We start from the raw sequence: 288358 nt of genomic DNA on the forward strand, positions 1-288358 counted from the left end.
CTTTTCTAACTGGGATTTCATTGCTATAGCGGGCATGATGCCTACGGCAATTTGGGCCCCTCTTCCAACACCAGTCTCTCCAGCCTCCAGCCCACATTACGTTGTAGTATTTTGAACTGTATGCAAAAAAAAAAAAGTGTGAATGCAGATAAGATTGCAGAACATAGATCTATTACTTTAAGGTCACAGAAGTCTTGGTGAAAGTGAGCAGATATTCGTCCTGTCAGTTCCATCTGGAGAGGCAGCACGGGCAGCCTGCTTTAGCTCTGCAACGGCCTCCCCAGCTCTGGGTTGTTCCACCGTCACCCAGAGGATGGTTGGGAGCACGAGTCCCAACGCACGGTTTCTGGGCATATCTGGCATGGCTCAAGGAGAAAGACACAGGAGATCTGAGCATGGAAATGCTGGAGTAGGTGGGGGAGGTTTGAAAGGGGAAAATGTCTGTGGTCCCAGTGGGCAGGTGAAGGAGAGCTGTGCCTTCATCGGCATGGGCTGCTGTCACCAAAGAACTGTAGACTTGGTGGCTTGAACAACAAACAATTTCTCACAGTTCTGGAGGCTGGGAAGTCCAAGATCAAGTGCCAGCAGGAAGTGGTAAGAGCCCACTTCCTTATAGACAGTTACCTTGTCCCTTCTCTTCACATGGCTGAGACAGCTAGTTCTAACGTCTTCTTCTTATAAGGACACCAGTCCCATCATGGGGATTCCACCTGCATGACCTCATCCAAACCTAACTACCTCCCAAAGGCCCCAACTCCCAATACCGACCCTCTGGGGGTTAGGGCTTGAACTTAGGAATTTTGGGGGGACACGAACAGTCCACAGTGGGTATCGTGGGGGAGGAGAGTATAGGAAGACACGTGTCCCCATAATAAATTTTCTATCCCTTTGTAACTCAGGGTGGTATACTTGTAGAGAGTAACCCTGACCCCTTAACATCGCCTGTTGCTGCCGTTAGGATAAAGTCCAAATTCCTGAGCTCTGCATTCAAGGGTCTTGAACATTTGGTCATAATTAATGGGCCTTGTCTTACTTCCTTACTTCTCATTGAGTTGCTTCTATATTTGCATTTGGCCTAAATTACTTACATCTATAGCTTCTCTTTATTAAAGTAAGGAGCCTTAGACCTACTCAACCAACACATCAGGCTTCTCCCCAGAAACAAATGAGTTAAAAGATGCCCGTTCCCTCTGAAATGGGTTTCCACCTACCTCACCCCCATCCTCAATATACAGCTCTGCACCGAACCACCGCGGGCAGAGGGGACACTCAGAGGCAGGATAAGGGAGATGCGTAGCAGAAGAAAGACCAGGGCAGCACAGAGAAAAGTATGAGAGGACAAATGAACCATGTTTCTTGGTGCCACCCACAAGCCCCTTTTCAGCACATCTCGTCACTTTCTATCTCTTTTGTTTAAAAGCCGTTCACAACTTGTGAATGTATATTAAGGTGGAAGTCTGTATGCTCTTTAACCCAGGAATCAGCTTCTAGAAATCTATCCCATTAACATATGCATATAAAAATGTAGAAATGTGACTGTATGCTTTAGGAATCACATGGCTGCAAGGAAAAGAATATCCAACCCTCACAGCCTTAAAAAATGCACTAATAAAAGTTTAGAATTAGGGAGCCCTTCAAGGACGGTCTGATCCCAAAAATGTTATCAACAAAGAAAGTGCGACCCACTTTCTTTACGTCTGCCCTCCGAGTTACTGCCAGCTTTGCCCTAAGAGTAAAGTCTCAAGGGAATGCTCTCCCTGGTGTGCATGTAGGGAGAGAAAGAAACAGAGTGACTCCCAGAAGGTCTAAGAGGCTTCCTTTCCCAGGAGCGCCCAGCGGATACTGCATGGTATCGCCTTATAGGAATTTGGTCTCTTACAGATCCCTAAGCCATTCGTTAAATGCGATTACGCTATTAACTTACAACTGAGTTTCACAGTTTACCATCTGAGTGAGAGGTGGACCCTTCGCTCTGGGATAGACATGACCTACATGGTACACGGTTGGTTAACAAAATAATTGAAGGGTAGTAATGAAGAGGAGGAGGAGTAGGTGTTAAGAAGGCAGCCACGACCTCCTTTGGTATAATCCAGGATGTCTCTCAGTGCATTGTCTACCTAACCCTGAAATTCCAGCAACAACGCACATATCTATTAACAGAGCATTGACTAAACATACCCGGTGTGTCCTGTGGGGGACTCAATGTAACTCTTCTCTCCATGTATCTGAGCCTTTACTCCACACACAATTATCGAGGGCCTGTTGGCTGCCTGACCCTGCTTGAGGCACTAAAGATATATTAGAGAAGAACACAGTCAAAGTTCTGTCTCCACGGCACGTGCGTGCTCACTGGGTAAACCGGAAACAAACAGAGGTTACAGACTGTAAGGCTGATCAACGCCCACGCCCCCGGGGCAAACTGGGGAAAGGAGTGGATGAGGGGAAAGCAGATCTGCTCCTAACGTGCCGCGAGAAGCATCAAGACCTATGGAAACAGTACGATTTAGAATAAAAGCCATTTTGTAGCCAGAAGAGAGAGCTCGGACCAAAATGAATTTACTACAAATAAATACTGAATTTCTGGTTCAGAAAGATCCAGAAAGACATAGTATTTTTGTAGCAAAACTAAGGAAATGTAACGAGGGAACAGTCTGAGATTAGGGACAATGCAGAAAGATTAAAAGATTTGTTTTTGTTGTTGTTTGTTTTTGTTGTTGTCTAATTATAGTAACAGGTCAATTTACTTATCACTTGCTCCAGAAAATTCTGAGGGAATGGCTCTCACCTGTCAACTTCGAGGTTAGGACCTTTTTCAGGCATGAAAGATAAAGCAGTATCAGCACGTGGAAGCTTAGCTGTAATTTTTTTTTTTTCACGTAGGCTGTATACACTGGGTAGAAGGAATTTACGTCTACTCGGCACACTCCATAACCTAGTCTCTCAGTAGAGGAAGCTCTGCTGAACTGGGGACGCCTTCAACTGCAGGCGTGTGACAATTCTGAATCCCCGCCTCCAGGAGGAAGGGTGCTCTGGGCCCTGCTGGGGCCGAACACACAGTCTGAGGGCCGGGAATGCGCTGAGGGACTGCCCCTTGGCAGAGTCCAGGGCGCACTGCTCGCTTCTGCAGAGAGGCAAATATGAACGAATAAGCACAAGCATTTCAAAGGACTTTCTCTGTGCCACATGCTATGTTTGTGCTTTTACATAACATTTAATTCGTTAATCCTCACAAGTATCCTATGAAATAGGTACTAACATTTCTCTCATTTTGTAGTTTAGAATCCTGGGGCTCACGGAGGTCCCGAGGCTGGGATTGCAGCCTAGAAGTCTGACTCCGTGTTCTCTGCTCTTTGCGGTTATGTTAACAAACATGAAAATGCTGCAAAGATTTAAGGACTTCACAACAATCCCTGGCCACTCAGATAAAAAGATGTCCCCAGAAGCCTGGAAAACATGGGGATCCTAAGGTTACAGCTATTTTATTTCACAAGCATTGATATAGCATTTGCTATTCGCCACTGTTCGTCACCATTCTAAGCACTTTAGAAACGGAAAATCTGAACAAATAACCAGCAAAGAGACGGCAGTGAGCAAAAACAAACAAACTCCCAACACAGAACACCCAGAGACAGACGGCTTCGCTGGTGAATCCTACCAAATATTTGAAGAATTAACACCAATCCTTTTCAAACTCTTCCCCCCAAAACTGAGGAGAGACCCCTTCCGATCTCATTCTATGGGGCCAGCACTACTGAGACCCCAAGGCCAGAGAAGGACACCGCAGAAGGCCATCTAGGGGTGTCCAACATTTGGCATCTCTGGACCACGCTGTGAGAAGAAGAGTTGTCTTGGGCTACACTTAAATACATTGCGACATATAATCACACACACACAAATCTCATAATGTTTTCATTTACGATTTTGTGTTGGGCGGCATTCACAGCCGTCCAGGCCCACATGTGGCCTGCAGGCCGCAGGTTGGACAGACACCCCTGCATAGCCCTGATTGACCCCACTGTTTTCCCTCCCCGGGGAGGGGCATTGGAAAGTTTGCATGTAAGGCTAACTTACAAAGACGAGCGTGGTGCATCAGAAAGAGCAAGCGTCAAAGACACCTGAACAGGTAAAAGGTTCGATTTTACTCAGACTCTTGCAATAAGAGGACATTCTGGACTCAAAGAAAATCTCTCAGCAGGATGGTTTTGCCTCAGATTTTTATCGGGAGAAACAGACAAGGTGCAGGCGGGGAGATCCACGGGGGGCTGTTTTGCAATCAGGGCGCTCCTCGGCCAGCCGTCTATGTTCGGCCAGTTTCCAGGGAAACAACTCTAAGCTCAGCTAATCATTCCTGAGGCAAAGAATGAGGAGCTGGAGGGTCTGTTTCCCGTCCAGGGCAAAGGGGGAAGGTCTGCGCTTGACCTTGTCCCTGGGAACCAAGGAGTCATCTGAAGTCTCAGGGGAGCCTCGAGAGTCTCTTCTAACTCACATGGGGAAGGGTATTTCTTCGTGGCAAGCTGTTTGCCAGCATGCAAAACTCCCAGGGGACATTTTTGCCCCCTGCTGTCCTCTGGGGGCCCAGGGCTCCGGCACGGGACAACCTGTCCGAGGACCTCTGCAGACTCGGGTCCAAGTCCTGACGCTGCACCGACTTCCCTGCGGACCACGGCGCCCTCATCTCTAAAACTCGGGGGCGGGGGAGGGGATGATTGATTAAATTTGTTTCCTACCCCAGTGTTTCATGCGTCTGTGAGACGGCTCTCTGAGGGCCTCTGGGGAAGGGGAGGTGGCAAGTGAGGGCGGGGAGAGAGGGTGGCGGTCACAAAGACAGGAGGGGACAACAGAGAAAGGCTATGTCACAGAGAGGGGAGGGAAAGTGTCAGCAGACACCTCACCACCTGGGAGATTTTTAGGGGCAGAGAAGAGGCACCAGGGGCTTGATGAGTGGGCTCCTTCCTCTCTTCCACCCACAGCAGACACGGCTCCCAGCTCCTGGCTTTTGTCCTACAAAGGGTTTGCATACGGACTAGTTTGAAGACTCCTGTAAGATCCCTGCGTCGCCCCCAGCCCTCAATTAAAGTTGCTCCCCAGCTGTTCTTAACGGAGACACTTGGAGCAAAGGCTGGAATTGTTTCCAGTTTGAACCCACGTGTCTGCTCCTGGTGAGATCGCGGCCACCATGAAGCACTGTCTCATCGTCACCCTCCTGGGCGCGGCTGGTGAGAGCCTGGGCCGTTGCTGCTGCCTTGGGAGAGATGGGTTGGGGGGGAAGGGTCAGAAAGGGAAGTAGCTGGCCACAGTGCAAGGGCTAGGAAGCTGAGGGCATTTCCTTCAAGTGACTGATGAAGGAAACAGAAGGAACCACACTCGCTTGGGGGCACAGCCCACCCCATCAGCACTCTCCCCACGCCCTCCGAGGCCCGGGAGCCTGTTAGATGTGTCCCTGGTAAGTGCCTGACTCTTGAGAGTGGTGTGTGCTGACGGCCTCGGTTCCTGCACGGCCACAGGGGAAGGAGGCCTTCCCTCAGCGTGGGCTGCAGGGGCTGGAACATGGGAAGCCTCGTGGCCCCTCCCCAAGCTTGTCCATCCCTTTGGTTACCAGGAAACCCAAGTCAGGGGGCTCCCCCTCCTAAAAGATGTTACCGGGGAGACCTGAGTCAGGAGGTCCCCCTCCTCAGTTCTTCCCTTGCTCACCAGAGAAGAGCTCAGACGAGAGACAAGCACGTATAGTGGGAAGGAGAGCAAGTTTGTTTATGGAACATGTACAAGCCCGAAGCTGCAAGCAGGCACCCGGCTAGTCTGAGTGCCCCCCCGCCCCATGGAGGAAATAAAATCATTAGTGAGTTTGGTTTTAAGTTTATTAGTAAGTTTGTTCTAGACACTTGAGCACCTGGCAACAAGTGGGCCCTCAATTAATCTGAGTGTGCTGACTATTGGGGTTCAGGGGTGATGTACTTCAGTCAGTGCCTAAGTTCCCCTCTTCGTCCCACTTCTAGACCTTGGGCTTAACCCACAGTTTTGAAGGTTTTCTTTCCCAGCTAGTGGAGACGACATCTAAGAATTTTGAGGGCTCCTCTCCTCCTGAGCTATTACAGTGTTGCTTGTGATTCTCAGAGCACCTGGCCATTGTATCGGACCGGGCTCAGGACAGCTGGGTCAGCGGGTGAGACGCGTCTCCCCTTTGTCTCCAGCCTCCCGTGTTAAGTTCTCGTTAGACTGTCGTGACAAGGGGCCCCGCCTTCTTTCTCCTCCGGCCGCTCCTTCCCAGCTGCTGCCTAACACTTGCACCTGCAAAGTCAGGGAGCATTTAACTTGTTCCTTCCCTGCCTGGCAGGGACAGGTGTCGGTGTCCTTAACGTGGGTGGCTTGAGTGGCACACTTGGTTCTCCCTGATTTTTAAGATGAATATTGAATATAATTGGAAGACCTCGAAAATACCTTCGAAAACCTTGGGCTGGGAAAAACTACCCTGGCCGACACTCAACTCTCAACCTCGTTGTCTCTCTTTCCTACCTATGAACGCATCCATTCTTTAGCAGTCGTTCTGGCCAAAGAGTCTAAAAAGGAAAAGTTGAGCTCACCAGGCGAGTTTACTATTCCTTACTTGGCCTACCTGCAGGCCAGCCCGGAACCCTGCGTGGGGTCTCTCATCAGCCCCGAGTGGATCCTGACGGCTGCTCACTGCCCCTTACCGTGAGTATCCCTTTGCTCGGGAGCCAGGAGGGGTGCGGTTAAACAAAAGGGGGTCTGGTGAGGCATTCCAGCACGTGCTAATGGCATCCTAAAGGAATATGAGGCCCCAGCAAGAGAGAGGATCTTCTTCCCAATGGGGAAAATCATACACATTTGTCAGTTTAAGAGAGGTCAGTAGCCCTGGCTGGTGTGGCTCAGTGGATTGAGCGCCGACCTGCAAATCAAAGGGTCACCGGTTTGATTCCCAGTCAGGGCACGTGCCTGGGTTGCAGATCAGGTCCCCAGTAGGGGGCGTGTGAGAGGGAACCACAAGTCGATGTTTCTCTCTCTCTCTCCTTCTCCCTCTCTAAAAATAAATAAATAAAGTGTTTTTAAAATAAAGAGAGGTTAATAGGAAGGTGCCAGAAGACTCTAACTCATGGAGGGTAAACAGTATTCTTTTACTCAGTGTCTTTACTGAGCACTCACTATGTGGCAGGGACTGCTTCGTGCACTGAGAAAATGGCAAGGGGAAAAAGATGGAAATAAATTTCCCCTCATGGAGCCTACATTCCAGTCGAGGAAGTGCCAAAATAAACAAACAGCCAAAAACAAAGCATGAAAAGAGTGGCACGCTAATATAAACAGGAATGAGACAAGAGATCCACTTCCGTTCGGGTGGCCACGTGCGGCCTCTTTGCCGAGAAGGGACCCAGGAAGAGGAGGTGGCAGCCAAGTACCTACAGCCTAGGCATTGGGTCCCCAGGCAGTCAGGGTATCTGGGAGACCCGCTGTCAGCTGAGTGTACCGAGGGAGCGAGGCAATTCCCGGGACAAGGGCAAAGCACCAGGCAGGAGAATGGCAACAGTGCATGGCTCAAAGTAACACTGTCCCTTGCAAATCTCAGCGTCTCCGTTGTGACTGGGTCCCAGTGCGAGGTGCGACTGGCACCTGTTCAGAATTTCAGGGGCACGCAAGGGTCTTTTCACACTCAGAACTCTCAGCCACCTGGCTGCTTAAGACAGTTTACTCAAACACAGACGGAACCCCTGCTCTGCACATTGTGAGAAATACAAAGGAAATAAGGACAGGTCATCCCCTCCAAGAAACTGACATTCTGCGTGAACTGCCCACCACAGGCAAGTGGCTCTCGTATCTGGCGCACGACTGGATTTCTGGTGACGGAAGCGAGTGGGTTTGAGTTTGTCCGGGGAGCATAATGGAAAATGGTGAAGGGGAGTCCTGACAGACTGCCAAGAGCCGGGTGGATCCGCGATCAGTGCAGGCGGCACGTGGTTTCCCTACAATGACGTGGGCCTGGGAGGAGCTGGGAGGGGCCTAAGGATGTGTAGAAACAAAGCACACAATATGCTTTCTCAAGAGGGTCTTGAGACAGTGTAGTATAGGCAAGGGCTCTGGAATAATGCATTGAGGTGCCATCTCTATTGCCTGCTCAATCAGATTATCCAAATCATCATCATCATCATCATCATCATCATCATCATCATCATCATCATCATCATCATTATCACCATCACAATTAGACTGCACAGGTATGTCCTGGGTGGCAGATACCATGTCAGGGTTTATATATACATTGACTCGAATATAACAATGCTATACACTATTGTTATTACTATTTTATAGACCAAGGGAGGTCATTTCAGTTCTCAGGTCTAAGAGAGAAAATTAAGAGGATTGTAGAAAGTTGCCTCTGTTGTATCTTGCAGTTCTGACATTTTATGACCCTGTTTTAGTGTGTGTGTGTGTGTGTGTGTGTGTGTGTTAACCATCTGTCTGCCCTCTTTCTCCCAAAGCGTTAAAATTCGACTGGGAGTTTTCCAGCCCACCATCAAGAACAACAAAGAGCAGATACGGAATTACTCACTGATCGTGCCCCACCCTGAATTCAACACGAACACGCTGGAGAATGACCTGATGATGATAAAACTGTCCGAGGCGGCGGCCCTCAACACCCACGTGGGAACCATTGCCATCGCCCTGGAACCTTTGGTGCTGAACGACTCCTGCTTCATCCCGACCTGGAGGTGGAATGAATACAAAAACCGTAAGTGTTTGGCTTCGAGCTGGGGACAACCTGGAGGGATATACTTGAGGGGAATGGGGGCTCCGAGGTAATGTTCTTGACTTTAGAGCAATTACTTTCAGGACCTAATAAAACTGAAATGAGAGGTCAAAAGATAAAATTCAAAGAGGCTGATAGAGAGCAGCTAATGGACATCAACGAATGGAATAGGCAGTAAGTGTTACATCTCCAGAACCAGGATCTGAGTCCTGGGAACTGAGTTTAAATAAAAGTGGGAGCCCTGGCTGGCATAGCTCAGTGGATTGAGCGCGGGCTGTGAACCAAAGTGTCGCAGGTTCGATTCCCAGTCAGGGTACATGCCTGGGTTGTAGGCCATGACCCCCAGCAACCACACGTTGATGTTTCTCTCTCTCTCTCTTTCTCCCTCCCTTCCCACTCTAAAAATAAATAAATAAAATCTTTAAATAAGGTGGGTTAGTGGCTCACTCTAAGGGTAATATCAAGGTGTACTGTGGGAGGGTGCCTTGCTGCCTCAGGGACGGCTACTGGAAGCCCAGCAAGCCATCACGGAGACAGCAGTGGGGAAACCAAAGTAAAACACGTGCTGTAGGAAGGCAGCCGAGGATGCTCCCCACCCCGACCGACCACAGACAACCCAGTCTGTGCCGATGGTGATTCAAGTGGACCCTGAGCAATACTGGGGTGGTGCAGGGAGCCATGTCTTCCGTCCCGGATCTGTTTCCACAAAGAGAGTGCGCCTCTTAGATCTGCGGCTCCATCCGGTGGTTCCCACTGAGGGGAGGGGACTGGCAGGGCTCACAGGAGTTGAGTGCTACGGCACGCTCATGGTATCTCTCTGGGTGTCCCTCTGGCCAGACAGGCATTGGATAAAATTGCCGCAACCCATGCTGCAGGCACCCTCTGCCCTCTGAGCTCTAATCGGTGTGAGCAGAGATCTGATCTCTGCAGGATCATGTCTTACCAAGGGCATTGTATGAAGAACATTGCTTCCTTACACATTTGTTGGTCCTTGGTGGCCTTTGCTTCATGGGGCTGCTGGTTACCATTATGTTCTTTTTAGGTATTGTCAAGGGATGATGGAGCCACCCCTCAACATCTGACATGAAATGATAAAGCTAAATGTATGGCTTATTGTAGTGAGGAAGAGCATGCTGAGCAGGGTCAGTCTCGCTGAGCAGAGACTACCGGGCTTATGCGGGGTTTTGTGGGAAGTTTGTGGACAGGGACTGGAGGACTTTCAGAGGCTAAAGGGAGTTGACCTCATCTGTAAGAAGTATGGTTACTTGGGTGTGGTTGTTGTTGATTGGTTGGTCTTCTGAGGAATGTTTTTTGGAGTGGTCTGATTGGCTGACTTTAAAAAGTGACCTCAGTTGATTGACTTGCCAAAGCTCTGTCCACTGAGGCAAAATGTCATGGACAGTAATCACATTTAGACCCCAGTGGTGGCTACAGAGCAAGTCACCTGTTCTGCAAAAACAGCTACCAAGTGGGAACTTTTAAAATAATTCTCTTTTGCAAAAACAAATAAAACGTGGGAACTTTTACATTCTTCCCTGTTGGCAACTTCATTTTCAGTTTAGCAGCCACATTGCTGGGAATCTAAGTGAATATGTTTTCTGAACAAGTCAAAGAGTTATGACCTTTGGCCTTGAATTTATAAGTCTTATTCAAAGTAATGACATCACACATCACAAAAGCAAGTTATTACATACCATTTGAAAACAAAATAAAACTGTAGGAATGTTTTATCACACAGACCCTGTGTGACAAGCCCATGGTGAGGGCCTGTCCCCTGCAGGTCAGGACCATGGTGACAAACTAATTCTATAAGCTCTCTGGTGCAAAGCTCCCCATAGTTATTGGGAGTTCGTTATTTCAAGTAACTAGACTACTTTCATCTAACTTGTTTTACGTATTTTGATTCAATTCCCCTAAAAGTTGAAAACTGAACCTAACTCCTTTCTTTTCTGACCCGACACTTTCTGGTCAAATCTACTTTAGGACATTAGATTCATTATACCCCAGGAGAAAAATCTTGCTCCACAGATCATTAAGTTTTGCTTGAGCAATCTCTGGTCAGTTTTTTGTTTCCTCCTTGCTCTTCTCTACCAGAGATTAAAATTGTATAATATCTTGATTAGAATCCTTGCACCCTGACATTAACAGGATACTAACAACTGCTATCATGGAGATACTACCAACTACTTAAAGGAAATATGTACGTATACTTACATGTATACACATCTACACTTATAAATAATCCATTTAAAAATAAACATCACAAAACACTCTTTTTTTTTAATATTTTATTTATTTTTAGGGAGGGAAGGGAGGGAGTGGGAGAGAGAAAGAGAGAGAGACAGAGAGAAAGAGAGAGAGATCAATGTGCGGTTGCTGGGGGTTATGGCCTGCAACCCAGGAATGTACCCTGGCTGGGAATCGAACCTGGGACACTTCAAAACACTCTTAAACACATTAAAAAGTTTTCTCCCTCTATCTCTACATTTAAAGAAGATGAAGTAGGTGCTGAAAAGACAGATTTCTTGGAGATGAGGGCTTTGTGTCTGTCTCTTCTCAAGGTCACTCATGATTTTCTCCTGGGTCCTCAAAGATTTCTGAATAATGCATAGTGGAGAGGACTCGGATCCGACGTCCGATGTGAGGAGGGACTCCTGCTCTGAATCCACTGCTCTGACACAGAGACACTGAACCAGGGACTCTGAGGAGGATGGAATGTTTACTACCGGCAATGAATATTCTCAGAGATTCATGCATATGCAAAACTGAGGCTGATCCCAGGAGGACCTGGATCAGGAGAGTAAGTCAGTCTGGGCTTCATTTCTCTTCTCATTCCCACAGTGAGTGATCCCGACATCCTCACCTGGACAAGCCAATATTCTCTTCCCTCCGGTGAGTGCCAGGGTATACTAAGCCAAAGAACGACAGCCAACATCATGTGTGTGGGACAACCTCTGAGCACCCTATATGGAATTAAGGTATCTTCCCTTCTCCCCAGACAGGAAGACAGCAAAGGGTCCACGGGGAGGGAAGGTGACTATGGAAAATCCAATGACACTTATCCCAAAGGCCTGAAGTCCTTCTCCTTTCCCCACTCACGCTCTGGGTTTGTCATCCATTCCCCTTCCCTCCTTCAGAGTGGAAGGAATTCTCAGTAGAACCGTTTGTCCTTTCTTCACCTGCTTGCTCTCAGGTTGGGGACAAGCTTGACCCAAGACAGGTGAGGCCTGTGTGGATGTGAAGAGAGGGTTGTTACCTCTCAAAAAAAAAATAAGTCCAGTCCCTTCAATGCCCCTGCTACTATAATGTGCCACTTGTTGGGATTTATTCTTGTTCCATGAGGACAGAGTGACATTGACCTCCTGTTCCCTTTCCCCGGCAGGAAGTTTCAGCGGCTCCAGCTGTCTGTGCTGGGAGGTTGCATGGAATCTTGTCCTGGGCAAAAGGCAGTGTCACCCTGGGAAGTGAAGGATTCTTCACAGAAGTTCACCCCTATGCCAGATGGATCCTAAAAATCATTAAGAGCCACTGAGGCTCCCATGTTCCTCCCTCCCCACAGGGCAACCTCTTCATGACTTCTACACTGGATCCCCAACTCCACATTTAGAATCCACATTTTAAAACCCAATAAAAAGTGACAATACATTCATGCTGTGATCCCTGACCTCTTCCTCATATTGAGAACAATGAGAAATTCAGCAACATCCCCACCATGTATGCACTCAGAGGGCACCGTCTATGCTAGGGGTGTGTGGGTGAATAGGACATAGTCTTTGCCATCAGTCAGCCAATTATAATAGCCTCTGATAACTGCCATAATAATGATGAACAAAATGTGTTGTGAGCACATAGAATAAGAACATGTTGCAGGAGGTGTCACCAAAGAGACAGACAAATCAGGAAACAATATTGTAAAACTGAGGGTATACTCAAGTAAAATTCAGAAAAAGCATAAAAACTGAGGCATGTTCTGGAAAATATTTGTAAATAAGTAATACTGGAGACACCATGGTGAGAGAATGTGATAAAAGATTGCTGTTTGTAGGTGATCAAGTGTTAGAAAAGGACCTGACCTGTTCCGTGAAGAAATTTAGATTTTCTTGTCTTATAGACATCAGAGGGGGTGTTATTAATGTTTCCATGCTAGAGAGAATATCGCCAGCTTTCTGAATTGGGAGAGAGAGAGGAAGCTGTGTCTGTACCATAAATCCACAGATGAATTTGACTGTGAGTAGAGAAAAGAAGGAAGTGTCTGAGCTGACTCCCAAGTTTCTGACTTGGGTGACTAGCTAGGTGGTAGTTCTCAAACTCAATATCAACAGAACTAATGTTCCCATCTCTGAAGGATCAGGAGCATGTGAATGAATTAGGAGAGATGGGGTATGTGATTATTGGCATCCTTGGAAGATTGGGAGGCCATCGTTTCTAGCAGACAGCTGGAAGCAAAGATCTGGATCCCAGATGATGTCTAGACATAGTAGTTGGGGAAATCTGTATTTATGGAAAGCAGTTTCAGGCTTTGGTAGAGTTTTGTGCTATCAGGAAGAGCTCTGAGGAATGCTTAGTCCTTCTGTCACAATGGCATATGGTGGAGAGATGAATAGCAGCCCAGACCCAAGATACCTAAAGAGACAGAGTTGAGAGGATTCTGGGTGACCTAAAAGTTGGGGTTCAGACTGATATTCGAGAGGCCATGGACTTTCATGTAGGAGAGGGGCAGTGTAATATGTGTCAGGGAGATGGGGGGAGAGAGAATTGTGCCATTGGAGAAAGAGACTCTGCAAAGAATGAGGAGGTTAGGAGATCCATCCTTTGAGGGAGAAGTGAATCTGTATGTTAATAGAGATTGCAGAGGTAGGTTGGTTCTTGGACGATGATAATATGGTGAACCTGAATGCTTCTTACCCCTACTGAAGTGAAAAACAAAACAAGACAAAAAATAGATCTGGGTTCTGACTAATATCCACAGCTTAATCCTCTCATGTACACAAAAATTATCTCGAATTTGGACACCAGGCCATTTCCTTCAACTTTGCTGCTTTTTCTTGTAATAGCTGGCCCATCCAAACCATAATCCTCTCTGTTTGCCTTATCTAGGAGCCTCACTCCTAGTTTCTCCATGCTTCCTGCCTCTGATCTATTTCCCAATGTGCCCTGCTGTGATCACTTTTTATAACTCTGAAATATGTCTTCAGTGCTTACTGACAATTCTATATTCTCCAAGTCCAAGTCCATGGTCTGTGCAATTCTCCATAATGGCCACATCAAACATCCTCCTCTTTCCCGTGACCTTCAGGGCTCACCATCAGCAGACGATCTCTGGGAGGAGAAGGATGGTGAAACCCTCAGAAGATACCTCAGTGTAACTTCCCACATCCAACCTACAAGCATAGTGTTTGTTTGTTTGTTTGTTTGTTTACTATCTTTAGCTTCTTATCTCTACCCTTCATATGGATCTCATCTTCTATGACTTCCTCATGGACTTGCCTTATACATTATCTCCCCTTTACCTTATTTTTCAACTTCCTCAATCTATTGGATTCTTCCTGTCCACATCTCAGCAAGATAAAGCCTCTCCCATCTAAATTACAGAGGCCAAGGACCTTCTCCCCAGACCTACTCTCTGGTTGCCTCCTCTGTCTTCTTCGCAGGACATTCTTGACAATCCCTGAAAGTTCTGTTCTGTAAAAGTCTTCTCTGTCTCTCTTCACACTCTGGTATGCACTCTGCTCTCTTTTCAGTCCTGGTTCATCTTCCCAGCGATTTCTTCCACCATGCCTTCCTTTGGTTAACTTCTCCTCACCCTTCTAGCCTCAATCATCCAGCACTTCGTCAAGAAGGTCTTCTTCTGATCCTTACCTGGCAACTCCACTATGTGTTTCCCTATCTCTCTTTACTTCCCACAGTGTGACATTCATAGAAACATCCCCCTGTTTCTCCTATTAGTCCTTATGATCTGTGAGAGCTCGATTCTCATCTCCCTTACCATTACATCATCAATATCTAATAAAACGCCAGCACGCAATAATCATATGTGTTAGTTTTCTATTCCTGCCTAAACACATTACTATCAATTGAACAGCATAAAACATTTATTATATCACAGTTTCTGTAAGTCAAGAGTCTAGGCATAGCTTAGTTGGGTTTGGGGGGAAGCATTTGCTTCTAAGCTTATTCAGGTGGTTGGTAGAACCCGTTTCCTTGTGGTTGAATGACACAGGGCCTCTGCTTTTTCTGGCTGTCAGCTGAAAGCTGCCCTGGGGTCCTTAAGATTCTCCTCAGTACACAGAGGCGTTCTTTGCCAGATGGGCTTTCTGCATCAAGCCAGTGGGAAGAATCTCTCTTTGCATGCTAGCAAGTGGAGGCATATACACAAACATAACCGTGGGGAGGACATCCCATGATTTTTGCCATGTTCCACTAGTCAGAAGCAAGTCATAGGTCCCACCCATACTCAAGGGGAGGCAATTGAGGATTACTCGGGGGATAAAACATGGGCGGGCCTGTCCTCCACAATATTCAATAGAATTTGGTTGAATAATGAATTTATTGGCTCCTGATCTACACAGTGAAGACTTCTGCAAGCCTTAAATATGCAAGGCTTATATAAGAAGGCTTTTCATGATTCAAACCTGCTTGTCTCTCCTCCCAGTTTTTAACATTCTTGTAATACTCATAGATCCACAAACTCACCATGTCATTTCACATGTTCATGCTTATACAGAAGCCTTTCCATCTTCTTTAATAGTTTTTTAATAAAGATATTTATTTATTTATCCATTTATTCATTTATTTATTTATTTTAGAGAGAGGGGAAGGGAGGGAGAACGGGAGGGAGAGAAACATCAATATGTGGTTGCCTCTCGTGTGCCCCCTACTGGGGACCTGGCCTGCAACCCAGGCATGTGCCCTGACTGGAAATAGAACCAGCAGCCCTTTGGTTTGCAGGCTGGCACTCAATCCACTGAGCCACAACAGTCAGGGCCCTTTCTTTCTTCTTGAATTATTTTTTCTCTTCCTTTCATGCCGGACAAGCCCCTTCCCCTTCTCTAAGCCCTGGGTAGAGTGTAGTCTCTGGGTTCTCCTTTCCCACACACTTACACAAAAGTGCTTTTAACTCTGTGCCCTCAGGCAGAAACAGTGTCTTCCCACTTAGGCATCCTCAACAGTAAGTCTTGCACAAATCTGATGCATAATAGATATTATGGGCTGGCTGGCTGAATAAATAAAGGCGGGAGTAGTGACACGAAGGAAAGGGCTACTGTATCTCGAGGCAGTGTGTAGTCAGACACAGGGGCTGAGATCAGCACGGGATGCAGGGCTACAGCCACCAGAGATGAATGTCAGTGGCACACAACCAGGGGCCTGCATCACATAGAGGGGTGGGGCCAGCACCCTGCAGGGAGCTCAGAGAGGGACAGGACTTCAGAGTTTGACAAAGCAGGGGCCAGAGGGGAGGAGGCTGTGGACACACTGTAAGCCTCCATGTCTCTCAGATTAGGGACTTTCTAATCTGACAGGGAGCAAAACACTGATCTGTTCTCTACCTTGTCTCGGCCCAAGTCACCTGATCTCTGTTCTTATCCTTCTGACGCTTGACACCACCACCCACTCTGACTGACAAACACCTCTTCTGGAACTGAATCCTGCCACGGCAAGAATTCAGATGACAATGTTTTCTAACCCTAGAACCCCATCCTGCCTCATCTTATTTAGTCCTTTACTCTCCCTCTCTCTTCTCTTCATCCTTTCCAGAGACCCAGAGCTGAACCTCATTCTTTGAAAAGGCCTTCAACATCATTATGAAGTTTATCCTCTTCTGGGTGACCTTGAACCTGCCTTGTGAGTATCTGCACATTTTTCTTCACTGGCCAAAGAGAAATCCTGGGTGGGGGGAGGAGGAAAGGTGGATAAAGACAGGAACAGCATCCCAGACCGCAAGGGTAGGCTTGGTTCTCTATCCCTGGCCACTGCCTCCGTCCCCCCAGGCTGCCTCCTGTGACATTACCTGCCTGCCTCACCCCAGGTTGACTATTGCACACTTTTGGGGGAGGCATGGCCATTGCCCCCCCCCAGTAATGGACCTCCTCTTTAGGAAGACTGAGAGCTATCCCTCGGCCTGTCCAGAGCAAGACTGACTTCGGTATAAGACACCGAGGAGTGGAGGCAGGGGATGAAAGCAGGAGTCCAAAATAATGGACCCAGAAGAGCATTCAAGGGTTTGGGGGGGCTAGTCCAGGAAGGGTTCCAATTATTCAGGCCAAGGCCGTGAAGATAATCAGAAATCCTCTTTCTGGCACACACCACGTTCATGCTGTTTGGACAATTTTGTTGACTTTGTCTTCTAAACAAATTCAGAATCCAATCACATCTCACCCCCTCCACTGCTCACCATGGTCCAAGCCACCATCTCTTGCCTGGATTATCAAATTGTAACAGGCCTCTCTGCTTTATACGCCTATACTCAACACTTCTCCCTAAGGGAACTATCATCCCTCCTTTATCACACACTACACACCCCATTTCTCTCAGAAGGCAAGTCCACGACTTTACAACACTCTACAAAGCCCCACCCGCATCACTCCTTTAGCCTCTCTCCTTCCCTGCTCCTCCCCGCCTCACTCGCCATGCCAGCCACATCGGCCTCTGTGATGCTCCTCAAACAGGTGTTAGGACTCTTCTCCAGCTGCAACCCCTGCCCGGGATCCTGTTCCCCAGACCTCTGATTACTGTATTTTGCTGTGTATAACGCGCACCCACATTTTGTGCACAGCAAACACGGGATTATTATACCCATGCCTTGTACTCATTACACTTAGGTATAATGCACATCCTTATTTTTCCCTCAAAATGTTTGGCAAAAAAGGGCACATTATACGCAGCAAAATACAGTATCTCCTTCCCCCAGCTTCACTTCACTGTTCGCCCCTCACATCCACCAGATCTACCCTGTCTGTCGACGTGATACCGCACAGCGCCTCCCACACGCGTGCGTGCACACACACCCCGGCTATTACCTTCCCCTCTTTCCTTCTTCTTTTTCCAAAGCACTGATCACCGTCTAACATACCGAGCCATTCACTTATGCCTGTGGTTGTTATTGCTGAGTGTCCCCTCTCACTGGAATGCGTGAGAGCAGGGATATCTCTCTGTCGTATTCACTAGGCGGCCCAAGCCCCTCAGACGGAGCCGGCACCCACCAGGTCCTCAGCAGTTTCTTGTTGAATGAACGGATGACTGTCCTTCCGAACGGATGACTCTCTTAGCATTTAGTCTGTTCTTTAAGTGGCACTTACGTCATTCTGCCTTGCATGGTTGTTGGGGGGACAGGATGAGATCGGTCAAAGCTTTCTAAAAATGGTAAAAATAGTTCAGTTCTTCGTGAGCTGATTTAACATATGCCCACTGAGTTGTGGAAGGTATTTGAGAAAGCTTGTGTTTTCCCTGCAAGGATATTTACTGACAACTAAAAGGGAAAACACCTTTCAGCTTTTGAAATAAATACATTTCTACAGTTTTCTTTATAGTTTACAACAAAAGGATCGAGCTTACAAGTTCAGCTCACAGTTAATGGTACTAGTGAGAAAGGCAGACAAACCTTGGATCTATGACGTCATTTTCCTTTGGGTTTTTTTTTTTTTCCAACGGATTCCTGAAAAAATAACCTCAGAATTTCCTGTCTATGTTTCTCTTTCCAGGTGCTTTGACCTATGACCCCGATTACACATATACCATCACTCCCCCCTACCTGGCCTACTTGAAGTCTGATTACTTGCCCTGCGCTGGAGTCCTGATCCACCCCCTGTGGGTGATTGCCTCTGCCAGCTGCAACTTACCGTGAGTCATAAGCCCCCAGTGCCCCTTCGCACTTGGGGTTCTCAGGTTGCACCCAGGCAGAGACCCCCGCCTGCGACCGCTGCCTGTTGAGCCTTCATGGGCTTAGGGAGGCCTTCTGGGGATGTTCAGGGCAGAGAAGTCAGTCTGCGGGGAGGAGCTAATAAAGGCCCAGGCGGACGGGTGAGCCGTCTCCACCCAGCCCCCTCAAGAACACCCATGTTGTTCCAGGAACCTTAAGGTGATACTGGGGGTCACAAACCCCTCCAACCACATGGAACGAAATGTGCAGGTCGTCCGTGAGGAGAAGATGATTAACCACCCGTACTTCTCGATCACTTCTATTGAGAACAATCTGCTGTTAATCAAGTTGGAAAGATACATCGGAGTCAACGACTACGTGAAACTCGTCAGCCTGCCCCGAGAACCCGCCCCCGAAAACGCCATGTGCACTGTCTCCACCTGGGGCTACAACAGATGCGACCTCTGTGAGTGACGGACGGACGACCCCTCTCGCAGTGTCGGACGTGCTTCTACCCCTTGTCCGCTCTCCGCCTCCCTCCGCTCAACCCTCCAGCTCTTTCTCCTAACCTCGTTGTCCATCCTCTCCATCCGTTCCATCTCTCTCCCCCTTTCCCTACACCCCACTGAGGGGGTCTTTCAAGCTCCCCACCCCCACTGCATCTTTTTACCATCTTTGTTTTTGTTTTTAGATTTTATGTATTTATTTTTGGAGAGGGAAGGGAGGGAGAAAGAGAGAGAAACATCAATGTGCGTTTGCTGGGGGCCGTGGCCTGCAACCCAGGCATGTGCCCTGACTGGGAATCGAACCTGCAATGCTTTGGTTCAAAGTCCACGCTCAATCCACTGAGCTATGCCAGCCAGGCATCTTTGCTTTCATACACGACAGAAGTGGTGTTAGTGGAGGGAAGACATGTGTACTTCAGCCCTAATTTGCTGCATGGCTGTGGGCCACTTCACCTTGGAGCCTCAGTTTTCTGGACTCAAAAATGTGGTACAGACTATATCAGATGTTTTCAAACTATTCCAGGCAATCGAGAAACTTAGAGTCTTGAAATAGCATCAAATAAGATTCATGTATTAAACATTAGGTGTATATATATAATATTGTGCTTAATCAGGCAGACTTTCCTTATGCAAGACTGTGATACAGATAAATAATTACAAGTTCAAGAAAAATATTTCCGAAACACTTTAAAATGATAACATTCTGAACATTCTCTCATTTATTCAGGAAATCAAAAAATGGCCCTGATGATTTTTTCAGTAAAAGTCTCCCATGTATAATTGGAAACCACCGAGCTATGCATTCTAAGCTTTCTTCTGTGTCGCAATTTTCAGATTCCATAAAAAAAAATCTTTAGGTTAAGACAGCTTTCTCTTGTCTAGGTTTTGTGCTGTCTGCTCCTATCCCATTCCAAAATTTTCAGGCAAATTCTAATCCACTGCAGCTGTGAACCAATATAGCCGTGAATACTAGGGAAGGGGTGCTGACTTAATTATGAAGAAAACGGAACTATGATATTGTCCCTTAGGGAAAATCACTGAGAGAATTTTATTTCTGAGTAACTTCTGCGAGTATATTTAACATATATCATCCAACAGACACCATAGTATGGGAGGAGAGTCGTTTTGAACAAGGCTGTCAGATTATATTCATGCACCCACCTCTACTTTCTTTTACTAGAAGTGAAGGGGTGGCTGCACACGTATCCTAATAATGCTGCCATCACTCAAACCTTCATTACCAGATCTTCAGCACGTACCTCCAGATCTCGGGGCATGTTGTTTTCAGTATATCAAACAGTACAAATTGTTTTTTCCCCCAGCTTTATTGACGTATGATTAACAAAAATGCATATATTGTGTATAACGCCATGGTCTGATGTAGGTACATATTTTGATATATATATACATTACGTGGGTACTCCTGTGTACGTGTGTGGTAAGGGTTAAAAATACACAATATAATATTACACAGTGCAGTCACCATGCTGTACGTTAAACCTCCATAACTTACTCCCCTTATAACTGAAAGTTTGTGCCTTTTGGCCAGCATGCCTCCATGCCCTCCTGCCCCGGCCCCAGCGACTGCCATGCTCGTCTCTGTTTCCATGAGTGCAGCGTGCTTCCATGCCACACTTAGGTGAGATCACACAGTATTTGGCTTCCTGAGTCTGCCTTCTTTCACTTGTCAGAGTGTCTGTCTTCTAGACAAGCAGAAAGTCTTTGTTCTTCTGAGAGTCGATCTGAGTTTTGAAAATAAGCAAATGGCCCTCTCACGAGCAGTATGTCTGATTCATTGTGTTTACCAAAGAGCAGTGACTTACAAAAAAACTCTAGCTGATTTGGGTCTGGCTCATGAAGTAGCGAAGTAAGCATTTCTTGAAAATGCATTTGCAGACGTACAATACACTGTGCGCCTGAAACTAATACAAAAGAATATTTAATGTCAACTGTAATTGAAATTTTTTTAATTAAAAAAAATAAAAATACATTTCCAGAAGAAATGCTGACCCGCACAATTATTGCTAGACTAGAAAATAAAACAAAGAACTTTAAACATTTTCTTTTCAAGAATAAATATACCACTTACAAATAAAGACATTTATATAAACACACTCCCATTAGAAAAACAAAATCTCAAAATAAAATACTTCTTTCCAATGAAAAGTCCTTGGCAAGAACCTCTAACATACATATTAATATTATTTTGTTCTTGTTTTTCTCATTTTATTACATTAAAAAAGTTTTGTTATGGGTCTATGCAGTCCATAGTATTTGTAAGCCATTGATATGAAGAAACTAACTTGAACTAGGAATCAAGAGACCCTGTTTTAAATTCTAGTTTCGTGGGATTTAAGAAAATCACTTTTTGAGTGATTTTTGAGTGAAAATCACTTTTTGAGTGATTTTTTAGCAGATTCTAGATTTTTTGATCTGACAATGAAAAAACTAAGGTGAGAGGACTCTACATATCTTTAAACTGAAAATACACATGTAGCAACCAGCAGAGAAGTAGGTCCTGGAGATCTAATGCCCAGTATAGCGAATATAGACAATAGTATTGTATTATAATTGAACTTGCTAAGAGACTAGATCTTAATTATTCCCACCACAAAAAGGAAATTGTAATTATGTGATGTGATATTGATGGCTATTGCTACAATGGCCATCATATTGCACTATGTAAATGTATCAAATCAACACGTTCACCTTAAATGTACACAACCTTGCAAGTCAAACATAATTCATTTTTTAAAAGATTTTATTTATTTATATTTTTAAAGAGAAGGGGAGGGGGGGAGAAAGAGAGGGAGAGAAATATCGCTATGAGAGAGAAACATTGATCAGTTGCCTCTCACATGCGCCCCAACTGGGGACCGAATCCACAACCCAGGCGTGTACCCTAACGGAAATCAAACCCTTGACCTTTCGCTTTGTGGGATGACACCCAGACAACTGAACCAGACTGGTCAGGGCCAAGCCAAATAGCTTTCAACAAGTAAAATGAAAAGGAGTCAGTGATGAGTTTAAAATAGGGGACAAATAATAAAACCTAAATAGGTAAAATTCCATCCCAAAGGACACTCTTCACATGTTTAAATTTCCAGGAGTTTCTAAAGGAATTTCTTTCATGCCATTGCAGAGATCTCTCACGTTTACATATAACTTCCAAGAGTTTAATCTGTTTTGTGAGGCGACAGACACGTGTATCGTGAGGAACTGTTAATCCAAGTCCCTGTTGTCCCAGTGGCCACAGTTCTGATTTCTCTCCCTGTTGGGCCTCCTTCCCCTTCTGCTGGGAGGAGAAGAAGTGTGTTGAAACAGAGGGGAGGGAGAGGAGACGGCCCGGCATCCAATCGTGCTCACGGACATTCTACTTCCCTCTCCTCTAGCCAAGGAGCCTGACTCACTGCAGAGTGTGAACATCTCCGTGGTCCCCAAGGCTGAGTGCCAGGACGCCTATCAAAGCCACAACATCACGGAAAGCATGCTGTGCTTGGGCATCGTGCCAGGGAGAAGGCTGCCCTGCAAGGTGAGCTGCTCTCCCTACCATCCTGTTCCCGTTTTGTTCCTTGCACCTTTTGCCAGGCTATAACCTGGTTTCCTTTTTTCCTGGCAGGAAGTCACTGGGGCCCCCGCAGTCTGCAATGGGGTACTTCAAGGAATCCTGACTTTTGCAGATGGATGTGTTTTGAGAGCGGATGTTGGCATCTATACCAGAATCTTTAACTACGTGCCCTGGATTGAAAATACAATTCATAACAACTGAGCTCCCATGGCTGGAACTCTGGGCCGTTCGATGCAGCCCGTACCCATGTCCAGCCTCAGAGTCGAATCTAAATAGACGCCTTGGGTTGCACCCTGCATCCCTGTCTCTTCTGCCCGCAGAGAAGGGGACGGGTACACACCTGTGCGGTGACCATGCGTGACAGCCCTTCTTCCTCCCCTCTCAGTGAAGACAGCAAACTCAATACCTCTTAGGCAGCTGAAGTTTGTGAAGTGGGGACAGTGTGCTCTCTTACACACTGATCATGGATTTATTGAGAAAACGGGCCACTCGGTAGCCATTTTGGGTGTCAAAACCCCTCCTACTTGCACTGATTTGAACGTGTGCAACTTACACACGCCAGTAGGAAAAAGGCAGTGTGACAAGGGCAAGCCAACCAGAAGGACAGATGAGGGGAAAGGGCTTAAGGAGGGAGGTTGTGGGAGGCATTGCATTTTGTTTCTCCTCATCTTTATGACTCTACACCAGGCAGAGATTCTGGTCATTCATTCTGCGGGATTCTGTGCAGGGACTTGAGGCAGGAGAGGTTAATACAAAAGTTCCCTGGGGCTTAGGACAGAAGAAGTTACAGCAGTAAACTCTATCCTCTCTATGGTCCTAAAACCCTAAGGCAATGAGGCCCAGTGTGTAGTGTTGAAAACAACACTTTGTACATGGGTTATTGAGTTCATTTGTGAGAGCTTCACCTCTATGTAAGTTATGACTGAAAGTTTCGCTCTGAGAGAAACAGGTGGTTTTTGCAGGTGAGCACCTCAGCCTCGGGAGGTGTTTCCCAGCTTGAAGTGTTGCTAAGATCTCAATAGGTCATCCTGATGTCTTATGAGCTCAGATGAGTCTAGGTGAGGAAGCATGTGTTAGGGGCACTGAATCCCATGGGCATCAGCTTGCTGTATGACCACTATCATAGGAAGGTGACTTCCTTGGTTGAAAAATACACTCCTTTTTTGTGGAATAGATAAGGCATTCAGCTGATTCTGGATGGTGGGGCTGGGAGTGAGGATGGCAAGAGAAAGAAAACCCAAAACTAGAATACATCATTTTTAGTGAGGACGGGGTCCTACTACCCCCACCTGGCTGGTGGGTTACCTGGGCTACAGTAATAGATCGGGGCTGAGTTTGGTCACCAACACTGCAAACGGGGTCTTTAGCAGAGGTGGTGGCCAGGTGAGACTTGCATGAAGTCCCTACATGCATCCTCTTCGGTTCCATTGTTCTTGGTTTATGAAGCCATAAAAGACACTTGGAAAAATGAGGGAAAAAAAAAAAAAACTTCAGAGCAGACCAGCTGGTCCATCTGATTATCCAAGTCTTCTTAAGTGAGAGCATTTTGGTGAGAATTCTCATTGGACGCAATTATTCTCCTGCACAAGCTGACCCTGACAACCCATACCACATAACTCTTTTCAAAGAGCGTACCCTCATTCCCTCCATCGTGCCCTCTGAGCACTAGCCACTCCCAAGAAATCCATATACAGCGAGACCTCCAGAAAGAGAACAGCTAGATGTGCTGATTGAATTCCTGCCCCCTGAGAAGATTTCTCTTCTCCTCTTTCCTTCAGGGCATCCCTCTGAGGGGCTTTAACATCACAGGAATACACATGCGGTGGGTAGCAATAGAGCAAACAGATCCATTCATAAAGGAGGTGACATCTCATCCTCAGTGAACTAACTGTTCATGGAAAAGTCTTCTTGAGGTGAGGGTTGAAGAAAGATGGCCCAGAGTTGCTTATGCAACTTATTTGGACCTTCAGGGCCTCATTCACTTCTGTTCCGTTTATGCTTCTCGTTATGCTTCTCGTTGACGATGGAGCATTGCTGAGTCCATCCAAGTTGATGGCAGAAAAGCAGCCTCACCTGGAGCAACTCCATGGCCACCTGGTGATGTGGAGTCAGGCGTTTAGTCTCCACCAGACCACAGTAACAAGCCAGAGGCCGTTTCCCAAAGAGGAGAAAGGAGCATGACTCTGCTGCCCTGTGTAGGGATTCCTGTTCTGATCTTCCTATTAGCCTTTGCCATGAGCTTCATTTGGCAGGCTCAAGATACTTCTAGCACTACCAAATCTACAGAGTTTAAACCCAGGAAACAGAGCCAATTGGGTTTCAACACCTGTGCTGGGTGGATAGTCTTTTCTGACTTAGTCTCACACTAAATTAGCAACTTCCTAGATCTCTTCATTAAATGGCTCAGAGCATGATATCCTAATGAGAGAGATTTTGCTTATAAAATGTAGAGACCTTCAGGCAGCATTCCTAATAGTAGAGAGCACAGGGTACAACAGCGTGTTCATGTCAGGGGAAGAACCCAACATCCACCCACAAGTTTCATTGTAGAAGCAGGTGACAATATTTTCACTGCTTGTATCACCTACCCAACACCCTATACCTGTCTTTGCAAGACATCTGGGAGACTGGCTACTTCCTGTTATCTAGTCCAATCAACACAGTATCATCAATATAACAAACCAGTATGGTACCCTTTGAGATTGTCAAGTTCAGGGCCAGAGCAACAGTGATTGCCTGAGCATGGAGGTGAAAATATACTGCTGCCCCTGACAACTGAAAGCTAACTAATCCCGAGCTTCTCAAAGATGATGTACAAAATGTACTTTCTGGGTGAATAGTTGCATACCAAATGTGAATGATTGGATTTGCTCTAGTAAGAGGGCTACATATGGAATAATGACTATAATTGTTACTTCCTGATTACCCGGTAATCAAACACCATCATTCCTTCCAGTAATCAAACACCATCATTCCTTATTAATCTTTTGGCTTGGCCATGCTGAAGTTTTGAATGGGATTGTAATACAAATTATCAGCCAGCAAACTTCAAGTCTGTGTTGGTAGTTCCTATCACTGCAATGTGCCCATGTTTTAGATTTACAAAGGAGAAACTTCACCAATTTCCTCTTGGCCCTTCCTCCAACAAAAGCCCTCACTTCAGAAGTTAGGCAGTGATTGTAATAGTTGCAGAGGTTCCTCCAGTTGTAGAAAAAAACATAACAGCTCCTGCCCCACCCCCTGCTACAGTATACAGAGGAAATAGGGGAAAAAAATCTAAATTTTTTGAATTACTCTTGGAGAGACTTAAGTTAAAAATCCATTTATCCATCAGTTTCCATATAAGCCTCACCCTGACCAGTGGATCACAAATAAGTCTCCCCCACGACCACCACCAACACCAATTAGCACTAATTCTGATCCAGGATCCCTCAAAAAAACTAGCTATCTTCTTGTTCCTAGAGCACAAGTCGCCAAGTAAATAGACTCAGGTCACTTTTATAGGCTAGCAGGAAGACTATGTCAGAACAGCGTCCATTCCCTCGGGTACCCAGGCAGGCTCCCCTTCATTCGAGGGGCATGGAATCAGTCAATACAACTAACTGAGTTTCGCTGACTCACATCAGTCCACTACTATCAAACATGCAGATGTTTTGTTTGTTTGCTCTTTGGTTATGTAAACACAATGGAATCCATCACTCAGTATCCTGGATGGTGGGTTAAGTTTTTTATAACTTTAACTTGCAGCCTTGGGAATCCAGACGTTGCCACGTATCTAAGCCATACTCTTTATCGGCTCTTCAAGTAACTTTGCTAGGAATTTCCCTCTCCACCTGCCTCACTCCTTTATCTCTCTTAATTTGTTCAGAATTTATGTGAGAAGATAGGGATATCATTCATTAGCCTCCTCAAATCCTAATGACATCAGGATAGGACTTGGAGAGTATTGAATAAGGGCATACCCCCTAAAACCACCATTACCAAGGCTGAAAAAGCTAGGATCCCCAAACCTTATCAGTTTATACTTAACAAGCACCCATCAGGGCCCTATGCATATCTGTATAAGCTCAAGAGACTTGCGTGGATCCTGAAAGCCCTGAAAATTATTAACCCATTATCAACTCCCCTCTTCCCAGGCCCACCTGTATGTAGCCCTTACCTTCACAGACCCTGTTCCTCTCCTGCTCAGGGGCCCTGCAATGATGGCCTACAGGCCATAAACACAGGCTGTGTCTCTGCTCTGTGCTCAAGAATCTGAATTATAATAAAGGTGTTTCTCCTCCTTTCTCTGCCTCTCAGAACTGCCAGGGAAATTTTAAGTTCATGCTTTCTGCTCTCTGAGGACTTCTTAAATGAAAGAATAAGGAAGGAAAGAAGAGGGATAAAATTTGGAGGAAGTCAAGGTGAAGAAACGTGCCTTATATGTCTTGAATGTCACTCCCTATCTAGTGAAGTACTGGAAACTGAGTAGATAGTCTACGCACTTATTGGTTAATTCCGAGAATGGCTGAGACAAAGGTGAATCATAGACAGTTGTCTCAGGTGGCTATATTCCCCTGCCAGTTCTAGAATTCCACCATCTTAAAACTAATCCAAACTTCAGGATAACTATGGAGCAGAATCAGATTTACACAATCAGAAAATATATTACTTTCCCTCCAAGCAATTAGATTTGATTGGGGTAATTCTGTCTATTCCCACCTGGCCCTGTTGAATCCCGGGTATTTGAAAGTATTAAATGAGAAACTAAAGTTGAGTACACAAGAATAAACTCAAAATGGATAAAAGATTGAAATGTAAATTGTGACACCATAAAAGCCCTAGAGGCAAACATAGGAAGTAAAATTTCAGATATCCCACATAGCAATATTTTTGCTGATACATCTTCTAGATTAAAGTAAATAAAGGAAAAAAATAAACAAATGGGACTACGTCAAATTAAAAAGCTTCTGCATGGCTAAAGAAACAACCATCAAAAGAAAAAGGGAACTGACTGTATGGGTGAACATATTTTCCAATGACACATCAGATAGCGCTTGATCTCCAAAACATATAAAGAACTCATACAACTCAACACCAGGAAGACAAACAATCCAATTAAAAAATGGGCAAAGGACCTGAATAAACACTTCTCCATGGAGGACATACAGATGATTCATAGACATATGAAAAGATGTTCAATGTCACTAGTCATCAGAGGAATTCAAATTAAAACCTCAATGAGATATCACCTCATACCAATCAGAATGGCCATCATTAATAAATCAATAAGTGCTAGAAAGGATGTGGAGAAAAGGGAACCCTAGTGCAACTGTTGGTGGGAATGCAGACTGGTGCAGCTCCTATAGAAAACAGTATGGGATTTCCTCAAAAAACTAAAAATGGAACTGCCTTCCCCAGCAATTCCACTGCTGGACATATACTTTTAAGAATCCCAAAACACCAATTCAAAAGACCTTATGCACCCCTATGTTCATAATAGTTCATAGCACTATTTACAATAGCCAACTGCTGGAAATAGCTTACATGACCATCAGTAAATGAGTAGATAAAAAAACTATGGTACAGTTACACAATGGAATACTATGCAGCAAAAGAAAGAAGGAACTCCTACCCCTTTGCAACAGCATGGCTGGAACTGGAAAGCATTACGCTAAGTGAAATGAGCCAGGTGCTGAAAGACAAATACCATATGATCTCACCTATAAGAGGAACCTAATGAACAAAAATAAACTAACAAGCAAAACAGAACCAGAGGCATGGAAACATGGAACAGAGTGGCAGTGACCGGAGGGGAAGGGGGAGTATAGAGGGGGATAATGGTGGAAAGGAGGGGAAGGGACTAGTCGAAGAACACATCTGAATGACCCACGGACATGGACAACGGAGTGGGGATGGACTGTGGGAGTGGGGGTGGGCTGGGCAGAGGAGGGCAAAGGGGGAAGAAATGGGACAACTGTAATAGAATAACAATAAAAAATTAACAAAATAAATACAAATAAAGTTGTGAACACTCTGTAATGACATGGGCAAAGCACTTTTATCAACCTCAAGACAGGAGACTGCCAACACATAGATATTTCCTATCTATCTCAGTACGAGGGGTTAGATAGCATAATTCACTCGATGAAAAAGTACCATGTGTGAAATACAAAATTCAAGGTCAACTGTAATTAAAAACATTTTAAAAAAATTTAAAAAGCAAAGCATTCTCAGATAGGATGACACAGCACAACCAAACTATAAACAATGAATTAAAAGCAATACCAGTAACAGCAACAAAAAGCGTTGTTTGAACTCCTAGCATCTGTCGGTCTGGGAGGGCTAATCACCGTGGAACCAAGGGCGGACGACGGTATTAGGTGAGCAGAACTGCATCTGGGAGGTCTCAGGGACCGAGTTAAAGGGGACCCATCAGGGCAATGGTGGATTCCATCACTCCAGCCAGAGGTGCTCGGCAGCAGTAGTTTCAAGAGCTACCAGCAGGGGGCCTCAACTTTTCAAGAAAAGCAGGTTGCCCAGGGCCTCTCTGGCCTGCCACCTCCTCGGCGTTAAACAGCCTCTTGGTGGCCAAGGGCCTCCCAGGGAAGGTGTTCTAAAATAAAGGTACCCTTCCTGGAGGAAGGTGAGAACACAGGCATCCAAATGCCCCCGGGGCTCCGGGCCGGCCTCTGGACGTCCTCCCACTACTATGCCTGTAGAGCTGAGCGGGTGTTCCCCACAACACCTGACGGGGGGCGGGGGGGGCTGAGAGAAGAGCAACATCTGTGGCCCTCTGTCTGCGCAGATAATGGCGAACTGTGGGCAGATGGCGCCCCCAAATGGAAAAAGCGCCCCCCTCTACACAAACGCAGAGGAAAGAGCGCCTACAGCCCCCCTGCACCGCCCACCCCACCATTAGAGACCGCACAGCGCCTTTGCAACGCCTCCTCTTCTCTCACGCCCACCTCGCACCACAGTTACCTGCTCCTTTGGGGTGGAGAAGCTCCGAACTGGAGCCAGAGTGGCTCCGCTCCTGTAGCCTGTAGCCATGCCTCCGGGCTCTGCACAGGTCTCAGGATCTGGGCGTCTCCCACAATGCACCTCCGGGCTGCCGGTTCCAGCTGTTTGCGGGGTCTGGCCTAGCCCTGCCTTCCCCTGACTCCCGGGCGGCAGCAGAGCCGGCCCTGAGCAGTGGCCTTTTGAAAGGTGCTGGCCAAGCCCTGCACTGTGGATTCCGGATCCTGGGCCTTTCCAAGTCGGACCCTCTCGGAGGATCTTACTTGTAAGTACTGATCAGTCTGAGACAGGGGTGTGAGAAGCTGAGGTAGTGGTGAGCACGGGGAACGGGGATGTAATGGGAAAAGCGGGTGTTTATTCCAGGGGTGTGAGTGGGGACCATAGGCCGAGACATCCATTCTCCCCCTTTCTGAGCTCCCAGAATTCCTCCAGGTTTCTTTCCAGTGCCCTCTGGACATTGAGATTGGTATGAAAATACAATATGCTTGTTTCTTGTGTGCAGACTATCTGGACAAGAGCTAATGCTCCTTAAGTGCTTCCCGTGTATCTGTGTCTTATTCTAAAGGCTTTACTTGAACTGGGGTGTTTAATCCTCACAGGGCCCTCTGCGCTGGGTAGAGTTACTGTCTGTACAGACTCAGAAACTAAGTTTCAGAGAGAGGACATCGTCCCCACAGCTCACAGATGGCAGAGCCAAGGTCTGCAGGTGAGTCCTCCAGAGCCTGTGGGCCACCCCTGTGCCGCGCAGGCCGAGTCCATGTGCAGTCAAGAGGCCAGAAGGGAGGACCTGGGGTGGGGACAAGCAGGCTCCGGTGCTGTAGGGGCAGGCAGAGGAGGAGGAGCTTAGGCTCAGGGGTGGGAACCCGGGGAGGTTTTTATTCATTTGTCTAAGGAGAGTTTCTCACTGTGTCTTTGCTGCAGCTGCAGTACAGGGTTCTGCCCTGTGTCACGTTGGCCACGTGCAGCCTCAGCTCCTTGTCATCCACGCGCATGACCCGGTAATCTGCTCCAGGAAGGGATATGACCTCCTTGTCCCCAGAATACCGCAGACTGGCCAGCACCTGGAGTTGCCCCTGGAGATCCTGTTGGTACCAGCTCATCCAGGGGTACTGGGTATCCTTTAGGAAGCATTGCAGCGTTTCAGCCGCTCCGCGGCGCACCAGGGCCCACTCGGGCCTTTGCTCCACAAAACTTGAAGTGGCACCTGAAATACACAGGCAGGTCAGGCTGGAGGGACTGGGGGTGGAGGTCACCCCCAGAAATAACTAGGGCAGCCAAATCGTGAAGATGGGATTTGCCGATAGGAGGTATCTGGGAGCAGACAGGATACTTTCTCAGGACAAGAGGCTGTGTCTAGGAGGACCCCGGGCCAGGCTTGGCCCAGGAAGCAAAACCTTCTGTGCCTCCTGGTGCCCCAGGGACCCTGTCCCGCCTTCCTTCTGTCCACCCACTGAGTGGCTTTCTCTGCCCTGCTCTGACCTGTCCTCACGGCAGCCACAAGCACCCAGCCCCACAGAATGGGAAGTGCTGCCATTCCCTGGCCCCACAGGTCCGCTCCCACAGGGCCGTGGGACAGGGCCAGCCAGCCAGGCAGGAGAGCAGGCCCCAGACCTGTGAGGCGGCAGTTTGTGGCTGATACTCCCTGGGCTTGACTCTCAAAAGGGAGTGGCTTTTCCAGGAAATGCAAGGTCTCCTCTCATCTTCTCACTGAGACTCAAACCTCAAACTAGAGAGCATTTCTTAGTTCCTGGCCCAGCTCCCCCCCCCCCCCCAACACACACAGGCAAACTCCTCAAGGTCACTGAGTGCCTTCATGGACGGGCCCCACACCCTCCCAGCTGTGTCCCAGAGGTTCCTGGAAAGGGATTAAAACATCTCAATGCAACTAAAGGACCCTTGCAGATTACACAAAGACCTCCCCCACCCCCAGTGTGTCACCTATGGGCAGAGGCTGCTGCCAGGCCACACTGGGCCGTGGGCAATGGACGCTCATCTCCAATTTCCCACGTTCCACTCTGAAAGGACAAGCACAAATTCAACATCAGACATTTAATTCTCCTGGTTAAAAATAAGGGAAGGGTCTTCCCTCCCCTCCATTTTCTTAGCGTGTTTACTTTAGAAAACTTGTAAGTTCTTTCTCTATCTCTGAAATGTATGTAAATCTTTTTTTTGTAAAGATTTTTTATTTACTTATTTTTACAGGGGGGAAGGAAGGGAGAAAGAGAAAAAGAGAAACATCAATGTGGTTGCCTCTCTCACGCCCCCTAGTGGGGACTTGGACTGCAACCCAAGCATGCGCCCTGACTAGAAACTGAACCAGTGACCCTTTGGTTCCCAGGTCACGCTCAATCCACTGAGCCACACCAGCCAGGGCTGTATGTACATCTTTTAAAAAGCCAAACAGCTCTCCCTGTCCTGGTGGCTCAGTTGGAGCATTGTCCCATACACCAAAAGGTTTCAGGTTTGATTCTCAGTCAGGGCACATAACTCTGTCGCAGGTTCAATCCCCAGTCAGGAGATGTACAGGAGGCAACTGATCGATGTTCCTCTCTTTCTTTCCCCTACCTCCTTTCTTTCTAAAAACAATGAAAAAAACAAACAAACATATCCTTGGGTGAGGACTTAAAAAGTTTTTTTAAAGACAAAAAACTGTTGCCAGGGTTAAGACCCAGGAATACCATTCTCAAAAACCCACAGCCATCCCTTTGAAATATAAACATCTAGGAAAATGAGCCTAACTTAATTTAGAGCAGACCGCTCACACCAGGTCACAAATGACCCCGACATAAAGACATGCCAAGTTTCTTTTCCCTTCAGATAAAGCCAACTAGCAAACACAGAGGGACACCCCAGTTGCCCACTGACCCTGGGATGAGCTATGGGTTAACAGAGGGTCCTGTCAGGCCCTCTCGTTGGAAGACTAGACCTTGCTTATCCCGAAAACATGCCTGTAATGGGCTGGGTCTCCAGGCCTGTGTGAAAGGCTGAGGTTTCTGTGTCTTGGCAATCTCTTAAAGAAATGCCAGGGGCATGTGTCACCTTCTGGCTTCACACTGATTTAATAATGGAAGGATTTTCTTTTCTGCCTTTGGGACAAGATCTTCTGAGTTAGGAGATTTTGTTTTCCATTGTATTTTCCCAGTGACTCATTGTGCTGTGTGACCTTGGGCCTCAGCGTCTCCATTCGTGAACTGCAGATAATAATGAAAGCAACTTCATACCTGGCTGGTGTGGCTCAGTGGATTGAGCTCGGGCTGTGAACCAAAGGGTCGCCAGTTTAATTCCCAGTCAGGGCACATGCCTGAATTGCAGGTCAGGTCCCCAGTGGGGCCACATGAGAAGCAACCGCACATTGATGTTTCTTTCCCTCTCTTTCTCCCTCCCTTCCCCTGTCTCTAAAAATAAATAAAATATTTCAAAGAATAGGCAAAAGGCTTCTTTAAAAAAAAAAGAAAGTGATCTCATAGGAATAAATTAAAAACACATGAAAAATTCTTACAGTAACGCTCAACACAGAGTAAGCACTTTGTAAACTGGACTTCGATTATTCAATGGCAAGTTTCAAATTCCACTAAAATATGATCGAATTAATAGTAGCATTTATCTCTCTCTAATTGTCTATCACTTAGTAATCAACAGAGATTAGAATCACAAGTGCCTCTAACTTTTTTTAACGTTAAAAGGCCTCGTTTGTCAGAAGGTTCGGAAACCAGTGATCTCCCTCCTCTCCAACCTCCACATTTTACAGGTAACAGTACAGAGATGCGCAGGGGTCAGCAACGGAACTTCACTGTTTCAGGATGTTCAAGTCAGTGTTGCAAGTGGGCGTCTGTCTATTCACCGCAGATAATAAATGAAGACGGGAATTGGAACCAGGCAAGACCGCAGGGCCACGTCCCTGGAGAGTCCCCACGTCGGGGCCCAGCAGTGGCCTGGCGTCCTGAGGGTTTCCACCTCACAGAGTCACTGTTTATTTTATTCTTCTGAAATTTTAATACACACAGCAATAGGGTTCCCATGATTTTCTCAAAGGATCCACTGGGTGGCAACGTAATACAGTTTATAAATTCGTTTGGCTTGCTGACGTTGGAATTGTGTGCTTCTCGAATTAAACCAAAGACAGATTTTTCATTCTGTACAACTTTGTGTACGAAGTGACTTCACTGATATTTTTTGTGTCACCCTACTTCAAAATTGCACGATCATCTACTTGTGCACAGAAGGTCCACTGTGCCACCTTCTGAGTAACGTGCTGATTCACTTTATCGCATTTTGTCCCCTGACCTGTTCCCAACCTCATCACCCGGAGAGGGAGAGGGAGAGGGCTGTAGCTCCAGGTGGCATCGCCCAAATCACGCGTCCTGAATACCAGAAAAATGCATTTCATCCTGCGTTAGGCTGCGGGGAGAGTCACTCTGGGGATCAGACAGTGAAAGGAAAGGGGGCTGGGGAACACAGGACAGGGAGAGCGAGGTGGTGGGCAGCAGCCTGCCAGGGCCTGGAGCAAAGCCCCTGAGTTTCAGTGGCTGTGACTCCAGCTCCTTCCCATGACTCCGCCTCCTCCTGAGGCCAGTGCTGAGGCCCGCAGACAGACTGCAGCCCAAGGAATCCTGAGCACGTCTCAGTGTCTCAGTTTACAGAGCTGGCGGTCCTGTCTCCCTGCCACCCCTCCCTTTGCCTTAATCCCCAAATGTGATTGGGATCAGAGTGTCTCTGATACTCCTGTTATCTCCTCCCTGAATCCCTGCTCCTCAAGGTCACTGCCTCCCCAGACTCTGTGTCTGGTCTTGGCCTGGCTCCCATCCTGGGCCAAAGTAAGCCTCTTTCTTCCAGGTGGCTGCCTAGCTCCCTACCTCCTCCCATGCCCCGAGCTGGGCATTATGGCTGTCCCCCTAGGAAATGTGTTTTCTCCCCCACCACAGCCCAGCTACTACTCAGGGGCTCAGCCGCTGCAAACCACCTCACCTGGGTCCTTAGCGGCTTTGAAGGACTCATGCAGTAGGCGATAAGAGGAACACACAGGTGCTGAATGGAGGCACGGGCAGGTGCTCCAGGTCCTGTCCACCCCCGTTGAGCTGAATTCCCGTGGGGGGTGGGGGGTGGTCCAGTGTCTGTGCGGGGAGAGGCTCTCCGGACACGTGTCCTTGTTAACTTTTCTGAGCCGCTCCGCTGGCCCCTGGAGGATGGACCCCAGGGGTCAGTGAGGCGACTTCCTGCTGCAGAAGAGCTGTGTCCGACCCAGGCAGGAAAGAGCTTTGGGGTCAGGGTGAGACTTTGGTGCCCTTGCTAAGAAGCAGTCAGCGATGACACCAGATGACACCAGTACCCTCCAGGACAAGCCCTGGTGGGAAGGCCCGGCAGGGGCTGGGGCCTGGGGGAAGGGGCGTCCTAAGGGGCGGGTGGAGAGAGCACTGGCCTGGGGGCAGGGTCCTGGGTCCTATGTGAGCTCTGCCTGCACGCAGACACCCCCTCACGTTACCCTTGGCGCTTCTGCTTCCTCATCTGAAAATTAGGTGGATTGGAATGTTTCTAAAATCAAGTGGATCTAATACTCCTTTTTACTCGTGTGTTCTCATATTCTGACATTCCTTCTGCGCTTCTATTATCTGCCGGACACCAAAGTGCTAGCCCATGGGGACACCGGGCCAAGCCTCCAGCGGGAGGCCCTGAAGGTGACTCCTCTGAAGGGCAGTTCGTGGGGGGAAGGATAAAGCACAAAGCCTCTCAAATGCAAGTTCAGGTTTATCCCCATCTCGCCCTCGTCTTCCCCTCATGGCCCCCTCCCCCTTGCTCCTCCCAAGAATGTGCAGAAACGCAAAGCTACCCCAGCTCGCCCACCTGAAAGCTGATTAGGGCTCCTTCAGCTCTGTGTGTCCTTTCCGGGATTAGCAGCAAAGACTCCTCAGGGAGATGGAAATCGCAACCTTCCCTTGACCCCTCCCAGCATTGTCTGTCCTTCCTGCTGGGCTGGGAGGCGGAAAGGCAGGCTCCCACGCCCCCCTCTGGCACCCCTATGCTGCCCCAGTTCTGTATAGAGACAAAACAGAAACTGCCCATAAAAACTGGGGTGGGGGTCACGTGCCAGAGGCCAGAGGGCTCAGTAAGGACATCCAAGGATCCAGGGGAGGGGGGAAGGAAGGGAGGGGAGGGGGAGAAAGTAGGAGGGGGAGGAGAAGAGAAGAGAGGAGAAGAGAGGCCTCCTTGATTCTGTGAGGTCCCTGTTGGCTGGACACCAGCATGAGGTTGGGGTAGACGAGTTTAAAAGATTCACTCCTGAGAATTTGATGCCAGGTCCCCAGTCCAGGGCAATAGCAAGCTGCCCCACATGCTCTCTGGACACCTCACACCTCCAGGGTTATGTAAGTGGCACCACTCTGAACCCAGGGGATGACGATCAGATCAGAAGAGCCCCAGTCTGTCCCTCCCCGATGGCTCGGTGCCCAGCACAGGGAGAAGCACATATAAGTCCACACCTCTTGAGCATCCACCACAGGAGAGATGCCCCCGACCCCAGGAGCCATGGCCCGCACCCTCCCCTTCGGGCTCCTCCTGCTTACGGTCCTCGCAGCCCCCTCCCAGGGCAGCCGTCAGGGCCCAGCCTCTCGCTTGCGTTACTCCAGGTTCCTAGATCCTTCCAATGCCGTTTTCCTGCGCTGGGACTTTGACCTTGAGGCTGAGATAATCACCTTTGAGCTCCAGGTCCGGACAGCTGGCTGGGTGGGCTTGGGCATCACGAATCGCTACACTATGGTGGGCAGCGATCTGGTTGTCGGAGGCGTCTTGCCGGAGGGCAATGTCTATTTCTCGGTAAGTCCCAGGGCGACTTTCTCCCGAGGGTGAGAGTCCCTTGCTGGGTTCAGGATGGCTCCAAGGCCAGGAAGGAGCCACATGTTCCAAACACAGGCAGGCACATGCCCAGAACACCAGCTGGCGGCTGCCTCTCCCAGCAGAAGGGGTCCACTGGAGGGATTCAGTCTACACCTTCCAGACTGCGTATCCCTCGGTGCTCAGGAACAGACCCACTGGACAGAGAGAGCCTTGACCCACATGCCTGCTAGTAGCCCCTAAATGCGGGTCACTGGGGGGAGAGGCGCAGCTGCTGAGATACAGTCTTCACCCTCAGTTTCCTATAAGCTCTGTCAGGTAGCCCACAGCGTGAAATAGTCTAATAACCACAGCCCCCGAGGCCGTAACAGCTTAACATCGTTGTGCACTTTTGATTAACCAGCCATTGCTCCAAATCCTCTGCACGTTAGACCTCACAGCATCAGCTATGAGGTGGGTGAATGTTACTCCATTTTTCAGATGAGGAAGCTCACCCGTCTCCCAACCTCCTCCCTCTCAACTGCGTTTATAAGGAAGCGCCAACATTAGGAGCCATGGGACAGGATGAATAGCACAGAGAGTTCAGAGACTCAGTGAGCTTTCCAGGGTTAGGGACACGGGAATATTAGGACTGACAGGGGATGGGATTTGGAACAGAAGTCAAGCAAGGTCAGGTGGCGAAACTCCCGCCAGATGCTGTCCATTCCTCTACCCAAAGGCTCCGCCCTGGACACCGTGGACTGTCCCAGGAGCAGACTCCCTGATAAGGGAGCCCTGGGTTCTGTTAAGCCGGTACCTTGGGGGAGCTAAGGGCACACGGGCTGCTCCCAAGCCCTAGGCACTTGGGGCTCCTGGTGCTTACTCCTTGACCTCCCCTGGACCCCAGGATGAGCACCTGGTGGATGAACACACTCTGGAGAAGGATGGCAGCCAGGACGCCGAGCTGCTGGGGCTCACAGAAGATGCCGTCTACACCACCATGCGCTTCTCCAGGCCCTTCCGCTCCTGCGACCCTCACGACCAAGACATCACGGTACACTTGGGAGAGAGGAAAACACTGGCTCACGAGCAGCATACTCTTCAGGGCCGGGGGGGGGGGGTGGGGCGTGGTCACCCCCACGCTGGAGTGCCCATGCATCCCAGGTGGCCAGTCACAGTCCCCAGGACTTCTGTCCCTGCCGCCCCAGTCGTCCCCTCTTAGAGTCCACAAGCTCTTGGCAGGGTGGCTTCCCACGAACTCAGCGGCCACCCCACCCACCCCAGCCTTCCCCTCCTGAAGAACCCTGCCGGCCTCACTGAACTTTGGGGTGTCACTTCCCAGATGTGGACACAGGCCTAGAGAGGGAATGAGAGACTTGCTCAATGTTCTGGGCAAGTTGGCTCCGGAGGCAGAAATGGGCCTTGACTGGTTCTGCCCCCCCATGGAAGCCCTTGCCACCCCACTGTGTACACGTGAGCAGGTGGCTCGTGTCAGCCCCTGGGTGTGGGTGGGTGCCGAGTGTGGCTCGTGGGCGCAGCACCTCCATGCCCGTGACCCCCCCAGAGTGACACCATGAGGGTGCTGGCCGCCTACGGCCTGGACGACACGCTGCAGCTGGATCGGGAGCGCATGTTCGTCAAGTCCATCTTCCTGCTACAAATATTTCACCCAGACGACCTGGACGTTCCTGAGAACACCATCATCCACGACTTGGAGATCACCGATGTGAGACCCCGCCCCCACCCCACCCAGCCCGCTCCAGCCCCCTTCCTGGCATCCGGCTCTGGCCAGACCCTGCCCTTATCCCCAGGACTCAGCGCGTTCCTAGAACTGTGGTTCCTCTGACTTCCCTCAGTCCCCGGAGGACAGCCAAATGGGCCTCGAAGGGAGCACCCCTCCCTGGCCTGGCCCTTTCCTTGCTTCTCCGGGGGTGCCCCCTGACCCCCGCCCAGCCCAGCCCAGCCCAGCCTCTGCGTGTCTCTCTCCAGTTCCTCATCCCCGAGGACGACACCACCTACGCCTGCACCTTCCTGCCTCTCCCCATCGTCAGCGAGAAACACCACATCTACAGGGTACCGGCGAGACTGGCAGGGACCCGGTCAAGGCAGCTCAGTGGGCACAGCGGGCGCAGAGGGGATGGTGTCGGTCGGCGGACCGCTGGGAGGAAGCAGGGGGCCCAACCAGGGGCCAGCCAGGTGGGGGGGCCTGGGCGTGTCTGCAGTTCCTGAGCCCGGAGCTTCAGCTCCCGGCACTGTTTCATTCGAGCCCCACGCTGCAGCCAGAGCTGTTGATGAAGGTCGTGAGTTCATTAGGAGTTAGTTTTTGCAAACAACCCAGTGCAAGCCCCACCCTGGCCCCAGAATCAGGCAGTCGTCAGCCCAGGAGGAGGTGTTGGCTGGGGGGGTGGCCAAGGGACGCCTGGCCCGAGGGAACGCAAACTTGGGCACCTAAAGTCACCTTTGGGTGATTCCAATTTTGATCGTTTAAGTAAAAATGGGATCTTGGAATACGTGGCATACGTGCGGGAGCCATATTTTCTCTAGAGAGCGAGTCCAACAAGGCACGCTTGCGCGCCCAGACAGCACGGACCCGCGGAGGGGTTATTCGGGGAAAGGCTGGCGTCCCGGGATTTAGCCTGCCGTGCCCTCAGGGACGGCTGCTGAGAGAGGCGTCAGACAGGGGGACCACGGAGTGTGGGGCTCAGGCCGTGTAGACCTGAGCTTCCCCACTTGGGAAGAAAAAGAGGAGAAATGGAGGGGAAGGAGAAACAGAGACGCAGGGGACAGGTGTAGTTTTATTTGGGGAGCGGGAAGGGGGGGACTAGGACGAGGCACGGAGGATCTTCACTGTGCTCCGCCCTCCTCCGCCCACCCAGTTCGAGCCCCTGCTGGTGGACCACAACGAGACCTTGGTGCACCACATCCTCTTGTACGCCTGCGGCAACGCCAGCATTCTGCCCACGGGCATCAGCGACTGCTACGGGGCTGACCCCGCCTTCTCCCTCTGCTCCCAGGTCATCGTGGGCTGGGCTGTCGGGGGCACAGTGAGTCCTGGCTTGAGGAGCGAGACAGCTAAGCGGCGTGTGCCGTGGGAGCTGGGGTGGCCGGGCTGGTGGAAGGCCGGGAGGCAAGGGAGGTCTGGGAGGGGTCCCTGCGCCAGCTCCCAGCCCTTCTCGCTGCCCCTCTCCCTCCACGCAACAGAGTTACCAGTTTCCGGATGACGTGGGCATCTCCATCGGGATGCCCTCAGACCCCCAGTGGGTCCGCCTGGAGATTCATTACAGCAATTTTCACAACCTTCCTGGTGAGCATCTAGAGCGTTGATGGAGAAGAGCTATGGAGGCCTGACACCTTTGGGAGCTGGGAAGGGGTTGTGGGAGGCAAGCGGACTCCTGTCACTCACATCGTGCCCCAGCTTTTTTGCCCCTGCCCCCGCCCCCCCCCACGTTGGGACCCCCTCTCCTGCCTCCTGTGATCGTGCCTTTGTGCATCAGGTTTGTACGATACCTCGGGCATTCGGATGTACTACTCGGCACAGCTGCGCAAATACGACATGGGCGTCCTGCAGCTGGGCTTCCTCACGTTCCCCATCCACTTCATCCCCCCGGGCGCCGAGTCCTTCCGATCCTACGGGCTGTGTAAGACGGAGAAGTTCGAAGAGGTGAGGCTGGGAGGTGCTCGGGCCCTGAGGGTTCTGGTTCCCCACCACAGATCCAGCCTGATCCACAGCCTACCGGCCTGAGCCCCACCCTCCGACAATGACCACAGCCCGGAGCTCAGGAACATCACTCGCCTGGATCATGCACAGGATGCATGAGTCAGTTCATCCTGTGGGGACAGGGGGGCAGGAACTGCGGCCAGGAGGGCCTGGTTAAAACTGAAGGGGTTCATGTCAGTCCTGAGAGGAAGGTGTCAGATACTAAGGGCGGAAAATCAAGGGGCAGGGCAAGATGAGAATTCTTACCAAACCAGATGCCCCTCCTCCCTGTCACAGATAAACAGGGCCCCGGTGCCTGACTTACAGGTGTTCGGCTACCTGCTCCACACCCACCTGGCTGGGCGGGCTCTGCAGGCCGTGCAGTACAGGTAAGGGAAGGAGACACGTATCTGAAGGTTTCCCTTGTGCACGTGGGAAATAGAGCTTAGCAACAGTTATTTACTCTGCAGCAGAAGGCTGGGAGTAAGGAGGAGCCAGAACCGTCCACAGAGCAGAGACGCCTGGAGGAAGACGGTGGGAGGACGAGCCGTGGTGCTTTAGGGACAATCTGTACCCACAGGGTGACCCCACACAAGGCTTCTTCGTTGATACACACCCTCCCACCTCACCCTCCTCTTCTTATTCCTGTCCCCTCCCTTTCTCTCCTTCTAGAAATGGAGCACAACTCCAAACAATCTGTAAAGACGATTCCTACGACTTCAGCCTGCAGGAGACTCGAGATTTGCCTCATCGGGTGGAGCTCAAGCCGGTGGGCGCCCTGGGGAGGCACAGTGGAGTTGGAGGGGCAGGCAGTCTCGGGGCTCATTGCTGTCAGCCAGGAGAGCTCTAAGACTGCACCAGACCCCCCGGCCTTGCCTGCAGCCTTTGTGTTTCACTCTCGACAGGGAGACGAATTGCTGGTGGAGTGTCAGTACGAGACGCTGGACCGAGACTCCCCGACTTTTGTAAGTAGCTCCCTGCCCGCCACAGTCACCATGACGACAGCTTCAGAACGCAGCCCCATCCCTGACCTTGGCTATCAAGCAACTGATTGTTCCAGCTGAATCCCCCTCCCTTCTCTAGTGGTGTCGCCCATTCCCAGGGGGGGTTTCAGGTTCTCACACCCCAGTTGGTTGCAAGATGGGTGCAAGGATTCCCGGAAAGACAGCACGTTATCACAACTCAATGCGTGGACTCGGGGCCTTGGGGCCTGGGTCTGAATGCCAACACTGGCATGAGTAGCTCTCTTGTAACCGGAAAAGACACCGGCATTCGGCTGCCTGTCACTACCAAATCCAATGAGCAATGACAGCGATTGAATCTTTTATAGGCGCTTTATTCAGATGGCCAGCGATCTGAGAGGATGGCGGGCTCATACCCTAACAAACCATCTTCCCCTTTCTTTCCTGCCCAGATCTTTTATAAGGGGGTGGCAGGAGGACAAACAGGGTGGCGAAAGCCTTGAAACTCCAAGGGGGGGGTAGTCGCCTGGTAAGGATGTCTCCATGCGGCCTCTCCAGCCAGCACCCCAGAAGGTCAGCCGTTTTTTTTTCCTCAGGCGCCAGGTGGGCCTTATCTGTAGTTTATGAAACAAAAAGCTTAACATACACATTACTTGCTAGATGTATGGCTATTTACCTTAAGCTAAAATTTTCCAAGTCTTGAGTCCCCTATCACTCTGATCTTAGACAAGTTACTCAGCCTCTTCGAGTCTCAGGCTCCTAGTTCATAAAAGAATCCGCAATACTGTCTACCGCGGAGGAGTGTTGTGAGAACTGACTGATGCAGGTAAAACATCTAGGCCACTGTCTGGCTTGCAGAGACGCTCAGCTAGAGTTAGCAATTGTGCGTCAGGGATGGTGCCAGGCTTGTGGGAGACAAAAGGCATTGCTTGTCATTGTCATCAAAGAAGAAAAGACAGCCCCCGTTCAGAGGGCATGAATACAAGGTCAGCAGTGAGGATGTATTGGAGGAAGCTGGAGAGAGTGCCCTAGGGGAATTCACGGGGGACAATCGTAAGGTCCTACTGCAGTGATAAGAACCTGTGACACTGTGGGGTGGGTCCCACCTTAGCTGTGCACCGATGCGGCATTCTGGAGGAGTTCCCGAGGGAGTGGCTTTTTTTCAAAAAATTCAATATTGTATCTTATCCTCCCAAACCAAGACAGGGGCAGTGGAAAAACAGAGGGTGGAGGCAGAGGTATGTGGGATTGTTTTTGGAAATAATATGCATCGCTGTCCACCGGCCGGAAATAGAGGAGGAGGAAGGAGGAGGTGTGGTGAGCAGGGGTAGGTAAGAATCAGTGAGCTGGCTGCAGGTCAAGGGGAAAGGACAGCACCGTCATTGGTGGGTGGCCCCTCCCCCGCCCCCCCCCACTCTCCCGTCCTGTTCCCCCTGCAGGCACTTGTATCTCTGTCTCTCCATCTGCCCCCTCTTCTCCTCCAGGGCGGCCCCAGCACCATCAACGAGATGTGTCTCATCTTCCTCTTCTACTACCCCCGGAACAACATCTCCAGCTGCCAGGGTTACCCTGACATCATCTCTGTGGCCCACGAGCTGGGGGAGGAGGTGTCAGAGTGAGTGCCCCTGGATGACGAGCCCCCTCGAGCGTGACCTCTCAAAGTGAGATACCTTGTGGACAGATTCTCTGCCCACCTTTTTCGCGCACAGGACCTGACTCAGTCAGACTGTGTTGACCTTCTGGTGGTGACTCTATTATTCAGGGAGCAAGGGTCCTCCCTGAGGCGCCACAGGAGCTCTGAAACACCTTTGCCAGAAAGAGGCACGTCTGTGCATCTGCGCCCCGTTTCACCTACGACCTGCGGGCATTTACAGGTTCCCTGAAGTCTCCCCACCAACCTCCCTGAACTTCAGGGCCCACAGATGAGAAGCCACTTCTTTAAATCATCAGAAGTGTGTCCCTTCCTCCCTCGTAAAAGTTCTCAGCTCTGAGTTCCCACGATACGTCTCCTTCACCAAACTCCTGACGGTCTCACGCAGTCGTAAGGCCTTCCTTCGCGTGTACGCAGACAGGAAACTGACGCTGACGAACAGGGAGGGATTTCACACACATGTTGTCGAAGCTCCGAGTCTTAAGCCACTGTTCTCCCCCCCCCGGCCCTGCCCCCACCCACACAGTTCCATGGAGGGCGCGATGGCCATGAACAACGTGGAGTGGAGCCCGGAGAACATCCGGGCGGCTGAGAAAGCCTGCAAGGAGGTGCCGCAGACGGTGATAATAAAGACCATTGACGTGAGTGTCCCCAGGAGACCCCGCCACCTCGGGTCAGGGAGGCAGGGGTCCGGGATGGCGTTGGGAGAAGCCAGGAATGGAGAAAGGTGAGGGAGGTGCAGGCTGGTTAGGAACACGGGGCTGGGGTGGCGCGGCTTGGGGAGCAGGCAGTTGGGCTGATGCAGCTCCAGGTTGGGGGTGGGACCGGAGTCTCCCGGTTAGCCTGGGAGGCTGTGCGGATGGAGGGTGACCAAGTGAGGTCTGAGGAAAGGAAACGAGGTTGGGGTCTTCTACCTCAACCTGCTTTTTCCCTTCTCCTGCAGGAGATAGTGGAAAACACGACAGGCTGGATTCCGGAGATCATCCCCACCCCTCGGGGGCCCTGCTTGGAGTCATGGGGGGGCAAAGTGGAGCCCCAGGACGAGACCCCTGCGGGCTTCAGGGCTGCTGCCCCCATGCCCCTCTCAGCCTCGGGCACGGCCACCCTGAGCCACATCCCCCTGGCTGCCCTCTTGTTTGGGCAGGGGGCCTTCTCTTGGCTTCTCGCCACCCTGCAGGCTGCAGTCTGACAGTGTCTCCCCCGTCCAGCCCTGAAGCCTGCTCAGCCCTCTGTCCGCTCAGCCCTCCCCTGGCCATCAAACACAGAAACTCCCCTCTGCTTTGCTTCCCCAAAGCCCCCATCTGTGTCCTTTCCCGTGGCCCAGGGCGCATCGCTGCAGGCCCAGGCACTGTGGTACTCTGTAAAGCGATGCAATTCATCCTTGAAAGCTTCACAAACCCTGGTGGGGCCACAGATGTTCTGACAAAATCGGGATCCAGGGGTAGGTGTGAGGCGGTGGGACACTCCTGGGAAGTCTCCTGCTCTGGCTCACTCAGCAGGAGGCCACGTGGGGAGGAGGGGGCTCAAATGCAGATGGAGAGCACTGGGACCCCTCCTTCTCCCGTGCTGGCTGGCCCCCGAGGGGGCCCCTGCTTCTGCCTTCTTCTGACATTCTGTCCGCCCCTCCCCATGAGGCAGAGACGGCAAGCCACATGGGTGACATGTGGTCGAGAGACAGGCTGTGTTTATAAGGGACAAAGCTTCAGGCATCGCATTAAATAGGACTAAACTTGCTTCCTGGCGCTTTCTCTTTCCTTTAAGGCTTTGGTCCGGGACAAGCAGCTGGGAAGTCTCTTGAATGGCTTGGTAAAAGGCACCCTCAAATGCCACATACAGTGCGGTCCTTGCTGTCCTCCCCATGCCTCTACCACTGGATGATCTTTATTTATCCCGTCAAATGTCACATTCTCAACACTCAAGTCAGCGGGTGTGGAGAGCCTCCTGGGGCCAGGCCAGCAGAACTGGGCTCTGAGAACAGGTCAAGGGCAAGGTGGAGGGGAAGTCCTTAGCTCTGGGGTGCTGGCCATGTCAAGGGGGTCCACACAGACAAAGCCGGCAGGTTGCAACCACCGTTGACAGGCTGGTGGTGGGGTTGGCTGCTCTGAGAGCATCTGGGGGCATTCTGTCTTCTAAGCTTGAGAAGCTCTGTGCCACCCTGTCCTTCGGAGTTTAATGTCACTGCGCCACTCTATGAATTGCCTGGCTCATTGTTCATGTCCGAGGAAGGGGATCACTACTCTGGCTATGCCCAGGTGCTGAGATGGATCTTGACTCCTGGCAGAGCAACACCCATCCTCTGGGAATGGTGAGGCGCATGGGAGGCAGCCAGCCCTTTACCTTCCCTGTCATTCCTTCTGGAGGATTCTGGGGGCTCCCTTCCGCGATCCCACAGCCTTCCGGTGTTCACATTTAGCTCCTCCTCTCTCCGCTGGGCACTCGCAGCGCCTGGGGCCACTCAGCAGAGGGGCTTGCTGTCTTCACATCAAGGCTTCTCAAAGTTCACGGTTATGGGGAAAACTAAGCTCCCCTGAAACCAGAGGGTCTGTGCCCCCTTTTGGGCATCTCTGTGGTCATCATGCAAGGAAAATGGAGGCTTTCCTTTCAGAAAAGTGACTGTTTTTCCCAAGCAAGAGTTTTTGGCCCCTCTGAGCAGAGAACCCCAGTCTGCATGCTGTAGGATTCACTTCAGCTGTCGGGCACCGCAAGTGAGCGACATAATGCATTTCTCAGAGCTGCAAATCCCTGGATTTTGTAGACAATTATTTAAATGGCTATGTTAGTGAAATGGCTACATTTGATAGAAGTCAACAGGCCAGTTTTTTTGAACCAGAGGTCATGAGAGGGGTGTTTGAGAAAGAGGGAGCGTTGATCTGAATGATTCGTAGGAAAGCAGCAGCCACATTGAAAAGATGAAAGGCTAGCAGAGAGATGGCTTAAGATGAAAAAAAAAATCAACTTTTGAACGGACTTCCGAGAAGCCAAACGTTCTCTCCGTATCAGAAACATTAACGCTGCCCAGCCATCTGACGGGCAGACTTCTGAGGCAGTGGGGGGCGTTGCCCAGGGTTAGAACGATCGGGTGGAGAGGAAGCCTTTCAGGCGTCGGAGGTGTCTGGCCGCGTGGGCGCTAACGTCTGTCCCACGAGCGGTGTGCTCTCGTGAGGGCGAGCGCCGGGGGATCCACTTATGCCGCATCCACAACACAGTCTGTCATCCACGTGAGCAATGCTCTAATTAATCATCTTTCTAAATAACTAAATAAAAGGCTCATTTTTTTCTCCAGCTGGAATTAGAAACAGACATATTTATGAAGGTCATGGGGATTGTTGGGATGACACATGATAGCTTGCCAGGGAGAAAAATAGAACCTCCATCCTACTTTGAAATTAGTAGACCTCGTATTATTACTCTTGTCATTATCCTATGATGAAACTTCTAGCCGTGGGCGGTTTCCCAAAGATCTTTAGGCACCTTGTGCTGAAACGAGCCGTTCTGCCTGAGTTGAGGTCAACGTCTCTGAGGTTTCTTCATCACTGAGTGTCACTGAAACACCTGCTGCTCCTGCTCCCGGTACAGAACCAGCCCCATCTCGCCTCAGACCCCTTCGCCATGGGCAGGTGGGCTGAGGAAGAGCTATCACCCTGTCCACACCTAGAGCAGAGGCTGGGCACGTACCGTGAAGCTCAACGTCTCACTCTAGGGCAGGACTAAGCCAAGCCCCCACGAAGCAGTAACACTCACGTTTATTCAGTGACTCACCATCAGATAACAGTGCTCTTGGAAAAACCGATGAAACACAGATAAGTGGAATTGCATCACACAAACCAAAGACAACTGTACCGCCAGGAAATATGTTTGCCCTATAAAACTATGCACACAAACACACGCGCACGCTGCCCATGTGAACGTGATTGGCTATTTCAAACTTTTTCTTCTCTGTTATTTGTTGGTACATTGTGTCCTCAGCTAGAGCTCTCTAGAAGGCAGCATATGAATAGCAGCACATATAAAAAGCTTAAGAAAAATAACAAGATTCCCCTGACTAGATAATTTTGTAAAGTGAGGAAAGATGGGCGTTATTTAACTTAGCAGTAAAACATTCTGCTTCAGCGCCAAGCGAGAGAACAGACAACAGCCTTTCCCCCGAAGCCCAGTTTGAGACACACCAGAAACACTCCTGGAGAAGAATCTTCTTTCACAGAACTTCAGTTTGAAAAACGAGAGACTCGGAGCAGCCTCCTTATAAAGCACCAGCACTGGGGAGACTGTGCTGTGCTGTCAGGAAAGGCAGGGGGAGAAGAAGGGAAAGTCTACGTAGACGTCGGGACACTCAGGGAACAGTGGAAGAGGCGTGATAAACTGTGCATCCTGCTTTTACAGACGGAGAGTGTGAACACTGCAGCTCCGTTGTTTATGTCACCTTATGGGTGGGCACGCTGAGACAGGAAAGGGAAGGAAAGGAGTGTCACCCGGAAGCAGTAGTCCCTGCGCCCACCTGGTTGCAGGTGACACTCTCAGGACTGGCCCCGTAGAGTCCCCCGTGTGCGGTGGGGTCTGGGGGAGGCCCCGGCGCCGGCAGATCCTGGAGTCAGAGCAGCGCGCTGATGTTTGCTGCGACCTCCTCCCTCTCCAGGTTTTCTGCCTGTTTCCAGGGCCGCCTCCTGTGCGTAGACTCCGAGTTTCCAATTCTCAAGTGTCCTCAACCATCTGAAGTTAAGTCCAGGTTTTCTTTTTTCTGTTTGGTTGTTCTGTTTTGTTTTCAGGAGTACTTAGTGTTCAAAATCCCATGCTTTAGTCACCGTTGAATTCTGCACTGGAAGGACTGAATTTCAGTAACTGCAGAGCTATGGTTGTTTGGACAAATTCATTCTCAGTTTTCCAGAGTCCATGTGTTTTAGGTGAAGTCTTTGGCCAGCCAGTCTGCGCTGGTGTGGGGCTGGCTGCAGGACTGGGGTGCCCCAGGACCCAGAGCCCCTTGTCCCCTGTCAGGGCTTGTAGTGCCAACGAGTGCACTGGGGACTCCCTCAGTTAAGAACCACGTGAAGGACTCTATGACCAACTCCCCTGGAACAGTTGAGAATTAGGAGTTCTGTTGTGTCCTGAGTTGGAAGGGCAGGTTAAGAGGCACGTGCACCCTGGCGTAAGGTCTGCCACCTTTGTTCAGAGGACGGTTGCTTCTGCTTGGATTCCAAAAGGCAAATGCAGCTAACCAATGATCTGTGCCCCTCACGTGGAATGACATCAAGCCACCCAGGCAATAACCAGACAGCCGTGGAAGTAGGTCAGAAAGTTGTGCAAATGGATTCAGAGTAGGTGGTAGACATTTGGGTGCAGTAAGAACCTTAAGCCACAGGTGCTGGAGCTCCTACGTGGCTCCTACGTGCCGGGAAAGCTCACAGCATGAGTGACCAGGCCCCGAGAGTGAAACTAGGATGCTGTTGCCCCAGGGAAGCGCTCCCCAAACCCTCTGATCTCAGGACCCCTTTACATCCAGATTTAGTGAGGGCCCTATGCTTCGTGTAGGTGGGTTAGATCTGCTCACATTCACTGCATTAGATATTAAAATTGAGTCATTTGTACAACATTCTGTAAAATATTTTTTAATTCATTAAAAATAACAATATAGCAACTCCATGTTAACATAAATAACGCATTTTTATGAAAAACAAAATGAGTGAAAAGAATGACATGATTTTCTATGCTATAAAACTGTTTAGTGTCTGGTTTAACAGAAGACGGCTCGATTGCCACATCTGTCTCCGTATGCATCTACGGTGACATCACACAGCATAGAGTCTCTGGAAAGTGCCACTGTACCCTAGCGGGAGAATGTGAGTGAAGTAGGCAAACAACAACATAATGTGATGAAAGCGGACTGGAGCTTGTCCACCCGAGGAAGAGTTCTGAAGCTGCCCATGCGCCCCCAAACTACGTTTTGAAAATACTGCTCTGGAGTTCAGCCTTCAATAGCCCTCAACCATGAGTCTATGCAAGGGCGTCTGGGTGATATAAGAAAGTAATAGATCAAAGATGAAAGACCAAGAACATGCTGCAAGTCCTAACCCCCAGAAGGAGGGTAAATAAGAAAAGGAAAGCTTGTGAATACAAGAAAAAACAGAGAAGAATAGGAACTCCGGTTCCAGGGCAGAAACTGCCTCCCTGACGCTGTAGCTTTACGTGTGCACCTCTGCCTGGGTGATTTCTGGTCTCTGAAAGATTAGATCCTTGCAAGTGAACCCAGCCACTAGTGGCAACAGCAGGGATCTAAAATTATCTCCTAAGTAAGATCAGTTGTGATTTCCTGGAAGTATGTTTACTGTCTATAAATACAAGTGCTTATCAAATCTGTAGTAAGAGTATCAGTAGTACCTATGGCAGGAATGGTTGCCAAGTTTGGGAAGTTATGTTTTTAACATCTATCATCATATTTTTACTTCCTCTTATAGTGAAGTAACCTATAATAGTCCTCATTTAATGATTTCATTTCCTGGCATCAAAGTACATAGATCTACAATGGTAGTGTTTTTCATATTCATAACTATGGATAGGATCCCATTAGAGGCAATAATACTTTCAGTATGTATAATAGCAAATTACTACATTGGTAGGCATGGTATTTGGAAAAGCTCTTAGGAACCTAAAGTGCAATGTTTAGCATTCTAATTAAATAATGTACTTTAATATTAATAGCTGATCTATAGCAGTCATTTGAGTGGCAGGCATCACCAGGCTCTCAGGTGTGGCATTATCACCTGTGATGCCATCACTGAGGTATGGTACTACGGAACAAGTCGGGCTATTTCAATGACAACATCTGAAGCAATAGTATTTACAGAGCAATAGTATTTATAGTATTATCCAGGATATCAAAATCGTATGAGAAGTCTGTAGCAAGATGAATAAAATATATGTAGTTTAACTGATGGCACTATCAGAGGTATAATTCTAATTTACAAAATAGTAGTATATATTTTGGTTCCAAAAGAAGTACCCACAAAGTTAGTATTGGGCACATCTTGAGATCTGTCCTCAATGTCTACAGTGCTTGCATTAGCCATAGCTATGAAAGCTAGTGCTAATATTTGTGAAAATGCATGTAGTATAAAATCACATATCGGTTCAGTGACTTCCTATGTCTGTAATAGTTGTTTTTCAAGAGATGTCTGGGGTAGTTATCCTGCCTTGAATAGTATTCAGGGAACTAGAGCAGTGTTTGTGGTATTTGCAACGTAAGTCGATGCAGTGGCAGCACTCACGGCTGTTCTATCGGGAGTGGTAGTATCTGAAGCATATATGGTAGCACGTGTAATGTCTGTGGTAGCATTAGTCACGAGCACAGTTGAAAACCTGCCTGTAGAATTTACGGTCACAAGATGGTCAGTCGCTGGACCTAGGGGAGCAGAGGTCAACGTGTCTGAGGCTATGGTGGTATTTGGAATAGAAACATGTGCAGTGCCACCTGCAGCACTCCTGGAGCTGCCTGCATCGGCAGGACTTACTGTGTGCTCCGTCCTGCTCACAGTTTCGGTGGTGGGAGTAGCTGTGGTACTTGGAATGGACGTGTTTGTAAGGACTGTGACGGAAGTTGTCGTTGAATTTGTTGTTTTAGTGCTGAAAATGTGTGTAGGGATAGTGGCAGTATCTGCTGTGGTGGCATTTTCAGTTGCCGCAGTAGGAGATTCAATACCTGTCGTGTTTATGTGTGAGGAAGTGGCCAAGTCTCCAGTACCAGTAACTGCTGTGTCTGCAGTAGTTGAAAAAGTGTTCATGATAGGAATCGTCGTGGTGTTAACATCAGCAGTAGTTGGGCTGTCTCTACTGGGAGTTCCTGTAATGTCACTAACACCAGTTACTACACTGGTAATATTTGCATTAGGGGTGCTTTCAGTGCCCATGGATGTGGTGCTTGAAGCACGGGTAGTGTTATCTGGAGGATAAGTGGTGGTACTGACACTGGTTGGTGCCATTGGAGACACACTGTCTGTGGTGTTGGTACCAGCAGTGCCTGTAGGAAGTGCCGTGGGCACAATCTGAGTGGTAGCTTGTTCAGAAGTAGCATTTGAAACCAAAGTAACTGTGGTGATGCCTGTAGTTGTTTCTGTGCTTCCTGCAGTGATGGTACCATTTAAAATATTTGTAGTAACTGAATGCATGCTAGTAGTATCAATACCAGTGTTTGTAAGAGAAGGAATAGTTGTAACTAGAACAGTGTTATTAGTGCTAGTAGCATCAGTACTTGTTGGGGAAAGAGCAGTGGCAATAGCAGTAGCACCAATGGTAGTATTAGTAGTACTTGTTGGCAAAAGAGTGGTTGTGATAGGAGATGTAACGGAAGGGCTAACAGTAGTAGTATTTGCAGGAGAAAGTGTAGTAATGTTAGGAACAATAGTGCTCCTTGTCACTTCAATAGAACTTGGAGAGAAAGTAGTTGTTCTAGGAAGGGCAGTACTAGTGCTGGCAGTAGTAATATTTGTAGGGAAAGGAGTAGTGGTGTTAGAAATAGTAGTACTAGTTGTAACTGCAGGAGTACCTATTGGGAAAGAAGTATTTGTGGTAGGTAAGTCAGTACTAGTGCTGGCAGTAGTAATATTTGTAGGGAAAGGAGTGGTGGTGTTAGAAATAGTAGTACTAGTTGTAACTGCAGGAGTACCTATTGGGAAAGAAGTATTTGTGGTAGGTAAGTCAGTACTAGTGCTGGCAGTAGTAATATTTGTAGGGAAAGGAGTCGTGGTGTTAGAAATAGTAGTACTAGTTGTAACTGTGGGAGTACCTACTGGGAAAGAAGTGGCTGTGGTAGTAAAGTCAGTACTAGTGTTAGCGGTAGTAGAATTTGTAGGGAAAGGAGTGGTGGTGTTAGAAATAGCAGTACTAGTTGTAACTGTGAGAGTACCTACTGGGAAAGAAGTGGCTGTGGTAGTAAAGTCAGTACTAGTGTTAGTGGTAGTAGAATTTGTAGGGAAAGGAGTAGTGGTGTTAGAAATAGCAGTACTAGTTGTGACTGTGGGAGTACCTACTGGGAAAGAAGTGGCTGTGGTAGTAAAGTCAGTACTAGTGTTAGCGGTAGTAGAATTTGTAGGGAAAGGAGTGGTGGTGTTAGAAATAGCAGTACTAGTTGTAACTGTGAGAGTACCTACTGGGAAAGAAGTGGCTGTAGTAGTGAAAGTCAGTACTAGTGTTAGCAGTAGTAGAATTTGTAGGGAAAGGAGTGGTGGTGTTAGAAATAGCAGTACTAGTTGTAACTGTGGGAGTACCTATTGGGAAAGAAGTGGTTATACCAGGAAAGTCAGTACTAGTGTTAGCAGTAGTAGAATTTATAGGGAAAGGAGTGGTGGTGTTAGAAATAGCAGTACTAGTTGTAACTGTGGGAGTACCTATTGGGAAAGAAGTAGTTGTGGTAGGTAAGTCAGTACTAGTGCTGGCAGTAGTAATATTTGTAGGGAAAGGAGTAGTGGTGTTAGAAATAGTAGTACTAGTTGTGACTGTAGGGAGTACCTATTGGGAAAGAAGTGGTTTGTAGTAGGAAAGTCAGTACTAGTGCTAGCAGTAGTAGATATTTGTAGGGAAAGGAGTGGTGGTGTTAGAAATAGTAGTACTAGTTGTAACTGTGGGAGTACCTACTGGGAAAGAAGTGGCTGTGGTAGTAAAGTCAGTACTAGTGTTAGCGGTAGTAGAATTTGTAGGGAAAGGAGTGGTGGTGTTAGAAATAGCAGTACTAGTTGTAACTGTGAGAGTACCTACTGGGAAAGAAGTGGCTGTGGTAGTAAAGTCAGTACTAGTGTTAGCAGTAGTAGAATTTGTAGGGAAAGGAGTAGTGGTGTTAGAAATAGCAGTACTAGTTGTGACTGTGGGAGTACCTACTGGGAAAGAAGTGGCTGTGGTAGTAAAGTCAGTACTAGTGTTAGCAGTAGTAGAATTTGTAGGGAAAGGAGTGGTGGTGTTAGAAATAGTAGTACTAGTTGTGACTGTGGGAGTACCTACTGGGAAAGAAGTGGCTGTGGTAGTAAAGTCAGTACTAGTGTTAGCAGTAGTAGAATTTGTAGGGAAAGGAGTGGTGGTGTTAGAAATAGCAGTACTAGTTGTGACTGTGGGAGTACCTACTGGGAAAGAAGTGGTTATACCAGGAAAGTCAGTACTAGTGTTAGCAGTAGTAGAATTTGTAGGGAAAGGAGTGGTGGTGTTAGAAATAGTAGTACTAGTTGTGACTGTGGGAGTACCTATTGGGAAAGAAGTGGTTATACCAGGAAAGTCAGTACTAGTGTTAGCAGTAGTAGAATTTGTAGGGAAAGGAGTGGTGGTGTTAGAAATAGTAGTACTAGTTGTGACTGTGGGAGTACCTACTGGGAAAGAAGTGGTTATACCCGGAAAGTCAGTACTAGTGCTGGCAGCAGTAGTATTTGTAGGGAAGGAAGTTGTAGTATTGAGAACAGCAGTACTACTTGTAAGTTCAGGAGTACTTGTTGGAAAAAACATGGTTGTAATAGGAAAGGGAGTACTAGTGCTGGCCGTAGTAGTATTTACTGGGAAAGGACTAGTAGTGTTAGGAACAGTAGTAGCAGGTGTAACTTCCATAGTACTTGTGGGGAAAGAAGTGGTTGGGATAGGAACGACCGTACTAGTGCTCGCAGCAGTAGTATTTGTAGGGATAGAAGTCGTAGTATTAGGGACAGTAGTATCTGGTGTAAATTCTATCGTACTTGTTGGGAAAGAAGTGGTTGTGCTAAGCAGAGCAGTAGTGGTAGTTACAGTAGACAAACTAGTGACAGTAGTCCCCGAAGTGGCAGTCTCAGTAGTAAATGTAGAATGTGGAGTGGTCGGCAAGATGGTACTTGTCCTCGGTGTAGTAGAAGCTATAGGACCACCGTGAATCCAGGTGACCTCAGTTAACTTTTCCAGGCTGATAATCCTGTCACCCAATTGAATATTTAGTATCTGCCAGAAAACAAGAGATAACGTTAGTATTTTAGAACTTCTTAAATACCACATTTAACAACCACCATCAAAATGATGTATCATTTCTTTTCCCCAGAGAGTAATAAAAGGTTCGCTCCTACACCACACTGAGTCAGACAGCTAAATATGGAGAGATGTGCCGGGAACGTTTCTTAGTGTGCACTTCATTTAGTTAGAACCGCAGGACTCGCAAGTAATCGAGCCTTTGATAAAATCAATGTTCACAAAGATCTCTTGGCTTTGCCGCTAGATTTTAACCTTCCTGAGGGCAGGCTGGCTTCCTGTTCCCACCAACCCCAACCCCTAGCAGACTGCCCGGCACATAGTAGGGTAGTGTGAGCCCTGCTCTTTGGGTTTTATTGCTTTTTCATTATGTGCGTCTGACTTAGGCTCCATTGGCCAGATCCGCCCATTCCAAAGGGACACCCATCACAAGCCCATTGAGGCTCCTTTGTTTTCCAGATCTTCGTCGATTTTAATGATTGACCTTTGGGCCACTTGTGTGTTTTCTCTTCCCAGGTTGGAAATGCACCATTTTACTTATTATTCTTTAAACATTTATTACTTTTAGAGAGATGGGAGGAGAGAGGGAGAAATATCAGTTGGTTACCACCCATACACACCCAACCTGGGATGGAGACTGCAGCCTAGGTATGTGCCCTGACTGGGAACTGAACCCCCAACATTTTGGTGTACAGGGACAACACTCCAACCAAGCCACACTGGTCAGGGCAAAATTCACGCTATTTTAAATTCGCCAATAAAGAGCAATCCCTGGAAGCACCAGACCTCCCCATCCTCCGCTCCCAAAATGCTGAGTCCTAGGCCCATGCCCAGGCTCTCTCTCTCTCTCTCTCTCTCTCTCTCTCTCTCTCTGCTCAGGACCTCCTTGTGTGGCCCCGGGGCTGTGTGGTTTCCAGGACTGGAAAGATAAGCCTGTATCTCTCCCAAGTTTCCTGATGGTTATCACTGAATAACGTCTTGCATTCATATTAAGAACCACAAGAGCTAGTCTGGTCACTGCCTTGGTTATTGACAGGTGGAGACCAGCACAAAACGAACAGGTATGGTATGCTGCAAACCTTCCCAAAAAGGAGGTGTTCAGAGATCTTCTGCTGTCAGTCTTAAGGAGCAATGGTCACGTATAAAGAGTGGTTTTGAACCCAGTAGTTCAAGAAACATGTTTTGAAGTGGAGAACTACAAGAGACTAGAGAGAGAGAATCTGTTTGAACTTCAGAGCGTTATTTCCCAAAATTCAAATACCACCATGGCAACTTTTTCACCTTTTAGAAAACAGTAACTATTCTTACCCATGTTCACTTTTCTAACCCGCCCTCTCTGAGTTACTGAATCTGTATTTATGAAAGGTCTAGTAGTGTTCAAAAGGGGGACACTCTTTCCTCTTCTGTTGCTCTTCGTAATGCTACTTTTAATTTGTCTTCCAGCTAGTTGGCTGTGGTGTCTAAAGCACCCTTGATGAGAGGGTTTAGTAGGGCCTGTCACCTAGGTCACTGTTCTGCTGACCAGATAACTGATCTCACATCGCGGCTGGGACGTATTCATCTTCACAGTCACCACAGTTCACTGCCAGTTCTCACCAACCCAGAAGACCGATGTGTCCCCTGCCCTTTTACCCTAGCTGTGTAAGCACCTAGTGACCTCGGTTTATTTTTAAAGATCACCCTTGTCTTTGTCTGAGCCTCTGCCACAGGCGTAAGTCTTGTCGTGCTAGCCTGGGAGACCAGCCTTAACAAACAGCACAGTTTCTTTGGGACACGCGCGGAATGGATCTCAGGAGACTGTTGGCCATCACTCCCCCGGGGAGAGCCACTGGTATTTTTATATTTTACAATATAATTCAACACTCACAACTTTTCAGGAACATATTGATCTTTCACACCTATAACCTCTCAAAGATAAATGATAATAATAGTGGTGATAACTTTGCAGAATAACAAAATTAATGTAGGATATAACAACATTATTTTGAGACATACCTGTTGGTAAGGGTCACTGATGAAATTCGTCACCATGGACTGCTGGTTGTCATAGATGACACGGACTTGTGTCACGTAAGTAGGGTGGACCCCCCAGATTGTAATATTTCCAACTTTCAGTGGATTCGAGTTACTCAAATACTTATTGTGTACGGTCTGGATTCGCAGTGTGTTCTATAGAGAATGCATAATGGTAAAAAATACACATTACATCAGTTGATCAACTATATTCCACATTAACATGTTAAGAAACCTCAGTTTACTATAGTGCAGGTTTGCTGTTTTACTTTTAATTAAACACTTTCATGAAGACATACTTTCTGAGTACCAGCAACAATAAATTTGCTGATACCAAATAGTAACAGAGTGATCATATAGGATAATGAAGCTCTAAGAATTTCTCTAAATCTTGGGTACCATTTTTAAGCAAAATCTGTACTAATAGTAGGTCCAAATGGAATCATCGGATCTGAAAACTAGTTTAGGCACAGAACAGGGGGAGTTAGCCTGGCCGGTATGATTCCAAGAAGAAGGGGCAGACAGTGTATAAGGCAGACACAGTGAAATGCCTGAGGCACTGTTACGTATAAAAGACTCACTTCCCCCCAGCATTAGATGAAGTACCGGTTTCTTTTTATAGAGTGATGGCATACTGGATAATTATCAAGACAAGAGCTGTTTCTTCCCTCTTTTAACATCCATATACCTGATTTATAATAGCGGGGGGGGGGGTCTTCCCATGAAGACGTGGGATACTACGTTTACACAGCTCACAGATCATAGTTCATCTGTCGCTAACGGAAAGAGGATTTCTAAAATCAGATTTAAAAAGTCTTACCTGAGCTGCTATGAAATTTGCCAAGAAGTAGTTTCCATTTTCATAGGTATCTACAAGCAAGAAACAAAATAAGCAAGTACTCATTCCTTCAACGGTAGCAGATACTCTTACATAGAGTCGAAAAGTGTCTCCATGGGATCGCAATTCCTGGTCAGGATAACCCTGACTTCTCCGGGGAGCACAGACGGGAGGCGCTGAGGGAACCTCCCCCTCCAGGTCAGCGCGGGGAGGTGCGTGAGGCAGGCGGTGTTTGGGGGTAAGGGTCAGGTGGCTGCAAAGACCCGAGAACCTGGGTTGAACGAAGGTCTCCTATCACAGGTGAAGAAGTGTGAAGGCTACTGATCTTTTTTTTCTGTGACAACACAGCAAGCTCGTGGCCATGAGAATTCATTCACACGGCTGTGCTGAGACGGACCCGAAGCGGAGGAGAGCGGTTAGGGATTCAGGCTTTAAGTCAGACTGACATTCGAATCCCCACCCTTGCAGTTAGTAGTTGTGCAAACTCAGGCAAGTTCCTTAACATTTTACCATCCAGAAAACGGAGACTAAAAAAAATGGGACTAGTTCTCAAAAAAATGGGCAATAAGATTCATATACCATGCCCTCGTGCACAGTGAGTGCTCAAAATTTGCGGTTCACTGTCACCACCAAAGTCACCATCGTCTCCATCTTTATTATTCTCTCCCTACTCTTAGCTCACCCTCCCACAGTGCTCTACATCCCAAGCCCCCCCTACCTCTCCAGGACTTGCCCCATCGGTTCATTCCCATCCCTACCTACTCCTCAAGCTCCAGTTACGCTCCAGAGCATTCCATTCTGACAAATCCCTGACTTTTTTCTCTCTGTTTCAAGTTACCATATCTCCCATCTACTGCCATAGGTCTAAAAAAAAAAAAAAGTCGTCTCTGCTTGTTATGTCTGCGTACTCAAGTCATAATTCAATTCTCCATCTCCTATACTTTAGCTCCCGTGTCCTTTTTTTGCTGAGTTGGATCCTCTCAAAGTCACCAGTGATGCGGTATATTAATTAAACCTTAATACTCACGAGGCGTCTATAACTCCTGTTTTCTAAAAGTCAGTGTCACTTCATGTCCTCGTCTTGGCCCTTGTCGTCACCCCACCTCTTACCGATGTTACAACACGTTCTCTCCCTGAACCAGCAAATCCTCATCTTCATTTTCTAAACCACCTCCACTCTTGTGGAAACAAACAATCATAAAGGGCCATTTTTAAATTTAGTCTTGGCTAGAAAATGGAACCTAAGCAAATATTATAGCCTATTTTAGCAGTTTTAAAGAATGTTTAAAGAATGAGCCCTGGCTGGTATGGATGAGTGGATTGAGCGCTGGCCTGCACACCAAGGGGTCGTCAGTTTGATTCCCAGTCAGGGCACATGCCTGGGTTGCAGGCCAGGTCCCCAGTAGGGGGCGAGTGAGAGGCAACCACACATTGATGTTTCTCTCTCTCCTTCCCTTCTCCTCTCTAAAAATAAAGAAAATCGTTTTTAAAAAGAGAATGTTTAAAGAATGAGATTCTGTTAACATAGGTGATTTAAGATCTTTAAACTAGCTATGAAATCTCCTTATGTAAGTAAGGAGAAGCTTAACAGTTACAACCCTGTTAATGAAAACTTCCTATTAATTTTATGCTTACATTGTATCTTGTTATTTAAATTTGAACGTATGAGTCTGTTTGGTGAAGCAGAGAGCTTCTCTATAGAAGTTAAAAAGCTTAAAACTTTCAGGGACTATTGATTTTTAACCTTGAGACTAAAACCTATTCCTTGTAGAAACCTAAAATTTTATAGAAAATTGTTTTTTCTCTTAAATTTTTGAAATACAGGATCCAGCAGAAGTAATGCCTGCTTGAGTGTGGTTGGTAAGGTAAATAATCTGGGTGTAATAATTTATAGTTTTAATTTGAACATGTCACCTAAAATGCCATATGGTATGCTTGAGTGTGATATTGTTATGTTAGAGAATTACATGCTTATGATTTTGTAATAAAAATTTTGTAATAAGAAAGGGGTGTCATTTTTGCTGGACCCTGTCTCTTGTCCACAGGGGGCTGATTTTACACCACTCTAACTGTGGGGTTATTGACCCGCAATGACATCGATCACTAGTCCCAGTCAGGCCACGCTGATAAAAAGACTCTAGATGCCTATCAAACACTGGTTTCAACTAGCAGTGACTTTGCTGGTGAAACAGTTGGCAAAATCTAGAGACGCGTTTGGTTGTTACAACTTGGGGTTGAGGGCATACTTTGGCATCTAGAGGGTAGAGGGTGGGGGATCTGCTAGACATCTTGTAAGTAACAGCCCAGCCATCACCAGCAACAATGGATTATAGTGCTTAAAATGTCCATACTATTGACACTGAGAACTCTGGCTTTGAAAAATCTGTGTCCTTGAAAAAGAAAAAAGAAGAAAGTTGGAGGACTCTTTCTTCCTGGTTTCAAAACTTACTTCAAAGAAACTGTACTCAAGACAGTGTGGTACTGGCACATGTATATATATATACATATATATAATCTTTTATATATAATAATTATATATAATATATACATGTATAATCTTTTTAATGTGAAGGTTTTATCTGTGCCTTCAACTGTGCATATATACCTTCACAATTAAAATCACTTGATCTTTAACAAGGGTACCAAAAGTAAAAATAATTCAATGGTGAAAAAATAATCTTTCCACAAAAAGACAGGGACAACTGGATATCCATGTGCAAAGACCAAAGTTGGACCCCCTACCTCACACCATATACAAAAATCCACACAAAACGTCTCAAAGACCTAAACAAAATAGCTTCAACTATGAAACTCTTAGGGAAAAAGGGGTAAGTCTTTTTGACCTTGGAGTTGGCCACTGTACACAAAAAGTACCAATAACAAAATAAAAAAAATAAATTTGACTTGATCAAATTGAAAAACTTATGTTCTAAATGGATGCTTAATAAAGTGAAAAGACAATACACCAGATGGGAGAAAATATTTGCAAATCATAAATCTAACAAAAGACTTACCGCCTATCTAGAATATAAAGAACACTTTCATTTCAATAATAAAAAGGTAGCCTAATTCAAAAATTGGCACAGGCTACGGTACACATTTCTCCGAAGAAGATATATAAATGGCCAGTAATTACGTGAGAAGGTGCTCGATGCCATCAGTTTTCAGGGAAATGCAGTTCAGTTGGAAGCACAATGTGATATTACTTCACACCCAGTAGAATGACTACTCTCAAAAAGACAGAACATCACGAGTCCTGAAAAGGATGCAGAGAATCTGGACCCCTCATACACTGCCGGTGGGAATGTAAAATGGGGCAGCCTCTTCGTAAAGGAACCTGGGGGTCCCCCAAAACGTTAAACATAGAGACACTGGGAGACTTTGAATACATTATATTAAGTGAAAGAAGCCAGTCAGTCATAAAAGACTGTAGTTATTGCATTTATATGGCTCCACATGATTCCGTTTATATGAAAACTGCAGCATATGTAGACATGCAGTGACAGAAAGTAGGTTAGTTAATGCCTAGGGCTGCATGCATTCTGTGGGGTTGGAGAGAATAGTGGGAGGGGGTGGGGGATAGAGGGGTGATAGCTGAGAGGTACAGGGCTTATTTTAGGGGGTGAAGAAACTGTTCTAAAATCAACTGCATAATACTTAAACAACTTGGTGCATAGACTGAAACCATGAACTGTACACTTTAAATGGCTGAATTACTTGGTGTGTGAATTATATCTCAATAATGCTATTATATAAAAAAAAATTAAAGTCAGGACCAAGAACTAAAAGAAAAGGAAGGTATTTCTTTTTCATAAAAAATATGCTTTTCCAAAAAAATTTCTACTGATTCACCTTTACAATCCAGTGTATGCTTTTTTAAAAAAAAGATTTTATTTATTTATTTTTAGAGAGGGAAGGGAGGGAGAAAGAGAGAGAAACATCAATGTGCAGTTGCTGGGGGCTGTGGCCTGCAACACAGGTATGTGGCCTGACTGGGAATCGAACCTGTGACTCTTTGGTTTGCAGCCCGTGCTTACAGGGTATGCTTTTTACGTGTCATTATGCTCCCGGTCTATGCCCCCAAGGTTTGCTGCTCTGCTCCTCACCAGGGTTTCAGCCAATCATCACACCCACATGTCCAAACCCCGCCTGTCTCTCTCCAGCCAGGAGACCCCACACGCATCTCAGACCCCCAGTGTGCCAAGCTGACCTCGTATTTCATTCTTCCCTAAACTGGCTTTACTGCCCACATTTTATACCCTGATGATGGAGTTATTGGGTTGGCCAAAAACTCTGTCTAGTTTTTTCTGTAAAATAAAAGGCATATTTTTAAATTTTCACCAATAACTTCATTGGTTTGGATTTTTTTAGTGTGTTAGCTATCTCCCACTATTGATTCTAGTGGGCAGAGGCCAGGGGTGCTGCTAAACATCTTCCAGTGCATAAGACAGCCCCACCGCAAACAGTTCTTTGGCCAAAATGTCAGTAGGACCAAGAAACTCTGCAAACCACTTTGACATGTTTGATCAGTCACAGCACCTTCTCCATATACTGCACAAATCTCTTTTTTTTTGCATTTCAGTTGTGATTTTACCTTTTGTGAAATGATAAAGCATAATATGCTGAAAATGTTGCATATTTTCTTCCATCTTCAGTATTAAAATGGCTGTGCAAAAATTCACCAATTTTTGATAAGTTTTTTTTAACACATGCTGATATGACAGCTGTCATAATACAATTTAACCAAATTGTTTTTTGAATGAAGTTAAAGACAACTAAGCACTACCTGAGACATCATATGGAAAAAAACATAAAGGACTTTTTGGCCAACCCAGTACTTCCTGCCTCATCACCCACGTATGTTCTTGGCATGATCTGACCATGCGAATCATCTGGAGTCCCTTTGGCAAGCGTGTCTCTGAAGCGACAGAGTGTTGAACACCTCGTCATGGACACTGACTCTTTTTGCTGTGAATTCCTGCTCACCAAACAAATCCTTGATGAAAATTTCATCTTTAACTGAAGGAGAAATGTGCATTTCCCAGTCGGTGGGAATATTCTAGTCCGTTCATGAGCACTGCTGTTACATGTAAAACATGGCCTGGGGCATATCCCTCTCTCACGAGGCTTGGGTCCTGCCACTCCCGTAAAACCTGGATCTCCTTTGTTCCAAGTTCTCTGACTTGGAACTTTCTGTTGTAAGATTAACCACAGTGATTTAAGTGTGAACTATCTCACCTTAACAGCTTGTAATGGAGGTTTATTTATCCTGCATGATAATGATACTTTTTATCCGTATTCATGGGCCAGGAATCCTCTGTACATATTAAAACATGTTATCTGTCTGTGTAATTAAGCCTCCATGTTTATAAAAAGATTCCATTACCTTGATCGTTGTGATGGCTAAACAACTATCTACATTTGCCAAAACTTATTAAACTATATATTTAAAATGGACACGTTTAACTTATGAAATATAACTCAATAAAGTTGACCTTTTTTAAAAAAACAGTAATTTCGCTTCTAGGAATCTATTCTATGGAAATAATCTGAAATAAAAATAAAGGTTAATACTCGAGGATGTTATTTACAAAAATAAAAAGTGAAAGTATCCTGTATCCTGTACAGAAAATAATTATCGACAGATAAATTATGGCATAATCTCTCAGTGGAATACGCTAATTATAGTGGTGTTAATAGGAAACCTTTAGAAATACTACTAGTGAAAAATAAGCTATAATTTGGGGACATGTGACATATTACAAGATCAGGGTGGTCCACAGTAATAAGTATTGGAAAATGGGGTTGGTTGGTTAACGGTGCATCAGTATTTCCATGGAAACGTCTCAGGATGAGGATGTTTTCATTACAGCGACAAATACCGATGATCTAAAGTAGAACTATCGCATCCCTAGACTGAGGAAAGGAAGCATACATAGTACTATTTCTTTGATGGAGGTATTCTTCTGACAATATACAATTCCCTGTTTCTGAGACACTAGGAAATCTTCTAAGCCCTGATTTGTCTCCCGTGTGTCCCTGCTTAGGAGGAAAAGGGTGGCTGGAGACACACGGCCGGCCCGAACCATACAGCCAGGTCCGCGGGCCAGCGAGCCTGAGTGAACTGTCAGCCTGATATTTGCAGCCACACTTGTTTTTTTATCAGAGTGAGACAGTTATACAGAGAGAGTCCACCCCAGCTGAAGCTACGACATCAGTCTGCTGAACCTACAAAGCTGGGGATCACATACTCCTCTATAATAATTACAGTGTAATATCAAGATAAGCAGGTAAACGGTGCAAAAATTCTCCCGACATCACTACTTTACTAACAGCAGCAGAAATGAGATGGATTTTCAGTTTATGTCGATTACACCCCGAACCACGGGGGTGCGGTTGTTCTGAGTGGCGCGGAGAACACAGGAAGCTCCAACTCACCGATGCTTTCTCCATCGTCCCAGAACACCTGGCCTTCAGCTCCGCCGGCGTCATCCAAAGCAACAATCAATCCCATCAATTTTTGTCGACTATGGAAACAGAAAAGTTATTTTTCTCTAGATAGTAAGTTGTAAGAATAAAAGACAGCATCTACTGAAACTATTATTCAGAACAACAAAAGAAAGGTGATGGAGTTAAAATGCACATAAATCTCCAAAAACATGTAATATGAGATAAAATGCAAGATAATTCAAAGGTAATAGAAATAATATTTAAAGTTTAATGAAACATTTCAAAAACCAAATACACATCCTTTACTTACATATTATAAGTAATATGATGAGAAACTACTTTATAGGAAGAAGACACCCCCAAATAAACAAACAAACAGAAACCTTTCAGTAGCTTTCAGAACAGGGACTGAGCACTGGATAGCCATCACAGATCAAAGAGCTCATCAGTATGTCCCAAATTTTTAATAGTACAGAAACAGGTACGTTCTGCTGTGCCCCGCAAATTTTTTGCCCTGCCCTCTGACACAGAGCTCCACAGAAACTGTCTCCCCCAAGGCCGAGGCCGCCGTGATGAGCTTGTCCTCCTCCAGGTCCCGCGCCGAGGGCGCTCACAGCATCGGAGGAGTGCACGGCGGCGTGGGACCAGGGTTACTTTTGCACAGAGCCCCCGGTGCTGTGGGCGCCCCCCCACCAGAGCATGCCGCGTGAAGCACCGCGCCTCTCTCACCTGGAGTGGGTGTTCATTCCCGCCTCTTGCCAAGGCAAGATGTAGCCTCCTCTGATGTGAAGGTTGATGTGGTCGAGGGGAGCCTGCAGGGTTCTCCACTCGCCTGTCGAGGTGTTGCCAATTCCCTGGAGTGGAGAGGGAAGACAGGTGAGGGTCAGTGGCAGGGGAAACGAATGCGAGCTTCCTCACCAGTCCGTCCTCCCCAAGGCCGTGCGTTGGGAAGTCAGCAAAACATTGCAAATCCAAAAGAGAATCTCCGATTTCCAGCTTTGCTGAAAACTCTGGAAATCCGGTCTTCTCTCTTTATTCTCCAGGAAAGGTGGGGGATGGGGGAGGACTCAGGGTGATGTGGGAGTCAGATTTGACCTAGTTATGCTTTACTGGATACTTTTGTTTAAAGAAACCTTGTACAGCGCTGAACAGTTAAACGCTATTGCCTCATCAAATGGGTGTCTGGAAGTCAGGAGGAAACTCCAGCCACCTCTCCAGCCTGCATGGACCACCCCGGTTCTTCACAAAATATTTCCGCTTGTTCTTACCGTGCTATAGTCATACCAATGGGTTGAGGGAAAATAGGCTTGGATCTCAAACGTGTTCTGAAATAGAAAATCAATGGGTCTGTGTGAATATCTCAACAATCCAGTTTTAATTTTTAAAAAATTCTCTCTGTAGCATTCACATAAAAATGGGAATTTTCCTAATGATTTTTAAGAGTTTAGGAGGTTTTGTTGAGAAAGATCCTGGGAAATTTGTTTCAAATATACAGAAAAATAAAAATTTTAAAAAAGGTCAACTTTATAAGGATGGAAGGTGACAAAGCATTAAAACAAGAAATCAGCCCTGGCCAGTGTGGCTCAGTTGGTTGGAGCATCATCCCATACACCTGAAGGTCATCGGTTCAACTCCCAGTCATGGCAAATACCTAGGTTGCAGGTTCGATCCCTGGTCAGAGTGCATATGAAAGGCAACTGATCAACGTTTCTCTTTCTCTCTCCCTCCCTCCCACTCCCTCCCTTTCCCTCTCTCTAAAATCAATGGGTGAGGATTAAAAAATAATTAAAAAAAAAAAAAACAAGAAATCCACTGAGGTTGTTTTCATTAATGGAGACCTTGAAAAAAAAAGAAGAAAAATTCCCCCAAATATTCCAGAAATAGTGATCTGGTCCAAATGGTCTTTCAACGCCCTTCCTGTTCCTTAGGTCGTGGTTGGAGGGTTTGTGGTCTAGGACGGGAAACTCACAGGCTGCAGCACAGGGCTGACTAAGATGGCAGGGCCCAGCATGAACTGACGGTCTATGTCCCACGTTCTGCTGTCCTCGCTGAACCTTTAAAAGTAAGTATAGAAAGTCTACTCAGACCGTCCAGACTGCGGCAGCGGAGGGTCACTCACAGGCCACGCCCAGACCCGCCGCTGGGGGAAACAGGCCGCACTCACTCGTGCAGTAGGGGGCGCACAACCGTGCTGCCCTCCACGTGGGCTTTGTGCATCAGGGTGTAGAGGTAGGGCAGCAGGGTGTATCTGGTCTGCAGGACGCTTCTGGAGTACATCGCAAAGGTTGAATTCCAGGCCACGGGATCTTGTCTCTAAGGGGGTAAAGTAGCATAGAAAAGAGCGCTTCTTTTTCACTCTGTCCTAGGGACCTCAGAGAAGTACCAGAAGGTGCATGCCCCTTAGGTAGACTCATAACACGCCTCCCTTCATTTCCAGCCTGCCCCTCCCCCCACTCGCGCCATCTTACTAAGCCCCAGTATCTTGCTTCCTCCTTTTTGTCCCGGGCTCCCCCCCTCCCTGTCCCCCGCCCGCCCCCCTCAGGCCCTGCACATGCGCAGAGGGATGGGTCTCTGGGAGGCACTAACATCTCTTGGACAGACCGGAGCAAAACACATATTCACTCTTCTTAAAGGCCAAGGTGGCTTCTTTTATGTCAGCCCCATAGGGCAGGCACCGTCAACAATTCCACCAGGAGGTGAGAAAAAGTGTATTCTTGGAAAATCGTTGATTATGGGTTTTTGAACTCGGTGGATTTTCTTAAGAAATGGGGGGGGGGGTCTGTTGATCTGTATGAGCTTTCTCCATAAATAATCACGGTCCTTTTTAACATCAAAAGCAAAGCCGTGACTTGAGGACAAGAAACACCCGCAGCGCCAGCTGCTGCCTCACCCTCGTCCCCACGGTGTTGTGGTTCCGGGAAAAGGGGTAGAAGGCCCCCAGCTGCATCCAGCGAGCGCACATCTCGTATTCGGCGTCTCCAAAGAACCCACAGATGTCCGCTCCTGTCTGAGGAGAGGCAAAATCGGGGCATGAGGCGGGACTGCCGCGCCTTGCGGACCCCCTGAAATCCACCTGGGTAACTGGCAACGGCTCCAGCAGGACTTACATAAGGTATTCCGAAGAGGCTGAACTCCATCATGCCTGCAATGAGAAGACACAGCTGCGTTGGACCGAGCAGCCCTTTGGGAGGGCGGGTGTGCCCTGTCTCTTCTGTACCCCATTGGAAAGCCCAGCCCAGTCGTGGCGAACAAATAAAGAGATGGGTGTGGACTGAAACTCACGCCCCCGGAGAACTCAGCACCTGCCCACAAGGATGGTGATTAGACAGAAGCAACGCACAGGCCCCGGGATGACCACGCACCGATGATGGATTTCTGCAGCTGGTCCCACGCGGCCGTGTTGTCTCCCAGCCAGTGTCCGCCCCAGCGGCCGGACGAGGGGAAGGTGGAGCGGGTGATGAGGACCCCTCGCTTTCCTGTGGCCTCCTGCACAGCTCTGGTTGGAGGGGCACAGGGAGGTGAGTTGGAGGATGGACCGGACAGCCAGGGAACTTCACTAAGGAGCAAAGCTTCAGCCCTGAGCACGGGGCAGCAGCGGGGCTAAATTTCAGCCAGAGAGCCTCTTCGCTCGAGCACCTGCTATTTAAGAGTGGGGCTGAGAGTCCGGGGGAACTGCAGAGCCAGACAACCAGAGACAGGGCATCACCTAACAGGTGGATTTCCTTTCTTTAAAAAAAAAAATCGAGTTAAGTAGCTGTCCACATGAAAGTGAAGCAGGAGACAGCACAGGAAGAACTCTGAGACTGCAATACTGTCACTGGCCAGCACTTAGCACCCTGGTTGCCAGGAAACGCCTTTTACCAATTAGGTAGCATAAATAGTAAACCGAGGCAGGGAGGAGGAAGGAGACAAGTCTGACATGCTAAGTCAGCAGACCCAAGCCTGTGCTGATAATATTGCCAGATGTTTCAATATCACAAGAAATACTATATTAGCAAGAAAGTAAGTCCTTGAAATTCTATGTATTGTTTCCACTATCTGGGAAAGAAAGACTTGAAACTGTGCTTTCATCCCAAGGCCTGAATGTGGGAGAGGGTCCCCAGGTTCCCAAACAAAGAGCCCATAAAACAACTGTGGTTAATTGCCTACCTCTGGTCACTATCTGTTTTAGGAGGGACTCCCTGATGCTTACAGAAAGAGCCCATAAATAACTTTGGAAAGTGCCCCAATTTTAATTAACTGCCTTCTGTCATGTATTTGTTTTACAACAGGATGACCAAACGGAGTCTGGAGCAAGATAAGGACTCGGGCAGACAGACCCCCATTCATCCCTAAATTTGGGTATTCACATTTCCCCAGGAAAGCTGGCGCCACATTTACCCGTTAATCAATATGTAACTCTTTTCCCTCGTATCCCACCAATTATATAAGTCCTGAGAACAAAGGGCTCTCTCTCTCTCTGTCGGGGGCTCAGGGGGCTCTTGGCTCTCGGGCCACAGGGCCTCTGGCCACCCGGCCTCAGGCTGCTCAGGGCCTTGCCGCCCTGGTCTCCAGCCTCTCTTGCTTTTCTCACACTGCTTTGCCCTGAAACTTTGCCTTTCACCCCCTACTCTACCCGGTCCTGTGCTCTTCCATGGGAACGGACCACTAATAAACTGATTTCATACTACTAGATTTGCTGATATGTAATTGTTTACATGTGTCAGCAAGAAGAACCAGGTCTCTCCCATCAACAAAAGTAGGAGGAGGGGTGGAGTGTAGGGCCGAAGCATTTATGGAGCAATTACTCTGTTCCAGGTATTATACCGGCCACTTTCGTGTACCTGTCTCACTACCTCACAAGGAAGGTTTCCTTCCCCTCCTGTCCTACTCAGAAACAGGCTCAGAGAAGTTCGATCATTTGCCAAAAGTCACTTGAAGAGCAAGGAGGCAGATATGGTACGTAACTAAAAGTACATATGACTATAGCTTTTTGGGGGGGTAATATTCACTCTCCTATGCAGCTCCTCAAAAAGCAGAGGCACGTTTGTGCCCAGAGATAAATATACAGAAAAGATGTTTAAATATTCCTTGATTGAAGGTGGGCCTTCTGTCCGCAGCCTCAGTCAGAAAATAAAAACAATTTGTGTGAGAGAAAAATCAATGGAACCAAAGAGAAAGTCTATTAACAGATGCTAGGATATAATGCAATCCAAATATTTGCTAAATAAAGCATCACCAATCAATAGACACAGATGAATTGTTCAATAAATGATGTCTGGAAAAGAAGCCAGCGAGTGTAGTGGAGACTAACCCACTTAGGTCACTTCCAATATTTCACAGCAAAATAAATTCAAAAATGGATGGAGACTGGGCACACGCGTGCACACGTATGAGTAAAAGCTAACACAGGCCTGCCGTAGGCAGGGATGCAGAGTAAGGATGGATGTGAGTGACACAGAGAACTCTGCCACTGTCTAGTTCAGAACTTTAGAAATTAACTAGCCATACAAAGAAGAAAAAAAAGGTCTATCCAGGAGAAACTACTAAATCTTGGCAAGACAGAGAGTTATGCGGGATTTTAACTTGGCCTATTTCCAGCCTGACCCTCCCCTAGCTCGTTGGCACCAACAGCCAGGAGCCCTGCAGCAAACGGAGAGGTATGACCATTTCTGTGGCCCTGGTAGGAGCCCCATCCCAAGGGCACAATACAGTTTTTATTTCTAACTTCCAGTCCTCGGGAAAATCTTTGTTCCCAGGGTGTTGTGGCCGTTTGACTAGACTCAGAGCTCAACTCAGCAGAGAGAAAAAGTCTGCCCCCCCACCCCCGCCACTTCCCTCCCCCCTCCCCCCACCACAGAGACTGACTAAACAATAACCATTTTCTGGCAACATCACAGGCACTCAGGCTGTGGTTTCAGTGGGGGCAAACAAAAGCTTGGCTGGTAATTTAAAAGTCAGTCCCTGAGAATTAGAACCTGTTAAAAAAAAAAAAAAAACACCTTTCACAGCCAAAAGCTTTTTAAAAGAAAGGGTTTCCTGAGCCCCAGGCTGGCCAGAAAGAGGACCAGGTGCTGGGGCGTCTGCAGTCTAAACCTCCCGCTGCAGGGCTGGTGGGCCAGAGGGCATGTGCACTGTTGCCATGGAAAATTGGAAAACTTCCTACGTATTCCCGAGGATCTAAGACTGCGCAAGCACAAGGCTTTGTGAGTGCCTAAGAAAGAACCAGGGAAGGAGAAGGTTCCAGGGACTGACTTCCAGCTGAATTCAAAGGCCCGAGCAGACAGGCAGTAAAAGGCTGTCTTACAAACTGCCGGAAGCCTGAAGGTGACCCTTCTCACACTCACCCCTTTAGCAATGGGCGAAAGACACAGGGTCAAGGCATTTAAGGGGACTGGGAAGGCTGACCTGAGGCAGGCTTCTTCTTGACTCTAAGACCCAACCCTGACCTCCCTTTGAGAACATTCGCTTTAGAAAATTTTAACTGCAAATTCTGTGTCCCCAGAATCTATCAAATGAGACAGCAACATTGCTAAACAAATAAGCAACCAGTGAGAAAACAAAAGCAGCAACAATAAAAATAATGAACCCTTGGGGGGGGGGTAGATTTTTATGCCAGGGTTGTTGCAATGTATTATTTAACGTTATCATACAAAAGAAACCCCACAGAAGTGTGCTATACACACAGGGGAAAAGGCAGTGATAGAAAATGCTACTGAGAGGCTTAGCAGACAGAGACTTTAAGTTAGTTATTATATGTTCAAAGAGCTAAAGGGAAGCATATTAGATAATTAACAAAGTGTGACAAGGATTTCCCACTACATAGAGGATGGCCGTAAAGAGACAGCACTTATTTGAAAAGGAATAAATAGAAATCCTGGAGCTGAAAACCACAATAACTAAAATTACAGATTTCCTGGGGGGACTGAGCTCAACATCAGGTCTGAGCTAGAAGAAGAAAGCATCAGCAGCACTGAAGATAGGTCCATAGCCGTGATCCAGTCTAAGTAACACAAAGGAGAAAGAATGAAGAAAAGGAAACAGAATTTCAGAGACCATCAAATGTACCAACAACACACACATAACTGGACCTTAGAAGGAGAAAAGAAAAGGGGCGGGAAAAAATGTAAAAAAAAAAAAGTTTCCAGGAACTTACACACTGAAAAGTGTAAAACGTTGCTGCAAGAAATGAAATGAGATCTAAAGAAACGGAAAGACATCCCATGTTCATGGATCAGATGACATTGTTAAGATGGGCCCCCCAATAGCTCCACAGGTTCAATGCAATCCCTACCAACCTCCCTGTTGCTGTCTTGCAGAAATTGACAAACTAATCCTAAAATTTATATAAAATGTAAGGGGCTGTGCTGGCTGGTGTGGCTCAGTGGATTGAGTGCCTGCCTGCAAATCAAAGGGTCGCCGGTTCGATTCCCAGTCAGGGCACATGCCTGGGTTGGGGGCCAGGTCCCCAGTAGGGGGCATGCAAGAGGCAACCACACATTGATGTTTCTCTCCCTCTCTTTATCACTGACTTCCCCTCTCTAAAAATAAGTAAAACCTTTAAAAATATATAAAGGACCCAGAGTACCTAAGACAATCTTGAAAAGGAACACAAAAAGCCACATGTGGTGTGGTTCCATTTATATGAAGGGTCCAGATTAAGCGATCTATACAGATAGAAACTAGATCAGCAGTTTCAGGGGCTCAGGAGGTGGGGACAATAGTGGGGTATGACTGCTGGTGGGTAGTTACTACTACACAACTCTGTGGATATACTAAATGCAGCAGAACTACTTAGCTTATTTTTTTTAATGAAGGATATTTGACATATTACATTGTGTAAATTTAAGGTACACACCATAATTTGATATATTTATATATTGTAGTAAGAATGCCACTGTAGCAATAAGTAGTGCCTACTCACTTTAAACATGTGACTTTAGCAACCTACTTGACTGATACAACTGTGAGGTCGTGTGGTTGCCTGGGAAACCACTCCTGATAGTTTGACCTTCATCCATTAAACTCGCATCCCTCTATGTATGACAAGACAACAGTAACAATGTGGAAAATGATCCTTGCTGCAAGGGACTGAACACACTCACTCGTATGTGGGTCTGGTCTGGGACCACCCGTACAGGCTGTGCACGTCGTAGTGCCGCACTCGGGAGCCGTCAGGCAGGACCTGCTCGCTCTCCATGCACAGGGTCTTGCTGCTCAGACCGCCGTCCCTGGACTCCAAATCTGAGGGGAAATGCCGAGTTATGTTCTGAACAACCTGCACTGCCCATTCACTGGAAACACCCATCACCCTGGCATTGCTCTATTTCAATCAATGACTCTGTTAACAGTAACAGCTCCAATTTCTAGAATTGCTTTTGTCTTAAAGAAAAAGAAAAAACTCAATGTTCTGTGACCTTATAACTAATGAAGGGTAAGGACAGGGGAGGGGATGGAGCTGGTAAAGGCACACTCCCTTGGTGTCATGACTGTGTCTCCCACTAGATGGCAATGTTCTCAAGGGAATAAATCTGGTTTCAATCGAGTTTGTATGGTGTTGCTAAATCGTTCTGGTTTGCCTGATACACAAATATTAAATCAAGGGAGGAAGGAGGAAAACAAAGAAGGAAGGAGGGAGGGAGGGAGGGAGGGAGGAAAGGAAGCGTAGCCATGACCTAGACATTAAAAAACTTGATTTCCAGATTTCATCTCACAAATTACTGGCACGGTGCTTTTAGGAAGGCGAGTGACTTCCTTCCTTCCCCCATGTTTCTGTAAGGCGAGAGAGCTCAGCTTTCTGAGATGCCTTAGACCTTCAAGGCCTAGGAGTCTCTGTTTCTGTTCGTACCATAAGACAACCAGGGCGCCCACACGTGTGTACGGGGGGTTATTTACAGTTGTAGCCATTGGTTCATAGTTACCAATGTCATCGGATGCACCCTACATCGCTCAGTTTCTTCCACGCCACATCGAGTCATTATTTCTACTCTTGATTAGTAATTCACTTGCACTTTATTCAAGGTTATTCTACGTGGGATTTTAGCTCGTGTTCGAGAATGTTTTTCTCACCCCAAAATGAGGCTTCACTTTGACAACAAGGGGAAAGCGTTCAAGGGATTTTGAGCGGGGAGGTCATTTAATGAGGTCATCACTGTACATACATGGCATATAAGGTGGTTTATTAAGAATTTCATCACGGCAGCCCCCAACAGATCCATCCACAAAGTTCGATGGCTCGTTCATATCCTGAAATGAATCAGCAAAACAGGTTCTGTGATGTCAGAGCCCGTGTGGCCTTAGCTTGGGGGCACGCTGACCTCCTGGAGACAAAAGTGTCTTATTTAAGCCCTCACACAGCTGCTTGACTCCCTGACCCGGTTTAATCTCAGGCACGGACCCGAATGGGCCCTAAGAACGCATGGTGGTTTAAGTAGCATGTTCAATTCCCAGCTGAGGTTACTGTTTTCAGCTTCTGAGGGTTGTTTCCTAGTGGCAGAAAGACCGAGATGAAGCTGGATCTAAGGCCTAAGGAAATGTCTTGATTCAACTCCCCCATCGGTGCTTGGCCTGCTTGGGTGGGCCCGTGCCCTTTTGCACGTGTCTCCTTGGTGCCCATCTGTCCTAAAGCGAGTGACCGGGATGTCCCTGCGCTGCCGGTGGGCTTGGACTTCTGTCTCTGCATGAGTCACAGGCAGCCCGGGCCAGACCTCAGGGGCTCTGCAGAGCTGGCCTAGACCCTGCGCAGGGTTTTGGGTCCCGGAGCAGTGGGGAAGGAAACTGGGATGGAAGTGTAGCAACACTTCCCATGCCTAGAAATGCACAAACAGAAGAGCCTTTGCACACCTGTCCCAGGAAGAGACATCCCGGGAAGCCCTGCTCTTCCACCCAACTGACACGTGTAACAAATATCGGAGGCGTCTCCACGAGCACTGTGATGAACATCTATTTTGTCTCGGATCCGGGCCTTCCTTGCCTGGAGCCCTGCCCCCTGTCACAGGGTGGCTCCCAGGCTCACGCATCGCTGCCTTCCGGGTGGGCGTGGCCAATGGGAGGCAGCGGCAAGAGATTGGAGGATGGGAAATTAAAGAAGCCAGGGTATCCGCAGCCTTTTTCTCTGGCAGCCTCGCCAGTGGTGGCACGCCCCTCCACGGTCTGCGACTTCCTCCAGATAATATGTCCCTATGTCCCTGCGACTCCCTCCACTTGTTCTGGTGGCCCCGGCAATTAATTCTGTGCTAGCACCCTCTCTTTCATTCCTAGCTCCCTGCTTCGCTAGTCTCGGAATTGCCTCTCCGGGTTTGGAGTGCTGGCGTTTCAAAGACAAACCACTAAGGATGCACTTACGATCCACAGTCCATCGAACTTCAAGCTCTTCGTCGGCTCCCGGGGGTTGGTGTAGAGCTCTCCTATTTCCCTCTTCCACCACGCGGCTGTGCTGTTCCGCAGGAAGTCAGGAAAGGCCACGTGGGCTCGGAACCGCTGTAAGAGCAACACACGCCCATGCGAGGTCTCAGCCTGTTCAGGGACAGGGGTGCAGGGACGCGAAGGGGCCCAAGCCAGTGCGGTGCACAGCGCTGTCCCCAGCAGGGGGAGCCCTAAGCCGGGCCTGCCCGCTTCCACTGCACACAGTTCACCGCGGCACAGAGACCAGGGACGCTGAATTATTTTCCCAGAAGGTTAGACAGTCTTGAGTCCTTTTTAAACATGGGGTTCCTTTTATGAATGGACGTTTTCATCGTAAGAACTGGAAAATTAACTGTCTGAGTCTAAACTACGAGACTTCAGAGATTCCAGTACTGCTTTCTACATGGGTCAAATGAAGGAGACCAGCTGCCCAGCGGAACCCGCGGGAAGTGAGCCGTGGAGTGGGAGGGGTGCTGGATGCCCGAGCTGAAGGGACAGCCAGTGCTGGGATCAGAGACGTTGCTCCTTCCGACTGGATTCCATGCTGACAATTCACTGCCCTCAGTGTGTTCACAACCCCCCCTCCCCCAGTGAAAATACTCTGGGCTTGGGTTCAGTACTTTTTGAGCAACATTAGATTCAAATAAAACAGCCCATTAAAAGCACGCCTGTGAAGGTATTTCACTTAGGATTTCCTCCTACGCATTTCCAGTTTACTTGCTTGTTGAGTATTCCATTTGGCGATCTTTTTTTCGGCCAAGAAATTACCAGACAACAAACACACTCACCTTAAAGCTACTTAACCAAACGTCAGCATAAAACTAATCTAAATATTTAAATATTTAGAATATCTAAATATTTAGGGCAATGGAGACAAAAAAAAAAGAAATCTGTTTGTAACAATACCTTAACCTGAGTTTCATGGTCAAGGGATGTATCCACCTGCACATTGGGCAGATCCGGCCAGACCTAGAGAAAAACAGGAAAAACTAACACCTTTTCAAGGCATTACATACAGGCGGTGAAATGTTTCACATGTTACACTCTACTGACATGCATCTCCATAAAAATCCCGGGGATCTTGGCCATTAACTAAATTCTAAGGTCTGGGTGAACAAAGTTCCATTAGGTGAAAATAAGCTGGGTCTCTTGACTCATTCCATAAGCTATCAAAATTTCACTTTTGAACTTAATGATCGACCAAATCCATTTTAAATAAGTCCTCTGAACAAATCACCTTTCAAGCGATTACTCAGTTCTCTGATATGCTTGTCACAGACCTATAACAAAATTCCCTTTTTAAATAACAAATGTGACTAAAGAAACAAGATCAATTTCCAATTACAACCCATGAACTAAGCCTCAATACTTTTAAGCAGCATCATGACTCATTGGGAAACCCAAGTATATGTAGCATTAAAAAAAATCCATATTATTGCCCTGGCTGGTGTGGCTCAGTGGATTGAGTGCTACCCTGCGAACCAAAGGGTCGCCGATTCAATTCCTAGTCAGGGTACATGCCTGGGTTGCAGACCAGGTCCCCAGTAGGGGGTGTATGAGCAGCAACCCCACACTGATGTTTCTCTCCCTCTCTTTCTCCCTTCCCTTCTCTCTAAAAATAAATAAACAAAATCTTTTAAAAAATAAAAAATCTACATTATGAATTCATTTCATCTATAATTAGGAGGACATTAACTATATACATGAATTAATTAATTCAGGAAACATTTATTAAGCACTTCTCTGTGCCAGGCACTCTTCTACGGTCTGTATCTACTTGGATCTAAGTAAGAAACAGTCCTTATTTTTTAAGAGTTCAAAGACAGAACATAAGTACTGTGTTGTATGCAGTACTCTCTGCGGGCAACAACAGAGAAAAGGGAGAAACAGGAAACTAGGCATTGAATGCGCCCTAAGAAGGAATGTTTCAGTGGCTCTTGAGTGCACGTACTACTTGGGTACGCTGGGAAAAGGCCACACGCAAAAAGGCACAGCGGGCATGGCACACACCAGAGCAAGAGAAAGTGTACAATGTCACTACAGAGCGGAATGTGAATCTTGGCTAAGGACCACTATCACCTGGAGTCGGGGAGTTCACCTAAAACCCTGTTGCTCTACACCAGGCAATAAGGATGAGGACCAGGGCCCTGAAAAGGAATTAAAGGAGGTGAAAGAAGGAGGATAATACACAAGAGTTAGTGATTTACTTAAATATGAAGGCTGATAAGCATCATAGGTCAAAGGTGAGTACGAGTCTTGAGTGCACAGGTGGCTGGCTGGGAGACAGAGTTCAGGGCCGCTCTCAAAGAGATCCTTTATGTGTGTTAAATGACCCACTGACCTACGTGAGAGGTGGAATACCATAATATTTCCAGGCAACAAAATAAAACTCACTGATATGTTAGAGACAGGACCTGTGACCTTGGTCTTATTAATGTCTACTAAGCTAATCAGCATTGGACAGATTTCTCCTCACTCAATTTATAAGTCACCCAATATACTTTACCAGGATTTATTAAGAGCATCTTTTCATCAGGACATTGTGATGCTGATTAATTATGGGCATCTCCTGCCAGTCCTCACCTTCCCCCAGACAATGTCACTGCTGTTCGGCCACTTGATGAATACATTGCCTTCCTGGCCTCTGGTGAATGGGAGATACTGGGTCTCGTTGCCAGAAATGGCTGGGTCCTGCAATAAAGGGGTTAAACACAGAAAACATGAGAAAGGATTTCCGAGGACAATGCTCTCCAAAACTTTAACAATTCACAGTACAGAAAGAAATGGTGCACTTCAACACAAACAAACAAACAAACAAAAAACTCAGCCCATGGATAATACGCCTTATGTCTACTGGGTGGCTGAGAAGTAAAAGAATACATTGATGTTTCGCTATAAAATTCCCAGGGAAAAAAGGATGCTAGTGTTCGTAAACAAGTCCTGGAGATAAGCCAGGTGAAGAAGACAGTGTCTTCAAACAGAGAAAGGCAACATGCTGTGTTGCAACAGTGTCCCAGTGTCACAGCAATGCTCCTTACAACAATGGAACTTCTTTCTTCTATCCTACATCAGACTTGCGCATCTTCCCCTTAACCCCATCCCCCCCTGCCCAGTTCCTTTCTATAAGTATCCTGTGTCACAATGGTCCCATAAATCATCACTACCCAAAATGAGATCGTTAATGTTTATTTATTGGCTGTATCCCACTAATAAAGTATAATCCCTCTAAGAAAAAGGACATGGTCTTCTTCATTAATTTAGATCACACACACACACATACTCCTTTTAGAACAATGATTTTCAAAGACCCTGTGCTTAATAAATACTTGAATGGATGAATGAATGAATGAATGAATGAACAGAAGTCAGCAACTAATGCTGGAAGCTAGATGTATGGAAGCTAGAAGGGAGGACCATCTGTGGGTAACTACTTCTGTGTTTGACTTCCAATGTAAACTAATAAGTTGGTATCTCCACTAGGTTGTTTGTGAGTTTCATTAAGGAGACATAAGTCCCCTGCACTTCACCACGGCTGGGTGATAATAAAAGTTAGGTTTTTGAAACCCCTCCAGTAAAGATGAGACTAAGATTCAGTTATTCCAAGGCACAGCCTGAAACAGTGAGACTTTTTTTTTTTTGCTATATTTGGTGTTTTAGCCCACAGTTCTGGCTCTATCAAGAGTAAGAAGAACTCAGTCATGAAAAATAAAGATTGTAAGTATTATTTTCTTAAAAGCCCTCTTTGTTCTTTTCTCCTTTATTTGCTCTTTTCAAACTTAAGAAAAGAATTATAGATCCACAGGAAGTTGTCCTATACTCTTCACCTCATCTCCCCCAGTGGAACTATTTTTAAACCACGGACACAGAAACAGAAAATGAGGCCTCATCTTCGCAAGCACCTACCAGAATGAGGATGAACCTCATGCCATTTTGCTTCATTCGCTCCATCAGGGGACCAAGGTTTTGAAAGCTGCTGCTGAGGGTGAAGTCCAGCTTCCGGTCCATGTAATCTATGTCTACATGTTGAACATCCTACAGGAGGGGGCGAGCAGGGTGTTTGGGGTCCCTCAGTAGTATCCCTCAGAGCAGCCAACTGTTCCACCAGGCTCCCGTTCTGCTGCTTGCGGACCCCAGCCCAGGGCCCCCCGAATGCATCTCCTGCCTCCACCAGAGGGGCGTTCAGTTCAGCTGGTTACAATGGCCACCTGATTCCTGCATACAGGTCGCCTGTCCCCATTCCTCCTCCTTCTGCCCCTCTTCCCCGAGTGGAACTCTCTCCCCTTTCCTTCCCTCAATTCATGTCTTTTCCGTTCTTCAAATCTCAAACTTAGTGAGCCTTCCAAAAAAAAGATGCTAGTTAAATGTCCAAAGAAAGGAGGACTCTGCTGAAAAACAGAAAAAGGTTGTATATCTGTTTTCTCTTTCTCCTCCACTACGCCTGACTGAATTTACTCACATTTAAAAACTGCGTTACTTTATAGCACCCTAAAGTAGACTAACAGTATACTCTTCCCACCATCCCCATTTGTCTGCATGGTCTTTGAGAGGAGAACCTTGTCTTCCCTTTTCTCAACCCAGCACGAACCAATCTAGGTTTCTGCAAATGAAATGTACCCAGTTCAGGATTGTTGAATGATGGCTAAAGTGGTTAACACCATATTTTGCTGTGTATAATGCACACTTTTTGCCCAAATTTTTGAGGGAAAAATGAGGATGCACATTATACACGGGCATAATAACCCCGTGTACAATGTGCACGAAAACATGGGTATGCATTAATGCATTATACACAGCAACATATGGTACTGGTTGAAGAAAGAGATATGCCTTTTCTTTATCCCGAAGGTTATAATCATCTGTATGGTCTTATGACTCTAAGTGAAACTTGTCTGAGGGAACAGAGACTTGGGCATAAGCCAAAGCTTAGAAAAGAATGAACCAACATATATTATTAACATTGGTTGCCTTAGTGGGAGAGACCTATGGATTTCTTTCATCTTCTAATTTGCCTATCTTTTCCAATTGATGTTTAATAAGTATCTTATATAGCAGTATATAAAACGGAAAAAAATAAGCTTGGGTGAATGTTTCCAGCTACCCTCGATGAGAACATTGGAACACTTTATGTTCATCTTCTAATCATTGACCGTCCTCCAAATCTCAGGAGGGGAGTTAAAAGCAGAGAAAGAGAATGTGGGGTGTGAATTCGATCATTACAAGAGAGGAAAGAACGTGCTGTCTCTGCAATTCTGCTTGTCGACAGCGACTGACTGCACTTCTCGGGGATTCCCTAGTGGCCAGGTTGTCTCTGCAGGATTTACATACGTGAGTATTTGCGTTTAAGTCAGAGGGAAGGCTTGATTTTAACTACTTTGTTTCATATTGTCACTTTGTACCCATCCTCTCCAAAAATAGTCCCAGTATAGTCTAAAATTGTCATAATCTTGACATGATTCCCACTTAGAAGTTCCCAGAGTCATGGCTTAAGACCACCTATGGCTTCTGTAGGATATTTCTGGCAAGAGGCAGTAAGTAACAATATCCTCCACTAACTTCTGGAGGATTCCTGCCCTTCAGTTTTGAACCCTTGATTTAAAAGGGTGGCATGGAATAACTTTAAAAAGCAATGTTTCCACAGAGGACGAGCTCCACGGCTACATTTTCCTTGCACTGAGGTAATCATCAGTGATTTCTATGAAGATATTTTCAATCTATAGTAAGGCACAGATTCCCATAACTAATTAAACCACAGGCTGGGGGTGGGGGGCTTCATACGTAGGGAATCTGGGCCTCCACCATTGCGTCATACAAACTGGAGATTTCAGTATCACTCTGGTATCCATAGCGACTCAGCTGGAATCCCAAGGCCCAGTATGGAATCATTGCCGGCCGACCAATCAACTAGAATAAAAAAGAAAAATGGATCTAGGTAGGTTTCTTAGGGAAGGAAAGATGGTTGGCTTATGCTTGAAGGAACTTGAGCACGTCTGCTGAGTGTTGTCTGATTTAAGCGACCACATTCAAGGAAAATAAGAAAGTCAAATAAATGTGGCACAACCACGGGGAAGCAGGACGATGGAAAGCCTCCCTATATGTTAGAGCTTCTGCTCTAGGTAACCTGAGACTTCAGTGCTAATTGCTGATTTTTAGCAAATAATTAAGAGACATATAGGATATAAATGTGCTTTTATAGGCCCTTAACACTAAAACCCTACTCTCAGAAAAGACAGTGATAATGTACTAGCGACACCCAAAATTGGCCTTTCCCAGTGCTATGAACGTGACAATACCCAATAAGCATTGGATGGTGTGTTAATGAATAGGATGACTTCTGACCTCCGTGTATTGCTGGGTGACAAGCTCAGGGGTTGGCCCCAAAACCACATAAAAATCCAAAATCCCTCCCGTGGTGCGGTACGTCAGAGCAGGCGTGGGCTGGACTGTCACATCTGTTAAAAAAAAAAAAAACAGGTGAGGAGCATTGTTGGAACTATAAATGACCCAGACAGGAAACCTGCCCTAATATTTGCTATTTTCACTCTCTACCTTTCATGCCCAGCTCCTCTAGAAAGTCTTCTTCCATGCAGTGGGATCTGAGAAGGATTTCCAGGTGCCCCAAATATAATCTCAGTCTCAACATTTTATAACCCTCCACAAAAGGGAATTAAAGTGTCACAGTAAAATAAGGTCATACAGAACTAGGGACCCTGTTTAGTCAGAAGTTTACTTCTAATACTGAGGCTAGAGATCTTAATAAATCATGAAGAAATGAATGAATGAATGAATGAATGAATGAAAGGTCAGGTAATGTGTCCCATTTCCCTCCTTGGCCCCGGATGTCCTTATTTCTATTGATATCCCAGATCCCAATGAAGTGGACACGGGAAGGAGCCTCTGGCTTACCCATGGCGTTGCTGTTGAGCAGGAGCACTCCGTGGGCTTTGCAGTCCTCCTCCAGGCCCATGTAGTAAGGGTGGACGCCATAGGAATTCTTTTTGTACTGGGAGAATCATGGGGAAAGTAGATGAGAAACAAAAAGGGAAAAGCCAAAAAAATTCATTCCATCTTATAACCCAAACAGGCAGCCCCTCTACCCAACACTGAAGATTTAGGACAATGTCAGACCCTTCATGAAGCCTTCCTTGACCCTCCCTTCCACCCCAAGCAACCAGCCAAGTGCCATCCCCTCCACGCCCTCCTTGTTCATTATCACGCGGTTCTATTATCACACTGACTACATGGCCACCGCTACTTCTGCATCTTACTCATGAGCCTATAAGCCCCTGTGTTTTGTAAATAAGACAGTGACTTATGAAATAATATTGTCTTATTCTGTGTGTGCCTGGCACATAGAGCATATTAACTAAAAGTTTATAAAATCAAATTCATAGTACACATAAAATACATGTGTGTATATATCATACATATATGTGTGTGTGTATATATATATATTCTAAAAAACTAAATGACATTTATGAACAGAAGAGCATTATATAATATGTGGCCTATTTCATTGGACAGCACAATTTATCAACATAAGCTGAAGTTGGTGAATAGGGTACCATATATGAAGTAAAATAGATTTACAGAGTGCCCTGGTCAGGTGGCTCAGTTGGTTGGCAGTTTGTCCCATACACTAAAAGGTTGTGGGTTCAATTCCTGGTCACCGTCCATGCCTAGGTTACAGGTTCAGTCCCCAGCTTGGGGTGCATACGGGAGGCAACTGATTGATGTTCTCTCACATCGATGTTTCTCTCTCTCCCTCTCTCTAAAATCAGTAAACATATTCTCAGGTGTGGATTAGTAATAATAATAAATAAATAAATTTACACAGGGAGAAACTGATCAATAATCTTCCTCTTCTGTGCTTACCCCTGGTGGCTCATCTCGAGCAAACATTCCCCACGTGTTCCAGCTAATGTTTCTTCTGAAAGCTGTGTGCTCAGTTTCTCCAAAGCCATAGATGTTCTCAGAGGGGAGGCGAGTAGAAATGGAAAGGAACTTGTCGTTGAAGGTGAAGCCGGGGAGCTGAGAGTCCCAACTGCAACACAAAGGCGCACCTTCGAGCTGAGCTGCTCACAGGCCAGAGCCAACGGGGAACACGATCGGGATGTCTAGCTGATTCCGAAGCTCGCTGAATGACTGCACACCTGGACCCAGGTTCAAATACTGTGAGCGGACCCAGGCCTTATGAATGGCCAGGCTCACTACCAAGGTTCTGTGTTTGCATTTTTATTCTGTGGTTTGCAAGACTGACAACTCGTTTTCTGATTTATGGACCCTTGAGAGTCTCACTCAGCTCTGTATTTCTAGTTCTCATTGTCTGGCATAGCAGCTTGAATCAACGAATAATGTCCAAGCAAATGTTCCAATAGAAAAGTAGGAAACGCAGACTTTTCTGGATTGGCCAAAGCGCTTCTTACCAAAGACGTCAACAGACAGAAAGTCAGACACATGGTCAAAGAGAGCCGGTGGCTGTCACACGTGCCCATACAGGTGACAGTTTCTGCTGGGGTGGAGAGCTTCGGCCCCAGGCGAAACCTAGACCTTGGGTTCATGCCATTCAGCAGCAGGACTGGGATGAGAGGTGACAATTCCTTTGACACTCAATGTTGTGAAAAAGCTGTAAGTCTACATAGTCAATAGAAGCAAAGACTATGGTCGCCATTTCTCTCTCCTCAGTGACCCTTGCCCTTCTCTCCTGACTCTTCTGTTAGTATTTCTTTACAGGGCAAACAAAATGTTCTGTTCTGCTTAACAAGAACAATGAGTAGGATGTGTATTTTTCTTTTTCTGAAATCAAGCATCACTTTGTACTTTTAAACCTATGGCTGATTAATTTTTCTTGTTGAGTTAAGGACTAAGAGAAAATGAAATCCCCATCAAAGTAGGGGGAAATAGATATTCTCTCTGTAGAAAACCAAACACACACATAGTCTCAAAGGTCAACATTTCACTTGCATTAATTAGAACCACTGTAATTAGATCTGGAATCACTCTAATTAGAACCAAATAAACAGTGCTTACATCACAGTGCGGGAGCTTTTTCGTCGAATCTGGATCCCGAAAGGGTTGCTTTGAATCTCGACGTCATACAGACGGTTCTCGGGGGAGCCAACAGGAGAGGAAGGGGTGTTCAGAGGCACTGGGACCTCGTACCTTTTATGAGTGGGGTCATAGATCTGACGAAGAGAGAGGAGGAGACTTGCTGATGGGATCTCACCCCCAAGGGCCCTCACGCCCGCTCAGACAGTTCAGTTCCCATCAGGAGGCCTCAATTGTCCCAAAGCGAACAGACAAATGTGGGGCCTGCCCACCCACTGTCCCCAGCGCAGAGCCTGAACTGCAAATATGTCTCAGCGGCATGTGTTCAGAGCCAGGCGGGGCACACCCTCCAAAGAGTTTGTCATTTAAGGGTACAGAATCTCACAGACAGGATGGTGTGTGTTTATGAGTGCTACCGGTGGACAGGTATGTATGTGCACGGAACTGTGTGAGACTCTGCGTGAGCACGTGTGTGTATGGCAGAAATCAGAGAACTGAGCTGTCATATAAATGCTGAGATATTCTTACTAGTTGAGCTTCCAGATGTGGCTCAGCTTTTCCTTTCTGAAGACTGCTCCTCGTGCCTACCACTCACTTCTACCCACCTCACAGGACTGACGTGCGGGCAGAATGAGACAGGGGCCACGTGTTGTACAAGGTGGGGTAGTGTCGCCATCACGCTGTCACGAGCGATCACCCTTTTTCTCAAACCAGGAGTAGCCCACCTATTATACTTAGGACACATTTTGTTGGAAGCCTTGCTTCTCCAAATTCTGTTTCTCAGACCAAAAGCAGCCATACTATCTGGGAGCCTGTTAGCAATGCAGAAACTAGGGCCCCGCCCCCAGACTTTCTGAATCAGAATTTCCATTTTCACAAAATCCCTATGGTGATTCCTCCCACGTTAAAATGTGAAAAGCAGTGTCGAGAGCAAGCTGTCCGGGGCGGTATCCACTACCCACGTGGGGCCCTTAAGCCCTTGAAATGTGCTAGTCTGAACAGAGACTCACTTGTAAATGCAAAATCCACACCAGATTTTGAAGACTTACTATGTTTATAAGATTCAAAAGTATCTCAATAATTGCATTTGGATTCCATGATGAAATAAAAACATTTTAGCACATTGGTTGAATCAAATGCTATTACAATCAATTTCACCTGAATTTTTTCAAATACGTTCTTAAATACACGGTTATTGGAAAACACACATGACTCCCACTGAATTTCCACTTGAGCAGAGCGGTACCTCTCCACGTGTGGTCCCTTAATGTGTGTGCAGCATCAGCCTCACTTGGGAACTTGTTAGAAATGCAAATTCGTGGGCAGGAAACCCTGGGCAGGAGGCCTAGCGATCCACATTTGAACAGGACCTGCAGGTTATCCTGATGCATGTTAAGCCAAAGTATCAGCTGCAGGAGGAGCAACTGTAACGTGGGAAGTGTGTTAATGCCACTCGTATGAGCTTATCACAAAGCAGGCACATTTTTCTCTGGGCTGAGGAGGGATTCTTGGAGGATCTTTCTGATGTAGAGAACCCATCACCGCAGGAAACTGACAACCCTGGTGGCGCCAAGGCCCCAGCCTGGCCCTACTACCTCCTACCATCCTGACCTTTATTGACCTCTCTGGGCCTCGGCGCTCTCGTCTCTAAAATGAGGGATATGGACAAAAAGATGTTTCAATGACTTCCACCCGTAAGAACACCCTGTTGAGGACCAGAATCTGCAACACGGGGAGTTACCTTGAACTGCAGCATGCTTTCTGTGTGGTAGGTCACGCTGAGCTTAAGGGAGCTGATCTTTGCAGAGAGAGGGTCAGAGGTCGCGGCTGCTGCACGCAGAGGGAGTGCGCCCTGTGGTGACGGTGGCGGTGCTGCTGCTCGTGGGGACTCAGAGGCCGTCAGATGCGTAAGGTCCATGCTGATGCCAGTGGGCAAATACTGAATGTTACTGGCAGCATAATTAGGGATAGTGTCGTAGAAACAGGTGGGCACGCCAGGAACAGTGGTGGGCTGGAACAAGAGGAGGAATCTCCCAGTTGGCCTCGAACACCACACTCTGAAGCTCTAATTACTGAAGAAGTTAGGTAACCCAGACTAAGTCCATGCCGCCACGCCGTTGTTATGGGTTGAACTGCATTCCCCCACAAGATGTTAAGTCCTGACACCTTGTGCCTTATGTGGATGTCTATAGGGTCTTTGCAGATGGCCTGGTTAAATGAGGTCACTAGGGTGGGCCTACTCAGGTATAACTAGTGTCCGTATTAAATAGGGAGATTCGGACACAGAGACAAACATGCACTCGGGGAAAGGACACCATGTAAAGATGAAGGCAGAGATTGCGGTGAAGTTTTTATGAACCAAGGAACACCTCAGATCGCCAGGAAACCTTGAGAACCTAGGAGAGAGGCCTGGAACAGACTGTCCCTCACAGCCCTCGAAAGGAGCCAACCCTGCCAACCCCTTGACTTTGAACTTGAAGCTCTCAAAACACTGATGTGATATATTTCTGTAGTTTTCAGTCACCCAGTTTGTGGAACCTCATTATGGCAGCTCTAGCACATGAATGCATCCATTTAACACACATGTGCACACGCGCACGCACGCACACACACACACACACACACACACACCCCTCCTGTAACACATGAGCAGTGAAGGGTCAGCAGGGAGCCTGACCTGGAGACTGGGGTCCTAAGGCAGGTTCTGCTCCCAGCCTCCCAAAGCGACCCTGCTTTGCTGTGGGATCACTGCCCCCACGGTGACCTTGAGGAAGTCATTTAATTTCTCTGGCTTTCATTCCCTCCATTTTTCAAGTGGAGAGGAAGGCTCATACCTTACCTTACCTTCCTGCTTGGACTCTAATGGATGCAAAAAAATCACTCCAAATACTCAATGCACGGTGTGTTATTATTATTCTTATTACGTTAAAAATAAAAGTGGGGGTTAAAATAAGTCAGCTGGAGGAAGAGAGAGCCAACTCTCTGAGGGAAACACCGACTACCTCTCGCTCAGGGTTCACCGAGAAGGCACCCGTCAGCACAGTGTTGAAGGATGACTCCCGTTCTACCCAATAACGCTTGGAAGTGTTTTCTAGCTGCCCGACTACTCGTGTGGCAGTTCTGACAAACCTCCCACCCGCTGGGGTGATCTGCCCTCACCCTTACCTCCCAAAGGCACCCCCGCTGACTGCACTTCTCCTCAGAGGCGGCGGGCTCCTCGGGGTAGCAGTTGAACTTCTCCAGGTCGCTGACCGGAAGCCTCCACTGAATGGAGAACTCCTGTCCCAGCACCAGTCCCTTAAGATCAGTGATCTTCACCACCTGTGGAAGGAGAAAGGCGGCCACGGTGACACATGAGGAGAGGGAGAGACACCTGGATGACACCCTTCCCTGATGGTGTGGACGTCAGGACGGGGTGGGGGAGCCAGCCGTTCCTGCAATGCTACTTCGCCACGGGAGAGTTGGCATGTTATTGTTTCTCTGCTGGGGCTTTTCACATCGCTGCCGGGGAAAGGCACTCGGCTCATTCCGATGGTTCTCACCTCCTGGAGTCACTCAGGGACAGCCAATGGGAAGGCCTTCGACCTCGTTAACGGGTACAGATTGCGGGCAGGGCCATCATTGCTGGGCAGTGGCCTTCTAGGAGTGGTGCACACACCTTTTCATCATGATGGCAGTTACAACAATAGCTAAGTTTTATCGAGCATGCGTATGGGCCAGACACAGCGATGACTACTTCGCATGCATTCTCTCCATTAATGCTGCAGCAATCCCGTACTTCGAATTGGCTAGCTCCAATTAGGCTATCTCCATATGGCTTTCTCCAATTTGTGAAATAGAAAGCTGAAGTTTGCAGAGGGTTAATGCTTTACCCAAGATCTCACAGCTCAAGGATGGCAGAGCTTAGATTGGAATCCCATTCGGCCTAACAGTAGAAGCCCAGCTCCCACCCTTTGCCACAGGTGTTGTCTAAATGGAAGGGGCTGCCCTAAGAAATGGTGCATTTCCCACACTTGACATACTCAGCTAACAATGGGAATCTTTTGTCCGAGATTATCATGTAAGAGGATCATTCAATAGGGACAAAACTGGACTACCTCTTGTGTTTTATTTAACTGCCCTTTTTTCCAATGATACAATTACTGCTTAAAACACTAAGGAAAACTATCAGCTGTGTCTCAAAGAGAGCCTTTAATTGAAATGAGAGGGCATATGGGTAAATATCCTCTAGAACTGGGCTGATGCATTATATCATGCAGTTTGAGCCTTGGCTGGATAGCTTAGTAGGTTAGAGCATTGTCCCGATACATCAAGGTTGCGGGTTCAATCCTTGGTCAGGGCACAGACAAGAATCAACCAACGAACACAGAGATAATTGGAACAACAAATTGGTGGAACACAAAATCAATGTCTCTTTCTCTCTCCTTACTCTCTCTCTCTCTCAAATCAATAAAAAATAAAGTAAAAATTAATATAGTCTGAATACTGTATCAAACTGTATCACAGGTGGGATCAGCAGTCTAGCTTTAAATTGACCCAGAGAGGAATTGCCCTCTTTCGGGGTCCAACTGACACAGAGTGCAGGGGTTCCTGCTCAGCAGGCACGTGTTTCTCCCTCTGCATCCTGCCTGTGTGCGGTAGATTTCCCAGCATGCTAGTCGTCTCTGTGCCCCCCCGACCTCCGCAGAGCAAGGGAGAGCTGCCCGTCAGAATCTGAGTCCAGGGCCTTCTGCAAGGGCCCCGCAGGACGGGGGGACGGGACAATCGCCCACCTTCGTTGATGTGTTGTAGCTGACATTTGCAATGGGGGTGGAAGCACCCATAAGGAGGGTAAAGTCAGCAGGTTGCTTGTCCATTCCCAAGATTGTGATATCTGTAAACATGAGGTTGTCGGCGTCCTTATAATTATTAGTCGTGATCTTTGCCTGTAGACGGTTCTGAAAAAAAAAAAAAAGTCAGTTTAGAAAACAAGTACCTTGGACTCTAACTGTGCCCAAATGCCACTTCATATCTTTCTTCCTGAGACTGAAGTCACGCCCTTTATCGCTGAGGTTCTACACGGTGCCTCGGGGTCATCCCAGGGAGCTCGTTAACCCAGACTCCTGGTGGTCCTCAGTCTTTTAGTAACAGTTTGTGCTTGCCCTGGCTCACTGGTTATTTATTGATTCTCTTCCTCAGAAAACAGGTTCCTGACATTGTGGGATTTTCAAGCAGATAAGATGGATACTAGCAAAGCAAATAAAAATACTCGAGCACATGAGAAACCCACGGCACACGAAGGTATAGATGCACATACACACAAAATAGTGCCCAAATAATTTCTCTTTTTATTTCAATGATAAAGTGGATAAGAAGTAACTGTATAAATGCGTACGATGTGCCAGGCACTGGGTGAAGCATTTGACATGTATTGCCTCATTCAATTCTCACGGCAAACTGTGAGGTTAGAGCTATAATGATCTCCATTTTTCAGGTGAGTAGACTGAGGCCCAGAGAAATTAGATAACTTATTCAGAGAACCACAGTTCAAACATGACCAAGTTGAGCCACGATGAAGAAGGTATAGCCGAAGACGAAAGAAAAAAAAGGGGGTCACTTTGATGTTTAACAAGACTAGGCGTGCCCTGACTAGCCTGCCTCAGTTGGTTTAGCGTCACGCCACAAAATGGAAGGTCTCCAGTTCAAGTCCCGGTCAGGGTGCATGGCCGGGTTGTGGGCCAGGTCCCCGACTGGAGCGTGTGCGAGAGAAAACTGATGTTCCTCTCTCACAGCGATGATTCTCTCCCTCTTTTGCCCCCTCCCTTCACCTCTCTCCAAAATAAATAAACACATATAAAATCTTCTAAAAATAAAATAAAAAATAAAAAGACTTGGCATCCCACAACTGGTTTCTGCAAAGGTGCAAAAGCAAGGCGGTGGAGAAAGAAGAGGCTTTTAACAGATAGGACAGGGCAGCTGGATGAACATAGGGATGAACTTAAACCTCAACCTAAATTTCACACCTCATATAAAAATTACATGTAGAATTACACATATTGTGTAATTATATAACTCAAAATAGACCATGGACTTAAGTGTGAAAAGGTCAAACTATACATTTTTTAGGTAAAATAGGAAAAAATATTCAAGCTCTTGGGTAGGAGGAGTTCTTATTCTGGACACCAAAAAGTTTGATCCATACACACACAAAAAAAGGATAAATCAGAGCCATTAAATTTAAAAATGTTTGCTCTATGAAAGACTTTGTTACAATGATGAAAAGAGACATTTACAGACTGAAAAAAATATTTACAAACCATAAACCCAACAAAGGACTGGTTTATAAAATATTTTTAAAAACACTCTCAAAACTAAACAGAAAAATAAGGCAAATAATCCAGTTAGAAAATGGGCAAAAGAACGTGATAGACAGTTCGCCTAAGAGAACATACAAATGGCAAGTGGGCACCTGAAAAGATGGCCAACACCCTCAGGCATCAGAGAAGGAGAAACTGGGACCCCAGTGAGCTGTTAGCACACCCTTACGAGAAGGGCTAAAATAACCTTTGAAAATCATGACATCAGATGCTGGTTAGGATGCGTGGAAACTGCATCACTCATACATTGGTGGTGTGAATGGAAAATGGTCCAGCCACTCTGGAAAAGTTTGTCACTGTCTTATAAAACTAAACATGCCCTTACTATAGAACCCAGCATTGGCACTCCTGGACTTTTACACCAGAGAAATGAAAACCTGTTTGCACAAAAACCCATCCACAACGTCCACAGTGGCTTATTCAGAACAGGCCCTGATAGAGACAGCCCAGATGCTCTCTACCGAGTGAACTGGCTCAACCAAACCTGGGTGGCTATGACTTGGAATGCTACTCACCATGGAAAGGACCGTGTATACACAACAACGTGGATGACTATTGAGGGAATTACACTGAATGAAAAAAGCCCATCCCCAAGACTATACGCTGTATGATTCCATTTAGAGAACGTTCTTGAAGGGACAAAATTATAGAAATGACAGACAGAACAGTGGTTGCCAGGGGCTAAGGAAGGGGGAGGGGAGGAGGCAAGGGGGTGTGGCTACGGAAGGGTGGCTGAGGGACCCCTGGGGTGATGGAAATGCCCTCCATCCTGGGAGCGGCAGCGTCAGTGTCCTCGTTCTGAAACTGAACGGCAGCTTTCTAAGATGCTACCGTTGGGGAGACTGGGCGAGGAGTAAAAGAGATCTGTCTGTATTGCTTCTTACAACAACACAGGGCTCTACAGGCATCTCAAAATAAAAAGCAAAATTGAAAGAAAACAATATAAATTTAAAAGAAAAGAAATAAGGGAGAGATCCCCATCAAAGAAATCTCTGCCCTCGCACAATCAGACTTCCGAGAAACCCACACGAGAATGCTCCCGTCCTCTGGTGGACTGACTGCCTTTCTTCCTCTTAGTACCCCCCGGGAAACAGACGACGCAAATGATGTTCTCCCAGCCTCTCAAAATGGCCACTTTATACCTGTGCCCAAGGCCAAGTTTAGGGTCTGGAAAGGAAGGTCGTCATGGAAGGACCTCAATCAGGCACTGCACCACTCCCCACTCCCACCCACAGCCCCCACACCGCACACACTTGCAGCCTCACCCCCTGCCGAATAAGGGCACATCTTGGAAGCCACCACTCCTCATATAAAACTCAGAGTCAAGGAAATTTTTCCAGGAAAAAAAAAACACTTCCTCACCAAACTCACACTGAATTCTTACAGACATATCTCCAACACAGATTAAAAACTCCCATTTGAACCTTCATCCTTTCCGGGGCCATTGGAATCAGGCACTGTCCCTGTTCCCCATGGCTAAGCGTCTGTAGCAAACCCCAGAACTCAAAAGCAGTCACAGAAAAGAAGGTACCCTGCATGTTCCTCAAAAACAGTACTTACGGAGGTGACAGAAAACTCGTAGAGAGTGTAATTCTTTTCAGTTACAGCATCTGAAAGAGAGAGAGGGGGGAGACCCTGTTACAGGGGAAGAAGAGGCGTTTCTCTTCCGTGGGAGTGCCTTTGCCACGGATCCCGCTTAGCCACCGTTACCCGTTTTTGTCAAACCCCCACAAAGGCTTCCTGGCGCCTTCAGCCACAGCAAAGTGCTCCACCCCCAAGCTCCCGTGGCACTATGAGGGACTATTTCGCTGGCATTTAAAACATTTGACTCACATTATAGTTACCTGCATACAGGATATCTACCCTACTGCAGCAGGAGATCCTCAAGTGCAATGTCTACATTTTATTGACCTCTATATCCCCTGCATACAGTGCAATGATAAATAGCCAATAAATATTAATAAATGCTAATTCTGTGCAGGGCTGGATTTTCATATAATCATAGACCATAGGCTTATGTGAGGTGCTCACGTGGAAATCCTACTGTGGAAAAACATACTACACAAATGAGATCCTTCCTCTTAATAGTAACCAAAGAAGTATTTTGCAAAACTACTAGCAAAATGTATTATTAGGTATTAATGACGATACCCAGAGGAGAGACTAATTAAATCCAATAACGTCTGTTGCTTGGATAGAGTCAATCACATGCATGTGGGCCACCTGAAGTCTACTTTAATGCATTGCGCTTGGCCAACCAGGCCTCAGCATAAACTGGCTGTAAGCTGCAGAAGTAAGCAGCGATGGCAACAGCATTGGCCCTGCACTGGGCAGCCTGCAGTGACTGCTCTCACGGAGCACCGCAGCGATGGCGTGTAGGGAAGTCTACCTGCAGATTCCCCGTCATCCCAGTACAGCTGTCCCTTTGCTTCTCGCTTGTGGTCCAAGGCGACAATGAGACCCAGGGAATTCTTCCGACTGTAAAAGAGCAGGTCTCAGTTTCAGAGAAGGAAGATGAGATAAGAAGTGGGGTCAACCAGCCCCCTTCATGCCCCACGGGCAGGTTATCCCAGAGTCTCTCCCAGACACTGTGTGGTCACTGACCTTGCATGGAGACAGGGGGGCAGGGCGTGGGCAGACAGCAGAGGTTAGCAGGGAATGAGCATAAGAAGCAGAGTTGAAGGGGAGGGCTCCCGCTGAAAACTGGATTTGTGATAACACTAACCATCAAGTAAGCACTGTTAGGGGCTTACCATGTATCAGGAACTCTTCTAACTGTCTTTCCATTTGATCCTTATAATTACTCTAAAAGTAAAACTACTATCATCCCTGGTTTATGAGTGATAAGCGGAAATACAGAGAGTAAGTGGCCATTGTAACACATCTGGTATGTTGTAGAATTGGGGCTTAAACCCAAAATTTTGGACTTTTGACCTTGAAGCGATGTTGACTTTGGCTCCTATTTAACTTGCATTCTCTCATGTCTAAGGGAATCTCTTTGAGGGCAATTTTTGACCATAAAGAAATCCTCCTGAGCGATCATTTGACTCCTCTTGTAATCCGATTCAATCCATAAGTGAAAGACTACGGACATGCAAAGGAACAGAGGCTACGTTTACCGCCGCTGAGTGAATTCTAAGAAGTGAAATCTAATGTTGGGTCAACCCTGAAAGGAGGGGAGGAGGATCCCTGACTGGGGATGTCCTCCCTGGGTTCATCCATACTTAGTCCTTATGTTCGCCTCTCCCACGATGCCCTGCGTCTTGGAGCTTGCAAGTAGTCCCACCTTGGAAGAGGGAGGAGCTTACCTGGCCTCGGTGGTTGTGCTTGGCTGCTGGGTGGGAAATATGTAGCCCCCTCGAAGGTGAAGTCCTATCCTCTCAGGGGGCAGCAGCATCTGCACCCATTGCTTCCTCCACTGGGTGGCTACTCCCTAGCCAGCAAAGGAAAACAGAGCCGATCATTGGCTGTTTGAGCTAGAAGGCACCTTGGAGAGCTCATTGCTTAGCTGCCTCATTTTAAATAAGAGAAAAGCAGACACCGCCCACCCCCCTGCCCCCGCCCAAGTGAAGTGACTTATCCAAGGCATACAGGCAGTAAGGAGACAGCAAAGCTGAGACTCCCACCCACCTCATTTCTTTGTATGACCCCACGCTGTGATTCCACCAGGGCTTTCGTTTCATAAGCTATCCCCGCCTACATCCAAATAGCTAGTCCTGACAGCTGCAGAGTGGCCAGGTGGACATAATGAAAATTCCCATCAACCTACCCCAGTTGTTCAAATTATTTCATTGTGCCTTTGGAAAGGCCTTCCACAGGGAAGAGTACCCACAACCAACTACATGAAAAACCTTGTAGTATCATCCTTCCCCAAGCCCCTAACACAGCTGCTGCCTTAACGCGGTCCTCTGCTAGAGCCAGGTCTCTGGGCCAAGCGCGCCACCTCACTTACTGTCTCATAGTCGTACCAGATGGCATCTGGGATGTATGCTTTCACTTGGTCCACACCCTAGGGAAACAACAGTAATGAGCGACATTAGCGTGCCCCTTTACAGCTGACACACACCTCCCCGTGTGGCTCCACGTGCCCCTCTGAACAGCCCTCCCACTCGACCAATAAAAGTGCAGACACCCAGCGAGGCTGAGCCGTCCCAGCAATGAAGTTTGTTTTGCTTCCTGGCTCCTGAACTTCCTAAGAGATGCAGAGGAAGTCCATTCACTGAGTTACTTGTGTAATCTGCCAGGTGGGAGGAGACTGGGCTAGTCAGGCGCCCAGGAGAGCCTTCCAGCAGGACCACTCACTGGCCAGCTGGGCCCGCCATGAGACGGCATGGCGAAGACACCAGCTCCAAGGGCCTTTGGCACGAGAAGCTTGGCGATCTTTCATGGCACAAACTGATCGGCAGACTACTGATCCCGCCCCTCTCTCCCCCACCTCCCCCACCCACAGCTGCCCTGGATCACACCATGAACTCCACAGGAACTCCTTCCCGACCCCAATCTCACACCCTCTCTGGTCAAAGGGAAACACAGGCAGATGGCCATCCCAAGGCATTTGAGGGCCCTGTCCGCATCCGTATGCTTCAAGACACGGGCTTGAATGTGATCTTGCAAAATGGAAATTGTTTTTCTTGCTCAGGCAGTAGGACCAAGAGTTACTATTTTTCTAATTTCCAAACTTCTGGAATCGTTCTCTCCCTTATATTCATATTTATGTTTAAATGCAGCCAGAGGCACTCAGGCTCCAGCTTACTCAGCTACAGAGAGCCATGACGACAAGTGTGAGGTCCCATCCCACCATGCAGATTACAGACGTACTTCATATAAAACCGGCGTGATGAGAAGCCCGGGCCCCCATAAGAACTGCTCGTGCACCGCCCATGTAGCTGGGTCCTGGTAGAACCTGGAACACAGAGAAGGCAGGTGAAGCCCCCAGCACTGGCGGGCAGCTCCTTGTATGGCAACGAGGTTCTCATGAACCTCGTTAGCACCAACGAGGGAAGCAGAGTTATGGTCTGAATGGATGTCTTCGCGGGTCAGGAAACTCACTCATGGACCAGGGGCCTGGCTACAGTCTCGCCCAGGGTGTGAGCGCGGTAGAAGAGGGTGTACAGGTAGGGCAGCAGGGTGTAGCGGACGTTCAGGTAGTGCCTGGAGGATTTCAACAGCAGAGAGTCTTCTCCAAAGGCCGCAGGATCCTGGTCCTGGAAGGAACCATAAGCAATTACTAGACATCTGCATCATATTGTAGAAGTTCCCTTTGATGAGAAGCTTTCTCATATGAAAGGAGTTACGTTGTCGAACTTGAAGATGTCAAAGAGTTTCCAGAACTGAAAGGAGCTGGGTCCTGCCCCTTCGTTTTATAGATGAGAAAACCACATCAGAGGTTAAATTGCGAGTAAGTGGCAGGGTTTACATTGGACGGGGGTCTTCTGACACCGGTCTGTGGCGGCTTCAGGGCGACAGAGGAGCCTGCGGAGGTTGCCAAGGAGATAAAGGGCCTAGCGTGGGCTCTGCCCCTCGGGGCTGCTCCCGTGGGTCTCAGATATCGAGGTTTCTCATCCTACGTCATTTGGCAAATAATGAGAATAAAGTCATCCTACTACTAAGAGAGAATTTGAAACCCATTGCCTTAAGCCACATATTGCCTAACCACCACGATCTGGAATCCATCTCTTCTTTCCATGCTCTTTTATGAATTTGAAATTTTATTTATTGATCTTTTAAATTTTACTGTAATTAAAGTTGATAAAGAATCTATTAGTTTCAGGTGTATAATGTAGTGGTTCAACATTTATGTGCCTCACAAAGTGACCACCAAAGTTAGTCTAGGAGCCGTCTGTCATCACACAGTCATTCTCTTATGGGTTCTATTCCCGATACTGTACACTATATCCCGTAACTTATTTCATTTATTTTATTTGTTATTGTTGATGTTGTTACAGATGTCTCCCCTTCCCCGCCCCACCCCCACCAGGCCCTCACCACGTTGTCATCTGTGTCTGTGGGCTATGCATCTATGATCTTTGGAATTTATGTCTGGTTTTGCGTGTAATGTTTTCACCGGCAAAATTTGTTTTACTTTCTCTGTCCCAAAGACAGAGCCCTCTGTTTGTTCTTCGACACACGAAGTGCAAAGCAATCATGAAGAGAGTTTTTGGCAGATTTCAACTAGGAGGAATGAAACAACCCTTCACAAGGGAAATCTAATTGTCTTAGGACGGAAAACATAAATTTTCCCTCATGTTGTTCACTTTCCTTGTACTTTGAAAGTTGTGCATATGTTTAGACCTGTCATCCTGTACTGCATAATGGGGATTGAATTTTAGAAAAAATGATCTGAATGTATCCCCTTCTTTTGTTTAACTTGCCCATTTCCCTCTCCAAATAGAACTACTCCCTGAGACCACTCAGTGCCCCAGTGTAGGGTTCAGTGAAAACCCTGAGGCCAAACACCGAAGAAAATAACACTCCACATCACCCTACCTCACCCTGGCCCCCAACTGGGAAAACCTAGAGCCGCCCTGTGCCCCAGGGCAACCGCAAGCCACGTGGGGCTACCGAACACTTGAGCTGTTGTTAGTAAGATTGAGGAACTGGACTTTTAATTAGATTTCATTGTACTTATTTTAAATATAAACCTAAAAACTGAATCAATGTGAAAAAATTTTTTTAGTGAAATGCAACTTTATTGTCCTGGTGGGATTACCTTTCCCTCCAGCTGCTGAAAGTACAGCACCCAAACTGAGATGTATTACAAGTGTAAAATGCACGCTGAATTTTGAAGGCTTAGTATACAAGGAAAAGAATATAAAATAGCTCATTATTAATATTTTGTATAAAATAGGCATTGAAATGATGTTCAGGATGGATTGAGTTATATAAAATAAATTAAAAATAATTGCTCCTGTCTCTTTGTGCTTTTTGGACCTGCTTCTAAACTTCCATGTGTGGTTCCCATCGGCACTGTGTGGTCAGCACTAGTTGAGGGGGAAGAAAACCAGCCCTGTACCCGGGCAGCCTGAGTGACCACTCGCTCTTACCGACGAAAGTCCTTCTGGGCCACCTCTTCAGGAAGACACCTGCCCTCCCTTCTCCCAGCCACCTGCTTAGAAATCAGGAGGAGTCCATCTCTCTCTAGACCACCAGTGGCTAGGAACAGCCCGGGGAGAAAATCCTTTGAAGATCCGATACGAATCTCTCCCAGGTCAGAGATACGACATCGGATAAAGTCAAGAACTGCAGCTAAAATGATTATCAGTGAGTTACTCCAGTGAGCCTATTAGGAGCGAAACTACTCAATGAGCAGATTTCTTCATTAAAAGAAAGGGCCTCCCACCTGACTTGCTCCTACCATCACCATAAACATCTCCTTAAGAGGGACCTTGAACCCATTTCTATAGGCTTATCAAAATCATTAAAAAATGTCATTTGGGGTAGGAGAGGAGAAAGGTGGGATATGTCGTGAGAAGTAGTGGGAAGTGGTCTCTCACACCATTCACAGAAAGATAAAATGTTGCAACAAGGGAAAAAAATGTTCAGATCACAGGCCTGCCCCTTTCGAAATCCTTTCTCCTTGCTCCCCTATATCTAGGAGTGGCTTCCCTTGTGCTGACTGAAGTATCAATGAACTCCGACTGACCCGCCGTATATAGGAGGTAACAGAAGTGTGACAGCAGCACTGTAGGAACTCCAGCCACCCTTCTCACCTTTGTTGGTGAGTTCCCAGCAATAACGCATACATACCGTCACCCCCATACCATGCTTTTTAGGTCTATCACTCCAAATGTATCTATTTTGCTGCTGCAATTAGGGCCAACCCAGAGGATATTCTTCAACCTCTCTTTGACGACAAATAGATTAGATAACCCAAGAAGTGTCCGTCACTTGTCGTGGGGACCTTACCTTGAAGCCAGGCCCGTTGTGATTCCTCGAGAGTGGATAAAATGCTCCAAGCTGCATCCACCTTCTGCAGAGCTCCTCCGTGACATTTTTTGTATAACCACAGATATTGGCGCCTACCTGGAGAATGAGCACACACACGAGCACAGTGGTCAAAGAGAAAGGAGAAAGCATTGATTGTACACCTGCGAGACAAGGAAAAAGGGAACCTCTTATTCCCATCATGCCGTGCTTCAAGGGGTCTCAGGCTTTCAGGGCTAATCCCCCAGCCAAAAGGGGAATACAACAAGTGTGCCACTGTGGACCAGCTGAAGAGAGGAAGACGGACTGTTGAACCAAGGGCTCATCCCCAATATTCAGTTCCCAATTTCACTAATGCTCTGATAATAGAATTTTCCTGTGATACTAACACATTTCACTCGTGGAGGTGTCTTCCTAATTTCAGAGATTCCATGGACAACAACCCAGTGGTAAAACGCTACTATCCAATCTTCAGAAAGCAACTCACACCATAGAACAAAAATGGACTTTTGCAATGCATCTCACAGGGAGACATATGCTCCTTGGTTTTCAGACACTTCGAAGCCGGGTACTGGGAAGAATGTCCAAGGACAAAGGGTGAAAGCTCCCAGGTGACACTCACCAGGGGGATGCCAAACAGGTTGAACTCAAGGATACTAGGGATGGACCATTGGAGATCATCCCAGGTGGCTGCATTGTCCCCCAACCAATGAGCAGCAAACTTGCCAGATCCGGCAAAAGTAGAACGGGCTAAGATGAAGTTCCTCTTTCGAGGGGAGATGTTATTCAGGGCCCTGAAAAAGAGCACAGCCAACTGAATGAATGGGAGGCGAGCTGTGAGTGTCTGGGGCTTACCCGTTCCCGAGGCAGCAGAGGTTTTCGATCAAACTGAGAAAAGACGGCAGGGCATCATGAAGGCGAGCAGACTAAAGTCGCCTCTTTAAGAGCTTCTATCTCACTCCTAGATCAGGGTTCAGACCTCAGATGAGGGAGTACAAGCACCCCCAAGGGCTCTCTCTGGGCTCCCGTCCCCCTGATTATGTTTTCTGCATCTTGGATCTGTTGTGCTCTTGCCCTTTTAGTCCACAATACATTGGAACCATGGGTTCTTGACCCTCACCTCCTCCTGCTAGAAAAAAAATTTCCCAGCGTCCCTGGGTTCCGTGCCTTGCTGCCCATTCATAATCCTGTTCAGCTCGGCACCAGCTAAGGTCAGAACCCTGTACCTGCCGCTTGCCCGAGAGGAGATTTTGTGTGCCCTCTAGGATCCTCAGAAGCTTCAGAACTTGTTATTAGCAATTCCCCACGTCAGGAGATCTTAATCTGCACAAACTAATATCCATTCAAACACGTAAGTCTCAGAAGATGGCAGATGGTCCTCTCAATGAAGTTAAAAGCAACTAAACTATAAACTATTTTCACTGTATTACATATAAAAGATTACCCATCCAATAAAACTCTACAGAAAGTGGAGCAAAGGAATTAAAGATGAGGAACTCAGAAAGGATGGGGTGGGGCTGGGATCACAGACAGTGACCTGTAGGAGATTTTCTAGCTTTTATTTGGAATGCTTTTTCAAAGAGCCCTCTCCTTTCCTAAACAGTCCACACTTTCTTTTAATGTTTTGAAACTGAGCGATATTACAACTAGAGGAGAGTGATGGCTGAGCCACAGTCACGTCTAGCTCTTTGCAGGCAGGCTCTTTTGTCTTTCTTTCCAGCACAGGGTCTGAGACAAGGGCACCGGCAGGCCCTGGGCCGTCCCTGGAGGCACTCTCACAGCCACCAACGCTTTCCGTCTTTGCATCCCTGAGGACGCCATGGGGAGTCACACACTCAGGACAATGGATCATGGGAAAAGGGGGGTAGTTCGGAAACAGAAGACTCATTTAAGAAAATGAAGTGCCCCGTCCTGACATTTTAATGAGCAAGCTATCAGGGTACAATGGAGAGGGCTCACTCTCCCACTTCCGTCCTCATGTCTCCTTCATCGGGGCTCGCGATGCTTTGCCTTTATCACCGCTGGCTAGGGGGTTTATGGCACCCTGCAAATCACCCGTCATAAAAGGAACACATTCAAGTGGCATAAAGTGAAACTGAAACAGGAATGAAGCTATCTGAGTTTAGGGTTGATTTAGTCAGGCCATGTTGGTAACACGGATTAGATGACGGTCTGTTTTTCATTTTGGCTTAGAGGAAAACTTTTGCCCAGACATCCCCAAGCCTCTGCTTTGCATCCCTCAGGGTTGGTCTGGTTATGCTCAGGCCTTGATCTCTGAGAGGAACTGGGTTCCTTCTGCTTTTAGGCCACAGGACAGTGAATTTCATTGTCACGGTAGGCCAGTAGCCACTGTCCCCAAGCTTTACTTCCCGCTAAGGTGGAGCCAAATCTTCATCAGATTTATGATTTAAAGTCTCCTGGTGGCCAGACCCCACTGAATGAGACTCTTGTCTGCTGTTTCACCAGCTCTATCTGATGCCCAGGTGCCAAGTGCCATTTACCTCCACTGTTCTCTGGGAACTTTGACCTTTTAACCATTAACCAAAGCTATTAGGACTTATTAACCAGCCCCATTATGATTTTATAGCACTTTTATCACATGGAAGCTCTAGCAATGAAGCACTTTGAATCTTCCCTTCCTGCCACGCACCCTCTCTTACCCCTTCCTTCTCACCCTGGCCATTTCCCCACTCTCTGCCCACCTCCCGGTCTCAGGGAGAAGCATCTGTGAGTCTACATAGGTCAGAGCAGGAAGGGGTGTGGGAAACATCAATCCAACACCCTCACTCCGAAGGTGAGGGAACTGTCTGATTGATCCATCAGGAAAGGTCAAATGAGAGAAAGAAGTCAGAAAAGAGCAGATAAAATCAGATGTGTGTCTCTCTTCATGGAGCAGTTCATGTATTGAAATAAAAACATCTGCATTTACTGGGCAAGGACGCTCTCTCACCTGGACGAGCCAGCAACATAGTTAAGTCCCGAGGACAAAATGGTGCAGGAAAACAAAAGAGGCCCAGTCTCTGCTTCTAAGTCACCCGGTCCCGCTGGGCCTGTCCCGCCCTTCTTCCCTTTCTCAGGCCACGCCTTTATTCAACGACTGTGCCTGTAGGACACACCCGATTCCTCAGGCTAAGGACACACGGGGTGACTGCGCCCTCCAAGAACTTACAGTGCAGCAAGAAAGAAAAGTGAATAAAAATTATAATACAGATGTTTGGACTTTAGGCATAGTGCGAATGTGAACAAAGGTAGCACAAGATAAAGGCAGAGGGAGGAGATAATCTTTCCCTAGGACTGTCAGGTAGGTTTGCAGAATTAACACGTAAGGTGAGGCTTTAAAGATAAGTGCATGTTTGCAAAATGGATGGGGTGGGGAAGGGCATCCCATGCAGACAGAGCACACAGGCAAAGACATGGAAGAATAAAATAGCTTTCAATTCAGGAGCAGTAAGCATAAAATATGAGGAGTAGCAGAGACGGAAGAAAAATACGAAGAAAGGGTTATGTTATGAAGTACCTTACAGGTTTGGCTAGGGTGGCTGCCTTTTATTGTATGGAAGATACCAAGGCAAAGGTAGTTTTTCAGTGGTGAGAGAAGTGAGCAGATTTTCACTGGGGAGAGTGGCGAGCAGGCGTGAGATTCAGAAAGACCACCTGAGCAGTGGGAGGGAGTGGTGCTTCGGAGACTTTCACACACATTCAATACCCCTGGAAACCCTGCTAAAACTCAGATTCTCATTTCCAAGGTCTAAGGTGAGGGCCAAGATGCTGCATTCCTGATATGTTTCCAGGTGATGCTGGTGTGGCTGGTCCTTGGACCGCACTTTGAATAGCAACAGAAGAGGACAGATGAGTGGGAGATAAAGCTAAAGTCAGGGAAGGAAGACTAGTAGTCATGGAGCTCATGTGAGCTCTTTGTGAGTGTTGATGATGGAAAGAAGTGTGGGTGGGGGGAGAGGAGACAGTTATAGAAATGTTTTATACTCAAAAGGATTGAAGACTGATTGTAAAAGAGGGTGTGATGGAAAGAAATAGCTCAAGGATGATACCAAGTTTCTCTCTTGGGGGTCTGGGAGATAGGGATGGTGTAGCCACCAACCAAGATGGGTAGTTTAATTGTTTCAAAACTGATTAGCCAGACTGTGGAGGTTGGGCAGAAACCAGTAACAGGGGAAGGTGAATGGCATGGGAGGGACAAGACGACAACCAAGTTAGAGAAGATCAGAAGGTTGCTGTGGGTATCTGGGTCTGGAAAGCAGAGAGAGACCTAAGCTATAACGTTATGGAATCATAGACTTTAAAATTATCAAAATAAATTCCAGTAAAAACTGAAAAGAAATAAATTACCTTTGCATTGGCAGAGAATGAAAAAAGGAGTCTAGGGGTGGACGCCAAAGGCTTATCGACAGTGAGAGAGTAGATGAAAAAGACCCAGAGGTTGAAGAGGAACAGAGGGCCAGGGGGATGCTGGGAGCAGGGCCGGCGAGCCAAGCGAGAGCGGTGTGCCGGAACCAAGGGAACCGAGTTTCAAAGGAGTGGTCAGTGACGCCGCGTACCCTAGAGAAGTCAAGTAAAAGGGCTGAGAAAAGTTCCAGAAGGACATCACCCTGTCCCTATTCCCCACCACGGAGTTCTAGAAACACCAAAACAAAAGGAAATCAGAAGAGAAAAACCAAGACGTTCTTTCCTAAGTCACTCCATCTGTTTTGTACATTAAGATTAAAATCTTCTTAAGCTTAGCCCCGAATTTCTTCTCTCCTAGGTGTAATGATTATATTTCACCACCTTCCTAGGAAGGAACTTGGTGGGGGTTTTGCAGGGAGCTAGTCCTCCGTTTACAAAGTCATTAGCAAAAAGTTCATGTGAGAAGGTCTGAAAAAGACTAAATCTTTTGCAGGAAGCATCTGTCCCTTTATTCAACTTTCATACTGAGTGGTGGTGCTGATGGTGGTGGTGGTGTTGGTGCTGGTGGTACTGGTGGTAGTAGTGATGATGGTGGTGGTGGTGGTGCTGGTGGTGGTGATGGTTATAGTGATGGTGGTGGTGGTGGTGGTGGTGATGGTAGCGGTGGGGTGGTGGTGATGCGTGCATCTTGGGGCTGAGGGGAAAATCGAGAGGGAGTCTGGAGCAGGCAGCAGGGAAGGAAGCCAGGAGGGTGTGGTATAACATTGCCGTATAAATATAGGCCACTCAGGTAAACTTGAATTTCATGTAAACAATGAATAGTCTTTATGTCCATTGCAAGCTTAACTGGGTGTGCTGTATTTTTATTTGCTAAGTCAGGACACCCTAGTGTGATGACCACAGCATATGTAGTACTAGAACCCAAGCAAGGGCTGGCTTCCAGTTAGGGGTTCTAAATACCTCACACATAGTTGCCTACTAGTATCAAGTCCTCAGCCACAAGCCAATCAAAAACAGTCCTGCGCAGAAACCCAGGGAATATATGAGAAGCCCTCTTTAGCAGCCTGTAAGATCTGAGTTTCTAGACTCTTATAACCCCAGAATATATTTGAAAAATATACTTCAAGACGACAAGAGAAACCCTCCACCTCCCAGCTCCCCACGTCTGGAGCGAGGCAGGAATCGAGTGCTTACGCGTCGGTGGCTCTCGCCATGGAGTAGCCGTACAAGCTGTGGACGTCATAGTGGAGGCCCCACTGAAACTCAGCATCCATGCAGAGGGTCCTTGCGAAGAGCAAGCGGTCCAGCACTCCTGTGGGGAAATACCCGTCAGTGAGCCCCTCCCTGTCAGCAAACTCGCACAAAGTAACCGCCCTGTGTACTTCCTGGCGCCTGTACCTTCCCCACCAGCCTCCCCCTGACAAAACCCTTTCCAGATCTTAAATCCTATCTTAAATGCCCTTCCTACCTGGGGCATACACTGAGCCCCTTGGGGAGACAGATCATTAAAATTCATTTGCATTCTCTTGAGCTCACGGAGAGTGGTGCTGAGTGGAGGCGAGCCAGAACAAGCTCAGAGCAACGGAACGCTGATTTGAGATAAAACATAAATGAAGCGCACACATCTAACTACATCGACTTAGTCAAGGAGAGCTGAGTGCGCAAAGAACAGATATGAGCGCAGTGAACAGGGAGCATGTTCATCCCCATGTTTCAAGCATCCTCACCCCAGTCACACTTTTTAAAAAATCTGAGATATGACACTAGGGTGGTTTCATGAATAAGAACTTAGATGCTGCCTTTGGAAACAGCATTGTTACAGCATCTTCCCTTTCTCATGCCTAAAACGCCCAACATTTTCTGTCCTGAGGCCTGCAGTCTCATTCTTCTCCTTCTCCTTCCAGACCAACACCTGGGGGGGCCACGCCTCCCCTCCTTCAGGAAGCCTTCCTGTTCGTAGAACCTCAGCCTGGGCACAGTTCCAGCGAGAGGTGGAGCCAGGAACGACTGAGGTTGAGTTTTCCCACCAGCCCAACAGAATCAGGGTTTGAAGTGAGGAATCACATTTAGCGATAAGTTATAAAGACAGTTACATTTCTGGTGTGGCAAAATTCGTGGCTTGAGTTTCACAGTCACTTCCATTATAAGGCGGGGCACTTAAACTGTCCCAGGGGCAAAGGTCATATATCTAAATCTTTTTTCAAGCTAAAGCGTATGTTCTCTTCCTGAAAGGTTAAAAGCAGACCAGAGGCAGGGCAGCTCGTCCTGTGCAGGTAGACAGAAGGCTGGGAGGCAGGGTGTGGGTGCTTCCCAGAAGCAGACAGAAGGTGGGTGAGATTGCAGTGTTCTGCAGGGAAACGACAACAAGAACACCCTAGTTTGGGCCAAGTAGAAGATTCAGAGGCTAAAGGAGAAACATGATAAACTAATCCACAGTGAAAAAAAAATCAGGGAACAAAGAATGAGCAGAGAGGAATAAAGAATAACCAGGGGAAAGAAACAGCAGACTTTGCAAGAAGTTCAACGGTTTGAAGTCAAGATTCTCCAAAAAAGTTCTTCACCCCTTCAGTGCCCTAAAGGGGCAAAGGGACAGCTAAACTTTGCTCCGAGGGTACAGGTGGAGAAACCAGAACAAACTGGAACAAACTGACCAGATGCTCACCAAGCCTGTGTCTTCTTCCTGGGAGTATAACATTATATCCACATTTTTGCTTGAAGTTTAGTAGAGACTATCTGATTGGATTCCAATTGGATTCCAAGAGCAAGCGTGAGCAAAAAAATGTGAGCAAATTGAACTCACTGCACTTCCAGGCCTTTCCATAAAGTTCCCACTACCCTTCTCTTTCTCCTTTCTCCAGGAAGCTATAAACAAAAGGCTCCAGGAAAGGAGGAGTGGGCAATAGAAGTTAACTAGATTGCTGAGTCACTGCGTGGATGAGAGTACTTCCCACAATGCAGTATTATATGAGCAAAAAATAAACTTGTAGTGTGTACTCCACTGAGATGCCGGAGCGCATTTGTTTCCACAAAGAATATACTATTGCACACACACACACACACACACACACACACACACTCTTTCAAAATCAGGGCCTGGAAAATGGACTTGGACTAGAAATGAGACTCAAAATAAGAAGGACTAGCAGGAACCGTTGACGAGGCTGTTGGTAATGAGCTAAACAAATACACACACAAATTACGGATTTACTCCAACGGAAGGTGATGTGTACTTCTAGTATTCTGACACTGTCATGAAGTTTAAACTTGAACCACATTTTAAAGGGGTTTAGAGGCAGTGAACAGGGTGGGAGCATGTAGAACTCGAGACAGGAGGCACCACCACAGGAGATACGACCTTCACCACACACCTGCCCTTGGACTATGGCAGTGAAAAGGCAACGAGAGAACAAGCAAGGCAGCAAGGTCCCCAGCAAGGGGTGGTCAGGGGGCTTCAGTGGGGGCAGTCCCTTAAACTGAGAAGGAAAATTGCTCCTGGCCACACAGAGTTCCACCGAGGTGGTTTTAGATGGCTCATGCCTGCATCGTAGCAAACAGGCAAAAACTTACGAGGAGTGAAAGGAGGAAAGTTCAACTGGTTGTCTTCACAACTATGGTCAGAAGCTGGGAGCAAGTTAGAGACTTCATCCAATTCCTTCAAAGACACAAAATACACAGAGTGGAAGAGTCACCGATAAACAGGCAGTTGCTCAGGAATGTTTACTGAACTAGAAGCTGGATAGCTGGGGTCTCTTATTAATAGATTCGGGGATCTTAAGTAATCTTCTTACATTTTTTTGACCTCTGTTTCATCTTTTGTAAAAGGCGAGTAATATGATCAGAAGAGAAACCAGAGTATATCATCCTTTGGATTAGATTATATCTAAGGTATCTTTCCACTCTAAATGATATCAGGCACATTTAACCTTTACACATTGATTGCAATTGGTTAATTAAGAAATACTATCTCACAGGCTAATTCTTACAGGCTATGATTTTATAGTTACTGATATGGCTTCAGCATTATTTTAAAGAAACTAAGATAGGGTAGTATTCTATTTTATAATTTTCCCTTTTATTCTGCTTAATGCAGTGCAAGAAGAAGATACAATTGAGATCAAATCCATTTCTTTAAAGAAGGTTAAAAGTAGCCGATGCATAAACCTGCTAACAGAGAAATTTTTCAAATTTCCGACTCTTCCTCACTTCCTGTTTGCTAAAAATTAAAACGCACCCACTAAATTCTTCTCTAATGATTTAATTTAAATTTTAATGAACCATTGCTACTAATAATAGTAGTTGTAATTTCTAGTAAAATAGTATTTTTTTAAAGCTAAAAGAGTCAATGAAGCAAAAAGCTGCAGCCATAAGAAAGCAAAAGACTTTCTCCAAAAGAACTTAACCAGCTGGTAGCAGACTGAGAATTAAAATCCAGAGTTTTGAGGGATCTAGTTAATTGCATATAAACCCAGCATTAAGTAAAAGGATTTTAATATCACTATGACAAGCAAATGATTTTATTACAGATTATACTCAAAGTTCATCTCAAAATTTGAAAGATCCGTCTCCAAAATAAGTTTAATCCTGGAATAGCGACTTACAATCCACACTCCATCAAACTTCAGAAATGTATGAAATTTTCTGAACTCTTCTATCCACCACGGAGTACAAGCTGGATTCGTATAATCAGGAAAGACTGTCCATCCAGGATATCCCTGAAGGGCAAAGAAGGCCGGGCGGTTTGTTGGACGGGTCACTCATGCATGCATTACTGGCTACTGACTCCTCTGCTGGGAGCCCCATGTAACTCACCATCACAGATCACAACGGGTGGCCCTCCTCCCTAAGCTAAATGTTACGATAGATGCAAGGAACCAAAGCAAGAAAAGAAAAAAGGAAAAACAACTTATTATATAGATGAGAAGCCATCAAATGTCTTTTTTCTATGACTAAAAAAAAAAAAGCAAAATCTCATCATGTCAGGCCAATTGAGAGAACTGTTTAAAATACTAGAAAGTCTAACTAGGTAATATTTTAGAAAAAAAGATTGAATTTGTTTAATATGTTGCTAACTGAAGATCATCTAAAACTCGCTTTGAATAATGCTGTTTATAAATAATATGTTGGTTTGAGGCATATAAACAATGTTTTTTTAAATGTTTAAATGAATCTTGTGCTTCTTAGGTTAAATACTTCATATTCTAACTTCTCATCCTATCTATTTCTATCAAAGATTGGCTTTTAACTTTTGCCACAAATGGCACAAAGATATGATCATAGCCAAATTGCTGAAAATTCTGAATTAACAGGACACAAGCTTTTGTGCATACATTGTTACTTATTTTCCCAACCAATTGGTAGGTTGTCATTTAGGGACAACATAATGTTCAGGCAGTGTAATGAGTATCTCTCTATCTATCTATCTGTCTCCTGGTTCTTTGTTTTAGGCGATGGGGCACCATGTAACAAACGCAGGTAACTTTGAACCTCAGGGAACAGGGGGTGTGACAAAGTAATCACCTACAGCAACACGGCACCTGGAGCAGGCACTGGAGTGTTCATTTTAACCAAATCCTTTATAATTAACCCACACCACCTCTGGCACTACTACCTGCGCCAACATCTTCGATCAAATGATTCCTGTTATCTGTTCGTAATTGGAGGTAGCTATCTATTATAATTAAATTGTTTTAATTATATGCAAATTTCTAATGATATGCCACTCAAATAAGAATATGACTGAAAAGACTCACAGGTCTGGATAATCTACTTTTCAGATAAACAAAACAATTTTTACATGACCGTGGCCTGACTTTGTACTTGCATGTGAAATCAGTCTACCTGGTACTTTAGAAATTCACATCAAACAAAACAGTAAAAGCAAATAATTGGTTTGGAGAAGGAAGGAAACTTCTCTACTGTTTCATGAAAAGCTAAAACCAATGAGAAAGAAAATCAACAGAAGTAAGTATATTGCATACAAAGTCGATGGTAAGAACTAAGTGGGCAGTTAGGCAAGGGGTCACTGATAACCCTGAAAAGACAAGTTTTGCCAAGTTAACTGCCCAGGAGCAACAAGAAGTACAGCCGCGTGAACTGTTAGCTGAAGTACCAGTTTTAGTAAATCTCCCATCAATAAGTCCTCGAGGGCTGACCCCACATGTAACTGGCAGAGAAGGCTGACTACATGATTTGATTTAAAATATTTTCAAAAGCTCAACTGCCCCTGAAAATCAGTTCCTAAGCAGCCTACTTAAATGCCTGACATCACTACCTCAGAACGAAAGCTGGGCTCTGTAAGTCTCCTGTAAACTAAAAGTACATGAGCTAAGATAGGTTTCACACGAGCATCTCTGCATCTTGCTCCATTACCACAGTTGAATTTATTGTCATGGGAAAGAAACAGAAATTGTGAGGTAAGAGGACTTTAAGAACAAATAACACTTTCTTCAAATCACATATTGCCACTCAACTCTCAGTATTATTAGAGAGTCAGGGGCAAGCTTTCTAGAGACTAGATCTTAATCATTCTAGGATGGAAGGGAGGGAGGGAGGGAGGAAGGAAGGAAGGAAGGAAAATCCGTGATGTGAGAGACGGGCCGTGGTGATGAGGGCAATCATACTGCAATAGTGAAATGTATCCAATCAACATGGTGGGCACCTTCAATGTACACAATGTTATATGTCAAATATATTTCAATTAAAAATAAATAAATCCTTAAGAATTTTAATCATTCTACTATTACATCAACTGGTTAAAAATAATAATAACAGAAACCTCTATAGCCATGACAAGTAACTGGCCTTCCTTGCACCTCTTGTCCTACCAAAAGCACAAACTTCCTCAAATGACTGTCATTTACTCTGATTTTTTTTTTTTGAGAAATTACCTGCCCAAGGACAAAGCCGTTGTCTCCCAAGACCCACAGTCTCTTTTTGGTTCCGTTTGTATAGGTAGAGTAGTCAAAATCATTCGAGATGCCAGGATTCTAGAAAACAAACAAGATAATAAAATATTGTTTTTATCATTTTTTTTTGCATTTTAAAGGAAAAACTAGACCACCAAATAGGTGTTTCAACATACCATGATAATGACATATTTCAGTCCAAGTTTATGTAGGTTCTCGGCAAAACCTGGGAGACCAGGGAAAGCCTTTTCATCGACAGTGAAGTCCTTCTTTCCATCCATGTAGTCTATGTCCAAGTACTGGACGTCCTGGAAGACAGTGCTGGCCAGTTAGCACCCCGGCAATAGCACCACACTGATATTGCCACTCGGGTTCTTGGCCATTAAAATGGAAGCCCTATTTCCTCCATGATCCTGGAACTTCCAGGACTTGGCTACTTCCTAGGGGTCAATAAGCCCTCCTTGAAGGACACAGATGCTCTTAGGTTGTCTCTTTGCCTTGACAGATGCCTGTCATAAGGTATTGGGAGGAACGTGATAGTGGGGCTGCTTGTCCCTGTGATTTGAGGGCTTAGATGCTCATAATAAAACAGGTGCTCTTTCAATGTTTGCTTGAGTGAGCCCACAAGTAATGTTATAACCACGTACTAACTTAGACCCTAGACATCGTCAAGCTAGACTATAGCGTAAGAGGAGGAAACAGCCTTCTGTTATAAAACTCCTAGGGTAATAATTAACAAAGACAAAGGACAAAGGGATAGAGCTTTAACGAACCAAACTCTCGTGCACACGTTATTTTTGTGTTCACATACCAAGCTGAGGGGAGCAGATGTTATTCTCAGTGAGAAGTTTGAAATGTGAAGGGGTTAAGTGACATCTCCCAAGGTCACATGCAGGAGTGGGCAGGGGTTCAGTCGGGGCTTTGGTGACAGACCCTTTGATTCCATGTCCTCTTTAGTTCCAGTGAGCCACTACTTCAAAGACTTACGAAGGTCTTTGAAGTAAGTGTTCCTTCTGTAGTCGTGCCTTAGAGACTCTAGCTTACAAGCCTGAGGGAAAATGTGGCCTGTGGCCTGTTGCTAATGCAGCACCATCTGTCCTAATACTGGGCAGTCATGTAGGACCCAGGGGCCCCCCAACAGACATATGGTGCGAAAGATCCAATCTGTGGAAGAAAAGCTCATTTGTTTCGGAATCAGCAAGACCTCAGACAAGCCGTCCCCGTCAGAGGTCTGAGGGGAGACTGACTCCACCCCCACATGTAGCCGCAGGACTTTTGGAGGATCCTGGTTGTGCCACTTGGCTAGCCGCAGTGACCCCAGGGAAGCTATTTCCCACACACTGTCTACATTTCTCCACTTACAAAATGCCAGTCAGTGCGGGTCACCCACGAAGGCAAGAGCATTTTAGAAAACAATGAAGATGTGGCAAGATCTGGCCTGATTCCTCCTGGAATTGGGGGTTTGCAGGTAGCAGACCCGGGAGAAGTAAAACGAAATACATAATCATTCCTCCTTAACAACAAAACAACACAGTGAGCAGGTTTTCTCATGGGGAAAAATTTCACCTCGTTGCTGCTCTGAAAGGGGACTAAACACTCCTGAGACAGGCCAAAGTCATTGCCAGCCGCAACATCTTCCTTGAGATACCAACCAAACGTCTGTCTGCCTCACAGTTCCCAAGGTCAAGCCCCACAGAGATTGCTTTGGTAACTTCATTAACCATATGTTACGCATCTCCAGGGGGAAGCTTTGCAAATATTATACACTTAATAATGATCTTTTTTTATTTACTAGTGGACATTGGACATCATAAATACTTTACAACCACAGAGCTTTCAAAATTAGTCTGCCGGACCCGGAAGGAGCACACAAGGTCGCTATGAGAAACTCACTTGCCGTAAGTCGTCACCATCATAATCAGCAATGATTAACCATGTCACCCGGGAGCTACTGTCTCTTCTAGAACAGCTGCTCACTCTGATGGGGGTCATCCTCTGTGCTACATGCTTTATGTGCACAGAACAAGGCATTCCTCACAGCCCGCCCGCCAGAGGAAGTCTTGGATTTTCACTTTATAAAGAGGGAAACTGAGACACAGAGGTGGTCATTAACTGGCCCAACATTGCATAGAACTAGAAGAGGGAAAGCTGAAATTCAAAATCATATCCATCTGACTCCATAACTGTGCTCTTTCCATGATGACATAGGTTTAGTTTGCAAATTTATGAGAGGAGGTCTATCTATCTATCTATCTATCCATCCTACCATCTACCCATGCATCCCTCTACCCATCTATCTAGTATATTTTAACTAATAAATTGAATTAGGTACAAAAAAATAAAAGATACAAAATGCATAAGAGAAGTTCCAACTTACATATGGGATCCCAGCATTCTGAGTTCGGTTTACAACTTCTTCCAAACCCTGGATGTTACCATAACCCCTGCGACTAAGCTGGAACCCAAGATTCCAGTAGGAAGGCAAGAATGGTCGTCCAACAAGCTAGAAAGGTAAAGGAGCGTCTAAGCATTTGGAATAAACACTGTTTGCAGCACCATGTCTGACACAGACAGCCCTGACTGCACTTCACTTTCTGTTAAGCTCCCAGATCTAAAATATCAGAGCCCAGAGTAATCGCTGACAATAATCTGCAAAATTCCATAGCTCCCATCTTTCTTTACGAAGTACCATGTGCACTCCCAGAGCCAGCTGCAACTTCAGTGAATGATGGGGTTTGCATAACATGCTTGAATAACAGTATCAGCTGAGGGGGCAAGAAGAGACACTTATTCACACAATAAATATTTTCTCATTGTTGGTGATTTGACAGGGGCTAACGGAGGCACTTGGGATACGGTGGCATAAAGCTAACAGTTCTGCTCACACAGAGCTTCAAGGAAAGAAACACATGTCCGACAGGATTTCAGGTAGTCGTGTGTGCCAACGAATAAGGACGGATGGGACTCAGCATGGGATGGTGAAGGAATGCTGCGGTATGTTTGCAACCCGAGTGCGCCGGTCACTCAAGCCCCCCTTCTGAGAAGATCCCAGACAGAGTCCTGTCCTGTACTGTTCCGTCAGTGCCCCTCTCCTCCCACAGGACCGTCCCCTCAGCGCCGTGCTTTCTTTCAGGCCTCTGCATTCCCCTAGTTTCCTTGTTTGTGCCTCATTAATGGCATCTATTATATGGTGTTGCCAGTGATAATTATTTCAGGCTGCCATATTTCTCCTAATGGACTAGAAATTGGCTGGCACCTGGACTATATTTCATATACCTTTATGCATCATCTTGAACAAATCACTACCTTTTTCGGGTACATGAGTTTTTTCGTCTGCAACGTAGAAAGTTTGGCCAAATGATGTCTAAAGTTCATGTCTGTCTTACAGTTTGAGTCCAAAAGAAATAGCACAGTTCCTTTTACATGGTTTCTTTTCACTAAATTGTTATTAATTGAGTGAGTGAATCAACTTTGCTGATGTGTGGCCTCAGATCTTTGGAATGACCAATCATATATGGATGGACTGTGCATTTCTGGACAACAGCACAGCATCTGCCTGGTTTTGCATTTCTCAAGCCTTTTTGCACAGTGACTCCTTCGTATGCAGTAGGCACTCAATAAATGTGCATCAGAATAAACATATGATAAAAGAAAGACTGATAATCCCAACATTTGTAATCCATGATTTACCCCCAAATTTTATTTTTCTTGGGCTGTAACAGCAATCAGTAATGACTATCTAACTGTAAAGCCTCACCTCCAGGTACTCCTGAACCACTTGCTCCGGGGTGTCTCCCAGGAACACATAGAAGTCCAGAATGCCCCCAATGGTGCGGTAGGTGACTGCAGGAGCAGGCTGGAGGGTGACCTCTGAAAGGGTTAAAATAAGAGCTATTAGGATTTCATGGTTGCACATATGTTCTTCCCCAGAATTTAAATACCTGAGCTACCCCAAACAGTCTCGGCTTTACTTTGAAAATCACAGCTGTTCCTTTATATGATTGCTGAAGTTTATCAAAATATTAAATGAACACAACATCTACGAGGAATTAATTGATGTTTTTAAGAAAAAGAACAAATTTCCTGGCTGGTGTAGCTCAGTGGATTGAGCACAAGCTGTGAACCAAAGCATTGCAGGTTCGATTCCCAGTCAGGGCACATGCCTGGGTTGCAGGCCACGGCCGCCAGCAACCGCACATTGATGTTTCTCTCTCTCTCTCTCTCTCCCCCTCCCTTCCCTCTCTAAAAATAAATAAATAAAATCTTTAAAAAAGAATATATTTAAAAAAAAGAAAAAGAACAAATTCAATGAATAATTTGGCCATATTAAAAATACAAATGTCTGGGAGGTGCTAGTGATGTAATCAAACAATGTTTAAAACCTTCCTGGATGATTTTACCTATAATTAAAAAGAAAAATACTATGTTGTTAGAGCACCGTTAGTCCAGAAGCTGGAGGGGGAAGAATCTGGAGTGGGGAAGGGCTGGGCTACGTGGAGGACAGCATGGTTTGCAGGTTGAGATCTACAGGCACCTCTGGAACATGTTTATCAATGAACCCTACAATCTACAAAGTACCACGGGAAGCATTACATGAAAGGAGATCCCTGAAGCAGTTTTTGATAAAAGTAGCTTTCAGCGTGAGCTGGGTTTGCAGGCGGGTTAACCACTTTCTGTTTCTAGTTTCCCTAGGACAACGGTGGGTCCAATACTCTTTCTGGTAAACGCTGATCTCACCATGCAAATCCGTTTTATAGAGGCAGCTCCCCAAACACACTGCTGCCAAGATAAAGAGATGCTCCCTACCCATGGCATTACTGTTCATCAGAAAAACCCCAAAAGAGGAGCCGCTGGTGTCTTCAAGGCACAAGAAGAACGTGTGAGCGCCATACAGGTTCATCAAGCCCTGTCAACAAAAACGGAAAGAAATAATAGCATCGGTCTCAAATGTTTTTATTCACCCCAGAGCCACATCGAAAGCCACACACAACATGTACTGGGTCGACACTGGATGTAGCTAGCATCGTACAAGGAAGGTGTGAAAATGGCAGCATTTTCAGTGTGTGCACGATCCAATGGGATACTCTAGTGACAAGAAACGAAATGCTAACACGTGCGACACCCTGAGTACATTTCATGAGCGCTGTGTGCAGTGGAAGAAACAGACACAAAGGATCCTCCTACATGGCCTTGCTTCCCTTACATACAATGACCAGAGGAGTCAGACGGACAGACACAGAGAGCGGATTAGTGACTGTCGGAGGCCGGAGTCGGCACGGGGCTGAACACAGCAGTTCAGTGTCAGAGGGTAGAGGGATCCCGCTGGGGAGATGAACACCTTCTAAACCTGGGTTATGGCGATGACCGCACAGCTCAGAGAGGCGCTGAAATCATTGCACTGTGCACCTAAGTGAGTTTGCGGTGCATGTTATACCTCAGTCAAGTTATTGTTGAAAAATTGGAGAACATTTGCAACGACATAGAATAAAATGTTAGTAGAAGGCGATGGTATTATGAGAAATGTTGTGTTTCTTCTTTATGCCTAACTGTATTTTCTACTCTATAATAAATATATGGTGCCTAGATAGTAATAAAGTTTAAAATTTTAAAAAATGAAGACAATACATTGAACCTGTCACAGGGCCCTGATGAGGGCCCTGATATAAAAGGAGATAGTGTGCATAATTCTGAGTGATGTGAGAATAGGAGATATGAGATTATAACATACAGAAAGCTTTTTGGAAGCTCCCTGTGGGATGTTGCAAAATCAGTCCTTGGTGTACAGGGCAATCGTACCGATTATGCTAAATTGCAGGAGAGGAGAAAAAGAATCAGCGTGATATGTAAGTAGAGAAGATCAGAAGAACTGCGCAAAATTAGGCCAGATTTAAAATTATAGCCAGGAAAAGTTTCGGTATCAGCACCTGGCTGGATTACAGACTAAATTTAAAATGCAAAGAAGAAAGAAGGAAAGGTAGGAGAGAAGGAAGAGGAAGGAAGGGAGGGAGGGAGGAAGGAGGAGGAAGGCAAACCGCTATGATATAGTCATTACATAATATTTTATTTAAACATGAAATGTTTTTTATATTGTTGTATTAGTATTGTGAGTTTATACACCTCAAGGAGAACAAATACTCTCCAACATGGACATCTAAATTGGGCAAAGTAGCAAACAGACGCCCCTCTGTAGGTCACTTTCCTCTGTAGCTTACCTCACCTATGGGTTACTTTCTGAAAAGGGAGAAGGCCCTCCTCACTGCGAGCAGTTGGGAGGAGGGGCCCTCACCTGGGTGGGGGCGGCGTCACGGGTGAAGATGGGCCAGGTCTGCCAGGCCATGCTGTGGCGGTACTGCTGGTGCACGTGCTCGCCCAGCCCGTACACGTTGGCGCTGGCCAGTCGGAAGGACAGCTGCAGGTACTGCTGGGCGAACAGGAGGGGCCCGATGTCCGTGTTCAACCTGGGCGGTGGAGAAAGGGCAAGAGTTACCTCTGGTTCTCTCTGCTTCCGTCCTCTGCCCTTCGAGAGCGGTGGCTTCGGGTCTTACCACCCACTCTCATGCTTTTGAAGAAGGCCTTTCTAGGGTGCCTCTGACTCCTTCATTCTAGAGGAGCTTAGCACTGGAGATGTGAGACTAGAAACTCAGGGGGGATGAACAGACATGACCTTACATTTTCCGTGCATTCACTTTATGTCTACACTGCGTTGGGTGCTTTACAAGCATGACCTCGGGACACGTAGCCACAGTGACGTCCTGACGCCCTTTCTGTGGACAAGGAAGCCGAGACTGAGGAGGTGATCACGGTGCTGCACCTCGGCACAAGCAGGCGGGTGAGCCGCGAGGACCAGCATCTGAATGCAGCGTTTACTGACATCGATGCTTGTAATTCCTCCAGCGCAATTGGTGATTTAAGCTCAGGCTAGCTTTAGGGGCTTGATGGTAAGTTTCTCAGGAAATCATAATTTGAAATGATGTACAGTGAAGCTGAGTTCCAGTGTGAGTGGTGGTTATCCAAAATAATAAAATTCCCTATTTCATAACCCACATAAACACAAGAATATTTATATAACTCTGCAAAGCAGTGCACAGCATGCTAGGTTTTTGTTGGCCTGTAATCACAACAAATTAACAGCATCAATGATTGGTCCTAAAAGCGTTGACATTTTTCTGCGCTTCAGTCATTTTCCCAAGTACGATCAGCCCATCGCCCGCCCACAGGAAGTGGGAATGAATGACTCTGGGACTGTATATTCAAAGACATGCAAGAGTGCTGAACAGCTCACAAGACTTTGTTGTTGCTCGTCCTCATTATTTTGACGCTGAAGGGTTTGTCAGTGACCTCGATGTGATAGCTCAAGTTGGCGGCATCAGCTGTGTCATTAAACGGCTTAATATTTTCATGAGGGACTTCATAGCGCACGTTATTGGGATCCGTGATCTGTCAGGAAACAAACAAACAAGCAAAGGGACAGCTCCAGATAAGACCATTTCTTTGTAGAGCTACAAAACATTCTCATCCCCACAGGGCCCCCAATGCAAATAGCTTCTCATTCCTGACCCCGTGTTTCCTGATTTGCGAGGAGAAATCCCCCAATCACGTGTCCCTCATCAAATAAAAATTAGCCTGCCCATCAAATCCGGAGATCAGTGCAGAGAGGAACGGAGGAACGCTCTGCCTCCACATGTCTGCGCAGGCGTAAAGGAGAATGCGCTACACCCAGCGAGCGGGCCCTCTTTCTCCAGAGACACAGGCAGCGAGAACTACCAAACCGACCTTAAAACGGAGACGGCGGGACGTCTGATATTCAGCTGTGAAGAGGGCATCGATGATATCATTTCCAAAGAGAGATGGGGACGGTGTCCTTTGCAACCTGGCAGTAAGCCCTGGGGCGAGGGAGCAGAGAGAGCGAGAGAGAAGCATTTAGCCTTTATTTTGCTGCTAACCTACCTGGTCATAAGGAGCTGATGGGGGACACAGTGCCCACCTGTGCTTTGCTGTTTCTTGCTGCCGTCACTGACTTCATAGCCCCAGTTCCTGGGGAAGAAGCACCTGGGGACATTGGGGTCCGCTGTCGGCTTCCAGCAGCACTTATATCGCCACCGGCAGTCTTCCTGTGACAATGCACGGAGTTAGCATTACATGAAATGAAAGAAGAAAAGTATTGTACGTCTATTTATTATATGTCTATGTATTTATAACCATTTCCCCCCCAGGGAGAATTTAAGATGGCTCATAATTCTTCCAGTCACTTATCCATGCCTCTTTTATTTATACATTTATCTAGCCATGCAATATGCTTGAATTACCTACCAGACAAGGAACTAAGAATACAGATAAAGAAGACACAGTTCTCGCGTTGAGCACACGTACCCACTAGTAGTACATTCAACAGTCTGAGGAGATCAGTGCTCCAACAGATTGTGCCCAGGGCTGAGGGAACACACCAGGCCTTGTACCCAGCCTAGCGGGCTGCCGGCGGGGTGGGGAGGGCTTCCAGGTAGGTGAAAGGTAAGTTCATTCCTAATGCATGAGAAAAGGTTAAACAGGGGGACAGTGGAGCAATAGTCCAAGCAGACCCAGGAAAGCCACAAGTTCACTGCGCCAAGAACACTGAGCAAGAGAAATGAGGCTGGAGGCGCTCAGTATTCCCACCGGGGTGAGCTGGGCGCGGGCCAAGCAGTTTGGACTTTCTCATGAGGAAGGGTCACGGAAATGGCTAACCACACAGCTGGAAGAAACGCATTTCTAAAAAGGAAGCAAAGAAAAATAGAGAGACCTAAGATAGAGCTAGGACAGAGGGTTACATTCAAAATGTCACAATGTCAAAAATAAATCACATGTGGCTTCTCCAAATGGTTTGATGATAGATTTTTAAAGTTACCATCCTTTGGTGAGAGGTATTTTCTAAAGGCCCTACCACTTTCAGATGCACTTATCTAAAAATTGTTTTTGTTATAATGAATGAAATAGATGGCAAACTGAATCAAAATGTTGAAATAAACACAGACACCCACCTCTTCACCCAACTAAATTTACATGAAGTTGACAGAAGGGCCAGTAAGAAAAAAATATTTAAGTTCATTATAAAACAGCAAAATATGCAATATGGCAGACCAGAATGTTATGAAACTCCTGAAACACAGACACTAGATCTTATCAACTCCGGGGAAAAATGTACTCATAGCCTGAAGCACCAAGTGCTTCCCAGAGAAGGTCAAGTTAAAGGAGTTCATCATCACCCAGCCATTATTATATGAAATGTTAAAGGGACTTATCTAAGAAAAAGAAGATCGAAAATATGAACAGTAAAGTGACAACAAACTCATGACTACCAACAAAGGAACCTAAAAGAAAAGAAAAACAACAAAAACAAAAACTAAGCAAACAACCAGAACAGGAACAGAATCAGGGAAATGGAGATCACATGGAGGGTTATCAGTGGGGAGGGAGAAGGGAGGAATAGTGGGGGAAAGGTACAGGGAAGAAGAAGCATAATTAGTAGGCATAAAATGGGGAGAGATAAAAAATTGTATAGGAAACAGGACTCAAAGAACTTATGTGTACAACCCATGGACACAAACTACAGGGCAGAGAATGCTGGAGGGCTGGAGGGGCAGGGTTGAGGGAGAGAAAGGAGGAAAAATTAGGAAAACTATAATAGCATAATCAATAAAAAAATACTTAAAAAAAGAAGAGGAAAAGCAGTGCTCTAGGTCAGGTCAGCATGGAGGTTAAAACAGGAAGTGAGCACCTGCTCTGTTACAGGTAGTCATCTAAGGTCACGTGACAGGGAGCTGTCTGCAAGCCTTGCAAATGAGACAGACTCCACCGTCACCTCAATAGACCTTGTTTCCACTACTGATGTGAAATGCCACTTTTGTTCTAAACTAAATTTAAGTGCACACATATGAGAACGTGAAGAGGCACTTTGAGATGTTCTATGACATTCCAGGGGCACAGGTATCGATTCCTGCTGCAATGCCACACTGATCATTACTACAGTGTGAGGACATGTTTGGCTCTTAGTTTGGCAGATCAATGAATCTCAAGGAAAAGATCAAAGAAATATGAATTTTTCTTATCCAATACTATGCTGACAAAAAGAAGACGAACATGGTTAGTAGTAAAAATGGGGAACAACAGCAGATACGTATGACTTTTTAACCCAAATAATAATGATGAGACAACTATTTGTATACATATTTGCCAATGTATGCAAAAATGCACTTTGAATCTGTAAAGAGTAAAATATTAAAGACTGAAAATGAGAAGAGATAGAGAACCTTCAATGGACCAGTAGCCATGGGAAACTATAAAAGGTCATCCAAGATATTTCCCCAAACAATGGTATCTTGTCCAGATAGTTTGGGGAACAGAATATTCTCATATTATATGTCTATGCCTTTTAAGGACAGAGGAAAAGGTGGAAAGTTTCCTGACTCATTTTATTAAACCAGAATAATTCTAACCACCAACTAGACAAGGAAAGTCCAAATAGACAATTAAGCAAGACAGTTTCACTTAAAAACACGATGTATAAAATTTTAATTAAATGTTAGATTTGAAGTCATTAGTGCATTTAAAAAATTAATGCATAATAGCCAAGTAAGGATTATCAAGAGAAAGCTGGAATGGTTCAAAATTAAGAAATCTTTTAATGCAATTTATAACATTGATAAGAGAAAATCATATGATCATCTAAACAGAAGCAAACTATTTTAAAAATACAATAATACAGTAAATTTAAATGTCCTAAATTTAAAAAGTGAATTATAAAATAATACAGGGCCTGGCACAAATAACAACCCTTTTTTACTACAAAATCTTTTAGTACAAAATCATAAGCATGTAATTTGGTAAAATAACAATATCACACTCAAGCACACCAGATGGCATTTTAGGTGAAATGTTCAAATTAAAACTATAAATTATTACACCCATAGTGTTACCCTACCAGGCAGGCATTACTTCTGCCAGACCCTGTACACACAGTAGAATCAAATCTACATAAATGCAAAACATGTGAGTAAATGCAAAAACATAGAAAGCCCAGAGAAAAATACACACCACGCTATCGACTGGTTCTGGGGAGTGAGTTTGGAGGTAGAAAAGAAACTTTATGAATAGGACTTTCCTGTTCTTTCTGTACATAACTACAATACCTGAATCTTTCTTTTTAAGAGAATGTGTCCATACAGACATTGTGATAAAAAAAGCATACGTCACAACACTACCCCTTTGGAAAAGGTAGAGCGCTGACAAGTATGTTAGATGCCAACACCTGACGTCATGGCTCTGAAAAACCGCAACAGGAATACAACTTAAATCAACGTTCTGGGCCTCTTATAAACAAAGCAATCACATTATAACTATAAAGTCTCCTTAAATGTATCCCTTTGCTCTCCATATATGTAAATTACATTCGGAAAACAAAAGGCCAAGGGTTCCGTGGAGAAGGAGTTTGGGGGTACGGGTAGCCTCTGGAGAACCGGACTTCCTACGTCTGAGACACTTCTGCTACCTCCGAAACTGAGGTCTGCCAAGTTCAAAAGGTCAGTTTCATTGTCATAAATTGTTCCGAAGTCTACAGACCTCTGTAGAAGTCGGTCAGACGAGAGATCCAGTACATTCAGGTTAACACTGTCATTTTTGCATGTAGTCTTCCCTAACATCCCTATTTCAGTTTTAAGCCAGTATCAGTACCCCAGAAATCAAAGGTCAAACTTTTGAGAGATATGCAAGGTGGGGCAAAAGTAGGGTTACAGCCCTGGCTGGGGTGGCTCAGTGAATTGAGCCCTGGCCTGTGAACTGAAGGGTCACTGGTTCAATTCCTGCTCAGGGCCCATTCCTGGGCCGTGGGCCAGGTCCCCACTTGGGGGTGTGCAAGAGGCAACTGGTTGATGTTTCGTACACATCAATGTTTCTCTCCCTCTCTACCCAGCCTTTTTCCCTCCCTTTCCCTTTCTCTAAAAAATAAATTAAAAATAAAAAAACAACTAGGTTTACAGTTGTAAGCATGCAAAACACAGGTTATTCTTTGTATTATTATTATTATTTATTTATTAATTATTGTATCATTTTCCATGCAAGACACTATAAAGCTACTTTTGCTTCACCCTACGTATTTCCTTCTTCTTTTTTCATGTTCAATGCCATCACAATAACACAGTCTAGCACCACTTAGAAAACATGATGGTTTGTATTCACAATAGGAACTATGCAGATGAAATAGCTGGGAAAAAGCTTCATAATGTATATGTAATATAGTGCATATTAAGAAAAACATAAAACTTAGTTGAGAAATATATATCTATGAGTTAAACTGGAGAGACTTTTTATGTTTTAAAATGGGAAGATTCAAAATTATGGAAATGTGAATACTGTCTAATTTTAACCTAAAATTTAATGCAGTACTTGTTAATATCCCAATAGGATATTATGGGATATAGAATATAAAATATGAAGTAAAGGAATAAAATCTCAGTGTATACAACCTTTCTTACAAAGCTTTTAATCAAAACTAGCAGGATTCAAATAGCTGATTTTCTTGTAGAAACTACTCAGGGGGAAAAGTCTGTTTTTCAGCCCATGTCCATTGGGGTCTCCTGCCACTAATATGATTCCAGAAGGCTCTTGTTCCAACACGCCACTGAGTCCGCCAAGCGACTCGGCCGCCCAAATGTGCTTGATGGCCTCTAGTCTCAGGGGATACAAGGCCCAGCCCACAAAAACCCGTCCAAGGCTGCCCTCGCCCTTGCACTCCTGACCCATTTAACCGCACTGGGAACTTCCAATGACTCTGGACTTTAGACTCTCCGGGGCCAACAGTCCCGTGAGCTCCCCCTCCCCTTCCCTCCACCCTGCCCTGCCCCCCCCCCCCCCCCCGCCCACTTCCACAGCGCTGCTGTTTATTTCAACACGGCAAGGGCGAATGAACTCCGAACACATCGGAGGCGCACAGCCCACCCCACCACCACCCTCGCCCACTGCACACACTCATTTCTCACAAATAAAACCCAGGCGGCCAGCGGCGGGGAGCCCCCTTCTCTGACCTCTGTCGCCGTCTGACCAGGGGCGCAGTCTATCCTGTCGGATTCGGGGATCGCTGGGCACTGTGGGATGAAGGAAGTATCTGCAGAGGAATTAAAGCGCAAAGTTAAACATCCGCGGCGTAATCACAGTTCTGGGGAGGAATCAGGCCGTGACAGGGCCGGCTGCGGCCGGTTCTCCGGCCTGTGGTCACGACTAGCTGGTATCTACATCTGGATACATTCTCCAGGGGTCAAACACATCTGCTTTCCGTTTGGTTGGGTTTTGTTGAGAGGGAATTCACATGCCATGAAACTCACCTCTTTAAAGTGTACGATTCCATGTTTTTTTTTTTTTAATTTTACAAAATTGTGTAACCAATCACTACGACCCAATGCCAAGCGTTTTCATTAACCCCCAGAGAAATCACACACCCCGTTTAGCGGTCATGCCCTTCCCCTCTCCTCCCAGTCCCTGGAAAACGCTAATCCGTTTTCTGTCTCTATGGATTTGCCTATTCTGAACTTTTCATACTGACGAAATCATAAAGTAGATAATCTTTGGTGTCTAGCTTCTTTCTTTTGGCATAATGTTTTCAAGGTTCATCCATGTTACAGCATAAAATACTACTTCGTTTCTTCTCATGGCTGAACCACGTTCCACTGTATGGCCATCACGGTTTTTAAGCCTGTTCATCAGCTGACGTACATGGGGGTGGTTTCCACTTCTTGGTTATTATACCCAATTCTTCTGTGAACATTCACATCCAAGTTTTTGTGTGGACATATATTTTAAATTCTCTTGGTTCTATACCTGGAAGTGGGGTTGCTAAGGAATATAGTTAACTCTACCTTTATTTAGCTTTTGGAGAGACTCCCAGTCTCATTTCCAAAGGGGATGCACCAGGTTATAGTCCCATGAGCGGGGTATGAGTCTTCCAATTTCTCTCCATCTTCAACAACACTTGCTGTTGGCTGTGCTTTTATGAGGGTAGGAAGGGTATTTCATTTTGACTTGCATTCCTCAAAACACCAGTGATGCTGAATATTTGCTGATCGTCTCTGAAGAAATGTCTGTTTAAATCCTTTGTTCGTTTTAAAAAATGGGTCCTTTATGAACTGTAAGGTTTCCTTATATAGTCTAAATACTAGACCATTGTCAAACATGTCGTTTGAAAGTATTTCTCCTATTCAGTGAGTTGTCCTTATACTTCCTTGATAGTGTCCTTTGAAGCACAACATTTTTCCATTTTGAAGTTCAAGTTGCCTCTTTCAGCTTCAGTTGCTAGGTTTCAGGTGCCACGTCTAAGAAACTGTGGCCTAACACAAAGTCACAAATATTTATACCTATGTTTTCTTAGAGTTTTTTATTTGGGGCTGTTAAATTTCAACCTTTGATCCATTTTGAGTTAATTTTCATGTATGATATCAGGTAGGGATCCAAAATTATTTTTTTTACCCGTGACTATCCAGTTGCTGCACAGTTCTTTGTCTGTTGTTTTTTTCCACTCACTTTCAACAATCTATGAGATGAACTGGGAAGATATTATTGCCCCATGTGAAATAAAGACTTTCACTGAACATGCTGTCCTTCCTTTGGCCTCTCCCACATTTGCAAAACTCCCCTCCCCTTCCATGGAACAACATCAGAAGTGGGGTCAGGTTCAGTGGGCCCCATGAGCATGCCAAACCCAGATTCCATCTGAGGTTTGAAGCAATAGTTACCGTGGGCACAACAGATGCCCTTGAATACCTCTGTTTTTTCTTTAAAGAAGACTTTGAAACATCTCTACTACCTTTATGGCTCTATACTTGTTTGTGTATATATTTAAATAAAAAATTGTTTTAAAGTTGGATTAAAGACTTAAACGTAAGACCCCTGCAACTGCAAAACTCCTAGAAAAAAAAAGTTGAGGAAATGTTTCCTGAGATTTGTCCCGGCAATTGTTTCATGGATATGACACCACAAGCACAGGCAACAAAAGCAGAAACAGACAAATGGGGCCACACCAAACTAAAAAGCTTCTGCACACCAAAAACCAACCGACCGGCCAACCAACTAACCATGGACAGGATGAAAAGGCAGCCTAAGGAATGGGGGAAAACATTTGTAAACCATGTGTCTGAAAAGGGGCAATTTCTAAAAGACATAAGGAACTCCTACAACGCTATCAAAAATAAAACAAACAAAAATGAATAACCTGATTTAAAAAGAATGAGTTAAAGACTTGAATTGACGTTTCTCTAAGAAAGACATACCAGTGGCCCGCAGGTATGGGAAAAGATGCTCCATGTCACTAAGCATCAGGGAAATGTAAACCAAAGCCATAATGAGAGATCAGCTCATTTGTTAGGTTGGCTCTTATAAAACAAACGAACAAAAGAAAACAAGAATCGGTGGGGATGCGGAGAAACTGGAACGATTGCATACTGATGGTGCGAATGATGCAAACTGGTGCAGCCACTGTGGAAATCATTATGGAGGTGCCTCAAAAAATTAAAAATCCAGGTACTACATAATCCAGCAATCCTACTTCTGGGTACTCATCCAAAAGAATTCAAATCAATACCTAGAAGAACTACTAGCATTTCCATATCACAGCAGCACTACTCACAATAGCCAGGTGTGAACACTCCCCAACGTCCACTGGTGGATGAAGGGGTAGAGAGAGTATGGTATATATGTGGACTATTACTACATGAAATGCAACATTGCCTAGCCTTAAAAAAAGAAAAAAATCTGGTCATTCACCACAATTTGAAGCGAAATAAGCCAGGCACAGAGGACAAATACTGTATGATTCCATCTATATGTTGTATCAAAAATAAGCCAAAGTTCCTGAAGCAGAAAATGGTAGTAGCCAGGGGCTGGGAGAAGGGAGAAATGGGTCATTGCTAATTAATACATATAAAATTTCAGCTGTGCAAACTGAATAAATTCTATCGGGCTGATGTACAAAATTGTGCCTATAGATAACAATGGTGTACTAGACACTGGAAAACATATTAAGAGGATAAAATTCATTTACGAGTTCTTACCATGATAAAAAAAATTAAATAAAAGCTCCTTTTCAAGTCATGGAAACATATCTTCACAAAACACACCAGGAGCAGTCCACCGTGCAAAACAATTAAAACTGGAGCTATCGTACATGGATTAGAGTGTGGTTTAGAATGAATGAGGTATGCAGAGCCAACTTTATGTTGAATAAAAGAAACTACTTATTTATCTGTACTGGATAGTGATCTCAGGGGGCACGATACCCAAAAAAAGTTTTACAGGGAAAAAGTAGCAAAGGGCTAAAAATGGCTTGTGTCAGTGGATTTCAAATCATCTTGCAAAGTCATAATTGTCCCTAGAAAGTCTTTAGTTTGCTGTGGAGAGTGGTGAAGAGATGGAGCAGGCGGAGTTCCGCCATCAGTATAACACCTCCTTATCGTGTGCTTCATCTGCCTTTATACAGTGAGCTTTACCGAGCAGAACAAACCTCAGATTTCATCTTGAGAATAGATTTTTGTGCTTCATATTTAAAGTATAGCACGTATTACAGATTTTTTTTCTTATTTCATCTATAACATGTGTTTGGAGGAGGAGGCGTTCTGTTTGATGCTTCTGTGAGAGACGAAAAACAGTTTCAAAGGTCTCTATGAAGAAATCATAGCTATTCTGATCGGAATATGGGCTGGCGGGTAGTTGGAGCTGATAAATGTAGGTCAAGTGTGTATCAGTCCAAACTTTCCTAAACTTTCCTGTAACCTAATCTGCTTTCCCACAGTGTAATGGGATTGGGCACTGCTACCTCAACCGTTATTGAAGTCTCTATTACTTCTTGACGCTAGGTTGAAAAACAGGCATTTCATGAACCTCCTTGTGCCTCTTGTTAAAATTGCTTCGAATGGGACGCGTGACACCCTGCATATCACTAGCACTCGAGGTTTAGTTGCAGAAAAAGAACACATCTTCGGGGGATTGGCTTAAATTAGTCATGGATGTGAACTGAAAACAATGCAATATGGCAGCGTGCCGGAGAGTGAAGGAATTTGAAAGATTTCTTTGGCGTCCAGAAGGGACTTCCTTGACCGGTTCTCCCAACCCAGCAGCCACGGCATCACCCTTACCTGACGGTTTCTCCAGCACCAGAAAGAGCAAGAAGACATCCACGGCCAACACAATCAGGAAGAAGATGATCAGGATGACTTCCAGCACACTGAGCTTCCTCGCCATCTGGAGGGACACAGGAAACAGGATTAAAGCAAACCACAAAGTCCCCTCAATGGAAAAGAATAGATACCCATCCTGATTAGACTGAGAACTCCTGCCCTGGCCCGGTGGCTCTGTGGGTTGGAGCGTCCTCCCAGGCACCAAAAGGCTGCAGTTTCTGTTTCTGGTCAGGACACATACCTAGGTTGTGGGTTTGATTCCCAGTCACGGCGTGTACGGTAGGCAACCCATCAATGTTTCTCTATCTCATGGATCTCTCTCTCTCTCTCTGATTTTTTAAACTTCACTTCTCCTTTATATTTCCATTTCTGTGCCGCCCTGCTTGCCTCAAACCCAGCCCAAGGCCATGACCATTTCTCCAAGTATTTTCATATACATATCAGTTTCACTTGCTAATTGAGGCAGCCTTTAGGTTAATGTGTAATGAGCCAAGAAAAGAAGCACCTTAATTGTAAAATGAGGTGAGAAGCAAGAATCTACAAATAATTTTCTAACGGGGAGGTGAGGTGAGGTTTGGGGTTGGGGATTGAAGTTGGAGTGCATAACTATTCCTTCTCATTAGCCTAAATCTATCTGCTAGGTGTCTCCCCTCTCGTTTAAAATGTTCTAAGGTTTATTCTAATCCCGATAAGATATATATCATCTTATTATTTTCTCAAAATATCCCCGTATCAAAGTTGATCAGGCATGTGTGAAAGTTGACATGAGTTCAGCCATTTGAAAATGAAGCCAGAAAAGCCCTTCCAGAGAACTCACCTTCCCATCTTGCCCTTGAACCTTTGAAATGTCGGGAATAGGCAAAATAACCTTTGGGCTGGGTCATAGCAACATTGTTTCACAAAACATTGTTTGCAAGCTAACAAGAAAGCAGACATCCTGACCTCAAGGACCGATAATATTATTGACTTTCTTAGGATTCGTAACCAGCCATGTATGCTAAGGAGCAACTCAGCTGTTAACAACAGTAGGAAGTCCTTTCCTCTGTTTATGTGATAATCTCCCTTCCTGTCCCATAAACCCCCTCATCCTCACCCGGAAACTGGGACACAGTATGGGCTTCTGCCTGAATCTGTGTTCCCGAGTTGCTGCTTCTCACTTCGGCTCCTTATTTTTAGGTTAACGCAGGCCATCAAGATTCCCATTGTATAAATTAATGCCGGGAAGTCTGTCTAACCACAGTGAGTAGTAGCACCGAGGCACAGCGGCCCTGCTCCTCACACCAGTCCTTGAATACTCTCTCCACAAGGTCACCTCGACTGCAGAGCTGGAAGATCTGGAGGCTGAACCACCAAAGGTGGAATTTCAGAAGGTGAAGGCAGTCTGAGAGCCGCCCCCACCTGCTCACAACGCCTAGTTTAGTCTCTTACGCCTACGGTGCGTGACTCAACGACACAGCAAACCCACTGGCGGTCGGTGAGACTCCTTTGCTCCTCTCCATGGGAGGCCCTCCTTTCCAGCCGCTGCAGGCCAGAAGCAGGCACCTCTGCCACAGCTGCTTCCCCCTCCTGGGGCAGCCGGGTCAGCACCTGAGGCTGAGGCCGGGGACACTCCGGGGACACTCCCAGGCATTGTTCCTGTCGTGGGAACTATCGTCACCCAGAAAGCAGGCAGGAGTGGAGATTCCTCACGGTAGAAATTCTTCCCTACTTAGAAACCCTCCCCGCTCAAAGCCACTTTTCTGCATCGAACAAAACTTTAGAATAATAGAGATCCAGGTTATTATGAAAAACCTTAATCACTACATAGCCATTTCCCTCTCTGCCGGGAGAGACGTGTTTACCTAACTCAACCCCTGCTGCTGTCAGCCCGCTGCCAGAAGGATCCCATCTGATTCCTCCTTCCTCGGTTTCTCCCAGTGAGAGAGACATCACACATTGGACCTTCCCCCTCTGTCCCCCAAACACACACACACCTGTCTCCAGGCAGCCTGTGACCCCACGCACTAGCTCTTCCCTCTCCTCACTGTGTATATAAAGGGCAGGAAACATCAGGACCAGAGGGAAGGTACGGGTTGTCCAGCTCGCTTTGCAGAGAAGGAGCCGGGGACGTTTTACAAGAGCACAGGGACACGGCTTGTGCCAAGCACCACCTGGGTGGGGAAACGCACTCACCTCATAACCGTGTCTTCTTATTTGCTGTGACTGTCCCTCGGTGGTTCTTCGGGAGCACTGAGCAAAGGTGGCCGGGCTGACAGAGCCAGCTGCTGCCAGGATTGATTTATTGCCCTGTAGAGCCGACGGCAATTGGAGGTGAGGAACGCATTTCCCTAGGGACCATAAAAGGCCCTCGCTTTCCCGCTGATACGGAGGAGGCTTCATTTGTTAACGAAAGAGGAAGCTGGAGTTTTAATCTAACAGTTATGCCTCCTCTGCGTTTCTGTTCATATCCCATTTCTTTGCTTGGCACGCAGCATTATTCCTGCTTGCCTCACCACGTAGCCTAAGGAGCTCGAGAGCTAAGGTCTTACGTATGCGTCTTCTTCACGGTTGTGTCTCCCAGGCTTGGCACTTTGCCCAGCATCCATAGATGTTTTAAAATATATAGCAATGTGTTGGATAAGTGAAAGAAGACATAGCTCTTGGCTCAACACACTGTTCCTTTCTCCATGTTTGTCTCCCAAGGTTCTCTTGGTATAACTCAGCCCTTCATCCGTTGAAATAAGCCTCCCCACCAATCATTCTAAAAAAGTGCAGCACCATTAAAATAGAAATGATATAACCTTAAAGTGGGAAGACACCTCTATTGGAAACTTCTCGTGCCCTTTGATCAGCACCGTAAAAACAAAAAAAAGGCTCTAATATTTGAGGAACTTCCCACTTGGAGAATCCTACCTTCCCAGGGAAGAGGCTGGAAATTCTCTTTCCTGGGCTGCCTTTTAGTCAAGGTCAAGGCCAATGGCCTGTGCTTGTCTGATGAGATGTGCCTGTGACCCAGAAGACAGTGGAGAAATGGAGGAGGTGCCGTGTGGAACTTAGGACGGTAAAGAGACTGTTTCAGAAACAGCAGGGCAGACAGGGCACCTACTGGCACCCTACCCTCAGGACTGGGGGCGGGGTGTGCGAGCTGCCGGACATGCGCTAAGGGCAGTGCAGGGGACCCCCCCCCCCGCCTCAGGGTAATTGGGTTGCTGTCCCCAGCCCCCTAGCCCACAGACCTGACACTCTAGCCCTCCTGGAGTTTCAATGAGTCTCTAACAACTGTTAAATTCTTCAGTTCTCCTTAAGCTAGGTAAGAAAAAGAGTAGTTTTTGAAAAAATGGAAATATATTCACATATCATGACATTGAACTCAACCTTTTCAAGTGCATAGTTCAGGGGCTGTTAGTATATTCGCCACGTCCTGCGGCCGTCACCGCCATCAACCTCCACAGCATGTTTATCATCTCCAGAAGAAGACATACCTTCAGTGGCGGTCCCTCCCCATTCTCCTCTCCCCCATCCCTGTGACCACTAATCTCTTTCTGTCTTTATCAACTTGCCTATTCTGAACATTTATGTAAATGGAATCCCATAATGTGTGGCCATTTGTGTCTGGCTTCTTTCACTTGGCATAATGCTTTCCAAGTTCAATGTTGTTGCAGTCTCAGGCATTGGCAGGGATCAGTGCTTTATTCCTTTTCACGGCTGGATGATATTCATTACATCCAACACATTATGTTTATCCACTCATTACTGTGTCCATTTGGGTTGTTTCCACTTTGTGGCGATTATGAGTCACACTGCTATGAACGTGGATGTACAGGGTTTATTCGTGTAGATATATATTATCAGGTTTTGGGCGAGATAGTCCTAGAAGTGGGATTTCTGGGTTATATGGTAACGCTATTTTTAATAAACTTTTCAAAGAACTGGAGAACTGTTTTCCAAAGTAGTGGCAACAGTTTACATTCCCATCAACAATTGATGAGGGCATATAGTATATATAGGGTACCACACAGTCTATATATGTAGGCACGCCACCTTCTGATGGGGTCTAAGATCCGTAAGTGATACAGTACCCATGGTAGCCCACGTTTGCTCGAAATGCTCAGTGTGTGGCGGGTACACACACAGACACACACACAAACTTGGTTTCTACCTTTAAGAACTTTCCACCTTATCTTCCTGCCAGTACAAAAGAGCCTTTGTTAGAGGAAAAATGCACTTGGCAAAAGATTAAGGAAGGAGATTTATTATTACATAAGATCTTTCTATTCTTTCGGTGATACTTCCCCCTTAGCTCCCCACACCCCGTGCGGTTATTTGTGACAGTGTTCCCAGGACGGTGCTCACCAGCAAGCCCAGCAGTAACCTGATTTTTAGAGTGCACACAATAACCGACTTTGCCATGCCTTCTTGCTAATGGGCACCTGGAAGGTGTCTGGTCACATGCTTGTGTGGACCAATGAAAAGGGAGCAGAGGTATGTTGGAGGTAAGAGACAACAAGCATGTGAGCCAATAACTTTCCACTGATTATTGGTCAGGAAGGCATGGTGATGTTAGCTCTCGGCAGTGTAACTCCTACGGTGACCAAAGCAAGCAGGCGGTTGCACTCATCGGGTCAGAAACCTACACGATGCCTGCCCTTTCACTCTCCGCGTGCCATCCTGCAAGGCTGGCAGCTGAAAGGCTCGCGGCTGGACTCTTGGTGACGTTGCTGCAGTGGGCAAAAGAGAATGTTGGTGACACTTGAATAATATCTGCCAAGGCCAATGCAATCTTGTTTCTGTAGGGACCTATGATAATTAATGTTATAATGATGCTTTTAATAAAGGATAAAATCTTCCTCTTTAAGTTAAAAACTTTGGGATTGTTTTGTTTTGACACGCCTACGAAGAGATAAAATGAAATTCCATGACCTAGAGAAGAGAAAGCATGTCAAAAAGACCCCCACCTGTCCCCTAAGAGCTGGCCAGGGGTTGTAAGGGCAGGCCCACGCTGCAGGGGGCGCTCTGGGGTAGGGACAGGTGGGCGTGGCTCCCTGCGCAGTGGCTCTCCAAGTGCACTCTGGGAAGTCCCTGAGACCCATTCAGGGGGTTTGTGAAGTAAAACTATTTTCATCAAGACACCAGGAAGGTATTTGCCTTTCTTACTCTCTTTCTCTCAGGAGTGTACAGTGCAGTTTTCTAGAGGCTACGTAACATGTGCTAGCACAGAGGACTGAATGGGGAAGCAGATACGAGAATTCAGCTTTTTCCATTAGGCCAGATTTCAAAGAGATCCGCAAAAACGTCAAGTAATACAATGATGCTGACTAATTATTTTGGTTTTGGAAAACATAGATATTCTATTATTTTAATGTGTTTAACTTTATTTTTATTGCTGGCACTATTACAGATGTCCCCGTTTTCCCTCCCTTGGCCCCCAGCCCCCTTCCCTCTGACCATCCCCACCCTGTTGTCTGCATCTGTGGGTTATGCATATGTCGTCTTTGGCCGCTCCCTTCATCTTCTTTTAATATTTAACAAGAGAAATATCAACATATGTAACACCAGAAACAAAAGCCCTTGGATTCCTCAATAATTTTTTAGTGTAAAATGGTCCTAGGGCCAAAATGTTTGAGGACTGCTAACGTGGTGTATTAATTTTCAAACTTTTTACATATGTATTCTATATGTTAAGTATATGGGAATACGTGTGTGTGTGTATATATGTATAAAGTATATGGGTGTGTGTGTGTATACATGTGCGTGTGTGTGTATATATATATAATTCTTTACTCAAATGTAAGTCCAGTATATAGAGAAGTGAATGACTGAAGCCGGGGGGCGGGGGGCAGCGGGGCTCGGAACGCCGAGGTCCTCTCCCTCCCCCTCCCAGGGGGCAGCAGGGGGCAGCAGGGGGCAGCATAACACCCTGAGGCTCTGCACAGCACCGTGGTTCAGAAATCACAGCTTTAGTCTGACACCAGCATTTTGCAGAGGAGGAAACATAATCCCAGAGAGACAAAGGACTGAAATCAAATCTCCTAACCCTACAGATTGCTTCCGAGTTCTCCTCACTCAGACAAAACCAGCATAAAATGCCCTGACCGTGCACTTGACACCGGAGGGGACGCGATGCAAGCCTGTCATCAGAGACGGGCAGCTCTTTTCTGAGAGAGAAGCTCAGGGAACCACAGAGCCAACCGCCCCAGGGATCGTCTTTCCCGGAGCTGCTGGAAAAAACCTTTCCAATTCTACACTAACGGTCTTCGTGTCCATCAGAAAAACTGTGAGGACTAATAAATGAAAGTTTGTTGCATTTCTATACACTAATAATAAATTCTCAGAAAGACAGATTAAGAAAACAATCTCATTTACAATTACATTAAAAAATACTTAGGAATAAATTTAACCAAGGGAGCAAAAACCTGTATATTGAGAACTACAGAACATTAACATCAAAAATTGAAGACGACACAAATAAATGGAAACATATTTCATACTCATGGATTGGATGAATAAATATTGTCAAAATGTCCATACTACCCAAAATTCCAGACATTTTTCACCAAAATGTCCCAAAATTTATATGAAACCATAAAAGATCCTAAATAGCCAAAGCAATCTCGAGAAAAAAAAAAACAGAAGCAGAAGCATCACACCTCTTAATTCCGAACTATATTACAAAGCTACAGTTCATAAAAACAGTGTGGCATTGGCATAAAAGCAGACACATAGGCTGATGGAACAAAGCTGAGAGCGTATAATTAAACCCACATATATATGGTCAATTAATTTATGGTAATGGAGACAAGAATATACAAAGGAGAAAGAACAGTCTCTTCAATAAATATTGTTAGGAAAATTGAATAGCCACATATAAAAGAGTAAAACTGGACCACTGTCTTATCCAATAGACAAAAGTTAACTCAAAATGGATTAAAGACTTGAAAGAACCATAATACCTGAAACCATCAAACTCCTAGAAAAAAGCATAGATGGTAGATTCCTTGACATAGATCTTGCCAATGATTTCTTTAATCTGACACCAAGTGCAAAAGCAACAAAAACAAAAATAAATAAACAGGACCACATCAAACTAAAAAGCTTCTGCAGAGCAAAGGAAACCATCAGTAAAATGAAAAGGCAACCTACTAAAATGAGAAAAATACTTGCAAATTGTGTATCTCATAAGGAGCTAACATCCAAAACATACAACTCAATAGCAAAAAATAAACTTGAAAAAATGGGATGAAGATATAATAATTATACATTTTTCCAAACTAGACATACAGATGACCAACACGTACGTGAAACAATGTGCTACATCGTTAATCATCAGGAAAATGCAAATCAGAACAACAATGAGATATCACCTCACACTTACTAGAATGACTATTATCAAAAATTCTAGGAATAACAAGTGTTCGTGAGGGTGCAGAGAAAAGTGAACCCTTGTGCACTGTTGGGTAGGAATGTAAATTAGTGCAGCAGCTATGGAAAACAGTAAGTTAGTTCCTCAAAAAGTTAAAAATAGATCCACCATATGATCCAGCAATTGCACTTCTGGGTATTGATCTGAAAAAAACAAAACACTAGTGAAAAAGACACATGAATCCCTATGTTCATTGCAGCATCATTTACAATAGTATGTATACATGCTAATGTGTATGTGTGTGTGTGTACATATGTGTGTATGTATATATGTGCTATTATATATTATATATAATAAACAACATATAATTATGTTATAGATTATATATATGATTACATATTATATATAATAATGTTATATGTTATCATATAATTATATATTATATATAATGGCATATATACATATATGTGTGTGTATATATATGGGAAAAACCTTCAAGTAATCATTGAATTCTATTTCAGTATGAAGTAAGATATCAGGATCTCTTACCCTGAAGTAAGCTCCTAATTTTACCGTGCAACTCAGGCATAAGCCAAAAACATAATCCTCCGTGAGTTTTTTCCAAAAAGGGAATTGGTGGACAGACTTCGCAAGCAGGTGCGGGAAGAGGATGGAGGCCCGCCAGGGCTCACCGAGGCCGTAAAGTTGGGAGCAGCAGGAGGAGGCTACCCAGCCCTCTGGTCGTGGAGACAGAGGAGGTGGTACTGCTTACACCCAGGAGCAGGAACGGGAACTAGGCGGGCCTGTGCCGGGGCCGTGGCAAGGAGATGCGGAGGAGCTGATGGAAACCAAACTCATGACAGTAAAAACAAACAAAATAAACATCTCCCATATTGCCATACTGAACTTTTGAAATATGTGGGCATGCGTATTTTAAAGGAACAGGATTCCTTTAAAATAGTGTGCATTTTACTTCATGCAGGAAGAACACATCCTAGCAGGAGGTGCAGAGACCCTCAGGGGTCCGTGACCCTGCAGACGTTGCCAGCCCTCCCGTGCCTCACCCAGGAGCTTGGCAATCGGGACTCTCCGGTCGGAAGCTCTCTCCTTGAGCATTCTGCAGCCAGAGCCGACCTCCACCAGGTCCTCAACAGTAACCCAAACTACTCTCAGGTACGAAGGAAACAATGCTTCCCTCCTGTGGCCTTCCTGGCCAGATTAGAGGAGAGCTAATGGTTTACCACGTGTCGGAACAAGGGACTCCCAGGGTCACCTGTCCACATCGCACAGTAGTTGTGTACTTAGCTGGATCTCTCACCCACAAGTCCCTTACTCTGATCATTAGACCATGATGCCCACTTAACTAGAGTGTATTCTTCAGCCTTCTGCAGGCCCTGACCCAGGAATCTACAAGCAGAATGTGGCTTCCTGGTGTTAAAAAAAAAAGGCATAGGGATAGAAACACATTCATTTCTAACATACTCATTTTCAAGTCATACTAACTCAAAGTAATGACCCCTATTGAACATGAATACATAGTTTCTTTACCCCGGAGTTTAAACATCTAGCATTTTAACCAGTAATGTCGCAGGTTCTATTTTGCCAGAGTTGATATTTTCCCACGTATCGCAACCGCTAGGATGGTTAAAACAACTACAACATCCAAGTCCCCTCTTCCACAAACCTAAATCCTGTAAAAAGCCCAAGGCGGAAGGAGAAGGGCGAGCCCTCCTGAGGCTAACGGCTCCGTTGGAGGGTCAGCCTGCAGGAACCCTGATGCCGAGGAGAACAAGACCAAGTCACACGGGTTTGCTGAACAAGACGCTGCCTTGATCTGCAGGGGCACGACCCACAGCCAAAACATCACAAAATTCAAACTCCCTGGTAAATACGTTGGTTTTATTTCGCTCTGGCACAGCACTTGCATGCATAGGTGTAAATTGGGCTTATGGACATTGGGCACAGCGTGGAGAAGTGAGGTTCACACATTTCGAAGCACACCACTGCGAACGTAAGCTCTTTTTTGCATTCAAACTCCTTCCTTCAGATTCGCCTGCTTAAAAGTCACCCTCAGCCCCACTTCCATGTGCTAAGAGCTTCTTTCCCCTAACCCTTCTTGCTTTCAAGTGAGTTGGCTCTTCCTTTCTCCTCCCGCTGGGGCTACTCTTCCTAATATCTCCTCATCATCTTATTTGTCATGATCACTTTTACCATCATCTGTTCACACTCGTCTTCCCTGCTTAATTTTCCTTGTGTTTGTTTGTTTGATTTGCTTTTCCCCTTTATAGCTTGTTCTCAAAACAATGCTCCCCTCTCCCTAGAACCAGCCAGCAGGCATTCTTTCTGCACACTGTCTGGGAGTGTCAGCTCCAGGGCCTGGAACTGGCCTGGCAAGCTTCTCCTTGTGTAGTTAGTAGGACAGCAGGACCTAGTCCCTGGACACACACACACACACACACACACACACACACACACCACTAAGGACGCAGTTCATCTTCAGCAAATGTTACGTGAAGAACAGTAGATACTGCACTGATGACATGGAGACATTAAGGTCGCCCATAGATGTTCCACACCTCCCTACTGCCTGTCCCACGGGGCTAAGACACAGACAAAACATGCAGCGAAATGAGTAAAAGACTGTGCCCAGACTGGGCACGAACCAATCAGCGACACACACTAGTTGTACAAACATGAAGTATAAGGAGTTTCAAAGTCATTCATGGGATCTTGTTCTTAAAATTCACGGAGTGCTTTTCCACGTCAGTGAAATGAACTGATGTAGGCTGATATTTCTGCTGGTCACGTCGATATTTAACACCTGTTGGGAACCAAAGGAAAGTACTGGGTGTCAGATGATTGAAGTTTCTGCAGACAAATCAGACACGAGCCGATGGTCTACGTAACACTGTGATACTTTCACAGGTGCAGCCTAGCTCCCAGAGTGCTCTCGGATTTTCAAGTGAGGGGGACTTTCTTCATTCCTTGTGGTACAAAGACCATTCAGCCCTGGCTGGTGTGGCTCAGGCGGAGTGACCACCGGCCTGCAAACTGAAAGGTTGCTGGTTTGATTCCCAGTCAGGGCACATGCCTGGATTGCAGGCCAGGTCCCTGGTTGGGAGCATGTGAGAGGCAACCAACTGATGCATCTCTTGCACACTGATGTTTCTCACTTTCTCCCTCCCTTCTCCTCTCTCTAAAGGTAAATAAATAAAATCTTAAAAAAGAGTGAGACCATTCCATAATGCAATATACAGCCACTGTAGAGACACAACCCCACTGACGAAGTGGAGAAAATACCCCGATTTCCATTCATTCAGAGCATTGGTTTCCCTCACACTCCCTTTACTTCCTCCTTTGCTTCCTCCTGCTGCCGGTCCCTCACGAGCCCCGATGAGCATCAGTGAGACGCCAGCATTCTGCTCCTTTTCTAGGCAAATCCTTCCTGTAAAGTTTCCGTGCGTGTGCAGTCCACAAGTGGGTCAGCCACAAATATGGGTCAAGTCCTTTACGAGGTCTGGTAAACTTGGGGAAGTCGGATGACAGGAAAACCACAAACAGGAGGAGACAAATAAAAAATGCAAAACAGAAGGAAAACTTTTCTTTCAGGCCTTGTAATCAGGGAGGATTAGGAAAGAAAAAGAGTTCACAGAAAAGCAAGGGGGTAAGCACACAAGAAAGGGTCCCACTGGCCACGAGGAGAGATGTTAGAAGCGCATTAACCCCCAGGCGCAGAGTTTTCGCATATCTAACCCTCACGAAGTCAGAATCACTGTGAGCGCAGCAGCACTCACGACAGTTGTTACTGTCTGGGCGGACACGGCCGCCTTTGCCATAGTACTGGTGTTAAGAATGAATGAACGGCAAACCTCCTAAGGATTATTTTGGGAAGGAATACGAACCCTGGCCAATAGTAAGATCAAGAAAGTATTAGGATGGCCCTGGCTGGGTGGCTCAGTTGGTTGGAGCATTGTCCCATACACCGAAAGGTCGCAGGTTCGATTCCCAGTCAGTGCACATAAATAACTAGGTTGTGGGTTCAGTCCCCAGTTGGGGTACATAAGGAGGTGGTTGATCAGTGCTTCTGTCTCTCCCTTCCTCTCTCTCTAAAATCAGTAAATATATCCTCAGGTGAGGATTTTTTCAAAAGTGCTAGGATGAAAACATGTAAACATGTTAGTGCATTGAGAGGAAAATCTCATAGACAATACTGGAAGATTTTAATGAAATTCTGCGTCACCAGCACCTCAGAGAGTGCACAGGAAATGCCTTCAACCCACCAGTGCCACCTAGCCTTTTAAACAGTAATACATAAAATAATAAGAGACTTAAATAATACAATAATTTAAATATTTAAATAATAAAAGAAAGCCGTGGGACACAGATTGGTTAAGGTATTTCTAATATTTCTCCATGTTCAGGGTCTCCTTCTAAATGACTGAGGTGGCATCATCGATTTCCCGGGTGTCTCCGCCCAACACTTTCCCCGGTGTGACCACTTAACATATTAGAGTGATAAAAACCTGTGTCTCAGGAAGATTAACGAAAACTCCCTATAAGTTCAAAATAGAATTTTCAGTGATGGGAAAGTAGCAGATCATAGTTGAGTCCTACTGTTTTTTTTGTCTCTGTGGCACAGGAAATAATGGGCTAACTTTGGACTCATGGTATCTTACTGTCGATAAAATACGGTAGTTCAAGCTATGAGGGAGGTGAATCTCCGTGGCAGAGAGGCGAGGGAGTGAAACGCGGTTTTACATAGCTTTGCAGACAAGAACACATGCGCGGAAAGTAAGGATCCAGACCGGCAAACCCAAATGAGGAGAAAGCCTGATTTCCCCTCCACTGCCGTGCTACCCGCTGTGGGCACACTAAAAACGCAGGGACCAGGGACAGGCTTTGCAGGAGAGGGCGTCACCAGACAGGAAGCAGACAGGCACTGCACGGTGCACCTCGGGGCCGGACAACGCCACGCAGACCTTTCGCCGGTCACACACCTGTGTTGCAGAGTTGTAGGTGAAGCTGGGTGTTATCTCCATGCCTGTCACCGAGAGGCTGACGTTGGCAACGGCGGCACTGCCCACTCCCCAGATCTCGAAGTAGCCCAGCTTCAGAGGGTTTGTGTCACTGAGGTACTTGTTGAAATACACGAGTCTCCCCAGCGTATTCTGTCAAATGGAAGATAAAAGAAACCAGAAAAAAAAAAAACAGCAACATTGCTTCAAAATTTCCCCCCACTTCTTTTTAGGCACAGGCATAGATCATGAAGAAAGACAACTGTCTTGTGTCCTTGTAGTGGGGACCATGATTCTGGGACTTACGTCCTATTGCCAACAATCATCCACATTTTTATTGGCTCCAAAGCACCTGTGAGGTCTCTGGAATTGCCCCGAGCGCTAAGGAGACAAAGAGCCTCCGGTCTCAGGAACCTTACATTCCACATGTGGGGTCAGAAAATGCAGACCATTCCAAGGCAACTTAAGGACAACATTGCTAGATAACATTGAAAGAGGGTGCCCTTCTCGGCCTTGGTGAACCAGAATCAGTTCCTGATGGAACATAAATGGGTCTGATCAGAGGAGACTTCCTGGGAACGCACTAACTCTACCCGAAACCTAGAGGACGGGAGGGATGCTGACCAGCAAGGTGGGCAGTGAAGGACTTCGAGGTGGTGCTTACTGCCCTCGTGATACCCAGCGCCCTTCTAAGCCAGCAGAACTTCAGTCCCCTTTGGTGGTATCGGTCACACTCACCTGTCTGGCAGAAAAGTGGGCCAGGTAATAGATTCCGTTTTCATAGGTATCTGCAAACAAGCAATAAGGTCAATGTGATCTGGAGTTATGCTCTGAAATTCTCATTGCCTCCCTCTCTTGGTTGAGAAAATAGGGATTGTTTCTGTTTTCTATTTTTATTCTTTCTTTACAGATTTCCATCTTGTGATTTAAGATCTCTTTACGGAGATGAGTCAGGCTCTGCCCCTTACCTCCACTTACACAGCATGTGTGCAATGAGTGGGTGCAGACACAGCTGTCTGGCAGAGGCACCCCACAAAATGGAGTTTCCCAACGCCACCCTTTCATCCACTTCTCCGCCTTGTCGTCTACCACTCCCAACCTCTTCCCAGGTGCCTGAGAACTTCCAGATCCCAAACTTATGTGAACACACATGCCGGTCCAACATGTCACAAACACCAAGACTGGTGCCTTGGTCAGTTTGTCTTAAGAGATATCACACACAATTACTTAAATGCAACCTGCAGTCTTTTCAGCATCCATTTATGCCGCAGGTGCGGGGAGAACAGGGAGCTCAGTGTGTTCAGCACAGGTGGACTTACCAGAGCCTTCTTACAGGTACTCCCACCCTACCCCCTCCCCTGTGGCGTGCTCACTTGTCCCCATGTGCTCTCATCTTTCTAATTGGCTGGCCACTCATTTGACCAGAGGGTATGGGCTACGCTCTAGAATTGTGCTGCCTGAGGTAGCCACTAGCAAAATGTAGCTATTTATATTACAGTTAAGTAAACTTTAAAACTCAGTTCATCAGATGCACTCATCACATTTCAAGTGCTCAGTAGCCACCTACGCCTAGCGGCTACCACACTGGACTACCAACATGCCGAAGAGTCCATCATGGCAGAAAGTTGGGTCAGATGGCGTGGGCCATGAAATGGCTAATGATGCCGGAGCCGTCCTCCCACGACTTCACCAGTTCCTGCAAACTCCTAATGGAGAAGGCCCCCAAGCAAACAGCACAGCTGATAGAAGTGTCATCTCTCTTACTGGGGCAATAAACCATGCAACCAGGGAATGTGCCCTTGAACATAAACCATACGGAAGTATATTTCCATTGGTTACAAAGAAATTTCCGCCATGGCTCCTATTTGGCCATCTTCCACGGTGGATCCGGACAGTGGAGGATGGTGGGAGATTCAGAGCTAAGCTTCATGTATGTGCAGCATAAGGACCAAGTACATTATGTACTACTCGCCTCAAAGTAACGGCTTTCTTTAAAAAATGCAAAGTTGCTTTAATATGAAAGAGGGAAAAACAGGCCTGTAGGCTATCCAGGAACCCGGTCAACGGCACCGACGCGAATCCGAGGCAGCCCTTACTCACCAATGCTCTGCCCATCGTCCCAGAAGAGCCAGCCTTCGGCGGTCCCGTTATCGTCCAGGGCCACCTTGAAGCCCAGGAACTGCTGGCGGCTGCAGTGAAGTGGGGGAGAGGCCTTAGCGCAAATCCAAGCCACGGTCTCAAACCAAGGGTTTTCGGAGCACACAGGGGAAGTCCCTCATGCTGTAAAGACTGAGCGCTAGGTTTTAAGAGACTCACGCTCCACTTCTAGTCCTGTCTCCATGAGCTCTATGACTCCCTGCCGGGAGTGAATCAGCTAACGAGTGAGGGGAGTCTCCCTTAAGGTTCTCCCAGCTCCACCGGAAACCACTGCCCCCTCGGTGGGTTCCTCCCCTTCCCCGCTGCGGGGAAAAGTCCTGATGCTGTGATCTTCCTTCTCTTGGTCGGGACCCACCTTCTGAAAAACGTGTACATGTACAGTTACAAATGTCCTTATCCCTTCAGTTTTTAACTCAGTTTTGGGACTCAAATGTGTAGGGTTCTAAGAATTTCAGTGTGACATCAGAAAGACATAGATTTTAGTCCCTGCTCGACTGCCTACTAACGGCGTGACTCCGAGCTCATCACTGGCTGCTCCCCAGATCTCGGAGAAGCCTGCGCATCTGTCACGTGGCGATGATAACATACTTACACCATAGGGCTTGTTTTCTGGCTTTGCTTAGGGAAAACAGAAACTTCCACAGTCTTTCAGTTCTCGACACAGAGCAAGTAGTCATGTACTCATTGGATATTAGCTATTTTTGATTACAGCTAGAATTTTAAATCTGCATATGAGGAGCCTCGGCCTCAGGCATCGGCTGCTTTTTGGCTCACACAGTTTTTCAGCAACAAATCAGTGGAGAGCCCGTCTTCTCAAACTAGGCTGAATCCTGGTGCCCCCGTTTGATTTCCATCACCACTGATCCAGGGGTGTCCCACCCGTGGCCCCAGGGTGGCTGTGAATTCGGCCCAACCCAAAATCGTAACTTTACTGAAAACATTATGAGATGTATTTGTGATTATGTGTCACAGTGTATTTATTGTGCAGCCCAAGACAACTTGTCGTCTTCCAGTGTGGCCCAGAGATGCCAAAAGGTTGGACACCCCTGGATTATTAGACCCAGCATCTCATCCACTCCGATTTAAGATAGCTGTTTATAATTGTTCAGAGAGTGTAGTCTGAAAAAGGTTAAAAAACAAACAAGCAAGCCAACCAACCAACAAAGACGTTTAGTACCACTGCGTTTGGGCCTGAGCGTTGCTGACAGATTGGTGGGCTGCGCGGGGACCTGAGCTCCCTGGCGTGGGAGGGAGGAGCCAGTCCCGTCACTCACCTCAGGTGGGTGTTCAGCGCAGGCTCTTGCCAGGGCAGGATGTAGCCGCCCCTGACGTGGAGATTAATGTGGTCAAGAGGGGCCGACAAGGGCTTCCACTCTCCCCTTGCTCCGATGTCCACGCCCTGTGGGCCAGAGGGAGGCGACACATGGTGAGGGAGAGAACACCAGATTCAGCGCCTCTACCAGACGTCTGTCCGGTCCACTCTCCCAAACCGGCTGCCTGTTCACCATCCGTCCACACGTACCCGTTATTACATTCCCCACGGTCACCCGGCTCCCGTGTGGAATCTTGTGTTGCTGCCATGACATTGTATCACAGTCCCTTGCCTTTTGTGGCTTCCACAGTGCCCACCACGGGAGGTCACAGCGTGAGGCTCACTCCCCGCTCCCTCCGCCCCTGTTTCCGTGGCCCAGGCCCCAGCTGGAGGAGGCTGACCGGTCCTTTCACCCACTTCTTGTTGGCTCCGGATACACCCCCCACAAGGGCGTGTCTGCACTTCTCTCTCCCTGTCCCCCCTTCGTCTTCACCTCCCCTTCGCTGTCTCCACGCCCCCACGCCCCACACCCACCACCTGAACTCACAGGCTTGGCGCATCTCACAGAAAAGACGAAAGTGAGCTGACTCAGTTTACAAATCTTGATCTTCCACTCACTGTGTCGTCTTTCACGTTTAAATCCTGATCTCGCCTCCCGTGGGACAGGGGGAAGTGCTCTCTGACCTCACCACAACCCTGAGTCCCTAAGAAGCCATCCTTCCGCAGTCACTCAAGCTTCTCAACCTCAGTGCCGTGAACAGCCGGGGCCACACAATTCCTCGCCGTGCTGTTTGGATGTTTATCAGTGTCTCCCCACGCCCCTGCCACACGTGACAACCCAAAACGTCTCTGGGTATTGGCAAATGTCTCCCCACAGTCAAAATTCTCCCATTGGAGGAACTACTTCTTTACAGGTAAGGAGCAAAGCTCCCAGAACACCCCTTTCCTTTTGGCTCCTGGTGCCCGTTTTACACAGACGCAACCTGTGTGGAAGCACAGGGGGAGGCGGTGGAAGGAGCCGTGCGACTGACGGCACATTCGCTGGGGCGGGCCTGTCTCGGGACTCCGCAGTCTCCAGGACTCAGTAAAACTTCCAGCCCGTGGCTCTGGGAATCTTCCGTTTACTCGCAGATGTCACAGGAGAATGGGATGACATGCTCCCAAATGACACTTCACACCACTATCTTACGAACACTGCACCTTTCCTCCACTGACTGCCTTATCTTCGACTGAAACTCAACACAGGTACAGTCGTCAGCGTTATCTCAGGGGTATTTCCATTCTCCTGCACATTCATGGCTGAATATGATATGCTTTTTATCTCACGATTTTGTTTCCAATGCCTAATAAGTCACAAGTTGTACTTTCCCTTAACTAGTTTCTGACCAGGATAGCCTAGCTAATTTCTGATAAAACACCCATAAAGATAGGACTGCAGGATGAAAGACCAAAGGAGCACTCTAAGTAAGAAAAGACGAGCTAATGTGACTCAGCATGACAAGTTTCCATCAACCGCAGTTGCTGATTACGATCGAGAAGCACTGTTTTAGAAAACCCAGCCTAGATCCTGCACTGTAAACAACCCAAAAAACGGCCACAGATAAAACAGGAAAAATTTTGACCCATACACACTGTCTGCCTTCCCTCTTCCAAGTAAAGTCCGCAAACTACAGTGCCCAATATGACAGGAGGGAGAGGGGAGTGGGCAGACACGCTGCATAGTGTGCTCAGTCCCGTAGGCTTGGCTGGGCCAGGGCAGAACGCTCCAGAGACCTATAAACTGACTGTGCAGCTCATCAGAGGACCCGAGAGTCAGAGCGGATGGAGGCCCAGCTTTCGTCCCGTCCAGCCCCTCACGTTACATGGAGCCCTTCGCCCTGTCCCGCATGGAGGTGCCTGCCACGTCATAAAACGAGTGGGGGCCACAGGCCGATCAGTGAGGGACGGCTTGTTGCTTCTGGTAGTCAGAGCAGAAGAGGGACAGTGCGGGGACAGGAGTGCTGGCCACCAAGGCAGCTATGATACGAGGAGTCAGGATCCCCGAGAAATGGGAACCAGTGAGATAGGAGTCTTATTTACATGGCTTCCCCCATTCTTTGCTCACGTTCCAGTGGACAAGCAGCAAGCAACTTGTGCAAATGTGGTGACAAGAAAGCTAAGTAGGGCGTTCTTATTTTTTTTTTCCTCCTTCCCATCTGTGCCTCTTGGTTCTGCCTTCTTGGTAATTTCCTAGATTGAATTTATGATTTCTTTTTAAACAAAATTTTCAATTTCTGCATTATGCCTTTAATTTCCAAGGATTGTTTTGTGAGCATGCCTGTATAAGGCCTGACTTATTATTGTAAGTATAACATCAGTTTATCAGTCTGAGGATATGAATTCTCTAGTGACCTTTTCAATAGCATAGGTACAGAAGAGGACCCGAATATAAGTATATGGTGCAATAAAATTTTACCAAGTGAACACACCTATGAAACCACTACCTAGCTCAAGGAAGGAGTGGTACCAGAATTCCAGAAGGCTCTCTCATTCCCCTTCCTAATAAGCACCATACCAAAGGTAGCTACTATTCTGATTTTTATCACTTATTCCTATTTTTGAAATTATATTTGATAAATGGAATTCTATGTTCTTAAAGATTTTTTTTAATTTATTTATTTCTAGAGAGGGAAGGGAGGGAGAGAGAGAGAGAAACATCAATGTGCGGTTGCTGGGGGTTATGGCCTGCAACCCAGGAATGTACCCTGGCTGGGAATCGAACCTGGGACACTTTGGTTCCCAGCCCGTGCTCAATCCACTGAGCTACGCCAGCCAGGGCTGAATTCTATGTTCTTTACCTTCTTGTATAGGGCGATTTGTGTTCAATATTATGTTTATCACTTTCATTTATGTAGCAATAGTTCATTATTTTCATTGCCCTATGGCATTCAGTTTGAAAAATGGAATGTAATTTATTTGTCCATTTTACTGTTGATGGACATTTGGTTTATTTCTAGTTTTTTGCTAGTTTACGCATAATGCTGCTATGAAACATTCGTGGACATCTCTTTGGGTGAAAATATACACATTCTAGGAACAAATATATAACATTTATCATTTCTTCCCAGATACATGTATATATTAATGTAATACATAGTATATAATACTAAATGACAAATTACATATACTTATATATATATATATATTACACATGATTAATACAAATCCTAGTGCAAGTATGTTTTATTTTCTGAATTGTGTTATGTCTTTGGGGAGAATATCTGAAAATAACAATGAAAAATACTTCTGAAAAGGATGAGGGAACACTGGTCTATCACACATTAAATCATACCAGAAAGATACAATCATTAAAAATGTTTCATATCAACAGAATAATGATGAATAAATTAATATCAAAAATAGAAAAGAGAGAATTCTTTCAGAAAAATTCTAGCATATATAAGAACAGTATATTATAACAAAGGTATATTATAACAAAGGTATATTATAACAAAGGTTAGCAAACAAAAATATTGGAAAAATTGACAATTTGAGAGGGAAAGATGTATATCTTATTCACTAAATGAATTCACTAAATGAATCCTACGGACTTAAAACACTAATTTGATTATATAAAAGTCAAAATCTCTATCTAAAGTCATAATCAATTGAAAAGCAAATGTCAAAGTACAAATATGGCAAAGTGTTATTAACTTAAATATGTAAATATACTTTAAAATCAGTGGGAACAGCTTAAATACCTTCATAAGAAAATAGCAAAGGGATAAAAAGGTCGCAGAAGTATAAATGGCCTGTCAAAGATAATTGCAAATCAAATCGACAATGAACATTAGAAATTACATTGCCTGTAAGAGTCATACAAAGATGAGCATGAAAATTTAAGAAAAGAAAATTTAATAGTCAACACTGTCAAAGAGTTAGGGAGATGAACATTCTCATCAAGTGCAGATGGGAATGCAAATTGCTTCTGGAATTTCGCCAGCTTAAATTAAGAGTTATCGTATTAAGCATCTTCTCAGGCTCGAAATGTCCGTAACCACTGGGCGATGGGAGCACACGCTAGGGGAGGCTCTCCCAAATGCAAGAGATGGAAATCTAGACTAACTCCATGTTGGGCTGAATGACGGGACAGAAACTCAGGCTAACTGCAGGAACAGTGAGGATATGAGTTGTACGTCACCTCCTGCCCCACGGGAGCCCACAGCAACCCGCGTGACCACGGAGAAACCTGGCTTGGGAACAAGATCTGCTGGAACCCTGTGCCGCAGGGGAGGGCCTGTCTCCATCCTTGTTTACCAAGCCCAGGCATTTTCCGTGCTTTTGCCAGCATCTGTGAAATAACCCTCCTCTTCCTCTCTTAAAATGTTAAATGAGGTAAGAGTATTTTTCTTGGTGCTTCTGTCCATTGTCATTAGGATTAGGTACAAAACGTTAAGTCATAGTGGTATTTTCACCTAATCCCACTGCAACCCCTTGGCGGAAGGGGGCCGGAGCACGCGCTGCCTCCTGTCCTCCCGCTGCCTCCTTTCTGTGCTGTTTTCAGCCCCCTGCCCCGTTCTCCTCGGGAAAGCTAGGAGGGGAGGCCTGGCTAAGGGAGAGGACACCCTCCCTGGGCCTCTTCCTCAAGAACCCAGCCCTAACCTGGAGACTACCATGACGCTAAGTGGAATATTATGTCAGACAGGAAAAGGCAAGAACCATGTGATCTCATTCCTCTGTTGAGCATAAAACAGCACATAATAAACAAACAAACCAGACAAACAAACAGTCACAGACACAGATAACAGCATAGCGATCATGAGACAGCAGAGCGGGGGTCAGTAATGGGGAAAGGGGGTCAACCATATACATGGTGACGGGAGAAGATCTGACTTTGGGTGGTGGGTACACAATGCAATGTGCAGCTGTAGAATTGCACACTTGAAGCCCATACAATTTTCCTAACCAGTGCCATCCCAATACATTTAATAATGGAAAACTAGTGCCCTGAAGCTGCTTCGGAAGACCCTATTTTCCCAGATGAGTTTCTGGGGTGCAGACTAGGGTGGAAACGGTCCATCACCGAGAACGCTGTGCTCAGCGGGCACTTCTCAGTGCGCTCGCCTTGCCCGGCACAAGGGTGGGGCCCGGAGCTCCATGCACTGCATACAGGGCCTGCGGCCTCTCTCCCGCTAGGGAATTAGGTTGAACAGCTCCTCCCTGAGCGTCTCCGCTGTAGAAGGAGATTAGAGACACAGAGAGAGGAAGAGGCCTCTATCCTTACGAACTTGCAGTCTAGCAGGGGAGAATCAAACAAAAACTACAGAGTCCAGCACTTCCTAGTGTTACCATTGCACGCCACTACGAAGAGTGCTGGTATAAGGAAAGGTAAACACTAACACATGAAGAACACATGTGGAAGCCAGGCAGTAAGTGAGATGCTTTGTGTGTTATTCACAATTCTGTGAGGGAAGTGGTTTTCCGGACTTGGAGGTGAGTAAACAGAGGCTGCAAGGTTAAAGGTGATCGGTCAAGATCGACATCAGGTGGGCCACAGAGCCACGATGGGAGCGGAGGTCTGCCAGAGCCTAAGGCCTGGGCACACGCCTGCTTTCCTGGGCCGTATAAACAATCAGAGACACTTACCGTGTAGTAGTCATACCAGCGGGCGCTGGGGAAGTATGCAGTGACGTTTCTGGCGTTCTAAAATTAAGCACAAACAAGTCACAGACAGTGGGCTCAGCAATCTAAGGGACAGTGACCCTCTCCACAACCTTTGACCCACAGGCTTCACCGCCGTAGGGGTCAGGACTGTGCGGGAAGCCTTCCTCCGTCCCTGCTTCAGACGGGGGAGACTGGCCTGCCCCAAACCGGTGCCTTCTGTAAAGTCCTTCAGGATCCGGGACTTTGGGGGGAAATCATCATTTGCTTATAGACTTAACCCACATACCCTCTCGAAAAACAAGGAGGCTGGGTCTCGGGCAGAAGAAAATTTGGTAGGTTTTCTCGTGCCAGTCCTTCAGAGATTATAAGTAGTGCAGTAAGTTTTGGAGAAGATGCCACTAACTGTGGTTTTCATCAGAAGGCTAGTCATCAACAGAAAAAGTGAGGGGATGGCTTTTGCCGCCAGAAGACCTCCTGTAGAGGAAGGGCGGGGCTGGCCCTCCACAACGGGACTATACACCTGTCCCAGGCAACCTCGTGCAAAGCTCTGTGTTAACGGTGCCCCAGGACTGCACCGAATCTCTGCAGTACTGTGCCCACCTGACCCACACCCCTTATTTCAGTTAACGCAGAAATGCTTACATCTCCAAATACATCGCAAGGTGTTTCCCTTCTCGACTGCCTATGAATCAGAATGTGTTGGAATGATTTTAAAGATGAGGGAGCTGAGGGCTGGAATGCCTACGTGATGGGCTTCAGCTCAGAGGGAGAGGAAGGGACAGAGGCAGGATAAGGCGCCGCCGGACCCCCGCCAGTCAGGCCTCTTCCCCTGGCCCCACTCGCCAGCCAGGCTTCGTAGCCGGGACCCCTGCTCCACAGAGGCCTCATACTCACCGGCTCCAGGACAGGGCTGACCAGGAAGGCGGGGCCCAGCAGGAACTGCCTGTCTATATCCCAGGTCACCTGGTCTGACACAAACCTGCAAAGCAAAGCAAGGGACCACCATCAGGACTCCAACGGGGCCCCAGGCCAAGGCCTTGAAGAAACTCCCCAAGTTCGGACCCAAGTCAGAAACCCAGCTTCTCTAACTTCAATTACTGTCTCTCCCTTGATCAGATATGCAGTCATCCTCTACACGTCTACATGTCACGTTCTTCGAACTCCAGACATGATTGGATTTAGACATGTTCTCGCCTATGAACACCTCCAGGTTTCTTAACCATGGCGCATCCTAAATGCAGGAAAGGCCTTCATCCCTCAAACCCGCCCCTGGAACGCCTTGTGGCCTGAGCTCCTATAAAAGACGGGTAGGTCCTTACGCGCCCGGTTTAGCTGGACACTCACTCATGGAGAAGAGGCCGCACGACCGTGCTGCCTTCTGAGTGGGCCAGGTGCATCAGGGTGTAGAGGTACGGCAAGAGGGTGTATCTGGTCTGCAGGATGCTTTTGGAGATGTTCACAAATGTATCATCCCAGGACACAGGGTCTTGCCTCTGCAGGAGGAAAAAAGTTGTAGAGCTCACCGTAGGGGAGCTGGGGGACCTGAGGCCGCATTATTGCGAATGAAAATCACAGAGGATTGTAGATGAGACTCAGAGAGTATTCTTTATAGGCTGGAAAGGTCACTGAAGCCCTCCCAAGACAGGTGATAAAATTTTCCAGTAAGATATTCTTCTGGGGATCTGTTAGATACAACACAGCCTAAATGAAAAGAATACTCTAAAGAACACTGAAGAAGATGGTTCATTGAAATATGAGGATCTTTTCAGGAACCTATTGGCCATTTGTGTGTCTTCTTCCGAAAAATGCCCATTCCATTCCAGTGTCCACTTTTTAATCAGCTTGTTTGGGTTTTCCTGTGGTTGAGGTGTATGAGAGCATGACATATATTGGATATTAACCTGTCTTTAGAAATATGGTTTGCAAATATTTTCTCATATTCCATAGGCTGCCTTTTCATTTTCTTTTTTTATTGTTTCTTTGGCTGTGCAACCACTTTTAAGTTTGATGTCGTCCCACTTATTTGTTTTTGTTGTTGTTGCTTGTGCCTTTGGTGTCCTAGCAAAAAAAAAAATCCTTTTTAAGACCCATGCCAGGAAACTTTTCCCCTCTGTTTTCTTCTGAGAGTATTATGGTTTCAGGATTTATGATTAAGTCATTAATCCCTTCTGTGTTAATTTTGTGAATGATAAGATAGGAGACCGGTTTCATTTTTCTACCTGTTTTCCCAACACCATTTATTGAAGAGACTAACTTTTATTATTGAGTATTCTTGGCTCCCTTGTCAAATATCAGTGGACTGATTATGCAAGATTTTATTTCTGGGCTTTCAATCTGTTCCATCGATTGATATTTCTATTTTTATGCCAATATGATATTGTTTTGATGACTATAGCTTTGTGATATAGTTTGATATCAGGAAGCATGATGCCTCAGATTTGTTCTTCTTCAGGATTGCTTTGGCTATTAGCAGTCATTTTCATTCTGCAATACTTTTAGGACTTTTTCCCTATATCTGTGAAAATTCCATTGGAATTTTGCTAGGGATTTTATTGAATATATAGATGATGGGGGGTACTACAGACATTTTAGGAATATTAATTATTCTGATCCATGGACATGGGATCTTTCTATTTGTTTGTGTCTTCTTCAACTTCTTTCATTAATATCTTATAGCTTTCTTTTTTTAAGATTTTATTTATTTATTTTTTAGAGAGTGAAGGGAGGGAGAAAGAGAGAGAGAAACATCAATTTGCAGTTGCTGGGGGCTGTGGCCTGCAACCCAGGCATGTACCTTGACTGGGAATCAAACCTGCGACACTTTGGTTCCCAGCCTGCATTCAATCCACTGAGCTACACCAGCCAGGGCTAATATCTTACAGCTTTCAGTACATAGATCGCTCACCTCCTTGGTCAAATTTATTACTAGGCATTTCATTGTTTTTTGATGCTGTCATGAATGAGAATGTTGTCTTTATTTCTTTCCATGTATTTCATTGTTGGTGCATAGAAATGAAACTTATTTCTGCATATGGATTTTGTGTCTTGCAACTTTACTGAATTGATTGATTAGTTTTAATAGTTGTTTGGTAACATATTTACGTTGTTCTCTATATAAGACCATACAAACTATAAGGAGAGATAATTTACTTCTCCCTTTGTAACTTGAATGCCTTTTATTGCTTTTCTCATCTGATTGCTCTGGCTAGAATTTCCAGTACTGTGTTGAATAGGAGTAGTGAAGGTGGGAACCCTTGTCCGGTCCGTGGTCTTACTGAAAAAGCCTTCAGACTTGCACCATTGAGTATGATGTAAGCTGTGGGCTTGTGTTATAAGGCCTTCCTTGTATTGAAGTACATTCCTTCTATACCCAAGTCGTTGAGAGTTTTTATCACGAAAGGATGTTGTATTTTGTCAAATGTTTTGTCTGCACCTATTGAGACAATGAAATGATTTTTATCTTTCATTCTGTTAATGTAGCATACCACATTCATTGATTTGTGTATGTTGGACCATCCTTCCATTCCAGGGTTAAACCCCACTTGATCTTGTTGTGCGACTCTTTCAATGTCCCGTTGAATTTGGCGTGCTAATATTCTGTTGAGAGTTTCTGGATCTATATTCACCAGGAATATTGGCCTATAGTTTTCTTCTACTGCAGTGTCCTTACCTGGCTTTAGTATCAAGGTAATTCTGGTCCTGTAAAACGTGCTTGGGAGTGTTCAATCCTCTTCAATTTTTTGGCAGAGTTTGAAAAAGTCTAGCATTAATTCTCCTTCAAATGTTTGATAGAATTCTCCAGGGAAGCCATCTGGCTTTCCTTGCTGGGAAAAAAAAATTATTACTAATCTGGTTTCCTTACTCATTATTGGTCTTTTCCAATTTTCTGTTTTTTTTCATGGTTCAGTCTTGATAGATTGCATGTTTCTAGGAATTTATACATTTCTTCTAGGTTGGCCAAATTGTTGACATATAATTAATTATTTATAGTAGTCCCTTATGATCCTTGGTATTTCTTTGGTATCAGTTGTAATGTCTCCTTTTTCATTTACAATTTTGTTTATCTGAGACTTCTCTTTTTTTCCTTAGAAAGTTCAGCTAATGGTTTGTCAACTTAGTTTCTTTTCAAAGAAATAGCTCTTAGTTTTGTTGTTCTTTTCTTTTGCTTTTCTGGTCTCTATTTCACTTATTTCTGTTCTAATTATTGTTATTTCCTTTCTTCTGCTAACTTGGTCCTTCTTTTTATACTTACTTGTATAAAGGTAGGCTGTTTACTTGAAATCTTTTTTGTTTCTTAATGTAGGAGTTTATTACTATGAACGTACTTCTTAGAACAGCATTGCTACATCCTGTAAGTGTTAGTATATGTTTTTCAATTTCCATTTGTTTCAAAATATGTTTTTGACTTATCTCTTGATTTCTCTTTTGACCCACTGGTTGTGTAATTCATACAAATTTGTCAATTTTCCAGTTATCCTTCTGTTACTGATTTCTAGTTTCCAAAGAAGACATGCAAATGGCCAATAGGTACATGAAAAGATGCCAAATACCACTAATAATCAGGAAAACACAGATCAAAACCACAATGAACTAGCACCTCACACCTGTTAAAAATGGCTATTACCAAAAAGACAAAAGAAAACAAATGATGGTGAGAATGTTCAGAAAAGGGAACTCTCGGGCACTAATGCTAGAAATTTAAATTGGTACAGCCAATGTGGAAAAGAGTATGGAGGTTCCTTAAAAAATTAAAGACAGAACAACCATATGATCCAACTATTCCACTACAGGCACATATTCAAAGGCAATGAAACATGTCTCTAGAAGAGACATCTGCACTCCCAAGTTCAGTGCAGCACTATTCAAGGTAGCCAAGACAGGGAAACAACCTAAGTGTCCACGGATGGGTGAGTGGATAAAGAACGTGTGGTATGTGCACAACAGAATACTACTCAGCCACGAGAAGGAAGGAGATCCTGCTATTTGCAGCTGCATGGACGGATCTTTATGGCACTATGCTAAGTGAAATAAGTCAAATGCAGAAAGACAACTACTGCATGATAATACTTATGTAAAGCAGAGTAACCTAAAAGGGAATCTTAAAAAGTAGAATTTGTAGAAACAGAGAGTAGAATGGAGGTAATCAGAGGCAGGATGTTGGGGGAAACGGGGAGATGTCGAAGGATTAAAACTTCCAGTTATAAAATAAATACGGGATGGGGCAAAAGTAGGTTTATGGTCATTCACATGGAAAACAACACAGTAATTAATAAATAATATTACAAGAATAAACCCTGTTTTATGTACTCACAACTGTAAACCTCCTTTTGCCCCACACTGCATGTTCCGGGGATGTAATATACAGCGTGGTAAAAATAGTTAACAATACTCTATTGTATATTTGGAAGTTCCTAAGAGAGTGGATACTAAATTAAATGTCCTTGTTACAAAAAAAAAATGGTAATTATCTGAGGTTGATGAAGGTGTTAACTAATCCAACAGTGGTAAATCGCTTCACCACCATTGAAGTGATTTTTTTTTCATACTCTTAATATATGAGTATCAAAAAAAAGAGGAAAGAAACATGAGCATTTAACAGTTTTGAAGATGTCCCTGGGGAATATGGCCAGCTCCAAACTGGAGACCGTGTGCTGAGTGACGCCCTCGTCCTACCCTCGTCCCGATGGTGTTGTGGTTCCGGGAAAAGGGGTAGAAGGCCCCCAGCTGCATCCAGCGAGCGCACATCTCGTATTCGGCGTCATTAAAGAACCCACAGATGTCTGCTCCTGTCTGAGACAAGACGGAATCGAATAAGCCTGTTGGTGACTCCTGAAAGACGTCACCCTCTTCTTGGGCGTTGGGAGGGACCCAAAGGGCACTTACATAGGATATGCCGAAGAGGCTGAACTCCATCATGCCTGCAACGAGAGCCACAGCTGTGTCAGAAACGCCACGCCAGGCCCACTTCCCCCAACTCTCGGAGCACCGTGCAGCGGGCTCCCACCTCCCCTCCCTGCCAGCACGGGCCCAGGGGGAGCTGCGCACCGATGATGGATTTATACAGCTGGTCCCACGCGGCCGTGTTGTCTCCCAGCCAGTGTCCTGCCCAGCGGCCGGACGAGGGGAAGGTGGAGCGGGTGATGACGATCCCTCGCTGTCCTGTCACCTCCTGCACAGCTCTGGATGGAGGGGCACAGGGAGGTGACTGAGATCAGAACAGGAGAAGAAAGGCCACAGAGCATCTCCTGCTAGGACCTCTGATCCTAGGGCGTGGTGACTCAATGCCTCCTCATGCTGGAGGGAGTGTGGAAAGGTGAGCTACAGCGAGGTCCCCCCGACCGCCCACAGTGACAGAGGGAACAGTAACAGTTACACCTTCAGAGGGTGTACAGTGCTTTACAAAGAACTTCACCTTGTCCTAAACTCACTGCATCACTTACCACAAGAAGAAATCACCAAATCTTACTACTTATACATTTAGCACTTAGTTTTATATATTTGGGAAGGAAGAAGATGAATTCCTTTTTAAGGCTTTCCTTAGGATAATTCTTATTACTCATGGACCGAGCCCATAAAACAGGACAATGCCAATTCAGTAGGACACCATTTGGCTACCCAGCAAGAATGACCAGAAAAAAAAAAATCCCCAAAGAGATAAGTGACTTCCGAAATCAAAGAGCTACCCAGCCCTCCACATCCTCTTTTCTTCTTATAACTCACGCTGTTACAGCGTCAGCTGCACTGTGTGACAGTGGCCTCGGTCACCTCCTCTAGGGCTCTGGGACTCTCGCTGGCAGGTCCAGCCCTTATGTAAATCTGTCCTGGTAACTATGACCTCAGGGCCTGGCTCCCTGCTCGTGAGTGTTTGTCTAATAAGCAAGAATTGCTCCGTGGTTGTAACTAAAGTCTTTTTAACCCCACTGGGAGAGGGAATGAGAGGAGACACAGGGCCACTTCGTCAGTCGCTGGCTGTCCCTGCGGGTTGTGCCAGTCGGTGGAGACAACCACTCACTCGTATGTGGGTCTGGTCTGGGACCACCCGTACAGGCTGTGCACGTCATAGTGCCGCACCCGGGAGCCGTCGGGCAGGATCTGCTCGCCCTCCATGCACAGGGTCTTGCTGCTCAGACCCCGGTCCCTGGACTCCAAATCTGCGGAGAAAGTTGAGCTAGTGGTGGGAAAGCCACCCCTGGCCCCATTTGTCCCTGACCTCACTTCAAGGGGTCGAACTCGACATCTGCATGGGTCCCTCTCCTTCCTGGAGGCACGGGAACATGCATCTCCAACATCGAGTCCTCTGGAGGGCTCTCTGGGAGAAGGCCAAGGGCACGGGCTACGTGACGGGCTCCAGCCTAGGCTTTCAACATGGTAGTTACGTCACGTCATCCTTAACTCTATGGGGAAGACAACACTGTCCTCTCACAGTTTAAAAAACTGAGATTTGGAAACATCGAGTACTCTATCGAAGGTCATACAGCTCACAGGGCGAATAATTCCTAGGCCCGACATATGAACACAAGGATAGCGCCAAAGCCCACTGACTCCGTGGCAAGGAGAGACCGCTACTTTGCACCCACTGGCGGCACAACACCTCCGTGTGGAGGGGTTAACATGAGCCTGAAGAAGTCAGGGAGGTAGCTGTCGAATCCTTTGGAGACACAACCACTGCTAAGTGTTTTCTGAACGAGTTCAAAAAACTCACTCAGTGGGGCCAGTGGTTTGCATGCGCCCAACTGGGTAAAGCGCTTGAAGTGTGTTTGTCATGCCCTTCCCCTGCCCCCCCAGAAAACCCCAAAGCACCACTGCAGATGTGCCCCGAGCAGTGAGGTTAAGCCCCTGGACACTGGGCTCCTGCTGGACACAGGGGTCACTCCTGTGGCCGGGGGTCCTTACATGGCATATAGGGAGGGCGGTTCAGGGTGGCGTCCTTGCAGCCCGGAGGCACTGCCCCATTCACAAAGCTGGCTGGTTCGTTCATATCCTAGAAACACCAAACACAGATGTATCTCACTGTTCAACATAGTTACCGGCTGCCAATCAGCGAGAAGGAATCATGAACAAACCATTCACCACCCAGTCACCCAATCCAGCTGAGAATGGACTAGAAAGATCAATTAAGCCCTACACAATGACTGGTTAGAGGATTTTTGTTTTAAATTCTCCTTCAGCATCGTGAAGGGAGTCTCAGTTCCAGGAAATTTCTAGTAATCACCGTGGGGTTCTACAGCAGAACTGGTGGCCGGGTACAAGGTCTGAGCACTATTGGGCTGGTCGCCTCCGATGGGAGGAGCCGCAGTCTGGTAGGTCCAAAGTCCCTCTGGGATGATTGTAACCCCTCTCCGTGAAAAGTCAGCGATACAGACACCTGGACACACGGAGAGAGACACACCCCTGCTCACATGTACACAGACACAACACTCACAATCCACATGCCATCAAACTTCAGACTCTTGTCGGGATCCCGTGGGTTGGAGTATAGTTCTTGCATCTCCCTCTTCCACCAGGCGGCGGTTGAATTCCGGAAAAAGTCTGGGAAGGCCACATAAGCTCGGTATTGCTGTGAAAATCAACGATAATTTATTTGTCACAAATATATTAGGCAGCAAACAGGCCTTTACTGAGAATTTAATTCATGCATAGCCTTCAGTTACCTATGGTGATAAATAATCTGAACAGAGCCTAAGTAATGTTCTTCCTTATTTCAAACACAACAGTGCAGCGGTGGGGGAAGTAACACAAATCAGGAACCTCCTTCGCATTTGGAAAGCATCCAGAGACCGACTCCCTCTCCACATCAAGGTGAACAGTAGCAGCGAGGACAAGGACCCCCTGACCTCACTATCTCAAGCCCTAGACGCCCAACCCTCAGCTTCCGTCTGCAGTCCCCCGAGCTCGCCTCAGACAGAGCGTCAGCCGGGGAGGCCGGCCGGCAGCCTGAAAGGGGCAGACGCCAGATGCCCCATCAACACGCTGGAGAGGAGCTTCCCGATCATTCTCTCGTGTCTCATTCCCACTAGGGGAGGGGGGTGAGAAGCAAGGCTGCACCTGTGTGTCAAGTAAGCTGGGAGGATGCGAGGAGGTTGCAACTGCCCCTTCCCTTTAATTTCCTCAAATGATAAAAGGCATGTCTTTATTAAAATAAAGCCTGGAAAGTAGACCCAAGGCATAACTCCTTAATATAATGAGAGATGTTTGAGAGCAAGGACCCTGTTGCATTATCCTCTGATTGATCATTGTATTCCCCCACAGTGCTCAGCTTAGGACCTGACACAAAATAAACAGTGAGTAATTGTGAACTCACACCACTCAGCAGGAGCAAATACTCATCAATGTCTATACAAGCTGTGTTGCTTGTTACGGAACTTTATGGTTCTTCGTATGTCTCCGTAAGTGGGTTCTCTGTGTTCACCAGTGCATTTTAAGAGCTAAAGAGCTCAGTAATGCTGGTGGTAAGGGGAGGGAGCAACAGCAAGAGGGCCTGGTTGAGGGAACCTCCTACTCTTATATACAATAGGCAAAAGGAAAGTAGGAACCTGCACGTCTAGATAAAAGGCAAAAAAAGAACACAAAGAAAAAGACAGAAGCAGATCAGCAGATGAGGATTTGTCGCACAGAGAAGCGGGCGGGGAGGGAGCCACTCCGCTGGGCATCTTGTGAGAGGGAGGCAGGCCCCGGCCGCCTTTCTGTTGCAAAACCAAGGTGGACACGTGGAACCAGAAGAAGAGAGCGTTTCACCAGAAGCACAGACCTCCAGCTCGGGCAGTTGGAAAACTCGGGGTGCGGGAGGGCCATGGAGGGTTGGAATAAAGATTAATAGCAGCCACGTCTGAGTCATTTTTTAATAAAACAAACCGATTACAAGACAGACCTTCCCGGCAACCCTGACGGCCCCCCACATCCACCAAGGCCCTTTACCTCCACTTGGCTGTCCCAGTCCAGAGAGCTGTCTATGACGATGTCAGGGAAATCGGGCCAGACCTGTGCAGAGGAGAATGCTCAAAAGCGGTGCAACAGATAATTCCTCTCTCACACAGCACGTGCTGAGGGACGGCACCACAGGTGTCCGCACTGTGATTTTCATGCGGGACCGATCTACACAGAAGCGCATCTCACGACACACACATTGACAGATAGCAACTGAGGAAACGAGAACTGCTGACCCCGGAGCCCCAGCGGAAAAGGTCAAGCGACAGCAGGCACAAACACACCAACAGTGACCCGTCCCCAGGCTGCACCAGCGGCGCTGAGATCAGACCTTGCCCCAAATGATGTCTCCACCGTTGGGAGCCCTGATGAAGACGTCGTCCTCCACGCCCCGCGTGAAGGCGGGGTAGGGCTTTGTCTCGTTCCCAGAAATGGCTGGGTCCTAAAACCAAAGCATAGGTCAGCAAGAAAACCAAACCAGGAGACAGAAAACAAAAAACAGAAAAACTCCTCAAAAGGCAGGCAACCAACCCCTTGCCCCCTGAACTGAGGAGCTTCTGTGAATCCCGGAAAACATCCTTTGCTTTTTGACCCTCAACTCCTCTAGCCGGAACGTGGAAGGAAACACCATTACACATAAAGCCTTCTCCACCAAAGCTCATCCGCTCCCCCAAGCAGACCCCTCGCATCCACACTGACCAGAATGAGGATGACCCGCATCCCGTCGGCCTTCATGCGAGAGATCAGAGCTGGGAATCCAGTGAAGCTGGGGCTGAGGGTGAAGTCCAGCTGCCGCTCCATGTAGTCGATGTCCGAGTACTGCACGTCCTGGGGGCACACGAAGGGACTGAGTGGCTGCTGGTTATAAAGTCCACGTTGCACATGTGAGGGACCCGCCGCTAACCCAACCGGTGGTGAATTTCAGACGCGGCTTTCTGATTCTTTCAAATCCCAGTCCTGTCGCTTGTTAGGCACTAGGTTCAGGGACATCTACCGAACTTTCTAATTTTCCTTTGTAAGACACAAAAATCTAAATTAGCAAAACATCAGATGACAATGCTTATCTGGGCAGGGCTGTTTTGAGGGCAAATGTAAACAGTGGATGAGGAAGTGGCCAATATAAGGAGTGACTGTGGTTACTCCCTGCACGTAGCTGCCCTGGTATCAGTGGTTCAAGTTCAGAGAAAATAACACAATGTAAATTACCCAGTATGAACACCACACGGATGGTGAATCTACCAAAAACAAAACCAAACCTCTAACTGCTTTGGAATAGCCAATCCCGGGGGTTGATAAACACAGATTTCTTATTAAGAATGAAATATTGCATGCCGCACTTTCCTTTTGTAGAAACAATGGCAAATTATAAGAAATAAATAGAATGAAATTAAATAGAGTTGGCAGAGTAGGTTGACAGTTGTTCATATGGAAAATAATGCAATAATTAATAAATAACAGTACAAGAATAAACTGTGTTTTGCGTACTCACAATTGTAAACCTACTTTTGCCCATCTAGTATGGAATAGGTGCGCGGGATCAGGTCTCTGATTATTGGACCCCCCCAGTCCTCAGGTGGAAGGGTTCTCTTCCACACGAGTATTTCTGGAAGCCAGTTCCAAGGCCCCTACCTTCGGCCCGGATTAGCACAAAGCCAGGGGAACACGGTGCTCTGACACCGGAGAAGTGTCGGAACTGAGATTCTAACTACACACATATGGCCTGGTGGAATTGGGGTTGATTTTTTAAAACTGAAACAATACCACTGTTGGGGGGATCCTTTCGTTCTTATGGAACCAAGGATGTTTTAGACAGAATATTTCGAAGAACTGTAGCAGAAATGGAAGCATGAGCAAGCAGAAGGAGCCCTGGAGCTGGCCCTCTGCCCTCCTCCTTTTACAAATCACCCTGACTCTAAGGTGGGGGCCATGCCCCCCACTTGTATTACTGGGCTGGGGTGAGGCTCAGTGTGGCACTGCATGAGAAAGCACTTGGTCACTTTATGGAACCCTGTAGAAATCAGACAAATGACTCCAGATAGAGAGACAGCTGGGCTGGGCAGTGAGGACTCAGAGCGAGTCCCCCACAGACCGAGAACGTACGTAGGGGACCCGGGCAGCCACCATCTCATCGTACAAGCTGGCGATCTCGGAGTCGTTCCGGTACCCGTAGCGGCACAGCTGGAACCCCAAGGCCCAGTATGGAACCATCACCGGCCGTCCAATCAACTGGAAAACAGACAGAAATTATTAGTGCTTACAAAGGAGAACCTGAAGTCATACACAAAGTCATACACAAAGTAATAAGAATACTTTTTCAGTGCTCCAAGTTAGACAACCAACAAATTCAAATCCGGAGAGAAACTGAGAAGACGCAGAGCCACTGGGAGAGCTTGGAGACAGCTTCTTGCTAGACTTGACCTCCGTCCCCAGGAACTTTGGAAAAGCTGAGTTTGCTCTGACACCTGGAGGCAGTCCAGCATACTGGGTAAGAACACAGAATCCAGAGGCAATGTGCTTGGGTTCCAACACCTGCTGGCTGTGTGACCCTGGGCAAATGTTAAGTTACTTCTTACATGTCAGTTTCCTCACTTGTAAAGTGATATATGTATGTAAAGTGCTCTGACATGAAGTATTATATTAGTGATATACAGTAAATTTTATATATATATATATGTTTCTGTTGCCAACACAACTGTTATGACCGCCATCAACACTACCACCACCACTACACCACCATCACCACCAGCACTTCCACCAATACCACCACTATATTATTATCACCATTACCACCACCACCAACCACATCATCATCACAACACCACCAACCATCATCACAACCACTGTCACCACCATTATACCACCAACACCACCATCACCACCACCACCTACACCATTACTACCACTACACTACCATCACCACCAACAACAACAACCATATTATCACACCACCAACCATCATCACAACCACTGTCACCACCATTATACCACCAACACCACCATCACCATCATCACCACTACCTCCACCATTACTACCACTACACTACCATCACCATCACCACCAACAACCACATCATCACATCACCACCAACCATCATCATAACCACCATCACCACTACTATACCAGCAACACCACCATCACTACAACCACCACCTCCACCATTACTACCACTACACTACCATCACCATCACCAACAACCACATCATCATATCACCACCAACCATCATCACCACTATCACCATCACCACCATCATCACTACCACCACTATCACCACCACCACCATACCAGCATCACTTTTACTACCACCAAGAACAACCATATCATCACATCACCACCAACCATCATCACCACCATCACCACCATAACCACCACCACCATCACCACCACCATTGCCACCTCCACAGCCAGCACTGGCACCTTAATTCTGCTTCTCTGCAATGCTTTGAGAGGCTATGAATTTAATGATTATTAGGATGCATATATTGTTCCCTATTTTATAATGTACCGGTATCCCACTAAGACCAATGATCCAGTTATTATCTGAGGACTATACTAATGAATGTGGGGTTTGAAACGCAAAATACACTGTTTAAATGCTTGGTAACCAACTGAATTCCTCTTACCTCAGTGTACTGCTGAGTGACAAGCTCAGGAGTTGGCCCCAAGAACACATAAAAGTCCAGAATCCCTCCCGTGGTGCGGTACGTCAGGGCTGGCAGGGGCTGGAATGTCACATCTGCAAATGTAGAAAACACCAATCAAGCTGCAAACCTTCAATGTGGGGAGCTACCCCTAAAAGGCATAACTTCTCCCTCTTCCTATGCCTCCATATTGCAAGAAAGTATTTTGTACTATACCTACACGGAATTGAAGAAATTAAGTGAACAGCTACAGAATCCCATTTCTGGATTTCTTTCCCTTTGGTGTTCTTTAATAGCTTATTATACGTTTTGTCATTCTTTTAAATTAGTCTAACTTTTATTTTAGAATAGTTTATGACATATAAGTTGCAAAAAGCGTACCAAGTATCCCCTTGTAGGCATTACCCAGTTTCCCGCAATGACAGAATCTTCCATAACCACTGGGCACTGTCCAAACAGGAAACTGACACGCATATACTACTGTTACCTCAGGTACAGACCTTATTCAGATTTCAACATTTTTTACACACATGCTTTCCCCTCCGCCTCCTGATTTTCCAACCACTTTCCAATATCCTATGCAAATGCTCTTCACATCCTTATACCCACACAGAGTCCTCTGACCCATAACTTCATCACTAGTTCAGTTTACATAGAAAGCTCCCACTGGCTGACCTCCAGGATATTTGGACCTTGCTTGGTTTCGCTATCCTTTCTTACAAGATTTTTTTCTTATTCTCATCTGAAGACATTTTTTTTCATTGCTTTCCAAGAGAAAGTGAGAGACAGAGAAAGATCAACTGGTTTCCTCTCACAGATTCCCTGACCGGAGATCAAACCTGCAACCAGGTATGTGCTCTGATTGGGAACTGAACCCACGACCCCTCGGTCTACAGAATGACACTCCAATCAACTGACCCATTCCAGCCAGGGACCTTTTTACATGGTTTTTGCCAAAAAAAAAAGAGTTTAGTTCATTCTTTTTAACATGTTACTGAACTGAAATAAACAGAAAGACGAAATAGAAAGTCTATGTAAAAAACACTGCTCACATAATAATGATTGTGACCTCGGGCTGCAGCTGGGTCAAACACATTCTAAAGTTTCTCAAGAATGATTGGTTCACAGAAATCAGGGGAGAGGCTGGCATCATCCTACCCATGGCGTTGCTGTTGAGCAGGAGCACTCCGTGGGCACTGCCGTCCTTCTCCAGGCCCATGTAGTAGGGGTGGACGCCATAGGAATTCTTCTTGTACTGGATGAGTCGTGACAAGAAGTGGTGAGAGGTTACAAGTCACTGTGGCCGTAAAAGACACTCAAACAAAAACTAATTGGTAAGGTGTGTCTAATCTTCCCTGTGAGATAAATTAAATGCATAAGAAACGAGGAGCCTGAGAACTGGCCCACGGGTCTAGAAGCAGAGCATGACCACCGAGGTGGGCCTGGGAGAACGAGCCTCAAAGTGTACACAGTGTGTGAGTGGAGAGAGGCAGACCCCCAGACCCCCACCTTACCCCTGGGGGCTGGTCTCGGGAGAACATCCCCCACGTGTGCCAGTTCAAGTTTCTCCGATAGGTGGTGTGTTCGTTTTCTCCAAAGCCGTAGATATACTGGGAGGGAAGGCGGGTGGAGATGCGGATGAACATGTCGTTGAAGGTGAAGCCGAGAAGCCGAGAGTTCCAGCTGCAACACAGAAAGAGTAGATTTGGGAAGGAAATGGGCTGTTCTATGAGCTTCAAGCAGCTGACTTTTCAAGGACAAGTCAATTCTTGATTCCCTCGTCCCCCACCCAGAACCCTGCCGATCTCCCAAACCGAACAGAAAGTCCACTTAATTAAATAATCAGAGATGCCTTTGCTAAAAGCCTGGGAGCCAGCTTTGTTCTTTATCTCCCTGCATCACTGCCTCCCCTCAGTTCCCCGCCAGCGTGCCCAGCTCATCACACGCTCTCCCTGATTGCTTCCGCTCCGTAACAACCCCAGCCCATTTGCTATGAAGCGTCCAGGGTGAGATTTTTCCAAGTATCTCACGGCATATCAGGCCCCTTTTACAATTCTTCAGTGGTTTCCATTACAGCATGCTATGCAGTCTTCAAGGCCATACCTGACCTGAAAACCTCCTAAACCCTGGCTTCATCTCCCATCACTCACCTCCCTGCTCATTACACTGCACCAAACCATATTGGCCATTTCACCCCCTCATGTGCCAAGTTTGCTCCCATTTCACAGCCTGGGCACTCTCTAGCTCCTGTGTCTAAAGAGTTCTTCCCCAGCCCTCAGACTTCCACATGGGTGCCGCCACCTCCTCATCTGGGTCCTATTTTCAGTGCCACCTCATGACAGATCTACTCTGACCACAGTATCCAAAGCAGTGACCTTCCGTCACTGTCAATCACCCCGCTCTTTTCCTTCTTAGCGCTTGTCACAACCCACATTTATATTTTAACTTGTCACGATCCTCAGTTATACTTCCACTTGAATTGCTTTTGTTATTGACTTCTTATATTTTTGTCAAGAAAAGCAAGGCCTTGTCATCTATAACCACATAGTAGGGACAAGACACTCCCATAAACATGTGTTGACTGAACCCCTAAGGGCATGTGACTGCCTCTAATTACTCCCAGGGGACCGAAGCTGTCTCAGAAGAACAGAGCCAAAGGAAACAACTTATTCCTGAATCTACAAAAGGACGGCGCGGTGCTTTGAGCCAGGGTATGTCCAAGGACCATGCGCAGAGCAGTTCCCAATCAGACGAGAAGCCATTTACATTTCGGTGCGTGTACTCCTGCGGCGAATTCCAATCCCAAATGGATTCTTCGTAATGACGACGCTATAGAGTCGATTCTCAGGGGTGCTGGATGGAACTGTGGGTACGTTGAGAGGGACCGGAACTTCATAGCGATTGCTGTTGGGGTCATAAATCTAGGGACAGAGGAGGCTGATTTTAGGTGAGCCGAGTACTCTTAGAGCCTCATCCTTGGCAGAAGAACCCTGGTGACCTTGACAAAGAGTCTGAATACTGTATTTCTTTGTCTTCTTTAAACTCATGAGACTTTGGATTTAATTAACGTATCAAGGAACAATGTCAGATTTAACATTTGAGTCTGTCATATTTCATTTTTAAGGCCTCTATTACAATAACACATGCACTTTGACATTGGTGCTATCCTTGAAAATCAGTCTAGAATCAGTGCGGTATTTTATGAATATATTACTTTATGTGTAGGTGTAATGAGTCTATGTGAATACCTGAAAACTCTTCAGAATTCAAAAAAAAAAAACAACCTCTCCTCAAAAACCGTAAACTGCACTTGATTAAAAAATATCAGACAAATACCATATGATCTCACCTTTAACAGGAACCTAAACAACAAAACAAAGAAACAAAGCAAAATATAACCAAAGACGCTGAAATAGAGGACAGGCTGACAGTGACCAGAGGGGAGAGAAGAGGGAATTTCAGGGGAGAATGGGAAGGGTTTAGAGGAACAAATTTAAAGGACACATGGGCAAAAACTAGGCGGGGGGTGGAAATGGGAGGGAGGTCGGGAGGGAGGGGTGGGTGGGCTGGATTGGGAGTAAAAGGGAGAAAACTGTACTTGAACAATGATTTTAAAAAACATTGTTTTAAATTTTAATCAATAAAATAAGGTCAAGGAAAAAAAAATAAAAATATCAGATGTCCTTGCTAAAAATGGGATCTCAATTGAGCCACTGTGTGTCTACTGTATTCCCGCTTACACTATACTGGAAACTAGGGACAGCTGAACTGCCTCGGGCACATCACTGCTGCTATGAAGTTCACACGCTAGTGGGGTGTGAACGAGAGGCATCCACAGTACGTGAGCGACAGCAGCTCATGTAGAGCTATGTAGCAGTGTTGTGACACGGTGGGGAAGAAATCCTATCACTGTTTCAGGGACACTGAGATGGTTTCATGGGGAAAATACAGGCTGAGTCCTAAAAGCTTTGCGGCCAGTAACCGAGCACATAAAGGAGAGCAAGTCATTCCCGGTAGAGATGAATGCAAAGGCATTGAGTATTCAAGCAGGGGCAGAAAGAGGCAAGTATGTTGGAGAGAGCTACTGTGTGTGATCAGGAGACAGAGTGGTGAAGAGGCAAAGCTGGAAACCTAAGCAAAGTCACTGATTTCAAACCCAGCAGGTGCCTGTGGGAAGCCGCCAGCGCTATGGCGAAGAGGGAGACATAAACGAGCTTCATCGTACATTAGAAGATGTACAAGAACTCGTGGTCCAGGCTGATGTGAGGTTGTGAAGAACCCTTCGGTGGCAATGCCCGATGTCTTTCATTTATTCTCTCAATGAACAGCCGAGTGCTAACTCTCTACCGGGCTCTGCGTTGGGTTTCAGAAACCCAAAGATAAAAGGACAAATTCCTGTCTTCCAGAAACACACAATTTAATAGAGAAATACCCATAAAGCAGTCCACCCTTAGGTCCTCACATGTAACAAATCACAGAAAAGAGAGATCACTACCTTGCCGTGGCTGTTTCACAGAGATCCCAAACTCGAGGTCCCAAACTGAACTCACGGTCCTATTTCGCCCAAGCTCGACCCTTCCCAGAGCTCCCATTCCAGTTAATCACCATTGCCCACACAGAGGTGCAGGCTAGAAACATGGCAATCGTCCCCAGGGGCGAAGCCCCTCTCGTCGTCACCTACTTGCCATTGTCACCAGATCCTGTGGCAGTATCTGCTCCATCTCTCGAAGGCGTCCACTGCTCCCCATCTCCTTCCTGCACCTTGACTGAGCTCAAGCCCTCATCTGGACTCCCTAACCGATAGTCTCCTGATCCGTCTCTCCTCTTCGCTCTGATCCAGACTTTCCTCACAGCACACACATCAGTGCGCCAGTTAGACCAGGTCTCCTGACTCCATCACCAGGTACTCACAGCTCTTAGGATGACAGTCTAGTACGTTGTAGCATGGCCGACTTAGGAGAGCAACCTTAGTGTAGAGTTCGGGACCCTTGACGAGCAAAAGGGGACAGCACTGAAGAGTGCCTGGCCAGTACTGGGTGCACAGACGGTACGTACGTACCTTAAACTGCAGCATGTTGTCCCTGTGGTAGGTGACACTCAGCCGGAGGGAGTCCACGGGGGTTGAGGGGAAAGCACTGGCATAACGAGGAGACTTTAAGGAGAGGACAGCTGTGGCCCCGTGTGTGTCATACTGAATGTCATCGACAGAGTAGAGCTCATCGGTGAAATAGCAAAAAGGGACTCCAGGAGAAGTGGATGGCTGGGAAGGAAAGTCAAAGTCAGCTCAGCATGCGGTCCCAGGACGATCGCATATACAGGGGCTGGAAAAGGCTATTTACAGGGAGGCAAAGCCAGACCATCACTCACCTCCCTATAACCTCACTGGTTGAGATACAAGTTTAAATTCTTGGTCTCTGGGCAAAATATTTCTAAATTAACAATAACAACAACAAAATCTCACCCCTGTCCCTAGCTGTCCTTCATACTCAGGGAAAAACTCAGGTTCCTTTGGAAGCCCTTTCTTCCTGTGGATTCTAAGTAATAGCACAGGTTCTGGTTCTATGCTCGTGGAATTGCAGGCTAAGGGTAGAGCCTTTGAATGCAGGATAACAGCATCAGCACGGTTACCTCCCAGGCACAGCCACGGGCAGTACAGCTCCCTAGAGAAGCCCCATTCTCATCGGGGTAACAGTCTATTTTTTCTGCATCCGGGAACTTCAGGTCCCATTCCACAGTGTATGCTTCTCCCAGGACAAGATCCAGTCCCCTGATAAGGGCAACCTGTAGGAACAGGGAGGTACCAAGGAAATGAACCCTCAGGACAGAGGCCTTCGGAGACCTGAAACTTCTTCTAGGAAAGGAATAGAAATCAGACCAGACTCAACAACCCAAGTAACATATCTGGAGACTGGGGCGGGGACCCGCCCACGGCAACAGGGCGAATGTCACAGCTCTACGTGAATCTTGCATATAACATTTTTAAAAAGATTTTATTTCTTTATTTTTAGAGAGGGAAGGGAGGGAGATAGAGAGAGAGGAACATCAATATGCAGTTGCTGGGGGTCATGGCCTGCAACCCAGGCACGTACCCTGACTGGGAATCAAACCTGCAACACTTTGGTTCGCAGCCCATGCTCAATCCACTGAGCTACGCCAGCCAGGGCTGCATATAACATTTTAAAAAAGAATTTGATCAAATAAAATGTTCTGTAGTCTTTCTTTCCTTCCCCGACTCCTCCTCCTCTCCCTTGTGTTGTCAGGAAAGCTGTCTGCTGACCTCCCGGGCCAGCAAGGGGCACACAAGCACGGATGTCACCCCGAATGGAGTTTATCTCCCTGCCCTCCACTCCTCAAACCAGCGTCCCCCTCTGTCCGGACTGATGGCAAGAACAAAGCAATAACACTACGATGGCTTGGGTTCCCGTCTCCATTCAGCTGTGGAAACTTAGGCAAATTATTTCAATTCTTGGGGTCCCAGCGTCATCAGCTGAAAAACTGGTGAGCTGGCAAAATCATTTCCTTCCGCCTCTAACATCCCAGCCTCTTCCTGTGTCCAAGCCCAAAGACCTAAAACTCGAAAACTTCTTTCTATTCCACTCTTTGATTCAACTATTCAATATTTGTATGTATTTTTAGGTTTGTCTCTTCTTTAATTAGCAATTTCCTTAGAAAAATTCACATTTGTCTAGAGCTACAAAATTGCATTCTAAGGATTGTCATCCTTCTTCCAGCATCTTCCCGGTCCAAGCCCATCCTGCACTTCCCTGCACGCTCCACAAAGACTCTCTCACAATGGCCCAGCCTTGATCTGAGGAGCGATATGAGACCCTTTGAAGATTAGATCGGGTCCTCCTCATTTCAATGCTAAGACCTTCCGAAGTCTGACCATAAGGTATGCGTCCAAATGGATCTGCTTCCGAAGGTGGAAGCTATTCTAGCTTTACAATGGTCACAGATTAATGCAGGCTCATCTCTTGCTCAAATAAGGCTATGCTTAGAGTGGCTCTTTCTGATTTCTCAGCCTTGAAGGCTGTATCCAAGCAAATGCCTTTTCTCAGAAAATGGTGCCCACCTGTGGAATACACTGCTAGTTGCCTGCCCTACATGAAAGTTCCATTCTTACCCACCACTTCAGTTTAGAATACTCAAGTCCCCACTTCCGAATGAAATTTTTAATTCATGTAACACAGCTGTGGCCATTAATAGGTAAATGCAAGTCTCCTGGAAATTTCTCAAGTGTTTCTTTCTTGATTTAAGGGCCAGCTTAAATCAAGCTGTTTCTTTCCTGCATCCTCTTCCCCCCACCCCACTATACTAATAACAAGGCCACAGTGACTGGCATTAAGCAGGGGCCACTCCCCAACACAAAAGAAGAAAGAAAAAACCTCAGCCCAGACAACCCTGAGCTGCTGAACCAATGCCAGCAACTGACCTCCCTCTGACCTCTTATTGCACAAGAGAAAAAAAAATCCCAATTTGTTTAAAACACCATTTGGCTGAGTTTCCTGTCATTTGCAGCCAAATGACTCTCTACCTGATGCATGCCTTTCAAATGCAGCTCCAGCCCTTCATTATCCAAGGGCTTCGCCCAACTACTCCCTTAAGCTTTGAAGCTGAAATTAGCATAGTGCGAGCTAACACTTCCTGTGTGTTGATTTGGGTTGCCAGTCCCAATAGTTTCACATGTATAAATCGTGTCTCCCCACCACCCAAATTGAAACAGTTAAAGTGTCCCTTTGGTCTTATACTAACCAATGTATTTAACAAATACTTATTCCGTTTGTTTTCATATCTGCGTCTATCAAATGGCTTGCGCTTTGCTGTACTCATAAACAAAAACATACTAATTTACTTGTAACTTTATAATGGATGCATCCTCAGTGGGTGCTGTCAGGACAAAATGTCAAATGTCACTGACATATCATTATAGCAGAAGACAATCTCCTTATTTCCTCCGAATCCAGAAGGTCCCCCAGAAACCGTGCTGCCCCCGCAGCTGCCTGTCCGTGACCACGCCTGTGGGGAGGCGCACCTGAGCAGCGGGGCCCTGGGGATGCTCACATGTCCCAAGAACGCGTGACCACCTGTTCACAGGCATCAGGTCTTGTCACAACTGATGAAAATTATTTTCTTGTTATCACCTAACCAACTAAGTAGCCATTCATTAGCTAGGCTGGTCAAATTCTTTGACTTAAAATATCTCCTAAAAATGTACGGGTTGGAAGGAGAATCCATACATCTCAATACAGTAAAAAAAAAACAAAAAACAAAAAAAACCCCTCACTTCAATATTTTCCTTAATGGGAATCCCATGCCCCATCTTGACCTTCTCACGTCAGCCAGCAGCTTCCAGATCTACATTTCCTCTCCTCCTGTCCCTCACTCCTAACTGCTCTCTTCCTCTGTCTCAGTCAGAGAGGACGGAAGACTGGAGGAAGGAGGATGAAAAGCCCATTTTACGTTACCTCAGTCCCTCGGCAGCCCCCTCCCTCACCCCAGTTCTGGCCCACTCCTCACTTTCTCCCCTCTCCTAACCCTCTGAGTTCCGCCACCCCCAGGCCTGAGCGTGCGCTGGTCCCTCAGCCCCCACGCAACCCTGGTAAGAAGGGACACCGTGAGCTATGAAGAACTCCTGGTGAACATTCTCAACCAAGCAGATCTTTTACCTGTAGGTTAGAATCGTAAGTGACGTTCGGAGAAACCTGACTTAGGACACCATTGTGCTTCACCCTGATGTTGTTAGGTTCCTGGATCCCAAGGATTTTAATCTCTTTAAATGCTAAATTATTGGGGTCTTTGTAGGTTGACTGCAAAACCTTCACTTCCAAGCGGTTCTGCAAAACAATTGAGCACAAGGGTCTCATTGGAAAACGCAGATTCTCAAGTCACTCAAATATTCCATCCTAGACCACATACCCAACACTGCTTTGAATGCTTCTTGGCTTGTCTCTACTGATGTGTACTTAATCAGTAGAAACTGATTTTTGTTACTCCCCAGGCAGAAAGAGAGACAGACAGACAGATTGAGAAAGAGAGAGAGAGAGGGGGATTTTTAAAAACAGCATTTGAAAAACTGACTGCTTTCTTCATCCATTTCATAGCCTCCCTTGTACTAATGTGGATGATTCAGTCATTGGAAGAATGTGCTCGTCTATACCGTAAATGCCTGTGAGGCTACAAGTATAACAACACACATACACAAACACCTGTGAGCCTCACGGTCAGACAAAAGCCCACACCTAAGACTCACAAACACATTCTACTCACTTGGGTGACGGAAAACTCGCATAAGAGGTAAGCCTTATTGGCCACCGTATCTGAAAGGGAGACAAAGATGAGTCAGACCCCGGTCCGCCCGGCACAGGAGGACAGACTGCACCCTGGCTGTCACTGAGAATGACAGGATTATAGACAGAGCCTCCCGGGCCATGCCGCCACTGCTTCCCCTTTTCCTTTCTCCTTTAATCTTGAGAAGGTTCCTTTCCAAGTGATGCCGAGGCATGGATCTCAGGGGAGTGCATTTCCTAAGCTTGAGCCACAAGAGCGGTCACTATATCGGAGGGAGAAAAATGGGCTACGAAGCAAGAGATGGACCCTTAGCCACACTCTCGCTGCCTCGTTGGACACGCTGTCCATATCACTGACATCGGCTCATCGGTGTGTGGGGGAAGATATCTACACTGACCGGCAGGGACACTCCGAAAATGTCTCTTTCACTGTGGGAGGTGGGGGTGGGTAGGGCAGGGGAGAGTTATGGGGGAAACATGGGGACCACTGAATGATTTGTTCTGAAAGTTTAAAAAAGAAAAAAAAGGAAAACATCTCTTTCGGATGCCCAATGACTGTGAAATGAGAGCCTATGAATACTGCTGGCCAATGGGAAAATTCTAAGAGATAGAAATATATTTTTCTTCCACCAGGGCTCCATCTGCCACTAGCCACCAACAGTGCTACTAAAAACAAAACCCTGTTCCCCGGTGACTAATATGACCACCGTGCTTGGTGAGATTCCCCCGCAGCCCAGTGACCGGCAGGAGTAACTCAGAGACGTGGCTTCAGAAAAGGTGACCTGGTCGGGACAGTGCTCACCTTTCGTTTCCCCATCATCCCAGAACAGTTCGCCCTTGGCTTCTTTGTTGTCATCCAGGGCGATGATGAGACCAAGAGGGTTCTTTCGACTGCGGGAGAAAGGATTCACGTGAGAGACAAGGACTTAAAGCACAAAGAATTGGGCCAAGGGAGCTCAGAGTGATTCTCTCAGATTTCTCATGGGAAGGGTCCTAGCAGCGGATGGCTCTGCTTTTCTTCAGGCACGAGGGCAAAATCGACAGGTGCATCTTTGTCTAGAACCGGTAATGTCACAGGAGGTAAAAGCACCTCCAAACATTGGCAATACACATCTACATAGGAGGCAGGAATGTAAGCACCAGAATCGCCACAGTAGCTGCAGTAACAGCCGCCAGCTCTAATTGAGAACACAGACTATGAGAAGACAGAGAAGTCCTAGACAATAAGGTTCAAACTCACCATTTTAGAGACAATATATAAGGAAGTATAAACTGCCGTTGGGGGATTTTTCCCTGCCAAAGCACCGTTTTGACTCAGAAAGCAATAAAATACAATAAGGTCTATCTCTATAATTGCACCTTTCCTAATTTTATTATTCATTATTAGTTTGTTTTGAGAGATAAAATATTCTAATTTTCTGCTTTCTAATTATAATAGGATACACAAACACTACTCAAAAAGCCAGTGAAATAATAGAGGGACACAGAGAAAGAGGGGGAAACAGCAATATGAGCTGGAATCTTTCCTGGGTCGGCGCCCCTCTGGTCTCTCCCTCACTGTCCTGCCCCTGCTGCAGCGCTCACTGACCCCACAGCTGGTCTCCGTCATAGTTCAGCCTTCTGCCACGCCCTACTGTGAGAGTCAGTTCTGCTACCAGCAAAATCACCTGCTCTCATCTAATGTCTATGCGTGTGTTGAGTGGTTTGTTTGTTTTTTTAATGTGCTAGAGAGTCTAAGAGGTGCAAAGACAAACAGATCACACTCCATGGATGACCTTCAATATTGTAAGAAAGGTTAAACACATTCACCAAACAATCAAAGGAAAAAAAGCAAAGAGTGACACAAAAGTTAAAATAGTTATGGGAGGCCAGAAGGACACTTCCGGCACCGTGGTGGACCAGCTGGCCTGGAGGACCCACCCACTCAAACACTACTTGGTCCCAGATAAAATACCACACGTGATCCCCAGAGGGAGCTAATGTGATCCCAAGTTGACAGCAGCCCTAGCTCGCAACCGAAGAGAGGGCAGGTCATTTCCGGGAGAAAGAGACCCAAGTTGGGATCCTTAAGATCACCACATTTGAAACACAAAAACCGCTAAACACACAAAAGGGTAAGCCCACATGAAAGTTGGCAAAAACAAAGGACTATTGACTTAGATTCCACCAAGGACTTTAAATAATAGAATTGTGTCAGGTACAGAGTATAAAATAACTATGGTTGACATATGTAACAATACTGAGGAAAGAAAAAAAATCAACAGCAAAAAAGCATGAGCTATGACCAGGAGTCAGCAGTAGCAGCACTCCCTCCGATAAGCTGCAGATGAAACCTGAGCTTCATTGGAAGGATTATTAAGAACACACCAGATAAAGAATGTTGCATCTTGAGAATAGCATGCTAAGTCAAATCAGTCTGACAGAAAAAGTTAAGAAGCATGTGATTTCATGCACATCTGAGATAGAGAATGGAAAACAACAAGTGAACAAACAAGAGAAACAAACAAACACAGACACAGACAGCAGAGTGATGGTTACCAGAGGGGAGGGGCAATGGGAGGGGCTGTGGACGGTAAAGAGGGTCCAACGTGCGGTGATGAAAGGAGATCTGACTGGCAGGTAAGCACACAGTACAAGGGACAGATGATGTGCCATAGAATTGTGCACTTGAAACCTGTATAATTTTATTACCCAATGTCACCCCCATAAATTTAATATTTTAAAAAAATACCAGGCAAAGAATGTCAGAAAGGGCAGTGTCTGCTGCAGCCCAAATGCAATAAAAGACAAGGGTATGTTGGGGGAATAGCAAGATTTTTGGTTTGGTGGCCTACCGGTGTGTCCAGAGACACAATTATTAAATACCTTGGAACCGGATCATGACTGGCCTTGAATGTCCCACTAATGAAAGACTTTGCTCTAAGCAGGGGACCAACACGCTGAGATCTTCATTTTGGAAAGATAATTTTGGTATCAGTATGCAAAACAGCATGAAGCTGAACACTTAGAGACAAAGAAACCAGTCAGTATTAGATGTACAAGTATTTTCCATCAGTATCAAAAAAAGTCTAAATTTGAAAAATTAAGGTAATAAGGGAAGTTCCAAAGAAAAGACAGGTTTCTAACCCCCAAGGAACTTTCAGTGTACTAAAAACAAATAAGCTAATACTTATAGAGGCTCAGATATAAATGTGCACCTCATCAATATAGATGGAGTCTATAATTTTAGAATCAAAGAATCATAAAAGAAGTATCAGTGATGAGAGTGATCTGAAGTACATAAGAAGTCATTTTTGGCCCCATTTTTCATCACAAGAAATAAACGGCTCAGGTAAGAAAGCAAAGGGGAATCGAGATGACAGGGAAATGGAAAGTGGACACCGCCCCCTTCCCCCCACTCTCCAGTCCCCGGACATGGAGTGAGTGAGTCTGGCCAGGGCAGGTAAGGTGATCCACACACTCCATTTGCCTGGAATTGAGAGGTTTCCCTAGTCATGAGACGTTCAATGCTCAAATTAAATTGGTCCTGGGAAAACTAAGAGTGTGGACCATCCTAGAATTAGTGTGTTTTGAGGAGAAATTCAGAGGGGTTCAGGAACAGCAGCATTTAAGGTGTTTCCAAATCCATCTGAATGCAGCTCTAAATCAGTCTGCTCAGAAGAGGTGGAGGGGCAGAGGTTAAGGACCAATCACACACACACACCCCTCCAGGGCATCTTCTTCCCACCCTCCACGTGATGCGTGATGCGTCGGCATCTTCTGCGCGCGCAGCAGATGGGGGCAGCTCGGAGCAGCCGGGTTAGCTCCCCGCTCAAGGAAATGCCCAGCCGTGCTGTACCTGGCCACAGTGGTCGTGGCTGGCTGCTGAGTGGGGAAGATGTAGCCTCCTCGAAGGTGAAGTCCAATTTTGTCCCCAGGAAGTTCCATTTCCACTTTCTGGTTCCTCCAGGTCACTTGGCCCCCCTGACGCATGAGGACAAATCAGACACGTTGGCATGACAGGACATTCGCCCCCAGCTCTCGCCCACCCCCTGTGCTGAGTTTACCGATGGCTCTCTCCTTTACCACCCAGCTCAGTGACGGTCTAGTCGCACAATCAAACAAGAGAAGGGAAAAGAACAACAGTTCTTGCTGTTCTTCAGCTGGGTTTGGGGGAACATGTAGGCCACGCCGAGGCTATGGGACATACATGAACTGATGGTTCCAACCCATAACCAAGCTCCAACTGCCCATTGGCCCCTCCAGTGTTTGCCATCGAGGCATTCTACTTGAGTCTTTGTCTTATTGACTCAAATAAAGGGCATGGAAGTCTGCTTGTCAGAGTTCATCATGACTGACGTCAAGTGACTTAGGCTCCCTTCACCGACTCGGCTGACGTGACAGAGAACACTACGGAAACACTGAGGTCGCGGGTGGACGCTTCTCTCTTGTCTACATGGCCACGGCCACGGTCTCAAAGAGTTCTTGAGGAAGAGTCAGTGCTACTTACAGTCTCATAATCGTACCAGACGGCATTAGGCATATAGGCCACCACTTTCTCTGCTCCCTGAAATTAAAACAAAACAGTGATCTTCATTGCCCAGCCGCTGAAAGGAATAAAGTCAACGTCCTAGCAATCTTCAGCATATAGACACTGAGAGTGCACGAACGGCCTTTCTTGGCCCTGTTATCAAATCGTGCCTTTCTTATAATAGGAATAATAGAGGCGATGACACAGCAACCAAAAAAAAAAAATCCTAAATGGAACCACATTCAGAACAATGATAATATCAAAACATGTCATGGTGAAAATTCCAGCGTTGCCTTGATTCTCTCTTTCATACATCACAACAGTCCCCAGTGAGAGGGACTCTCGTTATCTCACCTTCCGGCTGAGGAACTAGCATGATGACTTGTGCCCTGGCACATTGGTACCAAGTGGCTCGGGCCACAATCACACCCTGACCGGCCGGACCATAGGGTGACGCTGGGTCACCGCTCTGTTCCGCCTCTGCATCACAGAGCAAGCAATGGTCTGCTCCGAGAAGCTGACAACGCATAGGACCTTTCCCAAACCCAGAGTCACCACTGCGGGCCTCTGCACTGGTTGGGAACTTGTTCAAGGGAAAAAGACCAAGATTACATTTTTTTCTAGAGAAAGAAAGTATGTTCAGTATCAGATATCCATCTTCCCCAATCCCCCCACCCGCCCCCCCACACACACACTGTCTTCAAGGCTGACTCAGCCACAGAGGTTGGAAATGGGTTTGGAACAAAGAGAAGAGAAATGGTTTAGGAAGAGGGTAGTGGGGACAAGGCAGAGACCACCCATGTGTCTCTCTGGGGCCACTTGCCTGGTCCAGAACCGGAGTGATGAGGAGGCCAGGCCCCCACAGAAACTGGTTGTGCACATCCCAAGTGTCTCTGTCCTGGTAGAACCTGGAGATTGGAGAGACGTCCTCTGAGGTCTGGGCTGGTGCTTCCTGGAAGCTCTGGGGCAAAGCCCCCACGTTATCCTGTGACACCTACTCAACTGCCACCTCCCCACTCTTGCGGAGAGATCTGCTTGCCTCAGCCCACGCGCCCTCCTCGTCTTCCCCAGTATGTACGCTAGACAGGTCCAAGGCCGAACTCTACCTGCCGCATCTCCCTTTTTAGAAACAATAAGTAAAGTAGCTAATACATTTTAAACATTTAGCTATCAGGAAGGAACTGGATCTGATCACGAAAAACAGTAGATCATTAATAATTTTACTCGGTTAGGTTACCTGCCTTTTCATGGAGAATGCCACGAGATGGCAAAACCCCACAATAGTGACTGTGTAACAACAGAGCAGGCGTGTGCCCGAGGGTTTCAAATGTCAGACACGTAAGGACATTAACCGTATTTTGACAAGGAAAGCCTCTGACGTCCATAGCGCCTTCCAAAAGAGACCCAGTTCAAGCCACCAAATCCTTTAGATGAAAATTAAAGAAACTAAGGATAAAAGAACTAAAGTGACTTGTCTCAGATAAAGAGTTAGCTGTTGATAGAACAAAGTAGATACCCCAGGTCCGTGAGGTTTAGTCTGGTTTCCTAGCCGAAAGGGAACAGGCTGTAATATTTAAAATACCCTTGGAGTCGCATGCAGGCAACAGCAGCCTTGCAAATACCAGCTGGGTTTCCAGATATATTTTGCTTCAATTTTCACTCTTCCATTTGATGACATAGTCAATGCCACCCAGTTGCATTAACCAAAGTCCTTTGGGTGAGGTGCACTTACTCATGCAGAAGGGGCCTGGCCACAGTGTCACCCCGGCTGTGAGCCCGATAGAAGAGGGTGTAGAGATAGGGCAGCAGAGTGTAGCGGATGCTGAGGTAGTGCCGGGAGGAATTCAACAGCAGGGAGTCAGCTCCAAAGGAGGCAGGATCCTGGGCCTGGAAGGAAAGAAGCTGCAGTTGAGATGCGGTTGTGAGCAGCAGAAGTGCGCGGAGAACTCTAGGCTCCATTGGTCACAACCGGGAGTTTCCGTCCGGGAAGACCTGGGGCCTGGGCTGCAAACGTGTCCTCTGATCGGTATACTTGGCCACAGGGAGCTCATTCCACCAAGGAAGTGGCCTTCCTGCACCTTGCAACTCAGCCCCCTTCACACACTCTTTAGGGGTGCCCTCTTGGGGGACTGCCCAGTAAATCATTCTGAAGCATTTCGTCACTTGATTCTCATTGCAAAATGCGCAACTCGGATAAAGTGTACAGAGGTTGGATGGAAACTTCCACAGACTGGCCACCTCCTTGACTGCAGCAGTAGAAACAGCAGTGGCTGTGTCACAGGGCATTCATTTGGATGGTGCAGCTGAGGATCTGGTTGTTTGCCAACAGTGGTGCCAGTTAGCCCAAGTGAAGCCCCAGGGAGGAAGGAGGATGGCTCAACACTGCCCCCAGAGGCCAATAGGTCCGGTCCTAACGCAGGCCCAGTTTATTTTGATCCTGCCTCCTGGGAGACTTACCCTGTAGCCTTGGCCATTGTGATTCCTGGAAAATGGGTAGAATGCCCCCAGCTGCATCCACCGCCTGCAGAGCTCCTCAGGGGCGTCCAGTGCAAAGCCACATATGTCAGCGCCCACCTGGAAGGACACGCAGACAGCTCAGGAGCACACCCCCCTTGCTTCTACCAGGGACCTCCCACCTGCTCTTTGCTAACCTCTGACTGAGAAGGCTCACACGGTGTGATCGAATTAGGTTACATCCTGTGCCTGCTCCTGAGTGCCAGGGGACTCCCAGTAACTCACCTAACTCTGCCATGCCTCAGTTTCCTCACTCTGTTTAGGTAGACACTCATTACCTACAGAGGGTTTTACTAAATGAAATCATGTCAGTAAAATGCTTGACACTCAATAGCTTTTTGATGACTGGTTACTAGAAGTACTGCCGATACTATTAGTTTGACCACACCACGGTCAGAATTAATTTCCCAAAGCCTCAATCTGATGCTGTCGCTCACGTATGCAAAACTGCCAGGGTCTCCTCGCAGCTGATCCTATTAGCCCCCCAAAACCTGGCGCCTGACACTTTCAGCGTCACTCCCCACTCCAGTTCCACACACCCACCCGCACAGACCCATCGGTGCCCCCCCTTTTACTGCTTGGGTCACATTTATTTCTCAATATTAAAATGACCTCCCACGAGTCAGAATAAACGACGTACCCACTTTTCAAGGTTAAACTCAAGTGCTGTCTTTTCCATGAAGTTCCTGTTGACTCCCTCCCCTGACCCGCTTTGTCCCTTGTCACCTTATCAGAGCTAATAAGTCCCTGTTACAGGATCTCCCTTAGCAGCTGACACGTGTCCCTGCCGACACGCTTGCCCTCATTTGTCATAATTATGTGTTTCTATATGTGCCTCCTCTCGCTAAATTATTAACTCTTTGGGGAAAGAGAAGAGTTTCTGTTACTATACTTATGGTTTTCTCCACCCTGACCAAGCATACCTAACTCAGGACACATAGTAGGAGCTCAACAAGTATATATGTTGAATTGAACGACAAGATGAGACAGCCACTGTTAGGGTGCTGGTAATGTTATGTGTCCTCCTCTGGGTGCTGTGTACATGGATGTGTTCAGTGTGTGAGATTCGTCCACTGTATACTTAAGCATATGGACACTTTTTTGTGTGTATGTTATACTTTAATAGAAAAAAAATGTTCCAGTGATAACCCCTCAACGTCAAACTTTCTATCTTTGTAAGGCAATAGAGGAAGAATGTCGTGGTATCAGAGCCACACTGATGTAGCTAAAACCCATGCTCTCAAGACATGAAGTCCCTGGGCTCCAGGGCATAGGTAAGGGGAGCCTTGACTTGAAAACTGTCTAGAACAAGGCTTTCTGGGACTGGGGTTCATAAGAGAGCTTGGGATGGGCACTCACCATTGGGATCCCAAAAAGGTTGAACTCGAGCATGCCAGGGATGGACCACTGAAGGTCATTCCAGGTGGCCGCATTGTCTCCCAGCCAATGGGCTGCAAACTTGCCAGATCCCGCAAAGGTGGAACGGGTTAGGATGAAGCTTCTCTTATTAGGGAACACAGTCTTGACAGCTCTAGAGAAGGAGAGAGAGACCTGGGAGTCCACGTGCGACCTTAAGTGTGTCTCAGCCTACCAACGTCCACCAGGGACCTCGGAAGTCAATAACCCCCCCATCCACCCCCTCTAGTTCTCTGTCCGTGGGGTAGGGTTGCTGATGGGGTTGCACCAGTAAGGCTGTACCAGTAAGTGTATTTATGTTTTCTTTTACTTTAAGTTTTGTTTATGTACATCAATAACTCCATAATCTTCAAGACTTATCAGATTGAGAAAGCTAGTACCTAGAGGTATACAATTTTTAAGGAACAAAGGTGAAGTTTAAATTTACATAGCTGTATATATACAGGGTGGGCAAAAGTAGGTTTACAATTGAGAGTACACAAAACACAGTTTACTCTTGTATTACTACTTATTCATTATTGTATTATTTCCAAAGAAACAACTGTAGCGCTACTTTTGCTCCGTCTGTGCCTTGGTCTTTCCTGGGGTGTGATATTTTAGACATACACAAAAATGAACTTATAAATCCCCTCTTGGAACTTACAATGTTTTTTAGTAAAATCCCTTTGGTCACAATTTCATAATAAGAAAAGACACTTAAAAATTATACGCTTATGTGGGAATTTTTAAGTAAATATAAATAACACATTATCTATATTTTTAAGTAAGAAGTCTATTATATGCTTACAAATGTTTGCTTCATAATTTTTTTCAACAACTTTCAAGAAGGCTGAAACAATACCATGACTTTGCTAATGAATGAACGTGGTTCGGGTCTGACCGCCTTCGGTCACAGCTGCAGGAAATACAGTAAATTCCCGATGCCTTCTCCCCACTACAGAGTTCAAGTCCATGCACAAGGCTGGCACAGCTCTGTAGGAGGACGCTGGGCTGACAGCTGAAGCCCCAAAGCACATGAAGGTGGAATTACTTCATCAGTACAGTGTGGTAAAGAAGAAGATACACGGGCCTAGGACTCTTGCAGAAATGAGCTTAAATTCTGCTTTTACTATTTATTGGTTGTTTGACCTTCATCGATTACTTCTCTTTCTTCCTTGCATCCTTCCACTTATTTATTTACTCATTCATTCTTCCATTTCATACATTCCACAAATATTTTTTGGACTCCTTCTTTCCGTGGTGCTAGGTAGTTTCTTCATCATTCAGTAATGATAACCATACCCCTCTTTATGAAATTCTTACAAGTAACACACTGGCGCCTCACGTCCAGCTAGATCAGTAATTTGCCACGCAGTAAGTCCCTAGCAACAGTGGCCTTACTCTGCTGTGGCGATGGCCATGGAGTAGCCGTACAGGTTGTGGACATCGTACTGCTTGCCCCAGTGCTGCGCTGCATCCATGCAGAGGGTCTTGCAGAACAGGTACCCGTCCAGGATTCCTGGGAAAAAAGAGGGATCAGAGAGTCAGCCCTGAAGGTGCACGTCCCCTGCTCCGTGACCATCACAGACCCTGACGGGTCTGCTCCCCAGGCAAACCTTTATTGGGGCCACCCTGTGAATGATTGCACGGCTTCCTCACTGTCAGAGGGCTCTAGATTTGGGGCAGTTTCTCTGATGTACAAAGAAATCATGCTGGCCCACCACATTCTCCCTCCCTGGTGCTCCTGTGACTAGAGGCAGGCATTTGGAAGCAAGGGGATCCAGGTAGATTTGAGATTCAGTCTGAATTCTTCACACTCAGCAAAGTTAACGGGTTCAAAGATATAAATATTGGATGAAAGTAAAAATTAATTTCTCACCCCTTCTCTCCACTGACCCAATATGATAAAGGGTGATTGCCCAATCTCTCTTCCACGCGTGGATTCTTTTCTGCCCCGATTGCACCACGCTGGTTCAGAACCAAATGACCTTTGGCTGTTAACTATTGCAAAGGGTTCTTAAGGGCTTATTGACTTTTGGCCTATTGATCTTTCTAATCCATACTGCATATTAATGTCAGATGAATACTTCCAAACCATTTGTCTATCACATTTCCCTTTTATGAAAAGATAAAAGGATTCTCTCACAAGAAGAATAAAGTGTGAGCTGCTTCACCTCTCATCCAAGTCCTTCAACTCTGGTTCTGACCCAGGTGCTCCAATTCCCTATTTCCCACCAGACTGGCAGTCATCATAACATGCTATAGTTGTAGCAGCTCATTCCTTTCTGGATGAAGATACAGTTGGCCGGGGGGCCTCTAGCTCTAGTTCTGTAGCCTACAGTAACTGCTGTGATTTCAGGGCCACACCCTGAGGGGCAGTGCTATTCCAAACGCAATGAGAGCTCTTTTGCATCATAGTCACTGACTTTGAATCTGACCTCCTAAGCCACAGCTTCTGGCTTCCTTTAGCCTATGGTTCAGGTCCATTCTTCACACTCTTGATATCACCAGACTGGACCCTCATCTAAAGACCAAGCCTGATCACCTGGTCTTTGTCCGGTAAATCCTGACGTGTGTGGGAGACTCCAGAGCCACACAGACTAACCACTAGCCACTGGCTTCTGCAGCACAGCTTCTCTAGAACTTTCTCTAGAAACAGCTCAGACTGTACATAGAAGGAATAGGTCACTCTCTTTGAATTGATTCCTCATTTAGGAAAGCATGGAGTGTTTTGATTTTCTTTCTTAGTTTTCTTTATATATTGCCCATATTCTCCTTTCCATATGTGCCCTTATATACAAACTCCCGTGCCGAGTTGCTCATACATGTCCTTATGAATTTAAAATACCAAATGTGCATTGCCACTTTAGTCAGACTAACCAGCAAGACTTACTGGGAGTGAATGGGGGGTAATTTAGATTGCTCGTCGAACATCCTGAAACTGACCCATCCACGAAGTTGGAGACCTCATTCATATCCTGCATGACCGAGAGCAAAAGTTATTAATAAACGATAACAAGTCAGCTTATGTTGTACTAATGGTGTCTTTTTTAAGGAATCAGAAAAAATGATCCCAGATGTTTTTCAGAGGTTCTTATGTACATGGAGAGAAATAGAAATTCCTCTCTTTATGAAGATTTCATAAAGACAGTTCTTAAAAATCCCTTCAAAACTATAGATGTTTGTAATCACTGACAATGAAGAATTTCCAACACGTTAGTTGAAAAAAGATTTCAACTTATATGATTCAATATATGTCAACTTACATGTTCTCTGTATATCCAAATACAGCTATGAACATACGCACACAAACACGCACAGACGCAAACATGTACGTAAGCAGAGAGAGTGAGCGAGCAAGAGTGTGTCAATGGCTGTGCACACGAGGGCCCAGAAGGTACATAGAAAAGCATGCCTTTGGGTGACATCATTTTAGAAGGCTTTGCTTTCATCTTTTTAGCTCTCTGTAGGGTTTGAATTGTCTATATTTCTCTTATAAACAGAGAAAAAGTTCAACTTTAGAGCTCCCTCAATTTGGCTAAACATCTGCTGCTTTGCATTTGTTTTCATCTGGCAATATGTGAGATATTTGCCCTTCCTGCAGTCACAGCACCTGGGTACTCTGGCTCTGGCCAATGTGCCCAGTATCTCCAAAGGGAAGGGCTTTGAATGGATAATTGAACACTTTGTGCACTTGTGACAATATACGGAGTATATGACCTGTGAGTACTTCTGTTTCAGTTCATTCATTTGTAAAAGGAGTGTTAGAGGGGGCGGGGGTGGGGTGGGTACTGATTACTTCCGGTTCTAATGATCTCATTTTGATTCTAAGCTACCTGTTTTGGTAAGACGATTTGAATAGGAAAAGCGGGAATTTGGACATCAAGCAGTTAAAAATCGTGACCACAAAAGAAATAGACAACTTGAACAGACAATGAAGGCATTGACATTGTTCAAGATTTTGCTTACCTTGGTTCAGTCATCAATTTAAATGGAGACAGCAGCCACAAAATCAAGAGAAGGCTGAGATTCAGAGGGGCAGCAATGGAAGAGTTGGAAAAGACCATCATGAGCAAGAATGAGTGTCATTAGAGACCAAGGCCAAGCTCGTTCACATGCGCGTGGTTGCAATGACTGTGTTTGGTTGAGAAAGTAGGCGGTGGAGAAGGCAGACACCTTGGACCAGCAGAAAGACAAACAAGGGGGCTCTAGAGCACAGGAAGCCCGGAACATCGCTGGAGGCAAAAATGACAGAATTGAAGCTGTCCTATTTCAGACACATCATGAGAATCCAGGGATCTTTAGAAAAGACAAAAATGCTGGGAAAAACAGAAGGCAGCAGGAAAATAGGAAGCCAAGTAGGAGACGGATGGACTCCATGAAAAACCACAGACAGAGTCTCAGGGGCGGAGCAGGGCTGCCAAGGCCGGGACAGGAGGCCATCGGTCATTCACAGGGTCTCCAGGGTTCAGCGCGGACTCGACGGCACGTGACTCACACCAAACAGGGAACACTCTCTTATTGCCACACTTGCTTTCCTCTCCTTCCTCTCCCCCTCTGCTCCACGACCCAGCGATATGGATCCACACAGCCTGAATGTCAGCCCCTAATAATCTAAACATTGACAACTCACAATCCAGATTCCATCAAACTCCACTTGGTTGTGGAAAAGCTCAAATTCCTTTGCCCACCAGACAGCGCACTCGGGGTTGGTGTAGTCAGGAAACACAGTTTTCCCAGGCCAGACCTGAGGGAGAAGAAGGAAAAACACTCAGATTGAATAACGTGAACACAGAGGAAAAGAGAGGACTTTGAAAAACAATCCTGATATGACCATGGCAACAGAGGTGCCCGAGCACAGGTCCCTGTCAGGAACGTGAAGCACTTCGAATACCCAAAATAAGGGTCGGGAGGAGTCCATCACTTGAGGAAAAACTTATTTTAAAAAACCGGTTATGTCCTTGCTAACCCTCAACTCTGGTTCACCCTTCCCTCCCACTTCCTCTACTCCGGGTTCTAGGAACGGTGCGTAAGGGGGAGGCTGCGGCAGTTTCAGCTGGTCCGTGGCAGACCGTGGGCTCTAACCACCAGTGACTTCTCTCTCTCCCACCCACTCCCCCTCAGACACTGTGTACTCCGGTCGGCCGTGGGCTGGCGTGAACCAGCAGATAACAGCTTCATGGAAGACAAGGACAAAGGAAAGTTGGAGAAAGAAGCAGTCAAACTTGGTGAATACTACGGAGTCTTCGAGTAAGAAAAGGAGAGAAAGAGTTCCATGGCATTTGCCAATTTGGTGCAGCGTCAGTAAAGCGATGGGGGGTGGGGAGAAAGTAGACCGCAATCCGGTGACGAGTGAATGGTGTGGGGCGAGGAAGTGGATGTTCCATTCCGGGGGGCTGTTGTGCAAAAGGCCTTGACTGTGAAGGGAATATAGGAGCCAGATAGGATGGCTGGTGAGTGTTGGGGGATGAAAGGACAGGGAAGGTGTAGCCCCAGGATACATACGGCACCTGAAAAGGTGAAACAGAACCATCACACACACACACACAGCCACAGCCCCTCCTCCAGCCCTCAGGCTCCCCATAAGTTACCTCCCCAATGAGTGGAGTCACTCCGTCTGAGGCATTGACCCATATCTTCATAGCTGAGCCCCTGTCATAGGGGCCATAGGGTTTGCTGGAGGAAGAGTTGTTGGAGATGGCTGGATCCTGAGAAGGGGAAAAACACAATGAAGGACCGAGCTTTCAGCTAGAGGCACTGTAAGGAGATTGGGGACTGGGGGCCAAGGGAACAGAGCTGGGTGTGATGACAAGGAAGAGCAGCCCCCGGGCTGGAGGGGACATGAGGATGGCACATACCACAATGACGACCAGTTTCTGTCCATTCTTGTGCAACTCCTGAGCAAACTCCGGAAAACCTCTGAACTCCACTGGGTTATAAGTGAAGTCCTTCCTCCCATCCATGTAATCGATATCAGCGTGCTGGACGTCCTGAAAGAACGCACAGGTGCACAGGTGAGTGCCCAGGAACTTCCCCGTCACGTGAGTCGGCCCGGTTATTAGGGTTCCTATTCAGGGTACCCAGTGACTCTGTGCTGGGCTCTCAACAGGGCTCTTAATCAGTCCCTGGCACCTAAGGGCTCCTTCTTCCAGTGGTAATTTCAAAACAAAGGACCCATTATTTCCCTAAAGCCTGGCCCCGCCCCTGAATCAAGTTCGCTGCCTCATCCTACCTTGTGGCTTGGCCTTTGGCATTCAAAACCAATCTAACAGACCATGACAATGACAACCCATCACAGTGGATACCAAAAACAGCCATCCCCCTAATTCTACCCCATCCCCAGGATGAAGGGAAGAAGGGGCTGTCTTCTCCCTCGTGTCATCACCCCGCATTCTGTAGGGCTGCTCCTCTACTTCGAGTCGTCTTTGGTGATTACTCTTTCCTAACTGAACCTGCATGAACACAGCGGAGCCCGGAATGAAGCTGACTCTTGCTCTAGAACCCACGTACCTGCCTCCGGTGAGCTGGGATGGGAGAGAAGAGGATTACTCCTGAGACTACTGGGTTTTTCTGTTTGCATCACTTGTAAAAACCTCACTCCACAGTACACAATAGACACATTCAAATTTAAGCATTTAAACATAAACATATTTCATGACATGTATGTCTTGTATCTTTTAGCTCACTTAAATTAGGAAAAGTCTTGAAAATGAAATGCATTATGTAAACAAAGTGCATTATATAAAATATAGTTAATACAGTAAGCATAAAAATTTTTACTAATAAAAAATGTGATAAGAAAAAATATAGACAAAAACAGGTTATCTCCTAACCCCATAATTGTTGTCTCTTAGTACTATTTCCTACTAAAAGGAACAAGTTCCTTGAAGGATGGCAGACCCACCCAAAAAAAGTCTACCATTCTAAATACATAAAAATATCTTTTTAAAGATTTTATTTATTCATGTTTTTTTAGACAGAGGGGAAGGAAGGGAGAAAGAGAGGGAGAGAAACATCAATGTGTAGCTGGCTCTCATGCACCCCCTACTGGGGACCTGGCCCACAACCCAGGCACGTGCCCTGACTGGGAATAGAACCAGCAACCGTTTGGTTTGCAGGCCGGCACTCCATCCACTGAGCCACACCAGGCAGGACTAAATACTTAAAAATCTTTACAGTACATTTAAAAAAAAAAACTCAGGGGGAGAAAGTATAAACTGTTAGTCTTATTCCCCCCAAGGGAACACTTTTATTTAGGAGGATTTTTTAAAGCCTTGCTTACGTAGGGGAGCTGTGCCGCTCGGTTTCTCTGCACGACCTCCTTCATGTTGTCCAGGGTGCTGTAGTCATAGCGACTGAGATGGAATCCAAGTGTCCAGTAGGCAGGCAGGGCTGGCCGGCCAATGAGCTGAAAGAAGTATTTGAAATAAAAGTTAGCAAATGCCCCATTTTTAACAAAACCTTTACTAAGCTTTGGTTTAGTGGTACAAAACACTCCATTTTCCAACACCCTTTTTCTTTGATGTCAGGCTATGTTAGTCTATTTTCCTGGTCCCTCTACCCATCATTGAAGGTAGGGTCAATTTGTAATAACAGATTTACAATAGCTACTTATAACAGCAGATTTTCATGAGTCACACTCGCCTATCAGACTTGCTTCCCTTTGTGCTATTGAGGATTTTCTCACCTCCAGGTATTCCTGAACCACTTGCTCCGGGGTGTCTCCCAGGAACACATAGAAGTCCAGAATGCCCCCGATGGTGCGGTAGGTGATGGCTGGTGTGGGCTGGAGGGTGACCTCTTGACAGATTCAAAAAGGAAGAAAATAAAAATTAGGATTTATCCCAGAGTCATAATCGCAAAGCTCTAGACCAGAGGCTGACAGTCATCCGAACGTGGATAAAGTGATCCTCGGATTTTGCACACACAGGGACAGGCTCCGGTCACCAAAGTCCACCCTCCCGGCACACAGGAGTCCAAGCCTTGGTTCCGTGACTGATTTCGATCATGGGTGACGGGAGGGTCAGGACCCAGGCTGCCGTGGGAAAAGCAGCCAGTCTCATGAAGGCGTCCAGAACAAGCCAGTGTAGCGTAACATTTATTTTAGGCTGAAGACATTCAAGTTTCTGAAATCTCTTATCAACCTAAAAGCAGAGCCTCCTCAAAGTACTCAGCTGCCGTAAACCCCTTCCCCTGGAGGGGCCCTTATTTTTTCCGAGACAGGGAGCTAGCACCACATCCAAGCAGACACTGTCACACGAGGATCAGGCCTCCCAACGGTTCTCCTCACGGCTCATTTGCTTCCCCATGAGCGCCTTTCACCCCTCCCACCTCCTCTAAGAAGCCATTTATTTGTTTCATCATCGTGCTTTCCTCCCCCTCCCATTTACCTCTTAGGATGCTACATGGAAGCCCCAAATTCAACCACCTCTTTCAGGTACCCTTCCCTGAGCATTCTTGTGTGTATGTATGTTACGTATGTAAACAAACTGTCTTTCCTCCTGCTAAGCTGTCCTTTGTCCGTTTGATTCACAGCCCATCAAACACTGAACTTAAGTGGGTGGAGGACAAAGATGTTTTCTTTGACATTCACAACTACGTAATGTTCTGTGCCTGCCCTGCCCCCCACCGTTATTGCAGGAATATGACCCAACTGGACACACGGGGGCGGTAGCCTCAATGAAACTCACATCATGCAAGAGCCGGTCTGAAAACACAGTCAGGGAGGATGATATAAACTCAGAATCCCTCTAAGCCCCAATCGCAGCTCTCAGAAGTGAGGTCTCCCCAAGCTCTTGGTTTGCACTGAGGGATAAAAAGTCCTCAAAGTCTACTGAAATGTACTCTGTGGCCATAAAAACAACTCACACAGAGCGCCTCGGATCCTGAGACCTATCCCATTTTGTGGTTCCTTTCATGGACCTGAAACGGTGCAATCCTTACGTTATCTTAATCTCCTCTTAGACTACTAGGTATCTCAGAATCACCTACCATTCTATTAGGTGTGTGAGAACCACTTTAGATCACCTAGGGTGATTCTCAAATAATCCGCAGTGAAGGGTCAGATCATAGTTTTTAAATTTATAATTCTTTGCAAACTGGTACTTCTGTAAAGTGACATGAAAATGAACCACTAGGAAAAGGTCTGTGTGTGCACTTGGATGCTACCACAATGCTTACTCTCGATTTCTGCACTCGTCTTACTGCAGAAATGAAACGGCTTGTGACCCATCTGTGGGCCATGCTCTGAGGGTCATGGACCTGGTCCACTGATACTCAGGTGAGAAGAGGATGGGGATCAATGGCCTAGGCCCACCATGGACCCTGGAAAATTCTGATACATCTCTTCTTCCCTTGTGGTGATTGATTCATTGCCGATTGATTCACTGGGATCTGTTGTTGCCGGTGCAGGCAGGAAAAGAGTAGCTGAGAATCGCTGACCTAGTTTAAAACCTCCAAAGATGAGGAAGCTAGCCTATTGCTAGGCCCCTATGATGTCACACTGTTTGGTCCTAAACAGTCTGACCTTGCTCTGCATGACCCTTGCCACTCCACTTGACCCTGCTCCCCTCAGAGGGTCTGATGTGACACTCACTGCTCAGTTGTAAATCCCTGGTTAGGCCCGGCTACGGCCACCATCGGGCCCAGAGCAACGGGCTGGTTCCCACCAGCGCTTACATCAACCCTCTCCTGGATGGACATCGAAGGAAGGAGAAGAATAAACTGGTAGAGACTGTCCCCGAGTAGGTTACAGGAAAAGGTTTGCTGTCTTAACTCTGTGATAGAAAATATTCCAGCAGAGGAAACGCATTCAGGAGAAACACAAGCTAGGGGAGAAGCCCTACTCGTGGCTAACGCAGGTCAACACACAAGGCCTTATTCTATGGCTCAGCCTTCCCTAAAGGTCTCCATCCCTTTGACCACTGTGCTGTAAGAGACAGACTGAAGACCACTCTGATGCATTATTTTCGTGAATATCCTTTTAGCCCTTTACCCATGGCATTGCTGTTCATCAGAAACACTCCGAAGGAAAATCCGTTAGCATCTTCAAGGCACAGGAAGAATGTCTGGGCACCATACAAGTTAGTTCCATCCTGTAGAAACATAAGGAAAACCCACAAATTCACAATGTAGAAAGCTAAACTCCGCTTGGCCAGAAATGACTGAGGAAATCAGTGCTGATTGTGTGAGTGAGTCACTGACACGAAACTCATGGTCCGAGAAGATGCAGCTGCACTTTGAAAACATAAGTTGGATATTTGGTTGATGTTCCCATTAGTGAACCGGTGTTCCCTGATTAAATGAGCCGGCTGTGACCACTGGGCTAGAAAGGATGGGAGAGTCCATGATATCTGTTAGGATGTGGGAGAACAAGAATTGTGAAACGAAAGCTCTAAAAAGCTCTCCTCTCAATGAGGCTTCTCTTATCTGACCTACCCCATCTGCAAAAACTCCGTCAGGCCTTGGTGTGAATCAGGCCACTCTCTAGCGTGCAGCCAGATGGAGCTCCCCTCGAGATGTCTGCCCTTCTGGTCTGTACAACAGGAGAGTTTAGAACCTGAGCTGGTCTCCTAGACTTCAGAATCGCACAGTAGTTCCCAAGCTGGGCTGCGTCCCAGCCCAATGACAACGGGATCCCCGGCGATGGAAGGAGGCACGGATGGTTTGTTATGTTTCCCCAGGTGATTCCAGTGTGTGGTTGTGATGGTGAATCACCACTCTTGAACAGCATCTCTCAAAATTTGGTGTGTGTACAAACCACATAAGCATCTTGGTTAAATGTGGATTCGAACCCAGTAGATGGAAGAGGCAGGTGAGAGCCCATGTTTCTCACACAGTGGGGCCCACGCTGGACACTTCGAGTGGCCAGGACCCGGGCTCCTCCTTAAAGACCCATCGCCAGCCATCCCCCAATAAGCTGCTCTGACTCCACAGCTTTTCTGTTTTTCTCATGGGCGTACCTATAGTGCGGAGCGTGGTTTCAAGTTCAAAAGGCCAGCGATCAGATCTTATCTCTGTGACTTACAAACTTTTTTTTTTTTACATTGAGGGGGTTATTTGGGTTTTCTGAGCCTCAGTTTCCTCATCGGTTAAATGGAGTAAATTATACTCTTTTTTTCAGAGTTCTTTTGGTAAATAGTAATAATGTATAGAGAATAGTCAGTAAATTACTCCAAAGATCTCTTTTCATCCAGCCACTGGTTCTGCTTAGTCAGGAAATCTACAGAGTAAGACCTGCACTGCGTAGCCTAGAAAAGACTTCTGCCCTGAATTAGCAGTGCAAGCAAAACAAAACAGAAGAGCAACAGAAAAAAAGAAATCAACAGCAGCGGCAACCTTAAAACTCTTCTTTCACTGCCCTCAACATCCTTCACACTAACAGTGATCGATCCAGTGTTTTAGCTGACATTTTACCCAATTTCGCTGACAAACCTGGCCAGGAGCCGGTGATCGGGAAAGGTCAAGCTGAAATGTGCAGATCAGAACGAACAGATTGTGCAGAGCCCGTATCAGGGATGTCCTCTCCGGAACTCGTTAGTCCAGAAGGAAGACGCAATGAAAAGTAGTTGACACTAACTGAGCACTTTCTATGTGGCAGACACGCGTCCAGAGGCTCTATAAGCACCAATTCATTCAATTCCCATCGCGGCCCTAGGGGGCAGGTACCTTGCCCCCATTTCGGAGAGGAAAAACTGAAGACACAAAGAGGCAGGTTGCCCAGAACCATCTAGCTAGGGACTGGCAGTGCCAGCATTCGGACCCAGGCGGCCTCCCCCCGCATCTTACTCTTAACCGTTACACTGGGAGCGACCTTCAAGAATGAGGCTGCCATGGTCAGTGCAGACGGGCCATGCCCCAAGCTCACCCCATTGGGAGTGGTGTCCCTGGCGAAGATGGGCCAGGTCTTCCAGTTCATGTCGTGGCGGTACTGCCGGTGCACGTGTTCCCCCAGCCCGTACACGTTGGCGCTCGGCAGCCGGGTGGAGAACTGCAGGAACTGGTCGGCAAACAGGAGGGGCCCGATGCTCGAGTCCAGCCTGGACACCGACAGAAATCACAGCGACGGGTGGGCAAGCGGGGTGGAGAGAGCACAGCTTCTTAGAAGAGTGGTGTTTCTGTGTCGATGCCTCAACACCCCCACTTAACTGGCCCCATTTGTCCTCCTGTGCGTTTTTGTGTGGACACCAAGAGATCAGGACTTCTTGAGGACAGATGCCATGAGGCACGTTTCTTAGGTTTGTCCCACAGATACCCTATCACATGACCCAAATGCCGCTCTTACATTATAGTAGATGTTCTGTGAACAGTTGCTGGTGGATGAACATATTTAAGTAAATGGAAAGAAAACGGCATGGGGGAATGGCACGGCTCAGTGCCTGGCTTATAATAAGGGCATAGTAATAACATAAAAAGGGGTGGAGGGAAGAGGAAGGCAGGCCGAAAAAGAAGTATATGCAATAGGAGGTGGAGAGTCTGGTCTCCCACGGGGTGCTGGCCACCTTCAAACATGGTGTTGGAACACCCCGTTCCCCGGGCTGGCGGAGCTCCCCCCCTTCCGACCCTGTCCCCCAGGTGGGTTTTCCAAACGTACAGAACACGATTGTTGCTTCTCCTGATCACTTTGATGCTGAATGGCTGTTGTGAGACCTTGACTTCATAGGCCAGGGGAGAAGCAGCGTTTCCCTTGAAGGCCTGGACATGTTCATGGGGCACTTCGTACCGGGCATTGTTTTGGTCAGTGAACTGTCCAGAGAGATGAAGGAAAAGAAACCCAAAGTGAAAATGTCTGTTTTCCCAAAGCAGAAGCCTCACTACCAACACAGGTGCTTCCCAATATCTGGGTTCAAGGTCCCAGATCTCGGGTCCAAAGGGCACTATGTCTAAGGTGCATGCACACATTATATTGTCAAATTCAGACATTGAATACTTGGGCATACGTTAGTCTTTAGGTAGAAATACGCACCCAAGTCTGCAGAGATGGACTCTAGAATTTTCCAAGAAGTGATCATGTTTTCCTTCCCTACTACATTTCACATGGTATTGAGGGCAAATTAATGAAAACCAGAGCTCGCCAGTGAGCTCTATAATATATATCAAGAAGTCATCACACTGGGGGAAGAGTAAGATGCCTTCGACACACAGGTGTGAAGTAAGAATAATGGCAGAAGAAACGTATACTGCTCCTGGCAAAATTTTCTATTTTCTATTAACTGCAGTCATCGGGTAGGAAGTGAGAACCTCTCAAAAAAGATTTTTTTAAAAATAAACCAACTGCAACCTTAAAGTGGAAACGATTAGGCGTCTGATATTCCGCTGTGAGAAGGACGTTGTTGACATCTTTTCCAAACGGGGATGGTGAAGGCAACCTTTGCAACTGGGCTCTGAATCCTAAAACAGAGAGGGAAAAAGAGTGATGTGGCTGGCTGGGTGCATTCACAAAAGATGAAAGAAGGGAAGGGAAGGACACAGACCCCACCACGCACTCACACAACCTTGGGCCAGAATCCAAAGCCAGACACTGTCATGACCTCACCCAGAAGCCACGCCTCTCTCGTGCAGAGTGTGTCTGGAAACCTCCCCCCAAAGGCCCACCTCTATTCCACCAGCCCGTCAGGGACTCTGTTAATCACATGCCCTTCACACTCTCAGCCCTCAATGTGTATGTACACCGTATTCCGTCCCGATTATTTTCACGTTACATTACAGGTGATATACACACTGATGCCATCTCCCTGGTTAGGTAAGCCAGGTGAGAGTGGAGACCTTAGAAGAGCCCAACAGGCCAAGAGCTTCCAGATGCGGAGTATGTCTCTTTCTTTATGCTAAGAGCCTCCCCAAAGTATATAGTCGCCCTCTGCGATCCCCTGAATGGTCATTAGTATGTTCTGCATTTTAGGGTGGGAGGGAAAAGAGGGGATGTTTAGTCCGTGCACACTGACATTGGTTAACTTTCCTAAAAGTTCGTAAAACTTGGAATTGTTTTCCCATCATTAAAACCACATTATATTAGCGTTGTAAGTAGTTTCAGATTCCTGAGTCCAAACCCCTCTCTTTAAAAGTTAGAAATTTGGAAACCAAAGAAGCCATGATGTTCGCACAAGGTTACAAAGGTACAGAAAGGGAGAGCCAGGAATCGAGTATGTCTCTGAAGCCCCCAGACCCAGGGACATTTCCTTGACGCCAAAATAAATTCCAGTCCACCTTCTGTCACATGCCTGAGTGAGGCCATGCAGAGAGGGGCACAGCTACTTCTGCTGTCGCTCAGGCTCTCCCCCGGAGCAAGCAGAGCTGATCCCTGGGGCGTCCAGAGCTCCTGCCCCTGCCCCTTGCCCACCCCCACCCCCACCCCCGACCCTGCCCCGGCCCAGCTTACCTGCATCTGTGTCTGTGAGGCTGCCCACCAGCTCGTAGCCATGGCTCTTAGAGTAGTAGCACCAGGGCACGCTTATGGCTCCCTGAGGCCTCCAGCAGCAGCCACGCAGCTCGCACGTGGCCTGCAGTGAGAGATTTAGTCAACGTGACCCCATGTGCGCCAAGAGCTCTACCACTTATCATTTGAGCGTGTAATACCATTAACTTCATTTTACAAATAAAGGAACTGTCATTTAGAGAAACTGTGTTATGTCCCAGTTAATGCAGAACTTGTACTCAGAACAAATTCTTCTGGCAAATGTCCTTCCTTCTTACTGTTACTACATCACAATATAGGGGTCATACACAGTCCATATCTCTCAATATAGTAACACTGAGAAGTTCAAGTATTCTAAACTACAATATAGTTATATCACCAGTAACCCAAATTTACAACTGGAGCTTCACCTATATAGGTTTTGGCTTTAAAAAGAAAACAGCTTTGCAATCAGATTTATTCAGGAACCTTACAATCGATTTGCTCTGACATTTGCTTTGACTTTTAATGTGTATATTGCCATATGTAGCTATACATATATATGACACATACACACATATGACATATATAATATATGACATCTACTTATTTATTTATTTAGTGTCTCGACTCCTCCCAAGGCAGAAAGTAATTGTTCCTTGAAAACCAATAGCTTCCAATTCTTCTTTGAGAAAGGGGCCTCCTCATACCACAGTTAATGACTGAGCCAAGTGGAGACTAAAATGAAGACAATCCATTCTCACCTCCACAAATTAATTTGGGAGAAGCAACCAGGTTAAATACAGAAAAGGACAAAGCAACCTCTCCTCTGGCATGCGGCTAGACCGAGTGACCGCAGAATGAGCAAAAGTAACGGATGAGATTGGACAGCAGGAAGGCGGCGCCCGCCGGCTCGCTCTGCTGGAGACCCGCCCTGCAACAAGTGGCACGTGCGGGGCGAGGAGCTGAGGTCCCCAAGCCACCGGTCCGTGACAGGCTGAATCCTGCCATCAGTCACATGACTAAGCCGGAAAGGGATCCTCCACAATCGTAGTGAACGCCACGATTCTGTCTTCTGAAAGACTTCCAGCCCAAAGCACCTGGCTAGACAAAGGCCAGACTTCTGACCATAGAAACTGGGAGAAAACGATGTTCGTTGTGGTAACATAACATATGGCAGTTTTTGATAACATATCTGGCAGCACTAGATCAGGAGTACATCCTGTCAGAGTCTTTTAGAGATGAGGCAGCTGAGGCCCGAGGTGAAGGTTCGCACAGGTGAGGTGGCCTATCAAAGGTTCAATGCCATGGACAAGGCCAGGACCAACTCTCATTCTCCCCTGCCCGTTTCCTTTTGTCTGAAGTCGGGGTTGAGTATCTGCCGCACACATTTTCAGGAGGATATGGCTTAGGGCTATGAACAATTAGATTTAATCACATGCTAATTTTTAAGCTAATCGCCAAAATTAAGGATGGAAAGACCTATGTCCATCTGTGGTTATTATATTGCTGTGAGGTCAGGTGTCTCTGTGAACTCAATTTCAACCAGCAGTTTTTGCTTTTTGCTTTACAAACACACTGAGATGAAAGCTCAGTATCACAGGAAGAACGTAGGTGCTGAAAAGGGTGCTAAACAGACATTTCCATATGCTCCCCAGAGCTTCACAATCTCTTCATGGAACTGCAAAGGGCAAAGATCAAAGAGGGGACAAAGCAGGAAGAAAAGGGAGCAGTGAGTGCTGGCGGGCTGGAGTCCCCAGTCTCTGCAGTGCGGCTGAGCTGCTGCGAGGAGACGTGGGAAGGGAAGCAAAGCACGTCACACGTGGGCAAGAGCGTGAACACTGTGCGAAACCCGGGAAACACTGGTAGAGAGGAGCTCAGAAACACGACGGCCTGAACCGAGGGAAGGCACACCAAAAGAAGGAGTCTCAACACACAGACATGCCCCTTTCGGCTGGATGTGAGAACTAGAGTTTAAGAGACAATTTAAAATTTAAGGTAAGAAAACATGTATAGGACAGTGGGCAGGTAGAGAGCAGATTAAAACAAAATGAAAAACACAAAGTGAGACCTTAGGAAAAAATTGTCATGTCAATTATCTTGTTCTAAGTGCTTAATTTTAAAGATAAAGATAGTCCGATTGCATTCAGATAAACAAATTCAGCTGGAGTTGCTTAAAGGGCACACCAAACATTGAAGCTCACCAAAGAACCGAGAGTAAAAGTGGATCAAACAGATATATGAGAAGAAGGCTAAGAAAAGGCCAGTATAACTATAGCCATATCAGAGAAATAGGCTTCAAGTAGAAATTCATTATTAAGGAGACACTGACTCACTACGTGATGATAAAAGCTTCAATTTACCAGGGAACTTGATATGCAACTAATAATAAAGACTCAAAATACTTACAGAAAAAGTTTAAAGAATGAGAAGGTAAAATTGAAAAAGATAGTATACATTGAAAAATATTTGTAAAGCACTCCCTTAGTAATTGATAAAGTAGACAAAGAGTAAAGATATTTTGCTTTTTACATAATGGAGATAGAGGCCCCTGTGCCGACACAAAGAGAAGGACTGAATTAAACCCTGGGTGGAAACCGGATCCTGAAGATGCTATTTAAGACCTGATCAAGCTCTACACCACCCAAGTCCTAGTCTCCTTGAACCCCAACGCTTCCTAACACTTAAAAGAGTGAAGAAACAATGAAGTATTTTACACCAAAGTCAGACATGGAAGAAAAAAAAAGTAGGGCCCAGTCTTATCCATGAACATAAATGCAAAAGCCTAAAAGAAAAAGGACACACAGCTTTTTGAGAAATCAGCAACACATTCGACAATGACAGAGTAGTATTCTTTCCGGAGATACAAGGATCTTTTAATATTAATCACTGTGTGATTCATCACAGTAACTCATTAAAGGAAGTACAACATCTAATCGTTAAAGTTCATCAGCTGTTCATGATAAAATGCTTCAGCAAACTGGGGGTAAACAGTACCTTCCTTAGCTGGATAATGGGTACCTACCTACCTACCAAAGGGGGAAACGTTAGAGACATTCCTTTTAAAGGAAGAAAAGGAAGCTGGGTGACCCCGTTTATGGCTTTTTTCTCATTAAAAACACGTTGGAGGTCCTAACAACACAACAGGGCAAGAAAGAAAGTGTCTCAGATTGAACTGACGAAACCAAATTGTCATTATTTTCAGACAAAATATCTAGGTAGAAATCCAAGAAAATGTATCACAATAAATAGAAAATAAGTTAATTACTATTATATGAGATCCTTGGTTTTCTTCTTAAAGTTGTGACTTTTTCTGAACGCAAGGGGCTAAAGGTCAAGGGTTGCCACTGCTGAGGTGGGGGAGGCGTAGGAAGAGCAGGTTTCGGCATGTACACCTGCGTGGGAGATGCAGAGTTCTATTTTGACGTGTCAGTGTTGAGGTATCTATTAGACGCCCAGGTGCAGATGCTGAAGAAAGGTGGGATTCGGGGAAGTGATGCAGGCTGGAGGCATTACCTCTGATACGTCCGCACACAGGCGTTACCATGTATAGATGTGATACTGCGTGAAATCGCCAAAGGACTGAGTGTGGGTAGACAAGAAATTTTGCAACATTTAAGAGGTCATGTGGAAGAGGAGAAATCATGAAGGGGATCAAAAGGTACAAATTTCCAGTTATAAAATAAATAATTCATAGTTATTTATATATAGGGATGTAACATAGAGCATGGTGACGATAGTTAATAATCATGTACTGCTTATTTGAAAGTAGATCTTAAAAGTACTCATCAGAGTAAAAACAGAATTTTGTAACTAGGTATGGTGATGGATGTTAACTGGACTTACTGTGGTGGTCATTTTGCAATACATGCAAATATTAAATCATTACTTTGTACACCTGAATATAAAATAATGTTCTATGTCAACTATGCCTCAGTTTAAAAAAAGTGGGGGGCGGGGAGAGGAACTGGCGAAGGGGACTGAGAAAAGAAGTGGCTGGCGTCCTATGAAGAAAGACAGTGGGAGCTGAGAATTCCTCCTGTTCAGGTTTAAGCTGCCCACACTTTCGCTCTTTCTGGGTGGGAGGAATGGAGAGCCGTCTTGCCTCAAGGGATGGCATTCATAAATCATGTTTCTGTAGAGCGACAGCTAATGCTGGCGACTGACTCAGGCCCACTCTCCGGGGACCTGTCTTAGACAACACAATGAAGTGTTTGAACTTGACCCAACACACAGTCACGCATGCTGCAGGTACTCAGGCTGGGTGGAACTGAACACAAGTAAGACAGTCAAGACAGCAGTTTCCATGTGGCACAGAGTGGAACAGAGGGGGGATCCATGCAACTCAGAGGAGATGCTGGGAGGCCCCTGGAATAATCCAAGCATGAGGTTATTTATGGTGGAAACGAAGTGCTTGTTCTGGAAAATAGTGTTAAGGAACGTGTTGTAAAGCCCATGAAATCCTGGTCCAAGGCGTCAAGGAGGGAGCCAGGCGCAAGTTTGCTCTTTCTGCCTCAGAGACTGGAAGCATCATAGAACTACTGACGGAAACCTCAGAGTGGAGGAGGGAGACCAGACTTAGTGAGGAGGTGATGACTTCAGCGTCCCACAGCGTTTTTAGAACGTCTCATAATAAAACACCCAAGAACATGACAGAGGCGGTAACAACACCCGAAGTTTACCAGCAGCCAGGAACAAGACGGGTGTCGTAGGAGAGGGAAGAGACTCGGGGTGCATTGCACCCATAGGTGGGCTTCTGAGCAAGCAGTTCCCTAACGTGTGATGACAGGGGCAAGAGAAGGGGGGTGGGTCAACTGGCTGCGAACCTGGCACGGCAAACATCCTGTGTGGCCACAGCACGTCTGGTCCACGGTCCCCATTCCTGCCGACAGAGCAGCACATGCCAGCTCCTCTACCGTCAAGCCCCAGCGCCCCGGACGGTCTCTCACGTGACCTTCTCTCTCATTCGCCTCACACCGTGGCCACGTGGGGCCATTGATATGTCCTATGTGTGCCTCACAGTGTCCTCTTCTGTCACTCAATTTACATCATCTCTCCTATCTTGAAATTACTCTCCATTCCTCCCACTTCTGTCAGAGTCGTGCTTATCTTCAATTGCAGGCTATGACCTTGTCCTTGACGATAATCTCCTCTGTTTTCTGATCTCTACAGTACTTCTTCCAGATCTTATGAATTTTTGTTTTACATCCCAGTCATTTACTTACTTGATTTGTCTCCTCTATTAGAATCTATGACAAGAAATATATATATAGTTTATAGTTTATTAAATATAAACTATATATATGTTTTATTAAACTATAAACTATATACTTTAAAGTGTGTGTATATATATATTTTTTTTTATTTGAACCCATAATCCAAAATGCTAAACTTTGTGGCATTTGGCCCCATAGGGAAATGCTTTTGTTTTTCTTTCCCCCTTGTATTCTCCTTTATCCTTTATTTCTAAGTCTTTCATTCTCTTCTCTTCTCATGACGTGATTTCATTCATCCTTAAATGGCTGCTCCCAGCTGCTGTGGACAAAAACCAACCTCCTGTCCACGATTCCCAAGGTTTTCCAAACTCCAGTCCATCTTTTCTGTTCAGCCTCATCTCTTCCTACTCCAAGCAGGCAAGTCTCTGACTAACCCAAGAGAAGGTCAGGGTGGGATGTCAGAGGCGGGAAGGAGCCGAACACCGAAGGAGTCTCGGCAAGGTCAGCGGGACCAGCTGGGATGACTCCCCCCTTAGCAGGCTCGCTGCCCCTCTGTGCCCTAGCGGCTGGCCCGGGTGCTGCTTTATCCCGTCCTGGGGATGGGGATGTCCTGATCATTAACTACCAATCCAGTTGTATCTCTCTGTTGCCTTCAAAACAATCTCCGATTAGTTTTGTCCCCTCACTCTGTTCCAATCTGTACTTTGTAGGCATTTTCTCTACCCCAAGCTCCTCATCTGGCTCTGGCTGCCTTCTGGGCCCTAACTCTGGCTTCCCCCAGGCCTTCCCCCATCTCATCCATGTACGCCATTTCAGCCACTACCGAAGGCTCAGGTTAAAACAATTTCCACTTTCCACAGCCCCCACCTCTGTGACTTTGTCCACGTTATGGGCTGAATTGTGTCCCCAAGAAAGATCTATTGAAGTCCTAATAATCAGTACCTCAGAATGGGATCTTATTTGGAAATAGGTCCGTTGCAAATATAGTTAATGTGAGATCATACTGGAGTAGGGTGGGCTCGTAACCCAATATGGCCAGTGTCCTTAAACATGGGAAATTTGGATGTACAGAGGGAGAGAACGCCATGTGAACGTAAAGGCAGAGACAGGAGTGAGGCGGCTATAAGCCAAGGAATGTCACCACCCGACACAGGCATCAGAGGCCAGGAGACACTCAAGGACCAGATTCTTTCTCAGATCCCCTGGAAGGACCAGCCCTGCCCACACATTTTGATTTGGGACATGCAGCCTCCAGAGAAGGGTGAGAGGAAAACAGAAAACTTACAACTGTCTTTTGGTATTAGGACCCCTAGACGAGCCAGCGCATCAACCCCTGAGCGCACTGCAGATGGCCCCAGCCCGGGAGCAACAGGACGGCCTGGGACTCACACGGGCGAGCGCCACGTGCCCGGGCGTCACCTGCGGCAGCACTCTCCCTGTGTCCGAGCCAGCGCTGCCACTTCGTGTCACGGACTTCACCCCGAAGGCTGCGTTTTGTTTTCATATCATTTCATGTCATTCTCGAGGTGAGAAGAGGCTGATATAGTAGGTACGGTGTATTTTATGATCCTAATATCCAGCTGGACTTCGGCTGGTGATCAAGAAACACTGCCCTAAAGTAAATACCCAGATGGCAGCACTACCCTTAATCTCGTATTTATTACCTTCTTCTTTCAAAGCATGGCTCTTGCAACTTTTTCCTTATTTTGAATGTGTTACGCGTGTATATGACTTTTTATTGTTGACCCTAGATGACCTCGTGGAACTGTGGCAGGAGAAACACAGAGAAAGGGCGAGAAACAGAGGCAGTAGCAGAGTCAGAGAGAACCCGTGACCAAACACTACTGCCCCATGAAAGACAAAACCAGTATAGCCTGAGTTCCAAGTCTGGCATGGGAGATATTCAACACTTACACTAAGAAAAATTATTCCTTGTTTCTCTGAAATTCAAATTTAACCAGGCAGCCTGTACTTTTATTTGCTGAATCTATCAACCCAAAAGAATCTTCCAGCTCTTCCTCTCCCAAAGCTGTACTATAGCATACAAGCATGGATAGGGGATGAATTTGCCTGAGCCACCAAGAGCTGCAATGTGAACAACTCTCTGGGAGTTATAAACAGAAATCAAAAAACACAAGAAAAGACTCTCTTGCAGTATCAGTTCTTAAAGGAAAACAAGACCCATGACACGAACCTTTGTGGGCAACTGGTCAGGGATGCAGTTTATCCGCCACAGTTCATATACGTCTGGGCACTGCGCAGGGTCAGGAGTACTCGTCCCCACACCTGGCATGACCCCAAAAGCAAATACGAAATGACCGTTACACAGACAACATCACATCCAAGATCCCTGTAGTTCTCTATACCTCCAATTAAATGAACTCCACTACTGACTGGCCTGCGCTCTGATGTCCTTGAAATGCATCCACTTTCTAAAGCCTCACTTGGTTCTCGCTGACTGCATGTACCTCCACGCATACCTGCACCGTCTCCCTCTGCCTCCAAGGCCCTGCCCTAGGAGACCGTGCCGTGAGAACAGGGAGCCTGCTGCGGCTGGTGGGGCTCAATCCACTGAGCTAGCTACACCGCCCCGGGCTAATTGTTATTTTTTTAAAGAACCAAAGTTTGGCTGGCCTAAAATACTTGAATGAATTATGTGCTTATTTGACTGCCTTCCGTATAAGGGTATTGTTCATCATTATTGTTAACGGAAGTAGAGTTAGTCAATAAAATGTGGCCAATATGTCTCCTGTCCATGGTGGGATCCTGCACTGTGCGAAGTGGGAAGTGAAAGTGTCGGAGCTGGCAGGGACGCCCTACTGAGCTGCCCCAGTTTAGTGAGATGCTCCCCAACACCTGCGAACCACACACACACGTGCACACATGTGCTCACAGCAAAGAACACGGAGCACCCCTCCCCCGCCACCCGCGGGGGTTGTGCCCTAGTAGGAGCAGCCTGTGGAGGGAGCGCCCCGGGGTCCCAGGTACCTTTGGGCCCCAAGCACTCTCTGGCCGAAAGCACGAAGACAGGGATGACGACGATGAACACGATGAGCAGGAGGGCGCTGAGCATGAGCTCCAACGTGGTGAAGCTCTTCAACTTCGCCAATGCCATCTGTGAAAGCAGAAAGCGGTGCCAGATGTGAAAGCCAGTTTAAATGTCCGGTACTTGTTGAATATATAGCTAGTCAGGTTTTCAATGGAAAAGCTCAAATGTACACCTAAGCAGCTGAATGACAAATCCCACGTACCCATCATCTAGAAAATACCAACTCACAGCCAATCCTGCCTTTAGTCCTACTTACTTCTCTCCCTAACCTTGCATTATGTTAACCAAATCCCAGGTTTTGTATGTTTTAATTTGAAAATGTTGAAGTGTATTTATAAAATAAGAAATGTCACAGAAGACAAGCAAAATATCATCCCATCTAAGTCATTTTAAAAATAATCCCTTAATCATCAAGTATCTAGCCAATGTTGACATTTTCATCATTGTCTGATAAGTTTTTTTACAGTTTGTTTGACTCATAAGTATGCAAGTAAGATTCATATATTATAATTAATTTTTAATCAATAAGATTTGGTCTGTAGATTTCCCCACTATTTGGATTTTGTCAATTGTACCCCAATGCATGCTAATATGTTTCTCTATAAATTAATTACGATATCTAGAGTTTTGACCAGATACAGGTTTGAATTTTTAGCAAGAACGGTGCACAGGTAGTATAGTGTCTTCCAGCAGGAGGCACATTAACTAGCCGAGTCTCCCTTCTTTCTGTTAACAGCCATTGGTGAGCATTGCTGAGATCAGCTATTTGATTAGGAGTTACGAAATAGTGGTGCAGTAAGTCTATCCTTCTTTATTTCCCGGAAGAACTGTTCCTATAAAAAGACAGTCCCCCTCACCCATTATTTGGATCATAAAGGTACAGTTCATATGGGAAAGGGAGGATAAATGTGTGTCTCTTTAGTGACTGCTTTTCAAAATTAGGAGCTGTCTCCTGAGCATCCTCCAAAGGAGACCAGTGAGATGATTTGTCCGAGATCTTCATGAATGCACAGGCTTAAATACATGGCATCCATATCATTCTTTGATGTTATTATTATGATTGGTGCTCATGTCTCATCTCTATCCAGCAGGAGTGTCTTTGAGGAGGCTCCTGGTTTGGTAGTTTCCTTGCCTTCTGCTATATCTGGGGACCTCGGCTCACATTGCATGTTTCCTGCCCCGAATCCCAAACCAAACAACTCTAAGGAGCTGCTGCTCTTTCCAGTGGGACGAGGTTTAGAAACCATAATTTGGAGGACACCTAGACAGACTTCTAGAACAGAAGGTACCTATGGGTCATCTTGACCTATGGCTTACCTTTGCAGTCCTTAAGGATTTTCAACCTCAAAAACATACAAAAGATGCACATTTACCTATGTTAGACTTGTTATGGATTTTGGCTAGGGCATTGGATACTTTGTCAAGAAGTTCACGTCAGATGTTCAGTACCTACTCCCTGGCCCAGCCTACTTCATCGGTGTCTCCGGGGGTTAGGCCTGGATATCTGATTATTTTTTAAGCTCTAGACATGACTTTGATATGGAACCATGTCTCAGAAACAGTGAACCTGTTATAGGTTGACAAGCTGTAATAAACATGTTTTATGAGGCAAAAATATTAAAACACGGTATCCACAAAGTTGAAAAATAGAAGTGGAACTAATGGATTCATCACCCTCCTTCGTTACACAGATAAGTAAAGTGAGACACACCGGTGAAGTGCCTTGCTCAGAGTCCCCTAGTCTGCGGCCAGAGCCCGGATTGCTCAGGTGAATGTAGTTTTCTTTGTCTACGGTGTCTGCCTGTTTGGCACAGGTACCCATTCAATAGGTGGGCACCTTATGAATGGAACTCTCTGGAGCCTACTGCTACAACCTCGGCCTTCAACAACTTTCCTCAGCCTACTCCTGTCACCTTCTTCCAGCCTGCTCTTACTGTCCTCACAAGTCGTGTCTGTCCTTACCTCCTCCACCCGATCAGGTATCGGACTCAAGGTATCGCCTTCCTGACTATGAAGGACTTGGTACAAGTCAATGGACTACTCTAAGCTGCCTTGGAGATGACTATCCTCCTTCTGGATACATCGGACTTTCAGGACCTCCAACACAGAACCTCCCTCAGGGACAGTGTTCTCCCTCACGGAGCCCGACACAGCATGTGCGGTTCCCCGGTTCAGCGCTTCTGCCAGACTAACTCCAGTATTCCCACGATGCCTCGGGAACCCCGGGTGCTCCTGAAGCACAGCACACTGAAATCAAGTGCATAAAGCTCGCCTGCTTGGGAGGCTCAATGTAGACCATATCTAAGTCAAAAATTGTGTCTTAAATAAAGATCCACGGAGTCCAAAATCTAAAAACAGTGCCTTTGTATTCAAAGATCCACCCTACATTGGACTTTGAGGTATCTTCCAACTACTGAGGAAGGATTCTGCAAAGTCACGCACACTCATTCAGTCCCTCCGTGATATGAGACGTTATCGAGGAACCCGTGCCCAGAGATCAGCTGGACTGCTCAGGCAGACGGACACCGATATCATCGGTCCAGGTATGGGGAGCCTGGAAACATAGCAACTGTTTGAGTAATGACATAGAGTACCCCATTCCTAAGGATTTCTGAGTGTTGTGACCTACACAGACACAGGACTTGAAGACAGGAAGAACTGGCAGCTGTCACAGCAGGGCCCACCGGAGGGTCAGCGTCTCCAGGCCTCTGTGCCGGCTCCCACAGTCTCTGACCAGGAACGGCACAGGCCATGTTTAAGGCTTTGTTCCTGGAACGGAGTTAACCACCACGCACACCTCGGATGAGAAGCAGGCCTCACATGCAGTCCACTCCATAATCTCCCTCAGCGCCTTCATCATGGGACTTGGTCCTCTGTTAGGGACGACTCTGATTCTAGGCTGAGTCGGGGCACCGACCTGCCTCAGTAGCAAGGAACACAAAGCCTCATCACTCATGTCCATGCCTCCCACGGTTTTCCCAGATGTCACTGCCATTACCCCTTCCTTCCTCTGACCCTACTACTACCGTCATTCCTTAAAGACTCTGTTCTTCACAGGTCAACACTCTGTATTAACTAACGTTAACCGAAACACACCCCTTGGTCACTCGTGCCAATTCCAACAGCATCTTGGAAAGGGAAACCTTGCCGTCTGGTGCCATTGGCTTGGCTAAGACCCGAGAAGCCCGGGACTGCCCCCGTTAACTAGGAGATCAATACTACGCACTGACTGCATTCTATGCTCGCAACAACACTGAGATGTGAGGGGAGCCGGGCTCATCTTTCCATCGTGCAGATGCAAGGAGAGGGGTGCTTTCATGGCACTGCCCAAAGCTGACCACCAGCCAGTGGGACAATTAGTAGCCCTGACTTCCACCTCAGGGATTCTCCTGATGACCTCAGGTTAGGCAAGGGCACAGCTGTCTTTCACGTTTTGTGTGGGAATACGTATCTATGGACACAGACATAACCCTTATCCCGGAGCACGAGAAACCAGGTGGAGCCAGAGTATAATGCAGAAACCTGCCACTTGGCAGGGGATGCAGCCGACAGCAAGTCGCAATTGATACAGAAGTCGGAATGGAGGAAGAGACTTCTCTTAGCGCCACATAAGAGCTTATACAGAAGAAGTGAAGAAATCAGCCCTGGCTGGTGTAGCTCAGTGGATTGAGCTCGGGCTGCAAACCAAAGTGTCGCAGGTTCGATTCCCAGCCAGGGTACATGCCTGGGTTGCAGGCCATAAACCCCAGCAACCGCACATTGATGTTTCTCTCTCTCTCTCCAGCTCCCTCCCTTCCCTCTCTAAAAATAAATAAAATCTTTAAAAAAATGCAATTTCTTTTTTTAAAAAAGGGGAAGAAATCTATTGTAAAGTTGGGCGGGGTGATGGACTGATTTCTAAAATGAGTTTCACTGATGTAGCCAACTTCTTATAGCCCCCTTGGGTTGTCTGTAAAATCAGATGCAGGTAAAAGTGTAAAGGAAGAAGGGGGAGAGAACAGAGAAGTAGCAGAATTATCCACGTGAATGGGGCCGTTGGTCTTGAGGCCTGCTGGGCTTGCACTGGCTTCGTTACCTGTGATACGGAAGGGTGTCATCTACAGTCTCTTAATAAAAAGAAGCTAAGGCTTTTTTGGGGGTGGGAAGGAGCTTCTGTGTCTCAGATATTTTCCAGACATTCCTAGTCACCTTTAAACCCTGCCATTCAGCCATTCTTCACCTTTATTTTCCAAGAGAAAACAGAAGTACAAAACTTGTCTGCAATCCCTGAGGGACAACAGAGCTGAAATCCACTCCCCAGCTCTGCTCCAATGGCCAGTGGCAGGCTTCCTTTCCCAGCTGCATCAAAGCCCATCCCCTCCCCCACCCCGCCAACGTCACCGATCAGAATCCTGTTCCTTCCGTTCAAACTGTGTCTCCTCCAGACTTAACGCTAATTGGCCTTCCCCCTTCTCTTTCTCCCAAGCACTCTATCTGCATCTACACGTATAAAGTATAACATTGAGGAACATCCATCTCTCCTACTGATTTTTAAGCCAGTAAAGGGCAGCGAGCAAGTGAGAGCACCCCACCTCCTAGAGTGGCCCCTCTCGGCCTGAGAGCCTGCACTCCTGATTCCCTGGCTCTGTGGGCAGCTGGGCAGTGGAGACAAGGCAGAAAGTCTGGTGCCTTCTCCTGCTGCCAGTCGCCTCCTCTGGAAATCCAGACCCCTTTCGGGCAGCCTGGTGTGTTCGTGATGTGAGAGGTGTTGGGGAGAACCCCACATGGCCTCACCGAATGCCTCCTGGCCTGTGCTGTGAACGAGTGTTTGCTGGTTCGGGAGCGAGACTGAGTGGAAGCACCCCCACAAAATCTGATGTGCCCCAGAGGCACTGCTGGGCCTCATTCCTCTTTCCCAAGAGAGAAGGGGAGGGGGAGGAGGAGGTGGGAGCAGGGCCAGGACCCTCACCAGTATCTGTGGGAGCACAAGCAAAAATAAAGAAAAAAGAACATTTGGATTTAAAAAATAATGCACATTAGAGGGCCATTGTTCATTTTACAGAAGGATCTGAGTCAATACAAGGATCCGTGGGATTTCAATGCACCCTCACTGCTCCCAGCTCAAGACCACGTTTTCCTAAGGCTTTTCCTCCGATGGCGCATCTGCTCCCTTAGGTTGACAACAGCCCTCCTCTCTCTCAAACTGTGAGTCCTCAGACTTCAAGAGCTATGCCTGCTTATTCCTCTTTATTTTCCTCCTAAGTACTTAGTAGTTGTATCTACATAATCCATACTTATTGGCTGATAATATTTTATTCCCCAATTAAATATTTGCAAAATACCTGCATACTTCCTACTGATGGTGCACCATGCAATATTTTAGAAAATAAAATGATGATAGCTGCTTTCAGTGAGCTTGAAGTCCAGTACTGCTATTTCCTTCTACACAATGAAAACAATGTTTGGTAGAAAGAGTACTCTTCCTGGAGAATCAGAAGATCTGAATTCTATTTCACAGTCTGAAAGTAACTAGCCAGATAACCTTGAGAGATTTACTTAAGGTTTCTGGTTCTCAGTTTCCTCACTTACAAATCAAAGAGGTTGCTCTGGCTGGTGTGGCTCATGGATTGAGCACCTGCCTGTGAACCAAAGGGTTGCCAGTTCAACTCCCAGTCAGGGCACATGCCTGGGGTATGGGCCAGGTCCCCAGTAGGAGGCACATGACAGGCAATCACACATTGATGTTTCTCTCCCTCTCTTTTTCTCTCTCTTCCCCTTTGTCTAAAAATAAATAAATAAAATCTTTAAAAACAAATTAAAGAGGTTGAACTAGGAGATCTATAGAATTCATACCAGCATTTATTACGTCATTTTTTAATAAACCACACAAGCTGCTTATTTACTCCTCCATTCCACAAAAGATTCCGGTGCTGCCCTGGCTGGCGTAGCTCAGTGGATTGAGCACGGGCTGCAAACCAAAGCATTGCAGGTTCGATTCCCAGTCAGGGCACATGCCTGGGTTGCAGGCCACAGCCCCCAGCAACCGCACATTGATGTTTCTCTCTCTCTCTCTCTCTCCCCCTCCCTTCCCTCTCTAAAACTAAATAAATAAAATCTTAAAAAAAAAAGATTCTGTGCTCAACATTTCATTACCATTTTCCTTCACCATATCCCCACGTTCTCCTTCTTAGAACAGCGAACATGCTAAACACAGCATGAGAAGACTTGAACTTGATCCCTAGCCCTCCCACTGCTTGCTGCGATTGCCTAAATAATGTCCTTAATGCTCTAGAATTACAATTTTCTTATCCATGAACACGGAATTAATAACATCTACTGTTATGTTACCTATCACCACCGCATTGTAAGAATCAAACGAAACTACTTTAAATAATAAGCACCACACACCATTATGTTATTATTTGCCACGGAGAAGACAGGGGACACTGGGTAAGAAACCGGTCAAAGTCCTCTTCCTGTGGGTGTGGCACCAGCCCGCACCCGGTGCCCGGTGAAGGGCGCGCGCATATTCCTGGCTGCTGTCCACAGGACCCTCTCCTGATACAAGCTCCTCTCTGCCAAGTGCTTTATGGCCCCACACGTCAGGTGACTCTCGGGTTATCTGGGCCGCAGGGGCAGAAAGCTTGGAAGACACGGGAGGAGCCTGGAGCAGTCCTGCTCATTCAAGGTCCACTTTCCCGGCAACGCATCCACTGACCCTCTCTCCCAGGTGGCCTGCCAATCACGCAATCCTCGCTCAGAAAGCGCATCTTCTCCCTTTGTCCCTCGGGCCTCAATTCCAAACTCCCCAGCTTGGGGATCACAGCTCAACCTTAGCATCTGACATTTCCTCGCAGCCTCCTTCGCCACCCACTCAGCGCCCACTCAGCATGTCCTCACACAACCTCCGCTTTCTTCTTGCCTTCCTCAGTCCTTCGCCCAAAGGTTAAACGCAAGAGGCTTTGTTCCCCATGCACTGGATGAGAAATTGCTGTTCGTCAACGTAACGCTCTCTTGCTGTAAAGGAAATGTGGCCGCACCTTCCTCAACAACAAGGATGGCCTCACTTTTTCTAAAATAAATCCCCCAACTCTATTCTTTCTTACTGGCCCTGCCCTCAATACTTCACATCCTCATAAGACATCCCGTAATGTCATTCTCCCATGCGAAATCCCACAAAGACTAACAACCCTCCATGCCTGGTGGGATTAAATGAAGCAAGAAGGTAAAGAGCGGTCTGATGCTACCAAAGGTCACTTCCCTGCTTCTTTCCCTAACGACGCTGAAGCAGGTGTAGAGAAAGGCCCGCAGCCAGGAAGGAACTGAGGCCCTCGGCCAGCAGCCTGGGGAGGGAGGCATCTCAGAAGCAAACCCGCCAGCCCCAGGCGAGCCTTCACACGACTGTAGCCAGGCAACAGCTCGGCTGCAACTTCCGGAGAGACCTTGACCTAGAACTACCTACGTAAGCTGCTCCGGCACTCGTAAGCCATAGAAACAGGGAGATAATAAGTGATTATTGTTTCAAGCTGTTAAATGGGCGGGGGGGGGGGGTAATTTGTTCCTCAGCGGTGGATAATGTACACACAGGGGTAAATGTAACCTTTGAATGATACACCAATTGCATTTAAAAAGGATCTGTTTGCCTCTTATCAAAAGTCCTCATGCATCACGTAATCAAAAATGGTCACCTGCTCCATGGTGCAATAATAATGATTTTCTAGCTACAGAAGAGGAACATTTCCTTAGCAGGAAGAGGGGTGGGGGGGAAGCCCTTATCAGCATCTTCTGATCAACCTTCCTTCCCAGTTTACAGGAATGCAATTTAGGAAAAATCAAAATCAAGAAAAATGGCAAAATGCAAATAAACTAGGAGGCAATTTAAATAGCTAGCCTTAATTGTTTTTAGAAGAAAAAAACATTTTTTAAAGATTTTATTTATTTATTTTTAGAGAGGGAAGGGAGGGAGAAAGAGACTGAGAGAGAAACATCAATGTGCGGTTGCTGGGGGCCGTGGCCTGCAACCCAGGCATGTGCCCTGACTGGGAATCGAACCTGAGACACTTTTGTTGAGCTCAACCCGAGCTCAATCCACTGAGCTATGCCAGTCAGGGCTGAAAAAAAAATTTCTAAAAATGGCTACTTGGAAGTCTGTCATTAATCTTGGAATATTCTATTTCAGATGACAACGGCAAATTGTGTGATTTTAATGACAAAGATCATATTAGCTAGTGACAATTGAGTGAATGGACCCCAGAAAGCCACAGGCAGTTCTCGTCCTGGGCAAAAGTGACTGGGTCGGTCCACTGTCTCCAGCCGCTCAGAGGACAGGGAGGGAAAAGTCTGGGCACATCCGAAGTGCAGAGACCGGAAAGCCAGCTCCGACCCTGCTCAGATGTGCGACCTCAGGGACCCTTCTTGAGCCCTCTGGGCCTCGGCGTCTCCATCTGCACCGCGAAGGGCATCACCTCTAGAGCACAGCTGTGCCCCACTGTGCCCCGGGCACCAGGGCTTACCCTCCTCATCGCATTCAGCGGTTCCCTGCGGAACCAATTTTAAATGAAAATTGTATTCTTCCAAGTCCATTAGTATTCCATGCTCGTGGAGCAGTTTGTAAAGTTCCTTTATCAACCCGTCGAAGCTCATTTGTGAGAGGATGCCAGTGAAAAATCACAGGCGTCCAGTGTAAGCGTGAGCGAAATAATGACGAGCGTCCTTAACAGCGGAGAATGGGAGGATGGAAGGCCCTGCCATTTCGTGAGATCCCGACCCAGCACAGCAACCCAAAGGCCCCGCCCCCCCCTCCTCCCCCAGCACCACACACTCACTGACACGGGACACCAGGAGGTCCCTTTAGCTCAGACCCTATGTCAGGAACCCTTGGCAGCCTATTCCAGGGAGACCCACGACTTGACCTTGGCCTCCCTCCCTTTCCCCAAGGGTAACTCTTCCTTCCCACCTCAGTGGCCAGTTAGAAGTGCCCGCGTGTGTGTCTAGCTGGACTCTGACAACCAACTGTAGGTATTTATCAGACAGGGACCAGCAATAACCCACTACCTTCCACTCCTTCCCTCAGTGCTGCCATTCTACTTTCACACCTGCCTGCCGGTCCGCACGCTGCCTCTTCCCCTTCATACCCCCCCTCCCCCGTCCACCCGAAACCTCCCACAGCCCCCGCTGCACACGGCGCATGCCAGCCACTCCACAGGCCCACCCGCAGGCTTCCCTGCAGCAATCCGTCAGTGGACCGACAAAGGCACGAGAGTCACAGGGGTTGTCAGAGTTTCCTCAATGTCTGAGGGTGATGAATTCTCTACTTACCACTCCTCAATCACAGTTCTGCATCCTTTGGGAAGGAAAGTCCCCAGGTGCTCCAGTCTAACTCCCAGACCTCATCTGCCCAGTCAGTCAGAAAGAATCTCTACCTGCCACCTCTCCCCGAGAATTAAATCGTTTAATCACTCCACACACAAACACAGGGTGGGCTACGGCAGCGCTTGCGGATCCCGCCTTGTGCCCGATGGATACACTCGCCACGAGAAAAGAGGTGAGTGAGTTGAATCTAGTTTTACGTCTCTGCGCAGTTTGTGCCTTGGTGTGGGTGCTTATTTTTGTCTGTGTTTACCGAATCAGCAGGGAGATCAGCACAAGTCCGCGCACACTCGCACACGCGCGTCTGCCGCCGCGGTGAGCAGAGTCTGCAAACATACCTGGTCGCCGCCCACCGCCGCTCCCGCTCTCGCTGAAGGACCACCTGGCAATAACGGCAGAGACTCAAGGTCCTGAGAAAGCCACCTCAGCCCGGCAACTGGTTACGGGCGTTCACTTAATGGGTTTCAAATGCAAATGACCGCCCAGCTTTCATGCCTGGGCTCAGATTTACTAGTTAATTAGTAATCACAATCTTCCCAGAGGAGAACATCCCTAAGGGCATGGAGCGCACTGCAGCCACCCTGACCCCCTCCGGCCTCTGTGGGCACCAAAGGTTTGTTCGGCGGGGAGGACACTCCAGGTGCCTGGAAAAAGAACACAGCCTGACTCCCTTTGTAGAAAGATGATCAAGAGCCGAAAACAAGGGACCCAGTGTCCCAGCAAAGTCCCCTCTCCCTCAGGGACCCCTAACCTCCCAGGAACCCACTGACACTTAGTCATCCAATCAGCTGATTTGTGTTGGAAGGAAATCGTTTTGAACGTGTTTCAAAGTAGCTGTCCTTGTTTTCCTTGCCTCTGGAAGAGGTGTCTTGAAGCTTTGCTGCTTCACCGTGCGCAGCCCCCTTGGCAGCCCGGCGGAGTCTGGAGGAGAGGTCCCCTCTGCTCACAGCCCATTTAGTGGAGCCCAAAAGGATCGCCAAGCATTGCCCCTCGTTTTACAGATAAAGAAGCTGGGGCCTGGGGGTTTTGTGGGGTTTGCATGAGTGTAGCCTCCATAAGGTGCCAATCTCAAGTCAGGAGACCTGAATTCAAAGGTCACTTCTGCTGGGGATGCAAAATCGAGTGAGCCTCCGTTTCCTCAACTTCAGTGAAGATAAAACCGGTTACCCCCCCAGTCACACTGAGAGGGTTACACAAAATGGTGCAAGTAAAAGACTTGGTATCACATAACTGCTCAGTAAATGTCAGTTGTGATAATAATTATTATGATGTATCTGCCACCGCTGTGACTGGAACCCAGAACCCGGACTCCCAGCCCAAGCCACCTTCAACTATGCCAACGTGTCCTGCTCTCTTAAATCAGAACTCTCCGTGTAGTCAGCGCTCACTGACGTCTCAGCAAGGAAAATCATCAAGCACCTACTTTGTGTAAGGCCTCCTACTACCTGCTGACACCAGTGACACTGCCCAACTACAGCTCCTGGGTTGAAACTGAGAGACGGTCCAGGCCAGGCTGATGAGTGAGGCCCATAATGCCTACAGTGTGTTGCTGTCCCGGCCTCACGGCCTCACATGGGCATGAGGGTGTCAGGAAAACATGTCTGTTTGGGAGTCTGGGGGGCCAGGCAAAAGTGAGAATGAGCAACGTGGTGATAAACCTCCCTCCCTGTTCCTTACTCTGACCCTCATGACCCCGTGTCTGGGTCACGCATGGGCTCCTGGGCTGCCTCTCAGCCTCTGAGCCCTGAAACGCAACAACAGCCACTTCCTCAACACAAGTCAATTCAACATGTATCTGTTACAGGTGAGCTATAAACAAGGGACTCTCCGAAGAGCAGTAACAGCAACATTTCTGAAATGCCCACTGTGGCCTGTGCATTCAGTGACTCGCACTCCATGATTTCATTTCCCACTCATAGCTACACTGTGAGGTAGAGACTGTTATTATCCCAGTTTTATAGAGGAGAAACCCCAGGCACAAAGAGAAGTTTTCCCAAGGTTATGCCATTAAGCCTGAACTTGAACACAAACTCGAGCGATAGCTCGATAGCCTCACAGCCAAGAGAATGGAAGAAGTCAGACGGCTGTGATGCAGCAGAAAGAGAGCGCTGACAAGGGCCGCTGGGGAAGGAGCACACACCATGGGGAGGGACAGGGAAGAACGCCACGGGCAGAAGGGGATGCAAAAGGAAGGAGGGCGGGAAAGACGTTATGGGCCGAGGGATGGGCATAAGCAAAGCACAGGGGCAAGGGAGCTCAGAGCCTGGGTAGAAACTGCAGCAAACAGCCCCAGACAGGGGTGGCAGTAGTGATGGATCAGTGGTGCTGTGGGTAAAGTACGCAGTTGCATCGTGGAGATTCCAGCCTGTGAGCAAGAAGACTTCTGCAGCAACAGGGTGCAGAGCTCTTGTGAACTCGAAATAGATTTCTGAGCTCTCTGCCCAGGACTCAAAATGCCAGTGTATCTGTCTCTGTGAGTCCCGACCCCTCCAAGCAGAACAAGTGCATGTCAGCAGGGAACTCTGGAAGCTGTACAACCAATCTCTGGCCACTGATCTCCAGTGGAGATGACCTATCCTGAGAGCCTCCCGGGCATCCCTGAAGCCCAGAGACCCGGTGAGTCCCACGGTCAGTACCGAGCCAGGACACTCTGAAACGGATTCACCTTGATCTTTAATCTGAAATAGTTTGGTGTAACACTGAACTCAAGATAAATCATTTCGCAGAGACTGTTTCCCTGTTAAAGCTTCAGATGGCGATCTAGTATCCCCCGTATGGTGCCACAGAAAGAGCACGGGGTTTGGAATCGAACTCGCCTGCACTTTGCTATCCAAGTCCCCACTCACTTGCCGCAGGCCTCGGGCAGTCATTTAGATTTTCTGAAGCTCAGCTGCTTTTCCTGTATGTTACATATGGTAATGTGCATGCCACTGTTGGCCTTCCAGTCCTTTCCCAGCTTGTCTTTTCTCAAAATAAAGTCAAAGGAAATCCAGCCAGCAACGTCATTCACTGAACTGCTGTTGAGAATTCTTTCTCCAGGTCGTCCACTCCCAGAAACAGTCTCACTTAGCTGGAGGTGGAGGAGGTGGTCTCTTCCTGCCTCGGACCACTGACAGACATGCAGAGGGCCTCAGCATCCTACACCAAACAGAGTCCATGGCCAGTCTAGCCCATCGCTTTCCTCTGCATGGCTCTGCAGTACTCCCTCTCTCCCTCTCCCTCCCTCATTCACACACACATACTCACACACACCCTGTATCACACTACTCACCCTCACAGCACACACCACTGCCTACACCCCTTCCTGTCACAAGTCGCCCCTAACAGTCTCCACTGAGCCTACAAACTATGAATTGTACCTCTTTCTCTTTTCTGCAGCCAGGTTGGTTCTCCTTCTTTGGTCCCAAATGTGAGCCCTTCACATCAGAGGCTACCTGGAAAGGGAGAAATGGACTAGTTTGGGGGAGGAGTAATTTCTCTGCTCAGAAATGTCCAGAGGAAGGTAAGAGTAGTAGCTCCTTATACGGATCATTACAACATTTCCTTCTCTGGTGAAATGTCTATTTTTCAGCAGTTTTACACCACCTTCCATCCCTTCCTGCCTCAAACCTGCACAGTCAGGGACCCGTGGACCCACAGGAGGGAGTCCAAGGTGAGTTCATACCAATAATGCCTTACCTGGCACCCACTGTCAGTAATCAAACTCTCCCTGTGGAGAGCACCTTGCAGGTTTCAGAGCACTTTAATCTATATTATCGCTTTGAGCACAACCCTGTGTGATAGAGCAGGTGTTTTCAATCCCCACGTATGAACAAGGAAGTGGAAATGCAGAAAAAATGACTTGCTAAAGGTCAGTCAAATAACAGCAGAATCAAAGTGATATTAATTTCATTTCATTCCAGCAATCCAAAGTGCATTGAGTCTGAAGTCCGTAAATCTTAGAAAATTGCTTTTTCAGGCTAAATACTGTTTTATTCATTAAAAAATGTTCAAGTTCACTCCCACCATGTCTCTCAAAGCGGAGAGCCTCCCCGCAACCCTATAAGTTATCAAATTCTCCCATTCCCCCCGCCCCGGCCCACTCCTGGAGGGAGCCCTGCATAACCCGAACCCAATGGCCATGGGGGACTGGACCGGCCCTGGGCAGTTGACCCAGCCAGGTCCAAATGGATTCTCCCAACCAGAAATAAGGATTTGAGACAAAGAGTCTGACTCATGTTATGTTGGGCACTAAGTATTGAGAGGCAGGAACTAAGGAGTTTTACTGAAAATACTTGTTTTCGCAAAAGAGAAAGGAATAGACATGTAGAAAGTAGCAGCAATAAGAGACCATGCGATCCCAAAGCAGGAAAAGCAGACAGCCTAGCTGCCTGGGTTTTTCCTACTTTTGTGAAGGCCGATGTACAATTGAATTTATGTAACCCTCTTGCTTCTTGAGCAACATACTTTCTCCACTATTACCACCACCCCTTCTACTACCAACCATCACCACCACCACCACCACCACCATCATCATCGTCATCATCCTTGTCATCATCGTCATCGTCATCATCCTTTCTATCAGCCAGGCTCTGTGGGTTTCTCTGCCTGGCAACTAAATAGTCCCTGATAACCCTGCTCTGATAGGCTCCCATTGCTTCCCTTTGTCCAGTGGAAATAGCTTCACCAAAAACTTCTAACCACTGCAGCAGAACCTGCGAGCAACACGTGTCATCCTCCTATGACCTCTGTGTTGCTGCCTCTACAATCACTTGCAATTGTAGGACCTTCAAATCCCCACAAAGTCTCTCTGAATTGTTTGGTGTCCCCACAGAGTTGTACTTTTTAGGTCAGGACCCACGTAACTTAGGGGTGTACGGTGACCTACTGAGAGGTACGTGACACATCTTCTTGGGAGTTTGGTTTTCACCAAAGATCATTGGAGAGGAGCAAGTAATTTGAATCAGTATTTTGAATGATAAGAAATGTGGCTATATCAAGTCATGGCATGCAAATTTGCCTGCTTTTGTCAACACAAAACACTGACTCATACAGAAAGTTTCCCTGTGATGACCCCCTAGTGAGCCTGCTTCTCCCCAGAACCCTCCCAGGGGAGGAAACATGAAAGGAATCCACAGGGAATGAATGTCTTCAAGGCACTGGCAGTGTCTTGTAGCCGTCCAGAGGCTCCGTCATGGCTGCTGTCTCCTGTGGCTCTGCCTCGCCCCCACCAACCCTCTGCTCTGTGCTCTGTGACTCAGCATGTCGGCACTTCGTCCCCCGTCTCTGACAGACAGAGAACCCTCAAAGTGCCCACCCTGCACACCGTTCTCCTGCTTTCTTATTTTAGAGAGAAACAGAACAGGACTGGTTGTCATCCAATGTCTTACAGCTTTATCAGCTTTCACTTAAAACCTCTTCTTGCTTAATTCACATTAGTAGAAAAAATGAAGTTTAAGAAGGGGTCCAGAGCTCTCTCTAAAGAAATCTCTACCTGCAGGTCCCTGTTGAGGACAGTGACCTTACTACAGATGTCCCTAATCCCAAGACTTCATGCTGGTACCAAAGCTGACTGTGCCGGGATGACGCCCAGTACAGACAGCCCATCTGTCAACTGGCCTGCATCATCTCATGACACAGCTTGCTGCATGGCCACTGATGACTCAGATTCTCTTTCTGAATGTAAGACCCATGGGGATCTATCAGTAAGTGATGAACCAGCAGGACCAGTGAGCAGCAAAGGCAACAATGAAAGGGAGAAATGCAGAAAGACGAGCTGCATGAAATAATCTTGAACCTCATCACCCCATATGAGTACCACTCACCCTACCTCCTTGTGACTGTTATGATGGACAAAATAGGACTTAAAACACAGGAAGCAGAGACAACGTTCCTTTCATTTCCTTCCTGGCACTTTCTGTCGCGTGCCTCTTCATGACAAGCAACCTAGACAGCAAGCGGGCCGACCTCCTCTCCTTGCCCCTGCCTGGCGTCCCATGCTCAGACGGGCAAATAGACTCAGGCCCTTCTTCCTGGCAGTTAGCAGTTAGCAACTGCACTCAGCTTCCAGGAATAGTGGCCCGAGTACTGCGACTTAAAGACACACAGAGATTACCTTTCCCACATAGGGAGGCGCCTGGAACGCAGAACTGCTGGTGCGGTTGCAAGCATTCCAAAAAGGCAGGGAGGGCAGGGGCTTTGAGACCCTCTCCGTTTTCCCTCCGGGTGAAGCAGCAACAGAACACTTGAGTTCGGGCACAGAAAGAAGAAAAGGCAACCAGGGCTTTCTAAGGAATCCTGCTCAATGACTTCTTGCATCTCGTTGGCCACTCTGACCTGACAGAAAGAGAAGAAATGCATCTGGGAATACTGGTGTGCTGAACAGCACCGGAGTTCTCTCGGTAAGGAAGGGGAGAGAGGATACCGGATGCGCAATTAACAGCCCCTGCCACAAACCAGAACGGCAAGAGGGATGTGTGGACTCCGCCTAGGGCCACTGCGTGCTCCAACCCAGCTTGTTCGGGGGCCGGTGTAGCTTTTAGCAAGGTCATACCCTACAGTCCATTTCACCCCTGTTCTTCTCAGGCGACAGGAGTCATTGGCAGAGCAGGATTGGGGGGTTCCTGGGACTCTTTTCTCCACACCCTCACCAGTGCTTGTTTTCTTTTGTCTCTTTGGTGGCGGCCATTCTGTGGGGTGTGAGGTGGCAGCTCTGGGCAGCTCCCCTCTGCCTCCCGCCCTGAGGCCGGCACCCCGTCTCTGTGGTCTCTCAGTCCCTCTGATAACCGTTCGTTCTCCAGGGCGTCTTCAGCACCCATCACAACCTCTCAAATATATTTTTGCTCTTAATAAATGTAATTCAGTATAGCCATTGGCTATATTTAAGCGAGTCATGGGAAACCCCTAAGTAAGGCATCCTGAAGGAACAAGGTTTGCTATGACCAGTAACAGCATTTTTGTGTCAAGCCAACCCATAGCAATTTTTAAAGATCATTTCAGAGAATGCAATCCCAATATCCAAAAAAAGAAATGGCAGCAAATGTTCAAACACGTGTATTTTATGCAATTTGTAACACTCATTTATTTGCAAAATTCAAGGGACTATAACGTTTTATCACAGCTGGTGAGGATTTTGTTCCGGCCACTGCCCTTAGCACTGCGATTAATTTAGCCGTTCTTCGCTTCCTGAGTGGACCAGTTTTCTGAAAACGGCCAGATGGTAAATACCATCCACACAGATTAATCCCAAACACCGTGTGCACATAAATTAAATGGAGGACAGATACCTATGAGGGTTTTGCTACTTGTCTCTATTGATCATCGAAAGACTGTGGCGGAATTTGGTGCTCACGATGATGTTATTGATTGGAGACAAAGGGGTGTACTAGTGGAAGGAGAGGCTGTAACTCTGTGTTTATATGTCTCTGCATCTCTGCTTGTGCCATGGAGCAAGTGTCTTCCATCTGGACTCTCTCGGAAAGCAAACGCCCCTCCTGCACACGTTTGGTACAATACTGCCCCCTGGCGTGGAGGAGAGGGGTGGGCGGGAACAAGCGTCCTTTGGAAGCAGAGAACTCGGGCTCAGTACCTGGCATTCGAAAAGAAAAAATGACCAGAATGAGATGGTCAGAATAGGATGAATTAAATATAACGTCAATGCTGTGTGACTTTGTACAATGAAAGACTGTCTGAATATCTGTATAAACATTTCAGAATAAGACAGGAGTATTTTTAATAAGCATTGATTTATGTCACATTACTTACAAGTAAAAGCGAGGAGCTTTAGTTAGCAGAAAACATAACAAAGACAAAGAGTCTACAGAAACAAAGGGGGCTGCCCAGGTAACTCTCAGCTTTAGGAACACCTTAAAGGGACATACAGGAAAAAGGGCAGCGTGTGGAACATCAAGGATTAACAACACATTATCACAATGTTAATAACTAACGTTTATTATTTTTTCATCCAGGAACATTATATTTATTTGGGCTTCTTCAATACATGTATTAATAACTTTTATCACTTTCTTAATAATTTCTTGTATATTTTATGTTAGATTTATTCCTCAATGTTATATAGTTTTTGTTTTATTATAGATTATAACCTTTTGAGTTCTTCTTAATGAGGACTGTATATATTTAGCATGTACAACTTGATGCTTTGATACACACAGTGAAGTGATTCCTGCAGTCAAGCTAATTAACATGTCCATTTCCTCAGTCGTGTGTGTGTGTGCAAGTGTGTGGCAAGAGCCCCTGAGATCTGTTCCCTTAGCAAACTTCTGATACCTGGTGCGGTGTGAACTACAGTCACCCTGTTGTGTGTTAGATCCTTGGGACTTACTTGCACCACATAACTACAACCTTCTACTCCTTGAACAACATCTCCCTATTTTCCCCACCTCCCCACCCCCCTCCATCCCTGGTGACCACTGGTTCATTCTCTGCGTCTACAAGTTCAGCTTTTTTAGATTCCACACATAAGTGAGATGATGCGGTATTTTTTCTTGCTGTGTCTGGCTTATTGCACTTACATAATGTCCTCCAGTTTCCCCCACGTTATTGTAAACGGCAGGATGTCCTCTTTCGAGGCTGGTGTCCTGGGGCCACTGTCTGTATTGGGTTAGCCAAAAAGTTCACTTAGTTTTTTTCTGTATGATGGCTCTAGTAGTGCTTAGTCATCTTTAACTTCATTAGAAACAACTTTGTTCAAATGTATTATGACAGCTGTCACATCAGCGTTCATTTAAAAAACATCAAAATTGGTGAATTTGGGGGTAGCCAGTTTAATATCGAAGATGGAAGAAAATAAGCAACATTTTCAGTGTATTTTGCTTTATTACTTCAAGAAAGGCAAAAACACAATGGAAACACACACAAAAAGATCTGCACCATGTATGGAGAAGGTGGTGTAACTGATTGAACGTGTCAAAAGTGGTTTGCGAAGTTCCGTGGTACTGTTGACATTCTGACCAAATAACCCTTTGCAGTGGGGCTGTTTTATGCACTGGAAGGTGTTTAGCAGCACTCCTGGCCTCTCCCCACTAGAAGCCAATAGCGGGAGACAGCCAACATACTCAAAATATCTGAACCAATAAAGTTATTGGTGCAATTGAAAAATGTGTCTTTCATTTTATGGAAAAAACTGAGCGGACTTCTTGGCCAACCTAACATATACCACGGTTCCCTCATCCACTCAGAATAATGTGCCTGGCATAATGACGACGTCTACGTGACATCTCCGACAATGGCAGCCACACCAGTCATACACTGGTGCCTGGGCAGGAGCCATGCACTTGTCCCATTATGGAAGGCATGCAAATAGAAAGAGATACAATTTCAAGCCATAGTTCATCGAGACGTATGCTTTGCGTGCTGCCCGTTCCCTTGAAACTCGTAAGCAAATCCTACTCCCTTCCTCACCTCTGCAGGTGCCGACAGGCATGCAAAACCGGGTCTGGGTAATGAAGACTGCCTGGTTTGCATGTGCGATGCTGTGCCGTGGCCCCCCGGGCAGGCCGCTGCACAGGAGCACCTAGGGTTTTTTAAAAGCTTCTGCATCACCCAAGGAATACAACCGTCACTCCTGTACTCTTACGGTGAGCCTTCGTGTGTATCCGAGAAGTATTCTAAAGCAACAATATCCCTCTAAGTTACAGTCAGAACTTTCTATGAATTCGCTTTGGCGTAGATCCTGGGCAAGAGCAAATGCCTGGTGAAGGAAAGGTCCTAGCTGAGAATAGACGCTTAATCCTCTCTCCTGTGCAGATTGTGTGAGTCTTAGGGTAGCCAAGGAAGAAGCGACATCATGTGGACTCTGGTTCCCGTCATAACTGTGCCCTATGAAGTCAAGGGTGTATTTCTCGTCCTTTCGGTCCTGGAGTTTGCAGTGGGGATTCTGATCAACACCTTCATTTTCCTGGTGAATTTTCGGGATGTGGTGAGGAGGCAGCCCCTGAGTGACTGTGACCTTATCCTGCTGATTCTCAGCCTCACCCGGCTGTTTCTGCACGGGCTGCTGTTTCTGAACGCCCTCCAGCTCACCCTGTTCCAGCAGATGAAGGACCCGCTGAGCAGCAGCTACCAAACCATCATCATGCTCTGGATGATCGCAAACCAAGCAGGCCTCTGGCTCGCCACCTGCCTCAGTCTCCTCTACTGCTCTAAGATCGTCCGTTTCTCTCACGGCCTCCTGCTCTGCCTGGCAAGCTGGATCTCCAGAGGGGCCACCCGGATGCTCCTGGGTACTGTCCTTCTCACCTGTGCCTGCGCTGTCTTATGTTCTTGGGACTTTTTTAGTAGATTTCACATCGCAGCCACATATACGCTATCCACGAGGAATGACACAGAACACAATTTGCAAACTGAAAACTTCAATTTCGTTCGGTCCTTCCTCTTCTGCAGCCTGGGCTCCATCCCGCCTTTCTTGTGTTTTCTGGTTTCTTCTGGGGTGCTGATTGTGTCCCTGTGGCGCCACACGCGGACCATGAGGGCCAAGACCAGCGACTATAGCGACCCCAGCCTGGAGGCCCACATCAAAGCGCTCAAATCCCTCATCTCCTTTCTCTGTGTCTATGTGGTGTCCTATTGCGCCGCCCTCCTCTCTGTGCCGCTCCTGGTGCTGTGGCACAACAAGCTCGGGGTCATGGTGTGTGTGGGGTTGATGGCGGCCTGCCCCTCGGGACACGCGGCCATCCTGATCTCAGGCAATGCCAAGCTGAGGAGAGCTGTGGACGGCGTCTTACTCTGCGTGCAGAGTGGCCTCAAGGTAAGGGCAGACCACAAGGCAGACCCCAGGACACCAGGCCTCTGCTGAGAGGGGACACGAAGTGGGGTCTTCACAAATACATCTCTGATCGTTCAGAAGCCTATTCCAATTCCTTCTGCAAACGATAACTCAGCAGTCTCTTCGTTCTACGTCAAGGGACTCACCCATAGAAGAATAAAATAATAAAGCCCTGTATATGGCCTAGACAAGTAGAATGATAGTAGTTCCCTAGGTTTCTTTTGATAAAAGGAACAAAATAGAAAGGCGAGGTACTCAGTATAAATGCTTTGTGTGCTATAGCTTATCAGCGTTTGGTATGAGCCAAACCATGAGAAATCAGGTCTTCTGAAATAATATCTAGTTCCCAAGGTAACACGGCTGGCTTTTCCAGTGACTGCTGAACCTATTTCTTCAAACAGGTGCTAGCACGATGTTTGATCATGTGCACCACCACAGCAATTAGATAATCCTCCTCAAGCTCCACAGCTTTATGAGATATAAAAAAACAAACTTGGAAGAACAACGATGTCAGCATTGAGAGGTACTCTCATTAGAACTTCTGCAGGAAGCAGAGGACAGGGGGCATTTTGTCTGAAAACACACTGACTCGGAAATGCACACTCAACCTGCTGTACGGTGGTGGGCAAGGGGGCAAGGCAGGCAGCCCTTTCCTCGGTAGGCACCCTGGACACCAGCGCCTAGTGGGTGCCTTCCGGCTCCGCTTGACTGGCCCTTGAAGACGGTACTTTGCCTGGTACCAAACACTGATCCACAAACACAGCTGCGGAACCTGCCGGAAGAGCCTAGCCAAAAGGTATGTGTGTGGCAATTCAGCTTCTCTTTCTGCCTGCACAGACACCTAGCCAGAACAGCTATCCTAAAAAGCTCAGTAAGGGAAAAGGTGTAGCAGACATACAAGGTCTGTCCAGAAAGTATCCAGCTATGTACTATGAAAAATAGAGGCATTGATTGAAGAAGATACAAGAAGCATTGCACACAGGACAATGATGCCTCAGTCCCCTTCAAAGTAGGCACCTTGGGACCTCACACAGTTCTCCCAATCGCCATCAGCTGCCCCATTGTATTTTTCTGAATCTCATTGACGATCTGAAATCTCTTCCCTTTCAAAGATGATTTTAGTTTTGGGAAAAGCCAGAACTCACAGGGTGTCAAATCTGGGCTGCAGTGGGACTCAGTGTCTTGGGTGATTTGATGTTTTGCAAAAACACTGTGCGCGTAAGACATGATGCGTGAGCAGGTACATTGTCATGACGAAGCTGCCAATCACCAGCTGTCCACAGCTGTGGACTTCTGAATCATCTAAATAGTTTCTGCAGAGGAATGTTCAACCTTAATACCAAATTTGATGCAGAATCATTGCTCTACCTACTCATTTTGAATGTCATGGCCACACAGTGCACATGCTCACTCAACAGCATCTACTGCCCCCACTGACCAGTACAGTGAAGTCATCATTGCTCACGCATGTGCATTCCAGTCCACTCTCTTTGCTGCCAGGTTACATCAAAGTCATGCAAACTGTTCTCATGATATTAACAGTGGCTGGACTTTTTCCAGACAGACCTTGTAGATCTTGACGAACTTCAGAGCAAGGACATCCACAGTGTTGCCTCCCTCTGCCAGCTGTGGGTGCTGCTACAGAACTGCTTCCTTCTCTCAGGTGCCTGGCCTTGATAAATCCAATTCTTCTTTCTGGTTTTCCCAGATTTCCCTTTTCATCACCTCCAATGGCTGTGGATTGCAACTTCATCTTTCCTTGATGGGCACCAAAGTTGTCCTGTTTCCCTTAAAAGCCTTTGTCAAAAATCATGTGACTATATGTTAATGGATCTCTTTTTATATATACTATATATATGCTATATACATATTATGGATCTCTATGTTGTATTCCATTAACATACTATATTTGTCTGTCAGCAAAATTCACCTTCTTGATTACTGTAGGTTAATGGTAAATATTGAAACCAGGTATTGTGAGTCTTCCAAACTTACTTTTTTCCCCAAAATTGTTTTACCTCATCCAAATTTACAAATTTGGGATTAATTTGTCTACTTTAATATCCTGTTAAAATTCTTATCATGCTGAATCCAAAGGTCAACTTGAGGAGAACTGACTTTTTAAAACCATTCAGTCTGACAATCTATGAATATGATATATCTCTGCATTTATTTACATCTTTAATTTATCTCAGCCATGCATTATACCTTTGAGTATAGAGGTCTTACATGTCTTTTGATAAAATTATCCTAAGTAATACTTTATAATGTTATCAATGTACATTTTTAATTTTATTTTTCAATTACTTGCTGCTAGTATATAAAAATGTAATTGATTTTTGTATATTACCCATGTGCCTTGTTACTTTTCTAAATTGGCTTGTTAGTTCTAATATTTGTTTGTGGGTTCTTCAAAATTTGATACTTAAACTCTTATGTCATCGACAAATAAAGATAATTGTACTTCTTCCTACCCAATCTGTAGGCCCTTCATTCACTTTATGTAACTTATTTCATTGGCTGGAATATTCAGCACAATACTGATTAGAAGAATATGAATATCCATCCTTGCCTCAGTCCTGATTTTAGGGGGGAAACATCCACTATTTATTCATTAAATGCAATGTTAGCTATGACTATATATTATACTTACATACCGAATGTAAGTTACATCTGTTAGAGCTCCACGGTCAGATTAAGAAAGACTATTCTTACTCCTAATATGTAAAACTTTTTATCATTTAATGGGGGTTAGTTTTATTAAAACCTTTTTTCTGTATTTATTGAGATGATTGTATATCTCCTCTGTATTTTGTTAACATAGTGATTTACACTGAATGATTCTTGAGTGCTAAATAAATCTTGCGTTCCTGGGATCAATCTCTACTTAGTCATAATGTATTATTACTTTTATATGTTGGTCTATTTTACTTGCTAATATAAAGAATTTTTGCATGTATGTTCAGAAGGACTATTAACTTCTATTTTTTTTTAAATCTTTGTCAAGTTTGGCATCAGAATTATCCTGGGTTCATAACACAAATGCAAAGCGATTTCAGCTTCTTAATTTTCTTTAAGACTTTATATAAAATTGGTATTATTCCTTCTCTAAATATTTGATAGCATTAATCAGAGAAATAAATCATTAGGGCCTGAAATTTCTATTTAGAAAAGTTTTTAAAATTATAATAATTACAATTTCATTTTATTTTTTAGATTATTTTTATTTTATTTTTCCCATTACCATTTAGTCCCCTCAAATGCCCCCACCAGTCACCCCACTGCTGTCCATGCCCATGAGTCATTTTTCCTCTTTGCTCAGTCTCTCCCCTAACTTCCTCCGTCCCCCTTAGCTGTCATCCTGCTCTCTATGAGTCTGTCTCTATTTTAATAACTAGAGTATTATTAATATTTTCTATTTGTCATTGTGTCTATTTTGGTAAGTTGTATTTTTCAAGGACTTTGTCTATTTTCTAATTTATTGGCATAAATTTAATTATAATGTCCCTTTATTGTCATTTTAACATTTGTAATATTTGTTTTGCTAACCCCTTTCATTCCCAATTTTAATCACTTTTGTTCTCTTTTTAATTCATCACTCTACCTAGAGATTTATTGATTTATTGATATTTCCAAACTTCTTTTATTTTCTTCTACTTAGTTTCTATTGCTTATTATTTCATTTCTTCTACTTTCTTAGGTTTAATTTCTCTCTCATTTAGCTTCTTAAGGCATAAAATTACATCGTTAATTTTTTGAGTTTTAATATAAACACTTTAAACTTTAAGTTTCCTAACCATTTTTGCCATATCCCACAAATTTTAATATACTGCATCCCCCCATTATTGAGAAAGAATATCACTGACATGTAATATTTGTAAGATTAATGAATCAATGTAGTGATTTGATACCTTAATTTCACATATATATTGTGAAATGTTTACCAAATCAGGTTAGTTAACACATCCTTTGCCTTGTATAACTGCCATTTTGTTGGTGGTGGTGGTTATGGTGCAATTATTAAATCTCTACCTTCGTGGCAACTTTCAAATATACATACAATTCAGTATTATGAACTATAGTCACCATAATGTACATGAGGTCCCCAAAATGTATTCACATTATAATGTATTCACATTATAACTGAGAGTTTATACCCTTTGATCAACATCTCCCTGTCCCCACCACCAGCTCCTGGCAACCACCATTTCTGAGTCCAATGATTTTAGATTTCAAATGTATGTGAGATCACACAGTATCTGTCTTTCTCTCTGACTTATTTCACTTAGCACGATGCCCTCAGGGTCCATCCATGTTGTCTCCAATGTCAGGGTTTCCTTCCTTTTTGTGGCTGGATAATATATATCACATTTTCTGTATCCATTTATCTGTGGATGGACCTTAGGTTGCTCCCAGTTCTTGGTTATTGTGAATAGTGCTGCAAGGAAGTACAGGTAGTGCTTCAAAATAGTGATTTCATTTTCTTCAGATGTATACCTAGAGAGAAGTGAGATTGCTGGATCATATGATAGTTCTACTTCAGTTCTTTCAAGCTCCTCCACACAGTTTTTCACGGCACCTGTACCAGCTTCCATCCTCACCAACAGGGCACGAAGGTCCACATCTTCACCGGCATGTTATCTGCTGTCTTTCTGATAATACCCATTTAACAGGTGTGAGATGATATCTCATTATGGTTTAGATTTGCATTTCTCTAATAATTAGTGATGCTGAGAACCTTTTCCTGTAATACTTGTTGGCCATGTGTATGTCTTTTCTGGGAAAATATCAGTTCACATCCTCTGCCAATTTTTAATAAGGTTTGGCTTTTGTTCTCTTTTGTTTTGCTATGGAGTTGTATGAGTTGCATACCTATTTTGGATATCAACCCCTTATCAGCTATATAGTTTACAAATATTTTCTCCCAAACTCAAGAGGCTTGTTAATGCTAATGGCTATAACAGAATCTTAAATAGGGAAGTGACATGACCTTAACAGTGATTTTATAATGATATGACTGATGGTGTTGCCTAATACTGATTGGAAACACAGGAGGCAAAGGGTTTGAGCCATTTGCACCCCAACTGTGATTAAAGATTTGGACTTGGATGGAGTAGTGGGAATGGCAAAGGTATAAAAGAGCTTTTGAAAAACATCAACTAGTATTTTAATATGTGGTTGAGAGAAAACGAAGAATCAAGGATGTTTTCAGTGTGTAAGTGTGTTATAATATGACACAATCATTAACAAAAATAAAGAAGTGGAGAAAGGAAATTGGATTGAGTTTGAGGAAAATGGTAAGTAAATGTGGTTTGAAGCTTAATGCAACTGGATTGACATCATGTCACCTAGTTGGAAAACAGCAGCCAAGTTGTGAAAATAGAGAATGAAAATTCAGGTTAGAGAATAGAAGTAGAAATAAATGTGTGGTCATCCAAAGAGAAGCTCATCTGGGAAAGGTCAGTTTGGAATTGGGTTCAAAGGCAGAGAGAAAGGCAAGGCTGGAGGCCATGGCTCTGGGAGGAGCGAGCAGGTAAGAGGTAGCAAGGATGGATGGAGCAGACCAGATGGTTTTCCTTCCTAGAACCTTCTTTCTTCTGACAACCACCGCCTACTTCTGCAGGTAACTGCTCCTCCTTGGCTCCATCTAAAATGTTTACCGTGATCCTGCCCTTACCATATTTGATGGGTCAATTCCAGGATTTTTTCTTAATCCAAGAAAAAAATGTGTAAGACATAAAATCCAAAAGCTCATCATGGCTATGTTTCTCATCCTAGTTCCTCTCACAAATAGAAATGAGCATAGCATAGAGGTAGATATTGCAAAACTGAGTCTCATTTGGCTGCTGATGTTCCAGAGGTCAGCTACGTCCTTGTCCTGCTTTGGTGTCACTGTAAAACACTTGATCGTATTTCATGAGTCAACACATACCACTCTTGCCTATGTTTGGCTGCAGGGAAGTTCTTACACCAGCAACCAGAAGATCTATAATAGAATGGGTGGGACAAAATCCATAAATGGAACCAGTAAGCCCAGGAGCAGACACAAAGATGGCAGAACCATTTCACTCAGCTGTGGACAGCCTTATAGGCACTCAAACATCGCCTCCCCCGGGGAGCCCACTAATCATTTCAATAACCAAGCAAGTAGGGACTCTTGGGACCGACACTGTGACTGTGTTTCTTTTGTTCATCTCAGTGTTGCTTAGCGTGCGAGTGGAGTACAGCAGACTCCCCAGTTCACCCCACCAAGCCTGGCTTTTCTGCGTTTCTGGACTTTCAGGCGTGGCTGGCACACAGCTTGCGTTGCCACATCCATGAGTCTCCCAGCACAGAGAGCTTCCTGCTGAACGATGCAACGAGCAGACCTCAGTGCCTCGCCATTGCGAAATGCCGTCCCTGTGGTTTTCAGCTCACGGATAAGTCTAACTTTAACAAGTCCCATCACAGACGTTCTTGCTGGACACGCTTATGAATTTGACTTTTCTATAGGAAAATGCCCGAGCTTTTCTTAGCACACGGGTCCAGGTCATTTCTTGATGTTGTGTCACAGGTACCATTTGAATCATTCAAAGTTGAGGTGGGACCTGATAGATATCCAAAGAGTCAACCCTAGAGGACTTGGTAAGGCGAGCCGGGCAGGGGAGGGGACAGGGTTTCCCCGTCTCATTCTGTTTTGCCGGCTGGAGGCAACCTGAGCAGGAGTCTGGCTGCTACGCCAGCGTTTCCTCTGCCTAGCGCTGGGCGCTGGACAGAAAGGGAGTCGTGTCCTCATTATCCCTCTGCAGCACGGCTTGCGGTTGACTCAGTAAGCCACTGCTCCAAGTGCAAGTGCGACAGCTGCTCTGCAATCTCCGCTTCCCACCGCCACCCCTCACCGCCAGGCCCTGACTCTTCAGGTGACTGTATGTGTCACCGAGTTCTACGAGGGGGTCCCGTTAGTGACTCCTTACTCTGTCCATTCTATGAAGTCTGGCTTGTCATATGGTCTGAGTGGTGATCTACTTAACAATAACACAGTACTGGTAGCATATAAATGAATAAAAATTAACTCTATTAACTAGGGGATGGTGAGTTGTCCTCGAAATAATATAGTCACATTCCTTTCTCCAGGCTGGTTATTTAAGATGTGAAGTTTTCTCATCAGAAATCGACCCCTTCGGAGATGGTTTAGCACTTAAGTTATCCTTATTGAAAACTACAGCAGCAAATGTATTAATTGGTATAAAGAATATTGCAAAAAAAATGTTCATTGATTAGAAATATTTTGCAGGCCCTGCTACCCTCTCTCAAATAAATCACGAAACCCAGCAAGCCTAGAAGCCCGTGGCTGAGCTGCAGTGTCTGAGCCTCGCGGATGTGCTGGAGACTGGAGTCGCAGCGGCAGAGAGACAGGAAGCCCCGCCTCCACGGCTTCCTAGCGTCCAGCAGGGAAAGCGCAGGAACGCATCATAGTTCAATAAGCACTCAAGGAAAAAGGACACGATATAATGAGACCATAAATAAAGGGCACCTTAACCCAGCTGGAGCAGGGAAGGAGAATCAGCAGGCAAACTCTCCTGAAAGAAGTGACATTTAACCTAAGTAAGATCCAAAAGGGGAATCAGAATTATCTAGTTAAGCAAGTACAGAGGCATGTATGTGGGTGTGCCCGGGAGATGGGAGAGGGTTCTCTTGGTGCTTTGCACCTATTATATGCTCCACAAACATACTTTCTCCTCACCCCTATATTCAAAATGATTCCACTTCTAAACGAATCAATATCTATTTGTTCTACCTACCTACTCGTCTAGGAAGATACTCACCCAGAGGTGTTAACAATGACTATGGTTAAATGTGTGAACTTATATGGATGTCTCTCATTTTCTCATGTTTCCTTACCAATATATTCTAATGAATCCATGTAGCTTTTTTATGTAAAGGAAAACCTCAAGCTTAACATGCAGTAAACACTCCTTGAAAAGAAGACTTGAGCATTGTTCGCCCTCACTTCGTCTCCTGTACCCAGCAGAGCGCCACGCTCCAAAATTACTGAGGAGTCACCATCGTCACAGGACACACGGTCTGGGAGGTGAGAGGCTGGGGCCAGAGGGGACTGAGCAAAGCCATATGACAGGCCGTGAGTGGACAGAATGGGGCACGTAAGGACCTGCTCACCAATATCCGTGACTTCAGATTTGCAAAAAGATGGCAAGGCAAGTACAAATAATTTCCAGATACCCTTCATGCAGGTTCCCTATTTGTTAAGTGTTTACTCCATTTCCTTCCCACTGCATTTCAATGACATTCAGATACAGAGAAAGGATTCATCTGCATTGAGGTATTTTGTCTTCCAAATTCTCCTAAAAATGGTCCTCTGTATTGGAACTGCCCCGGCAGGAACCTTCCTCTCCCCGCAAAAGCTGTCGATTCCCTTCCCCTCCTTGCCCCACCCTCTCTCTTTGCCAAGAACGCTGAACAGGAAGAAGGGTTTGCCTGGGGATGCTGCCAAGTCAGAGAGACCGTGAGGGAGGAAGGACGTTGCCTGAGCAGAAGGAACATACTCTCAGGAAAAGGGGCCTCTGTGCACTGCGCCAGGAGTAAGACCACTGGGAAGATCCCCACCGGACAACAAGCTCAGCCTCCCAGGAGGGAGCAGGTAAGTCTACGTGTCCTCTGCACAGACGGTTGGCTCTTCCCCAGCACCAACCCTGCACGGACACCCATCCTATCTGTCAGCTCCCGCCACAGTCCTTAAGACTGAGGCTTCTGACAGCTGAAGTCAGTATGGCCAAGACGACTAAGGAAGGTGCTAGGGAACAAGAATCATTTCAAGGCTAAGTGTTTTCAAAGTCCAAGAAAGGATTTATTTCATTAGACAGAATTTAGTAGCCACAGACGGGGACAGGGCTGAGGCCCAGAGCTAAAGGATGGGTGAAGGAGAGACGCCATGCCAAGTTCCAAGGCTCCCAACCGGAACAAATCCCACCCATCTTCGGGGCCTGTGCTGTATCTCCTCCTGGCACCTGTCAATGGCACGCCTGTCTCCCAAGTCCCCTTCCCAAGGGTGCCTGAGGAAGACACTGGCATGCATCCTGGTGGAAAGACCTCTGGTCCCCAGACACTGATGGTGGCATGTGCTCTAACCCCCACAGGCCTCCTCAGCTCCTCCGTCATGAAATGGCACATGATCATCTCTGTGCTTATCGTGGTGGCGCTTAAAATTATCGGAACGACCCTCTTCCTGCTTTACTGTGAGTATTTGAGCAACCTCTCACCCCAGCTCCATACTGTCTTGTCCTTTGGCTCCTTTCTCAGAAGGTGAGGTTAAGTGCCCAAGTCTTTCCACCTGCGAGCAACTGACACTTCCGCAAACACACCAGGGGCCAGGTTCCTCAGTCCACCTGGAGATGCAGAACCCCACACAAAGCTTTTGCCCTAGGGTACAAGTTGGGTAATCTGAGCTGAAATACTCAGCAGTGCTTGTTGCTGTTGATAAAATGTGAACATTCAGCCGCAGTTCATCCTAATGGTAGGCTGCACTAAGAGCGGTAATCTAAGATAAAGGATTTCACAGGGGCAGGAAGTTTTCTTCTGCGTGCATAGAAACTTATTTGTCCAAACTTAGAAAGAAAAGCCTCATACCAAGGGAATTTGCTGCAATTGCAGCAAGTAGAATCTTCTCCAGGAGGGAAACTAAATGAGGGAGGGAATGGGATTAGGAGACAGCAAGGCGGGTAAGAGCTGGCTTCCTGATGACCCAGCCTGAAGCTGCCATTCCCATCCCATCCAAGAGCAGGAAGAAAATGTGAACAGGAACGGATGAGCATAGTCACAAACACACGTACATACCTTTGCCCACCTCAGAGTCAGAGCGTTCAACATTTTCCATGAGTAGTCACAGTGCCTAGCAGCCCCTGCAGGGATGTTCGTTACACTCACCCCGCAGCTGGGGCTGAGCCGACAGCTGATTTCTTTGCAGTCCCACGGATTTTTGGTGAAAGTAACGACAGCTTCGGCCCCACAAGGAGCTATGGAACAGGTAACGTGCATGCCAATAATCTCCTCTCCACCAGGTTCTTAGGTGCTGGATTCCTAAAGACCTCTCTCAGGGACTTTTCCCAAGAACTGATTTGGCAGGGAGTGATCATAAAGATTTCCTAATTTATAAGATATATGAGTCCTGGGGATGCACATCTAATGGACAGCAACCTGAGAACCCCGGTGACTGCAGTTAACAATACTGTATTCGATGCCTGGAAGTTGCTGAAAGAGTAGATCTTAAATGTTCTTACCACCGAACAAAGGGGGCAACTATTTGTAGTGATGAAGGTGTTAACTAATCTCATTGTGGTAATAAATTTTGCAGTGGACATGTGCATCAAATCATCCCACTGTACATCTGAAATTTACAAAATATTGTATGTCAGTTATAGCTCAATAAAACTGGAAAATAAAATGAAATACATGCAGTACATCCAAAAAACTAGCTTCTAATGTCTTCCCTTCCTTTTATAGTTGGGAACCCTAGACTAGACTGAGTGCAATGCCTAACCCTCCATGTCCCTCCTGGGCCTGGGGAGGGTTTGTGTGGAATCACTGTGACGTAATGGGAAAGCACTTAGCAAAGGCTGGCACGTTGTGCCCCTAAAGGAATTATTACAAAGAAGCCCACGCCACCGGGGGAAAAACATATTCAGCATCGCCGCGTGTGCCGAGCACTAGAGCGGACCAGCCATAGAAGGATAACAGCAACAGAGGACGCTGGTAGACTATAAAGAACAGGGTGCGCTGGCAGAGCTTTGGGGGTGAGGAGAAGGGGGCGCAGTTCTCCCCACTAAACTCACCTCCTCTCGAGACTTTCCCGAGAATCTCTTTCTCACTTCCTCTGAAGACACCTCCTACTATGCACATCTTTAGGAGGAGGATAATCTCTTGTTTGTCTTTGTACCAACCGAGCCTCTCGGTAGCCTGAGGTCTGTGGCGGAGATGCTCATGAAGTATTTGTGGAGTGGTGTCGGTTTCTGGTGAAAACCAGATTATTACACACATATCACACAGAGCCTTTGAACTGGAGACTGAGATAAAAGGAGGGTGCAAACTTGTATGTTTTATTAATATAATTGTAAGCAGCTAATGCGGTATCTGGGTGAACTAAACGCATCTTCCACCATAATTACGCCAGTGAGGATGCGTTCAGCCACCCCCAGAGCCACTGCGCCTGCCTGGTCAGACAGCCAGCGTCCCGGGACAAATGAGGCCTCCTGGGATCTATCGACTTCCTTATTTCTATTCGAAGCAATATTTCACTCTTTTCTGCCCCTAGAAATGTTCACCTGCCTTCTTGTCTGCCAATAGCCAGCCCCTGACCCTGAAACTTGTTCTAGGTAGCCACGTCCTTATCGCTGAGCACTGCTCAGGGAAGGGCCCGAAAGTTACCGGCCAGGACGATGCGTTTTCATGCAGGGTTCGAGGCGCCAGGCCGGGGAGCGCAGCGAAGATGCTGTGTGGCGCCTGCAGGGGCGGTGGCCCGATTAGGCCTTTGGGGAAAATGCTGTCAGAGGTGGCCGCGAGAAGGGGGTGAGAGGTTTCCTTCTGATACTAAGTTCATCCATTCCTCTTCCTTTCTCCTGTTCTTTCTCCCAGCATTTCACACCTACTGCCACACCAAGAAAAAAAAGACATGAACTAGAACTCGGGGTGAGGGGCATGACGAATAATGGTAGTAGTTAGCTGGAAGGTTCCAAGAAAGAAAATCTCCGAAAAATTCTAGCACTGAGTGACCGAGAGCCCCTGTCACCTCCGCTGTCCAGAGGCAAATAGTCACAGGGACCAAACAGCTGCTCTGATGTCTGTGTGTCATATTCATCACATGCCTACCTTCAGGTCTGCTTCTCATTTCAGTCCCGCAGATTTTCAGGAACGGTGACGTCAGCTTCAGTCCCACAGAGAGCTCTGGAACAGGTAAAGGGCAGGGCTATTACCTCCTCTCCAGCCCCGGGTTCTCATGTACCGGCTCTTTTTAATCCTCTCCCAAGGATATGTTCTTACTGATTTTAGAGAGAGAGAAGGAGGGGAGGGAGAAGGGGAAAGGTAGGGAGAGGGGGGAAAGAGAGAGAAACACCAATCAGTTGCCCCCCATATGTGCCCTGACCGGGGATGGAACTCACAACCTTTCGGTGTATGGGACGACCCTCCAACGAACCGAGTCACCTGGCCCCGGCTCATGTACAGAGTTCTCAAAGACTTTTTCCGCTGCCCCCTTTCTTATGAAACTTTTTTGCCCAAAGGGATGGATAAAGACCTTCTAATTCATCCCCTTCATGTTATAGACAGGGAAACTGAGACTCAACTGGAAACATGTCTCCCTGGATCGAGGCTGATTTATATAAACACAGTCGTTATAAACAAACCCACGTGCCACCGTCTTCTGAGTCAGTTCCAGGGCTCACACCCTCGACCGCTCATCTCACACTCTCTTCCCTCAAATCCCCTTAGTCTGCCCCAGGAGGTGGGATTTTCTTCAAGGAAGATGTTTTTTCTTGTTCACCTCGGAAATGCCCTGGGACGAAAGCAGGGCCATTTGTGAAGCGCAAGGATCGACTTTGGCCATTGTCAACACACCAGAGAAACTGGTGAGAGGGTCGGAAGGGCACACACAGCAGCCCACCTGTGGCCAGCCTCAGGGGGAGGAGGTGGTGGGCAACCTGACTGGCGGAGCAGGGGCACGCTGGGGGCGAGGGGAGGAGAGGTGGCTGGCTGGGAGCTGGACCTCCTTGTTCCCAACAGGGAGACGGGACGCCCTTCTCAGTAGCCCTGGGGTGTGCTCCTCAGGTCCACTTGAGCTCGTAAAACCCACCCTCTGTGGTTTCTCCCGGGGGGGGGGGGGGGACAGGAGCAGACTGGCATCCTGGCAATGGGCCAGAACACCTGAAGTGCAGGGAATGGCCAAATGGACTGATGTGTACGCAAGTTCTTTAAGAACTATGGAAGACTGCAATGATATGAGCTGTTAATTAATGTATCATCACAGTTTGCCTCATAAATATGGAAGTTGCAAATTAACAAAATGAGTGATACAAGAAACACAAAGAAATTAGGTCATAGAATCGGGATTCTGGTATCCAGTTATGATGAAAATAGCTAACACTATGCAGAAAGCTTTGTTTTATTATCTCCTTTATCGTCAGAACAATTCCGGGGAGGTGTTATTATCCGCAATTTATGTATGAGGAAACCAGGGCACCGAGGAGTAATCTGACCAAGGCCGTACACCTGCCGAGTGACAGCACATGGACTTGAGAGCTCTCTAACTCCAAAACCTACACTCTACTCAGTTTTAGACTGTAATACAGTTTAGTTTATAGTTGTCTCTCCTGCAAATCCTAGGCATCAGAGGAGTGCTAGACATTGTGCTGCGTACAGTAATCTTCCTTCTGTCCCCTCCGTCCCTTCCCCCTTCTTAGAATCTGTACGAGGATCTCCTGTGAATCTTGGATGGAGCTGTCCAACAAACAGTGACAGATCCTCTAGGGCTAAGGACCCCCTGGGAAGAAAAAATACTTTACAGTAGAACACCAGGAGCAGGAGAGTGGGGAGAAAAAAGAAGAGGAGAAGTGGGGCATGGGAAAGAAAGTAGACAGCCTCTTTTCTTCTACTCAACCCTTAAGTCTTGGTGCATGTCAAGCGCCACCCTTGGTGTCCTCTACCACTCATCCTCCACGCTAAGCCCAGAAAAAGCTCCACACCAGTGGTTTGCTGAGGATTCTCTAGTCTGTGTCTGCAGCTCAGCCTCTTCCGGCTAGCTCTCTCCAGACCAGACAGGACATCGAATTCCCCTTTGATGTTTCGAAAGCACCACAAATTCGCCATATTCCAACTGAGTCCACTAAACTCTACCCACCCTCCCCTCTTGCTCCATTCCAAATCCTGGCGAGTAACCCTGCCACCCAAGATCAAATGCTGACAGTTTGCTGGGACCTGACCTTTTCTCTTTGCTCTTAAATCAGTTGCTGAACAAATCCTTCCCTATCTGTCCCTGTAGAAAATAATTCACCTCTCATCTAGATTTCTTCCAAATTCTTCTCACTCCTCACTTTGCCCCTGGTTTTGATCCTTCTTACCTATCCTCCACGGAACCAATCTCACAAAATCTCTGCGGCTCCAGACTGGCTGGGCCATTTGCCAGTCTGGCTTCCCTGGCAGGACACACGATCCAGCCTCTCCAGGTCTGCATCCCCAGCCCTCTCCCTCCGACCTCTGCGCTAACCACGCTGGACATCCTGCAGTCCCTCAAACACTCCCGGCTGCTCTGCAGTCTGCCTGGGGTCTGATGCTCCCTCTTCCGGAGAGTCCAACCCTGACCCATGCCCTTGCCCACCATTTGCCCAACAGACAGCTGTCTGCCAAAATTCATCTCAAGCGCACCTCTTCCAGTGTCTTTCTGGAAAACCCCAAATTCACACAGAGTCGATCACTCCCTCCTTCAGCCTGTGCCAGACCCAGCACATGCTTCCCGGGGCACCACACGGTGCCGGTTGACGCATCTGTCTTTTATGATCGTAGCTCTGCCTCTTCTACATGCAGGCATGACTGGGGTCTTAGAACTAGAGGGGAAATCTATGCACCTCTTCCCAGAAACATTATATGGGCACAATATTTTGAATACAACTCCAACAGCTTCATAGATCCCCTAGGAATCTTGTCCAGCAAAAGAGTTAAAAGCCCTTGTGTTAGACCATAGGTCAGCACATTTTTTCTTAAAGAGCCAAATAGTATATATTTTATGCCTTTCAGGTCATAAGGTCTCTGTCATGACTACTTAATGCTGCCCTTGTACCTCAAAAGCAGCCATAAACAATATTTTTTAAGTGGACCTGGCTGTGTTCTAATAAAACCTTATTTACACAAATGGGCTATAGTCTGGGTTTGGCCTGCTGGCCGTAGCTTGCCAACCGCTGTTTTAGATAATAATTTCTTTAGGAGAAACAAATTTGTTTCCATATCCCCAGCCTCATACAATGCTTGGCACATAATAGACACTGAAATGTTTGCTAAATGAGTACATTTGGTCACTGATTTTTAAAAGTAATACAATGGTATATTTCTGGGAAGGAGAGCACTGGGAAAGGAGGGACCGAGGCACCAGCCATGGGGAAGCAGAGAACATCCCGATGGACCCGGATGTCCACTGAGTACGGGAAGGGTACAGAAGAGGCCAGGAGTTCCCAGCCTGTCGGCTGGGGTATTTGTTATTCTTTAATGTAATACAGAAACTAAGATATCTTGGATGAGTGTCAAGTCAACAAATACTCAATAAACACTGATTATTTCCAGTGGAATTATCTGCCTTAGCGATACACTTTAAATCTGTTTTCTCTTGCCAAGTACTTGACAAATTCACTTGACCAAACCTCATTTGGAACGTCAGATGTCTGGCATTCAGTGAAACAACCCTATGCAGAGAGTGCCAAGAAAGGGGAGGCATTTGAAATTGCCTTTTTTTAGAGGGCATAGTACCCTCCCCTGCCATTTCCCATCCCTTGGGAATATGTTAGAAATCTAAATCCTTGGTCCAGCAGACTTCACAGCCGGTTTTAACAAGGTCTCCAAGCGATCCTGATGCCCTGGGTAGACTGGGGATTACTTCTCTGGGGTTTATGTCGGCTGTCAGCAGTAGCCGGTCCCCAAGTCCCCTGCCAGTCTTCCTCGATCCCAGAATCAGGCAGAATCATGGGGCCACTGGCACAAGGGAAACAACAGCAAAGATCGTTCTGTTTTCTAGAGGTTTCTCCAGGACATAACTGGAGCGGAGAAGTATTTTATTGGCTTACGATACCAGCCGGCAGAGAAAGGGTGGCGTTGGATCGACAACTCCGTTTTCAACGGCAAGTACGTAAGCATTTCACATTTTTCCGGGGATCCTTGTTTGCCTCAAGAGCCTAGACCTGAGATGCAGTGGGTTTGTCCTGGATGGCAAAAAGGCTGAGACCTACGTCTTTGTTCTCTTCCTCTCCTTGCTTCCAACCCATCTACTCCCAGAGACACATTTTTCTGTAAATGTTTTAATATTATGGAACATATCCAACATGTCTAAGTAGAGAGAAGAGTATTCCTACAACAAATTATTTTGTTCAAATTAGGATCCAGCTATATCTCATAAGTCTCTTTTAACCCACAGATCACATTTTATTACTAGGTTCTTACAAGTTCCCCATGTTACAAGTGAGCACAGGTAACCAGGTTCTCGGTGATCAGGACAAAGAATTGAACCGAACACCCAGAGTTTATAGCAGAGAACATGGGAGCAGGCCATCTCCAAGCAGAGATGGACCTCATGGGCTGGAGGGACTCTATTGTTAAAGGGCGGATCCTTCCTGGCTAGTTTTGGCGGGCCTTTACTGCGCATGTACAAGTAGTTGTCTTACTTTAAAGCTACTGCGCATGCGGTCTCCCATGATTTTCCCTGATTGGCCACCAGGGAAGAGGGTCCCACAGTGCTATCAAATTGATCCCCCCTTCTCCTGGGGTCCCCCTGTACTAGGTTCACCTTTCCTATCACCAGAGAATTATAGCTCTCGATGTTAGAGATTGGTGAAAAAGAAAGGAATTATTTATTCAAGTTATACAGCCTTAAAAGTAATGACTTAATGTCTTCATCAAAATCCCAAAGTCCCTTAAAACACCCACAAACATACACAGTCCTTCGTTCCCCCCCTTTGCCTAGTCTGGGGTAGCATATCTCAGGAAAAGAAATAGAAGTCCATGGCTCAGGCAGCCCCCCGGTTCTTCCCAGTAATCCGTGCTCAGCTGGTAGGCCTCCCTCAGTTCCCGGCACCATCAGCTGTGCCGCCAGGATCTCCAGCTAAAGCTGCGTGGTGATTCTTTGCTAAAGCCACCTGGTGGTTCTATGCTAAAGCCACATGGTGATTCTTCTCATGGCTGCAGGGGGTTCCCACACTGCCAGAAGCGTGTAGTTCTCCTCACTGCCACAGCTGCCCGGTCCTCTCTTCAATGGCTGCTGCATCTGGGTTTAAATCTCCACACCAATCTTCTTCTGCAGCCCCATTTGCGACTCCTCCCACAATCAGCTATACTTGCTAGCACTCCCATATCTTTCCAGCTTTCCTGGGCTGCCATAGTGAGTCTGGGCAGACATGGCCCCATGTCATGGAGCCAATCTTCTCCAAGCTCTCACGTAGGCTCTGTAATGAGGGGAAGTTGCCTCCCTGTTACATCTTGGGTGGAAGTCACTCCCATCCCCCTCGCTCAAAGCATGGCCACAGCTATTTAACGTATCTATGAAACCACTTAAATGTTATAGATATGTTAAATGACCGTGCCAGAGGTTAGCTGCAAAGCTTTTGCTATGCAAAACAGCTCTCAATGGCCCTGCTCAGTGTGTCCCTTCCCCCAATTCACACCTGGGGGGGTGGTGAGGACATCCTATATATCTTTCTAATATTTCCTGGACACCTTGAGTTCTGGACCTCATTACAAATCCTTCTTTTGGGGGCCCCCTGGCTGCACCCTCCTACACACAGATGTGACTTCTTTTTCTAAAGAAAGGAAATCATAAACAACTTGTCTGTGCCTTATATCTACAAATGTTAACTCCTAAGAGCTTTCTCCCATCTGCCGTGCCGTGGACAGAGCACTGGTGAACAACATGACATCACAGTGTATGTCAGGAGAGGTTGAGTCACACAGAAAGCAAGTCAGCCCTCCAGCCTGTAAGTGGGCGTCCCACAGAGGAGAGGAAGTGCACATTCACTGTCCACTACATGCCAGGTGATGCGGACCCCATCTGGTGGGGTCCTCAACATTGTGGATGGGGAGAGACATTCACACGGACCACCGAGTCCTGTGGAGGAAAAGGGCGAGCAGCTTCGCTCTCTGGAGGGCAAAAAGCCGTGGCCTCCACCATGACAGGCCTTCATTTCTCTCTCTGGGCACATTACATGATGGTCCTCATGTACTATGCACAGGTTCACTTTAGGTGGTTACCTTTTACAGAAAACAAAGGAGCCAGTGCTGCTGATTACAGCACAGAAGAGGGATATTTGCAAATGAAAAGGCAAAAGTGGTTGAACTGGTTACACTCATCCCTGGAAGGTTTAGCATGGATTTTAAAAAGTTGCTTTGCAGTATATGTCCTCAATTCGGGGTGAGCGAGTTTTTTAGCAAAAGCAAGACTCAAAGCAGCCTAGGCACATTACAGGCCTGATTCCCCATGGAAGAACCTATCTGTGGGCGTGGGTCCTGTGCATCTCTGAGTGGGAGCTGGGCCCGCACCACGCTGAACAGTCTCCTACAGCCAGGCCCTTTACACATGCTGTTTCTGAAGTACTGACAGTGATGCCGTAGAAAAAGCTTTTATTAATCCTCATTTAATAGACAGTTGAATAAGGATGAGAGAGTTAGAAATGTGTCCAATGTCACCAAGCTGGGAGTTGATGGAGCCAAAGTATGATCCCACATCCACTTGATTCCAAAACCCTTAACCTTTGCATGAAACCAGACTCTTCCCAGTCAGACTGGAAGGGGCTGAATGGCAGAAAAAGGGGTGGGAGACGGCCAAGGAAGCGTTCCCTAAAGGTGCCTACTGCCCAGAAAGGAAAGAGAAATCTCTTCCCCCTCCTCTCAGGCCTCCCGCTGTGCTCATAGTACCTTCAGGACGAAAACATCATTTCTGAGAGGAAATGGGACAGATGACCCAGGAGATGTTTCTGACCAAACACAGAGCGAACGAATCCAAGGTTGTGAGTCCAGGAAGGCTCACAGGAGAGTTCACGTGAAAGGGTCAGTTTAGAGATGGACTTGGGATGGAAGGGGACTGAAACTGTAACCGGAAATGACACTGGCATTGGGGCTGCCTGTCACTACCAAATCCAAGAAGCAATGACAGTGATTGAATCTTTTATGGGTGCTTTATTCAGATGGCTGGTGATCTGAGAAGACGGCGGGTTCATACCCTAACAAACCACCTTCCCTTCTCTTTCCTGGCCAGATCTTTTATAAGAGGGTGGGGGAGGACAAACAAGGTGCGGTGAGGGCTTTGAGATTCAGAAGCTGCAACATTCCTGTCCTGGGCAGTTAGCTGTTCCCAAGGGGGAGGGGTGGTCGGCTGCTCTCCCTGGAACAAAGGTTCAGATGTCCCCAGTCGGTAATCCTCTATCAGTGCCCCAGGAGGTCGGCTGTTTTCCCCCAGGAGCCAGGATGGGCCTTACCTGTAGTTTCTGAAACAAAAGCTTTAGCATACACATTACTTGCTAGACTCATATAACTTTTTACCTTAAGCTAAAATTTTCCAGGTCTTGAATCCCCTGTCAAAATCAGGAAAAAGCAGGGCTGATGTGATGGGTTGTAACCACACGATCTTTTCCCCTTTAGTGTCACCAATCAGCTTCCGGGTTTCAACTGTGTGACCATGGGCCTAACGAAGACATTCGATGCTGCACTGTGTGACACCCCGCACCGCTGGATCTGTGACAAGCCCACCAAATGACCGTGTTCTCTGTGGTCTCTGGCAAGAACAACAAATAGACTTATGGAGACAGCAGGAGAAAATACCGAACATCAAATTACTGCGCTGTCTCCCACAGGTTACGGGCAGCGCTCCCTAATGAATCCCCGCAGCAGACACACGGGCCCCTCCACAAACGAACTTGCATGCACACAGCTGAGGCGCACTCCTCACTGTGACCCAGCAATTCCTCAAGACCCCATTTCCTGGGACAGTCCCGTCTGTGATTCTTTTTGGATCTCAACAGATCGAGTCAAAGCCCCCTTCATCCATCTGTAAACTGGAAGAGGTCCTGGCTTATTGGGGGGGGCAGGGGGGATGGGCTTCTGAATCCCATTTTGGGGGACTGGAGACCAGCCCTGTCCAGGGGAGATGGTCAGTTTTGTGGGGGCACCTCAGGTGGCATAAAGTCGGGTGTGTTTCTGTAGAACTGAGCATCTCTGACTGGTCAACAGGGTTTCGTCTGTTACTTCTGTGCCCTCATCTCTGTTCCCAAGAGGCCCCAGTCCCATGACCCCAGCCCACCCCAGGTGAGGCAGCACCGGCCCTCCTCGGTCTGAATCGAGGCCAGGGTTGGGGAAGGGCCCCTGGACCCAGGCTTGGAGCAGAGAGAGCGCCGTTCCAGGGGAGAAGAAGGGGTCTAGGCAGGCAGGAATCTGCTAGGAAACTCCTTTTAAGACAACCCAAGATAACCAAGTGACTGAGTCTCTGTTCTCCAGCAAAGCCCTAAGAGAGATTCAAGCTAAAAATTTTCTTGGTCTTGGCCTGAATTTCCATTTTAACAGATTCTGATGGTTTGATCCAATTTGTTATGTACATTTTAAGAAACTGGGATTGACTCTTGGGCCCCAGTGACCACATATTCCTCCTTGCAGTTCTGGAGAGACTTGGCTACCAGGGACAGCCTACTGATCCAAAGACACCACAGCCTTGCACTGGTTGGCATCACACTGACCCCGGACAGGTCCCGCTGATCAAGAAGTAGAAAAAGGGGAGGGATAGGCCCTGACTGGTGTAGCTCAGTGGATTGAGTGCAGGTCTGTGAACCAAAGGGTTGCCGGTTCAATTCCCAGTCAGGGCACGTGCTTGGGTTGCTGGCCAGGCCAGGTCCCCGGTAGGGGGCACATAAGATGCAACCACACATTGATGTTTCTCTCCCTCTCTTTCTCCTTCCCTTCCCCTCTCTCTAAAAATAAATGAATAAAATTTTTTAAAGAAAAAGGGGAGGGATGCTCAAGGAAACATTGGGTGGAGGCAAGGAGTGGGCATTTGGGGGAAGGGGACACCAGGGACAAGTGGAAATCACGCGGAGGAAACAACGAGTTCATTTGACCAGACCAGAAGGAAGGCAAGAAAGAGGCAGAAGAGTCGCAGGGCACCCTCTCTGTTCTCCGTACTCACAGGATGACTCCGGCTACACACCCTCCTCCGTGCATGGCACGGAGAAAAGAGATGCCGTGGGTTCTCAGTGACAAGAATTAAATCATAGGAGAGACTTACAATGTTAATGGAGATTATAGTCACCTAAGTAAAATGCTTACCATTTATTTGCATCGAATGACAAAGGGCCACAATGATTCTGTCATTAGATGGGTGTCAAATTAAATTGTCTGTTTTATTTTTATTACACCACTAAGCTCTCTTCCTGTATTTCTAGGCTTCATGATTTTTGATTAATTAGCATGCCACTTATTCATAATTTTTAAAAATGAGAGAATGCATTAGGTGTTAGAATTTGCTTGAAGGAGATTGCATGGAATAATTTGAGTCGGGGTAGAGTGGATGTTGGCATTATATTAGTAATCTGATGGTGTTAGCAAACAAGAGTATCACAGCCAGGCAAGGGAAGAGTAGCTGCGTTTCTGGGTAAAAAAAAAAAAAGAGCAAGCAGAATTCTAGCCAAAGGCAAGCCCCAGAATTCGGACTACAGAGAGGAACCAACCGTTCTGCTTTGAAAAGGGAGAACTGCGGTTGCCACACTTCCTATTCCGTGACGGAATAAACTGCAGACTTTCAGAGCCCGGAAATGTAGACACCTAGTGATTTTCCCAGGAGACAGGCAGCTCAAATTTTCCCCAAGATGAAGGCTTATTCTACTCAGGCTAAAAGGGGCCCCATGGGCTGGGCTGGGGTGTGGGTAGGGAGTATAAAGGACATAGGAGGACTCTTAAGTTTATTATCGAGGGACCAGGGTGGCCAGATCCTTAGAAGGATAGATCAATGTCACCTCATCGGGTAGCAGTGGGGTGGTTTTTTGAAAAGCAATGGAAATCTAACACACCATTGGATTAGATTCCTGACTTTGCATCCAATATGCTATGTGAATCTGCAATTCCTTATGCTTTCTGTGCCTTGATCTCCTTACTGTAAAACAGACGAGTCATGCCCCTCTCACAAAACGCTTGGGTCTATTAAATGACCCCCACCGTGCACCTCAGTGGCACTAAACAACAGGGGAAGCCCTTCGTGGAAGATTTGCAGTTGAGATCTTTCTCCTAGAAGTGGCTCTTCGACTTGCTTTTTCACTCTCTTGATGGTGTCCTTTGATGCACAAAAGGTTTTACTTTTGATAAAGTCCAATTTATGTATTTTTCCTTTTGTTGCCTGCGTTTTTGGCATCATATCCATTAAATCACTGCCAACTCCAGTGTCCTGAAGCTGTTCCGCTACGATCTCTTCTAAGAGTGTTACAGTTTTAGCTCTTGTATCTCGATCTTTGATCTATTTTGAGTTAATTTCTGTTTATGGTATAAGGTAAGAATCCAAATCCATTCTTCTGCTTGTGGATATCCAGTTTCTCCAGGTGCTGATTTTTTAAACTCTTAGGATTGAAAACAATGTTCTATCCAATTGTTTTTCCTTCTTGAATCTAACTATAAGCGCGTATCTAGATTATAGAAGCAACAGACTATAGCAATCAAAGAAAAGTACAATGTATAAATTTACCCTTTTTTAGACATAGATGATCTTGTGCTTCTGGACTGAAGTTAGACGTTGTGGTAGATGATATTATTATTGTTCACAAACTCACTGTCCCTCCCAGCAGGAGGAGAATCCTTTCTTGCCCTGCTGACAGCAGGCTTGGCCTCGTCACTTGCTTTGGCCAGTGAAATCTGACTACAGTTTACCCCACTCTGTCCCCCCCATCCCATTAGAGGCTGCCCCTGTTAGCCTGGACTATACTGAAGACCCGCAGGGGCAGAGGGACACTGACCGTGGTGGGCCAACGCCGAGAACACAATACGCGTTGGCTATTGTGAGCTACGGAGAGTTCTGAGGTTTGTTTGTCATCATAACATAAGCTAGACCAGCCTGATACAGAGTGAGTAACAGTAGTTCAGACGAAGACAGACAACTAGCGTTGCACAATGCGGCAGTGTGGGCTGTTCAGCACAGTGGTTAGGAAGATGCTCTGAAGCCAGACTGCGTGGGTTTGGGTACCGCATACTGACAGTGTGACCTTGGGCAAGTCCCTTCCTGTCTTTGTGCCACAGTGATGTTCTCCTTCAGCTCCCAGCTTTTACGCTACCTTCTAAAAATATTTCCCAAAATGTTTTGATTTAAGAGGAGGCTCTACTTACTAAACATCTCCCTGTCAGAGAAATATATGTATCAATAAATAAGCAGGTATTTCTGTGTAACAGAAGGAATAAATACATCAATTCATAAATAAAAGATGAGAGGTTGAACTACTGCATCCCTAAGACATAAAAGAAATGCAATTATTTTATTTGTGCAGGCGACACACACACACGGCCACACCACGGGAACAGCCGGGCTCCCTTCCCCATGCCGTGCGCCCACTCCCCCACTAGATTCTTGCCACGCTGTCCACGAGCAAATATAAGCAAACACAAATATAAATGTGCAGCAGGCCCTCCTCATGTTGTGATAAAGTTGCCATAGGAGTTTAATTCTCGTGTATATCAATACACGTACAGTAAAACTGGTTCTATGACACATCATTTTGCCACAGTTTCAAGAGCCCATCAGCAACGTTAAGTAAGGACTCACTGCACATCCGTTTCCACTCTGTCCTTACACAGAAGGCTGAATACTAACTAACTTCAGTGTGCTTTGCTTTTCTCATTTCACAATATAGCTTGGAGCTCATTTCTAATAATTGAAAACACAGCATCTTTATTCTTTTTAGAGCTACACAATATTCCATCGTTCAGATAAAACATCCTTTCTTTAACCAGCCACCTATGCATATTCCACTCGGCTATCAATATTTTGTTATTACAGAAACGCCGTAGTGGGTAAAGTTGTGCTCGACATAAGCAATGGAAACGCTGGCTGGAAACAGGGTGGGTCAAGGTTGAGAAACGCAGGAAACCAGCACGGGGACAGCTCAGTGGATAGCTGGGTCACAGCACAGTGAGCTCGGGGATGCTGAGGGGGCGGAGGAAAAGGAGAACTAAGCAATGCGCTGGAGAACCAGAGCCACGGGCAGAGAGAGCTACAAAGAGGAGTCAGGAGAGGACCCACAAGTGACGGGACGGGCAGCCTAGGGCAGGTATCGTGGCCGTGCACATACTGGAGAGTGTGAGAACGGCAGAGGGAGGCAGCAGAGGCTGCCCCTGCTTCTGCCCCGGTGGTGCACGCCCCTAAGCCCAGAGAGCCCACCCACCCTCGTCACTTCAGCCCCAGCACAGCTGCTCCACTGCCCGCCCAGCCCCCACCCCGTGGCAGGCAGTGTGGTCTGGGTGCTATTGAGTAACTGAGAGAACACCTCCTTGCCTCGCTCTTCCCGAGGCAGTCCACGAGTTACAGGCGTGTCGGTGTTTAAAAACCAGCCACCCTGGCGCCTGTAAAGGCGTCCAGAATTGTGGAATGACTTCCTTCTCTACACTCTGCAGAGAAGAAATGAGGCCACAGGGCTTTGGGACAGCAAATGAAGAGAACACGTCTGAGCCAGACAAGGAGCGGGCAGATTTACATGCAGGACACAACGCGCAGGACACGTCCTGGGAAAACGCTCAAAACCTAGAATTAAGTGGGCAGCTAGCCTTTTCTGTTCAGAAATCTAAATATCACACATATTTTTTTTTACATTTGGTTTTTAAAAGTTTTACTGTGAACTGTACCATAACTTGAAAAACCATATACCGACATGTGTACACATACAGGGGTGGGCAAAAGTAGGTTCATACTTGTGAGTACACGAAACACGGAGTTTATTCTTGTATCATTATTTACTAGTTTTGTATTATTTTCCATGCAAACAACTGTAAACCTGCTTTTGCCCCACCCTGTATATGTATGTGTGTGTGTGTATCTTTAAGATAATAAAATAAATTTTCAGGCTAACAACCAACCACGTGAAAACCATGGCGATGACTTATTAGACTTGTGTTGCACACAGACAATTCGATGATGACAAGAGGCAGCTCGGAGATGAATAAGTACTTTGCAGATTATTCCAGGCTCCACAATAAGAGTTCTCCCCGTGCAAAATGCCGTAGGGGAAGGCTAGTTCCTGAGTACCTCACAACATTGCTTCCCTCCATCCCGAAGGGCCTCTTTGACTTGGTCGTCTCAGAGAGTGAAGATGAAAGGGCTAAGGGGAGGGGTTACCACAGAAATCAGCAGGGAGACGATCTTATTGTACTCGGCTGCCTGTGTCTGCTGGGTTTCACGAAGAGGAACAGGCAGGTGCCGTAGCCGATCACCACGCAGGTGAAGTGGGAGGCGCACGTGGAGAAGGCTTTCCTGCGGCCAGAGGCCGAGGGGATCTTGAGGATGGAGGAGATGATGTAAGTGTAGGAGACAATTGTTGGTACCAGAGAACCAAAAAGAACAAAAACAGCCATTAAAAAGAGAATGAACTCTATGAAAATAGTATTATTGCAAGAGAGTTGGAGCAGTTGCCCTCGGTCACATAAAAAATGGTCTAGCATGTTTGATTTGCAGGAGGTAAGCTGAAACGTGGCGTAGACTGGCCAGATCTGGAAAAGGGCATAGAGAGCCAATTACCACCCCAATGCAGGTGTGGCTGTTCATAATGATGTTGTATCTCAAAGGGTTACAGACAGCCACGTAACGGTCCACGGCCATGACTCCCAGTAATGCAAACTCCGTGGTCCCCAAAGCAAGGTACAGGAAGAGCTGGGCGACGCATCCTGCCAGAGATATTGTCTGCATCCCAGGGAGCAGCAAGCCCCAGAGCATGACGGGGACAATGACAGATGTGGTCAGGGTCTCCAAGACAGAGAGGTGGCCGAGGAAGAAATACATGGGGGAGTGCAGACGCTTATCCACACAGACAACCACGATGATGACCGTGTTTCCCATCAGCGTCACCGAGTAGAAGAAGAGGAAGGTAGCAAAGAGCATATCGTGCAGTCCTTGGGAGCCGGGGAAGCCAAGGAGACAAAATTCAGTGGCACTAGAGTAATTGCTCATCATTCAGTTCTCAGTTCCTGTTCCCTATGAAATAAGTCTAAAGAGCAAAAGAGAAAATGTTTCTGATCTCAAAAAGATTAAAGACATTTCCAACTTGAAGAAATATATCTTGCCCCCAGATTCCACAGCATGATGCTATTATTTTCTGCATAAGGCTGGTGTGAAAGGGTTTAGGAAGAAAATACGGACTATATGAAGACAAATGTGTACATCCAAGAGCATGCGCAACATTCACCCAACACCACTCCAGGCAGGAAAACCCGCCCACCCCAGTACATGCACCCTTGTCTCTCACTTCCCTGCACGTCCTGCCTCCAATTCCGCCCTGACCTGCCTCCCTGTCTACTTCCCTGACCACAAGGTGCCCCTTTTTACCGCCACCCCTCCCACCCGAATGCCCTCAGCTGCCTTCCGTGCCTGCTAGGTGCATGCCCTCCAAGTACATTTAAACAGTTACAAGAAAGTATTCCTAGCCAATCCCTCCCAGACATGGTTGTTGCTTTCCTTTGTCTCCTCTAAGCATAGGTTCTATTTGCATTATATTCATTTTAAAGTTTCTCCTTGGTTATATTTACCTTTGGGGACATTTGGGGGCAGTGAGGATCTATCCAGGACATTGTCATAAGAAAAGAGCTACTTGAGACAAAATGTTGAGTCTTTTCCTGACTTCTGGGGAGCTGGCTCTCTGGAGTGGGCTAGCCACATGTTTTCGTTGGTGCTATCATGAAAGCCATCCTCCACCTCTCATTCAATAAAGCTCCAAGAGTTCTCATCTCCCCCAGCTCTGAGATTTTGATTCTTCTGGAATCCCAAGGACGACAGAGGGTGGGGTCCAGAAGGAACTTCCATCTCTACTTTATGGTCTCTACCCTGAGGCTAGGACACAAGGAAACAGCCGTGACAAGGAGGCAGCATCCTCTACATTTCTCAGGCCTCAACTCTGTCGTCCCAGCAGGGGAGACAAGACCTGGGCAGTGTGCCCCTCCACCCGAACTTCGGTGACCTCAGCCTCAGAGAGCAGCTCGGAAAATTCCAAACAGCATCTCTGCTTGTCTGTATGGCCTTGTGTCTCCTCCAGAGCCCCGGGTAAGGAAAAGTGTTAGAAGACACCAAAGTAGATTATACTGAGCTCCTTAGGGTGTCTGGGCTCCTTCCCTTGACCTTGAGTAAAGACCACGCAGATCTTTACTCAAATGTTTTCTGTTTTTGGGCCGTTTCTCCCTCATTCCCTCTGAAGCAATATGTGCACAATTTCACTCTCTGTTTTAGACTGTATTTTTCTTCCTGTTGGCTCCCATCAATATCTCAAGTCCTATTACACATTGACCTGATTATTCATTTCTCATCAAAATCCCATGTTAGAATTAAGTACCTTGAAGGCAAGCTCTGTCTTTCTTGGACCAGCACCAGGGACAAGAACAGAGTCTGCCAATGTCTCAATAAACAGATTAAAGAACAAATCGCTGCAACAACAGACATCACCCAACCCGACTACCTTTCCCTCCACTCACTCCGCTCTGAAGCACTGCCCAGTCAACCTGCAGTGTCTCCCGCGCTAGAGTTCCCCTGCAAAACAGCGAGCAGATATACGGAACTGATGAAGACAAAGAGAGAGCAAGGTAATGGCAGAGACACGTCTGGACGTCCTCAGTCTTGAACTCCCTCGGTCCACTCCGCAGATTCTAGGTACTCTTTTTAGGAGGCCCTCCCATGATGCTCTCCTCCTCTCTCCTTGGTTGATGGGGATTCTGGGAAGACACTTAGCTCCAGAGAAGGGGACTGGACTGGGAAATTCGGTGGCTATTCAGGCACCAATCCACCAGGTGCGGAACCATGCTTGGGAGGCAGACAGCTCCTGCTGTCACCGCTCATGGTGAAGAGCACTGTCCCCACAGAGGAGCTTAGGAAGAAGTCCAAAAAAACAGTGCTCAGGGGAATCCAGCTGTCTCCCCCCTCTCATTCTCTCTGCCTCCTTCTTTCTCTCCCCGATCTGTCCCCAAGGACAGCTATACACTGGGGAACGATTTGCACAGGTTCAGGCACACACTGGGGACACAGTCAAGGAAAAGCTGAATAAACCTTCACTCCTCCCTCCCAAGGCTAATCAAGTGTTAGAACACAGAACATTTTGTGCAGTGGGCAAACCTGACTCCCAGGCGGGAGTTTTTCGGCTCCCGGCTGCCTTCCTCCCCGGCCCTTCCCCATCACCAAACAGCGCGCAAGCTGTGCACAGCCAGCCCGCTGTGTCCTCTGCTTCTCCCTGATCCCACTTAGCCCTACGGCACCCAAGTGACCCAAGCTGATCACCCACTCATGGCTCCAAGACATACGTCCACAACCCAGAGAACACCCAGTGGGCTTCCTTCAGAAACTTCTTTTCATCCCCAAGGTTTCATGAAGCCCATTTTCCCAGATGATCCTTGCCCTGTCTCTGCCACATACCACCTGGCCCCTGTCACGGGAACCCGGTAAGAGAGAAATACAGAGGACCAACACCTCACCCAGCCTCACACTCTGTTCACGCCACAGCCCGTCCCCGTCTCTCCGACAAGCGTGCAGCCCAGCTGCGGCCGTTCAGCCACACGGCTCCCGTCCAGGCACTCAGAGGCTGGCAGGTCATCTCCCTGAACTGCTTGAATTGAGGGAGAAAGCTTGAAGAAACAACATCTGGGATTGGCAAATAAATAAGTAAACCCTCCAGAAAAGTGAGGATGGTCAGGATGCTCAATGAAGGAGCAAAATCACATTTAAAGTGATTCGTTTGATATTTTGAAAAACAACCATCATTTTGATAAAATTAGCACAGGTCATAATTTTAAAAAATCAAGTGGGAAGATATAAGGTAAATGTCTCTCTCCCCATCTGCTTTATTCTCCTCATCCGTCTCCTAGAGCTAAATATTAATATGAATTTCTAGTGTAATCATATGGAAGTTTCCTGTGTCTGTGCATGAATATCTCCATATATTCTCTTTGAGTAAATGATATTTTAATAAGCATACTGTCCTGCTCCTTTATTCTTGAGATATAAAATGTAATCCCATGTGTCTTTGTGTGTGCGTGCTTGTGTGTGCCTTAAACCTTTCCCCATTAGCAACGATTATCAATCACACTTTAAGTGATGGCTTCATAAATATTCCCTTTCTGGATACACTGATCATTTACTTAATGAGCAGGCTGATGAACATTTTGTTTTCTCCAGTTTCACTTCTATAAATACTGATGCAATAAATACCTTCACAGGTCTGTAAATTTGTACATCTTTTTAATTATAGTAAGTTATTAGCTGTTATCAAACCGCCCTCAGAAGAGTTGAATCAATTCATAATCTCCTGAAGTGACACCCTCCCAGGCCCATCCCCAGAGTTAACCCCGTGCAGATCCCAGGATGACACTAATGTGTCAGGAGTCAGTGGCCACACCGTGAAGGAAGGAGCCAACCTGCAGGCCCTCGTCCCCATGCGGACTGTGCTGACAGCTGCCCAGGACACCTCTGTCCCAGCATCTGCCTGTGAGCCTCTGAGCAGCTGTGCTGGGTCACGTGATGCAGTTGGGACAACGTGAAGCCAGGCTGACGGCAAATGCAGAATCCAAAGAGGACGGACACTCCCTCTTAGGATCCGTGTTGCGGAACCAACTTCCCTAATCCAAGGTATGGTTCAGTTTCTCTAGATATCCTTCCGGGGTTGTCTAAGGCCACAGTAGACCAGTAGAGAATTCAGAAGTAGGACAGTGTATAAACCAGTAAAATCTATTCAAAAAGAATTTATGGGTTTATTTAAAGCTAAGTATACCCCTTCCCTATGATCCAGCAATTCTACCTGTAAGTAGTTGCCTAAAAATAAATGAAAACACATGTCCTCACAAATCCTTCTGTTATAGCATTCATAGTACCTTTATTCATTGTAGCTAATAATGACAGAGTAAATACCCGTCAACAAGAGAACGGTACATGCACATGAGGAAATACTACTCAGCAATGGAAAGTAACAAACTGCTGATAAACACAGAGTGGATGATGCTCAGACACATCACAATGAATGAAAAGGTCAGACACAGGTCAATGCCTGTCATATGATGCCATCACAATGTCATTAAATGCAGCCACTGTGCAGTACACTAGATCCCCAGGACTTATCAGTTATAACTGGGAGTTCTTACCCTTTGATCAACATCTCTAAATTTCTTCCACTCCCCAGGCCTGGCAACCACCAGTCCACTCTCTGCTCCTATGAGGTCAACTTTTCTAGGTTTCACACACAAGTGAGATCATACAATATTTGTCTTTGTCTGACATTTCACTCGACATAATGCCCTCAAGGTTCCTCTACACTGTCCATGATGCCATAAATAACAGGATTTCCACCTTTGATAGCTAAGTACTGTTCCATTATTCATTCATGGATTAATGGATTCGATTCATTTACTGACCGACTTCGAGAGAAGAAACGCCCTCTGTCAGCCCTGCCAGCGATTCTGTGAGAGTCCAGTGACTGAGGATTTCCCAGACCCTCTGTGGACACACCTGCTCTACCCTTCTTGTGCCCTCTGGTGGCCGAATTTTTAAGTGGCATGTCCTTTAGGTCCTGGAACACACCAGGCCTGGATCTGACAGCCTCCCTTGTGCTTTTCCAAGGACAGAGCTAACACTCAGGCTGTGGTCTCTCCCTGTCCTGCAGACGCGGGCCGCTAGCCTCCTGCCAAGGCTCTCTCCCCGGGCACTGTGTACAGGAAGTCAGCCACAGCAGCGGTGGGTGAGGCGCACTGAGTACTGGGGTGCCCGCCCTGCAGCACCCGGCGGGGGCACGGGGTACAGGTGTTTTTATCTGCCCAAAGTGACACTACAGTATGATACTGGAATAAAAACATCTAAACATCAAAAACTTACCTCTTGTGACTTCTCTATTAGAAGAGGGCTGGAAATTCTGCTCCATTAAAACTTGGAATCGAACCAAGAAAGCAGGCCTAGGGAGCATAAGACACAAGGGGAAACGCCGTGGTTAGCTTTGTGACATCTGGAGGGGCACACAATGGGGAAGAGAGAGGGTGAATGTTCAAGGAAAGTTGCAAAGCAAGGCAGCTGTTAATGGCAGGAAAAACAAATGGAGAGTTTGAGCAATATCTGTCTAAGTACATTGTTCGTGAATACCGTATTTTGCCATGTATAATGCACACTTTTTGCGGGAAAATAAGGATGCACATTATACATGGGTAGTACCTGAAATACTTTGTACCTGCTCTTGTGTTTTGTAATTATTTGTGACATAAAATTTCTTGTACTGTAATATGTTCAAAAATAAATGCTAAAATTCCTTTATAATACAAAAAAGTCTCTAAATATAAATAAATAAATAATTGAATTAAAAATTAAAACAAAAGATATTTTTTCCTGATATTTACCTAAGAAAAAAATGTATGTCCTCACAGACTTATGGGTCAACTCACAGGTCAACTCACAGGTCAGAATTGACTTCCATTCTCTATCTGACCGACTGATGGGGAACACAGCAGGGAGATGGCTTGTATGAAACTATTCACTACTCCTCTGCCAAGGCGGCCTAACCTGCTTTCAGGAATTCAGTACCCTGGATCACTACGCTTCCATATTCGTACTTCATCTGCATCCTGGTGAGTAAAGGAAGAGGTATAAAGTATCTACTATGCTCCTGATATTGAGAATACACTTCATGTTGAAGAAGGACATTCTCTGACATAACAAGGATACCATTAACATACGAGAAAATCAACATTACTTCAGTAATATAAAATGTATAGTCTGTACTAAATTTTTCCAAATACCTTTATAGCTTTTTAAAAACTCAAAGATCTTATCAAGGTTCATGAATTGCATTTGATTACTTTCTTTAATTTGTTTTAATTGATCACCTTTCCTTGGATCATTTTTATCTTTTTATGTTTTAAATGCCATTTTGTTTTTAAATTTTTCCATCACAGTTGACATACAATATTACATCAGTTTCTGGTGTACAGCATAGTGATTACACATTTACATACCTTACAAAGTAGTCGTCCTGATACGCCTCATATTCATTTGACACCATAACTAGTTATTACAGTATTATTGACTATATTCCTTATGCTGTATTTTATATCCCCGTGATTATTTTTGTAAGTGGTGATTTGTACTTCTTTATCCCTTCCAAACTTTCCCCCCACCCCTCCAGTCCCCCACCCATCTGGCACCTATACTGTTCTCTGTATCTGTGAGTTTTTTTCTGTTTTGTTTGCTCACGTATTTTGTTTAGATTCCTTACATAGGTGAAATATGTGGTGTTTATCTCTCTCTGTCTGACTTATTTCACTTTACACAATATTCCCTAGGTCCATTCACATTATCATAAATGGCAAAATTTCATTCTTTTTATGGCTGATTAATATTTCACTGTATATCCGTCCCACCACTTTATCCATGTCCTCACTTTGTCCATTTGTCCATCTATGGATGGACACATAAGTTGCTTCCATACCTTGGATATTGCAAATAATGCTGCAATGAACATAGGGTGTTTCAGATTTCTTCCAAAGGATTGTTGTCTTCAATTTTTTCTTCAATATCTTACAAATTTCCAAGTAGAGGTCTTTTTTCCTCCTTGGTTAAATTCATTCCTAGATATTTTTTTTTTGATGCAATTGAAAATGGGATTGCTTTCTTAATTTCTCTTTCTGATAGTTTATTATTGATGTATAAAATTCAACCAATTTCTAAATGTTAATTTTGTATGCAGCTACTTTACTGAATTCATTTATCAGATCTAACGGTTTTTGAGTGGAATCTTTAGGGTTCTCTACACACAATATCATTTGCAAGTGATGAGTTTTACTTCTTCCTTTCCAATGTGAATGCCTTTTCATTTTTGTGGTCTGATTGCTGCGGCCAGACTTCCAGCACCAGGTTGAGTGAAAGCGGAAGTCCTTGTCTTGTTCCTCGTCTTCCGGAAAGAAGCTTTCAGCTTTTCACCATTGAACATGTTAACTGTGGGTGTGCCATTTATGGCCTTTGTTATGTTGAGGTATGTTCCCTCTATGTCCCCTGTGCTGAGAGGTGTTATCATAAATAGATGTTGGACAATGTCCAATGCTTTTTCTGCAACTATTGATATGATTGTGATTTTTATCCTTAATTTGATTTAGGTGGTATATTGCATTAATCAATTTACAGGTAGGGAAACAAGCTTGCATTCTAGGAAAAGAATCCCACTTAATCCTACTGGATGATCTTTTTAAAGTATTGCTAAACTCAGTTTGCTAATATTCTGTTGAGGATTTTTGCATCTATGTTCATCAGGGATATTGGCCTATAATTTTTAACTTTTCAGTGTCTTTGTCTGGTTTTGGTACCAGGGTAATGCTGGCCATATAAAGTTAGCTCAGGAGGCTTCCCTTCTCTTCAAATTTTTGGAATAGTTTGAGAAAAATAGGTATTAATGCTTCTTTGAATGTTTGGTGAAATTCACCTGTGAAGCCATCTGGTCCAGAATTTACGGCATGTTTATTGGGGGTGTTTTGATTACTGATTCAATTTCATTAGTAATTATCATTCTGTTTCTTCCTGATTCAGTCTTGGAAGATTATATATTTCTAGGAATTTATCCATGTATTCCAGTCTGTCCAATTTGTTGGCACATAATTGTTTGCAGTATTTTATTATAATCCTTTGTATTTCTGTAGTGTTGCCAGTCGCTTCTCCTCTTTCATTTCTGATTTATTTATTTGGGCCCTCTATCTTTTTTCTTGATGAATCTGGCTAAAGGTTTATCAATTTTGTTTATCTTTTCAAAGCTCTTGGTTTTATTAATCTTTTGTATTGTTTTTTAGTCTCTATTTCATTTATTTTTGCTCTGATCTTTATTATTTTTCTCCCTTCTACTCACCTTGTTCTTTGTTCTTCTTTTCCAACTTTCTTTAGGTGTAAGGTTAGATTGTTTACTTGAGATTTTTCTTGTTTTCTGAGGCAGGCCTGTATGGCTAAGAATTTCCCTCTTAGAACTGCCCTGGCTGTGTCCCACTGATTGGGGTCATCGTGTTTTCATTTGTCTCAAGATATAGTTTGATATCCTCTTTGATCTTGATATTAACTCATTCATTGTTTAGTAGCATGTTCCTTAGCCTCTACATGTTTATATTTTTCAGTTTTCTTCTTGTAATTGATTTCCAGTTTCATACCACTGTGACTGAAGAACATGATTGATGTAATTTCAATCTTCTTAAATTTTAGACTTGTTTTGTGGTCTAACATGTGGTCTGATATGGAAAATGTTCCAGATGCACTAGAAAAAAAATGTATATTTTGCTGCTTTTGGATTAAATATTCTAAAAATATCTATTAAGTCCATCTGGTTTAATGTCTCATAGAAGGCCACTTCTTCCTTGTTGATTTTGTCTGGAAGATCTATCTATCAATGTCAATGGGGTATCAAAGTCCCTCATTAGGGTACTGCTGTTGATCTCTTCCTTTACGTCTGCCAATATTTGCTTCATATATATAGGTGCTCCTGCATTAGGTGCATGGATGTGCACAAGCTATGTCCTCTTTATCATCATTAAATCCCCTTCTTTTTCTCTTGTTACAGCCTTTGTTTTAAAGTCTATTTGTCTGATATTAGTATTGTTACCCCAGCATTTTTGTTTCCATTTTCATGAAGTATCTTTTTCCATCCCTTCATGATCAGTTTCTGTGTGTCTTTCAATCTGAAGTGAGTCTCTTATAGGCAGCATATACATATGGGTCTTGTTTTTTTATGTGTTCAGCCACCACATGTCATTTGATTGGAGCATTTGGCTCATTCACATTTAAAGTAATTGTTGATAGTGCACAGTTATTGCCATTTTATTGTTTTCTGATTGTGTTTGTAATTCTCTGTTCCTTTCTTATTGTCCTGTATGTTGATGACTTTTTACAGCATTATTTTTGGATTTCTATCCCCTTACTTTTGGTAGATTTATGACAGATTTTTGGCTTGTGGTTACCATGTGATTTATAGAGCATCAAGGGGACCACAACGGATGTGACCAGGGTCTCTAGGACAGAGAGGGGGCCAAGGAGGAAATGCACAGGGGTCTGCAGATGTTCATCAACACCGTCATGATGACGAGGTTGCCCACTCCTGTCACTAAGGAGAAGAGGAAGGAGGTACAAACAAGGTGTGGCAGAATGCTTGGGAGGCAGGGAAGCCTAAGAGATAAAATTCAGTGACGCTGGGGTGATTTTCCAACATGCATTTCTGAGCACTTGTTCCTTATGATGTCTAGAGAACACAAGAGATGTAACTCTGCTTCTGACCTCAGATGGAGCAGAAACAATACCAGGTGCAGAAACAATATCTTTCCCTCCTGTTTGTGGGCTCCATCACATGACTGGAGTTCTGTCTGTGTTCTAGTGTCTCCCCCATGTGGTCACTGCTATTTTTTTTAAGAATATACACAATCTATGAAGAAAACAATCTGGCCAAGAAAGAGCCCAGTCACCAAAGTGCCAGCTCATAGGCTCTGCCCAGCACACAGCACCTGCACCTCTCAATCCGCAGGTCATCCTGTCTCTCCCTCTGCTCTGAGCAGCCGTTCAAGTCAGCCTCCCTGACTACAACATGCTCCTCTGGACCACTGACTCCCTTCCATCTGGAATGCCCTCAACAATCGGGTCCACCAAGCTCATTTTACCCTGGGAGTCCTCCGGTATCCCATGCAACAGAAATGTTTTCTGGCCCCAACCTACCCAGAGCTGGTGATATACTTCCTCTGTATCTTCATGACCCAGAGACCATTTCCACAGCATCCTTTAAAAGCTTTTCCTTTACCTCCAGCATCATGGGTTTTACTGATGGGAGGGGGATGGGAAACTCACTTAAGGGCTCTGTAAGATTTCAGTGGCAAGGACCGAGTCTTTTTCAGCCTACCGGTCAGTGAGTTCCCTGAGTGAATTACTGCTTTCTTCCTCCTTATTCTTGGGAGAAAAAGTCTACCTGGCTTTTCTCCCCAGTGAACATGTCTTCTCATGGGAGACGGACTAGTCAGTACCTGAGCTCAGTCAGTCAGGGCCTCGAAGACTCTGATACCAACAATCACCAGACTCAGAGGAGGAAGGTCTCCAGAAGGGGCTGAGGGGTGGTTCTACCTGTCCCTCAACCTCCACCTGCCCGACATCGACCTCATGCTGGGAACGGCAGACAAGAGGCTAAAGGTCCAGTTTCAGCATCCCCTGTCTTTGCAAGAACTCCAAACGCTAGATAAAGCAGGGGATCAAAGCAGCCAGATGAGAACTCTGGGTCCAGCCCAAGACCCACAGGTATGTGCCCAGGGTATCCATCTCAGAAAGTGACCAGAAAGTGAGGCAAGTCCCCCAGAACCAATGTTCCCTTTTACAGCCAAAATTTTCCTCCAAAATTATTTGAAAAAAATTAAAGACCCACTTGTCACTAACATAAAATAGACCCAAGGACTTGAGACCCCTTAGGATTTCTGGGACCTGGTCCTCCATCCCTCGGGTCTTTGCTCAAGTGCCCGAGATCAGGGGGCTTTTTCTCACCATCCTCTCTAAGAACACGTGCCCCCCTTTGCTCTGTCACCTCACCAGGATCCGTTTATCTTCTTAGTTCTCCTTGCCTAAAATTATATGTTTACTATTTATTTTCTGCCTCCCATGTTACAATGGAAACTTCATGAAAGCAGAAACTCTGCCATGTTTACTTACTGCTTCTGATTGGTGATGAACAGTTTTGAATGAATGAATGAATCAATCAGTCCATCAAGGGATGGGCCTAGGGACAAAGTTCATCTAGTCCTGACTGTGGCTGATTTTGAGGCAAACTTCGCTTTCTCGCCCTTCAGTCTTCACTGAAACACTGTCCTGTCAACACGCAGTCCTCTCTCCGGAGCTCCCCTATGAAATGGCAACTGGGTAACAAGGACCCAATGATAGACTTCTTGGGAGACTCACTGTTTTATCTTCCATCATTTCTGCTTGGCTGGGACCCGATGACAAGAAAGGGGAGAGCAGAGTCCTGGCAAGACCAAGGAGCTGTGTCTTGTCCGACACTGAGTCGGGGAAGCACGGAACCTGCTCTCTTCTGTGCAGGGGGTGTTTGGAGATGAGCCCACCCGTAGGCCGCCCCCGCCCCCCAAGCCCACTGTAGATGTCCTTGTTGAAGAGAGCAGTCGGGCCCAGAACTTCCCATCCTGATTTCTCCTCCTCTGTCCTTCACAGAGGGCAACTCCTGAAAGACACTCACCTCCAGAGAAAGGGACTGACCTGGAAAGTTCTATGGCTCTCCTAGAATCAGCCCAGGCCACCTCCTACCCGACTTGTGCTGAGCAGGCTCTGGGGGCCAGGGCAAACCTCTGCTGCCCTCACTCTCAGGGAAAGAGGAGACTGTCTTCACATAGGCACTCAGGGAAAAGTCCAGTAATAATGGGCTGCAGGAAGTGCAGCTGTCTCTGACCTTCTCCCTCCTCCTTTTCCTCCCCAAGGTGTCCCCAAGCAAAGTCACACCCTGAGGAACCCTAGGGATGCAGTTAAGGGAAAGCTAGAGAAACCTGCAGCCCTTCTCTCCTGAGACTAATCAAATTGTTGAACCCTTTAAAGTTTTTTTATGGGAAAACTTGAAACCCCCCTTATCAGGAGCTTCTTAGCACCCACGCTGCCTCTGGGAGGACTTGCTTCCCAGACCATGAGTCCTAGCTACCACAAAGCAGTCCAAACCAATCTCCTGTTCTCTCTCATGCATCTACCTTGTTCCATTTGGCACTGCAGATACCCCCTAGCAGAAGATACACAAACAATGCTAAGATACACATAAAAAAAACACAGACCAGGGACGGGCAGGTAATGTGAGTGAAATGGTGCAGTAGGCAGTAGTTCCACAGAGACATAAGAAGACAAGCAGAGGCTGTCAGAACTTTGTCAGAACTCTGCAAAGCAACCAAGAAGACACTAGTTCAAGAAAAAAGCAAGAAATGTTACATTCCCAGAACCACTGGGTTTAGTAATTATTCTTTTCCTGTTGAATGCTTTTGGAACATTGTTGAACTCAATTGACCATATACAGTTCAACACCAAGAAGACAAGAGATCCAGTTAAAAAATGGGCAGAGGATTTGATTATACATTTCTCCTAGGAGGACATACAGATGGCCAACAGACAAATGACAAAATGCTCAGTGTCACTAATCATCAGAGACATGCAAATTAAAACCACAATGAGATATCACCACACACTTGTCAAAATGGCTACCATCAATAAATCAACAAACAAATGCTGGCGAGGACACAGAGAAAAGGGAACCCTAGTGCACTGCTGGTGGGAATGCAGACTGGTGTAGCCACTGTGGAAACCAGTATGGTGTTTTCTCAAAAAATTAAAAATGGAACTGCCTTTTGACCCAGCGATCCCACTTCTAGGAATATACCCTAAGAACCCCAAAACACAACTCAAAAGAATATATGCAACCATATGTTCATAGAAGCATTATTTATAATAGCCCAAATCTGGAAACAGCCCAAGTGCCCATCAGTAGATGAGTGGATACATAATGGAATACCACACAGCAGTAAAAAAAAAAACAGAAGGAACTCTTACCTTTTGCAACTGCAAGGATGGCCCGGGATAGTATTATGCTAAGTGAAATGAGCCAGTCAGTGAAAGACAGATATCGTTTGGTCTACTTTTATGTGGAATCTAATAAACGAAATAAACTAATGAACAAAGTAGAAACAGAAGCATGGACACATGGGGCAGACTGACAGCTGTCAGAGGGGAGAGGGTGCTGGAAAAAAGGTGAGGGGAGTAGCCAAAGAACACACACGCATAACCCATGGACACAGACGACAGTGGGGGGATGGCCTGGAGGGGTGAGCAGGGGCTGGGTGGGGGTGGGTCAAGTCAGGACAACTGTAACAGTATCAACAATGAAAAATAAAGAATGAACAAATAAATAGTCAATTGCCCATGAGTTTATTTCCCTAAACTCTCAATTCTAGTCTATTGCTCTATATATCTATCCATATGCTTATACTACAGTGTTTTGATTATTGAAGATTTGCAGTGAAGTTCTGAAATCAGGAAGTGTTTGAGTTATACATGGAGAAAAGAAAATGTTTGAAATGTACGATAGTCAATATCTAATATTGGAGAACACGAGGTTGAATAACTTAAAGTCACACGGCAATTTAATAGCAAAACAGATTTAATGACAAGTGTCTCCTGACTCCTGGACTAGTGTTCATTATTAATACAAAACACTGTTTTGTAGAGGGTTTTCTGTAAATAATAAATTGTCCTGGAAGATTCCTTAGAACCTACAAACTTTGAAATTATAAGACTCAAAGATATCCTATAAAAATGGTTTCATTTTGGTGTATGATAGATGTTAAGTGAATTTTTTCCACACATCTTATCCTAGAGTAAGCTCCAAATAGATATAAGGGCTAAATGTAAAACTCAAAAATGGAAAAAAAGTGGGTAAATTTCCTTTAGATTTGGGAGTACAAAAAGATTTTCTCACTGTGATACAAAAAATCCAGAAGCATAAAAGAAATGACAGATTTGACTACATAAAAAGGTTCTGAAGTTTGATTTTTGCCTGTCAAAATAACTTTAAGCAAGGTCAAACACAAAAGATAAAATTGGAGAAAATATTGGTAAGGTACTAGGGAGGCCTCCCCAAAATGGAATTATCTTCTGGAGGGTGGGCCCCTTGTAGTACAGGCTTCCCCAACTAGGTGAGTATTCTAGGAACCCACCTGTATCAGTGTACCAGCTGGTGTTGTTGTGAGAGGCTGCATTTGGCTTCAGTGAATTTTTCTGAAAGCTCTTTCAACACGTTTGCCCATTTCATGGTGGGCAATTTACGAGCGCACCTGCCCACACTGGGCCGAGTGTTCAGCAGCTTTTGAACAAAAACAGCCCGACCCCCGTGCCCCACCTTCCCTATTTATCCATCTCCCCTGAGCAACTTTTTTTGTTTCCCCAGATGATAAAATTCCTCAAAGGGAAATGTTTTGCCAATGGGGGAGAGGTGGAACAAATAAATGGCAGAAGCACTAAAAGGCATCAACATCAACAATTTAAAAACTGTGTTGAGCAGTGGAAAAAACATCTTCATAGGTGTATTGTGTCAAACAGAGAGTGCTCTGAAGGTGACTGAAGTTTAAGCATGTAAGAATAAATACACATTTTATAAATAAATTCTAGTTTGGTCAGAGGGTCCCCCCTCATATATCACAAATAAAAAGCTAATCTCTATAAAATCCTCTTAAAATCAAGAAAATAGATCAAAGCTGATAAAAAGTAAAGAGTAGAAATAAACAAATGGTCCTTACAAATATAATGTTCACACCCTGGCTGGCGTAGCTCAGTGGATTGAGTGCGGGCTGTGAACCAAAGCGTTGCAGGTTCGATTCCCAGTCAGGGCACATGCCTGGGTTGCAGGCCACGACCCCCAGCAACTGCACATTGATGTTTCTCTCTCTCTCCCTCCCTTCCCTCTCTAAAAATAAATAAATAAAATCTTTAAAAAATATAATGTTCACTTCACTCATTTAAAGAGAAATTCACATTAAAATTACATGAGACACCATTTCTCATCTCTAACTCTGGCAAAATGATTTGTTGGGGAGACTGAGGCAGACAGGACAGAGAAAACTGCTTTCTCTGACAATCTACTCCTTTGGGGGCAGGTCCAAGGATGCTCACGGAGGGAAGGGGAGGGGTGGGCGGTGTCTTCCTACTACCCACCCTGGGGCCTTTGGAGGCTATCGAAGCTTTACTCTGCTCTGTGCTCATAGGAAACTGCTACTTTTAGATTCTGTCTTGTGATAAAACATCCTCAAGAAGACACAGAAAAGGAGAAGAGATTGATGGAGATAGACAGGTGCATATACATAAACGTATTGCAGCCTATCGCTGATAAAAATTGGCTGAAATGCAAGGCTTGGATAGGTGGGATCAATGCAATGCAGGCAGAAATAAAAACTGCCGGCTTCCCCCCAGCCCACCCTTTTGCAGCTCCGCCCCTGCAACACCCACACAATGGGGCGCTGGGGCACCCTCTCTCAGAGGAGTCAGAGAAGGGAGGGAGAATGGTGTGAGCTTGGTTTCTGCCCCAGACTCCTCAAACAGAAAGATCGCTCCACCTCCCTTTAGGAGCAGAGGATGGAGCAGGGCAGGAGGTCAGGAGCGATTAGTGACAACCTCTCCCACAAACCCACTGAGTTGGGGAGTAAATGTAAGTACCCTAATAATAATCTATCACTTCTATCATACAACTGTTACAGAAAAAAGCTCACCTCCCCCAGGGTCTTTTTTTTTTATTATTATGTCCATTAACATTGTCTTTGCTGCCACTGTCGTGTTAGGAATTGTGGGTCTCAATGCCAGAACTTGGTGAAAAGGAAAGGAACTATTTACTCAAAAGTTGTACCAGTTACAGTAATGGCAGAATGTCGCCGTTAAATCCCAAAGTCCCTTTAAAACACCCAGACACACACACACACACACACACACACACACACACACACACACAATCCTGCCTCCCCTTGCCAAACCAGGCCGGTCAGGGGTACCCTGTCTCAGGAAAAGAAAATAGAAGTCTGAATTTGGCTAGGCTCGCGTTCTTAATCCAAAACCGCATCTTCAGGGCAAGCCTGGGAGTCCTTCTGCATGCTTTCAAACAGCTACAAGCGAGCTGCTGCATCTTGCTTTCCTGCTTCCTAAGCCACGTGGTCAAAGGAGCCCCCTCTCTGCTCCTAAAACCGTGTGGTTACGTCCCCACATGGCTGCCGTACCTGGGTTTAAATCCCAGGCACGGATCTTCCTTGCAACTCCATTTCTGACTCCTCCCACGATCGGCTACACCTGCCAGCACTCCCATATTTTCTGCCTTTTTTGGCCACCATACTTAGGCAGCGTGGCCCCTGGTGGCTTGGGGCAAACCATCTCTAAGCTCTCGCATGGGTGCTGTAACCTGGGAGCTGCCCCCCAGCTACATCATGGGTTAAAGTCATACATACCTCCCTGGCTCCCCACAGACTGGAGTCTAGCCTGCTGTTACTGATGTGCAAAACAACCCTCAATCCCCGTGCTGCTGCTTTTCCCAGCCCCCAGGTGAGACGTGGGGGCCCTGGGGTCTCTCACTCAGTCTATGCCCCATTAAGTCTACACCCCTTTAAGCCTACACCCTGTTACACAAACCCACCCTCTAGTTACATCCACCTAATCTTCTGTGTTCACTTACCCTGTACCTTCCCCATTCTGGACTGTTGACTGTTTGCCAAGTGCTCACTGACCGACTGCTGCCCCTAGCTCCCTGAATTCAGACTCTGCTGATTCTCCGAATGCCCTCAACTGCCCATCTCTGTCCATTAATATTGTACCCGAAGTTTATGGACTAGCTCTTTCAAGTAAGCCGTTTTTACACCCAGCTGTGATCCCTTCCTCTCTGGAACAGCCCAAGCAGTCTGTACCTACCTTTCCTCAAGAACTCCGTGGGCTCAGCACTGCACTACAGTTATCTGTGGATGTGTCTCGTCCTAATTACGTGGCTTTTAATTCATAGTTCGGTTCAGGGACAGGATTCACTTTTATAGTCTTTGTACCATCCAGTGCACTTTCTAACACAGTGCAATTTTTCACTAAGTTTTTCTTAAGAGAGAAATAAATGTGTGAATAAACAAGAAATCCCCCAGATCCTCATTTCTAGAAAAGTTTTGCCAACTGAAAATCCAAATGCTCTTTGATATATGCAGACACGCACTGTGATCTTCAAAACCAGTGATGCGCTTTACAGCTGTAGTTGCACTGACCTTGGTGTAGCCTCAGCAAACGTAAGCAAAACTTCAGTCCTACAGATCTTTTAAGTAGCTCATGAAAACAACTACAACAACCCATAGATACAAACACAAACACATACACACACACACACATACTCACACTGACCCATGAAAGGTCTTTAAAACTATTGCTAAATCATCTAATCAATTTTCAGCAAATTACTCTTCAACTGTGTGGCATGTGGTTTATGTCTTGCCCAGATAGAATCCCGGTAGTTATTGCCCCTCATTTCTACTTGTCTTTTTTGTTCTTAGGATAAAGCAGATAATGTTTTAAAAGACATATCCGAGCTAATAGAATCCAGAAAGCCTCCTGGGTGGCTTCCACTTCCTGAAACCCACATTCATGTTTTTGGTGTTATGCACACTCACTCACACGGGTTGGGGGCGAGCCAGCACGCAGTGAAAGAAACCAGAGCCATGCCAACGCCCAGGAGTCAGCGCCGATCTCTTTTGCAACTCCAGTCAGGCCCAGGTCTGGGGAAGCCTGGGTCGGAGACGCGTGACGGAGTGCGTGCGGGTCGGCTGGGGTGCGAGGGCATCTGTGGAGCGCGATGCGAGCTTATTCTGCGGAAATAACGTTCTTGATCCACGGACTGTAGCTGTGGAGGTCGGTGAAGACCATGGTGTGTCCCGTCAGAACGCAGCCTGTCGCCCAGGACATGATTCCTTGTAACTCGCTGCCACATATGGCGGGGGCGGCTGTGACCACCTGCCGGACAGAGCGGAGGAGGTCAGAACGTCCCTCCCAGCTGAGGGTCCCTCAACACCTGAACAAAAAGGAAAGCCGCTCTATTTGCCATGCGAAGGAGCCCAGCATATAAGAAAGTATGTGAACGCTCTTTTCCACTGCACTAACTGCCCCCACCCCTTAGCACTCCCTAGACAGACATTTCAGAGCAGTAGCTGGAAGGCAGCTTTGCACCACCAGAACATCCGTTTCTCTCCTCTCCAACACAGGCTGGAGGACAGAGAGTCATGCTTCAGCTCCTGTGTAAACTAACTGTATATCCCACACCCTGGATGAAGGGTGACAGGTCACAGACACAAAGACAGAAAGAAGCTACGGAGCCTGTAGGCGAACGAGATGAGGAAAGGTACCTGGCACGGGTCTCGGCTGCCTAGTGTGTTTCCCATACAGAACATGTCTGGAAGGAACTTTTCATCCAGCAATTTCATGCAGTCTAAACCAGGATCCAGTCGACTCTTCATGCTGTACAGGATGCTGCCTGTATTCCCTAGGCACAAGGAACAAGACATTTTCATTCTGGTTTGCGTTACCATAAGGCATGCGGCCCCTCCTCCCTCAGGGCTCATTCTCCGTTGAAATGGACTCAGGGGAAGAAGCCTGGATGAGACATACCCTCCCGCTGAGTTTACCATCTCGGATGGACCATCAGCCTCAAGGGGTGGCTGGCGAAGAGGCAGCAAGCAAGATCTGAATCCAAGCTATGCCATCGCCAAGTCTGGGGCCTTGGACAATCTGTTAATCTTCAAGTCTTGGTTTTCTCGTTTAAAAGACATACATCCTAATAAAACAGCTACATGATGTATGAAAACAACTGAATAATACGTACAGGGGACTCCGTGCCTGGTACGTAATCAGTGCTCAACAAATGGGAGCTGTTACTGATGTTGTAGTCATGACAGTATCACTCCTGTTAGGTCAAGGGAAAATACGACTTCCACACATTTTCAAATTAAGACTCAAAGAAGTAATGTGTCAATAACCCTATCATAAATGGCAGAGCCAATATTCGAACATAGACCCCCGGATCCCAGCCCTCTGCGGTGTGTGCCAATGTGATACATACATGTAACAGCTCGATTCAGGATCTGATTCCCAAAGGCTTAGAGGAGGTCACCCTTCTGCTTTGCAGAGCCAGTAGTGCTGCTGTATTTCAGCCTCGCACCTGTGCTTAGAAATCGGGCACCGGGCCTACAGTTTCCAAGACCTTCCCCTAATTCCTCAGCGACCCTAAAGGTGTGAATACACCCAAGAACACAATTACCTCTTCTTTTTGATAGCCACTCACCCAAAAAATCTGTAGTCTGTAACCAGGTGTGAACCACGCAATCCTTAACTTCATCATTCAGAGGAGCAGGTAAGTGCAAAGTGTCAGCAGAGAAGAAGGTGAGAGGCACAGACAACTGTATGAGCATCAGGTCATTTTTTGGAGATGTAACAGTGAAGTTTGGGTGAATGAAGATCTTCTTATATGGTATTATCTCCCCAATGGTGTCTTGGAAACTTCGAGAACCACCATGTAAGATAACCTGGAGATCTCTGGAAAATGGACACATAAAAATGGGTGCCATCATACATCACAAGGCCAGTCTCTCCCCCTCACACACACTCAAACCCGTGCACACCGTTTCTCTTCTATAACAACCCATTAACCTTCTCTTCTTATCTCTGTCCATGTGGTCTTTTTGGCATAGCTACCACAGGTGGTCATGCAGGTTGCGCACTCTATAAATTTAGGGGTCAAGCAATGCAATGGCTTGGGCTCTGCTCTCAGCATAACTCCAGAGAGTAGCTCCAATTCCACACCAAGAAAGATGGAAGAAGCATACACGTGCACAGTCAAGGCCTGTATGAAAGTGGTAAGTTCTCTTAGGGGGCTCTTTGGGGTAGGAGGGGAAAACAAATGTGCGGTTGTCAAAGAAACTAAGTTATGTCTTGGAGAGAGCTGAAATATTTTAAAGCCAGGGAGGACCATCTGAATACATTATGCTCTACCGATTGCTATCGAAACTCTGCTGGGTCAACAACTTTTTCTGGTGGTCCTTTAGGAGAACAGTAGTCAAAACTCCTGGATGTTCCACTGGGATCCATTTAATATCCACTCACTGTCATGGCTCAGGACCCTCAGTTCAGAACAGGACACTTCCATGAGGCCCCCGGCTCTCTTACTCAGGGATCTCTGCAACCATGACGGGAAGGTTAAGTACCACGTTGGGAGCTGAGCACCAATTTTTCTGTTAAACTTCCAAATGCCAAGTTTATTTTGTCTCCTAACAACAGTACCACTTGCCTCTCCGTGTGTTCTTGTCGCTTCACTGGGAGTATATAAGATACAGTCTAAAGGGATAAGACAGGAATGGGCCCGATAAGACCATCCTTCAGGCAATCCCAAGGACTGAGAAGCTTGGGAGATCTCATTAAAGCAGCATCCTTTCAATAAACTTTGTTTGGGGTCAATTTTAGAAGACACTGCACGTGCAGTGCTCAGGGCTCTCCTTTGTCTCGTTTCCGTGTTATCTTTACGGTCATCTGCTTGGAGTGAAGGATTTTGCAGGGCCCCAGTTGGGGGTGGATGGTCTTCGGCCACGTCGTTTTTACTGACCGCTGTAGTTCTCATGGGGTCATCTCAGCCTGTCCAGTCCTCGGGAGCACACGTGTAAATCCTGCTCTAAACAGCATAATTCCCCAGTGACAACAGGCAATTGCAGTGGCCCCTTAGGGGAACTTCTGACAAGAGCAAGATTGTTCCTTTGAGGGACACAGTAGAACCAAAAAGAAAGAAACCCTCACGGTAAGATTCGCTCTTGACCGTCTAAACGAGAGATCACTCACTGGATCACCTCCTGCATGTCCACACGCTGGGGATTAATAAGAACTGGCGTTTTGATGACATAATATGATGGAATCATGAGGCCCAACTTACTGTTTAAATCAGCTGTAACGGCTCTCTTGTGTGTCTGTGTTTGCCAAATCGGCCTTTTCTGTTTCTGAGATTACTCTCCTTTCTTGGAGAAGGAAACTCACTCATGTTTATGGTATTAATTTAATAACTATATAAAATGGGTCCCCTGTTATAGTTTCTTTTTTCTTCCTCTATTTCCCTTTTCCCCTTCTTTAAAGAATCTACTTTAATTTACCATAAAATATGTTTGTAAGTAAATACAGAAGTTTATATTGAAGAGAGTTCATGATAAATAGATAACTATCTCATTATGATAAATTATGGTGAGTAAATTTTGGCTTAAAACAACTCAAAAGCACGAAAAACTAAACTATGGTGGAAAAAAACAGAATAATGGTTACCCCTGTGGGATATGGATGGAATATACCTGAGGAGAAACATGAGGAAGGCATTAAGATATTGTTTAACCTTAGACTTTGCTACATTAAATAGCCATATTAAAACTTATAAAGCAATGGCTAAAGGAACAGAAATAGTGTGCATATATTCCACAAAATTAAATTTGAAAGTTATCTAAAAATGTTAATCTAGTAAAATAGGAAAAGTATTTTCAAATTAACATAAACAGAGTAGAAATTCATAATAGGCCGAAACAAGTCCAAATATAGCAAAATTCAAACTAAATAGAAAAGGCCTAAATTCACCAGTTTAAAAGACAGAGATTGTGTAAATGAACCATAGTTTTTTGATCCATTCATTTACTGATGGGCATCTAGGTTGCTTCCAACACTTGGCTATTGTAAATTGTGCTGCTATGAACATTGGGGTGCATAGGTTCTTTTACAATGGAATTCTATGCAGCGGAAAGAAAGAAGGAGCTCCTACCCTTTGCAACAGCATGGATGCAACTGGAAAGCATTATGCTAAGCAAAATAAGCCAGGCAGTGAAAGACAAATACCATATGATCTCACCTTTAACAGGAACCTAAACAACAAAACAAACAAACAAGCAAAATATAGCCAAAGACACTGAAATAGAGAACAGACTGGCAGATTTCAGAGGGGAGAGGAGAGGGAATTTCAGGGGAAAAAGGGAAGGGTTTACAGGAACAAGTATAAGGACACATGGACAAAAACTAGGGGCGGGTGGAAATGGGAGGGAGGAGGGGAGGGTTGGGTGGATGGGTTGGGATGGGAGTAGAAGATAGAAAATTGTACTGCAACAACAATTTAAATAAAATTTTAAAAAAGAATAGAAAAAAAAGACAGAGATTGTAATATTGTACTTTTCAAAAATCCTGCTACATGTAAATTAAAAGACATGCTTAAATCAAAAGGATACAGAAAGATGTAAAGAAAAGGAAAAGATGTAAAATTATATACCAGGGTAATACTAAGCAAAAGAAAACCAGGACTGGTATATTAATATCTGGCTAAAAAGATTTTAAGACAAAAAATTACCTATCTGAGGAAAATCAATAACATAATGACATGTTCAATATTATCAAGAATATACAAAATATATAGTTTATAAATGTACTTAAATTTACAGATACTTAACAAAATAACCTGAAAATATATCTCTCATAAACTTATGAAACTATTTTGACCATTCTATTAATACTAGAGAATATTTCAATACAGTCCTCTCAATTGTTAATATCAAGCAAGAAAAACTTAGTAAGAATAGAGATTGGGACTACAACATTTAATACATTTAACACATTAAGAATTTTCCATCCTAAGATCAGAGAGTATACACTCTTTCAAGCACATGAGGAGGGTTTATAAAAATTGACTCCATATTGGTCCAAAGAGCAAGTTTCAATTATATTCAACAGTAACTGAGGTCCTGTTAACCATCACAGGCCTAGGATTTCCCAGCCAGCACGGGTTGTTCAGAATTCCCCAAGGGGTGTTGAGTCCCGGCCTTGGAGCTCTGGAACAGAGTGGACTGGTCCCCATTACTTACGGTAAGAAGCAGTGTGCAGCTGTTATGACCCACTGAGGGGCAATCAGAGTCCCCACACAGGGCTGGTGACTGGACCTCAGATATAATACGTAGAACATATGATTGAGCTCTCCCGTGCCTGCGCATGGAACAGCACCTGGAACACAGAGAGAAGAGAATCAAGGGACATTCCAACTAATTAAAGGAAACAGGGTGGTTATGGAGCGTTTGGGATGCCGGTGTCAGACTATATCAATATTTACCACTCATTCACCACTACTTTATGGTACCAGAAGATCATAGCATAAAAACACAGTACTGAACACTTATCATACTTTAAAAAAAATTTTAAATTTTCACAGAAAAAAAAACTGTTGGGTAGATAAATTTTAAATTATTTTACAGATTAAGAACCTAACATTAGGAAACTTCCTTGAGGCCATACAAATAGTGTATGATGGTTGGTTCAAGGATTCAGACTTCAGTCTATCTGAATCCAAATCCCATGTGTGCCCTTATTCTCTACATGACCTCCTTACTTCTCTCCAGACATCCTTGCTCATTTCCAGTCTCCCAAAATCTTACTATGTCTTGGCTCTATCCAGAGTCTCAGCAATGCAGCCTTTCCTACATCTCCCTGACTTTTCCTACTAATTCACTGTAGGGATGTTCTGGGACCAGTTATCATGACTCCAACAGAAATGAAAATTAAAACTTTAATTCTGACATGAGAATGTAGGGAGAGATACTTGGTACAGATGGGCACTTAAATACAGTACAATGCTTATTCTCTGGAAATAGGTGCCTAGATTCAGATTCTGGCTCTATCATTACTATTAGTATGAACTTAAACAAATTATGTAAATCTCTATATCTTAATTCCTTATTTGTACACTGAGATCTTACACTTCTATTCTAGGGTTATTTTGAGCATTAAATGTGTTAATATATTTAAGTTGTTTGGAAGAATGTTTGGCATATAATGAACGTTCGATAATGTTATTTCTCAACATTTGAAAATCAATTTGGAGCTCCTTCTTTGTGTTTTTTTTTCTAGGAATTTTATTTTTTCTGACCTTATGTTTAAGTCTTTAATCCATTTGAGTTCATTTCTGTGGGTGGTGTAAGACAAGGGGTCCATTTTCATGTTTCTGCCTGTGGTTATCCCATTTACCCAACAACATTTGTTGATAAGACTGTCCTTTCCCCATTGGGTGTTCTTGGTTCCCTTGTCAAATATTAGTTGACATACATGCAGGGGGTCATTTCCAGCTCTCTATATTCTGTTCCATTGGCTTATGTGTCTATTTTAATGCTACTAACTTAGTGTTTTAATTACTATAGCTTTTCAGTATGGTTTGCTATCAGGAAGTGTAATACCTCCTGTCTTTTCTTCTTTTTCCAGATTGCATTGGCTATTAGTGGTCTTCTGTGGCTCTATACAAACTTTACAATTTTTTTCTATTTCTATGAACAATACCTTTGGAATTTTGATAGGGATTGCACTGAATCTGTAGATGACTTTGGGTAGTGTGAACATTTTAACGATATTAATTCTTCTAATCCATTAACATGGAATATCTTTCAATTTGTTTGATTCTTCCTCAATTTCTTTCACAAAAATCTCGTCATTGTACAGATTTTTCATTTCCTTGATAACATTTATTCCTAAGTATTTTACCATTTTTGATGCTATTGTGAATGAAATACTGTACAAATCCTACAAGAAAACATGAGGAAGAAGCTCCCTGACATGGGTCTTGACAATGATTTTTTGGCTATGACACCAGCAGCACAAGCAACAAAAGCAAAAACCAACAAGTGAGGCTATATTAAACTAAAAAGCATCTGTATTAGAAAAAAATCAATAAAATGAAAAGGCAACTTATAGAATGGGATAAAAATAATTTTAGGTCAGACATTGAATACAGTGTTAATATTCAAAATATGTAAAGAACTCATATAACTCAACAAAAGCAAACAAACAACCCAATTTAAAAAATTGGCAGAAGAACTAAACAGAAAAATGGGCAGATATTTTTCCAAAGAAGACATCCAAATGGCCAACAGGCACAGGAAAAGATTCTCAGCTTCGCTAATTATCGGGCAAATGCAAATCCAAACCCAAATGAGATCTCATCTCACGCCCGTTAAAATGGCTGTCGTCATGCAGCTATAAAAGTCCTCAGCAAATATTAGGGAATCAAACCTAGTAATGGATAGAAAATTATACACCAAAATGGGGCTCATTCCAGGCATGCAAGCCTAGTTTAATGTTTGAAAGTTAATCAATGTAATCTACCATATGAACAGGCTAAATTGGAAAACTTATTATGTTAATGATACAGATGGTGGAAAGCAGTTGAAAAACCCATCATCCACTCTTAATAAAATATCTCAGTAAGTTAGAAAGAATAATTACCTCAACTTGATAAAAAGCATCTACAAAACCCTACAGTTAACATCATACTCAAAGGTGAAAAACTGAATGCTTACACTTTAAGACCTCAAATAAGACAACACTGTCCATTCTCAACACTCTTACTCAAAATAGTACTGTACATTCTGGCCACTGCAACAAGGCAAGGAAAAGAAATAAAAGACAAACCAACTGGGAAGGAAGAAATATAACCACTCTTATTTGTATGTGGCATGGTTGTTTACACAGAAAATTCCAGGGAATCTACAAAAAAACTCCTAGAACATGTGAGTTCAGCAAGGTCACAGGATACATGATCAACACACAAAAATCAACCAACACTTCTACGTACTGGCAACGAACATATAAAATCCAAAATTTAAAATTCAATACCAGTTGCAATCACTCTAAAGAAAATTGAATAATTAGGCATACACTTAACAAAATATATACAAAATCTTTAGGCTGAAAACTACAAAATGCTGATGAAACAAATCAAAGAACTAAATATTCGAGAAAAGGAATGACATGCTATGTTCATAAACTATAAAACTCAACAGAGTAAAAATGCCAGTTCTGCCCAAACTAATCTACAGGTTTAACAAAATTCACATAAAAATTCCAGCAAGATTTATTGTATTCAAAGAGAAACTTATGGAAACTTTTATAGGAAAAGTCACAGGCTAAAATCATGTTTAAAAAACAGAGAGGAAGAGATCACTGCACCCACTATTAAGACTTGCTTGTCTAGACACAGTACCGCAGACAATGCGGCACCGGCAGAGGGGCAGGCTCATAAACTGATGGGACAAAACAGAAAGCCCAGGAATAGACACACACCGGTATGTCCAACTGATTTTTGACAAAGGTGCAATGGCAACTCAATAAAGTACAGCTGTTCAACAAATACTGCTGGAGCAGTTAAACATCCATAGACTGAAAACAAAATCTCCACCTGAAGCTCACACCTTATACAGAACTAAACTTAGATGGATTACAGACTTAAATATATAACTAACACTTATAGCAGAAAAAAAGAGGACATTTTCAGGATCTAGGGTTCCACAAAGAATTCTTAGACTTGACACCAAAACCCATAAAAGGAAAAATCGATCAATCTGACCTCATCAGAAAAAGACCCCCTGAAGAGAGGTTAAAGACAAGTTACATACTGGGGGGGAAAATATGTGCAAACCTCCTATCTGACAAAATACTTGCATCTAAACTATCTATTATCTACTCTCAGAGTCAACAGTCAAATAATAAAAAAAAACAACCAAAGTCTAAGTAGAAACTGAGCAAAAGACAAGAACAGGCACTTCACTGAAGAAAATATACATAGGGTAAGTAAGCATACGAAAAGATATTCAACAGCATTAGTCCCTGGGTAAGTGAACATTAAAACTAGGAGATATTGCTATCCATGTAACAGGATGGCTGAAGTGAAAAATGACGGCGAGGATGTAGAGAAAATAGCTCACTCATACATTGCTGCAGCGGATGTAAAATTGTGCAGCCAGTCTGGAAATCCATTTGGAAGTCTGCTATGAAAGTAAACATAAAATTACCATAGGGCTAGAAATTTCATTTTCTGGACTGAATCCCAGACAAATAAAAACTTATCATACAAAATGTAGCAGCTTTTGCGCTCGCTTCGGTGGCACATATACTAAACTGGAAATGACACAGAGAAGATTAGCATGGCCGCTGTGCATGGATGACATGCAAACTCGTGAAGTGTCCCATATTTTTATTATGCTGAGTGACATAAGCCAGGCAGTGAGGGACACATACCATGTGATCTCACCTTTAAGTGGGACCTAATCAACAAAACAAACAAGCAAGCAAAATACCACCAGAGACATTGAAACTAAGAACAATCGGACAGTAACCAGAGGGGAGGTGGGAGGGGGTGATGGGGGGAAGGCTTTTCAGGAACAACTATAAAGGACACACGGACAAAACCAAGGGGGGATGGAAGCAGGGGAGGGAGGAGGATATGGCTGGGGCTGGGAGGGAGTGTGGGGGGTGTGTAAATGCGGACAACTGTACTTGAACAACAATAAAAATTTTTTTTAAATGTAGCAGATGTGTTCATGGATGTCCTTCATCGGGTGAGTAATTAAACAAATTGCAGTGCATCCATACCATGGAATATACTCACCATAAAAAGGAACAAATTATTCATATGAACACAGCTTGGGAAAATCTCAAGAGAATTATGCTGAGTGGAGTCACATGAATCTTTTTAAATCATAAATGTGGCCACGTAACTCCCATATTTAAAACTCTTTAAAGGCTTTCTGTTACAACCAGGATCACTTCTAAAACCAAGGATAGAAGGCCGTCTGCTGTATGACTCCCGCTCCCCTTCCCTCCTCTGCTCTCCAGCTACGCAGCTGGGCTTCTGAACGCGTCACCCCTCACGGCCTTCACACCTGCTGGTTTCTCTGTGTGAGGGAAAAACCTCCCATCCCCTGCTGCACTTAACGTGGTTCACTACACTCGGTCTAATAAAGGTTTAGGAAGCATTACGCATTATTGAAAGATAGACATTATTTCCCCATGCTCCCATAAGAAAACTGAGGATCAGAGTGGTTAGGGTATTTGTCCAAAACCACTGAACTATTAAGCAGAAGAGCATTACTGCCTAATCACAGAGCCATACTAATTTCAGTATAGTAAGTCACTGAATTGCTCTGTGCCTCAATTTTCTCATCAATAAAATGAGAACAATAATACTTATCTCACAAAGTTGTAATAAGAATCAAATGAGTTAGTATGTAGAAAACAGGGCAGTGGCCATTATACAGGTACTATATAAGTATAACTATATATTTTATGGTGATGGTGGTAAGAGTGGTTATTATTACACATTATGTTTTAAAGCCCAAAGAACAGGATCTATTTTTTCCTTCTGAACCTTAGAGCAAAATACCTGCTGCTTTTGCTTTTTATGTCTGTTATAGATTCTGATTGCCCCTTCCAGCATCCTCTCTCCCTCCTCCCCGCTGGCGGGCCTCCACATTTCAGCCCAAGAAGGTTATCGGAAGCTCAGAGGAGGTGTCCAGCCCGTAATTGAAAAGGTTTAGTCAGGTACAACAAATGGCTGAGCCTGCACATGAGATAACTAGTGTACCACCCACGTCCCAAACTCTCATGTTCTGACCCGCCAGCTCTCCCTCTCCTCAAGCACCACAGCCTCACCCGCCCCGCACAGGGTCCTAACCAACCTGACAAAGGGACACCTTCAGTCACTCACCAGTCGCCATCAGCAAGACCACCAGCACACACTTCATGCCGATGCCCAAATCCCGTCCTGAAGCTAAGGATGAAGCGGAAACTGACGGCACGAGGCAGGTTCAGGACTTGGGACCCGGGTGGGGCTTCTGAAGGGCGGGGGAAGGTGCAGGATGGAACCAGGGTGAGGATTCTATGAAAGTCTGTCGTCTAGAGGGCTCCCCTTCCAGGCTTGAGCCTCAGGGTAAAAAAGGAACAGCACTCATGGAAATCTCCTCCGTCCAGGCGCAGTCTGCCGAGTGGGATGATGAGCTCAAGGACCTGGGCTGTATCCGCCTCATCTAGGGGAAAGAATTCCAAAGGAGTCAAGGGAACCTTCCCCGGAGTTCAAATTCATCCCAAGGTCCTTCCTTTGCCTCTCAGTTCTTTTCACCAGCTCCTGCCTCCCGGAGTGTGACTTGCACCCCTCCCTCTACATGAGGGGTCCCCACTGGCCCCTCTCCTCTCTGGGCTACTCTGATGACGCAGAGCTGTCCCCGCCCCTCTGTGTGACTCCCCTCCCCTTTATGCACGTGTCACACTTGGCCCACGCCCCTCAGAACTGCCTCACTTGCACAGATTCGTATTGCACAGCCACACCTCGTGTGAATGGAAGTTCCCCACCAAGGCCCACACCGTGGCTCCCCTCAGATCCTTGCGTGTGCCCTGACTACACTGCCCTCCCGGACACGGCCTGCACATGCTCATTTGCACACTCACTTGCACATACACTCTCTCTCTCAGCTTTCTCAGTAGCTGTCTTTTTCAAATTTATTTCTGGTGGCAAAATAGAACAAGAATATTACTTAAATAGAAAATCAGATGGCAGAATGAAACAAGAATAGATTTAGAGTCCTATAAGTTTGAGATATTCTGTGGAATGAGACCAGGGACTGATATGTCTCCATATGTATACAGAATCTATTATAACGCTAGTAGATAAAGAACTTAATAACAAATAACTTACAAACATATGAGGAAAAATTGACTATTACACACACACCATCCATCCATCCATCCATCAGATTCTAAAGTTATTTTTTCCAAAGAGAAACTTTAAGAGCAATGTCCACATCAGCTATCAGCATCCAGAAACAAAAAGGAAAACACCAAATGGGACTGACAACCTAAAGGAAGAATTCAAAGGCTAAAGTCACATAAAAAGTCATTAGTATTAAAACAAGAAAACCCAGGCTTAAGTTTGGTAGGTCTCAAAAGCAGTGTGTGAGGTGGGCAGCGGGAGAGGGGCGGCGGAGGGGAGGGGAAGAGAGGGCGATGCAGACGAGACGAGGTGAGAGTCCAGGGCAGGCCCCTAAAGCACGCTTGACGTTTGTTCTTCAGGCAGCAGCAGATTACTAAAGAGTTTTAAGAAGGAAACTAGTATGATCTCATCTGCGTTTTAGAGGGAAAAAACAGCTGAGTCGAAGAGAGAGTGTCCGTTTGAGCCACAGCAGACGGTCACAGACGTCAGTCCACGCCAGACGACTTCACGGCCTGGGCTAGGGTGGCAGCGGCGAGAGGGTAAAGGCGTGAGTGGATTTTCGAAATTCCTCAAGTGAGCATGGACTTTGGGATTCAGTGGCGAGAAAAAGAGAAATCTAACACGCAGAGGGTACATTCATCTCCCAAAAGAAGGAGGGCAGGTAAAAGAACGCATTGGAAAGGCTGGAGGAAGGAGTGTAATTCTCACATGCTGCCTTTCAGGGGCCTAAAGGAGAGGCCAGCAATGGCCTCCAAGGGGCATTTGAAGACGTGGGGTTGGGTGCCAGTGTGGAATTCAGACACACGGAGTAGTCCCCAGTGCCAACCTCCCGCACACAATGTTGTCTTTAGAGAGCTTCTCCCAGAGAGAAACCCTGCTTTTTCTGTCCTTAGCCCTCACACTCCTGGACCGGGCCTCCAAGTCCCTTCCTGGCCCACGGTATTTCCCGAAGATCTGGGAAAACAACCGCAGAGTAAAGCCTGTCTCTTTCTCAACTTCCCACCGGTGCTAACTAACCCCTGCACCCACCGCAGAAAACCTTCCACGACTCCGTGCTGTCCTCGAACCTCAGCACACAGGGTGGGGCAGGACTGGATGTGCGGTTGTGAGTATGCGAAACGGGGTTTATTCTTGCATTGTTGTTTATTCCTCCCTGTATTGTCTCCCGCATAAACAACTGTAGACCTCCTCCTGCCCCGCCCGGCGTCTCATAAACCAGCCCAACTCCACGGTGCACCTCCGTGCTCCCTGAGACGAAGGTCAAGTTCGCGCTGCCGTGTCTGGTTTTCACGTCACACCCGGGGGACTTCGTGGGAGGGAATGGGGAGTTTGCCAGGATCCATGACGCTGGTTGGTCAGCTACAGCCAAGAGGCTATGGTTGAAAAGCCGGGCATGCCTAATAAGATCTAGAGTCTACATCTAGTCTTCCCGGTCAGCTATGATTTTGAGAAAATTACTCAAATTCTCCATTTCAGTTCTGTCACCTACAGCTCTGGGGGGTGGGGGGGGGAGTGATACCAGCCCAGCCCTGTCTTCTCTTTCCAGGTCGTTGAGGTGTTGGAGTGAGATTATGGGCTTAAGAAAACCTAAAGGGTTGCAGTGATACGGAGTGTGACTGGTGTACATCACGTTAGACTAACTTAACATAGCATGACCACCAACGATGTCTGCGAAGAGCTGAGCCCAGTGCACGGCGTTCAGTAAGGGCTCCCTGGGTGTCAGCTGTTAGCGCGATGGCTCATTCTCTTGTCGCGTGCGCTCCCCCCAGTCGTCCCAGGAGAGCACGGGCTGAGACATCTTCTCGTTAGGTTAGAAAGCACTGAGAGGGTCTTGCCTTCTTAACTGCCACCAGCGTGAGTAATCTAGAGTCCAAACATTCTCCAGACGTCGGAAGAACTGTCCAGCGAGTGCTTCCCCATTTCCACATTTCCTTAGCGCCAAGCGGTGGGTCAGGACACCCCCACCCAGCTGGTGATGACAGCCGAGTGATGCAAGAGTGAGCAACAAGAGGGAGAGAGGAGGCTCGTGTAATAAAGCAGGGAGGGGCCGAGGCGGGGTATAAATAACTATTAGGGGGTTCGGAGCAAACCTGGGGACACTGTCTTCTTGAGCGAAGGTGCAGAATCCTGCCCCCCACCCCACGGTCCTGGCCTCAGAAACTCCATGGGGAATATCAGTCCTGAGCCCGGGCTCACCTCCCACAGGCAGCTGAGCTACCTTTAGTCAGAGGGGCCTCTAGGGACAGCAGGGCGAGGGACCCGGATTGAGAAGCCTAAGGAACTAGGCTTCTTTTTCCTTCCCTAACGGCTCCAGGCGAGGTGCAGTCCCCCACCGTCCTGAAGCAGAAGGGCCTCCATCTGTTCGTCTAGAACCTTCTTTCTCCCCCCTGTCGTGCGCCTAACCATAGCCACTGACTCTACCAGGTGTTCTCAAGGACAAGACTGAGCTGCAAGTTCCATACTCTGCTGACCTTCTTCTACATGTCCCAGGGAAAGATCTGGACCGCCATGCAATGTGTCTTCTGTCTGAGCGTCCTTTTTGGTACGTATCCATGACCGTCTACTCCGTCCTACGAGGCAGAGGTTGATGTAGGATGAAGCGAGGCAAACCGGCACAGGATGTGTGGAGGGCACACAAAAAAGGGTCATGAGCAGAACTAGGGTCCCCGATGCTTCTTCTACTCCTGCCACAGCTCTCGGGACAGGCTGCGGCCACCCCTCCAGTGCCAAGCTGTGGGGTGCTTCACAGTGTACACCTGCCTTGAAGAACACTCAACAGTGAGTGTTCCCCCCTGGTTTTTTTACATTGGGGGTCTCACCACCCACTGGGAAAGTCCCAGGGTAGCCCCGAGGACAGAGAGCTCCTTTTGACATCAAAGGCCCAGATGCTCAGAATGCAGGGAATGGAGAAGGCGGAACAAAAGATTAAATGCAAGAGCCCTGCCCCCGCACTCCCTGACTTCCAGAAGGTTGTAGAGGCAGGGTTCGCTGGCAGCCGTTGGACTGCCTGGGCCGCGTCTCCAACTGGACAAGTTCATCAGTTCATCTGGGCTTCAGTTTCTACAGTCAAAACGGGGATATTCCTGCCTACGTAATAGGGTCATGGTGAAGGTTAAATAAATCCAAGAGCTCAGTGCCTTTTATCCTTATTAGCACTCTGCCTTTTCCCCCTGGAGTTTTGAATTGTGACCACACAGAGGAGCCTGCGTGAGAAGTAGATCTAGCTGCGTTTGGGGCAGACTAACTGAAGTACCGAGGGCAGCCCACACGGGAACAGGACTTTATTTCTGATACTAGAATTAGCCTTCTTCCTCTTTCCCCTCTAGTTTTTTTTTTAAATAATTCATTTATAAAAAATATTACATATCCATGTCAAGAAAGTTAGAAATATTAAAAAGTAAAAAAATAAATAAATAAACATCACTCACAATCCCACCTCTCAATCAATGCATGCTAATACTTGGTTTGAGTTTATTCCCAGACATTATTTTATTTATGTATTTTTGAATTTAAGTGATTTATTTTTGGCTTATTTTTAGATGATTGAATTACTAGATTTAATTATTTTTATCTTAAAGAAAGGGTACCAATATTTTCTTAGCTGTTTACTATGTATAAATATTATTTATACAATTTTAATACGTATGGTGTTCCATGTGTACATGTACTTTTTCACTTCAATGTCCAACTCAACTGTATTGGACATTTATGTTTCCAATGTTTACCTATTATAGATGTACTAATAAGAGCAGACTTATTCACAATCTTTGTCTACGTCTGATTATTTCAGTAGAATGGGTTCTTGGGTCTGTGACTATTTGGCCACAGGTGATAAGTATTTGTAATTCTTGATGCCTATTTCTAAATTGGTTTTCAAAAAGTTAGAGTGAATCGACACTCCTACGGGGCGGTGAATGAGAGTCTGAGTGTGTTTTCTTGGATTGAATCTTATCAACATTAAGGAAAAATGATTATTATTAATATTAGATAAAATGGTATGTCATTTGAATTTACATTTTTATTAGAAAAAAATGTCAAACATTTCCTGGCCCATCAATTACTTTTTTAAACTGTACATATCCCTTTTCAACTAGGACACAGTAAACGGTACCGTTTGTTCTAAGAATGTTTGATTCATCAAGAGCATTATTTCCTCAGGGACTCTCCTCTCTGCCCACTCGGCGGTGCAGCAGGAAGACCACGCCCCCTACCTGGCGTACCTCAGGTCTCACTTCAACCCCTGTGTGGGCGTCCTCATCAGAGAGAACTGGGTGCTGGCCCCAGCTCACTGCTACTTACCGTGAGTGCTGGGCATCGCCCCTCGCCCCTGAAATAGCTACTACTCATTTGACACCAGTGATTCTCAATTAGAGACAATGCTCCCCCCACACAGGGTATGTTTGGCAAACCCCGAAGATATTTTTGGTTGTCACCACAGAGTTGGGAGTGGGGAGGACAGTGCTGTTGCCATCAACTAGTGAACAGAGGCCAGGGCAAGGACCCTGCTGCAGATCCTACGACGCACAGGACAGCCCCCACAACACGGAATTATCCAGCCCCCAAATGTCGATAGTGCTGCCACTGAAGAGCCTGTTCCAGATGTGATGCTCTTCAGTCTCTCATCAGCTGGTCCAAGTTCTGTACTGGCAATATGCAATACGAATGCATTTCAGAAGTTAAGGGACCAATAGCTAACTTAGGGAGGCTCAAATTGGATAAACTCAGGAGAATTTTTAAAAAGAACTAATGACAAAGGGATGGACAAGGGAAATAGGAAAAACACAAAGATCAGTTCAGGACTCCCACAGTTAGTGGGTACAGTTACTACCCCTAGACCTGAATGGGCGAGGAGAAAATGGGTACAAGTGGGGTTAGAGAGGGGGCAGGGGGAAGGAGAGAGAAAGGAATCGTAGGGAGAGACTGCCTTATATGAGCTGTAACCTTTGGTTATGAGACACTGCCAACAACCAATCTATGGCAACAGTGCAGAGAGGGAGCTGGGAGGATAAGTACTCCAGCCTCAGACTTCTCCCTCCAGTTACTTTGCGATGCTGGAGCAAACAGGAGCTATCCAACACTCAGGTCATCCCATTCCCTTACCCGCACCAGAACGGAACTGCCAACTGGACAGGCTGGAGCTGCAAGGGAGGCAGAGTAATATAGCTGTGCCATGCGTAACTGTCCTCTCCACCGCATTGAGGACGCTTCCTCAGAACCTAGTAGTTAAAGGCTCCACTACTGACTGTGGGACCAAGGTTGATTAATCTCACGTGCCTCCATGACTTCATGTGAGAAATGGGCATTAAAAATAGAATCCCCTTCACAGATTTGTTGAGTGGTAAATGAGGTAACTCAACATCCAGGTGGAGAACTTGCCACAGTACCTGGGACATGGTAATGTTGAATATTGGCTTTGGTGATGATGATGGTGATAATGATGATGATGGAGGTGGTGGTGGTAATGATAGTGATTACTTCCAAACCCTTCTCCTTCCAGAAACCTGAAAGTGATGCTGGGAAATTTCAAGATCAGGGTCAGAGATGGGACAGAGCAGATTATTAGCCCCATCAACATTATCCGCTACTGGAATTACAGCGATAGCTACCCCCAGGATGACCTCATGCTCATTAAGCTGTCTAAGCCAGCCAACTTCAGCCACAAAGTCCAGCCCCTTAACCTGGCCACCAGCAACGTCCGGCCAGGCACCATCTGTCTGCTTTCAGGTTTGGACTGGAGCCAAGACAACAATGGTGAGTGCACCCCCCACAGCAAGTTGGGGTCATCAGCTATCCCTTGAGAGGGGCACTCGTGTCCTCATAGCTGAGAAGAGGGGGCAGGAGATTGGGGGAGACCACAGGGAGTGACTACACAAGTGGCCTGGCAAGAAGAGACACGCCCAGCAGTCTGAACCTCCTCCTTTCCCAGGGTGTCTAAGGCCCCACCCACTGCCCATCTGACCATATGGAGGACGTGGGTCCTGATGGTCAGAGACACCGTTCACATTAAAGAGGCTGTGCCCCTCCGTCCCACATGGGCTCATGTTACGTACAGAGGAGGCCTCTGAGACCCCGAGTCAGGCCACCTCTCCTTCCCCCAAGACTGGACACAGAGCAGAAAGACTCTGCTTCTGACAGAGACAAAAAGGCTCTTTCAAAACCCTCAGGAGTGACTCTGGTAACCACACCCAGGGTCATCTCCTCCCTTCTCTTGGTCCCTGATTTTCTTCAGACACACAAGCAAAACGCCAGTTGTCGGAGGGGGCGGTGGCCGGAGGGGCTAGGCAACAACCGCGAATGGGAAGGTTTCTCTCTCCCTGACTCCCTCAGGCCGACACCCTGATTTGAGGCAGAACCTGGAGGCCCCCGTGATGTCGGACAAAGAGTGCCAGAAAACCGAGCAAGGGAAAAGCCACAGGAACTCCTTATGTGTTAAATTTGTCAAAGTATTCAACCGAATTTTTGGGGTAATCTTTTCTCTATATTCAGCTTTCGGGAACTTGTATGTGTCTAGTTAACTACGTAACCTTGATCTAGAGAAAAATGGAAAGCCCTCATCCTCTCAATTTTTTTTTTTTTTAGAGTCTGATGAGGCTAGAGCAAGCCCGTTTCTTCTTCAGCGATGGGCTCTCCTCACCAATGCCTTTGCTCACTTAGGGGCCTCGTGCACTGCCTGCAGTTAATAATACCGTCATTCTCACAGCTGCAAGCGAGAATGGGCATTGCTGAAAAAAAGATAATTATTCACTGAAATTGAGAACAGGCTGACAGTGACCAGAGAGGAGAGGGGAGGGAATTTCGGGGGAAAAGGGGAAGGGTTCACAGGAACAAGTATAAAGGACACGTGGGCAATAACAAGGGGCAGGGGTGGAAATGGCAGGGAGGTGAGGAGGGCTGGGGGGTGGGTTGAGATGGGGGTAAGAGGCAGAAAACTGTACTTGAAAAACAATTTTTAAAAAAAGGATAATTCAGACTTTTCAGAAATGGAAACCGGCTTCACTAGTTCAAATAAGCGGGGGTTGACTCATTTTACATGTGAGTCTTCAGAAGGTTTTTCTCTAACTTTCTCAAGATCACACAAGGATAATGACGGCAAAGCCTGATAAATGACTCAGGCTGCCTGTCTCCTCCTTCAGCACTCTTCTCAGGACCCAGCACGCTACCTCCAGGCAGGGCTGGCCCAAGTTGGGGACTACAGTGCGTCTTTGAGATCTGACCAAATCTCCCTCTCCCTCTCCCTCTCTCTGCACCCGTCTCTCCGGTAGGAAGTGGCCGTCGCTACAGTCATCTGCAAAAACAAGCTCCAGGGGATCGAGGTCGGACACTTCATGGGTGGGGACGTCGGCATCTACACCAATGTTTACAAATACATATCCTGGATTGATAGTGTCACTAAAAACCAATGAGACCCCGCTACTCGCCCTGCAGCCCGCCAGCTCTGCCGCTGGCTATGTGAGCGGTCTTTGCCCCAATCTCAAAATAAAATATCCAAATACAAACATTTGGATGCATCACACCAATAGGCTATGTTTTCTTATTTTTGTTCTTATTCTAAATTTCTTATTTTGTTCTTATTCTAATTTCTTATCTTGTTTCTTATTCTAAAAGAACCAGGAACAAAAGATGAAATGAAAACTTAACTACACCGCACCGGGGTACACCTGCTCATAACAAACCTTTGAGGTTATCTTTTATCCCCGTGTCATAAATGCGAAAACTGGAACTAAAAGAGGTTACTTAATATTGTCTATAGCTGGTGGCTATCAGAGCCTGGACTGCAGCCCCACAGTGGCAGATTCTCAATCCCATGCTCTAGCCTCAAAATCAGAGGAGTTCGTGTGGTATCACAACAGAGGTTGACATCTACTTTCCTGCTAGCTCTCTTACCACTCAAAGGGCTTAGGGTTCTCACTTGAGTCCAAGACCCTGGGTACTGGAATGAGCTCCCCTAAGAATGGTCATGCTTGATCTCACTGATGTACGGACTGCAGCATGAAGCAGGGGGAGAGCTAGTGGAGGGGAGAAAGTAAAAAACAGAACTTCAGGAAACAGTGACCAACCATAAACAAAGTCTACAAGGAGGCCTGGCATCTCCAGAGCAAGGCGAATAAATAAGTCACCTAGATCCAAGAAGGGCATAATCTCGGGGCAGACGCAGAGCTCAAGAGGCAGAGATGGCTGAGAGGAGGTGAAGGATGGGTACAAATTGGGCTCGGCCACAGATCCATGAGATTAGCAAGGTCAAGAAAGCAGGTGCCAGTCCTCTTGTTGAGAACTTGGTAAAACACCTCTCCCTATATCCCAAATCTGGAAGTGATAGAAGAATTCTGGGTACCCAAGAGATTGAGGCATATAAAACAAGGAAGAATAAAGTAATCTCCCCACAGAAGATATAGGAAATAACCACACACTATCTTTAGGCAATATTTTATATTCCTATGGTTTAAAATACAATCTACACTTTAATGTTTTCTGTGTTAGGTATAAAAATGCCCCACATCAAAATGTCCACACCCTAATCCCACGGCCCCATGAATATGTTATTTTATATGGAAAATGAAGTTTGGCAGATATATGCTTATGTGTGTGGACCTTAAGATGGGGAGAGTATCCTGGATTATGTGAGTGGGACCAGTGTACTCACATGGGCTTTTAAAGAAGAGGAAGTCAGACTACGTGGCCAGAGAAATATGGCAACAGAAAAAGAGGCAGCAGACTCAGAGCGCAAGAAGGACCTGACCCACCACTGCAGGCTCTGAGGATGGAAGAAGCAGGCCGTGAGGCAGGAAATGTGAACATTCCAGAAACTGGGAAGGACCCGCAGCCACCAGCTGGCAAGGAGATGGGGACTTTCACCCCCTCTAACACTGTTCTTTCTAAAGTCACCCACGACGTGTATGTTTCTAAATTCAAAGGTCTCATTTTACTTGACCTTGTCAGCCTCATTTGACAAAGTCAGTCATTCCTTCTCCCCGAAAAGATTCTTTACCTGGCCTCCAGGACACCACTGTCTTTTGTCCGTCTGCCCTACTGGCCCCCTCTTTTCCGTCTCCTTTACCAGTGCGGCCTCTCTCACCTCTAACACCTGAGTTCCCCGAGTCCTAGTCTTGGACTTCCTCTTTTCCCTATATACACCTACTTCCTTAGTGACCCACACCAGTCTTATGACTTTATTTACTCATTTGTTTATTTATTATGGAATTTATTGGGTGACACTGGTTGAATCAACCACACAGGCTTCAAGCGTACATCTCGATAAAACAACATCTGCACACAGCATCATGCACTCACCATCCAAAGTCAAGTCTCTTCCAGCCGCCATCGACCCCTACTTGGCCCTCTTCCCCCTGCCCCACCCCCCTTTCCCTCTGGCTGTCACCACACTGATGTCCATGTCTGTGTGTCATATATACACATATATGTTTGCTCAGTCCCTTCACTTTTTTCACACAGCCCCCCAACGCCCTGCCCCTCTGACAGCTGTCAGCCTGTTTCAGGTATCTATGCTTCTGTTCCTAGTTTGCTCATTGAATTATTTTGTTTATTAGATTCCACGTGTGAGAACATACAGTATTTGTCTATCTCTGATTGACTTATTGCACTTAGCATAATAATTTCCAGGTCCATCTATGCCAAAGATTTTTTCACTTGTATAGCTGAGTGGTGTTCCATCATGTGCATGTGTCACAGCTTCTTTTATACCCTGGTCTACTGATGGGCACTCGGACTGTTTCCAGGTCTTGGCTATTGTCAATAACACTGTGATGAACACACGGGCACGCCTTTATGGTCAACTAATATTTGACAAAGGAGGCAAGGGCCTACAATGGAGTAAAGACAGTCTTTGCCATAAATGGTGGTGGGAAATTTGGACAAGTACATGAAAAAAAATGAAACTAGGCCACCAACTTATACCACACACCAGAAAAACTCAAAATGCATAAAAGACTTAAATGTAAGCTGTAAAACCATAAAAATCATAGAAGAAAACATAGACAGTAAAATCTCAGACATCTCTTACAGCAATATTTTTACCAATGTATCTCTGCGGGCAAAGGAAATACAGAAAAAAATAAACAAATGGGATTACATCAAACTAAAAGGCCTTTAGTTTGTGCAGCAAAAGAAACCATCAGCGAAGTGGAAAGGCAACCACTGCCTGGGAGAGCACATTCGCTAATAATACATCTGACAGGAGGTTAATTTCCAAAATATATTAAGAACCTGAACAACTCAACAGCAAAAAGACAACGCAATTAAAAATGAGCAAAGGATCTAGACACGTCTCCAGTCCTGTGATTTTAAACACCATATACAACCTAAGAATTCCCAAATGTACTGGAATATCTCCCGTTTAGACTTGACCCCTGACCTCCCATCTCAGGCGCTCAGCTGTCCACTCAGCATCTCTTCCCTTGATGTCCAGCACACATCTCGGACTTAGTAATCTAAGTAATCTTACTTTTAGTAATCTGATAGTAATCTTATCAGTGGATTTTCTACTTAGTCTTTTCAAAGAACAAAATTTGACTTATTAGTATATGTAAGTCAAAAGAATAATCACTCAAAGAGGTCACTGAAGAGACGTTAATCATTTGTAAAGGTGTGGGCAGGGTTAAAGAAACTAGCGAGGGACAGTGAAGCACACAGATACTCGGGAAGCCACTGCCGAACCGTATTTATCAGGCATTTCTAGTCTACGTTCTCTGGCTTTAATTATTCCTCGCCAGTGCAAATACTTCGCTACTGTTGCGAAGAGTAGTGTGATAATAATACTAAAGGTATTATAGTATGGTAATATAAAATACTTACAGATATTACTATGCACCGGGCACTCTTCTAAGCACTTCACATATTATTAATTCACTTAATCCTCATGACAAACCTACGACAAATAAATCATCCCCTGCTATAAAGTGACGTATGTGTTTTCATAAAACATATTTCAAAATCACGCCCACAAATTAAAAGAGCTTATGAGGAAAATAATATTGGAGGAGGCTACTGAAAACCTATGCAACCTTGTAACCCCAGCACTAACTGAAATAAAAACAGTCCTAATAAGAATCCTGGAAAGGTATGTATTTCCGCTAGCCTTTGCGCTCAGCATCGATCACTCACAGCTTTTAAACTGGGGCTTGTTCCTCTTTCAAAGAACAAATCTTGGAGGGCACTACTTTCTAACGATCAGTTTCACTACCATTAAAATTACGAACCAGCCTGGAGCCCCATCTAACAATGACTTTTTTAAAAACACAAAAGGAATGTTTTTCAGCTATTGAATCCTCACTCGTAATTTCACCAGTAACTCAGCATTGTGTAGAATGTAGATTCTTTTTTTTTTTAGATTTTTTATTTATTTATTTTTAGAGAGGGAAGGGAGGGAGATAGAGAGAGAGAGAAACATCAATGTGCGGTTGCTGGGGGCCGTGGCCTGCACCCTAGGCATGTGCCCTGACTGGGAATCGAACCTGCGACACTTTGGTTCGCAGCCCGTGCTCAACACACTGAGCTACACCAGCCAGGACAATGTAGATTCTTGAAGCTACTACTCCACTAGCTCCACTAAAGGAAAGCACTTCTGCAAACTTTCCAGCTTTCTTCTAGGGGTGCCCAGATATTGCTAAGGCTTTCATTGTAAGGGACAGTAAATTACCCCAACAGTTTATTTGGTCTTCAGTCTATATGCTTAATTTTTTTGTCTCTTCATCCCATTTCCTTTACTTCATTCTATGAAGTAGCACTGGTAACTATTGTGCTAGGTAAGTTTTTCCACCTAGAATCATCTTCATTTACATGCAGCACTGGCCCCGTTAATTCAGCTGTAGAGTCACACCACAGTCTTTCCAAGTCCTTTAGAGTTTCAACATTTTCTTTTATTGTTAGAACACTTCAGAATTTGCTCACTAACTCATAGTCCTCAATCCACTAAGCTTTCACTGACGTTTTAAAAATTAACTCCCTGTGATTAATGCAAAATAAATATTTTATTTTAGCCGGAAAAATATTTCTAAACTTTTCTTCTCAGTGTTATTTGAATTTAAGAATAAAACATTCACCAGAATAAAATTTAATGCCAAACCTTGTTTTTCTGCATTCTGCTGAGAAGTGTCACTCTGACTTTTGATCTTCTCTTTCTCTCTTAAAGTTCTGAAAATTTTCCTTTCACCTTCGATAGTCTTAAACTTTTCTATAATGTCCGTAAGTGTGAAAGGTCCCCCCCTCGACTTATCTGTCTTGTTTAACACACTTTGAACCTTTTCAATCTAGTATTTTTTTAATCTTTCTTTAACTTAGTGTAATTTTTGGTCATTAATTCCTCAAATATTTTATTCCTTCTTTTCGTTTTTACCATCTCCTTCTGGGACTCCATTTACACAAACACCCTGTTATGTATGTATGTATGTATGTATGTTTTTTGTATTACTTGATTTTATTTTACTTTGTAAGGACAAAGCAATTGTCCTTAATGAAGTTCACAAGTAGCTTCACTCTGAACATTTTTAACAATGCACATTTAAAAAATGGTGCAAATTGTTCTGCAATCCAAAGATACAATAGCCTGGAAAA

The 288358-nt window shown here is 46.0% G+C and overlaps 9 protein-coding genes, 1 non-coding gene, 1 pseudogene and 1 gene segment (V, D, J or C); 7 read left to right on the top strand and 5 right to left on the bottom strand.

Moving 5' to 3' along the window:
- Positions 1-5176: 5176 nt before the first annotated feature.
- LOC123829842 (serine protease 58-like) lies at positions 5177-12287 on the top strand. Its single transcript, XM_045855791.1, has 5 exons — positions 5177-5216; positions 6534-6690; positions 8487-8737; positions 11597-11733; positions 12138-12287. The coding sequence occupies exons 1-5, from the start codon at positions 5177-5179 to the stop codon at positions 12285-12287; spliced, it is 735 nt and encodes a 244-aa protein (XP_045711747.1).
- A 4270-nt stretch (positions 12288-16557) lies between these two features.
- Positions 16558-22886, top strand: PRSS58 (serine protease 58). The gene is made up of 5 exons (XM_045855792.1): positions 16558-16597; positions 18454-18592; positions 18821-19077; positions 22510-22649; positions 22737-22886. The coding sequence occupies exons 1-5, from the start codon at positions 16558-16560 to the stop codon at positions 22884-22886; spliced, it is 726 nt and encodes a 241-aa protein (XP_045711748.1).
- Positions 22887-30561: 7675 nt separating this feature from the next.
- Positions 30562-31320, bottom strand: LOC123829844. The segment is given in 2 exon segments: positions 30562-30888; positions 31164-31320. Coding segments are annotated over 2 exon segments (372 nt in total).
- Positions 31321-36203: 4883 nt separating this feature from the next.
- Positions 36204-44482, top strand: LOC123829701 (putative DBH-like monooxygenase protein 2). Its single transcript, XM_045855574.1, has 13 exons — positions 36204-36491; positions 37396-37542; positions 38053-38214; positions 38478-38561; positions 39365-39532; positions 39690-39792; positions 39983-40149; positions 40483-40574; positions 40858-40954; positions 41091-41150; positions 42632-42762; positions 43325-43439; positions 43742-44482. Exons 1-13 carry the CDS (start codon positions 36204-36206, stop codon positions 43985-43987), a joined length of 1860 nt encoding a protein of 619 aa, XP_045711530.1. The 3' UTR covers positions 43988-44482.
- A 3909-nt stretch (positions 44483-48391) lies between these two features.
- LOC123829702 (probable maltase-glucoamylase 2) lies at positions 48392-55063 on the bottom strand. Its single transcript, XM_045855575.1, has 2 exons — positions 55060-55063; positions 48392-51928 (listed from the first exon to the last, which is right to left on the bottom strand). The coding sequence occupies exons 1-2, from the start codon at positions 55061-55063 to the stop codon at positions 49992-49994; spliced, it is 1941 nt and encodes a 646-aa protein (XP_045711531.1). The 3' UTR covers positions 48392-49991.
- Positions 55064-65025: 9962 nt separating this feature from the next.
- Positions 65026-127518, bottom strand: MGAM2 (maltase-glucoamylase 2 (putative)). Its single transcript, XM_045855568.1, has 42 exons — positions 127430-127518; positions 125216-125321; positions 121121-121200; positions 116053-116179; positions 115842-115951; positions 115351-115505; positions 114355-114526; positions 112875-112974; positions 111826-111938; positions 110446-110571; positions 108245-108376; positions 108051-108149; positions 105762-105875; positions 104731-104815; positions 102358-102475; positions 97382-97553; positions 96742-96858; positions 93886-94040; positions 93655-93739; positions 92789-92845; positions 92145-92269; positions 91226-91314; positions 90397-90446; positions 87253-87417; positions 85646-85801; positions 84222-84491; positions 82463-82617; positions 81308-81476; positions 80339-80435; positions 79772-79884; positions 79211-79336; positions 77339-77467; positions 76019-76126; positions 74342-74404; positions 73376-73510; positions 72193-72277; positions 71137-71275; positions 66415-66548; positions 66160-66194; positions 65943-66055; positions 65217-65365; positions 65026-65106 (listed from the first exon to the last, which is right to left on the bottom strand). The coding sequence occupies exons 2-41, from the start codon at positions 125319-125321 to the stop codon at positions 65269-65271; spliced, it is 4776 nt and encodes a 1591-aa protein (XP_045711524.1). The 5' UTR covers positions 127430-127518; the 3' UTR covers positions 65026-65106; positions 65217-65268.
- Positions 127519-134474: 6956 nt separating this feature from the next.
- MGAM (maltase-glucoamylase) lies at positions 134475-210446 on the bottom strand. The gene is made up of 48 exons (XM_045855567.1): positions 210334-210446; positions 200587-200713; positions 199793-199884; positions 192368-192488; positions 191273-191382; positions 190586-190737; positions 189860-190031; positions 187988-188087; positions 185681-185793; positions 185276-185401; positions 183852-183983; positions 183585-183701; positions 182627-182740; positions 180887-180971; positions 179395-179512; positions 177958-178129; positions 176542-176658; positions 175817-175971; positions 174908-174992; positions 174064-174120; positions 173413-173537; positions 170377-170465; positions 169555-169604; positions 168954-169121; positions 165916-166068; positions 165347-165547; positions 163054-163208; positions 161802-161970; positions 161446-161542; positions 160270-160382; positions 158748-158873; positions 157347-157475; positions 156979-157089; positions 156639-156701; positions 155146-155280; positions 154617-154704; positions 153736-153874; positions 152769-152902; positions 152607-152641; positions 152397-152513; positions 148068-148216; positions 147618-147702; positions 146706-146762; positions 141043-141167; positions 139712-139800; positions 138350-138399; positions 137594-137764; positions 134475-135417 (listed from the first exon to the last, which is right to left on the bottom strand). The coding sequence occupies exons 2-48, from the start codon at positions 200711-200713 to the stop codon at positions 135340-135342; spliced, it is 5466 nt and encodes a 1821-aa protein (XP_045711523.1). The 5' UTR covers positions 210334-210446; the 3' UTR covers positions 134475-135339.
- Positions 210447-219779: 9333 nt separating this feature from the next.
- TAS2R38 (taste 2 receptor member 38) lies at positions 219780-220787 on the top strand. The gene has a single exon (XM_045855509.1). The coding sequence runs from the start codon at positions 219780-219782 to the stop codon at positions 220785-220787; it is 1008 nt and encodes a 335-aa protein (XP_045711465.1).
- Positions 220788-229257: 8470 nt separating this feature from the next.
- CLEC5A (C-type lectin domain containing 5A) lies at positions 229258-240364 on the top strand. Its single transcript, XM_045855746.1, has 6 exons — positions 229258-229395; positions 229892-229990; positions 230719-230778; positions 233235-233371; positions 236521-236627; positions 240129-240364. The coding sequence occupies exons 2-6, from the start codon at positions 229912-229914 to the stop codon at positions 240241-240243; spliced, it is 498 nt and encodes a 165-aa protein (XP_045711702.1). The 5' UTR covers positions 229258-229395; positions 229892-229911; the 3' UTR covers positions 240244-240364.
- A 5372-nt stretch (positions 240365-245736) lies between these two features.
- Positions 245737-246672, bottom strand: LOC123829839 (annotated as a pseudogene).
- Positions 246673-273175: 26503 nt separating this feature from the next.
- On the top strand, positions 273176-273282 carry LOC123829848. Its single transcript, XR_006787656.1, has one exon. It is a non-coding gene; the product is annotated as a U6 spliceosomal RNA (small nuclear RNA).
- Positions 273283-278299: 5017 nt separating this feature from the next.
- On the top strand, positions 278300-283194 carry PRSS37 (serine protease 37). The gene is made up of 5 exons (XM_045855763.1): positions 278300-278333; positions 279950-280091; positions 281289-281542; positions 282119-282255; positions 283054-283194. The coding sequence occupies exons 1-5, from the start codon at positions 278300-278302 to the stop codon at positions 283192-283194; spliced, it is 708 nt and encodes a 235-aa protein (XP_045711719.1).
- The last annotated feature ends 5164 nt before the right edge of the window (positions 283195-288358 follow it).

Source organism: Phyllostomus hastatus, unplaced genomic scaffold, assembly GCF_019186645.2.
Source record: "Phyllostomus hastatus isolate PE091 unplaced genomic scaffold, TTU_PhHast_1.1 phas_scaffold_114, whole genome shotgun sequence".
NCBI lineage: Eukaryota > Metazoa > Chordata > Mammalia > Chiroptera > Phyllostomidae > Phyllostomus > Phyllostomus hastatus.

What these genes read in the sequence shown, in the direction of transcription:
- LOC123829842 (XM_045855791.1), top strand. Translation starts at nt 5,177, where the DNA reads ATGAAGCACTGTCTCATCGTCACCCTCCTGGGCGCGGCTG. An exon ending in GTGGAATGAATACAAAAACC is followed by an intron (nt 8,738 to 11,596) that starts GTAAGTGTTTGG and finishes TCATTCCCACAG; the next exon opens with TGAGTGATCCCGACATCCTC. An exon ending in GCACCCTATATGGAATTAAG is followed by an intron (nt 11,734 to 12,137) that starts GTATCTTCCCTT and finishes TTTCCCCGGCAG; the next exon opens with GAAGTTTCAGCGGCTCCAGC.
- PRSS58 (XM_045855792.1), top strand. Translation starts at nt 16,558, where the DNA reads ATGAAGTTTATCCTCTTCTGGGTGACCTTGAACCTGCCTT. An exon ending in GGTGACCTTGAACCTGCCTT is followed by an intron (nt 16,598 to 18,453) that starts GTGAGTATCTGC and finishes TTCTCTTTCCAG; the next exon opens with GTGCTTTGACCTATGACCCC. An exon ending in GGAGAAGGCTGCCCTGCAAG is followed by an intron (nt 22,650 to 22,736) that starts GTGAGCTGCTCT and finishes TTTTCCTGGCAG; the next exon opens with GAAGTCACTGGGGCCCCCGC.
- LOC123829701 (XM_045855574.1), top strand. Translation starts at nt 36,204, where the DNA reads ATGGCCCGCACCCTCCCCTTCGGGCTCCTCCTGCTTACGGTCCTCGCA. An exon ending in CTCACGACCAAGACATCACG is followed by an intron (nt 37,543 to 38,052) that starts GTACACTTGGGA and finishes TGACCCCCCCAG; the next exon opens with AGTGACACCATGAGGGTGCT. An exon ending in CTGGGGGAGGAGGTGTCAGA is followed by an intron (nt 42,763 to 43,324) that starts GTGAGTGCCCCT and finishes CCACCCACACAG; the next exon opens with TTCCATGGAGGGCGCGATGG.
- MGAM2 (XM_045855568.1), bottom strand. Translation starts at nt 125,321, where the DNA reads ATGGCGAGGAAGCTCAGTGTGCTGGAAGTCATCCTGATCATCTTCTTC. An exon ending in TCTGGTACGACTATGAGACA is followed by an intron (nt 92,270 to 92,788) that starts GTAAGTGAGGTG and finishes TTTGCTGGCTAG; the next exon opens with GGAGTAGCCACCCAGTGGAG. An exon ending in AAAGCATGCTGCAGTTCAAG is followed by an intron (nt 82,618 to 84,221) that starts GTAACTCCCCGT and finishes TCTCTTCGTCAG; the next exon opens with ATCTATGACCCCACTCATAA.
- MGAM (XM_045855567.1), bottom strand. Translation starts at nt 200,713, where the DNA reads ATGGCATTGGCGAAGTTGAAGAGCTTCACCACGTTGGAGCTCATGCTC. An exon ending in TCACTCCGGTTCTGGACCAG is followed by an intron (nt 174,121 to 174,907) that starts GCAAGTGGCCCC and finishes TTTTAATTTCAG; the next exon opens with GGAGCAGAGAAAGTGGTGGC. An exon ending in ACTGGGACAGCCAAGTGGAG is followed by an intron (nt 155,281 to 156,638) that starts GTAAAGGGCCTT and finishes TGATTTTCACAG; the next exon opens with CAATACCGAGCTTATGTGGC.
- TAS2R38 (XM_045855509.1), top strand. Translation starts at nt 219,780, where the DNA reads ATGTGGACTCTGGTTCCCGTCATAACTGTGCCCTATGAAGTCAAGGGT.
- CLEC5A (XM_045855746.1), top strand. Translation starts at nt 229,912, where the DNA reads ATGAAATGGCACATGATCATCTCTGTGCTTATCGTGGTGGCGCTTAAA. An exon ending in GACCCTCTTCCTGCTTTACT is followed by an intron (nt 229,991 to 230,718) that starts GTGAGTATTTGA and finishes ATTTCTTTGCAG; the next exon opens with TCCCACGGATTTTTGGTGAA. An exon ending in CACAAGGAGCTATGGAACAG is followed by an intron (nt 230,779 to 233,234) that starts GTAACGTGCATG and finishes AAATCCCCTTAG; the next exon opens with TCTGCCCCAGGAGGTGGGAT.
- PRSS37 (XM_045855763.1), top strand. Translation starts at nt 278,300, where the DNA reads ATGCAATGTGTCTTCTGTCTGAGCGTCCTTTTTG. An exon ending in CTGGAGCCAAGACAACAATG is followed by an intron (nt 281,543 to 282,118) that starts GTGAGTGCACCC and finishes TGACTCCCTCAG; the next exon opens with GCCGACACCCTGATTTGAGG. An exon ending in TATTCAACCGAATTTTTGGG is followed by an intron (nt 282,256 to 283,053) that starts GTAATCTTTTCT and finishes TCTCTCCGGTAG; the next exon opens with GAAGTGGCCGTCGCTACAGT.